We start from the raw sequence: 243793 nt of genomic DNA on the forward strand, positions 1-243793 counted from the left end.
CCAACAAGTCCCAGATGTGCTCAATGGGATTGAGATCCGGGTTATTCGCTGGCCATGGCAGAACACTGACATTCCTGTCTTGCAGGAAATCACGCACAGAACGAGCAGTATGGCTGGTGGCATTGTCATGCTGGAGGGTCATGTCAGGATGAGCCTGCAGGAAGGGTACCACATGAGGGAGGAGGATGCCTTCCATGTAACGCACAGCGTTGAGATTGCATGCAATGACAACAAGCTCAGTCCGATGATGCTGTGACACACCGCCCCAGACCGTGACTGACCCTCCACCTGGTGTAACTCGGGCAGTTGTTGTTGCCATCCTGTACCTGTCCCGCAGGTGTGATGTTCGGATTTACCGATCCTGTGCAGGTGTTGTTACACATGGTCTGCCACTGCGAGGACCATCAGCTGTCCATCCTGTCTCCCTGTAGCGCTGTCTTAGGCGTCTTACAGTACGGACATTGCAATTTATTTCCCTGGCCACATCTGCAGTCCTCATGCCTCCTTGCAGCTTGCCTAAGGCACGTTCAACCAGATGAGCAGGGACCCTGGGCATCTTTCTTTCTGTGTTTTTCAGAGTCAGTAGAAAGCCCTCTTTAGCGTCCAAATTTTCATAACTGTGACCTTAGTTGCCTACCGCCTGTAAGCTGTTAGTGTCTTAACGACCGTTCCACAGGTGCATGTTCATTAGTTGTTTATGGTTCATTGAACAATCATGGGAAACAGTGTTTAAACCCTTTACAATGAAGATCTGTGAAGTTATTTAGATTTTTACGAATTATCTTTGAAAGACAGGGTCCTGAAAAAGGGAAGTTTCTTTTTTTTGCTGACTTTAGTTACTCCACAATACTAACCTAATTGGCAGAGTGAAAAGAGAGAACCCTGTACAGAATACAAATGTTCCAAAACATACATCCTGTTTGCAACAAGGCACTAAAGTAATACTGCAAAAAATGTGACAAAGCAATTAACTTTTTGTCCTGAATACAAGTGTTACGTTTGGGGAAAATCCAATACAGGACATTACTGTGTACCACTCTCCATATTTTCAAGCATAGTGGTGGCTGGATCATGTTATGGGTATGCTTGTATTCGTTAAGGACTGGGGAGTTTTTCAGGATAAAAGATTACTCATGTCACACCTACTCCTGCTCCCTCCCTCCGGTGCTCGATGTCGGCGGTCTACTAACCACTGGTCCTGGCAACCCACAATGTACACACCTGGCAAAACTCATTGCACACACCTGCTTCCCATCGTTAAGCACACCTGAACTTCATCACCACCCTGATTACTCTTCCTTCATATAGCCCTCAATAGCCTCAGTAATCTCTCACGTTCAGTACGCTTCTCATGTTTGTTCTTTTGTATCGTTTCATTATTAAACTCACCTTCTGCACCTGCTTCCTGACTCCCTGCTTATACATTACTCATTGTATTTCACAGTAAACATATATTTTGGACCAATGCTTGTGTGGTGAATGATGTCTACAAGCAAAAGGAAAGGTTTCGAATGGCTGTGTTACAAGTGTTATCAGTTTGGAGTTTCGAAAATTCACATATCAAAGTGATTTAAAAAAATACTGTAAATGGAAGGTCTGCCATACAAATAACACAACACGGAACACATCTACACCCTCTCCCTGCTTCCTGTGTGTGCATGTTCACGTGCGCGTGTGTGTGCATGAATCAGTGTTTGTATATGTGCGTGTATGTATGTCTCCTGGAGAGTCCCCACCATCAGAGCTCTCAGAGGGGTGTACTTCATGTAGGGTTCATGACCTTATCATTGCCTTGAAGCCAAAACCTCAGGAGCCAACCATTCAATATTAATGATCGGGCCATGCCAGTGACTCAGCACTCCGCACAAGGTTGTGACTGACTACTTCATGAATACAGATACCTTTAAAAACAGTCTGTAAAATTATCTGAATTATTTGATCATTTTCCTTCTACACTGAAAGTAAACACGTACGTACTGCATGTGGAATGATGCTTATTCAATACTTTTTTGGGAGGGCTGTGTATAGGAATGTGTGAGAGGGTCTAAGACAGGGATCGTCAACTTTGATGGGGGAAAGGGGCCACAAATCTGAACTCATCATGAGGGGCCGCAGTTGCACGCGGGTCTGCGTACCTGAGTGTGAATGGGCAAGACAAAACATTTAAGTGCCTTTGAATGGGGTATGGTAGTATGTGGCAGATACACCGGTTGTGTCAAGAACTGCAACGCTGCTGGGTTTTTCATGCTCAACAGTTTCCTTTGTGTCAAGAATGGTCCACCACCCAAAAGACATCCAACCAACTTGACACAACTGTGGGAAGCGTTGCGTCAACATGGGCCAGAATCGCTGTGTAATGCTTTCGACACTTTGTAGAGTCCATGCTCCGACAAAATGAGGCTGTTCTGAGGGAAAAAAGGGATGGGAGGTGGGGTGCAACTCAATATTAGGAAGGTGTTCTTAATGTTTAGTACACTCAATGTATATGTACAGTGCCTTGCAAAAGTATTCATCCCCCTTGGCGTTTTTCCTATTTTGTTGCATTACAGCCTGTAATTTAAATTGATTTTTATTTGGATTTCATTGGGGAAATAAAAAACGGATAAGTGGTGCGTGCATATGTATTCACCCGTTTGCTACGGAGACCCTAAATAAGATCTGGTGCAACCAATTACCTTCAGAAGTCACATAATTAGTTAAATAAAGTCCACATGTGTGCAATCTAAGTGTCACATGATCTGTCACATGATCTCAGTATATATACACCTGTTCTGAAATGCCCCAGAGTCTGCAAAAAGGGGTACCACCAAGCAAGTGGCACCATGAAGACCAAGGAGCTCTCCAAACAGGTCAGGGACAAAGTTGTAGAGAAGTACAGATCAGGGTTGGGTTATAAAAAAATATCAGAAACTTTGAACATCCCACAGAGCACCATTAAATCCATTATTAAAAAATGGAAAGAATATGGCACCACAACAAACCTGCCAAGAGAGGGCCACCCACCAAAACTCACAGACCAGGCAAGGAGGGCATTAATCAGAGGCAACAAAGAGACCAAAGATAACCCTGAAGGAGCTGCAAAGCTCCACAGCGGAGATTGGAGTATCTGTCTATAGGACCACTTTAAGCCGTGTGGTACACCCCACAGAACTGGGCTTTATGGAAGAGTGGCCAGAAAAAAAGCCATTGCTTAAAGAAAAGAATAAGCAAACACGTTTGGTGTTCGCCAAAAGTCATGTGGGAGACTCCCCAAACATATGGAAGAAGGTACTCTGGTCAGATGAGACTCAAATGTAGCTTTTTGGCCATCAAGGAAAACATAATGTCTGGCACAAACCCAACACCTCGCAATACCCTGAGAACACCATCCCCACAGTGAAGCATGGTGGTGGCAGCATCATGCTGTGGGGATGTTTTTCATTGGCAGGGACTGGGAAACTGGTCAGAACTGAAGGAATGATGGATGGCGCTAAATACAGGGAAATTCTTGAGGGAAACCTGTTTCAGTCTTCCAGAGATTTGAGACTGGGACAGAGATTCACCTTCCAGCAGGACAATGACCCTAAGCATATTGCTAAAGCAACAGTTGAGTGGTTTAAGGGGAAACATTTAAATGTCTTGGAATGGCCTAGTCAAAGCCCAGATCTCAATCCAAAAGATTGCTGGTCACGAGTGGAACCCATCCAAATTGAATGAGCTAGAGCAGTTTTGCCTTGAAGAATGGGCAATTATCCCAGTGGCTAGATGTGCCAAGCTTATAGAGACATACCCCAAGAGACTTACAGCCTTTATTGCTGCAAAATGTGGCTCTACAAAGTATTGACTTTGGAAGGTGAATAGTTATAGTTATGCACGCTCATTTTTTTTGTCTTATTTCTTGTTTGTTGCACAAGAAAAAATATTTTGCATCTTCAAAGTGGTAGGCATGTTGTGTACATCAAATGATACAACCCCCCAAAATCTATTTTAATTCCAGGGTGTAAGGCAACAAAATAGGAAAAATGCCAAGGGGGGTGAATACTTTTGCAAGCCACTGTATATATAATACCAGTCATTAGCTTGGACACACCTACTCATTCAAGGGTTTTTCATTATTTTTAAAATGTTCTACATTCTAGAACAATAATGAAGACATATAAACTATGAAATAACACATATGGAATCATGTAGTAACCAAGAAAGTGTTATATATTTTATATTTGAGATTCTTCAAAGTAGCCACCCTTTGCCTTGATGGCAGCTTTACACACTCTTGGCATTCTCTCAACCAGCTTCATGAGGTAGTCAGCTGAAATGCATTTCAATTAACAGGTGTGCCTTGTTAAAAGTTAATTTGTGGAATTTCTTTCCTTCTTAACGCATTTGAGCCAATCAGTTGTGTTATGACAAGTAGGGGTGGCATACAGAAGATATCCCTATATGATAAAAGACCAAGTCCATATTATGGCAAGAACAGGTCAAATAAGCAAAGAGAAACAACAGTTCATCATTACTTTAAGACATGAAGGTCAGTCAATTCGGAAAATTTCAAGAACTTTCAAAGTTTCTTCAAGTACAGTCTCAAAAACCATCAAGCGCTATGATGAAACTGGCTCTCATGAGGACCGCCACAGGAAAGTAAGACCCAGAGTTACCTCTGCTGCAGAGGATAAGTTCATTAGAGTTAACTGCACCTCAGATTACAGCCCTAATAAATGCTTCACATAGTTCAAGTAACAGACACATCTCAACATCAGCTGTTCAGAGGAGACTGCGTGAATCAGGCCTTCATGGTCGAAATTGCTGCAAAAAAACACTACTAAAGGACACCAATAAGAAAAAGAGACTTGCTTGGGCCAGGAAACACAAGCAGTGGACATTAGACCGATGGAAATATATGCCATCCCATTGCTTAGTGGGACTATCATTTGTTTTTCAACAGGACAATGTCCCAGAACACACCTCCAGGCTGTGTAAGGGCTATTTGACCAAGGAGAGTGATGGAGTGCTGCATCAGATGACCTGGCCTCCACAATCACCCGACCGCAACCTAATTGAGATGGTTTGGGATGAGTTGGACCGCAGAGTGAAGGAAAAGCAGTGAACAAGTTCTCAGCATATGTGGGAACTCCTTTTTTTCAAATCAAATCAAATTTTATTGGTCACATACACATGGTTAGCACATGTTAATGCAAGTGTAGTGAAATGCTTGTGCTTCTAGTTCCGACAGTGCAGTAATATCTAACAAGTAATCTAACAATTCCCCATAAACAACCTAATACACACAAATCTATAGGGGTGAATGAGAATATGTATGAGCGGCATAGGCAAGGTGCAGTAGATGGTATAAAATATAGTATATACATGTGATATGAGTAATGTAAGATATGTAAACATTGTTAAAGTGGCATTATTTCAAGTGGCATTGTTTAAAGTGAGTAGTGATCCATTTATTAGTGTCCAGTGATTGGGTCTCAATGTAGGCAGTAACCTCTCTGAGTTAGTGATTGCTGTTTAGCAGTCTGATGGCCTTGAGAGAGAAGCTGTTTTTCAATCTCCCGGTCCCAGCTTTGATGCATCTGTACTGACCTCGCCTTCTGGATGATAGCAGTGTGAACAGGCAGTGGCTCGGGTGGTTGTTGTCCTTGATGATCTTTTTGGCCTTCCTGTGACATCGGGTGCTGTAGGTGTCATGGAGGGCAGGCAGTTTGCCCCCGGTGATGCGTTGTGCAGACCGCACCAACCTCTGGAGAGCCTTGCGACTGAGGGCTCCTGCAGCCCCTGCAGTTGCCGTACCAGGCTGTGATACAGCCCGACATGATGCTCTCGATTGTGCATCTGTAAAAGTTTGTCAGGGTTTTGGGTGACAAATCACATTTCTTCAGTCTCCTGAGGTTGAAGAGGCGCTGTTGCACCTTCTTCACCACACTGTCTGTGGGCCATTTCAGTTTGTCTGTGATGTGTACACCGAGGAACTTAAAACTTTCCACCTTCTCCACTGCTGTCCCTTCGATGTGGATAGGGGGGTGCTCCCTCTGCTGTTTCCTGAAGTCCACGATCATCTCCTTTGTTTTGTTGACGTTGAGTGAGAGGATGTTTTCCTGACACCACACACCGCGTGCCCTTACCACCTCCCTGTAGGCTGTCTCATCATTGTTGGTGATCAGGCCCACTACTGTTCTGTCGTCTGCAAACTTGATGATTGAGTTGGAGGAGTGCATGGCCACGCAGTCATAGGTGAACAGGGAGTACAGGAGAGGGCTGAGCACACACCCTTGTGGGGCCCCAGTGTTGAGGGTCAGCAAAGTGGAGATGTTGTTTCCTATCTTCACAACCTGGGGGCGGCCGTCAGAAAGTCCAGGACCCAGTTGCACAGGGTGGGGTTGAGACCCAGGGCCTCCAGCTTGATGATGAGCTTGGAGGGTACTATAGTGTTGAATGCTGAGCTGTAGTAAATGAACAGAATTGTTTCATAGGTATTATTTTTGTCCAGATGGGATAGGGCAGTTTGCAGTGTGATGGCGATTGCGTGATCTGTGGACCTGTTGGGGCGGTTTGCAATCTGAAGTAGGTCTAGGGTGGCCGGGTAAGGTGGTGGCGATATGTCCCTTGACTAGTCTCTCAAAACACTTCATGATGACAGAAGTAAGTGCTACGGGGCGGTAGTCATTTTGTTTAGTTATCTTTGCCTTCTTGGGTACAGGAACAATGAAAGTAATCTTGAAGCATGTGGGGACAACAGACTGGGATAGGGAGTCGATTGAATATGTCCATAAACACACCAGCCAGCTGGTCTGCGCATGCTCTGAGGACATGGCTAGGGATGCCGTCTGGCCCAGCAGCCTTGCGAGGGTTAACCTGTTTGGGGTAGGGGGCAGTATTGAGAATTTTGGAAAAAATATGTTCCCATTTTTAACTGCCTCCTACACCAACTCAGAAGCTAGAATATGCATATTATTGTTCAGGTTTGGATAGAAAACACTCTGAATTTTCTAAAACTGTTTGAATGGTGTCTGTGAGTATAACAGAACTCCTATGGCAGGCAAAAACCTGACAAGGTTTCAAGCAGGAAGTACCCTGTCTGACAAGGAGTCGTGCGTCTTGCATCTTTTTATTGAAAAGTAAGGATCTTAGCTGTAACGTGACAATTCCCAGGGCTCCAATAGGCTCTCAGAGCCCGCGAAATAACTGAAGGTTTACGAGGGAGCCTCAGGTTGAAACAGATTATCGCCTTTTGTAAGTGGATGCTCAGAGGACCTTTGAATGATGCGCGTGCATGAGTCGCTCCCGAGGAGAAATTTTATTCGGCTGTTTAGGCTCAATGCATACTCCCGGTCGGAATATTATCACTTCTCTACGACATAAATGGCATAAAAATTGGTTTTAAACAGCGGTTGACATGCTTCGAAGTACGGTAATGGAATATTTAGACATTTTTGACACGCCAATGCGCCATGCGCAAGACCGTGAAGAAGCATTCTAGAACTCACGAACAAAACGTCGCTGTTTGGATATAACGATGGATTATTTGGGACCAAACCAACATTTGTTATTGAAGTAGAAGTCCTGGCAGTGTATTCTGATGAAGAACAAGCAAGGTAAGAACATTTTTCTTATAGGAAATGTGATTTTGGTGGATGCTGACCTGGGTGGGTATCTAAATAGCTAGCCCTGTAATGCCGGGCTATGTACTTAGATTATTGCAAAATGTGCTTCATCCGAAAAGCTATTTTAAAATCGGACATATCGAGTGCATAGAGGAGTAATGTATCTATAATTCTTAAAATAATTGTTATGCTTTTTGTGAACGTTTATCGTGAGTAATTTAGCAAACTGTTAGTAAATTCAACGGAAGTTTGCCGGGGGTTATGCGTTTTCTGAACGTCACATGCTAACGCAAAAAGCTGTTTTTTGATATAAATATGAACTTGATTGAACAGACATGCATGTATTGTATAACACAATGTCCTAGGTGTGTCATCTGATGAAGATCATCAAAGGTTAGTGCTGCATTTAGCTATGGTTTGGGTTTGTGTGACATTATATGCTAGCTTGAAAAATGGCTGTCTGATTTTTTCTGGCTGGGCACTCTGCTGACATAATCTAATGTTTTGCTTTCGTTGTAAAGCCTTTTTGAAATCGGACAGTGGGGTTAGATTAACGAGATTCTTGTCTTTAAATAGCTGTAAAATAGTCATATGTTTGAGAAATTGAAGTAATAGTATTTCTAACGATTCAAAAATCGCGCCACTGGAATTTCAGTAGCTGTTACGTAGGTGGGACGAAATCGTCCCACATACCCCAGAGAGGTTAACTTCTCTAGGGTAGGGGGCAGTATTTTGACGTCCGGTGAAAAGTGTGCCCGTAATAAACTGCCTGCTACCCAGACCCAGAATGTAGGGTATGCATATTATTAGTAGATTTGGATAGAAAACATTCTGAGGTTTCTAAAACTGTTTGAATGATGTCTGTGAGTATAACAGAACTCATATGGCAGGTAAAAACCTGAGAAAAATCCAACCAGAAAGTGGGAAATCTGAGGCTTGTAGTTTTTTCAAGTGATTGCCTATCCAACACACAGTGACTTAGGGTTCATTTTGCACTTCCTAAGATTTCCACTAGATGTCAACAGTCTTTAGAAAGTTGTTTGAGACTTCTATGGTGAACAGAGAGCGAACAAAGGAAGTTGGAAGTTGTTGACTCAGGAAAGGACATGAGTTCATAGGCGTGCATTCACGTGAGAGGTAGCTGTGTTCCATTACATTTTTCAAGACATTGGAATCGTCCGGTTGGACTATTATTGAAGTTTTATGTTAAAAAGGCCCTAAAGATTGATGCTATACATCGTTTTACATGTTTCTACGAACGTAAATAGAACTTTTTTGGACTTTTCGTCGTGAAATTCTCGGCGCGCTTCCTACATTTGGAGTAGCTTACTGAACGCGCTAACAACAAGCAGGTATTTGGACATACTCAGATTATTGCAAAGTGTGCTTTCCCCGTGAAGCTTTTTTGAAATCTGTCACAGCGGTTGCATTAAGGAGATGTTTATCTATAATTCTTTGAATAACAGTTTAATATTTTATCAACGTTTATGATGAGTATTTCTATAAATTGATGTGCTCGTTCACCGGAAGTTTTTGAAGGAAAAACATTTCTGAACATTACGGGCCAATGTAAAATGGGATTTTTGGATATAAATATGAACTTTATCGTGCAAAACATACATGTATTGTGTAACATGAAGTCCTATTAATGCCATCTGATGAAGATCATCAAAGGTTAGTGCTTAATTTTAGCTGTATTTCTGTTTTTTGTGACGCCTCTCCTTGGTTGGAAAATGGCTGTGTGGCTTTTATTTTTTAGGCTCTGTCCTAACATAATCTAATGTTTTGCTTTCGCCATAAAGCCTTTTTGAAATCGGACAATGTGGTTGGATTAACGAGAGTCTTATCTATAAAATGGTGTATAATACTTGTATGTGTGAGAAATTTGAATTATGAGATATACCCAAGAAAGGTTAACAAGTTTAAATGTTTTACTCACGTCAGCCACAGAGAAGGAGATGAGGGGACACAGTCTTTATTAGCGAGCTGCGACGGTGGCACTGTATTATCCTCAAAGCGGGCAAAGAAGGTGTTTAGTCGGTGTCCGTGATGTGACTGTTTTTGTTTTTGTAGTCCATGATTTCCTGTAGACCCTGCCACATACGTTTCGTGTCTGAGCCGTTGAATTGCGACTCCACCTTGTCCTTGTACTGGAATTTTGCTTGTATGATTGCCTTGCGGAGGGAATAACTACAATGTTTGAATTCAGCGAATGCCGCCATCCATCCACGGTTTCTGGTTAGGGTAGGTTTTAATAGTAACAGTGGGTACAACATCTCCAATGCACTTCTTAATGAACACACTTACCGAGTCAGTGTATAGGTCAATGTTGTTCTCTGAGGCTGACCGGAAACATATTCCAGTCCGCGTGATCAAAACAATCTTGAAGCTTGGCATCTGATTGGTCTGACCAGCATTGAATGGTTCTCGTCACTGGAACATCCTGTTTGAGTTTCTGCCTATAAGACGGAACGAGCAAGATGGCGTCATGGTCGGATTTGCCAAAGGGAGGACGGGGGAGGGCTTTGTATGCATCGGAAAGTTAGAGTAGCAGTGATCGAGAGTATTAGCCCTGCGAGTCGTGCAATCAATATGCTGATAGAATTTAGGAAGCCTTGTTCTCAAATTTGCTTTGTTAAAATCCCCAGCTACTATAAATGCAGCCTCTGGATATATCGTGTTTCCAGTTTACATAGTCCAGTGAAGTTCCATTAGGGCCTTATTGGTGTTTGCTTGAGGGGGAATGTACACGACTGTGACTGTAACTGACAAGAATTCCTTGGTAGGTAAAATGGCTGGCATTTGATTGTAAGGAATTCTAGGGTGGGTGAGCAGAAGGACTTGAGTTCCTGTATGTTGTTATGATTGCCCTATGAGTCGTTAATCATAAAGCATAGACCCCTGCCCTTCCTCTTCCCAGAGAGGTGTTTATCTCTGTCTGCACGATGCATGGAGAAGCCCGGTGACTGAACCGATTCCGACAACACATCCAGATAGAGCCATGTTTCCGTGAAACAGAGAATGTTGCAATCTCTGATGTCTCTCTGGAAGGCAACCCTTGCTCGAATTGTGTCTACCTTGTTGTCAAGAGACTGGAAAAGATTGTTGGAAAAGCATTCCTCATGAAGCTGGTTGAGAGAAGCCCAAGAGTGTGCAAAGCTGTCATCAAGGCAAATGGTGGCTACTTTGAAGAAAATATGTTTTGATTTGTTTAACACTTTTTTGGTTACTACATTATTCCATATGTGTTATTTCATAGTTGTGATGTCGTCACTATTATTCTACAATGTAGAAAATAGTAAAAATAAAGACCCTTGAATGAGTAGATTTGTCCAAACTTTTGACTGGTATTTTGTCTACACTACCGTTCAAAAGTTTGGGGTCACTTAGAGATGTCCTTGTTTTTGAAAGAAAAGCTACTTTTTCCATTAAAATAACATCAAATTGATCAGAAATACTGTGTAGACATTGTTAATGTTGTAAATGATTATTGTTGCTGGAAACGGCTGATTTTTAATGGAATATCTACATAGGCGAACAGAGGCCCGTTATCAGCAACCATCACTCTTGTGTTCCAATGACACGTTGTGTTAGCTAATCCAAGTTTATCATTTTAAAAGGCTAATTGATCATTAGAAAACCCTTTTGCAATTTTGTTATCACAGCTGAAAACTGTTGTGCTAATTAAAGAAGCAATAAAACTGCCTTTCTTTAGACTCGTTGAGTATCTGGAGCATCAGCATTTGTTGGTTCGATTACAGGCTCAAAATGGCCAGAAACAAAGACCTTTCTTCTGAAACTCATCAGTCTATTATTGTTCTGAGAAATGGCTATTCTATGCGAGAAACTGCAAAAAAACTGAAGATCTTGTACAATGCTGTGCACTACTCCCTTCACAGAACAGCACAAACTGTCTCTAACCAGAATAGAAAGAGGAGCAGGAGGCCCCGGTGCACAACTGAGCAAGTACATTAGAGTGTCTAGTTTGAGAAACAGACGCCTCACAAGTCCTCAACTGGCAGCTGTATTAAATAGTACCCGCAAAACACCAGTCTCAACGTCAACAGTGAAGAGGCGACTCTGGGATTCTGGCCTGCTTGTCAACTGTGGGACCTTATATAGACAGGTGTGTTTCTTCCTAAATCATGTCCAAACAACTGAATTGGCCACAGGCTGGGATTGGAACCAAAATAGTTTTTTTTCAGAACCAATATTTTTTTCATTCCGTTCCACTGTTCCGACCAGTAAAATAAAGTTCTGAACCGGTTCGAACCAAAAAAAGTAATGATTTATATAATTCCTTTCTGCTCCTTTTTTAACTTGTGAAATCAACAGTTTTTTTACATTTAGCTCATTAAATGACTTAACCAATCAGTGTGGATAGAGCAGGCAAACTAGATCTTTACATGCATGATGGACAGACAGGTGTAGCCTATGGCGCAAGATGCAACATACATTTTGGGTGGGGCGAGAGTGAGAGAGGGTTGAGGTGGAGGTTTGAAGCTCTGTGCATCTTGTTATGACTTATTTCTGAATTAGGTCCACAGAATTGTATCTAGGAGGAGCGGCCTCTATGGAGGAACTTTGAATGTCCTTTCAGCTAGCTTTGGACATTCTGGTGCAGAGCTGCACCAGAATAAAAACACTTTTTACCTTTTGTAGTTAATTAATTCAATGTGAAACATCCTAACTAGGCATCTAGTATCCTTAACTAATATTGAAAAAGTTAATCCATTCTTCTCTAACTAATCAAAAAATTGCTCTCCCTATCTTCTGAATCACGCTTGTAAAGTCAGTACAGTAGCCAATGCTTCAGAGGGGGGAGTGGCAAGTAGCCTAACCATGCACACACACTGGCAAAGATTTTCAGACACTGGAATCCATTTCTGAGTGACAGAGTGAGGGCTTTGTATAGGCTCTGTGTTGTGTTTTTTGGGGGGACTAGAAAATTGCCTGGAACGTAAAATAACGCTCTGAACCGGTTCCCATGCTTTAAAATAAAGGTTCTGTTCCAGAACATTATGGGTCACTTTCGTTCCGGTTTTCAGTTCTGTTCCCTGGACCGGTTGCAACCCCCGTTTTGCCCTTAGAACAGCCTCAATTCGTTGGAGCATGGACTCTACAAGGTGTCGAAAACGTTCCACCGGGATGCTGGCCCATGTTGACGCTAATGCTTCCAACAGTTGTGTCAAGTTGGCTGGATGTCCATTGGCTGGTGGACCATGCACACAGGAAACTGCTGAGTGTGAAAAACCCTGCAGCATTGCACTTCATGACACAAACCGGTGCGCTTAGCAACTACTACCATACCCCGTTCAAAAGCACTCCAATCTTTTGTCTTGCCGATTCACCCTCTGAATGGCACACATGCACAAACCATGTCTCAAATGTCTCAAGGCTTACAAATCCTTCTTTAACCTGTCTCCTCCCCTCCATCTACACTGATTGAAGTGGATTTAACAGCTGACGTCAATAAAGGATCATAGCTTTCACCTGGATTTACCTGGTCAGTCTAAGTCATGGAAACAGCAGGTGTTCTTAAAGTTTTGTACACTCAGTGTATGTTCTTTACTATACATTATTCATAGAAAGTTTGAAGCATAGCATAAGGTAACCAGTCCATCCAGTATGCATATTAATACAGTCCACACTCAAAGGCGATTACCAGAATAAGTTTAATTATATAGGCTAGACCAATTGTGTACCAAAGACACCTTAAATCAGTTTTTCTGCCATGCATAATATGTGGTAGGCTATGTATTGTATAACGACACAATCATTATTTTAATTCAGGTTATTTTTTCGAGTTTGGGCTCATATATAGGCCTATGAGTATGCATAAGCATATGGGTGTATTGAATGAATCATCACCTTAGAAAGTGCTATCCATTTCATTGTGTTAGGCTTTCAAACAACAACCATGTTTTCCACTCAGATTCAACCTGTATTCTGAACTTCTTTCTTCGAATTGATCAATCACAGTGAGGTGAGTTTTAAAAGCACAAACTGTTTTGATGATAAGTGTTTGATGTGATTTTTGATCTCATTTGCATTGCTGCCATAGTGGTTAGAGGGACAATGGAGCCCTGAGTACCAGGCCATTAGGACCCAATGGTCATTAGCAAGTTGGGTATTACGAAGGCATGTCCAGAGTGCATAAGAGGAGATTACCGTGGAATTTTACTGTGGTCATGACACATCACTGCCAGTGTGGAGGTAATATGGTCACCGCAACAGGCCTAGGTGCAACTCAATATTAGGAAGGTTCCTAATGTTTCTTATGCTTTGTACACTCAGTGTATATACCGTATAATGGTGTGTATAGACAGTATGAACAGTATATGAATAGAAAAGGTGTGTACAGCAGTAGTTATATAGGGTGATCCATGACTAGAATACAGTATATACTTATGAAGTGGGTAAAACAGTATGTAAACATTATTAAAGTGACCAGTGTTCAATGACTATGTACAGTTGAAGTCGGAAGTGTACATACACTGAGGTTGGAGTCATTAAAATTCGTTTTTCAACCACTCCACAAATTTCTTGTTAACAAACTATAGTTTTGGCAAGTCGGTTAGGACATCTACTTTGTGCATGACATAAGTAATCTTTCCAACAATAGTTTACAGACAGATTATTTCACTTATAATTCAATTATGTCATGGCTTTAGAAGCTTCTGATAGGCTAATTGACATCATTTGAGTCAATTGGAGGTGTTTCTGTGGATGTATTTCAAGGCCTACCTTCAAACTCAGTGGCTCTTTTCTTGACATCATGGGAAAATCAAAAGAAATCAGCCAAGATCTCCAAAAAACTATTGTAGACCTCCACAAGTCTGGTTCATCCTTGGAAGCAATTTCCAAATGCCTGAAGGTACCACGTTCATCTGTACAAACAATAGCACGCAAGTATAAACACCATGGGACCACGCAGCCGTCATACCGCTCAGGAAGGAGATGCGTTCTGTCTCCTAGAGATGAACGTACTTTGGTGTGAAAAGTGCAAATCAATCCCAGAACAACAGCAAAGGACCTTGTGAAGATGCTGGAGGAAACAGGTACAAAAGTATCTATATCCACAGTAAAACGAGTCCTATATCGACATAACCTGAAAGGCCGCCGCTACTCCAAGGAAGAAGCCACTGCTCCAAAACCGCCATAAAAAAGACAGACTACGGTTTGCAACTGCACATGGGGACAAAGATTGTACTTTTTGGAGAAATGTCCTCTGGTCTGATGAAACAAAAATAGAACTGTTTAGCCATAATGACCATCGTCATGTTTGGAGGAAAAAGGGGGAGACTTGCAAGCTGAAGAACACCATCCCAACCGTGAAGCATGGGGGTGGCAGCATCATGTTGTGCGGGTGCTTTGCTGCAGAAGGGACTGGTGCACTTCACAAAATAGATGGCATCATGAGGTAGGAAAATGATGTGCATATATTGAAGCAACATCTCAAGACATCAGTCAGGAAGTTAAAGCTTGGTCGCAAATGGGTCTTCCAAATGGACAATGACCCCAAGCATACTTCCAAACTTGTGGCAAAATGGCTTAAGGACAACAAAGTCAAGGTATTGGAGTGGCCAGCACAAAGTCCTGACCTCAATCCTATAGAACATTTGTGGGCAGAACTGAAAAAGTGTGTGCGAGCAAGGAGGCCAACAAACCTGACTCAGTTACACCAGCTCTGTCAGGAGGAATGGGCCAAAATTCCCTCAAATTATCGTGGGAAGCTTTTTGCGGGCTACCCTAAACGTTCGACCCAAGTTAAACAATTTAAAGGCCATGCTCCCAAATACTAATTGAGTGTATGTAAACTTCTGACCCACTGGGAATGTGATGAAATAAATAAAAGCTGAAATAAATCATTCTCTCTAATATTATTCTGACATTTCACATTCTTAAAATAAAGTGGTGATCCTAACTGACCTAAGACAGGGATTTTTTACTATGATTAAATGTCAGGAACTGTGAGAAACTTAGTTTAAATGTGTTTGGCTAAGGTGTATGTAAACTTACGACTTCAACTGTACGTAGGGCAGCAGTCTCTAAGGTGCAGGGTAGAATACTGGGGGGTAACCGTCTAGTAACAGTGACTAAGGTTTAGGGAAGGGTACTGGGCAAAGGCCAGCTAGTGGTTACTATTTAACAGTCTGATGGCCTGGAGATAGAAGCTATTTTTCAGTCTCTTCGTCGCAGCTTTGATGCACCTGTACTCTCTCCGCCTTCTAGATTGTTGCGGGGTTGAGGTCCTTGATGATCTTCTTGGCCTTCCTGTGACACCGGGTTCTGTAGATGTCCTTGAGGGCAGGCAGCGTGACCCCGGTGATGCGTGAGGCTGACCGCACCACCCTCTGGAGAGCCCTGCGGTTGTGGACGGTGCAATTGCCATACCAGGCGATGATATAGCCCGACAGAATGCTCTCAATGGTGCATCTGTAGTAGTTCGTAAAGATATTAGTGGCCAAGCCAAATTTCTTCAGCCTACTGAGGTTGAAGAGGTGCTGTTGCGCCTTCTTCACCTCACTGTCTGTGTGAATGGACCATTTCAGGTCCTCAGTGATATGCACGCCGAGGAACTTGAAGCTCTCTCCAAGCCTTGTGAATAACACAGCAGCAGCGTCCTTATCTGACTAGGAGAAGTGGGAATTGCTTCTGAAATTAATCACAACTCAGTAAGGTGAGAAATTCAAATGAATCAAAATCGGATGCAGTGAGGCTCATTTGGTTGAGCATGGTGTTCGCAACGCCAGGGTTGTGGGTTTGATTCCCACGGGGGACCAGTACGGAGAAACAATGTATGAAATGTATGCATTCACTACTGTAAGTCGCTCTGGATAAGAGCGTCTGCTAAATGACTAAAACGTAAAAATATACATTTTAATATTTAATGTTTATAATCTGGAATGGCATCTGCTTCTCTCTAAAAGAAAATGTATTAGGTGGTGGCAATCAATTGAAATACAGTTTTATTCTATAGCAACGCACGTTGATGCTTTCATATTGTACAATAATAACAATAATTGCAAAAACCTTTGGCTAAAAGAGAAAACTTAGCAAATGAAATCTCACATTGTTTCGCCAACATCAAAGGTATTTTCATCTTCCCCTGCCAAGAATTAATTCCATTACTCAAGGATTTGTCTCTATTTTGGTGACCATTACCCAGTAACTGTGTCTATGTCTACCCCTACAGCTACTGTAAGAGGTTAATGAACATTGCATCGAGCAGTTGGTTTAATGATCTTATTCCTAATGATAATGACTGTTGTTATGATCCATTATTTCACCATCCTACAGTAACTGTTGTCATTTGGCAACAAAGTCATGATGTATTCAGCAAAGAGGACAAATCAGACAAATCACTGTTCTCAACATAGACAATGCTGGGGTTGTATTTAGTGATACTAAAAACGATGTTAGATGATGTGGTGATTGTGTGGGGGGTCTCGCTTTGCAGCGGGGTTGTGTTTTTAGGATGCTCTTTTCCGCAAGACTCTTGGGAGGTTGGGGAAACTGTGTGTGCGTGTGCATGCTTGCGCTTGTCTCTTTCTCCCCAAGACTGTGAGTGTGTGAGTCACAGGTCTAATGGCAGTCTATTCAGGCAGCGGAACAGTCTAACAATCTAAGAAGATAGCCTCTCTCTGTCCTTTATATACACCGGGAGAGGGAGCTAGCTAGCTAGCATTATAATCCTATTTTAGAATTAGAAACAAGATCATGTATTACTCTAACATATTAATGAGACTGGAGTATAGCCCCAAAGCACTTACTAAGCTGGCATAAGGAAATTGTATTTTTATGCACTTCATTTGTTTCCTATGAACGTCTCGTATCTTCATCAACAAATCACATGTTCATACACACTAGGCCAAGCAGTCAGTAGCGCCTGTAACAGGAACACCGTGGACAGAAAAAAAACTGCAAATGATTTCCTTCAAGCATGACACATTCATCTGACATCTCCCCATGAAAGAAACTACTAATACATTTGCTATGTATCTCCCCTCACCCACATTGCCCTAATTTCATAGACAACACAGAAAACAGAAAAAGATGCCTCTTCACGATTTGCATCTAAATGAGAGGCAATGTTTTAACATTTATCCACAGACTAAAAGAGACCATTTTATCTGTGCAGCCGACCGTGTTCAATCCAGAGGATATTTTTTTTTTGTAGTTATAATGGCTGGGATTATTGAAGCATAATGCCACTGCCTAGTCAAGGGTAGCAACATGACAGCATAACTCATAAGGCATGAATGACTGAGTTAGTAACATAGGGAGCATCATGTACCATACAGCTGTTTAAAGCAGTGAGCGCAGCTGAAATGGTGTAGAAACAATGTGTAGAAATCAGTCCAGAGTGACGCAATCTGCAATATTAGTAATACTCCATTGACTCAGGGTGTGATACTGTAGTAATTGTCTGCTGTGCTGCAGGGAATTAAACAAGGTCTGAATAGCACTGACCCTCTTTTGAATTTCATAAAGTTATCGCAGAGTTAATTAACGGGTGCTGAGAGTTTAACAAGGAACCATGGCGGTGGTATGATTCATAGAGACAATGATAGACGTCGAACAAATGTGGCGTATCTTTGAGACAGACCCTGGTGTGGTGGAGCCGGTGTGGGGGGTTTTGCTGTAGGGGTATAGGCTTACAGCATAGTAACCAGGGGTGTCATGCACCCATTATTTTAGAGGGGGCACAAAGACATGAGGATGGAGGGGGCATAGAGAATTTTGCCTTTTACATTTTTCAAACACCTGAATCAAGCAATCTAAAGCCATAACCACTATGGCTACTTCTGTCAAGACTATGTAAACTGCTCAAAAAAATAAAGGGAACACTAAAATAACACATCCTAGATCTGAATGAATGAAATAATCTTAGTAAATACTTTTTTCTTTACATAGTTGAATGTGCTGACAACAAAATCACACAAAAATAATCAATGGAAATAATCAATTTACCAATTTATCAACCCATGGAGGTCTGGATTTGGAGTCACACTCAAAATTAAAGTGGAAAACCACACTACAGGCTGATCCAACGTTGATGTAATGTCCTTAACCTCCCTGGGCAAGGTGGGGCTAGTCAACAGCCAGTGGAATCGCGTGGCGCGAAATACAAATACCTCATAAATGCTATTACTTCAATTTCTCAAACATATGACTATTTTACACCATTTTAAAGACAAGACTCTCATTAATCTAACCACATTGTCCGATTTCAAAAAGGCTTTACAGCGAAAGCAAAACATTAGATTATGTCAGGAGAGTACCCTGCCAAAAATAATCACACAGCCATTTTCAAAGCAAGCATATATGTCACAAAAACCAAAACCACAGCTAAATGCAGCACTAACCTTTGATGATCTTCATCAGATGACACTCCTAGGACATTATGTTATACAATACATGCATGTTTTGTTCAATCAAGTTCATATTTATATCAAAAAACAGCTTTTTACATTAGCATGTGAGGTTCAGAACTAGCATACCCACCGCAAACTTCCGGTGAATTTACTACATTACTCACGATTAACGTTCACAAAATACAAAACAATTATTTTAAGAATTATAGATACAGAACTCCTTTATTCATTCACGGTGTCAGATTTTAAAATAGCTTTTCGGCGAAAGCACATTTTGCAATATTCTGAGTAGATAGCCCGGCCATCACGGCTAGCTAATTTGACACCAACCAAGTTTGGCCCTCACCAAACTCAGATTTACTATAAGAAAAATTGGATTACCATTGCTGTTCTTAGTCAGAATGCACTCCCAGGACTTCTACTTCAACAACAAATGTTCTTTTGGTTCGAAATAATCCATAGTTATATTGAAATAGCTCCGTTGTGTTCGTGCGTTGAGGTCACTATCCAAAGGGTGACGTGCGGGCGCATTTCGTGACAAAACATTTCAAAATATTCCATTACCGTACTTCGAAGCATGTCAAACGCTGTTTAAAATCAATTTTTATGCAATTTTTCTCGTAAAATAGCGATAATATTCCAACCAGGCGACGTTGTATTTGTTCAAAGACTGAAAGAAAAACATGGAGTCCTCTCGTGGATGCGCACTCCAGTGTCATTGTTCCCTGCCTGACCTCTCACAAAAACCCCTGCTGTTTTTCGCCCAGAGACTGCAGAGACGTCATTCCACATTCTGGCGCCTTCTGAGAGCCAATGGAAGCCTTAGAAAATGTCACGTTACAGCAGAGATGCTGTATTTTTGAAAGAGATGCCCTAGAAGGAGAACAAATTGTCAGACAGGGCACTTCCTGTATGGAATCTTCTCAGGTTTTGGCCTGCCATATGACTTCTGTTATACTCACAGACACCATTCAAACAGTTTTAGAAACTTTAGAGTGTTTTCTATCCAAATCTACTAATTATATGCATATTCTAGTTTCTGTAACCAGATTAAATCGGGTACGTTTTTTATCCGGCCGTGAAAATACTGCCCCCTATCCCAAACAGGTTAAAACAAGTCAAAATGAGGCTCAGTAGTGTGTGTGGCCTCCAAGTGCCTGTATGACCTCCCTACAACGCCTGGGCATGCTCCTGATGAGGTGGTGGATGGTCTCCTGAGGGATCTCCTCCCAGACCTGGACTAAAGCATCCGCCAACTCCTGGACAGTCTGTGGTGCAACGTGGCGTTGGTGGATGGAGCGAGACATGATGTCCCAGATGTGCTCAATTGGATTCAGGTCTGGGGAACGGGCGGGCCAGTCCATAGCATCAATGCCTTCCTCTTGCAGGAACTGCTGACACACTCCAGCCACATGAGGTCTAGCATTGTCTTGCATTAGGGCCAACCGCACCAGCATATGGTCTCACAAGCTGTCTGAGGATCTCATCTCGATACCTAATGGCAGTCAGGCTACCTCTGGCGAGCACATGGAGGGCTGTGCGGCCCCCCAAAGAAATGCCACTCCACACCATGACTGACCCACCGCCAAACCGGTCATGCTGGAGGATGTTGCAGGCAACAGAACGTTCTCCACGGCGTCTCCAGACTCTGTCACGTCTGTCACATGTGCTCAGTGTGAACCTGCTTTCATCTGTGAAGAGCACAGGGTGCCAGTGGCGAATTTGCCAATCTTGGTGTTCTCTGGCAAATGCCAAACGTCCTGCACGGTGTTGGGCTGTAAGCACAACCTCCACCTGTGGACGTCGGGCCCTCATACCACCCTCATGGAGTCTGTTTCTGACCGTTTGAGCAGACACATGCACATTTGTGGCCTGCTGGAGGTAATTTTTCAGGGCTCTGGCAGTGCTCCTCCTGCTCCTCCTTGCACAAAGGCGGAGGTAGCGGTCCTGCTGCTGGGTTGTTGCCCTCCTACGGCCTCCTCCACGTCTCCTGATGTACTGGCCTGTCTCCTGGTAGCGCCTCCATGCTCTGGACACTACGCTGACAGACACAGCAAACCTTCTTGCCACAGCTCGCATTGATGTGCCATCCTGGATGAGCTGCACTACCTGAGCCACTTGTGTGGGTTGTAGACTCCGTCTCATGCTACCACTAGAGTGAAAGCACCGCCAGCATTCAAAAGTGACCAAAACATCAGCCAGGAAGCATAGGAACTGAGAAGTGGTCTGTGGTCACCACCTGCAGAACCACTCCTTTATTGGGGGTGTCTTGCTAATTGCCTATAATTTCCACCTGTTGTCTATTCCATTTGCACAACAGCATGTGAAATTTATTGTCAATCAGTGTTGCTTCCTAAGTGGACAGTTTGATTTCACAGAAGTGTGATTGACTTGGAGTTACATTGTGTTGTTTAAGTGTTCCCTTTATTTTTTTGAGCAGTGTATATTTTACTGCATAGGATATCTAAGCGTACTGCTTTATCTGTTTAATTGTCATTTTAATGTTGGAAATCACACATCTCAATATAATGCACTAACATGCCTAGGATATTACATCCAAATTACAACACGGCACATGGGATCATAACGCACATCCCTGGTGTACCGGACACCACCGCAGGCCCCACAAGGCAGGGGGGCCCACTAGATCTGGGAGCCCATGCGCCTGTCATCCAAGTCAATTTTTTTGTATTTAATAAATCATTTTGACAGTAACCCTCCAAAAATGTATTCATAAACCTTTTTAATGTCCATATGTACTAGGAAGCTAAGTGTTTGTTTCTTGGGGTTCAGGAATGTGACGGAAAAAGTGAAAATGAAAAAAGAAACTGATTGAAAGTATGAGGGATATCAGTGAACAAATGCTGTGGTCAAGGCTATGATGGCGCAAGTGCAATCAAATCAAATCAAATGTATTTATATAGCCCTTCTTACATCAGCTGATATCTCAAAGTGCTGTACAGAAACCCAGCCTAAAACCCCAAACAGCAAGCAATGCAGGTGTAGAAGCACGGTGGCTAGGAAAAACTCCCTAGAAAGGCCAAAACCTAGGAAGAAACCTAGAGAGGAACCAGGCTATGAGGGGTGGCCAGTCCTCTTCTGGCTGTGCCGGGTGGAGATTATAACAGCACATGGCCAAGATGAGTGGCGCTTACTCAGGTTTTCAAAACTGCATATCAGGCCCGAGAACCTAATGCTTTTATGTTAGTTCTTTATGAGTTTTAGTTTAGAAAATGATCTCCCAGCAGAACAGAATGATCTCCCCGTAAAAACAGCTTGATTGCCGTAGCAACATCAGGGAAACTGGGTAGAAGGGAGTGCTGCTTCAAATGCAGCAGTTCTATAACATCTTTAATTGAGCCTCTCCTTAGTTGCCTGGCTCAACACGTTACGGAAAGAGAGAGACTGTATAGGAAGCTCTGGGGACAGGTCGTCTGGATACTGGACAGCCAATATATTGGCAGATGCAAACAGATTAGCATCTTTAGCTGACAACAGTTCTTTAGGGCTTGAACAAGAACAGCTGTTTGTGATTTCGTTCATACTGGTGAACCGGCGTTTGAGTTGTGTTGTTGCAATATCAACAGACCCTTATCTCTGGTATATCTTGACATGCATCATTCAAGACTAAGTTTAAATTGTGTGCAGCACAAAGGACATATAATATATACACAAAAGTATGCTGACAGGTGTATAAAATTGAGCACACAGCCATGCAATCTTCATAGACAAACATTGGCAGTAGAATGGCCTTATTGAAGAGTTCAATGACTTTCAACGTGGCACTGTCATAGAATGCTACCTTTCTAACAAGTCAGTTTATTGAATTTTCTGTTATTGTAAAGTGGAAATGTATAGGAGCAATAACGGCTCAGCCGTGAAGTGGTAGGCCGCACAGAACGAGACCGCCGAGTGCTGAGGCGTATAGCGCGTAAACATAGTCTGTTCTCGGGTGCAACATTCACTACCGAGTTCCAAACTGCCTTTGGAAGCAACATCAGCACAATAACTGTTCGTCGACAGCTTCATGAAATGGGTTTCCATGGATCACCATGCGCAATGCCAAGTGTCGGCTGGAGTGGTGTAAAGCTCGCCGCCATTAGACTCTGGAGCAGAGGAAACACGTTCTCTGGAGTGATGAATCACGCTTCACCATCTGGTAGTCCAACAGATGACTGGGTTGGTGGATGCCAGGAGAACGCTACTGGCCCGAAAGCATGATGCCAAATGTACATTTTGGTGGAGGAGGAATAGATGTCTGGGGCTGTTTTTCATGGTCCGGGCTAAAACCCTTAGTTCCAGTGAAGGGAAATCTTTACGTTACAATATATAATGACATTCTAGATGATTGTCGGCTACTGTCAGCTACTGTTATTTTTCACTGTCTTTTTTACTGTTGTTTTCATTTCTTTACTTATCTATTGTTCACCTTATACCTTTTTTTTACTTAAAAATTGCCCTGTTGGTTAGAGCATGTAAGTAAGCATTTCACTGTCTACACCTGTTGTATTAGGCACACGTGACAAATAAATGTTGATTTGATTTGATTTTGTGCTTCAAACTTTGTGGCAACAGTTTGGGGAAGGCCCTTCCCTCTTTCAGTATGACAATGCCTCTGTGCACAAAGCGAGGTCCATACAGAAATGGTTTGTCAAGATCAGTGTGGAAGAACTTGACAGGCCTGCACAGATCCCTGACCTCAACCCCATCGAACACCTTTGGGATGAATTGGAATGCAGACTGCGAGCCAGGCCTAATCGCCCGGTCTAATCGCCCAACATCAGTGCTTTGTTTTTTTACGCATGCTGTACACACTTCATCTGTCTCTCATTCACAATTTGACAAGCACTTGATAATGCCTCAAATTTCCTGCCGGCATCCCCCTTGTGTGGCAGTAATGCCCCCTAAAAGAAAGCCATGCCTTTAAGGCTAGTGGCCATTGTGCCCTTTGGCTGAATATAATAATTATAATTCCCTTCTCAGGCTGCTTACTCCGAAGCACCTCTCACTGACATGGCTCTCTTAGATATCTACATTTTTATTAGCCAATCCCAGTCAGGTGATCAGGCCCTTCTCACATCTTAGCTCTGAAGTAGGCTACAAGTGAAGACAGACACATCGGGGATGCAACTGCACACGTCCTTCTTATCGAATTCCGAGGTTCATATTGAAGATGTCCACACTTACTTTTCGTCAGCCAACAAGATGAGTAGGCCTAACGAACAGCAAAAGCACTAGCCTGTCAATCTACTATCCCTAGTGTACAAAAGCTGACTTATTCTATTGGTCAACTTGTCCTTCTGTGCAATAAATAAATATTTCAAACATAGTCTGGGACAGTTGTGGGATGCGATAGATCACAAATTGATACAACCACTCGCATCAAAGAAATGTTTAAAAGTAATGAGGCTAATGCAACAGATCAGAACATTTAGCTTAAAATTTGATAAACTATTAGGCCATTTTTTCACATTATAAGCGTAGAAATGTGGACATGGTAGCGAGAATGTTCCAAAATGCAATCAATTAGCTGGAAAACACCATTCTCAAAAGTAACCGCAAATGAGATTATGAATGTAATGCTTTATTATAAAGGTGCATTTTTTATGGTGAAAATTATCTTCCCCTTATTGAAACTCACGCACTGCCTATGTATGCCAGTTAGGCTCTACACCGGTTGTAAAGCGGATTAATGTGCTTAATTTTAAGAAATTATTTGGTCACTTTTATACAAACCTTATCAAAACATATAGGCCTATGGGCTAGGCTACGGGTGGTGTGCGACTATGATTTGAAAAAGTTGCAAATAAAGGTTGCCTTACTGCACACAAGCTGGGCATCATTCATGTCACGACTTCCGCCGAAGTCGGTCCCTCTCCTTGTTCGTGCGGCATTCGGCGGTCGACGTCACCGGCCTTCTAGCCATCGCCGATCCACTTTTCATTTTCCATTTGTTTTGTCCTTGTCTTACACACCTGGTTTCATTCCCCCAATTACTTATTAATTATTTAACCCTCTGTTCCCCCATGTTTGTTTATGAGTGAATGTTTGTTTGTAATACGGTTCGTTATTGTGGGCTCGAATTATTGCGTTGTATTTGTGTATATTTGAGTAAATTACATTTATTACTCATATCTGCTGTCCTGCGCCTGACTCCTCTACACCAGCTACACACAGGCAATATTACAATTTAAGTGATAATATATCATTCACAAGTGATAATATTGTCACCATCAGCCTATTCTTAATTTAATGTTGTCTTAACATATACTAAATAATATATGTGTCAAATTTGGAAATCGAGACAAGTCCCAAATCCCGTCATCAGCGTGAAGAAAAGACAGAGAAAAAGGGGGTGGAGGGCGGGGTGCCTTGTAAGAATTTGCCAACGAGTAAGTAAACCACCACTACCCTCTGTATTATTGGCCAAGGTGCAATCATTGGAAAACAAACTGGACAATCTACGATTAACCTTCTAGGCCTAGGCGGCTCGCTAGGGATATTAACATTTAGATACATATCACGTCTTATATTGAAAGCTTAAATTCTTGTTAATCTAACTGCACTGTCCGATTTACAGTAGCTATTACAGCGGAAGCATGCCGTGCAATTGTTTGAGGATGGTGCCCCATATCAAAATATTTTTCCACCGGCACAGTTTTCATAAATTCACAAATAGTAATTAAATATTCACTTACTTTTTGAAAAGCTTCCTCCGATTTGTCATCGAAAGGGTCCCAGCTATAACATGTAATGTCGTTTTGTTAGATAAAATCCTTCTTTATATCCCAAAAAGTCAGTTTAGTTGGCGCCATCGATTTGAGTAATCCACTCATTCAACATGCAGAGAAAGGAATCCAAAAATCTACCCCTAAACTTTGTTTCAACAAGTCAAAATACGTTTCTATTTACTCCTCAGATAACTATAATATGTCTTACGGAAAGAAGTATGTTCAATAGGAAACTGATTTCAGCAGGTGCGTCTTTTCTTCATGGAGCGCGCAAACACCAATTTCCAAGACTGTGTCCCTGTACTAAAACTAATATTTTTTATTCGTTTTGGAAGTTACAAGCCTGAAACCTTGAACATAGACTGTTGACACCCTGTGGAAGCCATAGGAATTGCATCCTGGGAGCTAATTTTCAGAATGCCCTTATACTTCCCATTGTAAGAGGATGGTCTCTCTCAAAATACAATTCTGGTTGGTTTTTCTCCTACCACCTCAGTCCCCAGCTTCATAAAAAAAGTGCATCGACGACATCGTCCCCACAGTGACCGTACGTACATTTCCCAACCAGAAGCCATGGATTACAGGCAACATCCGCACCGAGCTAAAGGCTAGAGCTGCCGCTTTCAAGGAGCGGGACACTCCTTGAATAAGATTTTTGCAACGTAAGCTTAACTTTCTGAACATTCGAGACGTGTAGTCCACTTGTCATTCCAATCTCCTTTGCATTAGCGTAGCCTCTTCTGTAGCCTGTCAACTATGTGTCTGTCTATCCCTGTTCTCTCCCCTCTGCACAGGCCACACAAACGCTACACACCGCGTGGCCGCTGCCACTCTAACCTGGTGGTGCCAGCGCGCACGACCCACGTGGAGTTCCAGGTCTCCGGCAGCCTCTGGAACTGCCGGTCTGCGGCCAACAAGGCAGAGTTAATCTCAGCCTGTGCTACCCTCCAGTCCCTCAACTTCTTGGCGCTGACGGAAACATGGATTACCACAGATAACACTGCTACTCCTACTGCTCTCGCCTCGTCTGCCAACGTGTTCTCGCATACCCTGAGAGCATCTGGCCAGCGGGGTGGTGGCACTGGAATCCTCATCTCTCCCAAGTGGACATTCTCTCTTTCTCCCCTGACCCATCTGTCTATCGCCTCCTTTGAATTCCATGCTGTCACAGTTACCAGCCCTTTCAAGCTTAACATCCTTATCATTTATCGCCCTCCAGGTTCCCTTGGAGAGTTCATCAATGAGCTTGACGCCTTGATAAGTTCCTTTCCTGAGGATGGCTCACCTCTCAGAGTTCTGGGTGACTTTAACCTCCCCACGTCTACCTTTGACTCATTCCTCTCTGCCTCCTTCTTTCCACTCCTCTCCTCTTTTGACCTCACCCTCTCACCTTCCCCCCCTACTCACAAGGCAGGCAATACGCTTGACCTCATCTTTACTAGATGCTGTTCTTCCACTAATCTCATTGCAACTCCCCTCCAAGTCTCCGACCACTACCTTGTATCCTTTTCCCTCTCGCTCTCATCCAACACTTCTCACTCTGCCCCTACTCGGATGGTATTGCGCCGTCCCAACCTTCGCTCTCTCTCTCCCGCTACTCTCTCCTCCTCCATCCTATCATCTCTTCCCTCTGCTCAAACCTTCTCCAACCTATCTCCTGATTCTGCCTCCTCAACCCTCCTCTCCTCCCTTTCTGCATCCTTTGACTCTCTATGTCCCCTATCCTCCAGGCCGGCTCGGTCCTCCCCTCCTGCTCCGTGGCTCGACGACTCATTGCGAGCTCACAGAACAGGGCTCCGGGCATTCGAGCGGAAATGGAGGAAAACTCGCCTCCCTGCGGACCTGGCATCCTTTCACTCCCTCCTCTCTACATTTTCCTCTTCTGTCTCTGCTGCTAAAGCCACTTTCTACCACTCTAAATTCCAAGCATATGCCTCTAACCCTAGGAAGCTCTTTGCCACCTTCTCCTTCCTCCTGAATCCTCCTCCCCCCCCCTCCCTCTCTGCGGATGACTTCGTCAACCATTTTGAAAAGAAGGTCGACGACATCCGATCCTCGTTTGCTAAGTCAAACGACACCGCTGGTCCTGCTCACACTGCCCTACCCTGTGCTTTGACCTCTTTCTCCCCTCTCTCTCTAGATGAAATCTCACGTCTTGTGACGGCCGGCCGCCCAACAACCTGCCCGATTGACCCTATCCCCTCCTCTCTTCTCCAGACCATTTCCGGAGACCTTCTCCCTTACCTCACCTCGCTCATCAACTCATCCTTGACCGCTGGCTACGACCCTTCCGTCTTCAAGAGAGCGAGAGTTGCACCCCTTCTGAAAAAAACTACACTCGATCCCTCCGATGTCAACAACTACAGACCAGTATCCCTTCTTTCTTTTCTCTCCAAAACTCTTGAACGTGCCGTCCTTGGCCAGCACTCCTGCTATCTCTCTCAGAATGACCTTCTTGATCCAAATCAGTCAGGTTTCAAGACTGGTCATTCAACTGAGACTGCTCTTCTCTGTGTCACGGAGGCTCTCCGCACTGCTAAAGCTAATTCTCTCTCCTCTGCTCTCATCCTTCCAGACCTATCTGCTGCCTTTGATACTGTGAACCATCAGATCCTCCTCTCCACCCTCTCCGAGTTGGGCATCTCCGGCGCGGCCCACGCTTGGATTGCGTCCTACCTGACAGGTCTCTCCTACCAGGTGGCGTGGCGAGAATCTGTCTCCGCACCACATGCTCTCACCACTGGTGTCCCCCAGGGCTCTGTTCTAGGCCCTCTCCTATTCTCGCTATACACCAAGTCACTTGGCTCTGTCATATCCTCACATGGTCTCTCCTATCATTGCTATGCAGACGACACACAATTAATCTTCTCCTTTCCCCCTTCTGATAACCAGGTGGTGAATCGCATCTCTGCATGTCTGGCAGACATATCAGTGTGGATGATGGATCACCACCTCAAGCTGAACCTCGGCAAGACGGAGCTGCTCTTCCTCCCGGGGAAGGACTGCCCGTTCCATGATCTCGCCATCACGGTTGACAACTCCATTGTGTCCTCCTCCCAGAGTGCTAAGAACCTTGGCGTGACCCTGGACAACACCCTGTCGTTCTCCACTAACATCAAGGCAGTGACCCGATCCTGTAGGTTCATGCTCTACAACATTCGCAGAGTACGACCCTGCCTCACACAGGAAGCGGTGCAGGTCCTAATCCAGGCACTTGTCATCTCCCGTCTGGATTACTGCAACTCGCTGTTGGCTGGGCTCCCTGCCTGTGCCATTAAACCCCTACAACTCATCCAGAACGCCGCAGCCCGTCTGGTGTTCAACCTTCCCAAGTTCTCTCACGTCACCCCGCTCCTCCGCTCTCTCCACTGGCTTCCAGTTGAAGCTTGCATCCGCTACAAGACCATGGTGTTTGCCTACGGAGCTGTGAGGGGAACGGCACCTCCGTACCTTCAGGCTCTGATCAGGCCCTACACCCAAACGAGGGCACTGCGTTCATCCACCTCTGGCCTGCTGGCCCCCCTACCTCTGCGGAAGCACAGTTCCCGCTCAACCCAGTCAAAACTGTTCGCTGCTCTGGCACCCCTATGGTGGAACAAGCTCCCTCACGACGCCAGGACAGCGGAGTCAATCACCACCTTACGGAGACACCTGAAACCCCACCTCTTTAAGGAATACCTAGGATAGGATAAAGTAATCATTCTAACCCCCCCCCCTTAAAAGATGTAGATGCACTATTGTAAAGTGGTTGTTCCACTAGATATCATAAGGTGAATGCACCAATTTGTAAGTCGCTCTGGATAAGAGCGTCTGCTAAATTACTTAAATGTAAATGTAAACTAATCCAGACACGTATAAGAAATCCCACTATGCCCTCAGACGAACCATCAAACAGGCAAAGCATTAATACAGGACTAAGATTGAATACTACTACACCGGCTCTGACGATCGTCGGATGTGGCAGGGTTTGAAAACTACTACGGACTACAAAGGGAAACCCAGCCATGAGCTGCCCAGTGACACGAGCCTACTAGACGAGCTAAATGCAATTTTATGCTTGCTTCGAGGAAAGCAACACTGAAGCGTACATGAGAGCACCAGCTGTTCCGGACGACTGTGTGATCTCGCTCTCCGTAGCCGATGTAAGCAAGACCTTTAAACAGGTCAACGTTCACAAAGTTGCAAGGCCAGACGGATTATCAGGACATGTACTCAAAGCATAAATGGACCAACTGGCAAGTGTCTTCACTGACGTTTTTCAACCTCTCCCTGGACGAGTCTGTAATACCTGCATGTTTCATACAGACCACCATAGGTAACCTGTCGAAGGTAACCTGCCAAAATGATTACCGCCCCGTAGCACTCATGTCGGTAGCCATGAAGTGCTTTGAAAGGCTGGTCGTCTTTTTTTAAATATTTTTTTTTCATTTCACTTCACCAATTTGGACTAAATCCAAATAAAAATCTATTTAAATTACAGGTTGTAATGCACCAAAATAGGAAAAACGCCAAGGGGGATGAATACTTTTGCAAGGCACTGTAGAAATGTTGCGCAACATGAGCTCATGGGCTCTCATGAAGTGTTTGATTTGATTTTTGACTCATTTGCATTGATGTCAGAGTGATTAGAGCATCTCTGGTAAAATATGGGTAAAAGATTGAAAGGAATGTCAATCTTATTCAGTACAAATTACTGTACACTCTCTCTCTTTCTTGCTCCGTGGAGCACCATGGAAGGAATAGGGGGATCCAGTCAGTGTGCCCCCTTCACAAAATACCACTGACAGATGTTTTTATAAATAATGATGATAAAACGTGGGTTTAAAAATGAAGTTTAGTAATTATTTTAACATCTCATTTTTTTAACAGGACAAATCTGAGGGGGCACGTGCCCTTGTGCCCCCTATGGGCATGGCACCTCTGACAGTCACTGTTCAGTTTGGGATGAGCTACGCAACTTCAACACTAGTGTTGGAAATATCAGTGCTGTTTCATATCTACAGTCAGTTATGTCACAATCGATAACAGTCCATCTTAAATCCCTCTACCAGACCAAAGACATCAGAGTTACCCTAGACTGTCCTTATAGAAGGTAGATAATACACTCATCTATCACTGCTCTAGTAGCCTCAACACCTACAGTCATTGCTCTAGTCCAGTCTACACTGAGACAGCTGGATTTTAATATCCCCCACCTCTGACAATGACTAATAACCCCACTCAGGCACATGTAGCTCTCTCACAGAGTGAGTCTCACCAGGGGTCCATAGCCTTTAAAAACAAACCAGAGCTTTCCCGCACATTGATTAGCCCTTTTATTCTGGGGTCACCAGTGACACCGTGATCCCCAGGCACCCGCTGACCGTCTCTTTTCAAAAAGGACCTTTCTTCTAAGTGGCCATCGATTGTAGAAGAGGCTTGGTTCTTGTTTAAGAGTGGTCCCCTGGGTACAGGGAAACACAATCGCAGTAGAATGCCTTCCTCCTCACTTCATTTGTTCTCTCTCAGTCAATGCTTAGGAAATCTCCATAGAGCCTCTCACTCACTCACTCACTCACTCACTCACTCACTCACTCAACCCTGGTTTAAATGTCATTAGTGTGATCTGTTTGGAGAGAGGGTGGTGGAATTGGTTATGTAAAGGTAGGGTCATTCATTTGTGTCTAGAAGTGAATTGAGAGAGAGATGACTGGTGGATGTTGGAATGCTTTAATGGGGAGGGAATGTATGAATGGGTCTCACTGCGCAGTGAGAAATGGAGAGAAAGTCGAAGAACACATGGTAATTGAGGTCAATTAATATCCTGAATACAAATTGTGTTTAAAGCCTGCATAATCACAGTTTCACCAGCGAGTCCCCCCCCCCCTCTAATCCCCACTCTCCTTCTCAGACTGACAACTTTCCACTGTGACTTTGGTGCATCGTGCCTCCGCCTCCTTCTTGAATAGCTGTCAAACTCACTATGCAACCGGAAGACTTTGGAAAGTTTAGAGGGGTGGAGTAGAAGGGGGGAGGGAGGGGAACAAGGATTTAAGTTTAATACAAAGTTCGATCACAGACGTCTCGTTGTCGTGGTTATCTGTGGGGATGAATTGTGGCGGTAGCTGAGCCTCAGGGTTTTCAAGTCGGTCCAGTAACTCCCTCCATTTTCTTTTTGACTTCACACCCCTTAGGCACGAAGCAGCAGCTGCAGAATCGTTAGGATTCATGAGCAGACGTTCTCTTGTTAGCTCCCTCTCGAACCCTTCTGTCTTTACAAGTAGCATTAGTTATTTATTAGGCAGAATATTTTTATGAGGAGAGGATGAGGGACAAGTCCAAGACAAGCATCTGGTCTGGTCAGGCCTGTTTGTGGTGTCAATCCCCCTCAACTCTGGATGTGTACAGAATGTGGCTTTATGTATTGTTAGGTTAAGAAAGATAAGTCCTCCCTCAGCTGTTTATCTTACAGGTTTGAGGCCAAATAATGGAAGCAATTATGGGGGTATTTGTTCCACTTTCTACACAAGAAGTGTGAAAATGGGTGTGAGTAATGCAACGTTTACATACCTGATATGATGTTAAAGCTAAGATACTTAATGACTTGGATTCATTGATGTCATGGATGAGTAAGAAATTCAACAACAGTACATGCGCTACCCACCTGTGGAATATGAATGATTATGATGATGATGCTCGTCAAACAGCCAAAAGTGCCTCCTCTAAAATATCTATACATCTATACCACAACAGCTGTATTCATCTCAGCAAGCTGAATGTATATGTGTGTGTGTGTGTGTGTGTGTGTGTGTGTGTGTGTGTGTGTGTGTGTGTGTGTGTGTGTGTGTGTGTGTGTGTGTGTGTGTGTGTGTGTGTGTGTGTGTGTGTTCTGTTCTGTGTCTCTGCAGCTGTATTTCCTTGGCTACATCTTGTCTTTGTCATGCTACAATAGACTGAGCATGTAGCTTGAAGCCCTTCCCCTTCCTCCCTGTGTTGTGCATGCATGCCTTATGGGCTGTTAGGGCAAACACTCTGCAGCTGGCCAGACCTTTGACAGAAGTGACAAGTTAAAGTAAGTGAGCTTGCAAAACAAACAAAGATCCCAGGTGCTATTTTTGCCATAAAAAATTCTGTCTTTGCTTGGGTTATGATACTGTAATGCAATCGTCAGCATGTGTGCCAGGGAGGGTGTGGCTCAGTTAGAGCATGGTGTTTGCAACGTGTTTGCAACGCCAGGGTTGTGGGTTCAATTCCCACGGGGGACCAGTACAGAAGAAAAAAAATGTATGAAATGTATGCATTCACTACTGTAAGTCGCTCTGGATAAGAGCGTCTGCTAAATGACTAAAATGTAAAATGTGTGGGTGTATGTAGCAGTCATGTCAAAAGTGGTTTGAGTTACAACAGTTCATAACTGCATGTTATGTTTGCTGACAGATATGTTGAGATTGTTCGCTCGTGTCATGGACCAAAACTATTCTAGTTTCTTTGATGGCTAGATATAATGCACTTAGCAGAGATTTTTATACAAACGTATGTTCAGTGAAGGAATGAAACCCACCCCACTGGGCAAAAACTGGTTGAATCAACCTTGTTTCAACGTTATTTCAACAATGTAATTTAATGTGATGATGTTGAATCAACGTGGAGCAAATGTCTTTTTTTTCCTAAATCCAATAACATGGTGATTTTTTTGTTGTTGATTTTACATTGAATTCACTTTAGTTGACAAGTCATCCAAATGTAAATAAAAATAGACGTTGAACTGGTGTCTGTGCCCAATGGGACATCCCTGGTGTTGCCAGCAACTTAACCAAACCTACATCCCCGGTGTCCCCAGCACCTTAACCAAACCTACATCCCTGGTGTTGCCAAGACCATGATCAAACCCACTGAGCCATCAGACAACTTGCTGAATTACATTCTGGCTGCTTGTTGTTCCAACACTGCTGAGAGATTTACTTAGCCAAGAGAGTCAGGGCCCTGCTGACTGTGTAGAGAGTTTGACCTATGAAAATGATGGCGCACTGGTCTGCAGGGGGTGGAGACTCTGGGCTGCAGGCCGTCGCTGGAGACTCTGGGCTGTGAGCTTATTACAGTATTATAGACACTATGGGCATTTTCACAAATGGAATTCAGTATCCTGGTTCGGTTTCCTGGAGCGATTGTGAGAATTCTACAGAAAGGTTTTGCTTACACAAGACCTGAATATAACCGTTTCAGGGTACGATTATCAAGACGCACATTCTATTTGATGTTAGCGAGCTAGCTTGTTTACAACAGGCAAAAAAGTTCCACGCAACTTGCAATGCCGCGTCTCAATACCTGGTACACTGGTCCTACTCACACAGGTCCAGGAACAGTTTCAGCTAGGGTTAGTTTGCATTTCACACATGCTTTATAGGGCAGATCAGGGTACCAAATGCTCCAGGATCCGGATCATAAGGGGATATGTGAAAGCACCCTATGTCCTGGGATTCCCTATAATCTTCTACTGTGCATTCGGAAAGCATTCAGACCCCTTCAATTTTTCCACATTTTGTTATGTTACAGCCTTATTCTAAAATGGATTCAATAAAACATTTTCCTCATCAATCTACACACAATACCCCACAATGACAAAGCGAAAACAGGTTTGTAGAATTGTTTTTATTACATAAGTATTCAGACACTTTGATAGAGCGCCTTCGGAAAGTATTCAGACCCCTTGACTTTTCCCACATTTTGTTACTTTACAGCCTTATTCTAAAATGGATAAAATAAATAAAAATCCTCTGCAACACCCCCCTCTGCAACTGGATCCTGGACTTCCTGATGGGCCGCCTCCATGTGGTAAGGGTAGGTAACAACACATCTGACTGTCACGGGAGTCGTAGGGTAGAGACCAAGACGCAGCGGGAAAATGTACACTCATCTTTTTATTATTAGGTGAAGAAGGAAAACACAAACGTATACAAACCACAAACGAACTGGACAGTCTTGTCAGGCAAACAGCTAAACAAGAAAAATCTCCCACAAAAACCCATGAAAAACAAACTTCTAATTATAGGACCCTCAATCAGAGGCAACAATAACCAGCTGCCTCCAATTGAAGGTCCAACCCCAATTAACTAAACATAGAAATACAAAAGACTAGATAGAACATAGAAATATACTAACATAGAACAATGACTAACAAACCCCGGACTAATAAATCAAATACCCCTCTACCTAAACACATACACAAAACACACCCTGAACCACATAAAACAAACACCCCCTGCCACGTCCTGACCAAACTACAATAACAAATAACCCCTATACTGGTCAGGACGTGACACCGGCATGCTGATCCTCAACACGAGGGCCCCTCAGGGGTGCGTGCTCAGTCCCCTCCTGCACTCCCTGTTCACTCATGACTGCACGGCCAGGCACAACTCCAACACCATCATTAAGTTTGCTGATGACACAACAGTGGTAGGCCTGATCACCGACAACGATGAGACAGCCTATAGGGAGGAGGTCAGAGACCTGACCGTGTGGTAGAAGGACAACAACCTCTCCCTCAACGTGATCAAGACAAAGAAGATGATTGTGGACTACAGGAAAAGGAGGACCGAGCACGCCCCCATTCTCATTGACGGGGCTGTAGTGGAGCAGGTTGAGAGCTTCAAGTTCCTTGGCATCCACATCACCAACAAACTAACATCGTCCAAGCATGCCAAGACAGTCGTGAAGAGGGCACAACAAAACCTATTCCCTCTCAGGAGACTGAAAAGATTTGGCATGGGTCCTCAGATCCTAAAAAGGTTTTACAGCTGCACCATCGAGAGCATCCTGACGGGTTGCATCACTGCCTGGTATGGCAACTGCTCAGCTTCCGACCGCAAGGCACTACAGAATGTAGTGCGTACGGCCCAGTACATCACCAGGGCCAAGCTTCATGCCATCCAGGACCTCTATACCAGGCGGTGTCAGAGCAAGGCCCTAAAAAATGTCAAAGACTCTAGCCACCCTAGTCATAGGCTGTTCTCTCTGCTGCCGCACAGCAAGCGGTACCAGAGCGCCAAGTCTAGGTCCAAGAGGCTTCTAAACAGCGTCTACCCCCAAGCCATAACAGCTAATCAAATGGCCACCCAGACTATTTGCATCGCCCCCCTCTTTTACACTGCTGCTGCTACTCTCTGTTATTATCTATGCATAGCCACGTTAATAACTCTACCTGCATGTACATAATTACCTCAATAGCGACTCGAGGCTGCAATCACTGCCAAAGATGCTTCAACAAAGTACTGAGTAAACGGTCTGAATACTTATGTAAATGTGATATTTCAGTTATTTATTTTAAACATTTATCAAAGCCTGTTTTTGCTTTGTTATTATGGGGTATTGTGTGTTGCTTGATGAGGGGGGAAAATGATTTAATCATTTTTAGAATAAGTCTGTAACGTAACAACATTTTGAAAAATTCAAGGGGTCTGAATACTTTCCGAAGGCACTGTATATAAACATCTATGGGTGATAGACATATTGGATGATTACATCATGCCATTCTCTGGATCTTGGTTAAAGTAGAGACTATACTGTAGGAGTAAACTCTAAGTGACATTTAAAATGGTTAAGATCTTGGTTGCACGGAACGCTACCACAGCTGTTTACATTGGACTGGACAAATCTTTATCCAGAAAACCTGCCTTGATGTACAATGTGTGTCAGAATGATTACCTTTTTTTCTTACTTGGTGCACTGAAATCCATGTAATTCAATGTACAGTAATTGTAATGTGTTCCATAACTGCACAATGTATCTCCTCATAACCCTTGGCATACAGGCACAAGGCAGATCAGATCACAACAAAGTTCAACTCAGTCAAGCATGGCAAACCAAAGGGTTGTCCATAGACTAGATATCATCTTTAACCACATCTCTTTTTCACAAACAGGATTTGATGAATACTACAGTACAATGCTTTAATGACACTATAGGAAGTAACAGCATGAGTTCATGTGTACTATAGTGTAATTATAGCCGTTCCAGATTTGGTGACTCTGATGTACTGTACAGATGTACAGATCTTAATTGAGCCAGTTTGCTACAGCAGGAAAATAATCCTGCAGCAACAGGGAATGTGAATTATTATCTGGACTATAATTCATGGATATATTTGTAGGGGTTGATACATTTTTCTTAAGGGAAACTCAAGTCTGAAATTTCTAACTGGAAATTAGGGGGGTGCTTATATTACTCCAGAAGGCTTTTTAAACCTCAAATACGCTACAAGTTTAAAATGTCCTGCATTTCAGGAAAGTTCTCCTGCAACAGGGTGATCAAATGAAGATGTTAGTTAGTTCTCAGAGGAATGCAGATGGTACTAAGGAAGAGGTCAGTCACACTCTGTTACCGTTAGCTGTTAGCCAAGTGCTCACACAGGAACACAGACCCACTCCTTCCTCAGAATGTGTTGCTAATAATCCACTTTATCTTCTCTCTGCCACAGCCAGAGCAAATGATGAAAAGTGGATATATGGCTTCGTTTCAAACTTGTGTGAATACCACTGGTGATATGATTTGATCTGATTACACGCTAACCCAGGAAGTCACAGAAGTCAAAAGTGTATTAGCAGGAATACAAATTAGTGGAAAGATGTTCGTCAATGTCCCTGTCTACAGAATAAATTATTGTACATATTCAGACAAATGTTAAACAAAAAACAACCAAATCAATAACGTCGTGCTCAGTTGGTAGAGCATGGCACTTGCAATGCCAGGGTTGTGGGTTTGATTCTCACTGGGGACCAGTATGAACAAATATGAAAATATATACACTCACTACTGTAAATTGCTCTGGACAAGTGTGTCTGCTAAATGACAAAATGTTTTTATTAATTAATAAGTTGCTCCTGAATTCCCTAAGAAAAGGATCCTTTCATTTCTGGCAAGTAACTGCGAGCACTTCTGGGAGCACTTCAAACCCCAGAATGTTTCAAACTTCAGAAATGAAAATAAATGTTTTTTAATTATACTGAAATCAACCAGCAGTGGGGCTTAAACCACAGACGGAGTGATGAAACAATCATGGGGAAAGTCCTGTTTTTTTGAGATAACAGAATTTTGCAGTTCAAACCCATCAGAAAGAAACCCCTTAATCCAAAGAAGAGTTTTCAGTCCCCCAAAAAATGGATTGCTGTGCATCCATTATCCCAGTCACCTGGAATTACAGGGATGGCTTGGAGGAGGCTGCTGACATTGGATTGAACGTTTCATGTAAGGGGGATTTTGAGCTTTCTGCAATCTCTTGGTTTTATGATCAGCTGAAGGTACAAAAATGAGCACAAGCCCTAACCCTGACCCTAACCCTATGCCTAAACCTAAGCCTAAGCCTAAGCCTAAACCTAAACCCAAGCCTAACACAAATCAAATCACATTTTATTCGTCACATACACAGTTTACAGCAGCTATAAGGTGTAGTGAAATGAAGTACAACAATGCAGTACATTAGTCATTAGTAAATTAGTCACTAACTCCCAAATTGCAAAACTGCTTTTATGCAGGTGTAAGCAATGAGGTAAAAATTCCACCTATCAGAAGACAAGATGGAGCTATTGCCATACTGCTATTTCCAGAATGTTAACCTACTGTACATGTATGTAATCCTCTCAGATCTACACCAGTGTCTAGAGGGGTTCCCTACTGGGGGGGTGGGCTGGGGGGAGTTGGTTGGCACTCCAATATGTCCCAGAAACATCACAAATGGTCCTTTTGTTCGATAAATTGCTTCTTTATGTCCCCAAATTTTTCATTTATTTGGCGCGTTTGATTCAGAAAAACATTGGTTCCAACTCGCCCAACATGACTACAAATTATCTAATGAGTTACCTGTAAACTTGGTCCAAACATTTCAAACAACTTTCCTAATCCAACTTTAGGTATCCGAAAACGAAATTAATCAATAAAATTTAAGACAGAATATACTGTGTTCAATAGCAGATAAAATCAAAGTGGAGCGAGCTACAGGTCTCGCGCCCAAAACAAAAGAGTCCACTTGGCTTGACACTCATTCTGAATAGCCGTACTTCTTCATTTCTCAAAGGAAAAACATCAACCAATTTCTAAAGACTGTTGACATCTAGTGGAAGCCATAGGAACTGCAACCAGGCGCCTCATAAATCCAGTTTCCCATAGAAAACCAATAGAAAACACAGTGAACTCAAAAAAAAGAATTCCTGGATGGTTTGTCCTCTGGGTTTTGCCTGCCAAATAAGTTCTGTTATACTCAGAGACATTATTTTAACAGTTTCCGAAACTTTAGAGTGTTTCCTATCTATATCTACCAATTATACGCATATCCTAGCTTCTGGGCCTGAGTAGCAGGCAGTCTACTTTGGGCACGCTTTTCATCCGGACGTAAAAATACCGCCCCCTATCCTAAAGAGGTTTTAAACAACCAATGGCCTTCAGCAGATCAAAGAAAGGTCAAATATCTATTTTATCAGGAAATCAATCAAAGTCTTTCATACTGCAGCTATACACCCTCTTTGCTTTCCCAAGTCAACTCCATGTGCTTAAAGGTAATTCGGCTTACATTCAACCACAAAGATCAGGGACGTTTTCCAATACCTCGCAAAGAAGGGCACCTACTGTATTGGTTTAAGCAGACATTGAATATCCCTTTGAGCATGGTGAAGTTATTAATTAAGCTTTGGATAGTGTATCAATACACCCAGTCACTACAAATATACAGATCCTTCTTAATTCAGTTGCCGGAGAGGAAGGAAACCGCTCAGGGTTTTCACCATGAGGCCAACGGTGACTTTAAAACAGTTACAGAGTTTAATGGCTGTGATAGGAGAAAACTGAGGATGGCTCAACAAAATTGTAGTTACTCCAAAATACTAACATAATTGACAAAGTGAAAAGAAGGAAGCCTGTACAGACACGAATGCTGTTTGCAACAAGGCACTAAAAGTAATACTGCAAAAAAATGTGGCAAAGCCATTAACTTTTGGTCTTGAATAGAAAGTGCTATGTTTGGGGCAAATCCAATACAACACATTACTGAGTACCACTCTCCATATTTTGAAGCATAGTGGTGGCTGCATCGTGTTATGGATATGCTTGTAATCATCAAAAACTGTTTGTCAGGATAAAAAAGAAGCGGAATGGAGCTAAGCATAGGCTGCTTTCCACCGGACACTGGGAGATTAATTCACCTTTCAGCAGGACAATAACCCACAACACAAGGCCAAATCTACACTGGACTTGCTTATCAAGAAGACAGTGAATGTTCCTGAGTGGCTGAGTTACAGTATTGACTTAAATCGGCTTGAAAATATATGGCAAGACCTGAAAATGGTTTTCTAGCAATGATCAACAACCAATTAAACGGAGCTTGAAGAATTATTTAAAGAATAATGGGCAAATTACGCACAATCCAGGTGTGGAAAATTCTAAGAGACTTACCCAGACTCACAGCTGTAACCCAGACAGCTGTAATTGCTGCCAAAGGTGATTCTAACATGTATTGACTCAGGGGGTTGAATACTTATGTAATCAAGATATATTAGTGTGTTATTCTTTATGACATTTTTACAGATGTTAGAATTTTTCTTCCATTTTGACATCGCAGAGAATTTTGTGTAGATCGAATAGGTGGGAATACCCAGAATACCTCGGAATTTACCAGAAATGAGTAGAATTGTGACCCCATGAAGTCTAAAGAGTCTCTGGGGTGTTCCCCTGCCTCCTCTCTAACACATAGTTACATCTGTGGCTCTCTCCACCCTGGTCAAACAGAACATCTGTCAATTATATATGAATAGGGTTACTATAGCTTCTCCAGTTGCTCTAGATCAGATATTCAACAATATTCAGAGATAGAAAGAAATATATGTCATCTGACAATGTTCCAGAATCTGTATTTCAGAGTGCACATGTTTCAGGGGTTAAAGTGGCAAGGAGGGGGGGGGTGAGAAAGGGGGATGATGAGAGGAGTATGAAGGCTGTTGAGGGATTAATTAGACTTTGGTCCTTTGTGAGAGCGAGGATCATTATGAGTTAGTTGTGAGGGTAACGATTGGTGTCAGTGTTGGACAGGGATTATCAACACTGAGATATCACTCCTCCACTATTGTTATTGGGAAACAGGAACAGGAACAGCCCCCATCCAGATCCATATCTCCATCCCACCGCCAACCATGTCAACACTTGCTCCCTAACAATACCACAAAACTGATGACTCTAGCTCCACGGCCGGCAGTTTCACTGAGCTTTGTGTTTCAGTCTTTAGCTATAAGGGATAGATTTTGCTTGCTTGCTGCAGATAGATAGTGAGCTATAATTCCTCCCATTTTAGTCCACATGCTGTATCAATCTTTTATATATAATTAGGGTATTCAGGTCTGCTGTCCTAAGGGACAGAAACAGAATCTTGCCCCATAGATAAGGGCAAACAGCTGGCGGCTGTGTAATTGAGATTTAGAGAGGTCTCCCTGACTCTATGGGAATCTGCAAATGGGAACATCTTCAAAGGGTGGAAAACAACATTTAACTGAGAAAATGGGACGGGAAAAACACGTTTATTTATTTAAGAAAATGTGGATTGCTTCAGGGTACTGGATCGTAAGACTCATACCAATCAAAGTTGTCAAAACTATTATTACCACTGTAAATGATGAGTAAAACAAGAAGAGGCAGCATTACAGAAAACAGTTGTGTCAATAAATAGATGGCTGAGACTTTAGCCTGGTGTGGTCATGGTCCTGAAAAGACCATGACCATGCCGGGCTCCCAGAGGCCCACGGAAAATGAGTGACCAAACTGGTGGCACTGCATGGTGTGTTTGTGTGTTGGACGGGAGCTTGGACAGAGCTGGGAGGCTGTTGGAGTGACGTAGAGCGGCGTATGGAAGCAGGAAGCACCTCAGCAGACAGGATCACACTGCCAATCTAACAGCAGCACATCAGGAGCTCAGACTCAGCTATCTAGAGGAGATCTGCTGGTACACTACACACACACACAGAGAGAGAGAGAGAGAGAGAGAGAGAGAGAGAGAGAGAGAAAGGCATACAGAAATGTGTGAGCATTACACACCCCACACCCAGAGACACACTTTGCTATAACTATGTCATAACATGATAATAACCAATAATATTGCAGCATATCTATTACTGAAAAAAAAAAGTTGATGCTTTTTTCTGTCAATTATTATCTATTGATGTCATTTTTCTTTTGTCCCCAAAATGTAAACAATCCTTTTAAATGTGTGTTGTCTTTATTAGTTGATATATGGTCTGTATGGTTTAGGTAGGAACTGAGTAACATGGCCAGCCGCTGTGCCCTGGTAGAAGAGGGGAGCAGAACCCTGAGTATAATCCTCATCCAGAACCCTGAGTATAATCCTCATCCAGAACCCTGAGTATAATCCTCATCCAGAACCCTGAGTATAATCCTCATCCAGAATTCAAAAAGAGCATATATAAACCCCCAGCTGGGTCTGAGACAGAGAGGGAGAGAGAGAGAGTGAGGGAGGGAGAGGTAGAGAGAGAGCAGGAGAGAGATGTTTAGAAATGGAAATGCAGAGAGAAAGAGAGAGGGGAAAGATAGGGAGACAGAGAGAGAGAGAGAGAGAGAGAGAGAGATAAGCAGAGAGAGAAAGCAAGAGTCGCAGAGTGAAATTGAGAGAAGGGGAGAGGGAGAGAGAAATTTGAAAAAAGAGGAGGGTGGTGATGGAAGACGGATCAGGCAGACAAAGAAAGGAGCGGATGAGGAAAACAGTTAATTGAGGGGGACATTCCCCAGTCATTCATTGTCCTTGTGTGAAATTCGAGTCTTGTCGTTGACCAATTGGGCAGTGATTGACAGGCATGACAGTACCTGTGAAGGGAACAAAACAGGCAGAGGCAGGAAAGACAACAGCATCATAGCAATTTATGATCTGAAACTTACAGACAAACATGATAACATCACATGTGTTTGGGTTTGAGTTTACAGTATGGTTTGTATGCCAGAGGATATGATGAACCGTCGCCTCCCCCCTTATATCCTCCGGCACACTCAGTCATTTACAGCTATAGAGTGAGAGGACAGAGGAAGAGTATCGTATGGGTAGAGTGGATGTGAACACCATATAATTAGATGTGCAGTATGCTTCAAGGGCACACATAAGGGTATAGGCTCTGTGGCAGTGAAACACAATACAACTCCACAGCTCCACAGCATAATCAGGCTCCTTTTGAAGTGTTTGATATCAGCCCCCTCAAAGACGTGGCCACAGGGTTGAGCCAGAGCTCTCTGTGAGAGGAGAGATGAGCAGAGGAGGGAAACACAGAGGGAGTAAAAAGGGAAGCAGAGAAAAAAAGAGGGAAGCTCTATCTGGGACACAAAAATAGGTGGGATGTACATACCTGAGTAGTGTGTGCTTGTGTGTGTGTATGAGCTTGTGAATGTTAACTGATGTGTGTCCGCTGCCTCCATTCTTCCGCTAGCACATAAAGCCATAGCGTTCTGATTGATCTAAAGGCTAAGAAACACAAATCTGTTAGTATCAACAGAGACACAACTTTGCTTGCCATATTCAATGAATATCTTCAAAATCCCCTAGATAACATGAAGGACTATAACAAGAAAGTTATTGCTATGTAAACCTTATATTCGTCACGGATGATAAATATGTAATATATTTAATCCAAAGTACATGAATACACCATCATTCCAGCTTCATAAAATACATTCACTTTTATCTAGTCAACAGAGGCACGGTATATTAAAAAAAAGATACCCCAGCAGTCCACCTGTACATACAGTACAGCCATACAGTACAGCCATACAGTACAGCCATACAGTACAGCCATACAGTACAGCCATACAGTACAGCATGGTTCTGGTGTCACCTCAGCGACGTGCAATTCTTCTGTGTCTGTTGGCTTATCTACACATTCATACCTCGTCTGTGTTCAGACTGGGAGCTTTGTACCCAACCGCCAGCCATCCAGCTAGTCAGACAACCAGCCAAACAGACAACCAGCCAGCCAGACAGACAGACAGACAACCAGCCAGACAGCCAGCCAGCCAGCCAGCCAGACAGCCGCCAGCCATCCAGCCGGCCAGACAACCGGACAGAGAGCCAGCCAGACAGCCAGACAGACAGACAGACAACTATTACCCATTATCCAGGCTTGCTGTACTGTCTGTGAAGCACCTGGAGGGGCACAGTGTGATAACCGTGTCAATAATTTAGGGGTCACACATTGTCAACGCCTTAGTGCCAGACACTGTCCAATGATAACTGCTTTGACATCCACGTTCATGTGACACTGGCCACACCGCAAGAGAGATTAAACAAAAACCACAGAGTTAAAGCCTTCATGTCCTTTTAAGGAGATAACGGCTGCTACGATTGTGATATAATACCGGTGTAAGACTTAAGTCATTCAGCCATCTATCATAGATTCTAGTGTCCCCTCCCCCATTTAATAAAACAGGTCAGACTTTCTTTCTCCTCTCTCTATCTCTTTCTCTCCTCCCCTCTCCCCTACAGTTTCTGTCTCTCCTGATTTCTCTCTCTCCATCTCTCTATCCCCTGATCCCACCCTCTCTCTGTCTCTCTCTCTGTCCCTCGCTCTCTCTCCTTCTCTCTCTCTCTCTCTCTCTCCTTCTCACCCCTGATTTCCCCATCTCTTATCTCTATTGTCATGCTCAGTCCACAAAGGCTGCTGTTCATGCTTCTGTGAGCAAATTTATAAGACCTCGCAAAAATAGAAATGGTTGTCAAGATGTCAAACTTTGGAGAGGAAATCGCACACAAAAACAAGCCCCTTATTTCTACACATGCCATGGTCTGTACGACTGTGCATATTCCCTGTGGCTATTGAAAAAGCAACCCATTAATTTAATGAGGCTCTGGCATCACTGTACGATATATACCCCATTCATTTAGTGTACCCTTACTGCCAAATACCACTCAAATGTCATTATCTTCACTTTACTCCAGGTCAACTCGCCAATATGACAGTGTGTGTGTGGGACGCACACACCTATAAGGCAAACCATGTTATTAGAGGCAGATCTCTGGTAACCCTTCATTCTACAGCCCAGGTAGTAACTAGGTAAATACCTAGTAACAAAAAATTACTATTTGGTCCCAAACATACTTACTAGGATTCAAGCAAATAAGTACTAAATACTTAGTACTAAATACTTTGTAAATACAAAGTAACAACATGTAGTCCCAAAGGTTGTAATTAAGGACACTATAAGTAAGTACAAGGTACCTACTATGTAAATACATAGTCAGAACATTCATGTGTTCTTTTATTTACTTATCACCACGTATTTACCATATAAATACCTTGAAGTCAATCACCCTGACGTTGGTATTATCTCACGTTGTTTCTATGTACTTTGCCTTAAGTTACCAAATATGTTTGTTTTTAAAGGGCTGTAAAATGGGACTCCTTCTGTAAATGGATTAGGGACGGTTGAGCTAACATGAGCTAATGTGATTAGCATGAGGTTGTAAGTAACAAGAACATTTCCCAGGACATAGACATATCTGATATGGGCAGAAAGCTTAAATTCTTGTTAATCTAACTGCACTGTCCAATTTACACTAGCTATTACAGTGAAAGAATACCATGCTATTGTTTGAGGAGAGTACACAGTTATGAACTTGAAAATGCATTAATAAACCAATTAGGCACATTTGGACAGACTTCAACAGAAATGCAATGGTTCATTGGATCAATCAAAAACTGGGATTAATGTTAATGAAACCAAATCTTCCATCCTTTCCCTCAACAAGCAAGAGAGACTGAATCCAGTTGTACAGCATCCATTTGTGAATGCAGAACATTCATATATCTTGGTATTAAAATCACACCAGAAATTAGCTCCATGAGTTCAACAAATTATGAACCCATAATCACAAGTCTTCACAAAGCTGGATGCCCGCTCAGGTTTCTGGCAGATACCGCTGTCATCAGAGAGTAGGGCGCTCACAACGTTTATAACACCGTTTGGCCGCTACTGTTTTAATGTTTTGCCATTTGGAATCGCTTCCGTTCCTGAGCATTTACAAAGACGCATGTCCCAGCTGTTGGATGGGCTGAGTAGCGTCATAGTCCACGCGGACGATGTGCTCGTGTGCGGAAGGGACAGAGCAGAACATGATTTAAGGCTCACAGCAGTTCTGACCAGACTCAAGGAGACTGGCCTGACACTCAATGAAAAATGCACTTTTGCACAGTCAGAGGTCTTGTTCTTGGGACACAAAATCAGTGCAGCTGGAATAGAGCCGGACCTGGAGAAGATCAGCGCAATCACAGATATGCCCATACCCCAGAATGTGGGGTCAGGACCTTCTTAGGCATGGCTACATATGTGGGTAAGTTCCTCCCACAGTTTTCAGATACAACCAAACCTCTGAGAGACTTACTCGCCAAAGAGAATGACTGGTCATGGGGTCACGTGCAACAGGTGGCGTTTGACAAAATCAAAGGAGACCTGGCCTCACAGAGAGTGCTGGCCCAGAACCATCCCCACACTAAGACAAAGTTATCAGCAGATGCATCATCCTTTGGGCTAGGGGCGGTCCTCACACAGATGCAGGACAACATGGAGTGGCGTCCAATAGCATACATCTCCCAAAGATTATCCGACGCAGAGCAAAGGTATGCACAAGTGGAGAAGGAGGCGTTGGCTATCACATGGGCATGTGAAAGGCTCAGCCAATACCTTATTGGCCTGCAGTTTACAGCAGAGACTGACCACAAACCACTGTTGGCTCTGTTAGGGACAAAAGCACTGGACAAAAGCTCTGCGCTTCCGCATCAGATTACTGAGGTTCACCTACAAGATGGTGTATGTGCCAGGGAAGGCACTGATCACAGCAGATGCACTCTCCAGGGCCTCAATTAAACGTCCATTATCAGAGGAGGAGCAATGTCTAGAGGGTGAGGTACAGGTGTCCATTAATGTACTAAGGGACAGCCTACCTGCATCTCAGACCAAACTGCAGTAGATTGCAGAGGAGCAACAACGAGACCCCATCTGCCGACAGATAGTGCAGCAGTGCAAAAGGGGATGGCCCAGGCAGGAGGAACTGCCTCAGCTGCTGAAGCCCTATTGGGTGCACCAAAGTGACTTCCACTGTAATGGAGACCTTCTCATGAAAGGACCATGGATAGTTATCCCAGAGACTCTACAAACAGAAATGCTAGACAGAGTGCATGAGGGACACATGGGGATAACCAAATGCAGACTGAGGGCTCAACAGTCGGTGTGGTATCTTGGTCTGAGTACTCAGATTGCCAAGCTGGTGGCCCAGTGTGAGGTCTGTACAAAATGTCAACCTTGTCATCCGGAGCCAATGATGGCAACGGAGCTGCCAAAACGGCCATGGCAAAAGGTAGGGGCAGATATGTTCTATTGCAAAAATGACACATCTGCTAGTGGTAGATTACTATTCAAGATACATTAAAATAGCAAAGACACCCCTAACCACATCAGCTGGTGTTATCAATGGATTAAAGTACATTTTTTTCCAGGCAAGGGGTCGCTGAGGTACTGGTTACAGATAACGCTCCCCAGGTCTCTGCAAGCTCCTTTTCTGCTTTTGCCGCAGAATATGACTTCACACATGTGACCAGTAGCACCTACCATGCACAGAGTAACGGTGAGGCAAAGAGAGCTGTGAAAACAGTCAAGGGACTGCTGAAAAAGAACAGGGATCCATACAGGGCTCTGTTAGCTTACAGAGTTACACCACTGCACCATGGGCCATTGCCTGACGAGCTCCTGATGGGCAGGAGGCTGCGTACCCCATTGCCTGTCTTGCCGGCTCAGCCTAAACTCCGATGGCCTAACAGGAAGGCCTTCTCTGAGAGGGACAAACGGCTGAAAGAAATGCAAACTGGAGACTTTAATCGGAGACACCGTGCTACGGAGAGGCCAGAGCTGACAGAAGGTCAACCTGTGTGGATTACAAACTCAAAGACACCAGCAATAGTGCTGAGGAAAGCGGATGCCTTGCGCTCCTATGTGGTGGACACAGGCTCAGAAGAGGTACGAAGGAACAAAACACACCTCAGAGCTCTTCCAGATCTACCAGCCACACAGACTGAGGCCACAGAAAATGCACAAAAAGAGGGTGAAGGAGAGAGAATGCTCACAGAGCCACAAGCGCACCCAAAAAGGGATGTGAAGCCACTAGGCTGAAAGACTATGTTACGTGAAGAGAAAACATACTGTTGGGGACCATACCCAGCAAAAAGAGACTGTACCTAAGTTAATGTTCATACTGTGTAATTTAATGCTTTTATACTGTCTCAGGAGGTGAAGTAGCATGTTAGAGAATAATACTGGTTTCCAAATTGCATTTCAGTTATGCTTCAGTGGTTATGGAATGTTGAGTTGTTGTTCATGGGAGAGGGGAAGATGTGGTAGGATGTCCCTTGGGGGTATCCGTACCTAGGTATGACATGCGAGGGTTAGGTTAGTAAACATGCTGGAGCTAGAACCTCATTGTCGCGCGTCCTTATTTTAGATCATACTACACTTAACAGGGGTGATATACGGTATGTTCTCATTATACATTTGTATTGCAACCATCTCAGGCGGGTGTTTATTGTCTGTGTGTGAGCTCTAGAACATATCATACCCCAGTCCTTTTCTGAAATATCTTCCTGCATATTTTGTATCCACTGAGTCTTTTGCTATCGGAGTTGTCTTTAAGAGTACAGTAGCTACCATTTTCCCATATAGTAATGTCATGTGACCTCTCCCATAACACATATTAACAGAGAGAGTTTCTAAAGTGGTCAAAGGAGGTGGTAGGGCAGATTGTTTTAGTATGAAAAAAATAAAGCTCCTCAATTATAAGTATTTGAAAAAATGCTTATGTGGTAAGTTACATTTGCCCTTTAGTTCTTCAAACAACATGAGCCATTTCGTTGTATAAGTCTATTACACTAGCAATATATTTTCTTGCCCATTCATTAAACCCCATGTCATTTCCACCGGGTGTGAAATTGTCATTGCCCGAATTGGTGTAAAACTGGATGATGCAGGATGATGCAGATATAGTTAGGGTGTTTTTAACAAAATGATTAGTAGTATTCTTCTTTAGTTTCTTTCAGGGAGCAGAGTACAAATATCCATCCAAAGTTAAGCCTTTTGTGGACAACATTTCAGTCTGCAGTCAGGGTAGTATGGTTCCTTGGAGAACCCAAAACATTGCAGCCCTCAGTTGTGTCGTGTCTTTGGCTATGCCGGATTAAGTGATATGACATGCTATTCTATAAAATAATTTCTCTGTAATTAATATTACCTGATTAAGCTAATCAGGTAAATAATTAACTAGAAATTCAGGGCACCACGAAATAATGTTTATAGAGCTGTTATCTTCCGAATAAACTCTTAAAGACCTGGTAATCTTTTACATCAATAGCAGTCACTATTTAATCGTCACCTTGTTTAGTCTCATCTGAAAGTTGTAAATTCTTGGTTATCTTCACGAACCCTGTCCAACAAGTTGAATCAGCAATACAAAATGTGGTTTAATTATTTATTTACTAAATATCTAAATAATCACACAGAATTACATATACACAGAATGTATCATACATTGCTTACAAATTATCTCATAAAGGAAAACGTCCTTAGCGTACGGAACAGATATGACAGCTGGTTACACAAAGAAAGGGGGTTGGGCTTGAGTGAAAGAGCGGGAAGACTGAGTAACAAAGGGAGAAGCTATGCTATCGTAAATACAGAATCTTATGCATTCTAAATAACCACCCATTTCAAAATGGAAAATGCAATAAATATTTACTCTGAGCTGCGCTTCGGTAGATTGGTCGTAGATGGTAGGCCGGGTTGTCCAGTATGGATCTCTGGTCCTCTGAAGACTGTCTGGTGGTGCACTGGAGCGTGGTAGAATGGATACTCTGTCCGTCCTCTCCTAGCCCACGTTTAGCGGGCGGAGTGGGTAGCACTTCTTTAGTGAATAAAAGTTCAAACATTCATACCAAGTTGCCATACCTTTAAGCTCATGCTATATTCTGGCTGGTATAGTCAGAATTCATCCTTTTGGCGTGTTGACCGTCATCTTCATATTGAAATTCAATGCTAATTTTGTTAGATTCTTGCTGAGGTTGGCTTAGTTCTGTAGGTGGTCTTTGTCCGAGGTCCCCACGTCCTTGGAATAGGTTATCATCTGAGCCCTTTTAATGTAGGACCGTCGCCCTAACGTCCTCGGAACAGAAAGTTACATTTTCGTCAAGGGGTTTACATAGGAGGGGAGAGAAGGGCGTGTTTCATAGTTTATAACCAATGTCTGTTTACATGGGCAGGGCCACTGAGTTGAGCATAGCTCACTCATGAAAACCCAATTCTCTCATTTGGAAGCAAAAATTACATTTCATCTTTTCACAAATAGTTTCATATTTAAACATTTCATTTGCAAATTTGCACAACAATTCCATGTGAATCTGATAACTAGAATGTGTAGACTTTCCAAGATACAGTTTATGTCGTCCTATCATCAGTAATAATGTCTCAGACACCAACTGATCTGGTATCATATTCATTTAGTACCAACGCATATTTTCAGCTGGTTGGATTACCGAAATATGGTTCCGTTCCCATCTTTTGATGTCACCAGACTCTCTCTCAATTTTCCGGCCGCGTCATGAAAAGTTGTACACACAGTGCCTCATCAGAAACTAGCTCTGTTTTCTAGTGGATATGATCACATGCAACCCCAAATGCAGCTCGTACAAGGTAACAAACATGTAATAAGATGGTTACCTAGAAGCTAGCAAGCCAGCGAGGCAGGGTAAAATATCACAAATAGAGCTAGAAAAACCAGAAGAATAATATAGTTGTTAAATGTATCTATAGCCATCAGTCTTGTGTGTTTTCATGGTCATCACTCACTCACTGTTAAGTTTGTCAAGGTCCCGAAATCAGTGTTAGATATCCTGCTACAGAGCTATTTGGTGCCGGGATGCAGGTGCATCACTCGAGTGTTCTACCAACCAAAGGACATCCAGCCAACTTGACACAACTGTGGGAAGCACTGGAGTCAACATGGGCCAGCATCCCTGTGGAACGCTTTCAACACCTTATAGAGTCCATGCCCTGACAAATTGTTCCTAATGTTTGGTATACTCATTGTATAATTACATTTTGTTACTTTGTATTTACTAAGTATTTGGTACTTTCTTGCTTGGTTCCTAGTAAGTGTGTTGGGACTAAATATTTACAATGTATTTTGTTTTTGCTACTAGATGTTTACCTAGTTATAACCTAGTAATTACTGGGCTGTAAAATGAAGGGTTACCAACTCTCCCAGTAACTGTACCAAACGGTTGGGAAGGAGAGGCACTGCATGGGAAACCTACCAGGCTTTTATGTTCTCTGTAATCACCTCCCACTGGATTCATTATGGGAGACAATTCTGAGACAGCCTCTCTTTCTTCTGCTGCTACATCAGCACCCATTCTCTTCCTGGATATATTATCTGCACCTGCTGGGGGAAAAAAGCTGACTGACATATTTTAGTAATGGCTTTTCAATGTGAAAAATCCCACTGGTGTGCCACACTGTAATGTAGCTAAACCCCAGCAACAAGGATAACAGGCCAATAACATATTTTTAATACCATTGCACATATCCCTCACAGCACAAAGTGATTCTGCTGTGATTTCAAGAGAATAAGTGTTACCAGAGTAAAGAAGAATTGCAGTGTTTACAGCCCTCTCCACAATCTCTCCATCAATCAATCTTCTACAATATCTCTATCCCATTCTGGGCAGTGAGGAGCTCACCATGAACTGAGATGACCCCTAGGCTAAATCATAAAAATAAGAAGGTTATTATGTTGAGGTGGACTAGCCTAATGGACAGGAATGGCTCTGTTATATAAGACACTAACTTCGTGATTGACCTCCTCCTCCCTGTGTTTTGGCCCAGTCCTTTCATCTGTACATGTCCTCCCTCGATCGCCTCCTGATTCCATTAATTACTACTGAGTAGTAGAGGGAGATAAGAAATAATTGCTGACACATGCAGATTTGGTTAATAGTTAGCTAAGAGACCAAAAGGATCCCTAGTTCATTATTATTCTGCTCCAGTTTTCTCAGAAAGTCTGGTTTATGAAAGAATTTTCTAAATTAAATATCAGCTCATGATACAGGCAATACAAGGAAGAGATGTGTGATGTTGTTACAGGTGGGGCAAAGCAGGTATTATTGATTTAAGTCTGTATGAATATTAATCAAGACCAATGACAGACATCATCATCATCATACAAAATGTATCTTGGGAGTAATGATACTGTTATTAATAATTTATGGTGACAGTAATGATTGGTATAAATCAATTCCTTCATTGCTGATGAATTTTTCATAGAATGGTTAGAAGCTAATATGCTGTTCCAACAGAGGTTATCTAACTGTATCTAATCACTCTAAATTAATTGAATCCATGTCAATCATCGGTGAATGTACGGATGCATCTAGAAATGTATTAGGAGCGTGGCTAACATTGAACATTTACCTTTTCGTTTGTGTTCAAAAGGTGCAATTCTCATACTTTAGAGACAGCAGAGACACTCTTTAATTATACGCCATCCCGAAAAAACTTGGCCTCAGAACTGGAGCTCAGTGTATTGACTGGAGAATTGGTCCAACTACATCTAAGGCCAGATCAAATAATCTGAGATGCTGTGATCTAGATTCCCTGACCCAATGGCTTTTGGAGAGGAGTCACACTATTAACGGGAATTCAAGCAAATTGGACAAACATTCAGGGGTTGAACAAACTGCAAACCCAAACTGGCTTTGTCATGTTGTTGTAACCTTGGTGCCACACTGAGCCTTTTGCTTGGAAAGAACTGAAATGAAGTTCTCTCCCATGTGTTTTCTAAGATAACTCTGGACTCCCTAGAATATATAAAATTTCTTGTTGTTTTGTGTCTGCTCTTCTACAATCTCTCTGTAACGCTGGGACGTCGTGGGTGTGGAGTCAGGCGCAGGAAACAGAAGCGTTTACTACAGTGCTTTTTATTACGCACCACCAAAAGAGGATTCGCCCAACACAACAGGGCGTATCAAAATACAAAGTCCCAAAAAACACGATCCACTACACAACTCATAGTGTAAATGAACGAAACAAGCCCGCACACAGAACAGGTGGGGAGACAGGCTTAAATGTTCACGTCTAATAACTTAATTGAAAACAGGTGCAACAAATAAAGGCATAACCAACAGAAAAGGGAAAAAGGGATCAGTGGCAGCTAGTAGGCCGGTGACGACGACTGCCGAGCGCCACCGGAACAGGGAGAGGAGTCAACCTCGGCAGGAGTCGTGACACTCTCACAACATGGTGAGATGCCCTGGTCATAAGTGTGTCCCTGTTGTGGGTTTTTCATCCTCCATCAGTGAGATGTAGATATCCTGTAACTTTAACATACAAATAGGATCTTAATTTGAGCCATTTTGCTACAGCAGGATAATTATCCTGCAGCAACAGGAAATAATTTTGTGGATTATAATGAATGACTGTTTTGTAGGGGTTGATACATTTTTTGTTAGGGCAAATCAAGTCTGAAATTTCAAAGTGGAAATTACAAACTTTAGAATACTTTTTTAAACTCAAATACACTACAAGTGTGCATTTCCTGCTGGGTAGGAAAGTTCTCAGCAACAAAAGAGTGATCAAATCCTGCATCTATAATCTGGCGTTCAGGGCAATATCTCCGCAATTTATCAACTTTTACTGTGTTTTTCTAAACCCTTCTATCACGCATTAAAGTCAAGGAAGATCAGACCCCCAAAATATTCATGGTAAAAGTGATTTTGGTGGAAGGACAAACTCGTTTAATAATGCACATTTTCAAGACACCATTGCGTTATTAGTTATACTTTATGTGTGGCCATGAAGACTTCCTAAATACTGTGCTTCCCAGTCCTGAGCCTCCTTAGTTTAACTGTTGTGTTCTACTGCATTATGTAGTCGTGTTAAATCAGTAATAAGCCAGTTAGATTAATGTGACGCGACATGTTCCAAATCGATATGACAAGCTCAGTGTTTCCTCCAGTGTGTTTGGGCTGAGGTTTTGGCACTGTAAGAACTAGAGGAACTCTCAACATCCTTTAAGCTCATGTGTCTCTCAAATTTGCAGGCCTAAATGAATTACTAACAAGTTGCATTCTTACTCTCTTACATTGAAGCAGAAGTGTAGCGAGGCTTACTGACTTACACTGAACTGTATGTGGTAATATTCAACTATAGGGGCTATCAGTATGTTCTGAATCCGTGGAAGCATTGAAGTGTGATCCAGAATACTCCTCCATAGGAGTTAATTCTAGCTTAAATTGACAAAATATACAATGAAGGAAGTGTCCTGGCATACCCTTGAACAATCAGAGAGCATTTTCCGGGTAGTTAAACACACTCTCTGTACCAGTCAACACTTAATCATCAAGCTCATTAAATGCCATTTATTCAGCTTTTTTATGTTTCTATCATTAAAATGAACTATCCAGGGGAACATTTCAGAGAATTAATGCAGATTTTTACTGAAATTAAAGACAACAATGTATGAAAGGAAGTTGTAGGGGGTGGGAGATACAAAAGTAGGGTTTCTAGAGGGAAATATCTAACATTTTAATCATACTGACAAGATCGTGATGGTATCATTACCGCCTGGTAACCTCGCTTGAGGCAAGATGAGCTGTCGTCTTGGTATATGGGAATATTCCACCTATCTAACTAGCAACAGTAAGCAGTGCGAACCGAGCCATCCTGGAGACGCACCGCCGGGTGAGTAATCATCTGGTGGGTCTACATTAAAATATCTCCTTATCTAAGAAGCAACCTTAGGCAATATGATACAGCCAACCACCTGCAACTATATGTAATGTCCTTTATATCAAGCAACCAGCAAAGACGGCAACATGAAGGCTATTGACCACCGCATAGCAAGCTTGATGAGGCATAGTACTGGCAAGTACATTCATCGCTGTTTAGAAGTCAGCTTCCCTACTAAGGTATAACACAGTAAAACCCAATAATGTATTAGTAGGCTAAATAAGATAAGTACTTATTAATCCCACAAAGGGGAAATTGATTGCACCAGCCATTACATGCATCACAATAAATACACAATAAAAGCACACAAGGACACACAGACACTAAAAGCAGCACATTCTCAATGAATGTATAAACTCAGTGTTCATGTTGAAAGCCACACAGCATGTGGGTAAAGAATCTGAGAAAACATTAGTTTTGCTCCTGGGTAAAAGGAATGTGTCTGCCATCATACTGCGATGTTCCAAGCCAATACAGTTGAAGGGGTAGCTAGTGTTGGCCTCTATGTCACCACGACTTCACCATGAGCTCTTGGCTATAGCAATAATAGCAGCCATGTCATAATGACTGTTTCAAAAAATATATATATTTCACCTTTATTTAACCAGGTAGGCCAGTTGAGAACAAGTTCTCATTTACAACTGCGACCTGGCCAAGACAAAGCAAAGCTGTGCGACAAAAACAACAACACAGAGTTAGACATGGGATAAACAAACGTACAGTCAATAACACAATAGAAAATCTGTATACAGTGTGTGCAAATTAAGTAAGGAGGTAAGGCAATAAATAGGCCATAGTGGCAAAGTAATTACAATTTAGCAATTAACACTGGAGTGATAGATGTGCAGATGAGGATGTGCAAGTATAAATACTGGTGTGCAAAAGAGCATAAAAAAACAAAAACAAATATGGGGATGAGGTAGGTAGTTGGTTGGATTGGCTATTTACAGATGGGCTGTGTACAGCTGCTCTGACAGCCGATGCTTGAAGTTAGTGAGGGAGTTATACGTAAGTCTCCAACTTCAGTGATTTTTGCAATTCGTTCCAGTCATTGGCAGCAGAGAACTGGAAGGAAAGGTGGCCAAAGGAGGTGTTGGCTTTGGGGATGACCAGTGAAATATACCTGCTGGAACGCGTGCTACAAGTGGGTGCTGCTATGGTGACCAGTGAGCTGCAATAAGGCGGGGCTTTACCTAGCAAAGACTTATAGATGACCTGCAGCCAGTGGGTTTGGCGACGAATATGTAGCGAGGACCAGGCAACGAGAGCATACAGGCGGCAATGGTGGGTAGTATATGGGGCTTTGGTGACAAAAAGGATGGCACTGTGATGGACTGCATCCAATTTGCTGAGTAGAGTGTTGGAGGCTATTTTGTAAATGACATCGCCAAAGTCAAGGATCGGCAGGATAGTCAGTTTTACGAGGGTATGTTTGGCAGCATGAGTGAAGGAGGCTTTGTTGCGAAATAGGAAGCCGATTCTAGATTTAACTTTGGATTGGAGATGCTTAATGTGAGTCTGGAAGGAGAGTTTACAGTCCAGCCAGACACCTAGGTATTTATAGTTGTCCACATATTCTAAGTCAGAACCGTCCAGAGTATTGATGCTGGGTGGGCGGGTGGGTGCGGGCAGCGATTGGTTGAAGAGCATGCATTTAGTTTTACTAGCATTTACGAGCAGTTGGAGGCCATGGAAGGAGTGTTGAAGCTCGTTTGGAGGTTTGTTAACACAGTGTCCAAAGAAGGGCCAGATGTATACAGAATGGTGTCGTCTGCGTAGAGGTGGATCCCCGCAGAAAGAGCGATGTCATTGATATATACAGAGAAAAGAGTCGGCCCGAGAATTGAACCCTGTGGCACCCCCATAGAGACTGCCAGAGGTCCGGACAACAGGCCCTCCAATTTGACACACTGAACTCTATCTGAGAAGTAGTTACCGAACCAGGCGAGGCAGTCATTCGAGAAACCAAGGCTTTTGAGTCTGCCAATAAGAATACGGTGATTGACAGAGTCGAAAGCCTTGGCCAGGTCGAGGAAGACAGCTGCACAGGACTGTTTTTTATCGATGGTAGTTATGATATCGTTTAGGACCTTGAGCGTGGCTGAGGTGCACCCGTGACCAGCTCGGAAACCGGATCGCATAGCAGAGAAGGTACGGTGTGATTCGAGATGGTCGATGATCTGTTTATTCACTTGGCTTTTGAATACTTTAGAAAGGCAGGGCAGGATGGATATAGGTCTGTAACAGTTTGGGTCTAGAGTGTCTCCCCTTTGAAGAGGGAGATGACCGCGGCCATTTTCCAATCTTTAGGAATCTCAGACGTTACGAAAGAGAGGTTGAACAGACTAGTAATAGGGGTTGCGACAATGGCGGCGGATAATTTTAGGAAGAGAGGGTCCAGACTGTCTAGCCGAGCTGTATTGTAGGGATCCAGATTCTGCAGCTCTTTCAGGACATCAGCTGTCTGGATTTGGGTGAAGGAGAAGCGGGGGGGCTTGGGCCAGTTGCTGCGGGGGGTGCAGAGCTGTTGGCCGGGGTTGGGGTAGCCAGGTGGAAAGCGTTGCCAGCTGTAGAGAAATGCTTATTGAAATTCTCTATTATAGTGGATTTATCGGTGGTGACAGTGTTTCCTAGCCTCAGTGCAGTGGGCAGCTGAGAGGAGGTGCTCTTATTCTCCATGGACTTTACAGTGTCCCAAAACGGTTTGGAGTTAGTGCTGCAGGCTTTCCTAACTGACTGTGTATATTGGTTCCTGACTTCCCTGTTCAGCAAGATAACAACACATTATTCAAATACAGGTAGCCTAGTGAAATAATGAACATCCAATCACATTAACCGTTACTCTCTCACAGGAATTTCACTAACGGTCCATATGTAGCCAAACGTAGCTGCTGCTCATTCCATTTGCTTGAAAATGTATTAATGGTTAAAAAAAGTAAAGCCTGCATCCATAGAGACACATACCAGCTCTACTGGTAGTACTGCTACTACCAGCAGTACTACACCTGCACCTGTCGGCGACACAAGTTGTTCTGCTTCCACAAGCACATCCAATGCTAGCATCAGTAATTCTACATTTGTTGTTAGCCCAGCTAGCATGGACACTGAGAGTTGTGAATCTGATGAAGCCGAAGAGCTACTGCCCCCTTACACGGGAAAGCACCGAACAACAGACAGGGAAGTTGGACCATCGAAGAGGCGCAAATATGATGAACTACATTGATTTGGGGTTCACTTATATTGGGAGTAGTGCCTTTCCTCAGCCACAGTGTGTTATATGTGCAAAAGTACTATCTCACAACTCAATGAAACCTTCACTCTTACGCAGATATTTAGAAACAAAACATGTCAGTTTGAAAAATAAGCAACAGGAGTTTATTGAGCGAGAATTAAGACGACTTTTGAGTAGTAAGACATGTATAAAAGCAACAAATACCATTAATAAGAAGGTGCTAGAAGCGTCTTATATGGTGAGCTACCGAGTGACTAGGACAGGCAAGCCCCATAGTATTGTGGAGGACTTAATTCTTCCTGCTGCCGCGGAAGCATACAAGCCAGTGAATGAGTCAACAGACGTGGCGGGCCTGGCACAGCTCCTGGTATATGCCCGTTACGTTTATTGGGGGTCAATTAAGGAAGACATCCTCTTCTTCAAACCACTGGAAACCAGGACAACAGGAGAGGATATTTTTAAAGTACTGGACAGCTTTGTGACATCAAATGGACTTTGGTGTTATAGCGAAGCACCTGAGTGAGTTGGGTGCGCAATTACGCAGGTACTTTCCTGAAACACATGACACAAACAACTGGAATCGTTATCCCTTTTATGCCCTGCCTCCAGTCCACTTAACGATATCTGAACAAGAGAGCCTCATCAAAATTGCAACAAGCGGTTCTGTGAAAATGTTATTTAATCAGAAGCCCCTGACAGATTTCTGGATTGGGCTGCGCTCAGAATATCCTGCCTTGGCATATCGCCCTGTTAAGACACTGATGTCCCACTGATGCAACCACGTACCTATGTGAGAGTGGATTCTCGGCCCTCACTAGCATGAAAACTAAATACAGACACAGACTGTTTGTGTAAAATGATTTAAGATAGACTCTCTCCAATACAACCCAACATTGCAGAGTTATGTGCATCCTTTCAAGCATAACCTTCTCATTAACCTGTGGTGAGTTATTCACAATTTTTGATGAACAAATAAGGTTTTATATGTAAGATGGCTAAATAAAGAGCAAAATTATTGATTATTATTATATTATTATTTGTGCCTTGGCCCAATAAGAGCTCTTTGTCACTTCCCATGAGCCGGGTTATGACAAAAACTCACACTCATTGTTATGTTTATTAAATGTGTCGTATAGTGTGTGTGTGTGGCAGGCTTACAATGATGGCAAAAAACAATATTTGAGAGTGCGCTGACCCTGGTGCTAGAGGGGGTACATAGCTGGAGGTTGAATGTTTGAAGGGGTACAGGACAATAAAAAGTTTGGGAACCACTGGACTACAGCATTAAGAGTTGCAGCCTAATGATATAATTAATATGTAAGATATGAAGATATCAAAATGAAAGCAGAAGGTGAATTAATAACAGTAGCTAATACAGTGCCTTCAGAAAGTATTCACACCACTCAACTTTTTGATTTGTATTCTGTACAGGCTTCCTTCTGTACAGGTGCCTTTTATACAGGTAACAGGTGTCTTTTACCTGGATAAAAGACACCTGGGAGCCAGAAATCTTTCTGATTGAGAGGGGGTCAAATACTTATTTCCCTCATTAAAATGCAAATCAATTTATAACATTTTTGACATGCGTTTTTCTGGAGTTATTTGTTGCTATTCTGTCTCTCACTCTTCAAATAAACCTACCATTAAAATTATAGACTGATCAATTTCTTTGTCAGTGGGCAAATGTACAAAATCAGCAGGGGATCAAATACTTTTTTCCCTCACTGTAGCTGTGCTGCAACACTCCCCATCCAACCTGACAGAGCTTGAGAGGATCTACAGAGAAGAATGGGATAAACTCCCCAAATACATGTGTGCCAAGCTTGTAGCGTCATACCCAAGAAGATTTGACGCTGTAATTGCTGCCAAAGGTGCTTCAACAAAGTACTGAGTAAAGGGTCTGAATACTTATGTAAATGTCATATTTCCATGGGGGGTTTTCTTCTAAAAACCTGTTTTTGCTTTGTCATTAGTAGATTGATGAGGCAAAAAAATACAATTTAGCTCATTTTAGAATAAGGCTTTAACGTTACAAAATGTAGAAAAAGTCAAGGGGTCTGAATATCTTGATTAGATAAGTATTCACCCGCCTGAGACAATACACGTTAGAAACACATTTGGCAGCGATTACAGCTGTGAGTCTTTTTGGGTAAGTCTATAATCGCTTTGCACACCTGGATTGTACAATATTTGCACCTTATTCTGTTAAATTCTTCCAGCTCTGTTAAATTAGTTGTTGATCATTGCTAGACAGCCATTTTCAGGTTTTGCCATAGATGTTCAAGCAGATGTAAGTCAAAACTGTAACTCGGCCACTCAGGAACATTCAATGTCATCTTGGTAAGCAACTCCAGTGTAGATTTAGCCTTGTGTTTTAAGTTATTGTCCTGCTGAAAGGTGAATTTGTCTCCCAGTGTCTGTTGGAAAGCAGACTAAACCAGGTTTTCCTCTAGGATTTTGCCTGTGCTTAGCTCTGTTCCATTTCTTTTTATCCAAAGAAATCTCCCTAGTCCTTGCTGATGACAAGCAAACCCATAACATGATGCAGCCACCGCCATGATTGAAAATATGAAGAGTGGTACTCAATGATGTGTTGTGTTGGATTTGCCCCAAACATAACGCTTCATATTCAGGACAAGTTCATTTCTTTGCCACATTTTCTGCAGATTTACTTTAGTGCCTTATTGCAAACAGGAAGCATGTTTTGATTTGTATTCTGTACAGGCTTCCTTCTTTTCACTCATTTAGGTTAGTATTAGTATTGTGGAGTAGCTACAATGTTGTTGATCCATCCTCAGTCTTCTCCTATCACAGCCATTAATTAAACTGTGTAACGTTTTAAAATCATAATTGGCCTCATGGTGAAATCCGTGAGCGGTTTCCTTCCTCTCCGGCAACTGAGTTAGGAAAAATGCCTGCATCTTCATAGTGACTAGGTGTATTTATACACAATCCAAAGTGTAATTAATAACTTCATCATGCTCAAATGGATATTCAATGTCTGCGTTTTTTTTAAATGTATACCTATCTATCAATAGGTGCCCTTCTTTGCGAGGCATTGGAAAACCTCCCTGGTCTTTGTGGTTGAATCTGTGTTTGAAATTCACTGCTCGACTGAGGGACCATATAATACAGATAATTGTATGTGTGGGGTACAGAGATGAGGTAGTCATAAAAAAATCATGGTAACCTTTTACTGCAGTGTGCTAAATCAGGGTCACACAGAGTGTTTCTTAGTACACTCTAAAAATTATGGGTTCAACAAGGGTTCTTCTAAGATCCTCAAAGTTCTTTTGGAGAACCTTAAGGTAGTTGGCACTGAAAATGGCTCCCAAAAGGTTCTTCCAAAACCCCATAAGAGGTGGGGTTGATCGAGGAACCTCCTTAGTTGGTGAGGGTTCATGCAGGAACCTAACTGCCGAACTGAAATATTTGGATTTGAATTTGAAAGGATAGCAGGTGAAGGCACTTAACTAACAATTTTAAATATCTCCTCAGTTTAAGGTAAGGTTTGTCCCTTGTATGATCTAAATTTATATTGTTTTATAATGACCTCATATTTGAATTTTTAAATTCTGCATTGCCACTAAAATCATAATAAACACTGAGAACAAAAATATTGTGTATAGTTGTTATTGTTATGCATATCATTATCATTAATAATAATAACAGGGGAGGTGGGGTAGTTCAGAAATGAACCCCAAAAGGTCCTTAAAAGGTTATTCGAGGATCCATTAAAAGGGGTATTTTGAAGAACCTTTTTAAAGAGTTCTTCGAAGAACTTATAGGGGTTCCCCCTGTCACGCCCTGATCTGTTTCACCTGTTCTTGTGAATGTCTCCATCCCCTCCAGGTGTCACTTATTTTCCCCAGTGTATTTATCCCTGTGTTTCCTGTCTCTCTGTGCCAGTTCGTCTTGTATTTTAGTCAAGTCAACCTGCGTGTTTTTCCCGTACTCCTTTTGCTATTCTCTTTGATAGTCCTCCTGGTTTTGACCCCTGCCTGACTCTGGACTACTTTCCCGCCTGCCTGATCATCCTACCTGCCTTGACCTTGATTCTGCCTGCTCTTCGGTACCTTTTGGACTCTGAACTGGTTTTGACCCTTTTGTCTGTCCACGACCATTATTTTGCCTTCCCTTATTGGATTAATAAATATTGTAAGACTCCAACCATCTGCCTCCTGTGTCTGCATCTGTGTCTTGCCTTGTGTCATTGTCACGACTTCCGCCGAAGTCGGTCCCTCTCCTTGTTCGGGCGGTGTTCGGCGGTCGACGTCGCCGACCTTCTAGCCACCACTGATCCATTTTTCATTTTCCATTGGTTTTGTCTTGTCTTCCTTCACACCTGGTTCCAATCCCATCAATTACATGTTGTGTATTTAACCCTCTGTTTCCCCTCATGTCCTTGTCAGAGATTGTTTATTGTAAGTGTATGTGTACGTCTGTACTGGTGTGCGTCGGGTTATGTTACCCATTGATTTTTTAAATTATGTTTTCCGGTGGTTTTTTTGTGAATAAACTGCACCGTTGAAAACACAGTTATTTCGCTCCTGGTCTGACTTCTCTGCCGCCAGTTAAACACCCTTACAGTCATGATACCCCCACAGTTTCAATTTGAAGAACCCCTAAAGGATACTCTAGGAACCTTTTCTTTTAGAGTGTAGTCTTAAACAAATCTATTTTGAAACAAAAGTATACACCACACACATGGTTATGGGCTTACAAAAATGACACCTGTACCATGTCAGACATAGAGTTGAAATGTATTACATTTTGAGTTCGCATCCCAATATTACACTTCATGTACATCACAGAAGACTGAAATACAACAAAACCGTTTGACATAGAAACACAGGATTTTCAGAAGTTTAAAAAAAATAATGTTTCTTAATTATATTATTAACATCCACCCATGAGGCCACTAGGTGATTTGACTGCAGGAAAGGGCTACACACTTAGTTAGTCCATGCAACTTATTATGTGACTTATTAAGCACATTTTTACTCATGAACTTATTTAGGCTTGCCATAACAAAGGAGTTGAATACTTATTGACTCAAGACATTTCAGCTTCTCATTTCTAATTCATTTGTAAAAATGTCTAAACGTAACTCCACTTTGACATTATGGGGTATTGTGACACAAATTTCTCAATTTAATCAATTTAAAATTCAGGCTGTAACACAACAAAATGTGGAAAAAGTCAAGGCGTGTGAATACTTTCCGAAGGCACTGTTATTGTGTGTGTGGGGCACATTGATAGGGGTGGTCATTAAAAAATCATGTTAACACCGAATGAGTCCATATTAAGTGATTTGTTAACCGCATTTTGACTCCTGAACCTATTTAGGCTTGCCATAACAAAGGCGTTGAATTGTTTTTGACTCAAGACATTTCACCTTTTCGTTTTGTATTCATTTCTACAATTCCACTTTGACGTTATGGGGTATTGTGTGTAGGCCAGTGACACAAATTCTCAATTGAATCCATTTTAAATTCAGGCTGTAATAAAACAAAAAGTGGAAAAAGTAAAGGGGATAGGAATACTTTCTGAAGGCACTGTACATCATGACAAGAATGAAGTGATCACTACAATTAGCATACAATACTACTAGAACGCAAAGACGACTGACATGGAGGAACTACATATGTAAAATGCATGACATATGATTAGAACATGGATAATAAATCAGAGCCTTGACCTACTGCTGCATGTAAGGATGATGACCTCCAGACAAATGGCCTGAAACAGTATGCACTAATAAGACAGCAGATACTCTGATTTGCTCAGAGCAGAAAGCACCAGAATTGTATCTATACAAGCACACTAATCCAGACCAGTCTGCAAATGAAGTTAAATATGTTTCTAGCTTAAACCTTGTAAAGGGATAAGGTTCCAAAGAATATTCAGAAATAATTTGTGCAACATTTAAAGTGTGACTGCTGCGCTGATGGTGTGCCTTGCAGCGGTCTCCTGAGCTGCTCGACAAACAGTGATAGCTACTATCGATATTGACGCTGCACTAAACAAATTAACGGCCACATAGAGAATGAAATACTGTCGAATCACTGCGCTAAGCAACATCTCCTGCTCATGATCAGAAAACATTGCTACTCACTCACTGTATATCGACACATAGGCCTGTATTGCTAACCTAGCATAGGCTACTTCCTCCTTGTATGGACAAGAGATTATTCCCCATGATGGGGTGTGTGTTCACCGAGTGAGCGCACAGACTCTGCCCGAAAGCTGGCATTGGGAACAAACAAAGTATACTCCAGACACTAATTCTACTTAGCTAGTTGTAGCCGGCTATTGCCTGACAACAGTAGAGCAGCAACATGGCTCAATCTTTAGCTAGAGGACTCCTGATATCTCCAGGAGTGATTAATCAAATGTTTGTCTTAATCTGATGTTGGCTATTTTGAGTCTTCTCAGTAGCCTACTTGGTGTGTGATTTTCTGACTGCTCATAACTTGCAACTGATGACACATCATCCAGTATTAAGGGGCAGAGCAATTTGTGACTGTTGTTGTTTGGCAATCAGTAGCTGTATTGAAAGGGTGTGGTTTCTTCTGTACTAGGCAATCAGCAATTAGTACCGGGAGGTGTGCCCTTCAGCTCTGCTAGGCAATTAGCAATTCACTTCTCTAGGGTAGGGGGCAGTATTTTGACGTCCGGATCAAAGGCGTGCCCGTAGTAAACTGCCTGCTACTCAGGCTCAGAAGGTAGGATATGCACACTCTGAGGTTTCTAAAACTGTTTGAATGATGTCTGGGAGTATAACAGAACTCATATGGCAGGCAAAAACCTGAGAAAAATCCAACCAGGAAGTGTGGAAATCTGAGGTTGTAGTTTTTCAAGTGATTGCCTATACAGTATACAGTGACTTAGGGTTAATTTTGCACTTCCTAAGGCTTCCACTAGATGTCAACAGTCTTTAGAACGTTGTTTCATGCTTCTACTGTGAATGGGGAGAGAACAAGAGGTCCTGGAGTCAGATGACTGAGAAAATGACATGAGTTCAGTGGCGCGCACTCACGTGAGAGTGAAATGTGTTCCTTTCATTTTTTGAAGACATTGGAATTGTCCGGTTGGAATATTACTGAAGATTTATGATAAAAACATCCTAAAGGTTGACGCTATACACCGTTTGACATGTTTCTACGAACGTAAATATAATTTTTTTAAACTTTTCGTCGTGACATTTTGCGCGCGCTTCCTGCATTTGGAGTAGTGGACTAAACGCGTGAAAAAAAGGAGGTATTTGGACATAAATGATGGACTTTATCGAACAAAACTAACATTTACTCTGAAACTGGGATGCCTGGGAGTGCATTCTGATGAAGATCATCAAAGGTAAGTGAATATTTATAATGTAATTTTTGTCATTTCTGTTGACTCCAAAATGGCGGGTATCTGTATGGCTTGTTAGCGCTGTACTCAGATTATTGCAAACTTTGCTTTCGCCGTAAAGCTTTTTTGAAAATTGACACAGCGGTTGCATTAAGGAGAAGTGTATCTATAATTCTTTAAATACTGTTGAATATTTTATCAACGTTTATGATGAGTATTTCTGTAAATTGATGTGCTCATTCACCAGAAGTTTTGGGAGGCAAAACATTTCTGAACATTACACGCCAATGTAAAATGGGGTTTTTGGATATAAATATGAACTTTATCGAGCAAAACATACATGTATTGTGTAACATGAAGTCCTATGAGTACAATCTGATGAAGATCATCAAAGATTAGTGATTAATTTTAGCTGTATTTCTGGTTTTTGTGACGCCTCTCCTTGCTTGGAAAATGGCTGTGTGGTTTTTCTTGTTTAGGTGCTGTCCTAACATAATCTAATGTTATGCTTTCGCCGTAAAGGCTTTTTGAAATTGGACAATGTGGGTGGATTAACGAGAAGGGTATCTTTAAAATGGGATATAATAGTTGTATGTTTGAGAAATTTGAATTATGAGATTTTTGTTGTTTTGAATTTGCCGCCCTGCTATTTCACTGGCTGTTGAATAGTGTGTCCCGCAGATGGGACGCTAGCGTCCCACATACCCCAGAGAGGTTAATGTTAGTACTTCAGCATCCCCTGTTTTCTCAGTGGCAGCTGTAAGCGGCGGTCGTGTCAGCGGCGGTCGTGTCAGCGGCGATCTCGTCGCCAAAACAAAGACGGTTCTGCCGAGTTGTTCTAGGAAGGAAAGAGAGAAGGCTCCACTCTCTCACTTGAGTATTTTTACCTAGTTATTTTCAGATTCTCATTTAGCTCTTTTGTATTTTTGTCAACTATGTGTGTGTTTTCTATACCTGTTAGCTCCTCTTCCTGTAGGAAATTATTGTGGACTACAGCAAAAGGAGGACCGAGCACACCCCCATTCTCATCAACGGGGCTGTAGTGGAGCAGGTTGAGAGCTTCAAGTTCCTTGGTGTCCACATCACCAACAAAGTAACATGGTCCAAGCACACCAAGACAGTCGTGAAGAGGGCACAACAAAACCTAATCCCCTCAGGAGACTGAAAAGATTTGGCATGGGTCCTCAGATCCTCAAAGTCCTACAGCTGCACCATCGAGAGCATCCTGACTGGTTGCATGGTGCCTTGCTCGGCCTCTGACCGCAAGGCACTACAGAGGGAATTGTGTGTACATCATTGGGGCCAAGCTTCCTGCCATCGAGGACCTCTATACCAGGCTGTGTCAGAGGAAGGCCCAAAAAATTGTCAGACTCCAGCCACCCTAGTCATAGACTGTTCTCTCTGCTACGGCAGGGCAAGCGGTACCGGAGCACCAAGTCCAGGTCCTAGATGCTTCTAAAGAGCTTCTACCCCCAAGCCATAAGACTCCTGAACATCTAATCAAATGGCTACCCAGACTATTTGCATTGCCCCCCCCCACCCCCTTTACGCTGCTGCTACTCTGTTTATTACTCTACCTACATGTACAAATGACCTCAACTAACCGGTGCCCTCACACATTGACTCTGTACCAGTACCCCTTGTATATAGCCTCGCAATTGTTATTTTACTGTTGCTCTTTAATTTGTTACTTTTATTTATTGTAGGTATTTTTTTAACTGCATTGTTGGTTAAGGGCTTATAAGCATTGTAAGGTCTACACCTGTTGTATTCGGTGCATGTGACAAATAAAATTTGATTTACAGATGCTCAAACCCTTCTATTTTAGTGTACTCTGCGCACACAACCCGTGTGGAATTCCTGGTCTTTGGTCAAGAATGGCGAGTTCATCTCAGCCTATGCTTGACTTTTTGGCTGTGACGGAGACAAGGATCATCCCAGAAAAACACTGCTGCTCTCCATCGGAAGACATGTTCTCTGATTGTCCGAGCATCTGGTTGTCACGGTGGTGGCACAGGGCTACTCATTTCTCTAAAGTGGAGATTTTCTATTTTCTCCCTCACTCATCTGTCCATCTCCTCATTTCAATGTCATGCTGTCACTGTCACATGTCCACTCAAGCTTAACATTGTTGTCATCTATCACCCACAAGTTGCCGTTGGAGTTCCTTAATGAGCTTGACACCTTGATAAGCACACTTCCTGACGATGGCTCATCGTACTGGGCAACGTCTGCCTCCTAACATCTGCCTTTCATAAATCTTCATTCTTTGCCCCTTTTTAGACCTCACCCTTTCCCTGTCCCCTCCTACTCACAACGCAGGCAATAGGTTTGGCCTCATCTTTACTAGAGGCTGTTCGCCTACTAATCTCACTGCAACCCCCCCCCCCCCCCCAGGTCTCTGATCACTCAATTCTTTATTTTTCTCTCCATCTCTCCACCAACCCTACCCACTCAGCCCCTACCCAAATGGTCATGAGCCTTTGCAAACTTTGCTCTTTCTCTCCCACTACTCTCTCCTTCTATGCTATCATCTCTCCCTTCTGCTAAATACTTCTCTCTCCTGTCTATTGATTCTGCCTCTTCGACCCTACTCTCTTCCCTTTTCGCATCCTATGACTCACACTGTCCCCTTTCCTCCCAACCGGCTCAGCCGTCCCCTCCTTCATCCCCTTGGCGGTTTTCCTATTTTGTTGCATTACAACCTGTAATTTAAATGGATTTGTATTTGTATTTCATGTAATGGACATACACAAAATAGTCCAAATGTTTGAAATGGAAAAAAAGTCACAATTAGTTAGTTGACAGACAGGTGGACTCAGTATGTGTGTGTGTGTGTGTGTGTGTGTGTGTGTGTGTGTGTGTGTGTGTGTGTGTGTGTGTGTGTGTGTATATATATATATATATATATATATATATATATATATATATATATATATATACACCTGTTCTGAAAGGCCTCAGAGTCTGCAACACCATTAAGCAAGGGACCAAGCAAGCGGCACCATGACCAAGCAAGCGGCACCATGATGACCAAGGAGCTCTCCAAACAGGTCAGGGACAAAGTTGTAAAGAAGTACAGATCAGGGTTTGGTTATAAAAAAATATCAGAAACTTCGAACATCCCACAGAGCACCATTAAATCCATTATAAAAAATAGAAAGAATATGGCACCACAACAAACCTGCCAAGAGAGTGCCACCCACCAAAACTCACAGACCAGGCAAGGAGGGCATTAATCAGAGAGGCAACAAAGATAATGCTGAAGGAGCTAAGGGGACTTATTAGTCAACTTAATGCATCCAACTGAAATGTGTCTTCCACATTTAACCCAACCCCTCTGAATTAGAGAGGTGCAGGGGGCTGCCATAATCAACATCCACAGCACCCAGGGAACAGTGGGTTAACTGCCTTGCTCAGGGGTAGAACAACAGATTTTGACCTTGTCAGCTCAGGGATTCGAACTTGCAACCTTGCGGTTACTAGCCCAACACTCTAACCACTAGGCTACCTGCCTCCCTAGCTGCAAAGCTCCACAGCAGAGATTGGAGTATCTGTCCATAGGACCACTTTAAGCCGTACACTCCACAGAGCGGGGATATACGGAAGAGTGTAAATAAATAAGCAAACATGTTTGGTGTTTGCCTAAAGGCATGTGGGAGACTCCCCAAACATATGGAAGAAGGTACTCTGGTCAGATGAGACTAAAATTGAGCTTTTTGGCCATCAAGGAAAACGCTATGTCTGGCGCAAACCCAACACCTCTCATCACCCTGAGAACACCATCCCCACAGTGAAGCATGCTGTGGGGATGTTTTTCATTGGCAGGGACTGGGAAACTGGTCAGAATTGGCCATAAGCATACTCTAAGCATACTGCTAAAGCAACACTCTAGTGGTTTAAGGGGAAACATTTAAATGTATTGGAATGGCCTAGTTAAAGCCCAGACCTCAATCCAATTGAGAATCTGTGGTATGACTTAAAGATTGCTGTACATCAGCAGAACCCATCCAACTTGAAGGAGCTAGAGCAGTTTTGCCTTGAAGAATGGGCAAAAATCCCAATGGCTAGATGTGCCAAGCTTACAGAGACATACCCCAAGAGACTTGCAGCTGTAATTGCTGCAAAAGGTACAATGTATTGACTTTCTGGGGGTGAATAGTTATGCACGCTCAAGTTTTCAGTTTTATGTCTTATTTCTTGTTTGTTTCACAACAAGAAATATTTTGCATCTTCAAAGTGGTAGGCATGTTGTGTAAATCAAATGATACAAACCCCCAAAAAATCTATTTTAATTCCAGGTTGTAAGGCAACAAAATTGGAAAAATGCCAAGGGCAGTGAATACTTTGGCAAGCCACTGTATCACTCTACATTTCAAGCTTTTGCTTGTAGCCCTAGGAAACAATTTTCCACCTCTTTAATCCTCCACCCCCTCACCCTCCCTCTCTGTGGACAACTTTGTCAACCACTTTGAAAAGAAGGTTGATGACATTCGCTCCTCATTCAGCCTTTTTGAGTCTTTCGTTCCCACTCACATATAACTACCCTACACCTTGTCCTCTTTCTCCTCTCTCTCCAGATGACATCCTGCGGCTAGTGAGGTCCAGCCACGCAACAACCTGCCCGCTCGACCCCATCCCCTCCTCCAGACCATCTGTGTAGACATTTTCCCATTCCTCACTTCCCTCATCAACTCATCCCTGACCACTGGCGGCATCCCCTCTGACTTCAAAATGGCCAGAGACTCTCTTCTCCACAAGAAACACTCGACCCCTCTGACACTCAACTATTTTTGACACCCAGTCTCATCTCTGCCTGCCCGCTTGGTTGTCGGCCCACCACCTCAAGCTCAACCTTGACAAGACAGAGATGCTCTTCCTCTGGGCTAAGGCCTGCCCGCTCCAAGACCTCTCCATCATGATTGACAACTCCATGGTGTCACCCTCCCAGAGAGCAAAGAACCTTGGTGTGTTCTTTGCAAACATCAAAGCAGTGACTCGCTCCTGCAGGTTCATGCTACACAAAAATATGTTGTATTGTCACATACAGCAGATACGTGCAGTGAAATGTGTTGTTTTACAGGGTCACCCATAGTAGTACAGCGCCCCTGGTGCAAATTAGGATTACCTCACACAGGAAGTGGCGCAGGTCCTAATCCAGGCACTTGTCATCTCCTGTCTGGACTACTACAACTCACTGTTGGCTGGGCTCCCTGCTTTTGCCATCAAACCCCTGCAACTTATCCAGAAGTTCTCCCATGTCACCCCGCACACTCTACTGTCTTCCAGTCAAAGCACACATTCACTACAAGACCATGGTACTTTCCTACAGAACAGCAAGAGGAACAGCCCCTCCCTACCTTCAGGCTATGCTCAAACCCTACACCCCCTACACCCCTACTCCATTCTGCCATCTCTTGTGTCTTGGTCCTCCCACTTCAACAGGAGGGCAGCTCCCGCTCAGCCTAGTCAAAGCTCGTCTCTGTCCTGGCACCCCAATGGTGGAACGAGCTTCCCCCTGAAGCTAGGTCAGTCCTTGCCCATCTCCCGAAAACATCTGTAACCCTACCTCTTCAAAGAGTCTTTAATAATCGCAAATGTAATGCTTGACGCTCGCAATCAATGACATCTTCACAGCAGCCAAACATTGCAACCTCAGCTGATGCGTCAGCTGAGGTGGGCACTCAGGTTGCCATTGTCAACCATGTCTTTCTACAGCTATCCCCTCTCTGTGATCTGTTTTCCCATTTAGCTTGCCACACAATTTAGAATTACAATGGCTGATTCAATTTGCAACCTCCACATATTAACCCAAATTGAATTAACTTGTTTATCTCACTTTCTGAGTTTTGAGTCGCCTCCCCAACCCTGTCAGCTGTCCCTGGCCTGATACATCATGATGTGTGTGGGAATGTAAGAGTGGGTTGTTTCAGACAACAGATATTACAACATAGACCATGGGCTGTTGTCTGCAGCCCAATTCTATGTACAGTAGAGGGGGCCTCTATACAATGTTGTATTCCATACTGTTTGTACTATAATTTCAAACCTTTATCACACTGTTTTGATGTCAAACATGTTTCCTCAATTGAATTGACAGATTTCTTTGACTTAATATCGTAATAGTGTTGTATTTCCCATCCCTTCAACAACGATTTCCCAATGCATGTATACATTTATGGGAGGTAATTGAAGGAAGACAGCCAGCTTGCTATGCGGGAGACGCATAAAGAAGCAAACCAACCATGAGTCTTGCGACCATAAAAATGTGGGGCCTGTGGTTTGGATTGTGCAGGTAAGGTGAGTGAGTGTCATCAGACAGCTTCTGGCTCGACTAGCGGGGTTTTCCAACTGTACATTCCAACACCATCTGCTGGTTCACTCTATCAGCACTGTGAGATCATGGACAACCAGGATTCAGACATTTTTGGAGCTAATTAATGACATTTATTCTTTCTTCTATATGCTGTGTATCACTGGCCATAATTGCTTTGTTTTGACGTGTAATTTTCTATACCAATACAGGTGATCCAAAAATAATTTGATGTACAATATAATTCATTGATTTAGAGCTGTAGAAAGCCAGTTACATAATAGCCTATTTTCACCGCATACTATAGGCCTACTATAACTATACCCCCTACCTTATGTTGTTGCTGCTACAATGGAAAGCCAGCCATGTGAAAGGTAAGACAGGTTAGCATTTGAGACAGAACTGTGCCATGGTGGAAGGCCTGCCTAGATGCTCAGGTCTATGCTGCCTCAGCAGCCTGTCTGACTGGCTCTGGAATGTGGAGGTGGAACGATGATTTCTATGGAAGCTTATTCAGCTGTAACAATCCGATGAGGAATTCCTTATCCCTTCTCAGGTGGTGATGGGAGTTTACCGTCACTTTGCAAGTAAAAAGGATGTTTTAACCTACTTTCCCTCTTTGAAGCAGCACTTCTCTACACAAAAATGGCTGGAGCAGAAAATAGCTGCATTTTCTGAACTTATGAATAATTTTGCAGTTGGTATTAAGGCTTGAATAACTCTTGATGTGATGAAATCATGTGTATAAACAAGATCCACTGCACTTCAGTAACTGTGAGAGATGACATGCTGTTCGTTGCACAATGGCCTTTATTTCAAAATGTAAGTACAGTATGAAATCAATTAGACTACAGACTTAGTAAATGCTGTTTTAAAATTGTACAAGTACAATAGCAGTAGATATTTTTCACTCAATGGAAACAATAAGATATATTGATTGTGCTTTAGATTCACTCATTACAACCTGCAGAGTGAAGCTCGGAAGCAAAAACCCTCAAAGATATCAAGCTAATAAGCATGGAATGATTCCATATCTGTGAAAATAATACAATTGCCCTATATACATATTGAGTTATGAAAAAAAGCTCATGTTAAGATGATAGGTTTATCAGCATAGGATATTACTGTAAAGAAGTGCTAGAAATGAATTTCAGTTAATATAAAATATGCAAGAATAAAAAATAAAGCAGGAGCAGGAGCAGTATTAGAGAGGGTATTACAGTAGCATGTTCCTCAGCACACTTCCATAATAGCAGGTTTAACGATCGTGTAAATTGTGTGTTTGGGGTTGATGAAAAGTAGAATATTTCAATGACAGAAAGCTCAGGACAAGCTATTACATATCCCCTTCAGCTCTTCTTTCTCTTTGGCTTGTACAGCTAAACTAAAAAAAAAAAGAAACGTCCCTTTTTCAGGACCCTGTCTTTCAAAGATAATTCCTAAAAATCCAAATAACTTCACAGATCTTCATTGTAAAGGGTTTAAACACTTTTTCCCATTCTTGTTCAATGAACCATAAACAATTAATGAACACGCACCTGAGGAACGGTCGTGAAGACGCTAACAGCTTACAAACGGTAGGCAATTAAGGTCACAGTTATGAAAACTTAGGACACTAAAGTGGTCTTTCTACTGACTCTGAAAAAACACCAAAAGAAAAATGCCCAGGGTCCCTGCTCATCTGCGTGAACATGCCTTAGGCATGCTGCAAGAAGGCATGAGGACTGCAGATGTGGCCAGTGCAATAAATTGCAATGTCCGTACTGTGAGACACCTAAGACAGAGCTACAGGGAGACAGGACGGACAGTTGATCGTCCTCGCAGTGGCAGACCACGTGTAACAACACCTGCACAGGATCGATACATCCGAACATCACACCTGCGGGACAGGTATAGGATGGCAACAACAACTGCCCGAGTTACACCAGGAGCGCAGAATCCCTCCATCAGTGCTCAGACTGTCCATAATAGGCTGAGAGAGGCTGGTCTGAGGGCTTGTAGGCCTGTTGTAAGGCAGGTCCTCACCAGACATCACCGGCAACAACGTCGCCTATGGGCACAAACCCACCATTGCTGGACCAGACAGGACTGGCAGAAAGTGCTCTTCACTGACGAGTTGTGGTTTTGTCTCACCAGGAGTGATGGTCGGATTTGCGTTTATTTGTCGAAGGAATGAGCATTACACCGAGGACTGTACTCTGGAGCGGGATCGAATTGTAGGTGGAGGGTCCGTCATGGTCTGGGGAGGTGTGTCACAGCATCATCGGACTGAGCATGTTGTCATTGCAGGCAATCTTAACGCTGTGCGTTACAGGGAAGACATCCTCCTCCCTCATGTGGTACCCTTTCTGCAGGCTAATCCTGACATGACCCTCCAGCATGACAATGCCACTAGCCATACTGCTCGTTCTGTGCGTGATTTCCTGCAAAGACAGGAATGTCAGTGTTCTGCCATGGCCAGTGAAGAGCCCGGATCTCAATCCCATTGAGCACCTCTGGGACTTGTTGGATCGGAGGGTGAGGCCTAGGGCCATTCCCCCCAGAAATGTCCAGGAACTTGCAGGTGCTATGGTGGCAAATCTGGTGCAGTCCATGAGGAGGAGATGCACTGCAGTACTTAATGCAGCTGATGGCCACACCAGATACTGACTGTTACTTTTGACCCCCCCTTTGTTCAGTGACACATTATTCCATTTCTGTTAGTCACATGTCTGTGGAACTTGTTTAGTTTATGTCTCAGTTGTTGAATCTTGTTATGTTCTTACAAATATTTACACATATTACGTTTGCTGAAAATAAATGCAGTTGACAGTGAGAGGACGTTTCTTTTTTTGCTGAGTTTATAATAACTTTCGCTGATGGTTGTACAGTAAAAGCTAATTTTACAGTTGTCAGTTATCGGGCCGTGGCTGGCTAGATGTTGCACAATGACATATCATTCTGTGGCTGGACCTAGGCTAGGGTTGCACAATAATGGGTAACTGTTCTGTCGTTGGACCATAGCTAAGTATTAAGTGTTGTATAACAGGTTACTTTGTAGCAGGAATGTATGCAAATGTCTGCACTCACTACTGTAAATCGCTCTAGATTAGAGTGTCTGCAAAATATGTAAAATGTAAAAATGTAACGTGGCTGATGCAGGATGCTGGTGTGGAGGAAAGATTGATGTGGCTGTAGTCTAGGTCTGGTAGCACAGAGTAAAGGTTTGAGTGGCTCTAGTCTAGGCCCAACAGCACAGAGTAAAGGTTTGAGTGGCTCTAGTCTAGGCCCGACAGCACAGAGTAAAGGTTTGAGTGGCTCTAGTCTAGGCCTGACAACACAGAGTAAGGGTTGGTTTCGCTCTAGTCTAGGCCTGGCAGCGTAGGTTCTGGTCTTTGAGGCTGCTGAGGGATTTGTTGCGGTACTCTGTCGGGGCAACACACCTCAGGGACTCCAGAGGGGAAAGGTTGGCCTTTGTCTGGGACACCCAGCGCACCAGGCCATTGATGTTGCAGTCACACGTCCAGGGGTTGTCATGGAGATACACCTCCTTCAGGCCTGGCAGGAGGTAGAGGACAATCAGATTATGCTTGTTATGACACTTTTTTATAATAGAAATGTATATAACTTTTTATGAACATATGGCCAAACATGAAGTACACATATGACACATATAGTCCACAAATGCATTTGAAAAAACACCTTGAAAAGTTTGCTGTACATTATTCATCTCTTACCAGACAGCTGGGTGAAAATGTTCCCATCCATGTTTTTGAGCCGGTTTCCACTGAGGGCCAGCTGGGAGAGCTTGGGTGTATGTCTAAACAGGTCCTGGGGCAGCCTCTCCAGCTCGTTGTTCCTCAGGTAGAGCTCCTGAAGGTTGGACAGGCCCTCCAGAGTGGCTGAGGTCAAAGTGGACAGCAGGTTGTTATCCAGCACCAGCATCTCCAGGGAGGCCAGAGGCTTGAAAGCACCAGTCGAGATGCTCTTCAGACTGTTGTTGTCCAGGTTGAGGAACAGCAGCTCTGTCAGGCCCACAAAGCCCTTTGGGGAGATCCTCTCGATGCGGTTGAGGGCCAGGTCCAGGACCTTTAGGGCGATCAGAGGCTTGAAGGCGTTGGAAGGAAGGGCAATCAGAGAGTTGAGGGGCAGGTCCAGGTCTGAAAGGTTCCTCATGCCTGTGAACATGTCTGGTTTGACACTGGAGATCTGGTTCTGGCCCAGCATGAGGAAGCGGAGGTTGATGAGATCCTGGAAGCCTTTCACAGGGAGTTTGTTGATCTGGTTCCCATACAGATTGATCAGCATCAGTCTCTGGGCTCCAGAGAAGGCCTGGGGGTGTATTGATTTGATGGCATTGCGTTCCAAGTTGATGCTTTCAATCTTGGGGATGGGTTTCAGGACGTTTGCTGGGAGGTCGACTATTCCGTTCTCACCTGGGACATGGACCACAGAAACAGCATGAGAAATCAATACCAATGGAAGATGGTAATACCAGCCTCTTTCTTGTGGTTATGTCAATAAAATAACCTATCGATTTGGAGCCAAATAGCTGGCACATACTAAAGTGGGACGGTGGTTTTCCCACAATTGCAAACAATAAGTGGACTCACCCATCTTTAGGATCCAGGAATCAGGGGGCAGTTTGGAGGGAAATGTCCTCATCCCCTTCTTGTGGCAGTTGACCTCTGACCTTTCAGGGCTGGTTTTCTTGGTGCATTTACAGACATCAGGACAGTTCTCTACAGCTTCTGCCACCCAGAACACCAGCACTGCTAAACAGGCTACCAGCCGCATGCCTACTACACCCACAGGGAATAGAAAAAGTCTTCAGCATTTGCAGACTGATTAAGTTTGACAGTTTAGTTTGTGTTGGAAGGACGATTAGAAATTCAATTTAAGATAATCCTATTTAAATTATATGAGAGTATTAAGAATTAACATCTTGCAGACATGCTCCAAAAAAATATAGACAAGTGCAGGGTGAACGGCTGCAGAGCTACAGTTTATGCTATTAGACTGATCAATATTTTCTCATCAGCATTTACCTGAACAGTTGGTGAGACTTGTCGTCGTATAAACCTCTTCTTTAAGCTGTCTGCTTTGTTTTGCCTCTCAAAGCGAGGGAGTCAGATTTTCGTAAGCTGCCTGTTCTGCTGTCGTGTAACTTCCTGTTAGTCAGAGTGAATTAGCCCAGCCGTCTGCCCAGCAGCTACAGCAGCCAGCCTGCAAAACTACCAGCACAGCACCACTGCAATGTCACAGTCCCTGGAGAAAAATGCCATCCTCAGATTATGGATCAAAGCCACCTCACAGAAACGGAGAAACCTCTGCCAAGTTAACTCCTCCGTGCCCCAGAGGAGTGCATGGGGGTGTGTGAGAAATAAGACAACTCAGTCAGTATGTGCCAGTATGTGTGTGTGTGTGTGTGTGTGTGTGTGTGTGTGTGTGCGTGCGTGCGTGCGTGCGTGCGTGCGTTTGTTTGTTTGTGCCAGGAGAAGTGATATACAAACTACGCACAGATTGATGTCATGGAGTCTCAAAGACAGAGAGAGAGAGGATGGTGGGTACCTCAGAAGGCATGTCTCCCAGCCAACATCATGGAGATTATACTGAGGTTCTGTGACTCGCGAGGAGCCCAGCCGCACACAGACAGCCCGAAAGGAAGTCACGCTCGCAACTGTAATTCCTTATGAGGGGAGAGGAACAATCACACATGTCACTCTCTGTTACACAGGGCCAAGTGCTGAGAGAGGGAGGGGGAGAGTAGAGAGAGCGAGCGAGCGAGAGCAAGCAAGAGCGAGAGAGAGATACGGAAAGGCCAAGCTCCCCAGTAGTGATAAGGGATTACAGAAACACATGTTAAGAATAGCTGCAGATTGACGCGTCTGCTGAGTGAGACAATTTTATTGTATGCTAAAGATTAAAAGCTATTTTCAAGCCTAGCCAACAGCAAGACAATATGCAAGCCATCTGGAGCAGCGTAATTATGGTGTTCTTTGACTGAAGGCTCAGATGAGCAGTCACAACCAGTCAGCTCCTCTTCACTGGAGGGGAGAGAGAAGCCCAGCTAACACACACTGAGTTTTGAGGAACACACAAGAACTTCTACAGCGATATGATATCATTCACAAACTCTACTCAACTCAATGTGGTGGGCTGGGCATTCACTTGGGATGGCTTGGCTGAAATTATTCCAATATTATTGCCAATTGCAGCCAATTGATCAAATGCTGTTTCTATCGAGTGGCCCGCCTCAGTTTCTAGTGCATACTGACATGAGGAAGATGATAAAAGACATGTGTAAGGTCTTGTAAAATAATAGATGTGAGAAGTCTCTATTGAACAAGAGAGCTAGCTTTCTTTACATCCAATCAATGGAGTGGCATTGATTTATCTCCCATTTCTACAGTATGTTAGTCTTCAGTTAGCTCCATCATAAAGTACCCTGACTGTCTTTCTACTGCACTGCACAGCTGTAAGCTCTAATGCACACCTAATGATGCCTTCCGTTTGCATACACCCACACTTCAAACATCTCCAAAAATGATTGTTTTTCGATCATTTTCACAATATCAAAGCTGGCCATTCTTACAACATTCTTCCTCGTCATCTTGCTTCTGACCTTGTCACAGTGGCCTAAATATTCTGTACACTTTTAGTTTGTAAAATAACGATTTATGTTTTATTATAGACTGCACAACCCCCCCTTTGCATCTCTAAGGTCACGCCATCCTTCACACTAGTTTTGACAGATGTTCTCTGCTCTCTTACAAACTACAGTGAAAAGCAATTTGTCACACAATGCATTCCATAATAAAGAACATTGTCTCACCAACATGCTCCAAACCCCTCCTCACTGTCAAACACTTCATTTTATTTCACCTGACAAAGGAGTCTGACAAAGACTAAGAGGCCATTGGACTGTTATTCTCACTATTTGCATGAAAGACGTATTTCATCTACATCCTACAGATGCATTGTGCTAAAACGGAGGTGTGATAGATTTGAGTTCTTTAATGTCATAGTCTTTCCATTGATGCTAAAAAGCCCAAAAGTTTTCCCAGTTTTCCAATTAAAAGATGTGAGATTACTTTCCTAATGACAGCTCTTTGGGTTTCTATAAGACAGCAGTTGTGTCTAATGACGCTCACTTGAGCGTGGCAGCCCAAGCACCTATTTCCTATGTAGAACATTTAGACGGCTGAGTCAAACCACTGTCTAATTAACAGAGAAATCAAGCACTGCTATCACTAATGAATCTCCCTCATGTTCTTCGTTACTACTCCCTATCTCCAGTTCAGGAGATAGTTCTCTCGCTCTGCAATTTGAGTCCCCTGGATCTGATGTAGGACCCCCAAAGGAACACAATTACCATGGCACTTGAACCATCTGCAGCTCAGGAGTGATTGTGCCTCACTTGCGGCATCTGGTGTTCAAGTAGATTATCACTATAGCATTACTGTACATTTCACAGTCACTTCAGAACCGTCCTATACCCTATAATTTCCCTCCTACAGAGCTGGATCTTGACCGTGTTTGGATGAAGTTTCCTGCTGCTAACAGATACATAGCTGGTTGTTTAAACATTTCTGACCCTGATTAGTTGCAGAAGGATGAAGCGTTAGGTGTCTGGAGTGAATTTAGAGGCTTGTAGTCGAACAGAAAGGGGTTTTAACTGGATTCTTTGGGTGACGGGAAACAAACAAAGAGACATCAGCCACTAAAGCCTGAAATGTTCATTATTTCAACACTTCAATCTATCATGAATATTTTATTTGCATTATTTAGTGCTGATAGCACCACATATCACACCACAGGTATAGCTGTCAAAGAGGGAATGGTGATAGGCACTTGTTCCATTCTGTCTTTAGTACGAAAGAGACAAAGATAGAGAGAAATATTGCCTACGGCACCTGTCAGAATACCAGAACCCCAGTCACACATGCACATGGTCAGACACAGATCCCACCATGACAGGCCCAGCGTACATGCATGCTTCAATCCATGCCTGACATGAGCTATGGAGAACAACAGAAGTTTAGAAGGAAGTGCATTTCAAAGTCTACTGTAAACTTTAAACAATGCTGTAAGTTTCAGACAAGGGTACAGAATTCACAACTCACCATCCATTTCATAAAAAAAATCAAATAGAGGCAGCTATTTCTCAATTATCAGCAATCAAGGATTGTGAACATAATGCTTTTCCTCGAGAGTTTTCAAATATAGTCAACAAATATTACAGTAACTCCAATCCTTTTCATAAAATTATGTTTTACCCTTTATTATCACTAGTGAGGACTCTGGCTCTGCTGAAAATGAATAGCAGCCAGGACAGAAAAAACTATTAGCTTACGTAAGGGAAGAACAAACAGCAAAGGAGAAAAAAAATCACCTTGTTTTATGATTCACCATTTCTCACTTCAAAGAGTTCTTAGAATCAATTACCCTTGTCAAAACAGCAGCCTCTGTGTTCTAGCGTTTCTCCCTCCTGTATTCCACAAACCATGACCTCCATGTTGTGATTCTGAGTAAACACAGCTGAATGCAAAGCAATGCTGCTTTACTTTGATGTTATAAAATACTATTGGGTTACATAATGAGGCCGACCTTTATTGAATAGCAAAGTTATTACATTCATTTTAAAAAAAAGTGAGTAAATCTCTGATGCTTTGCAGCACACTAGATTTGTCTGGGGACTTCCAGATACGCACTGGAAATGTGTGTCACCTTAGGAACAAATTGACAGTTTACTATGGGCCTCCCATTCACTAACTCCTGGTATTTCACTGATGGCACCCAACGAATCAGGTCTGACCTATCTGTTTTGAAACTGTTAAGAAAATGGGACAGTGCAGGTATAATCCAAACACCTCTTAGAATGCTACACACAATCAAAACAGATATCTTTATGTATTCTTATCTAAATGAAAACCTGTTCTGTGTGATATAATCTGTTTAAGCAATAGAGGTATACAGTTGAAGTCGTACGTTTACATACACCTTAGCCAAATACATTTAAACTCAGTTTTTCACAATTCCTGACATTTAATCCTAGTAAAAATTCCCTGTCTTAGATCAGACAGGATCACCACTTTATTTTAAGAATGTGAAATGTCAGAATAATAGTAGAGGGAATTATTTCTTTCAGCTTTTATTTCTTTCACCACATTCCCAGTGGGTCAGAAGTTTACATGCACTCAATTATTATTTGGTAGCATTGCCTTTAAAAATTGTTTAACTTGGGTCAAAAGTTTCGGGTAGCCTTCCACAAGCTTCCCACAATAAGTTGGGTGAATTTGGGCCCATTCCTCCTGACAGAGCTGGTGTAACTGAGTCAGGTTTATAGGCCTCCTTGCTCGCACACGCTTTTTCAGTTCTGCCCACAAATTTTCTATAGGATTGAGGTCAGAGCTTTGTGATGGCCACTCCAACACCTTGACTTTGTTGTCCTTAAGCCATTTTGCCACAACTTTGGAAGTATGCTTGGGGTCATTGTCCATTTGGAAGTTCCATTTGTGACCAAGCTTTAACTTCCTGACTGATGTCTTGAGATGTTGCTTCAACATATCCACATCATTTTTGTTTCCTCATGATGACATCTATTTTGTGAAGTGCACCAGTCCCTCCTGCAGCAAAGCACCTGCACAACATGATGCTGCCACCCCCGTGCTTCATGGTTGGGATGGTGTTCTTCGGCTTGCAAGCCTCCCCCTTTCTCCTCCAAACATAACGATGGTCATTATGGCCAAACAGTTCAATTTTTGTTTCATCAGACCAGAGGACATTTCTCCAAAAAGTACGATCTTTGTCCCCATGTGCAGTTGCAAACCGTAGTCTGGATTTTTTATGGTGTTTTTGGAGCAGCGGCTTCTTCCTTGCTGAGTGTCCTTTCAGGTTATGTCGATATAGGACTCGTTTTACTGTGGATATTGATACTTTTGACCCTGTTTCCTCCCAGCATCTTCACAAGGTCCTTTGCTGTTGTTCTGATATTGATTTGCACTTTTCGCAACAAAGTACGTTCATCTCTAGGAGATAGAACGTGTCCCCTTCCTGAGCGGTATGACATCTGCATGGTCCCATGGGGTTTGTACTTGCGTACTATTGTTTGTACATATGTACACAAAGTGCAGGTCAAGTGGACTTGATGGGTCTGTGAGGACAATACACGTCTTCATGCATTGGTTTCATAGCAAGACTGCACAGATTCTTAAACTTAATGCAAGGTAGGTTTAAGGTTTAAAAGTGGATAGGATCTTACAGGTGCTTACCGTTCATGCGATTATTCAAATGACAGTCTAAATTATTTATAGATTCATTAACATACCATAATGATCTCACTGCAATCCCCTAGGATCTAGTAAGGAAATATACCACTAATTAAAAAGACAACAGACAACAGGATTAAACCTGGAAAAAAGCAAATCAAGTACGATGTTTATTTGGCCGGTTACTTCTTGACCTCTATGCTACTTCATGTCAGTGAGTGACCTTGTTTCTTAAACTCAACTAGGTGTTGGGATGGTGTCTGTGGGGGAGGTAGAACAGTGAGGAGAGAGGAAGAGAGCCTAGAGTAGAGACGGAGGCCGACTGCAGGCTAGACCACTGGGTATGGGAGGTGATCAGCTAAACTCTACTTCTCTGCGACCACCACTGCTTCCTATTCTGTTCCTATCCTGCCAGAGCTCAAGCGCTGCCTCCTGAAGCGTTAGGGGAAACTAAAAGGGTTAAGGTAATGGTTAGGGTTAGCTAAAAGGGTTAAGGTTAGGGTTAGCTGACATGCTAAGTACACTACATGACCAAAAGTATGTGGACACGGGACACCTGCTTCTCGAATGTCTTATTCCAATATCATGGGCATTAATATGGAGTTTGTCCCCCCCTTTGCTGCTATAACAGCCTCCACTATTCTGTGAAGGCTTTCCACTAGATGTTGGAACATTGCTGGAGGGACTTGCATACATTCAGCCACAAGAGCATTAGTGAGGTTGGGCACTGATGTAGGGCGATTAGGCCTGGCTCGCAGTCGGCGTTCCAATTCAACCCAAAGTAGTTCGATGGGGTTGAGGTCCCAGTCAAGTTCTTCCACACCGTTCTCAACAAACCATTTCTGTATGGATCTCGCTTTGTATACAGAGGCATTGTCATACTGAAAGAGGAAAGGGCCTTCCCCAAACTGTTGCCACAAAGTTTGAAGCACAGAATCATCTAGAATGTCATTATATATTGTAGCGTTAAGATCTCCCTTCACTGGAACTAAAGGGCCTAGCCTGAATCATGAAAACAGTCCCAGACCATTATGCCTCCTCCACCAAACTTTACAGTTGGCACTGGGCATTTGAGCAGGTCGCGTTCTCCTGGCATCCGCCTAACCCAGATTTGTCCGTCCGACTACCAGATGGTGAAGCGTGATTCATCACGCCAAAGGACACGTTTCCACTGCTCCAGAGTCCAATGACGGCGAGCTTTACACGACTCCAGTCAAAGATGGGCATTGCGCATGGTGATCTTAGGCTTGTGTGCTGCTGTTCGGCCATGGAAACCCAAACCCAACGAACAGTTCTTGTGCTGACATTGCTTCCAGAGGCAGTTGGGAACTTGCTAGTGTGTTGCAACCGAGGACAGACGATTTTTATGCGCCTCGCGCTTCAGCACTTGGCGGTCCCATTCTGTGAGCTTGTGTGGCCTACCACCTTGCAGCTGGGCCGTTGTTGGTCCTAGAAGTTGACACTTCACAATAACAGCACTTACAGTTGACCGGGGCAGCTTTAGCAGGGCAGAAATTTCACAAACTGATGGAAAGGTGGCGCCACGTTGAAAGTCCCTTAACTCTTCAGTAAGGCCATTCTACTGCCAATGTGCTTGATTTTATACACCTGTCAGCAATGGGTATCTGAAATATCCGTATCAACTCATTTGAATGGGTGTCCACAAACATACTTTTGTATATATAGTGTAGTTGCAAAGTAATTAAAAAGTAGTAAGTAGTTGAAAAGTTGCTAATTAGCTAAAGCTGTCCGTGATAAGATTCGAACTTGCAACCTTTGGGTTGCTAGACGTTCGCGTTACACGCCCGACCAACCTTTCATTTTTGCCCTATGTAATCATACCCAACGTAACATATTCTAAATGGAGTGTCTCAGATTTACATACGGAATAATACCAAATGCGCCGAGACTAGGTTGAAACTCGTCACTCGTGGTCATGCCAAACAATGTTTGGTTTAACAATGAAGAATGGAGCTGGCAAGAGCACAATCAGACCTTGGACCAGGCTACCAAACACCTGCAGAGATGTGACTTTTACATCACTGTGGTGTCGTGCTGAGAAAAACAAACACTAAACTGTCCCTTTAGATCATTTTGGGGATTTACTGCTCTTCACACCAGTCAGTGTGATGGGTCACAAGATTTAGTCATGTCTAATTGATTCCCAGAGGGTCTGCAGCAGGGACCTGGGGGAATAGTCTCTGGTCCTGTCCAGATCTACACCTCAGCAGGCAGTTAGCCCCATTCCTGACTTAGAGGACAGCCCATCACCTGACTGCATCTCAGTTGTGTTGAGCTGCTTACTTTCCCAGTTACCTATTGTTCGGTTTCACTTTGACTATTCACATAGTGCATTATCTGTTGAATTGTTTGACACCTCTGAATAACATGGGATAATGTAAGTGGGAATCTTTATTTTTTTTTGCCAAAATGTTTGTACAATGCAAGCTTTCCAGCCACTGTCACAGGTTTGATCTGTCTCCACCAGAATTAAACGATTCAAAAACTTTGGGTCTTCCAAATTCTTAGTTACTTCCAACTTTTTAGCTTTGACAAACTACCAGCTGACCAAAACAGGATATAGTTACCAGTCCCATCTGCCACAAACACAGGGGTTAGGTACAGAACGTGGCTCAATGAGAAATAGTTCATGATAAATGACAAATCACAAGTAATCTTCTCAGATGACTGAGTCAGTAATAACAGATCTAGCTGTAAACAAAAATGGCTACAATGGTAATTCAGGCAATTAACTTAAAAACAAAACAGTTAGAATCAAATGTAACTTTAAATATCTACTTGTGAAACAATATCTATCATTACTACCATTAACTTGTATATTTTTTACTTAAAATAAAAACTCATTTAGAATATGTACATTGTATTCAGTCACAAAATGCCACATATTCTAGTTGACATAAAAATACTTGATTGGGTTTGAGAATGCACAGGATAAAACACCAATGTTGCCAGATGGCTACCACACTACACAGCATTGTGCAGAATGTCACAGTATAAAACTTGGTGAAAATACTCAAATAAAATAAAGGAACATTAAAAAAATTGTCATTATTGACACAATTTTTATTTTATATTAAGTACGGTCTTAAATAACTTAAGGTTTGCGGTGCTTGAACGGATACTGTCTATAAGCGCCTTTGCAAATTCTAATGGTTTTAAATAAGATGATGTGTATGTAGATTTATTAACAGAAGGGTTGTCTTCCCTCTGAAACAGTGACTATCACAGGAGCACTAAGCAACACCACCATCCAGAGGACTGGGGAGGAATTTGACAGAACCTGAGGTAGCAAAGACAAATAATAGACTTTGGGTATAAAACGCAATCTCGAATAGCGCATTTAAAACCACCAAATATTTTTTCTGTTTTTTTTTACACTCTCAGTTAACACAAGGCTACATATCTCTATAAAAAATATACATAAATTAAGACCAAAAAACCCTAAATGCAATTTTGTGACAACGTCGTGATCCTAAGGGAGAACGTTAGTCCTATGTCAACTGTACAGGGGGAAAAAGAGCATTTAAATCCCATCATTCACAATATACACAAGTAATGTATACCAAAGGTATCATTACAAAATACTTCAAAATAAAAGCCAAGAAAATATTGTATACTTCGAATATGGGAGCAAAGAAAACTTTAACACAGACCAAATATAAAATGTTGTTAACTGGTATCTTTCAGTAAAAAAATGTATATGTACAAAAATATATATACACATCACTTCACTAGATTCTGAGGCTTATTTTTTCAAATGTTTCTCTCCAAACAAAGGCATTAACCAAATTCAGCCAGCCAATGAGTGTTTACCTTCCTAAAACCATGTAACTTGAAAAGAAAGCTGCTCCTGTGGTACTTCCAAGAATCAAGCTTCCCCCTTTCCAAATTTCAAATGTTCTCAACCTAACTTGCAAACAACTTGTTTTTTTCTCAGTGAACTCATGCAGTCATGAAATGAGTCGTAAGCTTGCAGAACTGAAGGGCATGGCGTGGGGGCAGGGGTGGCATTGGCCTCAGTAGACTCTGGGGATGATGCGGTAGCGGACCTCTCGGCAGTAGTCATCCCACGCCGAGCCGTACTTCCTCCTGCACTGGGCCTCGTCTCGGGCCTCCCGGTGAACCAGTAGGATGGATAGGTAGATCACATAGAAGTATGGCAGGATGTGGGTGAACCCTACAGGTCAACCACAGACAACACAAAAGGTCAACATACACTACAGTGTCTCATCTTCGCACTATACACCCATCAAAACACATCTAGCTTTACTGGGCTGTTTCTGATGCCTTGTCAGTACAACATGCATACAAAAAACAAATACCTGGTAACTAACTAGCTGATTTAACTAGCTGAACTAGCCATCACTCACCACAGGGTAGGGACCATGCCAGAGCCATGATGAGGTCCCCCAGGTAGTTGGGGTGACGGACTAGCCCCCACAGACCAGATACCAGGAGACTCTTCCCAGTGGCAGTAGGGATAGTCTTCAGATCTGGAAAACACAGAGATACAGTGAGTCCAACAACATGATGGGGACTAACTCCATCCCTTTATCAAGGCAGGGAGCCTGCAAATGGCTAATGTTTATACATGAATAAGATGCACTGGGACTGAGGACTTACGGGATAATGTGGGGTCTGATGGATTTCTTCTGAAGCAGTTTTTCTGTGAGTTTGCTTTACGGAAGATGCTAAATCCAATGACTAACAAATGATGTAAAGAAAATGTCACTGTTAGTCATACAACAAAAACAATATCACCGATGACTCGTAGGACTAATATGAATATAAGCCCATACTAAAGGTCTGAGTACTGAGGCAGTACTACCGACTAACCATTGAGAGTGACGATGCCTACGATCCAGGGCAGAGAGAGGTGATTGGGGTGGTGAACCAGGTAGTAGGCCTGGAGACTGAAGGTGAAGGGGACCCACATCAAGTCTCCAAATGCCAGCATGAAGCCAAACCCATCATGGGTAATATCCATATAGCTCAGGACGCCCTCCTGGGGAGCAACAATCCACCATTAGATTACAACCAAATAAATGGACTAAACACCAAATCAGGTAGAAAGAAAAAGCAGGTTTTGTACCTCATGCCAGAAGGCATCAAGCACATAGAGCAGGTGGAAGCAGTTGACCAGGATCATGGCTGGTGAGGGGTAGTCCAGGTGGTGGAGTTGCATCTCAGCCAGAGCCATGGCAGCGTTGATCACCAGCTGGACAGAACAGAGATGTCAAAATCTAATCAAATTGTATTGGTCACATACACATATTTAGCAGATGTTACTGCAGACGTAAAGAAATGCTTGTGTTCCTAGCTCCAACAGTGCAGTAGTATCTAACAATTCACAAATCTAAAAGTAAAGTAATGGAATTAAGATCACAGGTCTGATTAAACACTCATTGAACAGACAGTTAAAAAAAAAAAAACTGGCTCCAAAATGTACAGTAGAATCATTTTTGGATTTATTCAAAGCAGTTCACATTTTACCACTAGAGGGAGTAATGAACAGAATGGGAAATTGAACAGAGTTTATTTTGTTTTTGCAGTTGTGTTTGAGGAAATAAACAGCTAAATCTACACTAAATGTCTCTAATATACAGCTGAAAAGTACTTTAATGGAAATATTTCAGTACACTACAGTCAAACTTACCCAACCAATCAATCCTGGGCGCAGCTCACAGAAGTATTTGAGATCAAAGCCTTTGATCCGGGGGTTAAGTTCACTTCCCATGAAGAAGTCATAAATAACACTCCCTGAGGTAAGAAAAACAAATTAATCATATTATGTTGACCATTTGTGAGGCATCATCATGCAAATTGGTAGTACAGAAATACAGCTTTCACCTCAAGGATTGGAATGCATTCTCCTGTCAGATCAATTGAACATTTGATGCCAAAATGGTGGATACTTTACCTAATTCTATAGCTCTGGATCAATTCACCTTTGCTCTTAACCTTATGCTGGTCCATGTCATAATAGAGCCATTTCATAGAATCATATCACACCCAGAATGTAGAAGAATGTTTACCAGTGACAACTACACACAAACACCCACTCACCAGAGTTTCCTCCAGGGGCCAGCAGGTCCTGGGTTGCCCAGCGAGAGCGGACATACAGGTAGACACTAAGCAAGACAGAGCAGAGCAGGGAAGACACAGCCAGCTGGAGGAAGTGGCTGTGGATGTAGCCGAGGTCTATCTTGTGGTGCACTGCAGCCCCCAGGGCAGCCACCGTCAGCACAAAGGCATAGAGGGCTGGTGGTGGAGGAGAGGGAGACATACAGGGTTAATACACAGTAAATCAACCAAAAGGTATTTCCTAGTTTCCTTTCACGACTTACATGTTCATGAAATACATTGGCATTGTGCTTCACTACAGCTATCATTGTGCTGGGGGTAACAGACTAGTTCATCTCATTTCATTCCTTTGAAATGAAAAATAAATAAATAAATAAAAAGACAAAACACAGAAAAGTGCCTCACTGTTCATTCTGTACTTCAGCCTCTCTCCATTCTTCAGGGGCATTCCTTCCACAACCTGGGGGTGACAAAAGCACACAGGTTGGACATTCATTCAACCTTACAGGATATACATTATCTGAGAGGGTAAATGTAGATAGGTGACTTTTTGTACAGCATCCCTTTTACTAATGTCTCCCAGACCTAGAGAACATGTGATTTCCTGGGAGCCATATGGTGAAAGTTTCATACATTCTGAAAAAGACACGTGTGCTTCAACGTTTTTCAGAAGGAAGATCAGGAGATTATGAAAATAAGAACAAAATGTCCCATTCTCTCCTGTAGAGTTCCAGTGTGGACCGTAGCCTACTCCCGCTGATTAATCTCATTTCTCTCCTCTGCTCCGGCTAATGAGCAGAAATGAGACGTGAGCGCTGGTCATGTGCTCTGTTCAGGTCACAGATGGGAGTCATGTGTACTGCCTGTACTCTCAGGGGCAGTTGGTGTGTTTAGTTGCCAGTGTGTGTACAGTCTTCAGAGGGGGTGGCAGTAGAAATTCTAAGAATGCAGTCATCTATGGTTCAGTTCTTTTTTCTCTCCACAATGACAAGAACAGAATTTGGTGATTCTGATTCTATATGTGTGCCAACAGAGCAATGAGGTGGGCGGTCATGGTACCTTTCCAACAGGCAGCACGTAGAGCAGGGCCTGGAAGAGCAACCAGAGGACCACCATGCCAAACACCTGTAGGTCCCACAGGGAGTCAAGGGCAGGCAGAGGGGGGGAGCTCATCAGGCTAGCATCCTCCTGACTGCAAACCACCATCAGTCCCAACACCGTCGCAGGCAGGAGCAGAGTCATGCAGAACACTCCTGCAAATACAGGGGGAAAGACACTGAGTGACTGGAGGCAAGGGAAGTCAGCATGGTCCTTCAACTGTCTGACTTATGGTTTACCCTGTTACCGGCCCCTCAAGAAATATATTGTCAAAGGATTTACAGACTTAGTCTGGGTACCAGTTGGTTTAGCTATCATTCCACTCCTTACCACGCTAAACATCTGACACGGAGCGAAAGGAGTAGAATGTTAGCTAAACAGAAGGTACCCAGGTTAGTGCAGACAAGAACCCTAGTGCAATTTGATTGGCAAAACATTGTGCAGACTACCACCATTGTTTTTTCCCCTCACTTTATCCAGCACACGACAAGATGGGATAGGCACAGCAACCCCATTTCTCAGTTTCTCACCTAGCCTCCCTCCAAACTCCAGCTCAGTGGTGATGGGGGCTGTGGCTACTGCAGGCTTCTGCTCAACCTCCTCCGTCTGCTCGGCTGGCTTGGCATCACCGTCATCCTTCCTGTGTCTCAAGTTGTAGCGGCTCTCTACTACTTTCTTCTCTGGCTCCATCTCTGCAGGCTTCTGGAAGTAGACACACAAGGGACAGGCTGAGTGGTATTTATTTACACAGACATGAACAACATGTTTAACCAACTGTGACTTGAGCTTATGGGGGAGGTTATCGTAGAATAGACAACGTTTGGTCTCACACAGCTGGTGAGATGGGGGGGTAAAGTGTAATTCAGAGTCTACAGACACGATAGTTCGGCGTCTCATTGTGACACATAGGCCGAACGTGCACCTCCCCAATATTACCAACCAACATAGCCTTTATTAATTTGAATGTGTTGACAGTTGGAGAAATTTCTTGAGCCGTGCTCAGAATTCAGAAAGTACGAAAGCCAGCGGTGAAATATTCTAGAACACTGCTGCGTGTACACGTACATGTTTTGGTTGATAGCCGCTTAAGAGGGCAGGGGGCAGACACAGCACGAATGCCTGAGTCTAAAGTAAGGGGCAATGGAGCTTGTGAATTTGATGTAGCCTACAGGCCTTGCTGTTTCACAGGTCAGACAAACATGGGGAAAATACGACAGCAAAATATAAACAGTAAGACTATAATAAAAGGTGCAATGTCTCACTATACAGGCCCAAATCTATGATGCAAAGCCAGTGAATTCAGTGACAGGCAGACACTATGAGCGTTCCTGTCATGCCCATCCATTCTATTTGCCAAACAAATTAGCTTTAGATGTGCATCTGCTATTAAAAGGAAAAGTGAACACTTATCTTGTTATATCAGGAAATACCATAAACCATTGTTTGGTTTTACTACTAAGTTGGCAGTGTTACATGGCCACGGGCATACTGATAGCCAAAGTCTTGGTATTTGTTTAACGTAAACTTGTCCTCATAACGTGCAATGAGAAGTCCTCAGAACCTCTGAGGAGAGCAGAGAAAACAGGCAGCACATGTTACAACAGCATGTGACTGACTGATGGAACATTAGCAAGACACTAAGTGGTGTGCGTGTGTAGCTCAGTCAGGCTGACTCCCCCATGCAGTCCTCCCAACACACAGGAGGTACAACACGCACGCATCATGACATTCCTACAAGCTGATTTACAAACAAGCTTTACAGCTAGGGACAGTTCCATTGCCTAATGCCATGACTTTGGTTCATCTTGCTTACAGCCCAACACAAACTTGTATTTTGTTCTAGGAGCATTGAGGTAATTATGGATGGACAGAAAAAAAAAGAAAAGTGGTATTCCTGAAGTACATATCTAGAAGTCTCACCTCGTTGACTTTGTTAGCAGTATCATTCTCCTCTGTCTTTTCATGCTTATTGTTGATATTGTTCTCAATTGGCTTTGCCTGTGGTAAATTAAAATGGAGTGAAGGAAGCAAAAACATCTACATGCAGAAAAAGGGACATGATGACCAACACCGCATGTCTAAGCAAAGATGGACCGACCGAATTAACACTATAAGTGGTTAATTCACACTACACTCAAAAAAACGGGTTTATTACGCCATTGTTTGCTAATGCTTGATCTATTAAATAATGCCATCTCTGAGGCCATACATTTTACAGTAAATCCTGAATACACAAACTCAGGCAGCAAACAAACATCAGTAGAGCAATATTTCAAAACAAAAAGCCATTCTAAATTCCAGCAGTGAGTGTGACATCACATGCTCCTCACCACAGGAACGAGTCTGACCTCCAGCACTTCTTTCAGTTTGGGCTCCTTGCGTGCATTGTGGGTCTCCGCGATGAAGGTGCTGCTGACAGTGCGTGACGAGGAGCGCCTGGTGGTCCTGGCTGGGCTACGGGAGCGACTGCGCCGCCGCGACGGGGAGCGTGAGCGAGAGCGACGGCTTGGTTTGAACCCAGTGGGATTCTGGAACATAAAAGTTACAGCATTTAGCAAGGTTACAACTTATTACATTGCTATTACATAACTGAATTGTAAAAGGCAGCGCCAATGGAGCAATCAACTTATCATAAAAGGCTCAATCATTGATTATGAACTACAATAATATTAGAAGCTCAAAATGTCTGAACATTCTCAAGGTATAAAAACAGAAGCATTATGTGACATTTATATTAATCTGGGTCACGTCTTCAGTGACATGGTTGCCATGGAGATAGATTGTGCTACTACCTTCATGTCAGCCTCTCTGAGCTCCAGTTCGGTGCCGTCCTTGTAGATAACAGTGTAGAGCTGATTCTTGGCATCGTAGCTCAGCACCTTGACCTCGTAGAACAGGCTGCTGCCGGGCCAGCGGCCCATCACTGTGTCCCCACTCTGAAACTTGGTACTCGGCATTCTCATTTACCTGACAGAGAGGGAGAGAGAACATAAGTAAAAAAATAAAAAAAACTGGGGAAATACAAGAGGATTTTGAACCTTTGAACTAAGACCGAAAATATTATTTCAGTGTTAAGACATGCTGCTTCCGTTTTCTCTTTCACTTTACCCTGACAAATTTAACAAAGGTAGCAAATTGTAAGTAGGCCTATCACGTTAGATAAACTTTTTCAAATGAATCAGGTGTGCATACCAAAACCGTGTACGATGGGGGAGAACGCTCCTTTACAACATTTCCCCAATCACGCGCTCCAGTGGCTCTACTTGACTTTGGCGTGAGCGGATTAGGCTAGATGAGACATTTACAGTGCGCATTAAGAAAATGTAAAGGGGGACAGACGCGTTTAAGGCTTGACACAATGGAGCAGTGAGGTCAGCGGTATGGAAGGGGCTGCAGAGCTCACAGAAGTGCTGACGTGCCCGTCCCCACTAGGTTTAACTCTGTAGTTTTAAACTCGACATTGCCACTCCAGCCCCCTTTGTCACTCTTTCAATAGCCTTTGTACACTGCATTCGAGTAACGGTCAGGTAACATAAAAAAATGCATTTTAGAAGTTTGACAGACATTGGAAGTTGTGCTTCTATGTCTACCCATAAACCAACACTTCATATCAACAAGTTAAAGCCCAATATTTTTTGACCACAAACTGTCAATACACATTACACACACTTTGAAAACCTAGATCCTCATCAAAGCAGATATTATTTAAATAGAGGGAAAAATAGATGTGAAATGCCTGACATATATTCCCAACTACTGCCCAAGCTCACTGGAATTCCACAGCTCTTGTCCTTGTAATGACCACAATCAAACTCAGCACTGGCCTGGGTCATAGTTGTCATCTAATATAAGTGCAAACGGGACACCACAGCTGCCGAAATGTTTTAGAAAACTAATAAATAAAAAAAGTATCATTTTCCTAACGGCCGACATAGATTATAAATAGAAGCAGTGAGCCCACTAATCTAGTAAAGCACATTCCATAACATCTCCATTAATGAATACCAACACTGACACACCGAAAGGCTCTGTGATGGTGTCCTGGCGTCCCTGCTGAATTCCATATGGTTAAAGGTATAACTAAACGATGCGGACAGTGTTCCCTACTCCAGGAATGATGAAAGGATGCCCGGTATGATGTGGGTGGAGCTTTGAACGTTAACCCATACCTTGTGTCATACCTCGGGCACATAGCCTTTTAAATACAACACCCAAAAGCAAAATAGTTTCAATTAATCGATCGAAATACTCTAATATGAGTTTGTAATTGGTTTTATAGAAAGTAAATTCACCCTGCCCCCGCTGGGAGTTCATTAACCTTAGAGAAGTTCAGCCGCCAGCTACCTAGCTTCATTGATGTGACTGAATGATGGATGTTGCGCGCAAGTCAGTGTTGAACATATTCCCATAGAATTAGACGTTTAAAGTTACTTTAGATATATATATTTTTATATCTGGAAAAAACATTTTTGATCTGTGGATGTTTGGTCGGAGATATATTTAGCCATCTATAGCTAGCTAACTTAGTTGGTCAGAAAAACAAGAAAGTGAGCAACAAAAAACTAACGTTATCTACAAAAAAAAGGAGCTAGCTAACGGTAGGCTAGCTAGCCATTTTAGCTAATCATTAGATTGAATTAGAAGAGCAATCAGAACGGTGTAGCTAAGCTAACTTTAGCGGTTAGCCAACGTCAACTATCAAAAAGGGGCAACCCAAAATATGAATCAATGTGCAAAAGGTAACCTTAGACTCGTGGTAAAGATTGTTCGAATGTATCTGCTCCTTTAATGACCATAGCTCCAAGTGACAGCGGGATGGAGGGAAAACGTCATGAATTCAAACCTTTGTTAGTAATTGTTGACCTAACTAGCTAGCTAGTAGCAGACGAACTAAACTCGGCGACCAAACATATAATTTATGTCGTCAACGGTCGGTCATTGGGATAGGTCAACTAACGTTATAGATACCTATGTTCCAGGGCATGTTTACGTTTTTGCAACTGTAAACACCGCACCGACGCATAAATACGTCTAAAATAGCTGAATGTGTAGAGGCAAAACTAATAGTTAGCCACTAATATAAAATGTAAAAAATAAGTTGTTAGCTAGATAACGAAATATGCTCAGCTGTAGTGGTTACTGTAGCTAACTTTAGCTAGCTGACCCCACGCAACCCCAAAACACACTCAAGAAAACCCGTTAGCTAGCGGCCAAGTTCTCAACAAAGACATTTAAAAAGTGACCACATTTATGCACAATAAATGGTAAATATGCATCAACGCTATTACCTTTAGATAACACGGACGAATCCAATTAGGAAAATAAGATATGTATCCTGTTAAAAACGTGGAACAAAAATATAGCTAGCTATATTTGTAAAATCCGTAGCTGATTATAGAGCGCGTTCTCCCTCCCTCTATCCGCGATACCCACCAGTCTATGATGGCGCGAAGCTCGCTGATTGGCTACAAAGCTTTTCTTTTAAAATTATAAAATATTCTGATTGGTCGATATAGGATTTTAACAGAGTGCGGATTGGTTGTAACCGGTTTGTCCTACCACTTTCTTTGTTGACGGTGTCAGATTTCTCGCCTTGCCAGATACTTCAGTGATTCCAACTCCGTGTACTCGGTGTTATGTGCCATCAGATTTCTACAAGTGTCAGACAAAATGGAGGAAATATTTTTTGTAATTGTATGGAAGATAATCTTTGTTTTAGTAAAAATGGAAGTTAATGTTTAAATTGATTAATTATTAATTACATCAGCATTATTGATGCTTGGAAAATGCTATATCATACAAACCCTTTCTTGATTTGATTATGTAGTAAATTGTAGAGCATTTACAACAATTTGTTAAACAAAGTAAACTGATTACAGTTGGTCATAAAAGGTTATTTAAAATGGTATTAAACTTAAAACGAAACTATCAACAATTGAAATCCATAAATCTGTAAATAAATGTGCATCATGTAATAACTTATTACTGCCCGTTAATTACACTAATGGAGAAAAAAACGGTTCGACAGCACAGTTCACCAACACGTTTTTCCACTTTCTAAAATTCTAAAGTGCTCATGCATTCTAGACCTCATTATTGAATCTAATTCTTAATTCATCTGACTGAAGCTGAAAACAGTGCAGAACCAGTGACACTATCTACCAAATGTCAGGTATATATTACATGTTCACAACATCTTGTTGCAGGAGTTGCTTTCAACATTACAAACCAGCTGTAACATGATGCTCTGATTTATCTTCAACACATTGGTCTAACTGAACTCACATTGTGCAATTCAATGTAGGATGTTGCTTTATAGGCTTAGAGGGAGATTGCAAAACTACATTCAATGAGTCTGAGACATTGCGAAAAAATATTAAAAACATAGGATTATGAAGGATGATTATCATAAAACACATCTCTCAGCAGTCAGTTATAACTGTGCATGTAAAGTCAAAACAGATGTCACAATTCAAAGCTCACACACAGTCATTTCATGACTACGGAAGGAAATAAGAAAATATTTTGAAAATTCAAACAAACTCTACAGTCCAATTACAGCGTTTTCTCTGCCCGCTCTCTCTGAGGTCATGAAGCCAAACAGCCGCTTAGTTGATCTTCCTGTCTTACAGCAGTTTCCACCCCTGCAGAGCCTTCTCTCTATTCCGGTACAAATGAAATGCAAATGGACTGGCAGACTTCTCAGACCCTCCTCCAGGAAACATATTTCTACTGTTCATTATGTTGCAAACAACTGCATACAGTAGTTGACTCCCACTGTGAGATCTTGTCACCCTGTAAAAAGAAGCTGCAAGACCAGAAGCAGATGATTGGCCTCGTTTTGCAATGGACATAGGCTTGGGTTCAGACAGGAACTGTGTGGGGGGTTAAAAATAGCTTGGGCAACAGTCTTGAGAGATTTCTCTACTTCATTTTCAGTTATTCCTGCATCTTCCTGTTCGCCTCAGCTAACCTGTGTCTGTAGAAGAGCGCGAAACCCGAGGCGCCGATACATTCACTGCTAATGGGGTGTGAAATAGGGGGTAATGTAACACAATGTGATTGGTCTGCTACTAAGAATAGGCCTGCTGGGAATTCCCTAGACCTACTTAAGGAACAAGTGGCTGAGGCATTGACTGACTCATGAGGGGACAGTTCTATAGCAAGTACAGTCTTATGACAAATTTCTATACAGTAATGACTTCTTTATACCCAACATCTGTAAAATATTCAACACAGATAAAGAGTAAAACACAAGGCTTATAATCAGACAAGTCCAAGATTTTCACCTAAGCTCAATTTCAGAGTTTCTGCTGAATTATTTTCAAGCTTGAATATTTGATGAATGCCCTGCATATAAAATGGGTATGATCTCCCACACATTCTCTTTGTTGCAGATAAACAAGTTATATTCAAAGGCTGTGAGAGAAACTGCTGATGCAGCACAAGTCCACGTATGGCCTCGTAACTCTTCAGATCAGTCTCGGAGCTCCTGTGGATCACATTTTGTCCCACAGCAGGAGAGAAATATCCAGATTAAAAAGCTAAGAATGAGTTAATGAAACTACGTCAATTGAACACCACACAAAACAAAGTTACTTTTTAATCATGTATTGCAATTTTTTTTAATTTCATTTGCTCAAACAATGTTAGCATGTAAGAAAAGTCTAATTAATATGAGAACAGTATGGTACAATGTGAATGATAAAAGAATAAAGGAAACTGAAATTCATTTCAGAGACATTCAGTTGAATTTCTCATGAATATTCTTAATATGTCCACCAGCTTCGGTTCCCTCAATAGATGGAAAAATCAGATTTGGGGGACAAAAATGTAACTGTAGAGCACAGGAGGTTGGTGGCACCTTAATTGGGGAGGATGGGCTTGTGGTAATAACTGGAGCGGAATTGGTGGAATGGTATCAAATACACCAAACGCATGGTTTGATGCCATTCCAGTCGCTCTGTTTCAGACATTATGAGCCGTCCTCCCCTCAGCAGCCTCCACTGCTGTAGAGGATATATACATTTTCAGATTTCCCAAGCGCCAAGAACCTAAACCATGTAACAAACTGCTCTGTAACATACAAATGGCATGAGGAAAATACACCACTTCTTGGGTTAAATTGTACTTTGTGACTTAACTTCATTCTCCCATTAAAATAACTATACCAGGATGCCAAAAAAAAAAATTAAACAATGATCATGTGTGAGATTGACAATTCCTAGAATTATTACTAGTCTTTTTAAATCTTTGACATATTAAATGTAAATTCAGAACAAGGCACAAACCATGAGGATCACAAACAGAATTATCCATGTAGATATGAATGATCCTTAATTAGAATGTGTCACTCCCCAATCCAAAGGACTCGATATATAGACATCTCCCTTTCTCTTGATAATGATAAAACAAAAGGCGACTCAGTAGAGTGTGATGTGTGTAGGAGGAGATTGTAGCTGAAACCTTTGGTGTGATAGCCACACTATTGGCAATGGCTGCATCTTGTAAGCAGGTTCATCATAGTATCATGAATTTCTATGGGTTTATAAAGTGCAATCGATGCTGTAAACACTCTTCTGTACAAACTTCCAATGCTTTGACTCAGAGATGAGAATGAAATAATTTGTGTTTGAGCAAAACACTCACAAGGGGAGTGTTGTGAAGATAGCCCAGTCACTACGACCCCCTCAGCTGTTTCCATGACAGAACCCTGATCGAAGTCGATCCCCTTACCAGCAAGTCAAGAGAATAGAAGCTAGAGTTTTACATTGGAGACAGCTCTGTTTTAAACTAGTCTCAGGGTGACCTCAGTTTGACCTTCTCTCAGTTGATTGTACATCGAGATTTTTAGGAAATCAAAAATGTTTTGTTTTGAAAAGTTAACATTTTCAATTAAAAGTAGCCATTCCCATATGAACAAAGTCAAAGGGCGAAAGAAGTATATCATTATCAGAACTTAATATTATAGGAGAGGAAATAAAGGCAAACAAAAATGCTACAAATAATTATTAAGCACAAGTAAAACACAATGGCACAAGCATGATGCGGATATGTCATGCCGACAAACTCATTTATGGGGTGTCCCTCGTCTTTTTCATTACTCATTTATGGGGTGTCCCTCATGTCTTTTCCATTACTCATTTATGGGGTGTCCCTCATGTCTTTTTCGTTACTAATTTATAGGGTGTCCTAAAGGCCTTTTTCATTACTCATTTATGGGGTGTCCCTCATGTCTTTTTCATGACTATTTTTTGTATTTTTTTTTTAATGCATGTATTTTTTTTAATGCAAAATACCATGAATTGAAAAATGAATGGCGTACCTCAGTAAATTAAGTACATTATGGCTATAAACAGAGGGGGTCTGTCCATCTCATCTATTCTCTACCCATTTGTTTCAGAACAGTTTAGAATCTATTAGGTGGATGTACAGTAGTGAACAGAAGGAGGTACAGAATCACTATCACAACCTCAACAGGGCGCTGGAGTGGAGTTAAAAGAACAGGAACATTTGAAGGAAAACATGTGGGGGAAATTCAACCCAGATGCTACACTTATTGCTTATAAACTGACGGACAATAATGCAACTTCTTGGCAGTCTCACCGTACATGCACCAAACATTTTGACAGAAAATGAGAGGGAGAGAAAAAAAGATTCAGTTCATAATAACAGTACAGAGATTTCAAATAGCTTCATCTCCAGATCTGGTCATGGTGATTTTAGCAGTATTAACCGTCACTAATTGACAGAGGTTGTTTGGTAAAGAGCTACAAAGATTGACTGTAGAAAGGCATGTACCCTTTGTGACCGTCTCATCAGCCTGCAACACACAGAAACATTGATAAGAAATGCAGTACAGTAGCTTGTTACAGCGATCATTTCTATAGAAAAAAAGAAGATAATGATATTCGGATATTAAGCCAAACAGACCAAAAGACAGACCATCTTGAAAACATTTGATTAAGCTACTTGATATGGCCATGGTTTACATTAAAACAGACAATTGATAGACTTGTAGATATCATTTTTTCTTCTTTTGTACATATTCAGGTTAAAATAGTATTTGAGGAAGACAAGCATTACAGAGTCCTGCAGCAGTAGACAATACCAAGTCCACCAGTCAGTCCCTCATTCACATCAAGAGGCTCCCTCCTATGGCCCTATGGGAAACTGAGTCCTACTTCCCTTTCCCTCCCCTCCTGCCTCCAAACTTAACACTCACCCACTAAACGTGCCTTTTTGCTTTGAAATCACAAGTGCGCACCAACCGATCCAAATCTTAGTGTGACCGCTGTCTGACTTCTCACACTTCAATGGTTAATACAGTATACAGCTCAATATAGTTAGTTTTTTATTTGTTGATTTTCCTTGTTTTCTTGTGTTATCGACAAAGAGAGAAATCTTTGCATAATGACAGTAAATTCTCTTCATGACTGTGTCCTGTCCTCCAGGTGAGGCTGCGGGAAAATGGCAGCAACGGCCAGGCTTCACAAGATGGACGCCAGCAGTGCTTCCATGCTACACGCCTCCAGCACTCCCTCGTCCACAGTTGTGTGTCTGACGCTGCTCCGCCCACAAACTCTGTCTGCTGTATTAATTCGGTTATTGTCATCATCATCGCTACCTTTTAAAACTTTTTTCCTTGTTTGTTTCTTTATAATATTGTCCTATCTGAAGTTGACCTGTCTCAGTTGTCCGGTAATAGGTGTAATTTACAGGGAGGTGAGATCCTTCTACACAGTGTTCGACTTGCCCAGCTCCTCTCTGATGGCTGTGGACAGACAAACAACATGTCAGTTATATTGTGTTTTGTGCCGTCTTTGCTGTGATATGATCTTAGCAGCGGTTTGAATGGTTTGATGCTAATTCTCTGATGACAAAGGTACAGCAGGCCTCGTAAGCGCTTCCTCTCAGCCCTGTGCTTTGAGGAACTTGTTCACACCCTGTCACATACTACAGAGCAGTATATGCATAAGGTTTATCAAGCAATCAGTTACCATCAATGAGTTCCTCTTTCAGTTTTGATAACTCCTTCCTCATCTCGTCCAGAATGTCCTGAAAATACAAGGTTGGAAAGAGAAGATTAGAGACAAAAATACAGTGGAAAAACAAATAACTTCGCAAACTTCAGTCTCTTTGGACATGTGAGATGGGGGAAAACAGTGAGCATAGCATCAATGAGCGATACTGTCCCAGAGAGCTGAATGAGTTTTAGTAAGCCCATAGTGTCACTCCTCTGTGTTACTGCTGCTGCTGTGTGCACAGATAGGGAGGGTATATGAAGAGTCTACACTTATCTAACAGGCTCATTCATAGGGGAGAAGGGAGGGATTGCCGCAGCACAGGACACCGTCATTGGGAACACCCTCTCAGGGCTCTTTAGTATGCTGTGTAAAATATTACAGCTCCAGTGTACTGCCAGCAAACAGCAAGTGGGTCATTTTTGACTTGTCTCCTCTGAATACCTGTTTCAATCTGTCGTAGTCGAGACCTTCTGTTGGCACCCCGTTGGCACTTAGGGATCCAGTCGGTGTGGATTTTGGTCTGTCGACGAGATAAACAGAAAAAGTTATAGTATACCTAAACTGGGGCTCTTGTCAAGGGGGTCTTCAGAAGTCCCTCTTGGAGGAAAACAAGACAGCTAAGTGCCGACTGTAGCTAGATCATCCTCCTCTGCATTCAGTCCTCAGACACTTCAATCACTCTTTTAAAAAATGTGCAACTATAACAAACAAGTTGAAAGAAAGTGCATTGAAACCCCAAAGGAGGACATCTGAAAATTCTAATTGACGGTTTGATATCAAAACACAACAGGAAATCTAGGAAGTTACAGACTTAAACGCACAAAACAAACTGTCATCATACACCAACATTATTATTTTATATTCAGAATTTGGAAACTGATACACAAATATGGCAATGTAGAGCATAAGAGTACCACAATCATTTTCATGCCATTTCATATCCATTTGTCAGCATTGATGACACTAGTGGTAAACTGAGCCTATTTGACAGGGTACCTAACAATTTGGCTGCCCACATACAGTATGAGGCTCCTTCATGAACTTAGTTAGTTCAAGCATCATTATGCTCAGAGAAAACAAATCTAGATTTAGGCAAAGTGAACCAGTAAATTAACTGGAAACTGTAGAGTCCTATGACTGGAATCACAAATAGAATAGCTTAATGCCTTAGGTCAGGGATGAGCAACTTTGATGGGGTGGGGCCACAAAAAATCTGAACTCATCACGAGGGGCTGTAATTAAATGTAAAAGAATTATGCTAGCTGAAATGGGCTAATTGAGTGACTATCAGTGACTGACATAACGGAATTGATCGGAGTGCCTTTAAATGGAGGGCCGCCAGTTGCCCATCCCTGCCTTAGGTAAAGCCAGCCCAATACACATGCTACACACACCAACCATACGAGTTCACACACCAACTAATAGGAAGGAAACACACAGCTAACATTGGGTAGTTTAGCCCGATTTAAACAATCAAGTTGACTTTGGGAGCCAGAGTTCAGAAACAGGCCGCTGTAGTCACAGCATGCACAAACAATGCAGCAGTCACACACAGCCATGCTTCTCTGCCATTGGATCAGCTGGGACAGGACACCGTTGGCAACAAGGTAATCACCATGGTCTACAACTACAGGAATGATTCAAGGGAACTAAGGAAACTGAGTGTAAAATCAGTGAAGAAATTAACTCTGAACAGCCAAAAGCTTGTCAGAGAGGAAGTGGAAGCCAAGAGGGGAAGTGTAACAATTCTCAATAGTTGCCCTTCTGCGTGTTTGTGTATTTGCTCTAGTGGTCTCTCTGGCCTCCTCTATAGGTCAGATACTAAGGCCAGTTTATGTGAGAGAAATGTAGGATGCCAATGCAGGGCTGTGTGGCCTTATCTATTGGGTGCTTCTGGGACAGAATTGGAACGGAAGTGAATATTAACAGCACTGGGCGGGGTGATGTCTCCTCTAGCTTCCTCACTATACAGTAGCACACAGCTACAGAGTGTGTAGAGTATGTGTGTGAGAGTAGGGGGCACTTTGTGATGTGTTCCAGGGATTCCCTTTGACAGGAATTTAGCAAACTAGGCACTGTAGGAGAGATGGACAGTAAAACAAAGATTGTAAAGCAACTGGAAACGTAACATGACATAGACCTAAAGATTGTTTATTTTAAAACAAGAATAAACCAATGTATATACGTGTCATTAGCAGTCTGGTGATTACTTTGCTGGCAAAACTGAGACACAGTATGTGGGAATTACAAGGCACTAACCCAACCCCCCCAAAATATCACTTCCACTTCGATTGCAGCAAATTACACAAAATGAGTAAAAAAAAGGGAGAATTATCACTCTACAGGCCTGTATACCTGTTTACGAGATCAGAACCCATCGGACTTCTCCACGGTGAGTCAAGTACGTGAGAGAGAGACTACAGCTTTTAAAAGGCCTGTCCTGTAGCCCCAGGTCCCCTCCCTAAACCAGACCAAACTAAACCTACAGGCTACAGAGAACACACTGAGTATAGCTGTCAGGGCATATTGAAAAACAACTGCTATTGGTGATATATTGACTTTGTTTTAAGTTAACTTTACATTGATAAAAGCATTGTAATAGGAATTTTCTAGGGATCTGTTAATTGTCTGAAACTATTCACATTAATACGCTAAAATGCAACACCAACCGACTTTAAAGGAAGTTCTAAAAAACATCTCACATTCTCAGCGAATTAAAACAAAAAAGGACTTGTGGTGGAGGCAGTCAGCATTCTGTTTTGCACATGGAAGCTGGAGGTGCATTTCCAGGAACACGTTCTCACCGACAAACCGCCATTTAGAGCCCTGGAATTTGGGGCTTTCATTGACACATCTCAGGAACACTCACTTTCATCTATATTCTTCGTAGCGGTCTATTTATCACTACAAACCGATGCTGGCAATAAGACCATATTCAACGAGCTGTATACGGCGCTCCTAGTGGCCGGGGACTTTAATGCACTTAAATCAGTTTTACCTCATTTCTACTAGCATGTTAAATGTGCAACCAGAGGGAAAATAAATAAATAAATAAATAAATATAAAAAACTTCACTCCACACACAGAGATGAGTACAAAGCTCTCCCTCACCCTCCATTTGGCAAATCTGCCCATAATTCTATCCTCCTGAATCCTGCTTACAAGCAAAAATTAATGCAGGAAGCACCAGTGACTCGGTCAATAAAAAAGTGATCAGATGAAGCAGATGCTAAACTACAGGACTGTTTTGCTAGCACAGACTGGAATTTGTTCCGGGATTCTTCCGATGGCATTGAGGAGTACAGCACATCAGTTACTGGCTTTATCAATAAGTGCATTGATGACATCGTCCCCACAGTGACTGTACGTACATACCCCAACCAGAAGCCATGGATTACAGGCAACATCCGCACTGAGCTAATGGGTAGAGCTGCCTTTTTTCAAGGAGCGGGACTCTAACCCGGAAGCTAATAAGAAATCCCGCTATGCCCTCCGATGAACCATCAAACAGACAAAGCGTCAATACAGGACTAAGATTGAATAGTACTACATTGGCTCCGATACTCATCGGATGTGGCAGGGCTTGCAAACCATTACAGACTACAAAGGGAAGCCCAGCCACGAGCTAACCCAGTGACACGAGCCTATCAGACGAGCTAAATTACTTCTATGCATGCGTCGAGGCAAGAAACACTGAAGCATTCATGAGAGCATCAGCTGTTCCGGACGACTGTGTGATCACGCTCGCCGTAGCCGATGAGAGTAAGACCTTTAAACAGGTCAACATTCACAAAGCCGCAGGGCCAGACAGATTACCAGGACGTGTACTCCGAGCATGTGCTGACCAACTGGCAAGTGTCTTCACTGACAACTTCAACCTCTCCCTGTCTGAGTCTGTAATACCAAAATGTTTCAAGCAGACCACCATAGTCCATGTGCCCAAGAACACTAAGTTAACCTGCCTAAATGACACTGACCCATAGCACTCATGTCTGGTCATGGCTCACAACACCATTATCCCAGAAACCCTACACCCACTCCAATTTGCATACCGCCCCAACAGATCCACAGATGACGCAATCTCTATTGCACTCCACACTGCACTTTCACACTTGGATAAAAATAACTCTTATGTGAGAATGCTACTCATTGACAACAGCTCAGCGTTCAACACCGTCAAAGCTCATAACTAAGCTAATGACCCTGTGACTCAACACCTCCCTCTGCAACTGGATCCTAGACTTCCTGATGGGCCGCCCCCAGTTGGTAAGGGTAGGTAACAACACATCCGCCACACTTATCCTCAACACGGGGGCCCCTCAGCGGTGCGTGCTCAGTCCCCTCCTGTACTCCCTGTTCACTCATGACTGCATGGCCAGGCACGACTCCAACACCATCATTAAGTTTGCTGATGACAACCGTGGTAGGCCTGATCACCGACAACGATGAGACAGCCTATAGGGAGGAGGTCAGAGACCTGGCCGTGTGGCGTAAGGACAACAACCTCTCCCTCAACATGATCAAGACAAAGGAGATGATTGTGGACTACAGGAAAAGGAGGACCGAACACGCCCCCATTCTCATTGACGGGGCTTTAGTAGAGCAGATTGACAGCTTCAAGATCCTTGGTGTCCACATCACCAACAAACTAACATGGTCCAAGCACATCAAGACAGTCGTGAAGAGGGCACGACAAAACCTATTCCCCCTCAGGAAACTAAAAAGATTTGGCATGGGTCCTCAGATCCTCAAAAGGTTCTACAGCTGAACCATCGAGAGCATCCTGACCGGTTGCATCACTGCCTGGTATGGCAACTGCTCGGCCTCCGACCGCAAGGCACTACAGAGGATAGTGTGTACGGCCCAGTACATCACTGGGGCCAAGCTTCCTGCCATCCAGGACCTCTATACCAAGCAGTGTCAGAGGAAGAACCTAAAAATTGTTCTCCTACCACCCTAGTCATACTGTTCTCTCGGCTACCACATGGCAAGATGTACCGGAGCGCCAAGTCTAGGTCTAAGAGGCTTCTAAACAGCTTTTACCCCCAAGTCATAAGACTCCTGAACATCTAATCAATGGCTACCCAGACTATTTGCATTGCCTGCCCTCCCACTTCACACTGCTGCTACTCTGTTTATTATCTATGCATAGTCACTTTAATAACTCTACCTACATGTACATATTACCTCAAATAACCGGTGCCCCTGCACATTGACTCTGTACCGGTACCCCCTGTATATAGCCTCACTATTGTTATTTTACTGCTGCTCTTCAATTATTTGTTACTTTTATTTCTTAATTTTTGGGGTATTTTTCTTAACTGCATTGTTGGTTAACGGCTTATAAGTAAGCATTTCACTGTAAGGTCTACACCTGTTGTATTCGGCACATGCAACAATTAAAATTTGATTTGATACAGACAGCCTTGCGAGCAGCAGCCTAGTGGTAAGCAGCAGCCCTGTGCTTTAGTCGTGTTATTAACCAGTCATGAACCAGCAAGCCCAGGGGTCGGACCACAGCAGTGAGCCATGCTCTGCTACCCTCTGTGCTCCTTCTCTCCAGTTACATGATAATGAGCGGCAATGCAGAGGCAGTCAATGATTCAGACAGGCAGTGGATATTTTTACTTAGTTGTGCTTGACCCAATAATGTGTTTAGACTCAGAGACTAAAAATGTATTACCGTTTATACATGAAATATAAGCACATTTATGGAATGCTGGTACTAACCTTCCAATGACTGGGGATTTGCTACCATTCATAGTGTTAGTCCTCTCCCATGGTTTCCTGGGCATGTCTGCGGAGGAGAGAAACACAAAAGCATTAGATATATTACACTGATATAAACGTCATCAGAAGACATAAAAATACTGACAGAACAAATCTGCCAAACTACATTAGCTGCTGGACAACACGGACTAGGATCCTGGTGTTCTGAATGTGGAAGGTGTTTCTCTTCTGGTCCTGTGTATCTCTGACCACTACAGTCCTGTACTGTATCCTGTACCCCACTCACCTGGTGTGCTACAGGCAGACACTTTAGGAGTCGTGGTGCCCTCGCCGCCGCCGTCGTCCTATTGGAGAGAAGCACAGTGAGTTCAAAAGGTCAGAAGTTATAGGTCAGGCAGCTTCAGATGATCAGAAATGTGACCAGGCATTTAGTTAATAATCCACTGAGGGAGAACCATTGATCCTCTTTAATGCCACCAATGACCCTCAAAGATAAACATATGAAGCTCCAAAGACATCCAGAAGGGATGGATACAGAATACAAACACCAGGCTTCTGAATTATAGATGGGTCGACTAGATAGATACTGTCAGGCAGGATATACAGAGATGAACTTTCCCTGGCCTCTGTCTGTCATACTCACAGCTCTCTGCTCCGGCTCGGGTGATGATCCCTTCTCTGCAATTCTTCTCCTGAAAAACACCACAAAATATTAAAGTTCTAACATGTTATATTGTATGTCCCCCCAAAAAATTCACACCAAATTACTTTTAAATAATGTTTGGCTGACCGTGACAGCTACTGTACATGATCTGCAATGATATGGCACTCAATGAAAATATTTATATTGACAAGAAACATTTGGGTCTCAAGCCTTCCTCAACATTGCCCCCACTCCCTGAAGCCACCCAAACATGCTGTATGACTCCTCTCTCCATGTTTCAAACAGGAATGTAGTGTCATGTCACCTCCTGGCCAGGAGGGCGCTCATTTCCTCCATCAACCCCCCTCCTCCAGGTGCTCCTCCCAGAGGGCCGTTCCCTCCAGGTTTGGCCCCTGTAGCGCCAGCCAAGCCCCCAGCCATGGCTGCAGCCAGAGCAGCTGCCGCATCACCACCACTATCACTCTGAAGGATAGAGAGAAAGGTCAGAGTAAGAGAAGTAGTGGTAGACCATGTTACAGAGGCACATAACTGTGGGTCAGGTGTGGTGGAGTGCAGTATATGAAAGCGTCAAGTACAGTATGGCCTACATAATTTAAATGTATCTTAAGTGAGTGAAATAATCCCGATGTTTGATTTCAATATTTTTATATTATGAAATAATGACATTACAATGATTTGAGCATTTTAATGGAAATTCCAAAGGCCAAAATGTGGACCTGTCAGGTAGACGGGTCAACATCAATAGAAAGATGGGAAATTACTATGAAATAATAAAATATTTGAGTTGTGTATATTACTTAGTTTTTATTTGATTTTTCATTCCTTAAAGTCCTAATTTCATCTCTGCTCAGGCAGCAGCAGTCAGCCTGCCAGGCCATCTAACGTTACATGCTCCCCATAACTGTACTGTCTTTAGTCATCCTATTTAGCTAACCAGCCTAAGTACTGTAGCCTACAGCATGCTGCAGAGCTGTCTGACAAAATAATTGTACTAGTTCTTCGAAGTAGATAAGGTATACTTTCACAAACTCTCTGTCCCTCTCATCGTTGTGTACATTGACTTGATTTCTCAGATTTCTCTCGTGAATGAAACAGCGAGCTGGGCTCACCAAAAAAAGTGAACTAAATGGAATTCAAGTCATTGAACAGAAGTCGATTTAATAACCAAAAAAACTATGAAATGTTAGTTAACAGTTCAGCACTACTTCAAATAGAGGGGATATAAAGTGTGACTGGTGCTGGACAAGATCACAAGCCTGTGAGGATATGGTATGAGACAAACAGTGGGTGTCTGTGTAAGGGTAAGGACTTGTGGGTGTGTTTCTGTTCTGTGCCTGTCGGCCTCTCACCCTTGGCACTTTACGCAGCTTGGCTCCAGCGAGGGCAGCGGCCAGCCCGGACAGGGGGCGGTCCTCCGAGGGGGAGAAGAGGCCGGGTGGCAGGGGAGGGGCTGGTGGAGGGGGAGGGTGGGACTGGCCACCGAGGGAAGGTGGGGGTCCGGGTGGGGGAGGGGGCACGCCGCTGGTAGGGGTGAGTGTGGGGGGTAAGGGGGGAGGGGGAGGAGGGCCTGGTTGGGCAGAGGCTGTGGGGGTTACAGAGGAGCCGGGAGGGAGGGGGGGAGGGGGAGGGGGGGTGGGCAGCACCGGCGTCAACACTGTGTCTGTATGGGGGGAGGAGGGAGAAGAGTAAACAGTCAGTATCAAAATTTAGGACTCACAGAAAGAGCAGGAGTCACGAGTTCTCTCCTATTTAGTTTATCCTCACACACAAATCTCAGGCTTCCTAAAGTACCCATACTACATTCAGCATCAATACTAACATTATCAGGCTTGACCATCTATTAGGTAACTTTAGACTTTAAAACTTGTATGTGAAGAACAAAACTGGTTTGTGAAGACACGGCATGAAGTCGCTAACATCCCCTTGCTGTTTGTCAAACAACATGCATGCACATCAGTGAGTTGTGGCAATGGCCTAAATGTATCCATTTGAATGAAGCAAATGGAGACATCCAACACATAAACAAGACAGAAAATGCATTGGACACAGGAACTCTAGCAGCCTTAGTTAGGTCAATATCGGCATATGCCTGCAAGAGCAGCCCTAAACCATGGAACCACAGAGATGTATTAACTGGAATAATTAGCTTGTAGAAAATCATTGTGATTCGTCAACCCAGACAGATGATTGGATCAATAAGCCATGATGGAACGTGCCCATATTGAGCTCCTGTTAATGAGGGCGTGACCTATAGAATTAGGAATTCGAATACTAATTATTAGAATAGTAATTTAATTGGATCTCTATAGTGTGACCAGTTTCCTTTCAGCCAATGAGAGAGGAGACTGGAGGGCAGAGGTCACGAACACGGGTGGGTCAGTCCAAGTGGGAGAAATAGTTGCACTGAATCTACATATACAGTGCATTCAGAAAGTATTCAGACTCCTTGACTTTTCACACATTTTGTTACGTTACAGCCTTACTCTAAAATGTATTAGTTTCTCCTTCAAATCTACACACAATACCCCATAATGACAAAGCAAAAAAAAATGTTTTAGACATTTTTGCAAATGTATAAAAACTGAAATATCACATTTACAAAAAGGTATTCAGACCCTTTACTCTGTTAAAGCACCTTTGGCAGTGATTACAGCCTCGAATCTTCTTCGGTATGACGCTACAAGCTTGGCACACCTGTATTTACGAGTTTCTCGCATTCTTCTCTGCAGATCCTCTCAAGCTCTGTCAGGTTGGATGGGGAGCGTCGCTGCACAGCTATTTTCAGAACTCCCCAGAGACGTTTGATCAAGTTGAAGTCTGGGCTCTGGCTGGGCCACTCATGAACATTACGACTTGTCCTGAAACCACTCCTGCATTGTCATGGCTGTGTGTTTAGGGTCGTTGTCCTGTTGGAAGGTGAACCTTCGCCCCAGTCTGAGGTCCTGAGAGCTCTGGAGCAGGTTTTCATCAAGGATCTCTGTACTTTGCTCTGTTCATCTTTGCCTCGATCCTGACTAGGCTCCCAGTCCCTGCCGCTGAAAAACATCCCCACAGCATGATGCTGCCACCACCATGCTTTACTGTAGGGATGGTGTCAGGTTTCCTCCAGACATGACGATTGGCATTCAGGCCAAAGAGTTCCATCTTGGTTTCATCAGACCAGATAATCTTGTTTCTCATGGTCTGAGAGTCCTTTAGGTGCCTCTTGGCAAACTCCAAGCAGGCTGTCATGTGCCTTTTACTGAGGAGTGGCTTCCACCTGACCACTTTACCATAAAGGCCTGATTGGTGGAGTGCTGCAGAGATGGTTGTCCTTGTGGAAGGTTCTCCCATCTCCACAGAGGAACTCTGGAACTCTGTCAGAGTGACCATCAGGTTCTTGGTCACCTCCTTGACCAAGGCCCTTCTTCCCCGATTGCTCAGTTTGTCCGGGCGGCCAGGTCTAGAAAGAGTCTTGGTGGTTCCAAACTTCTTCCATTTAAGAATGATGGCCACTGTGTTCTTGGGGACCTTCAATGCTGCAGAAATGTTTTGGTACCCTTCTCCAGATCTGTGCTGACACAATCCTGTCTCGGAGCTCCACAGACAATTCCTTCGACCTCATGGCTTGGTTTTTGCGGTATGCCTTTCCAAATCATGTCCAGTCAATTGAATTTAACACAGATGGACTCAAATCAAGTTATAGAAACATCAAGGATGATCAATGGAAACAGGATGCTTCTGAACTCAATTGAGTCTGAATACTTAAATAAATGTTCTATATTTTTAAAACATTTGCAAACATTTAGAAAAACCTATTTTCGTTTCATCATTATGGGTATTGTGTGTAGATTGATGACATTATTTAGAATAAGGGCTGTAACGTAACAAAATGTGGAAACCGTCATACTTTCCGAATGCACTGTAAATGCTACTGATGAGTTACTCAAAGGGCAGTTTTAATACGCCACAATCGAAAACTATTATGTGACAAAATAGTCTCAATGGTACTGGAGTGTTTGAATTATGTCAAATCTGAACTTTTGAAACTGCAATGGTTTTCATAAAGATTTCAAATGTGGATAACTATTGAATTAAATGTTCTTTCTCATAAAGTTAATAAGGTAAATCAAATGTGATGGCCGGTTAAGGAAGAATAATAAAAAGCTGGTCCTCATTTCACATGGTTGTTAGAGGTTATTAATTTCTTTGGATCCTCAATGCAGAGGGGACAGATGTGTATGCTAACTACTCTATTTAGGAGAGGGGAAAAAATGATCTTAATATTATTGCTTCCAGCTGCTGGATAGCTTCTGACAGTGAAAATCTCTCTAAAGATGGCCCCCGAGTTCAGTCAGGCATTTCCTAATCAAAATACATGTTAATTCCTCCGCACTAGCATCCCTCCCGTTCCCTTGAAACGTACAGTAGTGTCATGACAAGAACCCTAAGTGAACAAGGATGGAGCAGAAATGAGTCTCCATTTATCAGTCCCTTTTGTATCACGTGTACAAGCCTACGGTCACCAGGTCCAGCAGGCTTGATGAACACAACACTGACATGACAAGTGAGGGTGAAAAGTCATGGTAACATACTAAGGTCATCACAATGGTGAATTGCAGAAAAATAATAGTTTGAGGTGATAAAAAAAAAAAACAAGAAGCAAAGGAGAAACAAAGAGACATTGATCCCTCCAGACATAGCTGCAGCGATCTATAGCTAGACGCAACAGAGCCCCCTGTCTGAGTGCACACATACATGCCATGCCCAATGACCAGACACCATTCAAACCAGTTCACCAGGCAACTCAAGACCACGAGCAATAGCATGGACATACATGGCGAGAGGATGCTGACAGAGGCCAGACAGACACCTGACCAACACAGATTAACAAGCACCGAGCAGACCTAGAGCCACAGCCGTACTAGCCACCGCTGCAGCCAGCGTTGGCACCCAGAGCTGGGCCGAGCTGGTTAGGGCAGGCCCGCTACTCCCTGGACCCCCGTTAGTGGGTGAGTGGAGGTAGAGAGCGAGGCTGAGAGAGGTGAGGCCTTACCCTGCTGGGCCAGAGGGTCTGCAGACTGAAAGGCCTCTGGAGCCGAGGAGCAGGAGTCTCCCAGCTCAGAGAGGTTTACAGAGAGGTCAGCAGAGAGGTCAGCAGAGGCAGGGGGAGCTGTGGAAGGAGAAGGGACAACAGCAGGCTGGGATGAGGGAGAGGACACAAGGGGAGCGATGGGGGAGACAACAGGCGACTGCTGGCAGGACAGGGAAAGGGAGAGAGGGGGCAGCGGTGGAGGGGGCGGCGGGGTGGGAGGGGGCGGCGGGGTGGGAGGAGGGGGCGGGGTGGGGTTGCTGCTGTTGCCAACGGTGAGCGGTGAAGGGGCAGGGAACATAGGAGGCCCATTGGGGGAGGGGGGTTTCTGTGACAAGGGGCTGGGGACTGGGATGGCAATGACAGGGCGTGGGCCTGTTGCCTTGCCCGGGGGACTACTGATCATGACGGGGGGCGAGGGGGGCAGAGGGCTGAAGTTTGTTGCTGACCACACCAAAGACTTGGAGGGGGTTGCTGGGGCCGGGGTGGGGGGCGTGGGAGGGACGGGCTGTCGCCTGGGGACTGTGGCGTAGTGGGGCAAGACGGGGTGGAAGGCGGAGCCTAGCGAGGTGGCGAATCGGGAGGCAGAGTGACGTAGAGGCGGGGTGGGGGGTGTTGCAGAGGAGGGTGACGGGGTGGGAGGAGGGTAGTTGGGGGTGGTGGGAGACACAGACGTAGAGGAGGTCTTGGAGGAGTACTCTGGAGGCGGAGGGGTGTAGAGGGTACTTTCAAATGCTGAACAGGACAGAAGCAGCCACCGTGCAGCCACACAAGGGGGGAAAGAACACAGGAGAGGAGAGAGAGAAAGGGGAAGAAACAGAAAGAACAGAGAGAAGGGGGCAAATGAAGCAGGAAAAACCAGCACAGACCTAAATCTCCTTTTTCTATACTTGGTTCTTTCTCTGACAGAAAGGATGTTACTATTAGTACATAAGGTTAGCAGTTGAGACAGAACCTGAGGCACACGCTGTAAACAGTGCGTCAATGTGTACACATGGATAGAGAGGCAGCAGAAAAACATAAGCCATCGTACTTTCAGTCGGGAGCGCTTGGCTTGTCCGCTCATTGAATGAAGCCTAATCAAGTGATTCCCGCCTCAAACACTTTATTAGCCTCTGGTGAAAGTCACAGGATCAACACACACCAGACACAGCACTGGTCAGTCACCCACTCTATCCATGCTGCATCCATCCTGTCCATACCAGGACTGAGCAAGCAGAACAGTTGTATTCTACACATTTACAAGTCAAAGAACCACAATTGAGACATGTAACCAATTTGGACATGTTTTGTTCATTGTTCTTACAATAAGCAAACGGTGCAGACTCGAGTACAATCTAAATGAACTAAATAAATAAAATGCTTCGATATTTGGGTGACTCCAGTTTAAATCAAATCACCCCTTACCTGCATTCACCATTACCTAGTTTTCTATCAGAACGACTTCAAGTCAGAATCTCCTCTTTCAAATGACAAGGAGTTTGCATCAAGTCTTACAAAACAAAGAAAAAAAATACCATCACAAAGTCTGTTTCTCATCAACACACACATCAGTAGTATCTTCTCATCTCTCATGTAAAGTGTAGAACTAGTGAGGTGAGCCATGGCGGGGGTAGTCTCGCTGGGTGGTCACACTGCCAGAGCCTGACTGCATGCTCTGAATTATCCATGCTCTGTTTTGTGGCCCTAGCCAGCGTAGCCCCAGAGTTAGCCCAGAGCGGAGGCCACTCATGCCATATGTTGACTGAGGGGCAATGCTGCTAATCCTTTGTACCAGCCTCATTCTGCTCCACTGACCCTCAGTGGCAGCCACACACACACACTCCTCCAGCCAGAAGACTTACTCTTGCCCAAATGTTTGTCTCTTTTTCCCGACCCCCCAACTGTCTCCTCCTTTCTCCTCTCCCCTCCCTACCTCCCTCCGGGTGGTAAGTGGGCAGAGGCAGGCCCCAGCTTTGCTCTGTGATCCCAGAGTAATAACACACACACACACACACACCTCACTAACCCCAAAATGAACCTACACTCCATCTCCTCCATACACACTAACTAAATGTAGCCTAGTGTGTAGCCTAGTGTGTTCCCTAGGAGAGTGACCTACAGAAGAAGGGGACCAGTATAGGACGGGCCGGTCTAGAACCATCACATCAGTAGTAGGAACGGCTGGATTAAAGAGGTTGACATTCACACAAGGAAGACCTTGTTCTTTTGAATGCGATGAGGGGCATAGCTAATATGAGACAGACGCCACAGTGTGCTGGACACATCAGGAAGCTCACTTCAGACGGTCCATGGATCTGTGGATGGCCTATTAGCAGACCTCTCAAGTGTTCCGTTAGAAGTTGAGGTATGGTTACACACAGGACCAGCATCCATTAGACACTGGCAACATCCAACGGAATACTAAACATACTATGAACCAAACTGGAAATCCAACCAAAAGCTATTGCAAGGCTATGTACATTAGGCCAACAGTGCAAATGTTTGTTTTTCCTGCAGGAAAGACAGCTAGAAGCGTATTAAAAGTGCATACTCACACTTCAAACCCAAAAGCTCCCCAAAATGTTACAGCAACATGCAGTGCAATGTTTCTTGTGTTGGTCTTGTCATGTTCTGTGCGAATTGGGTCGTTATGCATTTATTGCATAAATGTCCTGGGAAAAATAAAGTGAACTCTATACCATGATATGTTTATAGTTATGTTGATGTGGTTCTGCGGGGCAGGCAGCATGTTAGCCTTGATGGTTCATTTTTATCCTACTAATACAGAGAATCTGGCCCAGCTAATGTGATGATTGTGGCACTGAACCATGCCAACACTGGCTCCCCCACTGACCCAATATGTAGCAGCAATGTCCATCTCCCATCCTTGATCGTCCCCTAACCAAACCCAGAACCTGAGTCCTGCACCTGCCTATGCTTTGCTGGGCAGGCTGGCTGGGGTTCCCCCTACCATCCACCAACACACAGTCAAAGCCATCCCTGGTCAAAACAGGACCCATTTAACAGGAGTAGGCAGAGAGAGCTGAGTGTGTGTGTGTGTTCTTGCCTGCTTGCTGAGAGAAGCATCTAAACACTCCCCTTATGCCCTAGCGCCACTCAAGCTGTTCCACGAGCCCGTCCAACACACAGGCAGATGGGCAGAGAGAGATGGGAGAGAAGCCTCGCTATAAGTCACACTAAGTAATGAGCGGCCAGGGATGGCTGAGTAGACTCAGTGTCTAGGCTCCGCTTCAGACTCCAGCTAAATGTCAAGCTGGGATTTTACACCCAAGACGGCTCTTTGGAGTACTATTGCTAAATGAAGTGAGACCTAAACCCACTCACCTGTTGGTGACTATTCTGTCATTTTGTTCTGTCCTGTGTCGTCAGTGTGTAATGTACTACCTTGTCCTGTTCTAGACATCAGATGTGCGCATATGCGTGTTGGTGGGTGTGTGTGGAAGTATGTGTATGCATGTGGGCGAGTATGTGTGAGTGTGTAAGAGGTAAGGAAAAAGGCTTGGCTGCTCACCGGCGTTGGAGATGCGTCTCCCTCTCTCCCAGTCCATCTGCTCTCTGTCCAACTGCTGCTCCTGGTGAGTCTCTCGCTCCATCCTCTCCCTCTCCTGCTTCTCGCTCTCCATCAGCTCCCACTCTCTCTCCGCCCGCTCTCTCTCCAATTGCTCTCTCTCCGCCCGCTCTCTCTCCAACTGCTCTCTCTCCAACTGCTCTCTCTCCAACTGCTCCTGACGCTCACGCTCCAGGCGATCCCGTTCGACGCGCTCCACATGCTGCCTCTCGGCGCGCTCCCTCTCGGCGCGCTCCCTCTCCCTCTCGGCGCGCTCCCTCTCCCTCTCGGCGCGCTCCCTCTCTCGCTCCTGACGCTCACGGTCTTGACGTTCCCGTTCACGCTCCCTCTCCAGCATCTCACGCTCCAGCCGTTCCCTCTCCTGGCGCTCGTGCTCAAGCCGCTCGCGCTCCATCTCCTTCTGCCTCTGAAGCTCCTGCAGCTGCCTGCAGGAGAGAGGAGAGAAGAGGTTAGAGAGAGGAAGAGAAAGGGGGTTGATGAGGGGAGACCACAGAGGAGGAGACACCCGATGAGGAGAACTAAGACAGGGGAGACCACAGAGGAGGAGACACCCGATGAGGAGAACTAAGACAGGGGAGACCACAGAGGAGGAGACACCCGATGAGGAGAACTAAGACAGGGGAGACCACAGAGGAGGACACCCGATGAGGAGAACTAAGACAGGGGAGACCACAGAGGAGGAGACACCCGATGAGGAGAACTAAGACAGGGGAGACCACAGAGGAGACACCCGATGAGGAGAACTAAGACGGGAGACCACAGAGGAGGAGACACCCGATGAGGAGAACTAAGACAGGGGAGACCACAGAGGAGACACCCGATGAGGAGAACTAAGACAGGAGAGACCACAGTCAAGAGAGGAAACCATAGAAGAAAAAGGAGAGACCATACAGGATAGTGGAGAAAGCAGAAAGAATAGAGGAGTGGAGAAGATGGGGTAGCCTAGCGGTTAAGAACATAGGGCCAGGTAACTGAAAGGTCGCTGGTTCGAATCCCCGAGCCAACTAGGTGAAAAATCTATCGATGTGCCCTTGAGCAAGGCACTTTACCCTAATCGCTCCTGTAAAATGTCAATGACGAGATGAGGCCCTGACCTCGTTTCACACGCTGGCCTAACGCACCACGCAGACCCACAGGCAGTGCTGTCACTTGGAAAAGGCCTTTTTGTTATTATATAAGCTTGTTGTCATTATGTAATTACTGTTCTGTGCAAGACAAACCCGTTACGCAACCATAGCTAGCTCTGCACATGTTGTTAAACACAAAATCAAATAAAATGTATTTATATAGCCCTTCTTACATCAGCTGATATCTCAAAGTGCTGTACAGAAACCCAGCCTAAAACCCCAAACAGCAAGGAATGCAGGTGTAGAAGCACGGTGGCTAGGAAAAACTCCCTAGAAAGGCCAAAACCTAGGAAGAAACCTAGAGAGGAACCAGGCTATGAGGGGTGGCCAGTCCTCTTCTGGCTGTGCCGGCTGGAGATTATAACAGAACATGGCCAAGATGTTCAAATGTTCATAAATGACCAGCATGGTCAAATAATAGTAATCACAGTGAACAGGTCACAACAATATCTTCTTCTGGCTACAGCCTCCCATTATGTAGTGATAAGGACAGAACCTGTCTGTTATTCAGCTTTTACTGTATAACATTCACCAAATACCAAAATGCATCAGCTTGTTCATTCCAACCAGCTCTGCTGAGGTCGGATAGGAGCTTCCCAGGTTGGGAATGACTTATTTCTGCAGTGAGAAATCTCATCACTAGAGGGCAGCATGCTGTAGTAAGAGGTGAGGCAGGCTGCCTCCTGGGGTAGCCTGCTGTAGCTCACTGTGACTCTGGCTGGTTGGCTGCAGCTCCAAGCCATTTCACAGACTCTTCTCGCTCTCCCAATATCACTACCATGGAGGCTGTGACTGGTACCCGCCCATTCTGTGGGGCTTCATCAGCCTCAACCACGCCTGCTGTCAAACATCACCCAGACTGTCATAATAACACTGCAGATCCCGTATCCATGACTGTCAGTTTGGGACATTTTGGATTGGGTCACATCAATACAATTGAAGCCTTGACCAAATTAACCTGTGGTGCTTCACTTGTATACGGACAAGCTGCAAGCCCTTTTCCCTCAGTCACTCCTTCACCCTCCTGTTCAGGTTGAATCATCAACATCAGTTTCAAATGCTATCTGGTGTCACACCTCCCCCTCGCTCCATCTGGCCAGGAGCGAGCTATGATGTCACAGCCAGACACCCCCCTCCAGGTACACCCCCCTCCTGGTACACCCCCTGAATACTCTACCCCACCAGTCAACTTCCCATTGTACCCCTCCTACTTCCCTGGCCCTGCATCCCCTGGTGGGGAAACATCAAGTCTCCACACACCCTTTAGAGAGGAACATGATGGCAATCAAACGCTTTCCTGCCCCAAAACAGGCCTGGAGGAGTATGATGTCCTATCATGTGGTTTAAACGACGTACAATACACCTGTTTATGAATAACAGCACTCCTCTCCCCTTTTCCTATAAGTGCAGTGTGTGTGTTTATTCTACACTATGTGTCAAAGTGGAAACCGGGCACAAATAAACCCTCAATGTGCCAAGTCAGGGGATTACAGGTTCAATCAATCTATGTTATTCACCCAGAATGACTTCATGGGCTCTAGTGAACTAAGACTAACGATTTACTGGAAGGCAAACTGTCGCTCTACTCTTTTTGATGGAGCTCGAAAAAGCCTTGAAATAATCCATCATTAACATACATAGGTTAAGAATGACATGAAAATGATTTCAATGTTACTTAAGACTGTAAAGCTTCAGCTAGTAATACAGAAACAGTATTATGGGCCCAGGCAGCAATCCACTCTGTAGGCTAGAGTAGCCAGAGGAAGGGCTGAGAGAGAGTTAAAAGATTTAGCTGGTGGAGATCCTCTCTCTCCCAGAACCAGCGTGGAAGCGGCTGAGGAGGCTTTCACTAGCTGTTGCCTCAGCCAGGCTTCCCCCAGTACCACTGACCCCATTATCCATATTCACCAGTCTCACTCTACAAGGTGTCCCCATATCACACTGTGCTGTTATAGAAATGTAGCTGTACCCAGCAGGCTCCCATGAGGACAGCTACTCTCCTCGCCACTGGTGCACTTCATAATGAAACTAACTTGTTACAGGAAGACAGGGAGCACAGAACAGAGCACTACCGTCCTAACTTCACTAAAGCCCCAGTGCAGCCCTCATCTACCTCTTCTCCATCCTCCCCCCCCACCTCCCTCTCAGAGTTAATTAAAGAGCAGGAGTGTTGTACTGCTCATTAGGCGCCGGGCCACTAGAGGTCTGGAGGCAAGGTATCTGGCTCGAAGGACCAGGGGTTTCGCCATAGGATAACATCCCCTTATCTCCACGCTGACATAGTTACAGTAGGGAGTACAGCAGAGAGTCTAGTATATAAGGTAGTGTATGTCAGCGCTAAGATAAGAGGCATTACAGTGATTAGCATATACTCCACCCCGGGGGCAGTCTGCGAGGGGCGGGGGCAGCAGCTCCTCCACAGAGAGTATCAAACTGTGACAGGAGTGCTGACAGTGCCGGAGACTGCTGCACAAGCAGGAGCCTCTTTAAAATATCACATTTAAAATGTAGAATATTATCAGTATGCCCGAGGTTAAATGTAGGCGGGATGGTGTTGAGAGCGGCAGGAAGAGTTGATTATGCACACCACTAGAACGAATGACGGGGTTAGAGAAGGTCAGTGGTGAATGATGCAATTGACGTGCAATGTCAATGACGCCTATATGGAGAGTGGTTACACCGTACAAAACAGAGTGAAACTGTATACAGGATTGGGTAGTAACGGATTACATGTGACAAGGATGAGGGGGAAAAAAAAAAATGGTAATTGTGCTTGGTTCATAGAACCGGTCTTACGTCATTAACCTGCGGTAGCCAATAGATCTTTTTTGTGTTGTTTTCTCTTCCTGCAAATGTTGCTCTATTCTTTGAACGGTTTAAGCTACAAAATATTCTGACCCCATTCCTGAAAGATAAGACTCCCTCTACAATGCCCACAAGCAATAACAGAGTGGACAAGACGAGGAACTAAATCAAACTGGGGGGAAAAGAACATAAATTATGATGTTATATTCTACCTTGAAGATGATACAAAAATATTGCCTGGTGAGCTTCTGAACTTCCCAATACCTTTCTGATGCATTTCAGTCACTTTAGACCATACTACCTTCAGCTTGAAATACTGTCAAAACTGTCAGACTGATTTGCAATAAACTGTCATAGCTACAATTTAAAAAATACAACATTGTCCGTTGATTACGTTACGGTTTTTACATGGTGGGGTTTGGCGAATAAAAATATAAAATCTAAATGGGATCAGGGCCTAAAAAGTTTGGGAACCCCTGCTCTATACGGAACAAGGCTTCACCTCAAAGGGAATATGTTCTACAACGTAGACCTAATGGTGACATGACATACCTGTCCACAGCAGTAGTTCAGACTATTTCCATCTAGAGTATTTATTGTACATGTAACACTATCTGACACACACTGAATTCCTTGGCATATGAGACCATAACATTCCTACACAACACACAGAGGAGAACAGTTATAATAAGCACTAGGCCTCACCATGTCTGTTAGACGAGCTGGCGTGGCGAGAGGTGGTGGTGAGGAGCTGGAGGGGAGTCATAGGACAGTCTGCTTGCAATTCGTCAAGGGGATAGCAATTTGTTTACATCCAGTTTAACTTTCAAGGAAGGGACGTCATGTTAAAGTAATGTTCTCCTTGAGATGAACATGGATATACAGTACCAGTCAAAAGTTTGGGACACACCTACTCATTCAAGGGTTTTTATTTTTAGTATTTTCTACATTGTAGAATAATAGTGAAGACATCAAAACTATGAAATAACACATATGGAATCATGAAGAAAGCAAAAAAAAAGTGTTAAATGAAATTAGATTTTATATTTGAGATACTTCAAAGTAGCCACCCGTGCAAAAACAAATGATAGTCCCACTAAGCGCAAACCAGGTGGGATGGCGTATCGCTGCAGAATGCTGTGGTAGCCATGCTGGTTAAGTGTGCCAATTCTAAATAAATCACAGTGTCACCAGCAAAGCACCATCACACCTCCTCCTCCATGCTTCACGGTTGGAATCACACATGCGGAGATCCTCCGTTCACCTACTCCGCGTCTCAAAAAGACACGGCGGTTGGAACCAAAAATGTCAGATTTGGACTCAAGCAAGTCTCTTATTCTTATTGGTGTCCTGTAGTAGTGGTTTCTTTGCAGCATTTCAATCATGAAGGCCTGATTCACGCAGTCTCATCTGAACAGTTGATGTTGAGATGTGTCTGTTACTTGAACTCTGAAGCATTTAGTTGGGCTGCAATTTCTGTGGCTGGTAACTCTAATGAACTTATCCTCTGCAGCAGAGGTAACTCTGGGTCTTCCTTTATTGTGGCGGTCCTCATGAGAGCCAGTTTCAGAGCTTTTGCGACTGCACTTGAAGAAACTGTGAAAGTTCTTGAAATGTTCTGCATTGACTACCCTTCATGTCTTAAAAAAAACACCTTTTTGGTTACTACATGATTCCATATGTGTTATTTCATAGTTTTGATGTCTTCACTATTATTCTACAATGTAGATAATAGTAAAAAGAAAAGAAAAACCCTGGAATGAGCAGGTGTGTCTAATCTTATTACTGGTACTGTATCTGAAGCAATAAGGGATAATAAAACTACACTGAACAAAAATAAATGCAACACGCAACAATTTCAAAGATTTTATGGAGTTACAGTTCATATAAGAAAATCTGTCAATTGTAATACATTCATTAGGCCTTAACCTATGGATTTCACATGACTGGGAATACAGATATGCATTTGTTGGTCACAGACACCTTAAAAAAGGTAGGGGCGTGGACCAGAATACCCGTCAGTCTCTGGTGTGACCACCATTAGCCACATGCAGCGTGACATCTCCTTCACATAGAGTTGATCAAGCTGTTGATTGTGACCTGTGGAATGTTGTCCCACTCCTCTTCAATAGCTGTGCAAAGTTGCTGGATATTGGCGGGAACTGGAACACACTGTGGTACACATCGATCCAGATCATCCCAAACATGCTCAATGGGTGACATTTTCAGCTTTCAGGAATTGTGTACAGATCCTTGCGACATGGGGCCATGCATTATCATTCTGAAACACACTTCTCCAGCGTGCCAGTGGCCATCGAAGGTGAGCATTTGTCCTCTGAAGTCGATTACGACGACGAAGTGTAGTCAGGTCAAGACCCTGGTGAGGATGATAAGCATGCACATGAGTTTCCCTGAGACGCTTTCTGACAGTTTGTGCAGAAATGTTTGGGTTTTGCAAACCACAGTTTCATCAACTGGCTGGTCTCAGCGGTTGAGAGGACGGTTAGATGTAATTCTCTAAAACGACATCAGGGGCGGCTTATGGTTGAGGAACAAACATTGAATTCTCTGGCAACAGCTCTGGTGGACATTCCTGCAGTCAGCATGCCAATTGCACGCTCCATCAAAACTTGAGACATCTGTAGCATTGTGTTGTGAGATAAAACTGCACCTTTAGTGGCCTTTTATTGTTCCCAACACAAGCTGCACCTGTGTAATGATCATGCTATTTAAAATCAGCTTATTGATGCCACACCTGTAAGCGGATGGATCATCTTGGCAAAGGAGAAATGCTCACAAACAAGGACGTAAAGAAATTTGTGCACAAATTCTGAGAGAAATAGGCTTTTTGTGCCTATGGAAAATGTCTGGGATATTTTATTTCAGCTCATGTAACACTTTACATGTTGCGTTTATATTTTTGTTCTGTGTATTTAGGGATGTCAGTTTTGAGTAGTAGTGTATACTGCACCCATAGCAGAACTTTCATTACATTCCAATATAGAATCTTTTTGGGATATGACAACTATAAAACTCACAGTCTAACAATACAATGTATCATCACTATTAGGGTGAGCCAAGCTGGAGCATTAACAATACGTATCTGTCTTGCTGAGGGAGGGGAAGGCAGCTCCCTGCAGGTCCTACTGAACAGAACAATGGGACCAGATCAGAAATGATCAAAGGATTCCTCAGCGCATGTCAACACACAAACACTTTCTCAGGAACCCTACATGCACACCGAGCCGGGTGGGAAAAGGTTGATATGTACATGACTTCCTCTCTCCCATTTAAGGTATTGAAGGCTTCAAAGATGTGAAAAACCTTGGTGATCAATTTACTGGAGTCTCAGTTCCTGACATGCGTTGCCTGGGGAACGGTTGCTAAGGGAGTGTAGGCAGCACACGGCCTGAATCCGAACGTTTTTCAACAACTTCTACCACGGACTCAAAAACACAAAAAAGCTTTGTCAGTATTTTAGAAGAAAACGAGAAACGCTTGAATGTGCTGTGTTTGACAAATGAATTATTTAGACAGTAGGAAATCAGCGCGGAGGAGGACATTACAGTAGGAAAGTGTCAGAACGAGGGCAGACTATTAATACAGACAACCTTGGTTTAGAACCAAGGTTGGGGCAGGAGCAAGGGCTGGGCGATATGGCCAAAATATATCACCAGATTTTTCAAATTTCTGACGGCATGGCGGTATTTTATGTTTCTGAATAAAAATTCTAAATATGTTTTATGAGTAGTGCTTTTAATGGGCTTTCTCCATTCTGATGGTTTTATACTCAACCAAACTAGTACAAAACTGATGAAGTAGTACAATTTGTACAACTTTTCATTTTATTTAGCACCATCATAATATCGTTATAGACAGTACTGCAAAAATCCATACCGGTATGTGGATCCACACTGGTATACCGGTATTCACGATATAGTCACCCAGCCATAGCAAGAGCAGATGTTAGACAACATGGTCTACATCCAATGAAAATGCCAAAATACAATTCCGCACTGAAGAGTGAGCATCTTTGGAGTGGTCTTGAGAACTAATTGCACACAGTCCGAGCTTTAGGGTGTAGCGAAGGGAAGCAGAGCCGCTCAATCACAAAGCCTGGCAAGCCCCCAGTCCAGTTGGTCAGAGAAGCTTTCCTCATTGGCCTGGCCTGAACAGTTCTGTATCAGTGGACTGAAGCCCAGTTAGTCCATATGGAGCTACTCTATAAATGACTCCGTCCAACTCTACAGCTCACAGTTACTTCCAGATGTCCCCTAACCAAGCGCAGCAAGTCGGATCAGGGGCCTCAATTATAACCATTGTATAAATTTCACACTATACATCTGCGTGCGCCTTTAAAAAAATAAATAAAAACGATATATATATGTATGTCTAAAAATAGAGCTTTATAAACTTGGCGCACACCATACACGTTTCCCGTTATAAATCTGACACGTCTTTAACCTGTGCATGCGTGAACGAGCATTATAACTCTGCCTGGAAAACATCCTGCATTCACCTTTTATGGAGACTTAATGCCATTTATTTGCTGTATAACCTGGAACATTTTGAATTAGGCCATGTTAGTTTCTAATAAACTCTGCAAAAAAAGAAATGTCCCTTTTTCAAGTCCCTGTCTTTCAAAGATAATTCGTAAAAATCCAAATACCTTCACAGATTTTCATTGTAAAGGGTTTAAACACTTTCCCATGCTTGTTCAATGAACCATAAACAATTAATGAACATGCACCTGTGGAACGGTCATTAAGACACTAACAGCTTACAGACGGTAGGCAATTAAGGTCACAGTTATGAAAACTTAGGACACTAAAAAGAGGCCTTTCTACCGACTGAAAAACACCAAAAGAAAGCTGCCCAGGGTCCCTGCTCATCTGCGTAAATGTGCCTTAGGCATGCTGCAAGGAGGCATGAGGACTGCAGATGTGGCCAAGGCAATAAATTGCAATGTCCGTACTGTGAGACGCCTAAGACAGAGCTACAGGGAGACAGTACGGACAGCTGATCGTCCTCGCAGTGGCAGACCACGTGTAACACCTGCACAGGATCGGTACATCTGAATATCACACCTGCAGGACAGGTACAGGATGGCAACAACAACTGCCCGAGTTACACCAGGAACACAGAATCCCTCCATCAGTGCTCAGACTGTCCACAATAGGCTGAGATGCTGGACTGAGGGCTTGCAGGCCTGTTGTAAGGCAGGTCCTCACCAGACATCACCAGCAACAACGCCGCCTATGGGCACAAACCACTATTCGCTGGACCAGACAGGAATGGCAAAAAAAGGTATCTTCACTAACGAGTCACGGTTTTGTCTCACCAGGAGTGATGGTCGGATTCGCGTTTAATGTAGAAGGAATGAGCCTTACATCGATTTGGAGGTGGAGGGTCCGTCATGGTCTGGGGCGGCGTGTCACAGCATCATCGGACTGAGCATGTTGTCATTGCAGGCAATCTCAACGCTGTGTGTTACAGGGAAGACATCCTCCTCCCTCATGTGGTACCCCCCTGCAGGCTCATCCTGACATGACACTCCAGCATGACAATGCCACCAGCCATACTGCTCATTCTGTGTGTGATTTCCTGCAAGACAGGAATGTCAGTGTTCTGCCATGGCCAGCGAAGAGCCCGGATCTCAATCCCATTGAGCACCTCTGGGACCTGTTGGATCGGAGGGTGAGGGCTAAAGGCATTCCCCCCATAAATGTCCGGGAACTTGCAGGTGCCTTGGTGGAAGAGTGGGGTAACATCTCACAGCAAGAACTGGCAAATCTGGTGCAGTCCATGAGGAGGAGATGCGCTGCAGAACTTAATGCTTACTTAAGTTCAGGGACACATTATTCCATTTCTGTTAGTCGCATGTCTGTGGAACTTGTTCAGTTTGTCTCATTTGTTGAATCTTATGTTCATACAAATATTTACACCTGTTAAGTTTGCTGAAAATAAACGCAGTTGACAGTGAGAGGACGTTTCTTTTTTTGCTGAGTTTACAAAGAGCAATGACAAATTTGATCAAATGTTTTTGGAGGTGTTGGCAGAATGTTATCTTTTGCAGTAACTTAGGCTGTATTTGGAAAAGGACTGTGACAGTTTCTGAAAGACAACAAAATGGCAAATTATTGTGGACATGTCAGCACTTCTCACTAACAGCTACATTTTTAAATGTTTTAATTTTTTTTAAATAAAAAATAAATAAAATGATCGTATCACCCATTTGCACAAAATACTTACTTACCAACCACTAGAAAATGTGCGTGCGCATGGTCTAAACTCTGTGTCGAAGTAATGACATTCTCACACCAAGTTCAGTTTTTATAAATAGTAAGTAACCTTCGGGAGAAAATTGGCACATGGTTGTTTTGGGATACATTTTGTATTTCATCACACGAGGCCCCAGAATACTAGTCAAAGCCAAGGAGAGGAATTGGTTTTGTCCAACAGCAGCCCTGTGTGTTAGACAATAACAGAACACAAGCACTATACATGTAGTCTGACACAGCTGTAGGTGCTTGATACCATCCCTCCACTACTGTTATTGTGTGATCTCAACTACTGTTACCATGCGACCTCAACCACAAACCGTATGATCAATGTTAAGCAGCAGATAAATGCTCCTCATTCGCAGCTTGTCTCTAAATGATTATGTCAATCGGGTACAGAGCACCACATTATTTCCAATCTCCCTGCATCAGTATGGAGAATGTCTTCCTTTTGTCTCACCACCTGACAGATGCTAGGAGCAGGCACAGTGCTACAGTCACACCAGCTACTTATACGTCCCATTATACTCTTTTAATCTAATGGTGGGTTAATACTGGGTATCTCTGGGCCTTTAAAGAGGCATCTATAAGTCTTGGCTGTAGCTAGCTAGCAACATTAGCAAAGTAAGCTGTAGTCACATATTGGCTACCTAGCAACCTGACATAATTTCCAGAGGCAGTGGAAACACAATTTGAGCTAGCCCACCAAGGCCAGCCCAACCTGGATTTACTTCAAAGTGCCAATGGAAACTGGGCTCAAGTCAGCTGGGCCTCTTGCTTTCTCTCCCCATCCCTCTCCTTTTAATTTGACTTCTGCTCCCTTGATCCTTAGTATTTTATAAAGATATTCCAAACAGAGAGGAAGCAGCAAGGTCTCTCCCCTATCTGACCGAAATAACTTGTATGTATATGGAAACTGGTATGCATGTATGCAAGCATGACATTGATAGATGTGACTGGATGTAGGCCTATAGTATAGGCATCTCTGTTGTTTTCTCAGTGTTTTGTCAGTACGGGACCATTATCATTTATTTATTCTAATTTTAAATGAATGTAGTTCTGTCCTTGAGCTGTTCTTGTCCCTTACGAAAAAAGATTGCAGTCGGAGTGCAGTATAACTTCTGTACAATGCAGTATAACTGCAGTTAAAATGCAGTAACTGCAGTATGCTGTAAATACTGCATCTAAAATAACTTTTGTTTTTACTACAGTAATTTTGCAGTGTAACTGCAGTTACAGTGTAGTATAACTGTGGTGCTAGGCTAATTATTCTGAAATGACTGTGTCTAAAATACCACCGTCGACTGCAGTTACTACACTTTTTTGGTGTTCATTTAAAAAAAAAAAATCTCTCCACTTTCGATCTTGTTGTCCTCTAAAACATGACCCGCCAAACCGCCATTCTTAACATCCGCCAGCGTAACCCGGAGACCAGCCGCACCAATGTGTCAGAGGAAACACCACTGAACTGACGACTGAGGTCAGCCTGCAGGCGCCCGGACCGCCACAAGGAGTCGCTAGAGCGCCATGAGCCAAGTAAACCCTCCGCAGCCAAACCCACACCTAACCCGGAAGACGCTGGGCCAATTGTGCGCCGCCCTATGGAGATCATGGCCGGTTGTGATACAGCTCGGGATCGAACCCGGGTCTGTAGTGATGCCTCTATCACTGCGACGCAGTGCCTTAGACGGCTGCACCACTCGAGAGGCTCGTACTGCAATCTTTTATTTGGAAGACATTTACAATTGAAGTCGGAAGTTTACATACACTTAGGTTGGAGTCATTAAAACTCGTTTTTCTATCACTCCACACATTTCTTGTTAACAAACTATAGTTTTGACAAGTCGGTTAGGACATCTACTTTGTGCATGACAAGTAATTTTTCCAACAATTCTTTACAGACAGATTATTTCACTTATAATGCACTGTATCACAATTCCAGTGGGTCAGAAGTTTACATACACTAAATTGACCCTGCCATTAAACAGCTTGGAAAAATCCAGAAAATGATGTCATGGCTTCAGAAGCTTCTGATAGGCTAATTGACATTATATGAGTCAATTGGAGGTGCACCTGTGGAGATATTTCAAGGCCTACCTTCAAACTCAGTGATGCTTGACATCATGGGAAAATCAAAAGAAATCAGCCAAGACCTCAGAAAATAAATTGTAGACCTCCACAAGTCTGGTTCATCCTTGGGAGCAATTTCCAAATGCCTGAAGGTACCACGTTCATCTGTACAAACACCAAGGGACCACGCAGCCGTCATACCGCTCAGGAAGCAGATGCGTTCTGTCTCAGAGATGAACGTACTTTGTTGTGAAAAGTGCAAATCAATCCCAGAACAACAGCAAAGAAACTTGTGAAGATGCAGGAGGAAACAGGTGCAAAAGTATCTATATCCACAGTAAAACGAGTCCTATATCGACATAACCTGAAAGGCCACTCAGCAAGGAAGAAGCCACTGCTCCAAAACCGCCATTAAAAAGCCAGACTACGGTTTACAACTGCACATGGGGACAAAGATCATATTTTTTGGAGAAATGTCCAATGGTTTGATGAAACAAAAATATAACTGTTTGGCCATAATGACCATCGTTATATTTGGAGGAAAAGGGGGGAGGCTTGCAAGCCGAAGAACACCATCCCAATCGTGAAGCACGGGGGTGGCAGCATCATGTTGTGGGGGTGCTTTGCAGCAGGAGGGACTGGGGGACTTCACAAAATAGATGGCATCATGAAGAAAGGAAAATTATGTGGATATATTGAAGCAACATCTCAAGACAGTCAGGAAGTTAAAGCTTGGTTGCAAATGGGTCTTCCAAATGGACAATGACCCCAAGCATACTTCCAAAGTTGTGGCAAAATGGCTTAAGGACAACAAAGTCAAGGTATTGGAGTGGCCATCACAAAGCCCTGACCTCAATCCCATAGAAAATTTGTGGGCAGAACTGAAAAAGTGTGTGCGAGCAAGGAGGCCTACAAACCTGACTCAGTTACACCAGCTCTCTCAGGAGGAATGGGCCAAAATTCACCCAACTTATTGTGGGAAGCTTGTGGAAGGCTACCTGAAACGTTTGACCCAAGTTAAACAAAAAGGCAATGCTACCAAATACTAATTGAGTGCATGTAAACTTCTGACCCACTGGGAATGTGATGAAAGAAAATCTGAAAGAAATAACTCTATTATTCTGACATTTCACATTCTTAAAATAAAGTGGTGATCCTAACTGACCTAAGACAGGGAATTTTTACTAGGATTAAATGTCAGGAATTGTGAAAAACTGAGTTGAAATGTATTTAGCTAAGGTGTATGTAAACTTCCGACTACAACTGTATTAAGTCATGTTTCATGTGGACCCCAGGAAGAGTAGCTGCTGCATTTGCAATAGCTAATGGGGATCCTAATAAAATAAAGTAGTGTTGCAGACAGTACTAAGCTTAACTGTACTCCGCATCCATTACATAGTCTATTTAACTCACCTCCAACACAACATGGGGCAGAAAAGAGAGTAGAGACCAAGAGCTTCATTTATAAATGTTGCGTAGGCACAAAAGAAGGCGTGCGCCACTTTAAGCAAACTTTGGGATTTATAAAAAACAAACTTGACGGGAGAATGTGCGGTCCTCCACGGACACTGACCCATACGTACGTACATAAACTGGAGAAATTAGAAACTGCGACTCCGATGGCAGAAGGAAGAAACTCGAGAAACGCTTTGAAATTGATACTATTGTGTAAAATAAATTGAAATATTACCTCTCACGTACTATATATGAAGAGTTCCCTGGAGTGCACAACAACAAAAAACATGATTTAGGATAATAAATACAAATGGAGATATCCGTTTTTGCAAAAGAACCCCTAAAATATGTTGTTCAGTTTAATCGGGAATCATAATTAATTGGATCTGTAATTATTAAACAATACCTTGCATATTATGAAATTTATACTCAAATAAGGTGAACAGTAGGACAAATTACGTTTAAACTGATGCCTCAGGCAGGCAGATACGAGTGCAGTTTCATATATTGTTATCACATATTCGTTGCGCAGAACTGTCAATGTGATAATGGTCCTGTCATTGTCAGTTACAATCAGGGTAATTACCACACCTGAAGTTGTTACGCAATTCGGTAGCTTCGACAATCAAATGGGTGGGTATAAAAAGGCATGCAATTACAATGCGTAATGACGCACAATGGCTGCTTTGGCACTGTTGGAAGAATTGGCGAATGGAATAATTCGGAGAGAGCGAATTTTCAGAGACCAGCAAGATTTACTGGCCAATGAGTGGCTTATGAGCCGGTTCCGATTACCGAGCTGTTTTCTTGGATCTCTGTGCTGTAGTGGGCCCAGCTTTACAGAGAAGCACCCACAGAAACCAAGCCGTGCCTGTCCCACTTCAACTCCTTGGCAACCTCGTTAATGGTGTCGATGGAGTCTCTTTGCGTTTGCAGGACTGCATCTGTGAGGACATGGCCGCTGGAGGGTTGTGACGCACGAGCTGCAGTGGAGACACTGGGGCTGGGCGCACTCAGCTCCTGCTCAGCGGCAGCACCACCGACCCCGCTGGAACACCCAGCGACTAAAAACAATAGAAAATAACTGTTTCAACACAACTTGAATGCATTTGGTTAACTCTTTTCAAAACGAAGGAATACTAATTACATACCTGGATCATCCAGTGCGTCTTGCATGTCCGTGTCCCCCTCCGTCACTACTTCACTCAGGGATTCCCCTATAACACCGGAAAACCGCTCATCAAGGGGGTTGAGCTCCGGTGTCCCCTTCCCCCCGCCAGTGGCACGAACCCTTTGTCTGTGAAAGGCCTTTTGGCCTCCACTTTTATGTTGGACCACTTCTTATATATTTCTGAGAGGGTTGACCTTCTGAGCCAGCAGCATTCACAGCGTCCCCCACATGCTGCCACTAAGGCCTTTTTGGCATTTGTAATGCCCACACTGTGTCCACCAAACAATATATTTTCTCTGGCTTCAACCTCCCCTACAAGAACTTCCATTTCACACTGGGTGAAATTTCTTTTTTTAAGCCTTTGTCGGGATTTGCCGTCATTGTCGTCATGCAGTCAGTATGGATGAATATTAATTAGGGCCGTTCACTGACTATTTATAGGCAACTATGGGCGTTAAAAGGGTGGGACAAGACGCTGGTTCACGTGCGCCAAATTTGGAGTTGATTGTGATTTATAAAGAGAAACCGGCGTGGGACGTGCGTGCGCACTGTGTTATACATCTGAATATTTTTGTGCGTAAGCACTTTCTGTGTTCCGTCTGTACGCCACCTTTTGACGTGAATCCTCCGCACAGTTTTATAAATGAGGCCCCAGCTCTGGAACACGGACACACTGGACCTCTGCATTACTGACCACAGAACAGTTCTTAACCCTGTGTGTGAAAATAGACTAGTGGTGCTAGGCTATTTCACTACAAGGCTCGATGATGGAGGGTGTAATAGGAAACTACTATAACCGAGAGTGTCAGTTATTTCATCATTGGGGTTATTTATAAAAAGGGAAGAAAACAACAGTGACCTTTAAAATACATCCATCTCCATTCTGACACTAAAGACTAGAATGTGAGGTCATGGTAAAGTATGCCTAACCTTCAGGCTAAATCTATGGTGGAAATATAGACCTCGAACAAAGTCATTAGTAAAAATAAAAAACACAGTCAGGGTCGGACTGAAAGTACTAGGCTGTCCTCTGATAGTAAAGTGTGTGTATGTTCGCGATTGCGTACATGCATCCATGTGTGGAGGTGTTTCTACACCTGTGTATTTTTTTTTAGAGAGTGCAGATGAGTGTGTGAGCCTGTGAGAATGTGCAGCCTAAAATCCATCCTCTCCACTCCATCTCTCCAGGGTGAGCCAGGCAGGATTGTAGTGAGTTTGCATCACAGAAATGACACCAGGCATTAAGCACCCAGCCAGTTCCATTGACTGCAACAGCTAAATATGGACGAAGGCCGGAACAGAACAGAAGAGTCAGAGTGAGGGGAAGGCTCAGGGCCAGATCCATTTCACACACTAAAATTAGTCCTTTGAACACATCCAGGCCTTTTGCGTTAATGACAGAGCCACACAGATTGGGTCAGATATCCTTAAAAGAAGCCATCCTAAAGGAATTCTTAGCTCTGCACTGTATTAGTAGAGTATGTTGGACAGACAGACATGTTGCTATGTCAGGTATGTCTTTGTATGATGTGGTCCACCAGCCAAGGAACATTTGGAACGGTCCAGGGACATTCTTCACAGGGAGGCCTATGTCTGAATGTATACTGAAAGTGTTTTAGACTTGGCAATCACTCAACAAGCTTCAGGCCAGGCTACCCACTTCTCAAACCACCCTCCATGTGTGTGTGCCCCATGTTAGCGTGGAGCAATAAACCAATTTGTTAATGATGGGGTTAATATCAAATCCATGTCAGGATCCAATTTTATGACTTTCAGATGGGAGAGAGTGGGTTGACTTTACAAGGCGGCAAAAACACACACATGTGCCTGTGTAAATAACACTTAGAACAACTGCTCTAGTACAGGATAAGAATCAGATAGGGCTTATATTCGGGGCAATCGATTGGTAGAAATAATTTAAGAAAACGTATATTTTTCAATATATAGACGGTTTCAATAAAATCAACTATATATGCATTGAACTTCTCTGATGCTCTAAGCTCACTATTTGATGAAATAAGACAAATTACTAAAAAGGGAGCCAGATATCAAGATAACCAGAAGAAAAAAACCTTAACCTGTCCCAACCATCCTCCTCCTATTCCTACTTGCTTTCAAAGGTTCTACCGTTACTCTCCAGAATTTGATATACGAGTCAGCAAAATGTATCATGTGGAATGCCAATTTATCTTACCATTTCTACCGATCTGCCAGTTATGGATTTCATATGCACATTTTCGTGGAACAGTTTCATTTTATTCATAATAACATCTTATCTCAAAATCATTGCTATGTGGTTAATCAAAATGCTATCCAAATCTAAAAATGATAAACCTAAAAATGATGTAAAAATAGCCCAGAAAGCCAACAAATTAAAACATTGCAGCCTGCAGGCAGAACATTTCCTGATAAAAATAAATATCCTATAAATCGCATTTGCTACACATGGCCTGTCTGCAACCAACTTGAAACATTGCATAAACTATTAACTTGGGTCCGGCCTGAAGCTCCTTGCAACATTGTATAAAATATTCTGGGCCCTCAGAGTTTCCCGCCCCAGTGAGCTCAGGACAGACACAGCTGTAGGCTATTTGCGCAAGGGACAAGAAGTAAATCAGGCAGGCCTATTTTATGACGTTTCCTCTAGATCAGAGCATGACATTTTTCCCTTTCACGCTGGGTGGTTATTGAAAGAGAGCTGGAAAGGTTTTTCAAATACATTTAGGAATTGTTGTCATTCTCAATGGATGTAAAAACAGACTGTTTGCTTGCTGATTGAGGTGAAGAAACATTACTTTGAGAAGCTCCATAGCTCATTAGTGGTGGTGGATTAAGCCAATCAGAACTACTATCAGATACCCAAATGGGCAGATTTATATGCCTGCATTTGCGTGCAGGCCAGGTAGCCTATAGGCCTACTTCTATGCATAATCAGGTGCGCGTCCTTACTCAACATTGACAGGAGCGCTCCAAAAAATAAAACAAGGACTAAATTGACAAAACTCGTAAATGGAAGGAAATACACCAGAACTTGTTTCTCACGAGTCTAGCATAGGCTCTGCAAACAACATGTCCACTCCGACAATGAGAATGGTAAAAGACTGAAAAAATAATATACTGAATGCATTAACAGACATGAAGTAACCAAACAAACATTGTAGATTAGAAATTATAGGCTTGAACGGTAAATGTACTACTGCTAATATAAGTAACGGGGAATTGATAAACGCTAACAATCAAATGCAAACAATTCACACAATGAAGTTATGAAACAACAAATGTGCACATATTGGCAGCAAAGAGCGCATTCTGGAGACAGAAGTGGATTGCACAGCCACACTCCCCTTCTTCTTGGACTTTGCCATTCCCTCGGACTCCAAATGGATTAGTTCACTGAGATGGGCGCGAATAAGACAGGTGTCTCGTTTGCCATAAAAAAAAATATATATATGCTACGGCTCGACTAAAAACAATCTCGGGCCACCAACATCCTTTCGACCAGTCAAATAATTGGGGTCAGCCCTAGAATCAGAGATGCCGTATACCCTGTGGAACGGCTCATCTGAGACTAACAGGGATGGGTATGAATGAAATGACAAGTCCATCTCACGTACAATATACCACAATGACATTCCCAAGGCAGTCGCTGCCAATAAACTTCTGCTAACCAAATTGCCAAGTGGCCTTAAAGCAGGCCTTGGGGTTTCAGCGAGCCTGCTGAAACAAGAGGATTCATTTAATGAAAAGTGTCGTGTTTGCTGAGTCACCATACATCATGGGATGACAGGAAGGGACCGCAAAGACACAAATAGGCCAGATACACACCTATTGGACGGACACACGCACACAGAATCGTCAAACTCTTTCTTACTCACAATCTTCAGAGTTAATTGCCTGTAACAACTAGTGGGTACTAAAGCAAGCAAATCTAGGCCGATTAACAAATAACGTCACGGATGAGTTATCTTTCGATTGTAAAGTTAAATTCAAAATCCCATGGGCAGGTTGTCTGGGATTGAAATGACCCTGACTCGCATACAAACAGTTACCATGATAAAGCTCAACATAGAGCCAAGTCTCTCCATCTTAAGTTTACTTCCATTGCAGCTTCTTTATGGTCAGACACGTACAACATATACTGCTGCCATACCAGGAGTCTGTTCATCATTCATAACACAGCACCCTGACCACTGGCAGACGCCTACTCTGCAGGCATCACACACACACCCACTCTCCCGCCATACTACCCGTCAGTCAGCCAGAACATCTAAATCCACAGCACATTACTCTGTAAATCGGCTGCAGTCTAGAGGACAAGGAGAGAGGGCCAGGGGCAATCCAAACTCCAGATGCTCTCTACCGAACTACCAATGTTCTCTGCTGCTGTGACGCAGGATATGGCACTGAGGGAAGAGGGGGTCATATCGTCATGATGCCATGTCTTTGTGTACACGGGGACAGGACAGGTGGCAGTCCCTGTGTGGTCCTGTGAGATCAGGCTGCAGGCTAATTCAATAACGTTTTATAGGTTTCTGTGAGCAGGTAATAAAATAGCCGACAGACAGCAGCTGGCTCAGATTAATACTGCTGCTACAGTGCTACGCTGCACTGTCCTGTGGTGCCCCACTGAAGAACGGGAGGGGGGGGGGGGCTCTTTACCACACAGAGAAACTCAGCGTTAGCTGCACATTATTACCACCCAAGGGGGAACAGGTTCATTGCCATTTAAGGAGAAGGAAAAACAATTACAGGTACAGTACTCCGTCTAAGAGCTCGCTTGAGTCTGAGCCGCAAAACAGAAGTGACTGCACGAGAAAACACACACTTAACAAAATGTGTGTTAGCCTAGGTAAACTCATTTGAATATGAATACGGACGGATCTCATGCCAAGCGTTATTGAGTGTGTGTGCAGCAGGAGAGGGAGACAAAGGATTTCGAGCAGTGTGTTTTCAGAATGGGAGAGAAAGCCAAAGTCCCCTGAGAGTGATAGGAGTTTGCTGTGGAATAGAGGCTTTCTTAATGAAAAGCTATCAGTCCATTTCTTCTTTTGAAGTCTCCAAACACACACAACATGTCTGCCTCTCTCACTCTCTGATGCACACCAAGTCAGATGCGCTGTCTCTCACACACACACACACACACACTTCTCACAGAGTGAGTCTGCCTATGTGTGTGTGAGAAAGAGTTAAGCCAGCTCCTAACCTCAGGCTATGAGTGTACCATTGCACTCAGCAGTGTTTTGTGATTCCACCTGACACACTGATGTGGTGCCTGTATACTACAGCCTGCCACAAGCGCCATCATCCTCTCACCCAGCCCTGCTCTACTCAAGGGGTGTCTGAACACAAACTGGCAGCCATCAGCCTCACTCTGTGCCAGGATGTGGAAGAACACTACCTGCAGGCAGGCAAACACTCCGCCTGCCTAGTTAATATGGGAGTGGAAGTGGTGAGGGCTGGAGAGGTAACAGCCTTTTAGAGCATAAGTCCAAAGCCGGTTGTATCCATTCAAAAGTACAGCATATAGACAAAAGTATGTGGACACCCTGTCAAATTAGTGGATTCGTTTATTTCAGCCACACCCGTTGCTGACGGGTGTATAAAATTGAGCACACAGCCATGCAATCTCCATAGACAAAGATTGGCAGTAGAACGGCCTTACTGAAGAGCTCAGTTACTTTCAATGTGGCAATGTCATAGGATGACACCTTTCCAACAAGACGTTCGTCAAATTTCAGCACTGCTAGAGCTTCCCCGCTCAACTGTAAGTGCTGTTATTGTGAAGTGGAAACTTCTAGGAGCAACAAAGGCTCAGCCGCGAAGTGGTAGTCCACACAAGCTCACAGAACTGGACTGGCGATTGATGAAGTGTGTAGAAATTGTCTGTCCTCGGTTGCAACATTCACTACCGAGTTCCTAACTGCCTCATGAAGCAACGTCAGCACAAGAACTGTTCGTCTGGAGCTTCATGAAATGGGTTTCTACGGCCAAGCAGCCGCTCGCCTCTAGCACTGCATCTCAGTGCTAGAGGCGTCACTACAGACCCTGGTTCAATCCCGGGCTGTATCACAACCGGCCGTGATTGGGAGTCTCATAGGGCGGCGCACAATTGGCCATTGGACTCTGAAGCAGTGGAAACAGGTTTTCTGGAGTGATAAATCACGCTTCACCATTTGGCAATCCATCAGACAAATCTTGGTTTGGCAGATGCCAGGAAAACACTACCTGCCCCAATGCATAGTGCCAACTGTAAAGTTTGGTGTTGGAGGAATAATGATCTGGGGCTGATTTTCATGGGTCGAGCTAGGCCCCTTAGTTCCAGTGAAGGGAGAGCTTAACGCTACAGCATACAATGACATTCTAGACCATTCTGTGCTTCCAACTTTGTGCCAAACAGTTTGGGGAAGGCCCTTTCCTGTTTTAGAATGACAATGACCCCATGCATAAAGCGAGGTCCATACAGAAATGGTTTGTCAAGATCGGTGTGGAAGAACTTGGCTAGCCTCCACAAAGCCCTGACCTCAACCTCATCAAACACCTTGGGGATGAATTGGAACGCCGACTGCGAGCCAGGCCTAATCTCCAACATCAGTTCCCGACCTCGCTAAGGTCCCAGCAGCAATGTTCCAACATCTAGTGGAAAGCCTTCCCAGAAGAGTGGCGGCTGTTACAGCAGCAAAGAGGGGACTCTATATTAATGCCAATGATTTTGGAATGAGATGTTCGATGAGCAGATGTCCACATACTTTTGGTCATGTAGTGTACTTGGATCAATATATTTAGGCAAGCAGATAGTGTTAAGCAGGCAATTGACTGATTGGCTCATATTTGATTGAAACACTGAACTCAAACAGGAATTTCTAGTCAGAAGTGTGTATATCTACGAGATGGATTGGGGTCTGAGTAACAGTATTATATTTAGTGCTGTCGTGCTGAGTTAAGGTCTGTTGTAGGCTCAGATCTTACTTTCTCTGCATCTCCAGGTCCTCTGGCGAAGGTCCATTCTGAACCTGGGGGGCCTGTCTTGGCAACGTCGGGCCTGGAAGGAGAAACACACAGAGATGGTCACAAATCCGCTCTGAAGGAAATGGCCTCTGGACTCATCGCTTTTTACTCAAATCTCAACGTCTAAATATTTAGTATAGTCTCATTTATTGTGGGAATGCAACATCTACCCAGTCATTTTTCTCAGCATTTCATTCAAAGTTTGTCTTAAATTTGTTTCAAAATCAGAATCAAATGCAATTCACACAAACTACACTGTCTCCTTCCCAACTATTTCTTCTTTCAGGCAAGACTGATCCTTTAAGCGTAATTCCCTGTCAGCCGGCTAGGTTGTGACCTAACGTCTGACATACTGATCCATTCCCAGAGCTGTCTATTAGCGTGCTCTCACAGCTACTCCAACCAATCAGCCATCATATCCACTGACAGCACTGGACCGCTGCCAAACAGCCACAGAGTTACTAAACAATCAATTATCTGGTGGTTGTAGAGACGACAAGACCATCGAAAGAAAATCAACACAAATACAATCAAATTAGTAAGAGAGCTCCACGTTTGGCCAGGGATCAAAGACACAGTACAAGTCAAAGGTTTGGACACACCTATTCATTGAAGGGATTTTCTTTATTTTTACTATTTTCTACACTGTAGAATAATAGTGAAGACAACAAAACTATGAAATAACATCTGGAATCATGTAGTAATCAACAACAAAAAAACTTTTAAAAAAAAGAGTTAAACAAATCAAAATATATTTCATATTTGTGATTCTTCAAAGTAGCACCCTTTGCCTTGATGACTGCTTTGCACACTCTTGGCCGTTTCTCAACCAGCTTCATGAGGTAGTCACCTGGAATGCATTTCAATTAACTGGTGTGCCTTGTTAAAAGTTCATTTGTGAAATGTATTTCCTTCTTAATGCATTTGAGCCAATCATTTGTGTTGTGACAAGGTAGGGTTGTTATACAGAAGATAGCCCTATTTGGTGAAAGTCCATATTATGGCAAGAACAGCTCAAATAAGCAAAGAGAAACGACAGTCCATCATTTATTTAACACATGAAGGTCAGTCAATCGGGAAAATGTCAAGAACTTTGGAAACTTTCTTCAAGTGCAGTCACAAAACCCATAAAACACCATCACGAAACTGGCTCTAAGGACACCACCACGATAAAGGAAGACCCAGAGTTACCTCTGCTGCAGAGGATAAGTTCATTAGAGTTACCAGTCTCAGAAATTGCAGCCCAAATAAGTGCTTCACAGAGTTTAAGTAACAGACACATCTCAACATCAACTGTTAAGAGGAGACTGTGTGAATCAGGCCTTCATGGTCGAATTGCTGCAAAGAAACCACTACTGAAGGACACCAATAAGAAGAAGAGACTTGCTTGGGCCAAGAAACACGAGTAATGGACATTAGACCGGTGGAAATCTGAAACTTTGTCTGATGAGTACAAATTTTTGATTTTTGGTTCCAACCGCCGTGTCTTTTTGATACGCAGAGTAGGTGAACAGGCGATCTCCGCATGTGTGGTTCCCACCGTGAAGCATGGAGGTGGTGGTGTGATGGTGCTTCGCTGGTGACACTGTCTGTGATTTATTTAGAATTGGCACACTTAACCAGCATGGCTACCACAGCATTCTGCAGCGATACGCCATCCCATCTGGTTTGTGCTTAGTGGGACTATCATTCGTTTTTCAACAGGACAATGACCCAACATGCCTCCAGGCTGTGTAAGGGCTATTTGACCAAGGAGGAGAGTGATGGAGTGCTGCATCAGATGACCTGGCCTCCACAATCACCTGACCTCAACCCAATTGAGATGGTTTGGGATGAGTTGGACTGCAGAGTGAAGGACAAGCAGCCAACAAGCATATGCGGGAACTCCTTCAAGACAGTTGGAAAACATTCCTCATGAAGCTGGTTGAGAGAATGCCAAGAGTCGGCAAAGCTGTCATCAAGGCAAAGGGTGGCTACTTTGAAGAACCTAAAATATTAATTATATTTTGATTTAACACTTTTTGTTCATGGTACCATGTGTTATTTCATAGTTTTGATGTCTTCACTATTATTCCACAATGTAGAAAATAGTAAAATAAAGAAAAACCCTGGAATGAGCAGATGTGTCCAAACTTTTAACTGGTAATGTTTGTTGATCAAATGTATACACGTTAAAGTGGTTTTAAGTGATTCACTGAAGCCTACGTCCAATAGGTGAAAAGCCAATGCGGTTATGGCCAGACTCAAAGTCCAGTGTGGACAGAAGTTGGAGGGCTTGGATCTGACCAAAAGAGATGAGTCTTCTATGCTATCAGTATTCAGGCTGGCTAGTGTCTGTGTGGAGCAGTGATCCATTGATCTGCTATTCCAGACAGATGGAGAGAGCTCTAAATCTGAGAGAAGAATAAGGCTTTTATCTATAAAGGTTTGGCAGCAGTGACTCATATATAACCTTCTGTTCCTACACCAGACCTGCTACTGACAGGGCACCACAACCACAGCCCTCTCCACACTCATCAACAGCAGTATCTGCTGAACAAGCATTTGATATCACAAACGTTTATTAGAAAAGTTCCATAACCATTACCTACGATGAGAGGATTGATAATACAAAACTTTTGTAACTAAAAGGTATTATTGACTTGCACCTCAGCCCAGGCAAGTCCAGTCAGAACAAGTAGTAGCAGGGCCAGGTCTCTTAATAGCAGAGGTATCAAACTCATTTCCCCCCGGGGGCCACATTCGGGCGTTAACAATGTCAGGCAGGCCGCACTGAATTGGTTACATATTTCCTCACAGCAAAAATGTGCAACAAATAGTCCTCTATGCATAGTTTTTGGAATGTTCAATGCTCCCTGACTGTCTAGCTTTCATTTGGGTGATTTTTAGCTAGCTGGACACTGTCAAGTAACTGTATAAATGTAGGTCCATTATAATTTCTACACAGTTTTGATTTGAGTTTAGTCATTTTAAAGTATATTGAGTTTGTTTATATACAGTGCCTTAGGAAAGTATTCAGACCCCTTGACTTTTGACCACATTTTGTTACTTTACAGCCTTATTCATGTTCTCCCCAATCTACACACAATACCCCATAATGACATTACAAAAACAGGTTCAGAAAGGTTTGCTAATTTATAAATAAAAAAAACAGCAAATATGACATTACATAAGTATTCAGACCCTTCACTGAGTACTTTGTTGTAGCACCTTTGGCAGCGATTACAGTCTGGAGTCGTCTTAGGTATGACGCTACAAGCTTGGCACACCTGTATTTGGGGAGTTTCTCCCATTTGTCTCTGTAGATCCTCTCAACCTTTGTCAGGTTGAATGGGGAGCGTTGCTGCACAGCTATTTTCAGGTCTCTCCAGAGATGTTTGATCAGGTTCAAGTCCAAGCTCTGGCTGGGCCACTCAAGGGCGTTCAGAGACTTGTCCTGAAGCCACTCCTGCGATGTCTTGGCTGTGTGCTTAGAGTCATTGTCTTGTTGGAAGATGACCTCAGACTGGGGCGAAGTTTCCTGAGCGGTCTGGAGCAGGTTTTTATGAAGGATCTGTGTACTTCGCCTCGATCCCGACTAATTTCCCAGTCCCTACCGCTGAAAAACATCCCCACAGCATGATGCTGCACCACGCTTCACCATAGGGATGGTGCCAGGTTTCATCCAGACGTGACGCTTGGCATTCAGGCCAGTGTTCAATCTTGGTTTCATCAGAGCAGGTAATCTTGTTTCTCATCGTCTGAGAGTCTTTAGGTGCCTTTTGGCAAACTCGGGCGGCCAGCTCTAGGAAGTGTCTTGGTGGTGCCTAACTTCTTCCATTTAAGAATGATGGATGCCACAGTGTTCTTGGGGCCCTTCAATGCTGCGGAACTTTTTTGGTACCCTTCCCCAGATCTGTGCCTCGATATAATCCAGACAATGCATTCGACCTCATGGCTTGGTTTTTGCTCTGACGTGCACTGTCAACTGTGGGACCTTATATAGACAGGTGTGTGTCTTTCGAAATCATGTCCAATCTATTGAATTTACCACAGGGGGACCCCAATCAAGTTGTAGAAACATCAAGGATGATCAATGTAAACAGGATGCACCTGAGCTCAATTTCGAGTCTCTTAGCAAAGGGTCTGAATACTTATATATACACAGTACCAGTCAAAAGTTTGGACACACCTACTCATTCATGGGATTTACTTTATTTTTACTATTTTCTACATTGTAGAATAATAGTGAAGACATCAAACTATGAAATAACACATATGGAATCTTGTAATAACCAAAAAAGTGTTAAACAAATCAAAACATTTTATATTTGAGACTCTTCAAAGTAGCCAGCTTTTGCCTTGAACACTTGGCATTCAACCAGCTTCACCAGGAATGCTTTTCCAACAGTCTTGATGGAGTTCCCACATATGCTGAGCACTTGTTAGCTGCTATTCCTTCACTCTTTGGTCCAACTCATCCCAAACCATCTCAAATTAGGTTGAGCTCGGGTGATTGTGAAGGCCAGGTCATCTGATGCAGCACTCCACTTTCTTTCTTGGTCAAATAGCCCTTACACAGCCTGGAGGTGTGTTGGGTCATTGTCCTGTTGAAAAACAAATGATAGTCCCACTAAGCCCAAAACAGTTGGGATGGCGTATCGCTGCAGAATGCTGTGGTAGCCGTGCTGGTTAAGTATGACTTGAATTCTAAATCACTGACAGTGTCACAAGCAAACCACACCCACATCACCTCCTCCATGCTTCACGGTGGGAACCACACATGCGGAGATCATACGTTCATCTACTCTGCGTCTCACAAAGACCAAAAATCTCAAATTTGGAGTCATCAGACCAAAAGGACAGATTTCCACCAGTCTAATGTCCATTGCTTGTGGTTCTTGGCCCAAGCAAATCTCTTCTTATTGGTCATTTACTAGTGGTTTCTTTGCAGCAATTCGACCATGAAGGCCTGATTCACGCAGTCTCCTCTGAGCGGTTGATGTTGAGATGTGTCTGTTACTTGAACTCTGTGAAGCATTTATTTGGGCTGCAATCGGAGGTGCTGTTAAATCTTGTGAGCTTATCCTCTGCAGCAGAGGTAACTCTGGGTCTTTCTTTCCTGTGGTCGGTCCTGATGAGAGCAAGTTTCATCATAGCACTTGATGGTTTTTGTGACTGCACTTGAAGAAACTTTCAAAGTTCGACATTTTCTGGATTGACTGACCTTAATGTCTTAAAGTAATGGACTGTCGTTTCTCTTCGCTTAATTGAGCTGTTCTTGACATAATATGGACTTGGTCTTTTACCAATGTTGTGGCAGGACTTAAAATGACAAGTTCATGCTTGAAAAACCACAAATGTCGCTGAGTTATAGCAGTTCTGAGACTGATCAACAACTACAGGAAGCATTTCATTGGAGTTATTGCAGCTAAAGGTGGCACAACCAGTTATTGAGTCTAAGGGGGCAATTACCTTTTACACAGGGGCATTGGGTGTCGCTTAACTTTGTTTATGAAGTAAGTTCAGTACCAGTCAAAAGTTTGGACACACCTACTCCTCATTCAAGGTTTTTTTAGTTTTTACTATTTTCTACATTTTAGAATAATAGTGAAGACATCAACATTATGAAATAACACATGGAATCATGTAGTAATCAAAAATGTGTTAAACTTATTCAAATATATTTCATATTTTGGCTACTTTTAAGAATCTCCCCTTTGCCTTGATGACAGCTTGGCACACTCTTCGCATTTTCTCAACCAGCTTTATGTGGTAGTCACCTGGAATGCATTTCAATTAACTGGTGTGCCTTGTTAAAAGTTAATTTGTGAAATTTCTTTCCTTCTTTCCCATGCATAATAGGACCCATGTCATCCAAAAAGTTATACTTTAGAATCTGTCCATAGAACATTCTATCAAGAGACTTGATCATCCTCCAGGTGCTTTTTGGCAAACTGATCCCAGGCCTGTTATAAGGAGAGGGGAAATGACATGTGTGACAGACAGTCTCAGTGTTGTGGTCACGCTCACCAAACAGCACACAGCTGAGTCGTAAACTCAGCAGAAATGTTCTCCGTAGCCAATTACCTTATCCCGGCACTGATTATAAAAGTAGCATTTAATAGATCACAGTGTAAACACTAGTCACCCAGAACATGACTCGCAGCAGGCCTGAGACGGGGTCTCTGTCTGGACAATAACAGTGTTGTAAAAAGGGCCACTCCCCTTGAAGACAGTTAGAAATTGAGGTAAATTAAATTTTCCGACATGAGACTAGGTAGCAATGCATTTAGATGATCTCATTACGTAAATGAGAAACAATAAGTACAGGGGGAATGGTTTATTATTATTATTATATTTTTCCCCATACTGTACACCAGCAGTGAACAGTAAAGAAAGTAGCTCTTTTCGAGAAGGCCTAGATTTATGTTCTGTAAACTAATCACCAAACCTAATAAAGCAAATTCCTTTTCCAACCACTAAAATCAATAAGTATTAGCGATTAGAACCTAGCCATTTTTTTCTCATGGTTGTTATGTGCTGTAACGGCAGCATAACTTAATGACACCTATACATTGTGTACATATTATTTAGTTGTCTTTTTTCATAAACTTGTTGTTGATAGTTAAATGAGAAGGTATCAATAATCCAGGGATTTTGTTCGGGTTTTTCCAACACTGCATACAAGTCAGTTAAAATTTGCCTGGCTAGCTAGCATGCTATGCAGCAAGCTAACTTCAGCTGGAACTAGTTGTTTTAGTTTGAATGCGGTCATCGGCTTCAACAGCTGGAGAGGCAGAGGAGATGTGCAGCGAGAGAGGATTGTGGAGATAGCAGACGCCCCGGACAATTACCGGTGTGTGGTGGGCTTTCTGACACCAGCGGCTGCACATCTGTAAACAGAGGAGTAGCTAGCCAGCTACATTGGACAGACTGGGGACAGCTAGGTGTGCTGATGGCTGCGGACCTGTCGGACTTTGATATTATCACCAACCTCCCTGGCAGTGACTGTGCCCAAGATGTTCCCTCCTCCCGCCACCGCGCAGACCGTTAGACTTTCATTCTTGTGTCGATTCCCTGATGTTTTTGATTTTTGTTCAATTCGTTGTATAGATCTAATATATGCAAATCTTTATTGTATGCGTTACTGTAATTCAGCTTACAGCTGCCATAGTACACATGAAACTAAATGAAATAAATATCAGGCAGGGCAACAGCAGCAGTGTAATGTGGTAATGTGCTGGGTAATGTGGGTGAGGCTTGCTGCTCCATCCTCTGTCCACAGCACTACCAATTAATGTCAGCTCAGCTTCTGTTTGTGTTAACACAACCCAGGCGTCCACAATGACCACACATTGCATCAACAGGGTGTGTGTCGTGTGTGTACTGAACAGTTCACTGCACCACCATCAACAACTCACTCCACAGGACAGGACAAACACTACGTACCCCTAAAGACGTAGTTTAAAATAACAATAAGCAGGGCCGGCCAATTAGGCAGCCGTCCAGAGCAGCAGATTGACGAGGGCGGAATTCTTCCCAGCTAAACTGATCAAGACCACTCCAACACCTCACATAATTCTGCCCCAAAACAACGAAAATGTCTCTCACCCAGTGGCATATGGGTTATTAAGGTGAGGGCTGATGCCACTCCATGATAAGCAGTGCCCACCTTTGCCAAAGGGAGCAAATGATGTATTTTGTCCATGCCCAGCACGCCTCTCAATGGTGCTGTTGTAGAGATGCACAGCGCTCCATTAACACTCCGTCAAAGTCATCTAACATTAGTCATGTAGCCGATACGGTAGAACGAGTATATAGACTCCGTGGCCTTTTCTGTAGCCTACAGGGCAACAGAATTTATGACAGTTAGACACTTTTTATATCATGTTTCTGATCAAATCGTCTAAACGGCACCCAAATCAAATAAAAATGTCCTTCAATGTGAATATGAATTAAGATGTTAACACACCATATCCTAAAAACAGGACTGGTCAAAGTAAAATGGACAGTAGCCCACAGAATGAAATCAGACTACTCCCAACTGCTGTCCAGGAGTTTTCACTCAGTGGGCTATAGTGTCAGGGTAATTAGCGATTTCAAGGTTTGTAGGCCTATTTGTCAATTTCTGAGCTGACCATGGCGAAGAAGAAAATAAGAACCGCATTTTCCAAGCTAACACAAGTGAGTTAAATTTGGGGAAGCTAAGAATTTATCCTACCATTTCTACCGATCTGCGTGCCAGTTATGATTTTCATATTCACATTTTCGTGGAACAGTTTCACTTTTTCAATTGTCAACATCATTGTCACGTGGTTAATACAAATCTGAATTAAAATTTAAAAAAATCTAAAATTCAACTAATGCGAGAGCACCAGCCTCTGCCATATGGACACATTGATAGGCCTAAACCATGAGCCATTGGCTAAAGAAATTAGTCCATGGAACTCAGAGATAGCCTATTGGCCAAATTGGCCAATGCAGCAGCAGGCTTAACACTTCCATTGTCAACTAAGAAAAAATGATCAACTAAGTAAAAATACATAAAGCCGACAAAAATAAAAACTGTAGATGAAAATTCAGGTTCTTCCAATCACATTCATATCTATGCCTATCTGCTCCCTTTCTATCCTTCTTGACTTGAGCGATCTCTAATGAAGTGCAACATTGATTTTATACAATAAATTGGATCTGTACTGAAGCTGTCGCAAGCGAACTTGTAACATTGTATTAACTAGCCTATTCCGGGCCCTCAGAGTTTCCTGCGCCAGTGAGCTCGAGACAGCTGTTTTTACACAAGGCCAGGGAAAAGTGTTCAGGTATTTTATGACGTTTCCACTGGAAATATATGGGCTCATCAGAGCATGACATTTTGCTCTTTCACACGGAGGCCTGGTGATTACCGATGGGGAGAATGTTGGAAAGGTTTTTCAACTACTGTGAGGAACTATTAGCCTATCCTTCGCAATGGATGTAAAAAAATAAACAACTGACTTCATTGACTTAATGTGTGAGGTGAAGAAAAAATTACTGAGAAGCTCAGCTTATTATTAGTGGAGGTCAGAAATCAGAGATCCCCATATTGGGCACTTTCCTACATTTGCGCGCAGCAGGCCAGGTAGCCTAGGCCTACTTTATGTAGGTGTTCGCACACCGTCAAGATCAATAGGACAGAGAAACAAGACAGAGTCCAGACACATGCTCATTTGCTCACATGGAGCGCGTGAACTCTGCAAAGAACGTTGCCACTCCGAGAATGAGAAGAATAAACGACAGTTAATCGGTATGTGTCAATTCTCGAGAAAAACCAACAAAAAAACCCCCAGAGGGAAGACAAAAAAAAAGAGAAAAAGAAAGTGAAAAGGAAACAGTGGCATGGAAAATACGAAGAGTGATGAATACTAGAGAAAGAGGTACAAACAAGAAATCTGAGCTTTCCTCTGATCACACTGCATTGGTCCCTTTGTGCGTTTCCTCACCAGACCATAAAAGTATTGTACAAACACAGCATGATGGGCTTCCTCTTCTAATGTATTCTTTGCTAATTAACTACATGTTTCTTTCCTCCCAGATCAACGAGGGAGATGAAAGGAGGGGAGGAAGAAATGAGAGTAGTCTTGGGGGGTTTTCCTCTTTCTGTGAAACAGTGCTGTTGTGTTTCAGCCCCTTACAGCCCCTGTAGTGCATCTATTCCCCAGGTCCAGCCTATCCTGTCCTATTTCACTTTTCCTGGGTCAGGAAGACATGAATCACTCCCTGGCCTGCTGACCTGCAATCTGACCTGGAACCTGTGAGTTGGGGGTCTTTGGGGATGAGTCATCATGAACCAGTCATACTGATAAAGAGGACCAGGCAGAGCCCATATATACTGCTGAAGTTAGAACCATGGCATCCAGTGAAAATAAAATACTTCACAGTGATATAACTAATAAAGAGTAAAAATAGTTTTGAGAATCCTTAAAGAGGAATGGAAACACTTTAGGAAGTAAATCTAAGCTAAGAGATGTATTCAATCAAAATGGCGATTTACATTTACAGTTAGCTGGCGTTCTAAATCCTAGTGTTTCCATTGCCCCTTAGACCTTAATATTAGCATTCATTATGATGTCACACCAGAGGTCAAATTCAAGGCTCTAATTAATTGGTATTCAAACTTTTCGGCGGGGACCCCATTTTTCCTCCAAGAATTTCTGGGGACCCCAATTTTTTCACCCAATAACTTCATGACCCTACCCCAAATCTAATGACATAACCTTAAAAATCAGTAAATGTCTATTTTTGCATCAACAAAATCTTAAATTCATTGCATTTTCAGCTCTTATCAAAACAAAAATAAGTAAATGTCCTCAATTTTAATTTTCAAAATTGTTTAAAAAAAAAGTTTATATACAGTGCCTTCTGAAAGTATTCAGACCCCTTAACTTTTTCTACATTCATTTTGTAATGTTACAGCCTTATTCTAAAATTGATTTCCCTCAATCTACACACAATACCCCATAATGACCAAGCAAAAATAGGTAGACATTTTTGCAAATGTATTAAAAATAAAAAACTGAAGTCACATTTACATAAGTATTCAGACCCTATACTCAGTACTTTGTTGAAGCACTTTTGTCAGTGATTACAGCATCGAGTCTTCTTGGATATGACGCTAAAAGCTTGGCACACCTGTATTTGGGGAGTTTCTCCCATTCCTCTCTGCAGACTCCTCCGTTGTCTTGGCTTTGTGCTTAGTGTCATGGTCCTGTTGGAAGGTGAAGTCTGAGGTCCTGAGCGCTCTGGAGCAGGTTTTCATTAAGGATCTCTGTACTTTGCTCCGTTCATCTTTGCCTCAATCCTGACTAGTCTCCCAGTCCCTGCCGCTGAAAAACATCCTCACAGCATGATGCTGCCACCACCATGCTTCACTTTAGGGATGGTGCCAGGTTTCCTCCAGACGTGACGCTTGGCATTCAGGTCAGAGTTCAATCTTGGTTTCATCAGACCAGATAATCTTGTTTCTCATGGTCTGAGAGTCTTTAGGTGCCTCTTGGCCAACTCCAAGCAGGCTGTCATGTGCCTTTTACTGAGGAGTGGCTTCCATCTGGCCACTCTACCATAAAGGCCTGATTGGTGGAGTACTGCAGAGATGGTTGTCCTTCTGGAAGGTTCTCCCATCTGCACAGAGGAACTCTAGAGCACTGTCAGAGTGACCATCGGGTTCTTGGCCACCTCCCTGACCAAGGCTCTTCTTCCCCGATTGCTCAGTTTGACCGGGTGGCCAGCTCTAGGAAGTCTTGGTGGTTCCAAACTCTGTGTTCTTGGGGAACTTCAATGCCACAGACATTTTTTGGTACCCTTCCCCAGATCTGTGCTGCGACACAATCCTGTCACGGAGCTCTACGGACAATTCCTTCCACCTCATGGCTTGGTTTTTGCTCTGACATGCACTGTCAACTGTGGGACTGTCCACTGAATTATTTTATAGATTTTTTATTGCCGACCCCACTGCAGTTCCCCCGCAGTTGCAACCCAACTTTGAATAGCACCGCCATAATGCATGAAATGGTTCATTCAAATTATTTGGACATTTCTATTTATTGCAACCATGTTTAGTTTTTTTACTTCAATTTTAGAATTGGTGGGCTCCTGAGAATGTAATAATGAACACTGTTCTGACCTTTTATCTAGCAACACGCATGCCCCACCCATCTGAGAATATCTACAGTATTTCCTGTGTTTTTTTATTAGATTTGTATTTAATTATTTAACCTCTATTTAAGTCAGTTAAGAACAAATTCTTATTTACAATAACAGCCTACCCTGGCCAAACCCTAACGACGCTGGGCCAATTGTGCGCCACCCTATTGGACTTCCAATTACAGCCAGTTGTGATACAGCCTGGAATCGAACCAGGGTCTGTAGTGATGCCTCTAGCACTGAGATGCAGTGTCTTAGACCGCTGCTCCAGTCGGGATCAGCTTGTCACTTAAATCTCACTATGTTGATTACTTTCATTGTACTCTGCGACCCTTTCTCACTGTTGCTTCGGGGGTTTTAACCCACCGTCTTGACACATCACAAGAAAAACACTATTTTGGCGGGTGTAGATTTTTTGTGCAATTAAAAAAGTCATTTTAATACAGTAATGTGCTGAAATGAAAGCAATTTCCCAAAAAGGAACACTGGGATTATAGTGATATTATGTCTGATCTCGCAAACAATTTTCAGTATTTATAGATAGATGTAATCTAGAGAGGAGTGTTTTGATTTTAAATCGCGTGGGTATCCTTCTCTTTACACACTTTTAGAATTATGGTAACAGAACATGACAACTGTAATGGATCATTAATGAGGCAAATAAAATTGTATTTATTATTATTTTTAAATACCTGATAGTGTGTTATAAGAAAAGTGACATATTACAACAAATTGAATGCCTGAACTACCACCAAAAAGCCTGAACTCCATTATTTGTCCATGCCAGTACAGTGTTTATGTGCTATAATTCAGTCAATATATGATGGATTTAAACAATTCTAAAAGTTCAGTGTATCTTCATCCATTGTCCAGTGGTTGTATTCATCAGCATTGTATTTAAACTATTTAACAACTTTGATCCCCATTGCTACTTTATCTGGGCTCCATACAGAGAGAAACCTTCCTCAACCATCAGCAAGGTCATCCATTCACTTGGGCTGGGTCAAGAAGAGGAAGAGGACCTGTGACCAACTTAAGAAAGTAAACATTGTAAAACCATAAGTTATTTTTAACTGACAGATTTTCCGTTGAATTCTTAGCCATAAGATTAGAAATGACCAACATGTGAAGCTCAATATTGAAATATATTCTGTAGGTCACGAGGAAATGTCTTTCAGCAACCTATTTTGGTTCCCCCGAAAGAGGGGAAGTAAGTTGGAGAGGAAATCATGACTGATGTACTGTACTTGAGGGGAGCCAAAATTACTTTTTGGGAGGCCATCTCAGGTAATGGTTATTGATCAATCATGTTGAGAGAGACGGGAGGCCAGCGTATTACCCACAGTCTCTCTACATTTTGCTATCAGGGACAAGCGAGGAGACACAGTTACACATGAGTTGGTACATCTGCCCATGCATTTTCAGGTCAAACAGACAAACTGTACTGCCAACATTGTTTACAGTTCAGGACTTTGGTATCAGAAAAGCAAAAACATAGTGAAGCAATAGCCATGTTCAATAGCAACCACTAGTAAGTCATTCAAAACTGTGCTCATTTCCAATTAATCAAATCTCATCAGAATTGTCACCCAATTCCACCAATCAGGAATCAAAGCAAACACAAGAGGGACAAAACAAGTCTCCATCTCCACCAAAACATCAGCCTGTTCTCTCGGTCTCACAATACCGATATTAGACAATTATATGTGGCAATAGACGTAACACGTCCCCAAGTGTTCCATCACTACCATTGCTGCTGTAACACCGCCCGTCTCATGACAACCCCAACACTGCTGCCGCAACACCGCCCGTCTCATTAGAACACCAACACTGCAACACCGTCCGTCTCATTACAACCCAACACCGCCCGTCTCATTAGAACCCTAACACTGCTGCTGTAACACAGTTAGAACCCTGACACTGCAACACCGCCCATCTCATTACAACCCAACACCGCCCGTCACATGACAAACCCAACACTGCTTCCGCAACACCGCCCATCTCATTAGAACCCCAACACTGCAACACCGCCCATCTCATGACAACCCAACACCGCTGCAGTAACACCGCCCGTCTCATTACAACCCCAACACCGCTGCTGTAACACCGCCCGTCTAATTACACAACCAACACTGCTGCAGTAACACTGCCCGTCTCATTAGAACCCCAACAATGCTGCTGTAACACCGCCCGTCTCATTAGAACCCCAACACTGCAACACCGCCCATCTCAATACAACCCAACACTGCTGCAGTAACACCGCCCGTCTCATGACAACCCCAACACTGCTGCAGTAACACCGCCCGTCTCATGACAACCCCAACACTGCTGCAGTAGCACCGCCCGTCTCATGACAACCCCAACACTGCTGCAGTAACACCGCCCGTCTCATTAGAACCCCAACACTGCAACACCGCCCATCTCATTACAACCCAACACCTCCCGTCTCAATAGACCCCCAACACTGCTGCTGTAACACCTCCCGTCTCATTAGAACCCCAACACTGCAACACCGCCTGTCTCATGACAATCCCAACACTGCTGCCACAACAACTCCCGTCTCATTAGAACCCTAACACTGCTGCTGTAACACCGCCCGTCTCATTAGAACCCCAACCCTGCAACACCGCCCATCTCATTACAACCCAACACCGCCCGTCTCATTAGAACCCTAACACTGCTGCTGTAACACAGTTAGAACCCTAACACTGCAACACCGCCCATCTCATTATAACCCAACACCGCCCGTCTCATGACAAACCCAACACTGCTGCCGCAACACCGCCACGTCTCATTAGAACCCCAACACTAAAACACCGCCCATCTCATGACAACCCAACACCGCTGCAGTAACACCGCCGTCTCATGACAACCCCAACACTGCTGCAGTAACACCGCCCGTCTCATGACAACCCCAACACTGCTGCAGTAACACCGCCCGTCTCATGACAACCCCAACACTGCTGTAGTAACACCGCCCGTCTCATGACAACCCCAACACTGCAACACCGCCCATCTCATTACAACCCAACACCTCCCGTCTCAATAGAACCCCAACACTGCTGCTGTAACACCGCCCGTCTCATTAGAACCCCAACACTGCAACACCGCCTGTCTCATGACAATCCCAACACTGCTGCCACAACACCGCCCATCTCATTAGAACCCCAACACTGCAACACCGCCCATCTCATTACAACCCAACACTGCTGCAGTAACACCGCCCGTCTCATGACAACCCAACACCGCTGCTGTAACACCGCCCGTCTCATTACCGCCCGTCTCATTAGAACCCCAACACTGCTGCAGTAACACCGCCTGTCTCATTAGAACCCAACACTGCTGCAGTAACACCGCCCGTCTCATGACAACCCCAACACTGCTGTAGTAACATCGCCCGTCTCATTAGAACCCCAACACTTCTGCAGCAACACCGCCCATCTCATGACAACCCCAACACTGCTGCAGTAACACCGCCCGTCTCATGACAACCCAACACCGCTGCTGTAACACCGCCCGTCTCATTACCGCCCGTCTCATTAGAACCCCAACACTGCTGCAGTAACACCGCCTGTCTCATTAGAACCCCAACACTGCTGCAGTAACACCGCCCGTCTCATGACAACCCCAACACTGCTGCAGTAACATCGCCCGTCTCATTAGAACCCCAACACTTCTGCAGCAACACCGCCCATCTCATGACAACCCCAACACTGCTGCAGTAACACCGCCCGTCTCATTAGAACCCCAACACTGCAACACCGCACGTCTCATGACAACCCCAACACTGCTGCCACAACAACGCCCATGTCATTAGAACCCCAACACCGCCCATCTCATTACAACCCAACACTGCTGCAGTAACACCGCCCGTCTCAAGACAATCCCAACAGTGCTGCTGTAACACCGCCCGTCTCATTAGAACCCCAACACTGCAACACTGCACGTCTCATGACAACCCCAACACTGCTGCCACAACAACGCCCGTCTCATTAGAACCCCAACACTGCTGCAGTAACACCGCCCGTCTCATGACAACCCCAACACTGCTGCAGTAACACCGCCCGTCTCATGACAACCGCAACACTGCTGCAGTAACACCGCCCATCTCATGACAACCGCAACACTGCTGCAGTAACACCGCCCGTCTCATTAGAACCCCAACACTGCAACACCGCCTGTCTCAATACAACCCAACACTGCTGCAGTAACACCGCCCGTCTCATGACAACCCAACACCGCTGCTGTAACACCGCCCCTCTCATTACAACCCCAACACTGCTGCAGTAACACCGCCCGTCTCATTAGAACCCCAACACTGCTGCAGTAACACCGTCCGTCTCATGACAACCCCAACACTGCTGCAGTAACATCGCCCAACACTGCTGCTGTAACACCGCCCGTCTCATGACAACCCCAACACTGCTGCAGTAACACCGCCCGTCTCATTACAACCCCAACACTGCAACACCGCCCGTCTCATTACAACCCAACACTGCTGCAGTAACATCGCCCGTCTCATTAGAACCCCAACACTGGTGCAGTAACACCGCCCGTCTCATTACAACCCCAACACTGCTGCAGTAACACCGCCCGTCTCATTATAACCCCAACACTGCTGCAGTAACACCGCCCGTCTCATGACAACCCCAACACTGCTGCACCGCCCATCTCATTACAACCCAACACTGCTGCAGTAACACTGCCCGTCTCATTAGAACCCCAACACTGCTGCAGTAACACCGCCCGTCTCATTACAACCCCAACACTGCAACACCGCCCATCTCATTACAACCCAACACTGCTGCAGTAACACTGCCCGTCTCGTTAGAACCCCAACACTGCTGCAGTAACACTGCCCGTCTCATTAGAACCCCAACACTGCTGCAGTAACACCGCCCGTCTCATTAGAACCCCAACACTGCTGCAGTAACACCGCCCGTCTCATGACAACCCCAACACTGCTGCAGTAACACCGCCCGTCTCATTAGAACCCCAACACTGCTGCAGTAACACCGCCCGTCTCATTACAACCCCAACACTGCAACACCGCCCATCTCATTACAACCCAACACTGCTGCAGTAACACTGCCCGTCTCGTTAGAACCCCAACACTGCTGCAGTAACACTGCCCGTCTCATTAGAACCCCAACACTGCTGCAGTAACACCGCCCGTCTCATTACAACCCCAACACTGCTGCAGTAACACTGCCCGTCTCATTACAACCCCAACACTGCTGCAGCAACACCGCCCGTCTCATTACAACCCCAACACTGCTGCAGCAACACCGCCCGTCTCATTACAACCCCAACACTGCTGCAGTAACACCGCCCGTCTCATTACAACCCCAACACTGCTGCAGTAACACCGCCCGTCTCATTAGAACCCCAACACTGCTGCAGTAACACCGCCCGTCTCATTAGAACCGCAACAGTGCTGCAGTAACATCGCCCGTCTCATTAGAACCCCAACACTGCTGCAGTAACATCGCCCGTCTCATTAGAACCCCAACACTGCTGCTGTAACACCGCCAGTCTCATGACAACCCAAACACTGCTGCAGTAACACCGCCCGTCTCATTAGAACCCCAACACTGCTGCAGTAACACCGCCCGTCTCATTACAACCCCAACACTGCAACACCGCCCATCTCATTACAACCCAACACTGCTGCAGTAACACTGCCCGTCTCATTAGAACCCCAACACTGCTGCAGTAACACTGCCCGTCTCATTAGAACCCCAACACTGCTGCAGTAACACCGCCCGTCTCATTAGAACCCCAACACTGCTGCAGTAACACCGCCCGTCTCATTACAACCCCAACACTGCTGCAGTAACACCGCCCGTCTCATGACAACCCCAACACTGCTGCAGTAACACCGCCCGTCTCATTAGAACCCCAACACTGCTGCAGTAACACCGCCCGTCTCATTACAACCCCAACACTGCTGCAGTAACGCCACCCGTCTCATTAGAACCCCAACACCGCCCGTCTCATTAGAACCCCAACACCGCCCGTCTCATTAGAACCCCAACACCGCCCGTCTCATTAGAACCCCAACACTGCTATTGTAACACCACCCGTCTCATTAGAACCCCAACACTGCTGCTGTAACACTGGTTGAAACCCACAAATGAGTCCCCCCCCAAAAGCAGGAGTCCATAGTCTCGCAGCATAACACTCACAAATATGCAGTGTCTAAACAATAGGCCTGTGAATATACCAGTATCGCAATATTTTTTCAAAGGCAAAAAAGAAAACATGAAGCACACCAAACTAGTTGGTCCTTTAAAAACCTGTTGTATGTAAAATATTGTGTGACATAGTTTGGAAAACAAAGAAATGTGATTGGATGACACCATAATTACGTTTGTTTCCAAGTACCACGATACTGGTATCGTCATAGCAGTCTTAAAACAATGGCTAACCCCATTTTGTGAAATTGAGTGCTGCTACTGTGAACAGGCCAACAGATGTGTGGATGCTGGGAGAAAAACTCCCAAGAAAAAGGATGAAGAGTCAGAGAGCAGATGATTGGTCCTCCTGACTCTGCAGGCTCTCTACGCCTGGATAGAAGTGGCTATAAACAGTTTCACTGCAGTTTGGGGTGCCAATCAGGTTGAGCAGTTGTCACAGGTCAGTTCACCGTCCGTGGCAACAGGACTGGGGGTGTGGTGATGGATGATGGTAGGTGTTGCATGTCAGAACATTAAGCCTACTTCCTTTACGGTTACAAAAACAGCTTTCGAGGAGTCTGCAATCACAGACAGCCTGTGATATATTATTCATGGCTGCTGCAGTGCAACCATTTCCCGTCTCCCATAGGGAGACAGGCATACAGTACAGACGGGTAGACAAACGTAATGACAGGGCAAAACCTCAATCCTTTTCACCCTCTTCTCCAAGGTGGGGTCTTATTCTGGGGCGGAGGGAGAGACTAGGTCTAGGTCTAGGTGTCAGTAGGAAAGTGACCCCTCCCCCCTGTCCTTAGCAGGGCTGTCAGTAGCACAGCTAGCCATATCCATTTCCACAGGCAAGGCCACTGAGACCCAGCACCTGACACCAGGCCAGCTCAGGGGCCCGGATGCCTAAGCTCAGGTCTGATGTAAAGTTACCTAATAAAAGCTGCCCGTCTCGGAAACAGTACGCCCATAAGCAGACGCAGCGCAGGCCCCCCTTCATCCATAGGAGAAGGTAAACATGTTATTTCTGGCCCAGCCACCGTGTTAGGGGAGGAGCCCGGGCTATACAACCCCAGACCAGGCCAACGGGCACCTGTGGATAAGTTCATCATGGAGCTCTGCCAACGCCTCGGAAGTAACTGCCCCCACGGAGCACCCAGGAAACTAGCCCCAAAAGACACAGCGCCCAGGAAACTAGCCCCAAATGCAACTGTTTTGCATTGTAAGGACATGTGTCCCAATTAGCAGCCATGCCTTTAGCACCGGATAGTCAGCAGGAATGTTGCCTAAACACAGCCTATTTTAATGAGAAAGCCCTGGTGTTCTGCTGCTGATCCTAACTGCACTATAGGAATCATCAGTTTTGCGAGCCAAGCAGCATGCAACAAAGACATATCCTCATGACCCTAAAGCTGTCACAACCGAGAGAGGAGAGACAGGGCTTTCCACATGGTTTGCCTCCAACCGAAAACACAGAGCTAGCTGAACGAAGCCAACTGAACACTGGTGTTGAGGGCATAAGAATGGAGCAGCATTCAGAACTATGCCTAAATGTACCTTTTCTCTCCTCTCCCTCGAGGGTTGAATTATTTGTGTGGACTGAACAGAGCCTGTGTTTCTGACTCCGTAGCTAGGAGACTCAGGAACACTTTTAAGTGATTTAATTATCTTTCAAAGATCGTCTAAGCACAGAAACAGAGGTCAAGGCTGCCCTCCATCTCCTTGCCCTTTCTCTTTCAGCCAGGGGCTTCTTAGACTGTTGCTACAGAGCACCAAAGTATGGAACACAGCTTAGCCAATCAGAAGGAAGAGCAACTGATCTCTGACCAATCATAAGAGGACTCCATCTTCCTTCCAGATGAACTGTGTCCATCGCCTATCGGGACAGTGTATAATATATAGCAGGTTACACTACAGGCAACTAACACCTCTTTCACTGACATCTCAAATAGAGCATAAAACATTCATGTTATACAAGTTACATAAGGACTTGTTAGCACTAGTTGTGTTAGTAAGAGAGGAACTCAGTCAGTTGTACTTCCTGTTCAACTAATGCTCTGCAACATGCAATCAGTGGTGTAGTCATCTGCTCCCTCCCACTCCTGCACCACCCTTTCTTCCCATCAGCCGTCTCACTACACCCCCCAAATCCTCCTCCAAATCAAACCCCTCCAGTCCAGCTCTACTCACTGCTGAGGATGATCTGAGCGCGACTGATATTCTGCTGCAGTTGGAAGCGGCTCACTCAGGGAGCAGGCATGTCTGTGGACGCCTGGAGGGCCTTCCTCCGTCTCTACAGTGCCAGCACCAAACAGCAGCAGTAGTCTCTCCCTCTCACAGAGGAGCAGAAGAGGGCTGAAAGAGAGATCTGAGGCAGCAGGGTGTGGAGCACCAAACAGGACAGCACCCACCCTGGACTGGGACACAAATCTAAAAACAGCAGGCCCTGGTCCCTCTCTCTCTCTGATCACGCTGCTCTCAATGTCTGGTCTCTCCCTCTCTGGTCTCCTTCCCTGATAAGTACAGTGTTGTAGTCTCTGGTAGGCACAGTGCTGGGGTTTCACTCTCTGGGCCGTGCAGGGCAGCTGTTCTGTCAGTGTTAGTAGTAGTAGTAGCAGGCTGGCTAGCTGGAGAACCTCTCAGCAGCGTGGGTTATTATGGCAGCATGGTGCCAAAGAGCATGAGCTCATCAACAAAAAGTGAGGCAGGCAGTAGGGACTCACGTCACACCAACCTCCATCTCGACTGGCCCAGTGACGCAATGGGGTTGACATGGTGGCATGAGTTAAGAAATCAACACAGCAGACACCCTGAGACACAGTGGAGGGTGTCAGTGTCCAACCCCCTTACTCTCTCTGTCTGCACTCGTTTAAAAAGGCAGGGCCTTTAGCTGCAAAAACAAACTTCTTTTGGCTCAGGGATGCAGCTCGTTTCTATGACGGGCAACGGTAGGCCACACAGAACCCCAGCTCCCGCGTTGTTCTCACACTGAGGAAGTCATGGTAACAGACACACTCGCCCTGTATTCTGCTCTGTCAACAGGCAGTATTTATACCCCCAAAAAGGTGCCCATCAATAAATCTACCGCTGGTCCCTCACCATGCTGCCAGGCTGGGCTGTGTTGCTAGGGGTGTAGTGGGCAGAACGGGGGCTGCACAGGGCGATGGGTGGAGGTTTAGGGGGCCAGGGGACCCCTCCAAAGAGAGGGACCCCACTGTGTAGAGTCATACAGTGTTTAGCTGTTTGTCCCGGGGCTCAGATGGCCGTCTGTCAACATGAAGACCGAAACAGAAGCTGTGGAGTTTGTTACAGGACCACGTCTGAAAACCACTTTCCCTCTGCCTTTCAACTTGGTGCTTTGTAGCCTTACATGGCCCTTTCTCGCGCACTGCCTCATTTCTCTTATGTCTCTTTTTCCTCTCTCTCCATAGCAATCTGTCAACAGCCAGATGAAAAGAAGGGGATTACAGCCAGACCAGAACACTGACCGGCGGCGCCCAGCGGCCTGACCGGCGGCGCCCAGCGGCCTAACCGGCGGCGCCCAGCGGCCTGACCGGCGGCGCCCAGCGGCCTGACCGGACCATCAGTCCAGTCCTTTTTTACCCATTTTAGGAGAGCAGAGAGGGGGAGGTAGACTGAGGACATCTGTCTGTATGGGTCTCTATGGGTTACAGAACATGACCGACACACAGAGGGAGCTCAGGTAAAAGCCCAGAACTAACGTCCCTACTGCCCAACACATTCAGCACCACACTACACCTCTTTGACTTGGGAATCAATGAGGTTGGACCTAGACATGGGGAGAACACAGTTGCTTTGATGTGACCTGAGGGGGGTCACAGACAGGCTCCACCAGACTGATGTGTATTACCAGAAACCCTCGACCTTCCAAACATCACATGACCTCACCAGACCACAAACACTGCCTCGTCTCTGACGGTACCCAATCACTCCTTTGTCTTGGCGTGCGCACACACACACACCTTCTCGGCAAAGAGGACAAGAAACACACTCCCAGTGCTGTTCTATTGCTGTTCTGACAATGGTTCAAATTACAGCACCTGGGACTCCACGCTAAACACAGAAAAGGTGCAGTTTGGTTTGGACCGGCTGGTTTCTGGGTAAACCAAATTTCACATTTCCATACAGACAGTCAGATAGCTCATCGTTAGAATATGTACTCATCTGTCTGTCTGCGGGATACAACACCTCATCACAGGGCCTAAACAGAGCAAACATGAACTCTGAACCCATGACGTCCCTGATCTCCAGGAGTCCGCTCTGTCCTGTGGCTCAGTCACTCATTTAGTGTTTTATCTGACTGGGAAGGAAGGTGACAACAGCCATTTATTTTAGAAAAGCCCACATGCCACACAATCTCAGGCAATAGCAGCACGGTAAGCAGAGACAGCTCTGGTGTCAGTGTCAGCCTAGCTCCGACTGCCTGCCATGTGATTCCCAACCACACATTTCACTCTGCTAAAATTAGACCAGATACTATAGAGACCCTAGAAACTCTAGGGATATAGGGAGAGAGGAGGGCTTTCTGGAAGTACAGTAGGAGACACGCATGTGCACATATAAAGCACACACACACACACACACACACACACACACACACACACACTCATTCAAGAGAAAGAGCTACACACTTACACCAAAGGCAGTAAAATCCTGCACTGCCAGCAAAAGACAGAATCATCCCCCTGCGTTTTTCTTCTCCTCCTCCCAAGCAGCAGCATCTGTTTTCCAGTGGAGGAACAACGGCGAGAGAGAGGCAGGATCAATCACAGTGCAGAGAATGCAACAGAACAGACTGGATCTACATTCAGCACAGGCCACAGGCAGAAGAGGCCTCAGTCAATCATGTCAACACTGGATTTAGCTAGCGGTGAAATAACAAGTATTATAAAAAGATAGACTAGCGTGACTCCATTCCTCTCTTGTCCGGTGATGAACCCCAGTCCTGGGAGTGAATGATGTTGAGCCTCGTGTCATGGAAGGCTTATCTTGTCGAAAAGGGACACCTAATAGAACAGGAGTACCATCGCATTGGATGATAAGAATAACACTGGAGTGCCTCTGTGCACAGTTCTACGTACAACCAACAGGAGGCAGAGAAGAGCAGAAAATCACATCCATATCTTAACTACAGTTCTCAAAGTGCCTCTCAAACAAAGTTGCTCACGAACAGGGTTGCTGTAACTCAGCTGTAGCCTGTAACCGAACCTGTGTAAGTGTTCAGCTCCTCTCTGCACACCCCTGACGAGAACTACTGCACACAATACATGTTTCCATCTCAGTTAAGGACAAGTATAGGAGAAAGCTTGGCTGCACTGGGCCTCCAGTGGCGTGCCTCCAGTGGCGTGCCTCCAGTGGCGTGCCTCCAGTGGCGTGCCTCCAGTGGCGTGCCTCCAGTGGCGTGCCTCCAGTGGCGTGTCAGCCTGTTCCAGCCCTCTATGGTCGCTGAAACCCCATCCAGTCAGGCCTATCCAACACCATCAGGCCCCATCCGGCCCCATCACTGTGCTGGACTGTGCTGCTGTAAACAGCTTACTGAACACAAATGGGGCTCTGACTGAGGCTGGGCCAATTAGTGTCCCATCGTACCTCGCCTCCCCTTTTCCCTCTGCCAGCCTGGCAGGGCTTTGGTAGGGCCAGCCTAGCACTCTCTGCATTATAAAGCCCGTGGCGCTCCAGCTCCCATCCCAGTCTAGCCCATATGCAGCCTCAGTCTCGGCTCCAGAGCAGATCCCCTGCCGCGACAACCAGCCTCAGCCTCCAGCACCAAGTCTAAGCCCCCAACCAAACACAGGGGAATTCTGCAAACTCAGCACTGGAGGAGTTCAGCAAAAAGAATAACAGCTAACAACCCCCCTTCTCTAACGAGGGGAGAAAGAAAAACAAAGGAGAACAGCAGAGCGAGAGAGGAGGATAGAGAAGGGAAGGAAAGAGAGAGGAAGAGGGCGTCTGAGAGAAAAGCCCTTGGTTATGTCGTTATTAAGACAGCTCAGACTACAAACGTTGTTGCAAACAGACAGGGGAATTGGAGAGGACTGACACATCCTCACTCGCTCCCTCTCTCACACATACATGCACACGTTGAGGATATCCTTAGACTCCTTCAAAGTGCAAGCAGACCCCAGGGTCTCCTCCTGTCAGAGGCAGGCTGCAACAGGCAGGCTTTGATAGTGTGAGAACACCCACACCGCTGGAAATGTCATCACCATTCCCATAATCAAGCGCATCACTATTGGGTAATTAATACAGGCTAGAAAAGTTCAGTGAGAACCAAGCATTCAGCCTCAGGGAGAGATGAGGGCTAGAGGTCACTGGGGTAAACAGAGCCAGATACACTAGTCAGGGGATAAGCTAGTCGGGGACAAAGAGCTGAAGGACAGGGGGAGAGTCGGGGAGGGTGGCAGGTAAGCGACAGGGGTAGAGGCAGGGTAAGGGACAGGGGCAGAGGCAGGGTAAGGGACAGGGGCAGAGTAAGGGACAGGGGCAGGGTAAGGGACAGAGGCAGGGTAAGGGACAGAGGCAGGGTAAGGGACAGAGGCAGGGTAAGGGACAGAGGCAGCTAGGATATGCAATGTTCAGGGTTCTCATAACTGTGTTAAATATCATACTAATTTACCAAGAGATCTATATTTTTTGTAGCTGTCAATATACCACCACACACCAATGCTGGCACTTAGACGGCACTAAACGAGCTATATAGGGCCGTAAGCCAACAAGAAAAAGCTAATCCAGAGGCAGTGCACCTAGGTGCCGGTGATTTTAACGCAGGAAAAATAACATCCGTTTTACCTACCGTAATTTCCGGACTATTGAGCGCACCTGAATATAAGCTGCACCCACTGAATAAAACAATTAAAAAAATAGTATTTTGAACATAAATAAGCCGCACGTGTCTATAAGCCGCAGGTGCCTACCGATACATCGAAACAAATGAACTTTACACAGGCTTTAACGAAACACGGCTTGTAACAAAAATAATATTATTAGCAGTAAACAGTTGCCTACCAAGAAAGTCATTGGTCACTATCTTCCTACTCCTGTGCACTGAAACCACTGAAGTAATCTCCTTTCAAAAAAAATTGAAAGCGGGAAAAATCCATATATTAGCCGCGTCATTGTTTAAGCCGCGAGGTTCAAAGCGTGGGAAAAAAGTTGCGGCTTATAGTCCGGAAATTACGGTAATTATGATAAGTGTACAATATTATGTAAAAATAAAATGTACATTACCGTGCAGTTTACCTATAAAAAAAAAACGGTGAAGTAGACATACTTGGTATTCATGTCACAAAATCTATAAATGAGCTCTCCACAATGAATTTCAATACAAAACGTGTAAAAATAGACAAGATCATGCAACTATGGAGAGGTAAACACCTGTATATTTATGGAAACATTTCATTGACTAACTCCTTAGTCATATCTCAGTTTACTCACTCATGGCGCTGCCTACTCCTGATTAGTTCTCAAATCATATGAGCCAAAAATATTTTGCTTTATCTGGGACGCTAAATCAAATCAAAGTTTATTTGTCACGTGTGCCGAATACAACAGGTGTAGGCCTTACAGTGAAATGCTTACTTACAGGCTCTAACCAATAGTGAAAAAAAACGTATTAGGTGAACAATAGCTAAGTAAAGAAGTAAAAAAAACAGTTAAAGACTGAAAAACAGTAGCGAGGCTATAAAAGTAGCGAGGCTACATACAGACACCAGTTAGTCAGGCTGATTGAGGTAGTATGTACATGTAGATATGGTTAAAGTGACTATGCATATATGATGAACAGAGAGTAGCAGTAGCGTAAAGAGGGGTTGGCAGGTGGTGGGTGGCGGGACACAATGCAGATAACCCGGTTAGCCAATGTGCGGGAGCACTGGTTGGTCGAGCCAATTGAGGTAGTATGTACATGAATGTATAGTTAAAGTGCCTATGCACATATGATAAACAGAGAGTAGCAGCAGCGTAAAAGAGGGGCTGGGGGGGGCACACAATGCAAATAGTCTGGGTATCCATTTGATTACCTGTTCAGGAGTCTTATGGCTTGGGGGTAGAAACTGTTGAGAAGCCTTTTTGTCCTAGACTTGGCACTCTGGTGCCTAGTAGAGAACAGTCTATGACTGGGGTGGCTGGGGTCTTTGACAATTTTTAAGGCCTTCCTCTGACACTGCCTGGTGTAGTGGTCCTGGATGGCAGGCAGCTTAGCCCCAGTGATGTACTGAGCCATACGCACTAGCCGAGCAATTTCCGTACCAGGCAGTGATGCAACCAGTCAGGATGCTCTTGATGGCGCAGCTGTAGAACCTTTTGAGGATCTCAGGACCCATGCCAAATCTTTTTAGTTTCCTTTTGTCATGCCTCTTCACGACTGTCTTGGTGTGTTTGGACCATTCTAGTTTGTTGGTGATGTGGACACCAAGGAACTTGAAGCTCTCAACCTGCTCCACTACAGCCCTGTCGATGAGAATGGGGGCGTACTCGGTCCTCCTTTTCCTGTAGTCCGCAATCATCTCCTTTGTCTTGGTTACGTTGAGGGATAGGTTGTTATTCTGGCACCACCCAGCCAGGTCTCTGACCTTCTCCCTATACGCTGTCTCGTCATTGTCGGTGATCAGGCCTACCACTGTTGTGTCGTCTGCAAACTTAATGATGGTGTTGGAGTCGTGCCTGGCCATGCAGTCGTGGGTGAACAGGGAGTACAGGAGGGGACTGAGCACGCACCCCTGGGGGGCTCCAGTGTTGAGGATCAGCGTTGCTGGAAGTCCAGGATCCAGTTGCAGAGGGAGGTGTTTAGTCCCAGGATCCTTAGCTTAGTGATGAGCTTTGAGGGTACTATGGTGTTGAACGCTGAGCTGTAGTCAATGAATAGCATTCTCACATAAGTGTTCCTTTTGTCCAGGTGGGAAAGGGCAGTGTGGAGTGCAATAGAGATTGCATCATCTGTGGATCTGTTGGGTCTAGGGTTTCTGGGATAATGGTGTTGATGGGAGCCATTACCAGCCTTTCAAAACACTTCATGGCTACGGACGTGGGTGCTACGGGTCTGTAGTCATTTAGGCAGGTTGCCTCTGTGTTCCTGGGCACAGGGACTATGGTGGTCTGCTTGAAACATGTTATTACAGACTCAATCAGGGACATGTTGAAAATGTCAGTGAAGACACCTGCCAGTTGGTCAGCACATGCCCGGAGCACACGTCCTGGTAATCCGTCTAGCCCCGCAGCCTTGTGTATGTTAACCTGTTTAAAAGGTCTTACGTCGGTTACGGAGAACGTGATCACACAGTCATCCAGAACAGCTGATGCTCTCATGCATGCCTTAGTGTTGCTTGCCTCGAAGCAAGCATAGAAGTGATTTAGCTCGTCTGGTAGGCTTGTGTCACTGGGCAGCTCGCAGCTATGCTTCCCTTTGTAGTCTAATAGTTTGCAAGCCCTGCCACATAAGGCGAGCATAGGAGCCGGTGTAGTATGATTCAATCTTAGCCCTGTATTGACACTTTGCCTGTTTGATGGTTTGTCGCAGACAAGACAAGATAAAGCGTGCCTATCTATATAATGAATAGGGTGGGTTGAGATTATTAAATATAAAAGCACTAAACCTCTCTAAAAGCTTCACTCATTCAAAAGTTTTATTTGAACCCTAAATGGTTCAAGTAGATTACTAAGAAAAGCTCATCCATTGCTTAAAAATTGTATTTTTGTTTTTGTGCAGATTGCCATGTCTCATTTTCGATTAATTGAAAATGATACTTTTTTCAAAGGATCTCTCTTTTTCAAACAAGCACTGCAGAGCTGGCTCCAATTTCAATTTCATCCCCCTGAAAAGATACAACAAATATTATGGCTGAAATAACTGTATTTATGGGAAAGATATTTGAAAACGGTATGTTGTTTTTAAATTATATTGTAAATTGGAATGGTAGAGTTATGTCTTTCATGGAGTTTTCCAAATTGCATGGGAACTCAATCCAAGATTACAACCAATTGATTACAGCATTACCCCCAAAAATGGAGGAGACAGGTGGCAGCAGGAGGAGGTAGAGAACTGGTCTGTCTGCTCAATATAAAGGATCAAAACTGGCAGAGGAATAAAAATAGCATAAATAGGAAACTATACCAGTTTCATTTGAGGACCAGGATGTTGACAGCTGTGCCATACAGATTGCAAAATAGTTGGGAAGAGATTTTTGATGTACCAATTCCATGGTACAAGGTGTATGAGTTGATATATAAAATAGTTGGGAAGAGATTTTTGATGTACCAATTCCACGGTACAAGGTGTATGAGTTGATATATAAAATAGTTGGGAAGAGATTTTTGATGTACCAATTCCACGGTACAAGGTGTATGAGTTGATATATAAAATGACGCAAGATTCAAGACTTCAAGACTTGAAATTCTTGCCACCAACAAAATGTTGAATATTTGGGGCATACAATCATCGAAGCTCTGCAGATTTTGTTGTGAGGATATAGAATCAAGACCACTTCTTTTGGTATTGCCCTCAGGTAGCATGTTTCTGGTCTCAGGTTCAGGAATGGCTGAAAATGCATAACATTTATGAAAAATATAGAATAGAATGACGGTCAAAGATGAAAAGCTTAAAAAATAAAGTCAAAATAAAACATAACAAACAGTAAGTTTGAATGACACTGAGGGGCAGTGTTGTTACAGTTAATGCCGGAATGCCTGAGGCTGATGCAGTGCAGGTGTTTGTACACATGCAATATACACACGCTCTCATTCAAATGCACACATACACGGACACACACGTAAATAGTGCCATACTTGCACTAACATATTCAGTTGGCCTTGCTGTGATTTTTGTTGTCCTTGATGTCTTTGGTTTTTTGTTTTGTTGTTTTCTGTTTTTCCTTTGTCTTTTTTATATTTTGTTGGTTGTTGTTGCATTTGGGGAGGGGGGGGGTCTTGAGGGAGAATGGAATTATTGTATTTATTTTAAATTTTTCTCAGGGGGGGGCCCTTGGATGGTTTAGCGGCAGCTCTTGGGGAAATCTTGGAGGGTTGGTGGCTTGGTGGTTGGGAGCTTGGGCCGGTGGCTGATGGATCACTCGTTCGGGTCCCTGTTTTTGACCTTGTGGGAGAACTGTCAACGTGCCCTTGAGCAGGGCGTTGACCCTGGTTGCTTGTGTGTGTCGCTTTGGATGGGAGTCTGTTAGATGACTAATGTAATGTAGTTGAGTGGCTTCACTGTAAGTATATTGTATACTATAAATATTCAATAAAACTAACTAAGTCCATCGACAACCTCATCGCCAAAGCGACGTACATGCATATCCCAACCAGAAGCCATGGATTACAGGCAACATCCTCACTGAGCTAAAGGCAAGGAGTGGGACTCTAACCCAGACACTTGTCCTCCGACGAACCATCACAGGCAAAGCGTCAACACGGGACGAAGATCGAATCCTACTACTCTGATGTTCGTCGGATGTGGCAGGACTTACAAACTATCACAGATTACAAAGGGAAATCCAGCCACGAGCTGCACAGTGACACGAGCCTATCCGACAAGCTAAATGCCTTCTATGCTTGCTTCAAGGCAAGCAACACAATCATGCGTGAGAGCACCAGCTGTTCCAGATGACTGTGTGATCACGCTCTCCATAGCCAATGTGAGTAAGACATTTAAAAACAGGTTAACATTCACAAGGCCGCAGAGCCAGACGGATTACCAGGACGTGTACTCAGAACATGCGCTGACCAGTTGGCAAGTGTCTTCACTGACATTTTCAACCTTTCCCTGACCCAGTCTGTAATACCATAAACTATCAAAATTATGAAAGTCGCACCAACGTTTCAACATCATTGTGCCTTCCTCAGGGTGCTAGTCAGCACCTCCACACAAACTATTATTCTGGGGGTGCGCCAGCTCATGTTTTTTTTTTACCAGTCTGTAATACCTACATGTTTTAACAAGACCACCATAGTCCATGTACCCAAGAATGCCAAGATAACCTGACTAAATAACTAATTTACATTTACATTTAAGTCATTTAGCAGACGCTCTTATCCAGAGCGACTTACAAATTGGTGCATTCACCTTATGATATCCAGTGGAACAACCACTTTACAATAGTGCATCTAAATCTTTTAAGGGGGGGGGGGGTTAGAAGGATTACTTTATCCTATCCTAGGTATTGCTTAAAGAGGTGGGGTTTCAGGTGTCTCCGGAAGGTGGTGATTGACTCCGCTGTCCTGGCGTCGTGAGGGAGTTTGTTCCACCATTGGGGTGCCAGAGCAGCGAACAGTTTTGACTGGGCTGAGCGGGAACTGTACTTCCTCAGAGGTAGGGAGGCGAGCAGGCCAGAGGTGGATGAACACAGTGCCCTTGTTTGGGTGCAGGGCCTGATCAGAGCCTGAAGGTACGGAGGTGCCGTTCCCCTCACAGCTCCGTAGGCAAGCACCACGGTCTTGTAGCGGACTAATCACCCTGTAGCACTCACATCTGGAACCATAAAATGCTTTGAAAGGCTGGTCATGGCTCACATCAACACCATCATCATCATCCGTTGTCAGAGGAAGGCCCTAAAAATTGCCAAAGACTCCAGCCACCCTACTCATAGACTGTTCTCTCTGCTACCGCACAGCAAGCGGTACCGGAGCGCCAAGTATAGGTCAAAAGGCTTCTTAACAGATTCTACCCCAAGCCACAAGACTACAAAACAATTAATAAAATCGCCACCGGACAATTTACATTGACACACTCCCATCGCTTTTGTACACTGCTTCTACTCTGTTTATTATCTATGCATAGTCACTTCACCCCCACCTACATGTGCAAATTACCTCAACTAACCTGTACCCCCGCACACTGACTCGGTACCAGTACCCCGTGTATATATTTTCTTAACTTTTCTTGAACTGCACTGTTGGTTAAGGGCTTGTAAGTAAGCATTTCATGGTAAAGTCTACAGTTGTTGTATTTGGCGCATGTGACAAATAAAGTTTGATTTGATCAGTCTAAAACTGCACATACACTGCTGCCATCTAGTGGCCAAAATCTAAATTGCACCCGGGCTGGAATAATACATTACAGCCTTTCTCTTGCATTTCAAAGATGGTACAAAAAAATACAAAAGAATGGTTGATTGTTTCTTTGTATTATCTTTTACCAGATCTATTGTGTTATATTTTCCTACATTCCTTTCACATTTCCACAAACTTCAAAGAGTTTCCTTTCAAATTGTACCAAGAAAATGCATATCCTTGCTTCAGGGCCCGAGCTACAGGCAGTTAGATTTGGTTATGTCATTTTAGGCTAAATTTTTAAAAAAAAGGGGGCGCATACTTTTTTTAAGGACGTGCAAGTAAGCATTTCATAGTAAGGTCTACACCTATAGTATTCAGCACATGTGACAAATACAATTTGATTTTGATCCCAGACACCCTGGACCCACTCCAGTTTGCATGCCGCCCCAACAGATCCACAGATGACGCAATCTCCATTGCACTCCACAGTGCCCTTTCCCTCTGGAACAAGAGGAACACCTACATGAGAATGCTGTTCATTGACAACTCCGCGTTACACACCATAGTGCCTTCAAAGCTCATCACTAAGCTAAGGTCCTTGGGACTGAACACCTCCCTCTGTAACTGGATCCTGAACTTCCTAATGGGCCGCCTCAAGGTGGTTATTGTTAACTCTAGGCAACACATCCGTCACACAGACCCTCAACACGGAGGCCCCTCAGAGGTGCGCGCTTAGTCCCCTCGCGCTTAGTCCCCCCACCACAAAGCTCGCAGCCATCCAGGACCTCTATACCAGGCGGTTTCAAATACTCCAGCCACAGACTTCACTCTGCTACAGCATGGCAAGTGGTACCAACGCACCAAGTCTGGAACCAAAAGTACCCTGAACAGCTTCTACACACAAGCCATAAGACATCTAAACAAGAATGCTAAATAGCTAATCAAATAGCTACCTGCATTGACCCTTTTTTGCACTAACTCTTCCACTGACTATGCACACACACTACATACGCCCACGCCGCTGCTACAGTCCATCTATGCCGTTGCCTAGTCACTTTACCCCTACCTCTATGTACAGTATATAGCTACCTCAATTATCTCGTACCTCTGCACATTGACAAATGTGACAAATAAAAGTGTATTTGCTTTGAAACCTGGATTCATTCATACAGACTTGGTTAAATAGCTTCAGTCAGTCTTATTCCAGTGGCAAGGAGACTATAAAACAGTAACTTTCACCTCAGAGAAGAGATTGGGTGCAGTGTGCGTTGAAAAACAACAACCGTCGGATCTCTCAAAATGACTGATGATCCGCTCTGCAATCATATTACCAACAACCAAACACACCTCTCTCTGGCCCAGGCAGCCAGCCCTCATTGAGGAAATATCACCAGAGATACAGTGTGTATATTACTCAGGCGTGGTGGTGGAGATTACAGGAAAGCTATTCACATTAGACGCAGTGGCTCATCGCATCCGTCAACAAATTAAGCTAAGGCAGCGCCGGCAACCAGCATAATCACAGTCTGTTCCAAGGCCACCCTATCTGAGGTAACTCTGTGGGCTAGGCTCAGCAGACTGCTGCTTGGAGAGAATACAGATACATTGTAGCTATCCCCCCCAGAACACTGCCAGGCCAGCCGCTTGCTAGCCTTTCCTCTGATTAATCATATCTGGAAAACAGAAATGGCCACCACTGAAAACAATGCATCATTTGTTAGCAATAAGTAAACAGTTTGACTAAAAGGCTTAAACAGCCCGGTGAGAGATACTAGGCTCAGTGTGACTGCTGTTATGTGGAACCCCTGAGGGCCTAGTCACAAGTTGTTGCAGCCACAGAGGGAGGTGGTCAGGAACAGGGCCTTGATTGAGCCCCTCACTAGGCCCCTGCTCCAGAACCAGACTTCCCCAAACACACACACACAACCTCCCAAGACACACATCAGAACGTCTAACTGCATCCAATTTTACGAGAGCAGGTCCTCAGTAAACATTTGACCTCACTCTGAGGACAAGAGAGTCATTCTGCCAAACCAATATAAACAGCGGATCAAAAAGAATTAGACGCAAATCATTTCTTTGTATTTTTATCCCCCCCCTCACCCGACCATATTCAGCTTAGTGAAGCAAAAAATTCTGCAAAGTGAGGCAAAACATTGATGAGTCATCTGTGTGGACTGTAAACACAAAAATATATTTTTAAAGTGCCTTGGGCAAATGTCTGGTCAAATACTGTAGTTTTAATGTGACGCTCAACTGTGATGACATTTATAGAGGGTTTCGCTCTACCTCTTGGGTCCTGCTTAAATCCACCAATACCTAGTCACGTTAACCAGTGTGTCTGAGTACAGCACTCCAAGGCTAACCCTTGCCCAGCTTCTACACCAGCCAAGAGTTGTGCATCCTTGCCCACTAAACATCCAGGACACCTCTCACGACGACTACTTGCAATGGGTGTGGCCACAGGACGGCAACAGGCAAGAACACCTCTCATTTGTCAAAACACCAAAGAGAGCTGGATATCTCAGGTCATTACAGCAGATATTCTTCCCGTCGGTCAGCAGAGCTCACCCTCACCTGTGTCCTGAGAGTTGAGCACCTCCAGGGCATGCATCATGGCACTGGCGAATACGTTGGCATCCTCCTTGCTGCCAAAGTTGAGTCCGTAGACCTGCCTGGCATCGCGCCACTGGTGGAAGGTCTGTGTGGCCTGGTTGTACTTGAGCCCCTTGGGAATGGCACAGTTTATTACCACCTGGACAAGGATAGAAAGGGGGAGAGAGAGGGATGGTTTTTGAGATGGTTTTGATAGCCAATTTCAATTCCTTAGAGGACTACTTGTGATGCTCAAAACAATTATCAAATCAAATTGTATTTGTCACATGTCGAATACAACAGGTGTAGGTAGACCTTAGCGTGAAATGCTTACTTACAAGCCCTTAACTCTATTGTTGGTTAAGAAAATATTTACGAAATAAACGAAAGTAAAAAATGTAATAAAAAGCAACAATAAAATAACGAGGCTATGAACACGGGGTACCGGTTAGTCAAGGTCATTTGTACATGTAGTTAGGGGTAAAGTGACTAATCATAGATAATAGACAGCGAGTAGCAGCAGTGTAAAAACAAAAAGAGGCCGTGTCAGTGCAAATAGTCCGGGTGGACACGATGAATTATTCAGCAGTCTTATTGCTTGGGGGTAGAACCTGTTAATAAGGAGCCTTTTGGACGTAGACTTGGTAGCAGAGAGAACAGTCTATGACTTGGGTGACTGGAGTCTGACAATTTTTTGGGCCTTCCTCTGACACCGCCTAGTATATAGGTCCTGGATGGCAGGAAGCTTAGCCCCAGTGATGTACTGGGACGTACTCACTCCAGTCTGTAGCAGCTTACGGTTGGATGCCGAGCAGTTTCCATACCAGGCAGTGATGCAACCGGTCAAGATACTCTCGATGGTGCAGCTGTAGAACTTTTTGTGGATCTGGGGGCCCATGCCAAATCTTTTCAGTCTCCTGAGGGGGAAAAGGCATTGTTGTGCCCTCTTCACAACTTTCTTGGTGTGTTTTAACCATGACAGTTTGTTGGTGATGTGAACACCATGGAACTTGAAACTCTCAACCCACTCCACTACAGCCCTGTCGATGTTACCGGGTGTGTGTTCGGCCCACCTTTTCCTGTAGTTCACGATCAGCTCCTTTGTCTTGCTCACGTTGAGGGAGAAGTTGTTGTCCTGGCACCACACTGCCAGATCGCCGACCTCCTCCCTATAGGCTGTCTCATCGTTGTCGGTGATCCGGCCTACCACCGTTGAGTTGTCAGCAAACTTAATGGTGTTGGAGTCGTGTTTAGCCATGTAGTTGTGGGTGAACAGGGAGTACAGGAGGGGACTAAGCATGCATCCCTGAGGGGCCCCAGTGTTGAGGATCAGCATGGCAGGTAAGGGTTGCCTTCCCTTACCAGCTGGGGGTGGCCCGTCAGGAAGTCCAGGATCCAGTTGCAGGGGAGGTGTTTAGTCCCAATGTCCTTAGCTTAGTGATGAGCTTTGAGGGCACTATGGTGTTGAATGCTGACCTGTGGTCAATGAACAGCATTTTCACATAGGTGTTCCTTTTGTCCATGTAGGAAAGGGCAGTGTGATTGCGATTGCGTTATCTGTGGATCTGTTGGGGCGGTATACGAATTGGAGTGTATCTAGGGTTTCCGGGATGGTGTTGATGTGAGCCATGACCAGCCTTTCAAAGCACTTCATGGCTACTTTCATGAGTGCTACAGGGCAGTAGTCATTTAGGCAGCTTACCTTTGCTTTCTTGGCACAGGGACTATGGTGCACTTCTAGCGAGAAGGATAGGGAGAGAGAGTGAGATGGTTTGGATAGCTATTCTGAAGTACTGCGAGGACTACTTAGGTTGTGCCGTGGTGGAGATCTTTCTGGGCTATACTCGGCCTTGTCTCAGGATGGTAAATTGGTGGTTGAAGAAATTCCTCTAGTGGTGTGGGGGCTATGCTTTGGCAAAGTGGGTGGGGTTATATCCTGCCTGTTTGGCCCTGTCCGGGGGTATCATCGGACAGGGCCACAGTGTCTCCCGACCCCTCCTGTCTCAGCCTCCAGTACTTATGCTGCAGTAGTTTGTGTGTCGGGGGGCTAGGGTCAGTCTGTTATATCTGGAGTATTTCTCCTGTCTTATCCGGTGTCCTGTGTGAATTTAAGAATGCTCTCTTTTTCTGTCTCTCGGGGGACCTGAGCCCTAGGACCATGCCTCAGGACTACCTGGCCTGATGACTATTTGCTCTCCCCAGTCTACCTGGCCGTGCTGTTGCTCCAGTTTAAACTGTTCTGCCTGCAGCTATGGAACCCTGACCTGTTCACCGGACGTGCTACCTGTCCCAGACCTGCTGTTTTCAACTCTCTAGAGACAGCAGGAGCGGTAGAGATACTCTCAATGATCGGCTATGAAAAGCCAACTGACATTTACGCTGACCTGTTGCACCCTTGACAACCACTGATTATTATTATTTAACCCTGCTGGTCATCTATGAACATCTTGGCTATGTTCTGTTATAATCTCCACCCAGCACAGCCAGAAGAGGACTGGCCACCCCTCAGCCTGGTTCCTCTCTAGGTTTCTCCCTAGGTTCTGGCCTTTCTAGGGAGTTTTTCCTAGCCATCGTGCTTCTACACCTGCATTGCTTGCTGTTTGGGGTTTTAGGCTGGGTTTCTTACAGCTGATGTAAGAAGGGCTTTATAAATACATTTGATTGACTATTTGTGTTGCTCAAAACAAGTGTATTGTGATTACAGGTAAGGAAATGCATGTTTTTAGAGTTCATAAGAGTCATACATTACAGCTAATACAACCTCAGTCAGTCTACTACCAATGTTCCCTCAGAGCTGTGTGAATGCGCGCAGCTCCCCTCAGACTGCCGTGCAGAAGAAAAATGAGCCCGCTACAGTTTCCCCCCATTAGTTAACACTCAACGTTTTGCTCTGCTGCCGGAATTGTGTTCGAATCAACACAATATTAGCCACTTTCAGTATAATATACCGAAACAAAAACAAACTAGGCAAGATTTAGTATGCAAAACTAACTGTGCAAGAGATTTTCTTGTAGGCAGAGCGCATTGGAGTAGGATTCAATTGCATTGACAGACTCAGGCCCGTACTCTACACAGACCGGAGCGCCATAACCAATCAGAGCTGAAGTAGGCCTATATACACAAACAGCCATTGCTGTATCACTTTGAACTGAACTGAGTTTAGTCTACAGTATGAACGGTCGGGAGTAAATGTGCTTGTTTTGAGATCAAAGTGAGAGCTGCATGTAGCCACGTTCATATTCTTTGGTAGTCAGTTATTGGCCCAGTTATAACTCATTTCTAGTCAACAATGGGAGAGCGGTTTCTTCCAATGAGAGCACAAAATGTGTGTATCTCTAGCCATCTTTGAACAGTGAGTCAGCTAAAGAGCTTTTTATGTCTTAAAGGGAAAGTGTTGTATTTTCAGACGATCTTGAATAAGCTAAGTAGCCAATAGGCAGAGAATGGGAATAGTAATTAATTTTATTTTGTAAAGTGGTTTCTTGCCTCAAACATTTTCAGTCACCTTGTCTGAAGGACAAGTGGATAAACAGCTCCATGTCAAGCCCTGCATGTTTTTTTGTCTCATGGAATGTAGGCATTGAACACCACACATTGGCTACTATTGTAGGCTGAATGATAGAACAGCTATTTCCATGTTAAAATGTTATGGGATGCGTTTTCTCCATTGTTTTTGATGGTAGGCCACTCTGGTAGCCCTACATTACAGTCAAATAGCCACAGTAGCCTACTTGGCCACTGTTAAAACTGTAGGGGGGTACCTAGTCAGTTGTACAACTGAATGCCTTCAACTGAAATGTGTCTTCCGCATTTAACCCAACCCCTCTGAATCAGAGAGGTGTGGGGGGCTGCCTTAAATCGACATCCATGTCTCGGGCGCCCGGGGAACAGTGGGTTAACTGCCTTGCTCGGGGATTCGATCCAGTAACCTTTTGGTTACTGGCCCAATGCTCTAACCACTAGGCTACCTGCGAAGTGGGTACAGCCTCAGTGTTCACAGTAAACGTGCGCCGGAAGTTACACAGAATTTTCACAACATTCAAGTTCGCGCTCAGCAGATTTTTTGGGAGGGAACATTGACTATCACCACACTTACTACAGTAAAGTATAAGTGACCTTGAATGATAAATGTGGTTATTTAACAGCTTTGACATAGGACTAAGGAGCAACCCTGTGTCTATAGTCTTCAGGTCAGAGAAACATTAGCACACCTTTCATAAACAAATGGAGGGTATCGAATGAGCTGCGTTCAGCTCACAAGCAATCATTCACAGCTTGAGGCAGTTCTTCACTTCAAGGTACTTCTTCACTTCTAGAATGCTAAGGTTAGCGAAAAGCCGTAGGGAAAGAAATACCTAGAATATCCGCACCAAGTTCATTTCAAAAATCTATAATTGAATTAGAACATTCCTTTGGCTCTTGAAAGTGAAGATGTGATGGTTTCTCACTTTTTTTCCCTCTAGGCAGTCAGGCCAGAGATTTATATAATCTGTTCTATAATTTATTGTTGATGAGCACACTGAGGCACACAGAAGAGCAGAGAAAATGAAACGGGTGTCAGTGTGACTCCAGCCAGAGAAACACAGCATACAAACAGTTAAACTAGCCCCTATCAGAAATCAGCTGTAGTGAATCCTGGCCAGGAATCACTCTGGACCCCTATTAGACTTTAAACGAGTCAGGCTTGGAGAGGCATTCAAGGCCTAGCTATAGATTTTACTGCGGTTGTCACCAATTGAAAAAGAGTCATTGCAAAGGGAAAAGTAGCCTATAGATGCTGCAATTGAAGGATAAACTTAATGTGCTGATACTTGGTCATGTTTTTCGGGTTCATATTGCATTCTTCAAATAGAAAGGTTCTCTGAGGGGCCAACGCCACAACCAGACAGATAGTCTTTCTCTTACCGATTCCCTCCACTAAACAGAAGCAGACAGGAAGCAGTCCCAGTTGGATAATAATAAGAGCCATTAAATCTTGAAGCATGTTGCATTTATCCTGTCTCATATTTGAGATAGAAGTCAATAATCACATCAATACTAATCACAGAGTGTGTGTACATTTGAACTTCTCTGCTCATTATGAGAACTCAGAAATCCATCAAAGAGCCTAATTAATACGCTACAGGATTATGAAGATTCAAGTCTGTCAGCGTATGAAGTCTGACCGAGTTCTGAAGCAATATAGAAACATGTCCCTCTATTATCAACTTATTGACTTACTAAAGCAGAGTATGAATACAACAACATTTGTGACAACATAAATCCTATTGCCGGTCCAATTTCCACATCATGCAGTTGGGTTAACTCTTGGGTTTGGGTTAAATTTAGGGCCAGGATGATACCAATATTGTGATACTCGTTAGTATTGTGGCAAGGAAACAAAACTTATTGAGGAAAACAGACCTAATGTTGGAAACAAACTTCATTATGTTGTTATCCAGACTCACATGTATTTATTTTCCAAGCTATAGCATACAATATTTTACATACAGAAGGTTTTTAAAGGACAAAAGAGTTGTCGTCTTCGGTTTTATTTTCTTTCATTTTTACCAACAGAAAAATATTGTGATACTGGTATCTGGCGCACAATTGGCCCAGCGTTGTCCGGGTTACGGTTTGACCGTGGTAGGCCGTCATTGTAAATAAGAATTTGTTCTCAACTGACTAGTTAAATAAAGGTTCAATAAACATTTATCGTCCCGGGCCTAGTTATCCTTAGACGGTACATAACGACCAAGCTCTTATGAAAGTCATACAAATGCTTCGCGAATATCTTATCTAGTCCTTGGGCTACTACAATGTAACCAGTTAGCTGCGACAGACGCAGAACAGGGTGCCGCCACTGTCAACATGGACTTAAACTGTGTCTAATTCTCATGTGAACCCAGTTCCTCCTACATGTGAAAGATGCATCCTCAGGTTCAGATGGAGATGTGAATGGAGCCTGGCTGGTGTGGGTGGTGTGTAAGCAGTATATACACGTCGTGTCTGCACGTTATGCGTCTCCAGTGATGGCGTCTTTGTGAGAAGGGATTTTTTTTTCATCGTGTTGACATGAACAGCAGCAGGATTAAAGGACAGGCCCACAGGACGGGAGATGTCAGGGAGAAGACAGAGAAGGTTCTGGGATTGCTGATAAAGCACATGGCGACCGGCACCGCTTCCACCGAATCCTGTGTGTTGGATGGATTGGTCACATCTCCTCGTCATACACAGCGTCACTGGGTAAACGGCCTCCCATGACGCTGTTCACACACACGGTCCCACGCGCGCAGTGTCTTCACACACACTCCTGGGGTCTGTCTGCTGTGCACATCCATCACAAGACATGGCAGGGCCTTGAGGGTATGGATTCTGCAATGCTCAGCAGCTGTGGAGACAACAGCAAGACCTCGCTACACTGGAGACTGTACTATGAAAACCTTCGTCATCACAGGCGGGAGACTACTGGATCAGTATTTAGAAACTGAAGTGTGTTTCTAGAATACACAATATACATCAAATGTAAGGACAAAATGTCAAGGCAATCAACTTTAAGAACTAGTGAGTGAGGGAGTGACAGAAGCTCTTTATTGCATGTGTAAAATGAAACCAATATCATAGAGGCTTTTCCACTGCGTTAAATACCTCTGCTCTACAGCAAGTATCCTAGTAGACAGGAGGACCGAGGTCAGGCATTCCAGAAACAAGACCTTCATAAGGTGAATAGGGGGAAGGAACTAGTTCAGGGCTTATTGCTTCAGGGGGAACAAATAGAACAGTGGTTTTTCATAAAGTCTTTAAAGAAAAAAACAAAAATATTAGTGAAACAGTAGGATTGCACTCAATCGGTCATTGACACCCCCTGCATCAGTAACGTCTTTAACTGGCCTCCGTGGAATTAGTTCTCTGAGGGGAGCGAGGCACTGCGCTGAGAGTCCAAACCTCCTGGATTTATTCAACCTTATTATGGTAGGAAACTCTGTGAATCAGGAAGCCACTGTGGCCTGTGTGCTTATGTCTGACCCCCCCCCCCAATACCACACCTCTCTGTCTGAATCACTGGCTGCATGGTACTCACCAAAAACACGTCAGAGAAAATAAAAGCCTGTCAACTGAGTCCAGTAAGTTTAACTATTAAGCTTCTGGGAGAGTTGACCATTCCAATAAAGAGGGATACTAGACTTAGAACTAAAATACACTTTTAGAGTTTGTAACCAGCCAACTGACATGATAATGATAAGCATACTTTATCTGGAACTGCAGTGCCTACCTCCCTCCAATCGTCTGACCAGTCCTCCACTCCTCCCTCCCGCTCTCCCTCCCTCCCTCCCTCCCTCTCCCCATGGGCCTCTCCTGAAACCGCTACAGTATGTAACAGGATCTACCACTGCAGCAAAAGGCCCTGTCCTCTCCTCTGTGCCTCTGGATCGGAGACAGCCAACTTTGATGGGGGTGGGGGCCACAGAAAAATCTGAACTCATGAGGGGCACAGTGGCTCGCAGGTTTGTGATCAAAACATCCATTCCATTTTTGTGGCCCCCCTCTTGATCATTTTTTGTACGTTTTGGAGTTAATTTCGTGCAATTATACTAATTTTACTATGGGGTGGAGAGGAAAATGAGCTGTTTAACAGCTTATTTCCTACAATTCTACACATTTAACGATACGGCAGAGAAATGTTTGCATTTGTTTATATGACATATGTGTGAGTGACGGTGACTAACAAAAATCTAAATGGGGCCCCCCAGCCGGTAATTCGACCACGATAAAGTAATTTAGCAATATATATTTTCTTTGTGCAGACTTGCTAATTGACTGACATAAGAAAAACTGCTGACGCACAACCACATTTTTAAATTGCACCTTGTGTATTCTACTATTCACGCAATAGTAAATTGAGACCGACTCAGTTCCTAAAAAAAACACACACTGAACAAAAACATAAATGCAACATGTAAAGTGTTGGTTCCATGTTTCATAAGCTGAAATAAAAGATCCCAGAAATGTTCCATTCGCGCAAAAAGCTTATTTCTCTCAAATGTTGTGCACAAATTTGTTTACATCCCTGTTAGTGAGCATTTTGCCATTGCCAAGATATTCTATACACCTGACAGGTGTGGCATATCATGAAGCTGATTAAACAGCATGATCATTACACAGGTGCACCTTCTGTTGTGAACAAGAAAAGGCCACTAAAATGTGCAATTTTGTCACACAACACAATGCCACAGATGAGGTTGAGGGAGCATACAATTGGCATGTTGCTTCAGGAATGTCTACCAGAGCTGTTGCCAGAGAACTGAATGTTCATTTCTCTACCATAAGCTGCCTCAAACGTCATTTTAGAGAATTTGGCAGTACGGCCAACCGGCCTCACAACCACAGACCATGTGTATGGCATCATGTGGGAAAGCGGTTTACTGATGTCAACGTTGTGAACAGAGTGCTCCATGGTGGCTGTGGGGTTATGATATGGGCAGGCATAAGCTACGGACAATGAAGACAATTGTATTTTATCGATGGCAATTTTAATGCACAGAGACACCGTGAAGGGATCCTGAGGCCCCTCATGTTTCAGAATAATAATGTAGCAAGGATCTGTACACAATGCATGGAAGCTGAACATCTCCAAGTTATTTCATGACCTGCATAGTCACCAGATATGTCACCCATTGAGCATGTTTGGGATGCTCTGGATCGACATGTATGACAGCGTGTTCCAGTCCCCGCCAATATCCAGCAACTTCGCACAGCCATTGGAGAGGAGTGGGACAACACTCCACAGGCCACAACCAACAGCCTGATCAACTCTATGCAAAGGAGATGTGTTACGCTGCATGAGGCAAATACTGACTGGTTCTGATCCACGCCACCACTTTTTGTTTTTAAGGTACCAGTGACCAACAGATACATATCTGTATTCGCAGTCTTATGAAATCCATAGATTAGGGCCTCATGAATTTATTTAAATTGACTGATTTCCTTACATGATCTTTGAAATGATTACATGTTGCATCAGTTGCCCATCCCTGGATGTACACAATACCTCAGTGGACTACACTAGTACTGCACTCAGCCCTCGACACAAACACTCTTCCTGCATACCAATGAGGCCCTGGGATCCTATAGTGATCCTCCATCAACAAAGGAACAGCACTCGACGGTGTGAAAGTATATCCACTGACAAACACCATTACAGTGAAATCAACTAAATCACAACAGTCTGATGCACTGAGGGAGTTACTCCCAGACAGGTAGCGTAAACTCTTTTAGGACAAATGCGGGATCAAGTCAGACCAAGCTAACCATCTGTTCAGTCCCAACCATGGCAGGATAATAAACCTCAGTTCAAAAACTAAAAACTATTCACTCTTGAAGCTGAAAACAGTCCATCATGGCTTCCTTCAAGTCTATTTCATGGGATCAATTTTCAGGGGAAAGAGATAGGGTTGCAGAGAGGTAGCTCGCTAACCAGTTTGTTTGTAATGAGAATAACAGAGTTTGTCAGTTCCTGCTGACATAACTGAATTGAGGGGGGGGGGGGGGGAATTCTGCTAAAAACCCAGGAGCCGGTTTCGGGCCGAGGTCATCTGTAGTGGGTACACTAGGAACACACACAGAGGGCTACAAAACAGACAACAATCAGCCCAGACACTTATCCGCCAATCAGAGCGGTGTAGTCTGGTGCCGTGGAAACGATTCAGCAGCACCTGGTGTTGTGTTTCTCGAAATAGGTCTTCTATTTTTCCTGAGAACAGGCCATCCTCTAATGTTCCACTAAAATATTCCCTTCATTAAATACAGATGTGTATCACTGGCTGTCTGGCCGATCATATCGTATGGACTAAGACAGTAAGTCAGTGTCAGTGGAGAGGAATACAGGAGACTTACGTTTCCTCTCTGGCATGGAGCTACATTGTTGCCCCCCTCTGTTGACTCTATAGCTAACCATGGGCTTTACCTGGTGGTCCTGTATTTTGCGTCCCACCACGCGGAAGGCGTTGTTGCCCGTGTGGTGGTATATGTGCACTCTGCTGAAGCCCGTGGAGCCACCGGCTGGAACCCATTTCTTATTGGCATCGTCATACACCATGACAGCGGCCCGCGCCTGACAGATACTCTGTTCACTGCAGAGAGAAGGAGAGAAAGAGAGCAAGAGACACATTAACAAGCAGCAGTACACAGGGGGACAGTGGTTTCCACCTTAAGCAGAGCAGTAAGAATGAACTACCCTTCCAGATGATCAGAGTTAATCAAGCCTGGCCATCCCAGTGACATTTTTGGTCTCCTGAAAGTCAGGAAGTGATAGAGTGGCTGTCTGGGCGGGAAATGGTATTGGAGAAGTCGTTTATGTAATGACATTGGACATGATTAAAAGGAGAAGCGTCTAAGGGGGGAGTCAAATATCCATAAAGATATATCAGGGTGAGTGAGTGTGAATATACATGATAGGCCGTCCACCTGCAGAGGGAAAACCATATAGTCTAGGTCTAGTATTTAACATTCACCCACCACACTCCTGTCTGTCCATAGTGAGAACTGACAGGCCCATCTCACCACACAGGGCTCTGTTCAAACGAATGCACTACACACCGAGTGTAAAAAACATTAAGGACACCTGGTATTTCTATGGCAGACTGAAAGCTATGATCCCTTATTGATGTCACTTGTTAAATCCACTTCAAAATCAGCATAGATGAAGGCTTAAAGGATTTGTAAGCCTCGAAACAATTGAGACATGGATTGTGTGTGTGTGCCATTCAGAGGATGAATGGGAAAGAAAATATTTAAGTGCCTTTGAACAGGGTATGGTAGTAGGTGCCAGGCGCACCGGTTTGTGTCAAACCCCAACACTGCTGAGTTTCACACGCTCAACAGTTTCCCGTGTTTATCAAGAATAGTCTACCACCCAAAGGACATCCAGACAATTTCACAACTGTGGGAAGCATTGGAGACAACATGGGGGGTGCAACAAAAAATTAGGAAGGTGTCCTTACACTCACTGTATAGGCTATAGTAGTGGGTGTCATTTGAGACTTGTCCAATGACAGTTGTGTTGGGTGATCCCTGACAACTGTTACCGACTAGCGGGACAAAACAAGTAGGCCAAGGCCCTGCCAGGCAGCAGAGTGAATGATTCACCAACGTGCTTCACCCTCCCTCCCACTCCATAGCAACTACTCCAACGGGAGGAGACAGAGGAGCAGAATGTGAGAAGAGGAAAAGAGAAAGGAGGGAAAAAGTAAGAGAATGATGAGAGAAAGCCAGGGGGAGAAGGTACAGGAGAGCAGAAGAGAGCCAGGGGACAGTGAGAGGAGAGGGAGAGAGAGAGAGAGAGAGAGAGAGAGAGAGAACCTCCCCATACAAACTCTCACCATGTGAGTGTCAGCAGGGGAGAAGGCAGTGTTGTTCAACAACAACAAACCATGCAGGGGAAACGCCCGCCTTTTCCACTTTCTTATTTGAAAGAGACTTGAAACATCTCTCTTCTCCACAGCTCTGCTTGATAAATCAGACTCCATTTCATCTGGCGGTTGTTTCAAATCAATCTAATCGTATTGGTCACATGCGCCGAATAAAACAGGTGTAGACTTTACCATGAAATGCTTACTTGCGAGCTCTTTCCCAACAACGTAGAGTTAAAAAGAAAATTCACAAATAAAAAAATTAAGAAATGGTAACACAATAAAATAACAATAGCAAGACTATATACAAGGAGTAACGGTTCCAAGTCAATGTGCAAGGGTACGAGGTAGATGAGGTAATATGTACATGTAATTAGATAATAAACAGAATAGTAACAGCGTGTGTGAAAGTGTGTGTGTGTGTAGCGTCAGTGTGGTTTGTATGTGTGTAGAGTCCAGTGAGTGCACATAGAGCCAGTGCAATAATGGGGTCAAAACAAATAGCCATTTGATTAACAGTTCAGCAGTCTTATGGATTGGGGGTAGGAGTTGTTTAGGAGCCTTTTGGTCCCAGACTTGGCACTCTGGTACCGTTTGCCGTACGGTAGCAGAGACAAGTCTTGGGTGGCTGAAGTCATTGAAAATGTTTAGGACCTTCCACTGACACCTCCAGGTATAGAGGTCCTGGATGTAGGGGTGGCCGGTATACCATATTTTACGATATACCGGTATTGATGCCGGGACCGGTTCGGGTTTTTACTTTACCTTCTATAACATCATTTGAATGTTTGGATAGTAAAATGTTATACCCTGTATGTAGTGTCCAATTATATAGTTTACATTGCTACTTGAGTCATCTCTCTACACTCCCTTTCTCACCATGTCGCTTTCCACATAGACCTATCACCGCCCGTCACTCAAGGAGCGAATGTTGTTCCTCGACCACGAGACACTTGCTTTCAGTCTGTATGGTCAATGCAGCACATGCAGCAATGTAGTTTTCACTTCGCTTCTTAATATAAATCCACTAGCATCCTATAATTACACTATTAGTTAGTGTTTGTTACATCTGCAAACAGATAGTTTGTATTTTCTTAGCAAGTTGGGCCTAAATCTTGATAGCAGCTAATGCTAATCGCTAGTTAGCTGGCTCGCTAGCTAATACATTTACTGAGTCAGAGCTAACGTAATTAGCTATACAGCCTGATAATAACAGTGATGGTGTAGACCGGAATCAGCATATTGTTTAACAGTATCTTCAGAATCAATGACGAATATGAGAAGCACGAATATGTTAGCTACGTGAAGTAGCTAAGAGAAAACATTCAATGTAGCCAAAGATTGTAGTGTCCCCTAGGAAACACAACACTTTCAGTTCCTAACCTGTCACAATAACCCCTCCCTGGTATTTTTATTCGATGTCATGTCAAACTAGACTGTATTCAAAGTGCCCACTATTATATTCTACAGAATTAGAATAATCGTTATATTTCCATGATTCCAACAGTTCACCCAAGTGTTTTGCTCTAAATCGCAATATTTGGTTGAACATAAGGCCTACATTGTTTGCCCATATCATGCTGCCCTATGTGGCAGTGTCGAAATGACCTCAAATGAGTGCAGGATATGCAGAAATTTAAGAAAATGCTGAATTCTTGAGGGGGTTCAATTGAACTGTATAAAACAAATCAGAATGGCTTAAGACCCATTGAAATCACTTAGAATATATGTGTTGCCACCCTAGGGTCACGCACTACTCATAAAGCAAACTTCAAAATATAAAAAAAACATAAAATACCGTCAAATACTGTGATATGATATTTTGGCTATAATCGCTCAGTCCTACCTGGATGGCAGCTAGCTCGGCCCCAGTGATGTACTGGGCCGTATGTGCTACCCTCTGTAGTGCCTTGCGGTCAGATGCCGAGCAATTGACATACCAAGCGGTGATGCAGCCAGTCAAGATGCTCAATGGTGCAGCTGTAGAACTTTGAGGATCTGAATGCCCATGACAAATGTTTTCAGCCTCATGGAGGGGGAAGAAGCGTTGTCGTGGCCTTTACACGACTGAGGAAACCAACGGGTGGAACAATGATTATTGATCTCTAGTCAGACCGGCGCTGGCCGAGAGACCGAGAGCAATTCCACTAAAGCCTCAAAAGGGAGAAAACAAGATAAGAACAGAACTGCAAGGCTGGCTAAACACTGACAGGCCCTAGGCCTAAAGGGAGGAGGGGAGCTCCCAGACTTGATGTGGGAAGTGGATGCTTTGGAAGGGAGGAACAGGGGAGGGCCTCTTACTCAGCAGTAACGTCCTCATCTCACTCAACCCACACCTCACTCTCAGCACCCATCAGCATACAGAACTAAAAATAAACTAAGCCCAGCCAAACAGACAGAGCCATGAAGGTCACCAGCCTCTCGACAAAGGAAAACAACCAATAAGCAACCTCATGCTCACAGACAAGCCTCACTCCATCTTTGATATAATGACCCATGAGAACAGGGTAGGCACCGTTCAGCCATAATAACTGCTATGCTTACTGGCTGTACATTAGAAGGTAATTGGAACAGCAAATTGCTTTGTCAATAACACAGTACTAGAGTCTACGCACAAGTTACTCTTAAAAACCACTAAAATATTTCAAAATCTGAACAGTATTGTGGCGTAGCTGGAAGGTGATCTATCCACTTTCAGAGAAAATCATCATTCCATTTTTGCGTTCCATTAGCTACTGTGACTATCTTTAGAACTGAATTGCTTTAGCCAGGCAGAGACAGTTCTATATCTGCCTGCCTGCTATAGCCTGTCTATAGTGACAGTTCTATATCTGCCTGCCTGCTATAGTCTGTCTGTCTAGTGACAGTTCTATATCTGCCTGCCTGCTATAGTCTGTCTATAGGTGACAGTTCTATATCTGCCTGCTATAGTCTGTCTATAGTGACAGTTCTATATCTGCCTGCCTGCTATAGTCTGTCTATAGGTGACAGTTCTATATCTGCCTGCCAGCTATAGTCTGTCTATAGTGACAGTTCTATATCTGCCTGCCTGCTATAGTCTGTCTATAGGGGACAGTTCTATATCTGCCTGCCTGCTATAGTCTGTCTATAGGGGACAGTTCTATATCTGCCTGCCTGCTATAGTCTGTCTATAGTGAAAGAGTGCTAATAACTTTCCAAGAGACTTGAACCCACGTATCTCAGTAGACACAGTAAGCTTCCCAGTGTAAACACACACACACACACACACACACACACACACACACACACACACACACACACACACAACAGCAATAAACCCCACAGTCCTCGGTAGAAAGGAAACACTGCATAACACAGAATGGAAGTATTGTGCAACAGTCAATCCTACTGCTTAGATAAAGAGATGACGCGGAATAGGAAAGGATGTGGTCAAAAACAGTTATATGTGGACCATGAACTACGGCATAATATCCAATGCTAATGAATGGAGAAGAACAATGGAAATGGAGTGAGCTGTAATTTATTCACAGACTACTGCTCTACTCCGTATTCAAATACATTCTATAACAAAGCTCCTAGTTTCACATTCCCACTGGTTTCCTTGTATCAGACGAGTCATGAAGGAGACGAGTCATGAAGGAGACGAGTCATGAAGGAGACGAGTCATGAAGGAGACGAGTCATGAAGTACAGTATAGTGCTCTAGTCTAAACCACCAGAGAGAATCTGAAACATAACGCAGGCCTTTGGTAGCTGATCCGCCACCACTTTCCAACCACAGGCAACTGAAACCCAGAGGAATCCAACCCCAGACTAAGTGTCCAGGGCAGGGGAACATGTGTTAGTGGAGCCACACAGCCCACTCAGTGGGATTGAGGTAACAACGTGGCATTGGTGGTGGCAGGGCTGCCCTTCCCCATAAACATCAGTGAGGGCATTGGTGGTGGCAGGGCTGCCCTTCCCCATAAACATCAGTGAGGGCATTGGTGGTGGCAGGGCTGCCCTTCCCCATAAACATCAGTGAGGGCATTGGTGGTGGCAGGGCTGCCCTTCACCATAAACATCAGTGAGGGCATTGGTGGTGGCAGGGCTGCCCTTCCCCATAAACATCAGTGAGGGCATTGGTGGTGGCAGGGCTGCCCTTCCCCATAAACATCAGTGAGGGCATTGGTGGTGGCAGGGCTGCCCTTCCCCATAAACATCAGTGAGGGCATTGGTGGTGGCAGGGCTGCCCTTCCCCATAAACATCAGTGAGGGCGTTGGTGGTGGCAGGGCTGCCCTTCCCCATAAACATCAGTGAGGGCATTGGTGGTGGCAGGGCTGCCCTTCCCCATAAACATCAGTGAGGGCATTGGTGGTGGCAGGGCTGCCCTTCCCCATAAACATCAGTGAGGGCATTGGTGGTGGCAGGGCTGCCCTTCCCCATAAACATCAGTGAGGGCATTGGTGGTGGCAGGGCTGCCCTTCACCATAAACATCAGTGAGGGCATTGGTGGTGGCAGGGCTGCCCTTCCCCATAAACATCAGTGAGGGCATTGGTGGTGGCAGGGCTGCCCTTCCCCATAAACATCAGTGAGGGCGTTGGTGGTGGCAGGGCTGCCCTTCCCCATAAACATCAGTGAGGGCATTGGTGGTGGCAGGGCTGCCCTTCCCCATAAACATCAGTGAGGGCATTGGTGGTGGCAGGGCTGCCCTTCCCCATAAACATCAGTGAGGGCGTTGGTGGTGGCAGGGCTGCCCTTCCCCATAAAGATCAGTGAGGGCATTGGTGGTGGCAGGGCTGCCCTTCCCCATAAACATCAGTGAGGGCATTGGTGGTGGCAGGGCTGCCCTTCCCCATAAACATCAGTTCATTACCCCTTCACTTTCTTTATTCAAATCTGCACAGTCACCTAAGCAATGGTATTGGCTGACCACCAAACACATAACGGTTGAGTAATGTGTGTGTACCACAGCTTACTGTTGTCATAACACACACACTGACCCAGAAAGGCTCTTCGCATCACTGAAGCTAAGGGAAATCAGAAGAATTGACAAAGCAAAACATTGAAGGTACTGTAAGTAGCTAGCTTCCCAGTGAAGGTTGATGTGGAGTCCTGCCTAATAGATGTGTAGTGAGGAATGTAGGAAAACAAAGCTAAGGACACTGGCTTCTCTCTCGTTGCAGATTGTAGTATTTCAAGTCTGGCCTTAATGCTTTGTTAAGTAGACCCAGACAGACACACACACCCTCTCATTATAGTCCTGATTCCATTCAGAGTCTCCTTATCTCCCCATTAGGCCCTCTCCGTATGCTCTCAGTACACCTACACAGCTGGCTCTGCATGGGCTCTGTTCAGCCTCTCTGAAGGACAGGGTACAGTACTCCTGAGTACCACCACTCCACCCCCTTAGAGACATATCAGAAGGGGTCATATAGTGTGAACTCTATAGTAAAACACAAACACAGTACACACACACACACACACAGCTGTAACGTTTGAGCTAGGTGGAATTGGAACACAAATAGGAGAGCGTTTACCTTCTTTCCCTTCATTAATGTTAATGTCTCTATACCAAAATATAACATCAAAGGGCCTGGATGTGAGAGATGAGGGAGAGCAAGCGAGCGGTGGTGACGTCAGAAAAGTACTCCAGGGACTAGCTAGACCTGCCTGCCTGCTTACGCAATACAGCGCCTGCCTTCTATATCCCTACCAAAGAACACATGGCAAGATATTACCGCTCTGTTTCTTACTGCTAAGAACAGGAATGCAAATTCATTTGGAAGGAACACTCCATTATTTAGGTGTGTAAACGGGTCCAAATCATCATTTTCGTCACAGTCGAATGAACAGACCCCATGCGGAGGTTTGTTGGGCTGTCCAAGTCTAACAAATAAACTGCAGAGAAGAGTTTCTGGATTTCCTTCAGACTCGTCAGTCAGTCTTCCCTGGGGCAGACCGACAGCACTTCCCTCCACCACTTCCTCTGCTCCCTGTAGGCGCTACACCACAGGGAGGCCTCGGTCGATGGTTGTGTTGTTTCTGATTGCCACAGAGCGAGCAGAGCAACCCTGAGCCTTAAATGGTGTACTCGCATGCAGTGGTTAGGGCCAAACAAACAGGAATGTTGGCCTAAGAATCAGTCCGCAGTTTTAATGCCATGTTTGCTTTAACAAGCGGCTGAACTATGCTCTATACTCCAAACTAAATCCGAGGACGAACCCTGTAAATCTAAACAAAACAAAGTATGACAAAAGAAACACGAAGGACAATGTTTTTTTCCCCACAACTCATGTTCTGAGCCTCTGTGTAGATCTAGATAGAACTTGTTTGTTTTGTTTTTCCATGGCCAGAGAGTGTGTCTGCTCTGTGTAGCTGGATGAGAGGGCCAGGGGCCAGGGAAGAGGGCAGGGTTGCTGCTCGTGGAGCAGTGACGGGAGACAGGCGCCCACAAGTGCAGCATCCACAGGACACTCAACACTGGGGCAGATCTTTGCTGCCCAATGCAGACAGAGCTAGCAAGGGCGAAGAGGCATCCAGGTATGGACACAGGAAGGCTGTACAACTCGATTAGCCGCCAACTGCTAACTAGAACCAGTCAGTTAAGCAGTCAAAATACCATGCTACTGGAAATGTACAGGGGATGAGAAGGATATAGTAGTACTAAAACCACTCATTGTTTGTTCGAAAATGGAAAACAAAAAACTGGAATGTCAGTCACTGTGACAGAACCCACCTCCAATGAAGGCGTCTGCTAAATTACTGATATGTAAATGTAACGAGGGCTCATTTACCTGGCGAGTGGCTAATGAAAAATACCAGATGGATCTCTCCACAGTCAACCAAAGCAATATTGATTTGTCAGTTGAGCATTCTGCCTGACGTGATTACACGTAACCACATGTCAGTGAGGGGAACAAAAAGAAGGCTTCCAGTCCATCTGGAAGGCATTAGGGGAGGGGATGGATGGGAGGTCCACAGGCAGTGGTCTATAAAGTGTGTTGAGGGACTGGTGTGGGTCAAGGTTATGGTTCAAGACTTCGACTGGACCGAGAGTCCTGTAGAGCCAGAGTGAAGACTCCTAAGGGACAGACACACACACTGGGGCTAGCCTAGAACACTTTGATCCACCATTGGCTGACACACACACACACAGCTGAATAGTGCAGCAGCACAGCACACTTACCCACATGGGCCTCCCGTGCAGCAGAGTGAACATACCAGTACTAGCCTCCACTGCCTGGAAACCAGAACCTGGTCCCTACTCAGCCAGAACCTGGTCCCTACTCAGGTGGCTACTGGCTTGTCGTGTCCCTCACACAGTGCATGAGGAGCAGAATCTCAGGGCTAGCCTGACACCAGAGTACTGCTGGCTAGAGATAGGATGCAACGTTACCCTTAAAACTCAACATGTGACCAGAGAGTGGACTGTTCTGTTCCTAGAATTCTTCCTTTAGAGCACAAAACGTGATATGCTTTCATTTGCTCAGCAAACAGCTCACAGAGGTAGTTTAAAACACTCCTACGTTTTAACACTTTCTCCACAGCTCCATAGGGCTACAGACCTATAGCAGACAGAAATAATACTGTGGATTCCTCTCAGCTATGGTAGAAGAGCAGAAGGGGAGGCGTGAGAAATGTCACTGCTGTAAACTCACTGCTGGTGGTGCCAGAAGCCTGCTGTTGTTCAGACTGCTAGAGGCCCAGTGTAGTTAGAGGTGTTGGACTGTGACCACCAGACCCCTGCTGAGAAATGCATGGAGGTCCAGTATCAAGGCTAACGCTAGCAGGCTAATCAGGCTAACGCTAGTATGCTAATCACTGAAAGACCTCAACCTCCTCTTCAGCTTGTATTCAATTTAAAAAGACACCCGACTGATCACAGACGTAAGATCTTCATTTGATCAGCCTGTTGCACGAGAACGTGTAGTGTATCTGAGACTTGATTTTTCATTACGAAAAATATATCAACCCCTACAAAAATGTCCATTAATTATAAATCCACTTTTCCTGTTGCTGCAGGATTATTTTCCTACTGTAGCAAACCGGCTCAAATTAAGATCCTACATCTGTATGTCATCAATAAGGAATTCATATAACTCATAGATGGTTTGGTGATAGTCTGGACCATCTGTATAGCTTTGGCAAACATGTCTGGCATGACAACAGTCAGAGGCAGATCGTTATAAGAGTTGGCTAGATAACACAGCGCTCTGTAGCCAGGATGGTTTCTAGCAGAAGCATTGGAACACTTTGTGGTCTTGTTATCCTTGAATGCACTGTAAATACCAGTGTAAGAATGAAATGCCATGAACACACTACATTTTTCTGAGCAGATGAAATCATGTAATAGAGATCCAAAGAGAAGGCCTTGATTGTCAGGAGCGGCACTACATGAACACTGAACAATACAGTCAGTCGTTTCCAAGTTCAAGCTGTTCTCTTAAACAGCTGACAGTTGTACTGATGTCCCTAAAAGACAAGGTGTGTGTGTGTGTGTGTGTGTGTGTGTGTGTGTGTGTGTGTGTGTGTGTGTGTGTGTGTGTGTGTGTGTGTGTGTGTGTGTGTGTATGTGTGTGTGTGTGTGTGTGTGTGTGTGTGTGTGTGTGTGTGTGTGTGTGTGTGTGTGTGTGTGTGTGTGTCGCTCTCAACCCCTTCCACAGCATGACACAGCGCAGAAGGAAGATTCTCAGTGGAAAGAGTGCAGAAAATGGATTCCTTTTCATTCCCATGATATCTCCCTCAGACCTTTCACTGCACGCCCCTCAATCTCAACATGTGAAATAGTAACAAGGAAGACTGGTTGTAGGGGGGCATGTTGTGGAAATGTGCAGTGAGCCCCCTCCCTCACACAATCCTTCATTGGCGTTTCACAAATTTTCTCCAAACTACAGCCATCGCCTTAGCAACACTGTGTAGGTGGGTGGGTTTTGATTTGGATCCCTGGCTGCTTCCGCGTAGCTGGGAAAGAGCGAGACAGCCAGACTAAACCATTCATCGCTCTCACTATTTCACACAGTCACACACAGGCTTGGAGAGCATCAGATAAGAGGGATTGACCTATTGCCTTGGTGTGTGTGTGTGTGTGTGTGTGTGTGTGTGTGTGTGTGTGTGTGTGTGTGTGTGTGTGTGTGTGTGTGTGAGAGACTCTGCTTGTATGCATGTCCACGGGTGGGGAGGGAGTGAGAACGTAAGATCACAACTGTTGTACTCAGTCATTACATCCTGCAGTCTGATTATCCTCCTCACACACAGTCGATCACCAGCAGCTGTTTTCCTGGGCCTGCCACACGTACCGCCAACACCTCAACACCCTACCTCACCTCTTACCTCCGCACTGACGCCAGCCATACAGAGAGAGCCCACTCCTCACCACCAACCAACCCTAGTATAACACAGAGGGAGCCCACTCCTCACCACCAACCAACCCTAGTATAACACAGAGGGAGCCCACTCCTCACCACCAACCAACCCTAGTATAACACAGAGGGAGCCCACTCCTCACCCCCAACCAACCCTAGTATAACACAGAGGGAGCCCACTCCTCACCCCCAACCAACCCTAGTATAACACAGAGGGAGCCCACTCCTCACCACCAACCAACCCTAGTATAACACAGAGGGAGCCCACTCCTCACCACCAACCAACCCTAGTATAACACAGAGGGAGCCCACTCCTCACCACCAACCAACCCTAGTATAACACAGAGGGAGCCCACTCCTCACCCCCAACCAACCCTAGTATAACACAGAGGGAGCCCACTCCTCACCCCCAACCAGACCTAGTATAACACAGAGGGAGCCCACTCCTCACCCCCAACCAGACCTAGTATAACACAGAGGGAGCCCACTCCTCACCCCCAACCAGACCTAGTATAACACAAAGGGAGCCCACTCCTCACCCCCAACCAGACCTAGTATAACACAGAGGGAGCCCACTTCTCACCCCCAACCAACCCTAGTATAACACAGAGGGAGCCCACTCCTCACCCCCAACCAACCCTAGTATAACACAGAGGGAGCCCACTCCTCACCACCAACCAACCCTAGTATAACACAGAGGGAGCCCACTCCTCACCCCCAACCAACCCTAGTATAACACAGAGGGAGCCCACTCCTCACCCCCAACCAGACCTAGTATAACACAGAGGGAGCCCACTCCTCACCCCCAACCAGACCTAGTATAACACAGAGGGAGCCCACTCCTCACCCCCAACCAGACCTAGTATAACACAAAGGGAGCCCACTCCTCACCCCCAACCAGACCTAGTATAACACAGAGGGAGCCCACTTCTCACCCCCAACCAACCCTAGTATAACACAGAGGGAGCCCACTCCTCACCCCCAACCAACCTCTTGTATAACACAGAGGGAGCAGACCAACAGCTTAAAAATACACACCTCTCACTGCCATAAGTCGTGCATAACACAAGCAGATTTGGTGGGATAGACAGCGAGAACGAAGGGGGGGGGGGGTGAAGAGACAGGGAGAGAGCGAGAGAGACAATGTTCATTCATGCTGCTTGATAGGCAGGACAATGTGAGGCATCACTGTAAAAACATTCAGGCGGACCAGCTGCTGAGGTGACATCTCTGAGCTGGCTGAGGCTAAACTATATGGGCTGTATTTACGAGGCAGGGGAGGCCTGCCCTCAGCCGCTGGCACACAGACTGGAACACTCTAAAAAGGGACAGTTGGGAGGCGACTGACTGACCATTAATACATTCATAATGATGACTTGGTGAGCTCTTCACACTGGGGCTCACGCAGTAGAGGCAATCACAAAGCGCAATTCAAATGTGAAATGTAGCTCAACTGGAAAACAGGGGGCCTTCGTTTGCTTTCAGGAGATAAGTGGAAATGGGACACAACTTTATAACCTTCTGTGAAGCCACAGTCTGAACGCGTGATATTTTCAGTACGTGTGCTGCAATCTTCAGGTCAGATGACAAGGGTCAGTACCAGCTCTCGTTCATCGGAGCAAGCGTGTTAACTGGTACATTCATGATCAACACTTTCAACACAGGACTCAAGTGACATTGAGTAAGGTCCAAGTAAGCTAGTCATATTGAAAAAAAAAAAATGTACCTTTCCAGGGAAAAACCTTTCTTAATCTTGTACTGTGGTAGCAGTTGTGAAGAACACAGACCATCCCAAGTCATTCCCCATGGGACCACTAGATTACTGGGTCCTTCACTGGTGTGAGCAACAGGTAGCTGCCTCTGATTGGCTGTAATTGTTCTGACCTTTGACAGTACCATGGTAACCAACTCCAGAAAGAACCCCTGGGGAGTGGCAGAATAAACTCTGAGCAGATCTGTTCACCCACGACTTTAACACCAGTTTGCCAACGACACGGAAGTGGTAGGCCTCATCACCGACGACAATGAGACAACCTATAGGGAGGAGGTCAGAGACCTGCAGTGTGGTGCCAGGACAACAACCTCCCCCTCAACGTCAGCGAGACAAAAAAGGTGCCGATCGTGGGCTACCGGATTAGGAGGGCAGAGCACGCCCCCATTCACATCGGTTTAAAGCCCTAAAAATGAGAGACTTCAGCCACTGAAGTCATAGACCGTTCTCTCTGCTACCGCACGGCAAGCGGTACTGGAGCGCCAACTCTGGGACCAAAAGGCTCCTGAACAGCTTCTACCCCCAAGACATAAGACTGCAGTTAATCAAATGGCTACCTTGACTATTTGCACTAGATCTACGCACACTCACCTACACTGACACTGCAACACACATGCATATTGATGCCACTCACACTTTTAGGGCTGACCTCAATTAGTCAACCAGTCAACAAAGATTGATTTAGTCAAGCAGTAACACACACATACACACACACACACACACGAATACTACCAGTCAAAAGGTATTACAACACCTACTCATAAAAGGATTTCTTTATTTTTACTATTTTCTACATTGTAGAATAATAGTGAAGACATCAACACTATGAAATAACACATATGGAATCACGTAATATCCCCCAGAAAATCTAAAAATATTTTAGATTTGAGATTCTTCAAATAGCCACCCTTTGCCTTGATGACAGCATTACACACTCTTGGCATTGTCTCAACCAGCTTCATGAGGTAGTCACCTGGAATACATTTAAATTAATTGGTGTGCCTTCTTAAAAGTTAAATAGTGGAATTTCTTTCCTTCTTAATGCATTTGAGACAATCAGTTGTGTTGTGACAAGGTAGGGGTGGTGGAAACCCTGGAATGAGTAGGTGTCGGTACCACGCACGCCAAGTATTCAGACCCCTTGACCTTTTCCACATTTTGTTACTTTACAGCCTTATTCTAAAATGTATTAAATCTACACAATACCCCACAATGACAAAGCAAAATCAGGTTTAGACATTTTTGTTAATATATTTAAAATACAAAATTAAAATATCACATTTACTTAAGTATTCAGACCCTTCACACAGGACTTTGTTGAAGCACCTTTGGCAGCGATTACAGCCTCGAGTCTTCTTGAGTATGACGCTACAAGCTTGGCACAACTATTTGGGGAGTTTCTCCCATTCTTCTCTGCAGATCCTCTTAGGCTCTGGCAGGTTGGATGGAGATCGCCGCTGCACAGCTATTTTCAGGTCTCTCCAGAGATGTTTGATCAGCTTCAAGTCCAGGCTCTGGCTGGGCCACTCAAGGACATTGAGACTTGTCCTGAAACCACTCCTGCACTGAAATGCACTGTTAACTGTGGGACCTTATATAGACTGGTGTGTGACTTTCCAAATCATGTCCAATCAATCGAATTGACCACAGGTGGACTCTAATCAAGTTGTAGAAACATCAAGGATGATCAATGGAAACAGGATGCACCTGAGCTCAATTTCAACTCAAATGGCAAAAGGTCTGAATAATTATGTAAATATATATTTGTAACTGTTTTCGCTTTTTCATTAGGGGGTATTGTGTGTAGATTGATGAGGATTTTCCTTCATCCATTTTAGAATAAGGCTGTAATGTAACAAAAATGGGGAAAAAGTCGAGTATGAATACTTTCCCGAATGCATTGTGTATGTACACACACGCACGCACACACTTGCGCCCATCTCAGTGAACTAATCCATTGAGGAGGACTAAAAGCCAATAAATGCTTTATCCGAAAAGGTGGTCTGAGGCTCCATGTGGAGGGTGTGACAATTGTGGAGCCTACAGAGGCCAAATTGAGCTCAGTACTGCAGCGCCATGTGCCTCCCAAATTCTGTAACAATGTGGAGGGCTCCATATAGTTCCGCATTGACATGATTGGTTAACGGTAGGTGGGCAGTATATCATGTATAAACACAAACTCACTTCCTTGACAACAGCTTACATACTGTACATCACCAGTAGCACATGTACCATTAATTCCTATCATTTGTAATATACAATGTTTGTTACTTTGGTTATGGTAATTTATTTTTAATGCATTCAATATTATTTTTCCAGTCTTTTGAGAATTTTCCAGTCTACACTTGTGAGAAACAAGTTTGGTTATATTTCATTACATTTACGAGTTGTCAACTGAGTCTTTGTTTGGAGCGCTCCTGTTCATGTTGAGTAACGACGTGCATGCATAGAAGTAGGTCTATAGGCTGCCTGGCCTGAACACAAATGTAGGTATAGAAATGTGCACATTTGGGGATCTGATAGTATTTCTGATTGGCTTAACGCACCACCACTAATGAGCTGTGGATCTTCTCAAAGTAATGTTTCCTTCACCTCAAAACAGCAAGCAAAAAGTCTGTTTTAACAGACTGTTGTATTCGGCGCATGCGACAAATAAAATTGTATTTGAGGTCTTTCTGGGGTTCTAACTGCAAGAGGTTCTAGTAGAGAGAGGTGTGGGCGAGACATTGTAATACAGTGTTGTCATACCAAAACTGCACCATGTGTACTCCCTCTGCACTCACCAGGTGTGAAGGATCATAACTCAATCATAAAGCAGAGAAACAAACCAAACAGGTTCCACATAAACGGAATGAGATTGTTTTGCAATGACATGGCAACTGAAAGAAAAACACGTCATACAGAATGTGTTTGAGGAGAAACTTAGTTTGCGTGCAGCCTCAACCCTCCGGAGGCTCCAGCCTTGTGAACACACTGCTAGCTTCTGTGTGAGTGACAGCAGCAACACTGTGTTTGTGAACACGCCAACCTCATCAGGTATTTAAAGGGTGGCTAGCGGGGCAGTGAGAAAGTGGCAGGTTAGTGCTAACTTGGACCAGTTCCTCCTCTGGAGATGTTTTACCCTACTGGGCACTGTGGGCTGCCATTCAGCCAGTCACAGAGAGGATTTCATATGGAACACAGCCATCAATCTACCACCACCCCCTTGGCTAACAGAACAGGCCCTGTTGGGCTGCATGGGAACTGGCTGGACACCATTGGTTGTCTCAGGGTTGACTGGCCACGTTGTTTGTGTTGTTACTCAACATCCATGCTTCGCGGTGGGAAATACATATGCAGAGATCATCCATTCACCTACTCTGCGTCTCACAAAAACACGGTGGTTGGAACCCAAAAGGACAGATGTCCACCGGTCTACTGTCCATTGCTCGTGTTTCTTAGCCCAAGCAAGTCTCTTCTTCTTATTGGTGTCCTTTAGTAGAGGTTTCTTTGCAGCATTTCGACCATGAAGTCCTGATTCACACAGTCTCCTCTGAACAGTTGATGTTGAGATGTGTATGTTATTTGAACCCAATTCATTGGGCTGCAATTTCTGAGGCTGGAAACTCTAATGAGCTCATCCTCTGCAGCAGAGGTAACTCTGGGTCTTCCTTTCCTGTGGCGGTCCTCATGAGAGCCAGTTTCATCATAGTGGTTGATGGTTTTTGCGACTGCCCTTGAAGAAACTTTCAAAGTACTTGACATTTTACGGATTGACTGACCTACAGGTCTTAAATTAATGATGGACTGGACTCTTCCGCGCAGTATTGGTTAGAATTAGTATTGGTGATTGGAATGTGACTTTGTCCCCAATTTTATATTTAACTAGGCAAGTCAGTTAAGAACAAATTCTTATTTACAAGGACGGCCTACACCGGTCAAACCCAGACAACGCTGGACTAATTGCGCGCCGCCCTATGGGACTCCCAATCACGGCCGGACACTGGAACAATATTCCTAACATCCGAATGTGGGGAATGATGAGAGATGGTCTATGGAAAACTGATGTCTATTTTGTGATTTCATGAAACATTTATTTCAACGTTATAACAAAAATATTGTTCCTTGAACACTATACATGTCAGGTTTTCATCCTTTACGTTGCGTCGGAAATAAAGACAATGAGAGCATTTTTGTTAAGATAGGAATGCGATTTTAGTTTTCTAACGAGATCATAGTTTTGATGATACTTTGCCTCCGTGAGTAGCCACGCCCGAGGGAGCTCAGAGAGTGTGTTAGCATGACAGAAAGCCTTCTTTTTACCAGAATATAAAGGATGAGTTGAGAATTAACATATCAGACCAGAAGGACTCTAGCTGCAGCGTCGGTCTCCATTGGTTACAACCCTGAAAATCAACACGAGGTGAAAACAAAGTAGCCTCTAACAATCAATGTTACGGCTGAGTAGCTGTTCTAAGTACTGTATCTAAGAAAGCGATTTTAAGAAGGACCATCCTGTTATTCTCTTCAAACCATTGTCTACTACACTGCTCTTATCACCCCACTGGGGATCATTGACACGGCTGATTAGCGGTCTTCAGAGGACCACTCTTCCAGAACGAGTGAAAGTAAACACCATCCTGTTAGTTCTGCTTCAGACTACAGGACAAGGCATTGAAGCCACGGACAACTAAGGAGGACATTGTGACCTCTTGTAGATAAATCAGAGCCTTACACTTAAGAGCTCGGGAGAAGGCATAACAGAACCTTTTCCACAAAGGCCTGGGTCCAACAGAGAAACATAGAAGGAAGACATTCAAACACATAAATACATTCATTATCTCTTAGTCCAAACGGGCGGCGGTTCAGGGGTAAAGTATTATGATTACTGTGAGCGAAGTTTCAAGTGTACAAGTGTTCTTTCTCCCTTTTCCCCCACTCCACACTCCTGTTAAACAAGCAGTCATGTTAGTCCGCTAGGAACCTGTTTTGATCGTATTAAGTTTCTAATCAATAACCTATACCGTGTGTGTGTGTGTGTGTATATCCTGTGTGATCATTTCGTTTGTAAATAATGAAATCAGTGTGTGGGGTACGGAATGATCAGTAAAGCTGTGGTTTGTGCAGATGCAATGAGTATACTAATTATGAGACCAATATGAGGTAATGATTAATACTTATCAATATATATAATCTAGAGTTTAATTCGGGAGATGGTAACTTCTTTGGGATAGGGGGCAGTATTTTCACGGCCGGATAAAAACGTACCCGATTTAATCTGGTTACTACTCCTGCCCAGAAACTAGAATATGCATATAATTAGTAGATTTGGATAGAAAACACCCTAAAGTTTCTAAAACTGTTTGAATGGTGTCTGTGAGTATAACAGAACTCATATGGCAGGCCAAAACCTGAGAAGATTCCATACAGGAAGTGCCCTGTCTGACAATTTGTTGTCCTTCTGTTGCATCTCTATCGACATTACAGCATCTGTGCTGTAACGTGACACTTTCTAAGGCTTCCATTGGCTCTCTAAAGCCGCCAGAAAGTGGAATGGGGTGTCTGCTGTCTCTGGGCAAAGTACAGCAGCAGAGTTTGTAAGTGGTCAGCCTGGGGACAGTGAGACTGGAGATGCGCATTCACGAGACTTCTCAATTTTTTTCTTTCAGCCTTTGAATGAATACAACGTTGCCCGGTTGGAATATTATCGCTATTTTATGAGAAAAATAGCAGAAAAATTGATTTTAAACAGCGTTTGACATGCTTCTAAGTACGGTAATGGAATATTTCTACATTTTTTGTCACGAAATGCGCTCGCGCGTTACCCTTCGGATAGTGACCTGAACGCACAAACAAAACGGAGGTATTTGGATACAACTATGGATTATTTAGAACCAAAACAACATTTGTTGTTTAAGTAGAAGTCCTGGGAGTGCATTCTTATGAAGAACAGCAAAGGTAATCCAATTTTTCTAATAGTAATTCTGAGTTTAGGTGACCCCGAAGTTGGCGGATGTCAAATTAGCTAGCCGTGATGGCCGAGCTATGTACTCAGAATATTGCAAAATGTGCTTTCGCCGAAAAGCTATTTTAAAATCGGACATAGCGATTGCATAAAGGAGTTCTGTATCTATAATTCTTAAAATAATTGTTATGTATTTTGTCAACGTTTATTATGAGTAATTTAGTAAATTCACCGGAAGTTTGCGGTAGGTATGCTAGTTCTGAACATCACATGCTAATGTAAAAAGCTGGTTTTTGATATAAATATGAACTTGATTGAACAAAACATGCATGTATTGTATAACATAATGTCCTAGGAGTGTCATCTGATGAAGATCATCAAAGGTTAGTGCTGCATTTAGCTGTGGATTGGGTTTATGTGACATATATGCTTGCTTGGAAAATGGCTGTGTGATTATTTGTGTCTATGTACTCTCCTAACATAATCTAATGTTTTGCTTTCGCTGTAAAGCCTTTTTAAAATCGGACAATGTGGTTAGATTAACGAGAGTCTTTATCTTTAAAATGGTGTAAAATAGTTGATTGTTTGAGAAAATTGAATTCTGGTATTTTAGTTGGCTTTGTATTTCGCGCCGTGCGATGCCATTGGCTGTTGGCTAGGGGTTCCGCAGGCGGAACAGGGTTCCGCAGGCGGAACGTCTGTCCTCAACAAGTTAAACAACTTCTTCCGTGGTGCCACAAATCCTAATGAGTTGTTAAATGATTCATTTGAGTAAAAATTAAACCTAGTTAGTTGATTTGATATATAACAGTCATCAGATTAATGTCACGTCATGTGTTATTTCATAGTTCTGAGGTCTTCACTATTATTCTACAACATAGAAAATAGTAAAAATAAAGAAAACCCCTGGAATGAGTAGGTGTCCAAACTTTTGACTGGTACTGTATATGCCGTTTGAAATTATGATTTTGCTTCAGCCCCCAGTAGGCAGAGGCTAAATACGCTCAGTGCACATAGAGCAGATATGTGAAGGAACTGATATTAATATTTGATGAAGATTCTCCTTTGCTTAACTTGATGTTTATGGCTTGCTTAATGTTCCGGCAGCTAGACTAAGTAGTGTACATGTCTACTGCTCGTTGGGGAGCTAGGCAGGAGAATGATACAATGAGCATACAAACAGCAGCATCTGAGAACCACTTATTGTAACATGAACATCCGCGTCAGGAAATATATATAACGTCATACCAGAAGAATAACGGAACAATTTAGATATTAATAGACCAAACTCTTTACCTATTTCATAGACCAAGGCTTCATGTGAAACCGTTCCTGTCCAACCCTTCAAGCTGTGTTTAAGATGCCACAAGCCTGGAGGCTCTGCTTGAATAATATGCAACAGTTTATTTGATGAAGAAGACATGACTGCAGGGCACATTCTGTACTGAGAGAAAACCCCAAAAAGATTCTCCAACGTAGAGAGAGGAGGAATCTAGTACTATATTAGACTATACAGTACAGAAGGTAGGCAGGCTACAGTACCTACCGGTATATGTCCATTTTGGAAGACAAGCAGCATGATCTTTCATTAAGGATGAAGCTAGAAGCCTTGCGGTGTGTGGAGGTGTGGAGCTGCATGGCTCTCCCCCAGCCCCCCCCTCCCTCCTCCTCCTCCTCAACGCTCCCCTTAGCTCAGCGTTCGCCGTTACTGCTGCCAGACTCAGAGCGGTGCAGTCCGTCCCACCGTCCACCTTTCTCTCTACCACCCTCTCAGATTCATGTTGCCCCCTTCTTAAAAAGTAATCAGTGACTCATGATGAAGCGCTGGACGGGTGCTGCGAGTCAGCGATGCTGCTGCTCCATGCTAGCCTAGCACTGATGTGAACGGCTGCTGATGCGGAATCCGGCTTCTCACAGTGGTGGAGGGGTAACCTAGCAACAGGCTCTCACCCCACCCCTCACCTCACCTTGCAGGCAGACAGTTGTTAAAGGAAGATCATGTTTGGAGAAGATGAAATCACTGCGCACACACACACACACACACACACACACACGTGTTTATAGCTGGCCTCAGTTCAGCAGAGCTTTCTTCTCCTCCTCATCGTCCACCGCCCTCATCTGTCTCCCTCCAATATAGACTTATCATAATAACCAGGCAGAATTAGCAGTGTTTCGGAGCGTATTAACGAGGCTTAACCAGGCATTGCCGTGGAGTTATGACACAAAACGTTGACAGAAGGAAGTCTCCCTTTCTGCAGGTGATGATTCTAAAACTAAAAAGAGGACCTATTGTCTGAGAATGAATGGATCTGACCAGAATCAGCAGTGCTTATGTAACAGTTTTCATGTACAGTATGGAAAGAGCACTGAGGGTATGGCATTGCTCCTGGGGTCCTGATGACAGGTTCGTCAACACACACCCTTGAGCTGACACTCTCCCACACACAACCTTCAGCCAACAACATTCATCTGGACACACACAGACCCCTCCTGTACTGGCTGGTCCATGCTTTTTATCAGCAGTCACTCAGCACAGTGAGATAGGATTAACCACGTGATAGCCCCTACAACCCTGGCTGATGAAACCATAGAAACCAACCACTCTCACAGAGTCACTGTATCATCTTGAGGTCAAAGTTGTCCTTTACCACATATTTAGGGTCAGATTACCAGACCCATAATCCTAATCTTAGACTAACCTTTAGAGAGGTTACCGACTCCACCTCCAATTCTACTACTTTCACCTTCCAGAAGGGCTGATAGAACAGATGCATTCTGGTCCTGGTGTGTGGCAACGGTGGGCGGTAGCGAGAGGAGTAATTCCAGAACTCACTGCATGTGAAGCGGCGGTTGGTTTTCCATGGGAACAGGAGTGAGTAACAACAGGTCAACTGCAAGGACACAGTCAGTAACAGGCAGAGCAGGGCTGCCCCTGCAGATGCATGGGCATAATCAGGACCCCACCTCATTCATGAACCCATAAACACTTGTATTAATTATATACAGTGAGGGAAAAGTATTTGATCCCCTGCTGATTTTGCATTTTTCTGGATTTTTGTTGTTGTTATTCTGTCTCTCACTGTTCAAATAAACCTACCATTAAAATTATAGACTGATCATTTCTTTGTCAGTGGGCAAACGCACAAAATCAGCAGGCGATCAAATACTTTTTCCCCCTCACTGTAGGTGATGACTACGGAACCCCTGATTGGACAGAAACATTTCAATACCTCATCAACAAGACTCATCTCACTATGGATGACTAAAATCACTGAGCAGCACAGACTGTTCACATACTAAAGAAGAATTTACATCATTTACATTATGACAACGCCTCTGTTTACCTGTTGATGTATTCTCATCGGGATAGTATAATGGAAATATGCACAACACAATAAAAAGGCATAAAACCTCAGTTTAGAAAAATATATCTGCCCTGAGAATTAATTGTATTGTCGGATAAAAGCACTTACATGAGAGCTATTCGTCCCACGTTCAGGAACCCGCAAGTCAAGAGCTGTCACTGCTCTCACATTAAGAGCTGTAGAATTCAATTAGGAGCAGCACTCACAGAGGAAAACACACACTGCTGGTGGGATAAACTTTATAGTACACGTAATGAGAACACATTGGAGACACTAACTGGCACATAATGGCACAAAATGGAACTTGACCAAAATCAACATTAGAGCACAGATGCATATGTTTCGTACCACAACCACTGCCATAGACCGCAGGAAAAGGTATCCAGCTGTGTAATGCCAAGCCCCTCAAGCTAGTCAAGCCAGACCGACCACGTGAGGAGATTCTGCTCTCCCTCTCCACTCCATTTCCCCTCTCTCTGCTCATTTTGTATTAAATGTCACCACAGGTGGGGTTTGGTTGGCAGGTGACTCAGAGCCATCTCTCCACCGTTGAGGGCAAGCGAGTGCGCCAGAGAGAGTGTGCGTGCGATCCCTCGCCCACCCCCCCAGACAGAGCCCATTCTCGCCCACCCCCCAGACAGAGCCCACTCTCCCACCCCCCAGACAGAGAGAGAGCGCGCCTGCGCGCGCGCCCGCCCGCAAGCCCCCCCAGACAACCCCCCCACCCGCAAGTCCCCCAGACAGAGGACGCATGCCCGCAAGCCCCACCCGAGCAAAGATCTCTGTACTTTGCTCCGTTCACCTTTCCCTCGATCCTGACTAGTCTCCCAGTCCCTGCCGCTGAAAAACATCATGCCTCCAGGCGTGACGCTTGGCATTCAGGCCAAAGAGTTCAATCTTGGTTTCATCAGACCAGATAATCTCCCATCTCCACAGAAGAACTCAGGAGCTCTGTCAGAGTGACCATCAGGTTCTTGGTCACCTTCCCGACCAATGCCCTTCTCCCCCGATTGCTCAGTTTAGCCGGGTGGCAAGCTCTAGGAAGAGTCTTGGTGGTTCTAAACTTCTTCCATTTAAGAATGATGGAGGCCACTGTCTTCTTAGGGACCTTCAATGCTGCAGAGACTTTTTGGTACCCTTCCCCAGATCTGTGCCTCGACACAATCCTGTCTCAGAGCTCTACGGACAATTCCTTCGACCTCATGGCTTGGTTTTTGCTCTGACATGCAGTGTCAACTGTGGGACCTTATATAGACAGGTGTGCGCCTTTCCAGATCATGTCCCATCAATTGAATTTACCACGGGTGGACTACAATCAAGTTGTAGAAACATCTCAAGGATGATCAATGGAAACAGGATGCACCTGACCTCAGTTTCAAGTCTCATAGCAAAGGGTCTGAATACTTACGTAAATAAATGTGCAAAAATGTTTAAAAACCTCTTTTTGCTTTGTCATTATGGGGTATTGTGTGTAGCTAGATGAGGATTTTTTATTTTTTTATTTAATCCATTTTAGAAAAAGGCTGTAATGTAACAAAATGTAGAAAAAGTCAACAGGTCTGAATACTTCCCAAATGCCCTGTATAGTATCATCATCATCATTTCTTATTGGGAGGTCACTGGCAATTCCCAGCCCTAACAAATACCCTGCTTAGATCACCTCTACCCATTCCAGCTGCCCCATGACTACATAAAATCAGAATGCCAGGAAAACGCAGGTTTTAAGAAGCCCTTTAACCCTATACCACTGAGGGGACATAAATCAGAACTGCTATACAGTATCCTCCCCTTTAATCTAACTGTAGAGGGCTCAGTCTATCCTCCCCGTTATCCGTCCAGCATCTGAGCATGTGTGGATGAAAGCAGAGAAACAAAGAGCAGAATGAGTCAATTACATCATTAAGGAGTACATCACCACTTTTCTGCCCTCATGGGAGGGTAAAAAGGTCACGGCTGAGTCTGGTCAGAGACAGGCAGCCGAGGCAGTTCAGAAGAAAACGTACAACAAAGAGAACAAGGGGAAAACTACAGAGTGCGATGAATACATTTGCCCTTCGCTGCTAAACTAAGGACGACACCCAGCTGCCCAAAGGCTCTTCTCTTTCCCAGCAGTTTTATCTGCACAGACAAGTAAAATCAGCCTCTATTCAGATCACACTGGCAAAAACAGTCATGTGCGGCAGCACTTCCGAGCATTGTGGGATCCAGGTCTGAATAACAAAAACAGTAGGGGGAAAAATAGTGAGAAAAAGGGGGAATCAAGTAAGTGTTGGGCAGTCTTTTGCCTTTAATTGACTTTGCCAGGCAACGCGCTGCATCATGGCATCACTGACTTCGAAGCGTCAGGACTATTAATTATATATCAGATGAGATGCGCCAGGTGTCCAGGGGCCTTAGGAGATAAGTGCAGCAGACCAAGTCACGACCAGGAGGAAGAAACAATGCGATGGGGAGGAGGGAGGAGAGGGGGGATTGTGTTACAGTACAGACAGCTGTTAAACATAACTGGGTTAGCGTCCGTGCGCTGGTGGCGAAAGTAACCCTGCTGCAGTGTAACAGACTCTACGCCCCCTTGAAGCCCAGGCCTACCCGACAAAGAGGAGACTTTGTAGGAGACTATATTGAGCTCCAGCTCCACTGAAATCAGCGGAGTAAATCACTGATGACGAGCTCCTGACACCTGCACTGTCACTGCACTACAGGACATCTTAACCAGAGAGAAGGGAAGGGACAAAGGGAGACGGAGAAGAAAAAGGGACAGGCACAGACAGTAAAAGGAGAGAAGCTGGAAGAAAGGACAACAGAATAAAAAGAGGGATCAGAAAGAGTTGAGGAAACTCAAAAAGGACTTGAGAGGTTGAGTGAGAGCTCAAGATAGAACGTGAGTGACGAAAGTAAGAGGTAGACGTTTTGCCAAGGCTGGGCTTTAAAAGGAGCCTCCCAAGGCAAGCTGTGTTAGTAACACTGTTCCAAGTATTAAGGCTGTCACAGGCCCAGACAGAGGTAATGGATAGCCAACACATGGAAAAGACTCCCTGCTCCACCAGATGACTTTTACCACACTGCAGACAGTCATGCTAGTCTGGCTAACACCGAACTCTCAAAGTTCTCCTGACTTCAGAGTCTGGAATGACTCTTTGATGTTGTTGGCGCAATGCATTGACAAAGTGGGCTGTGCTTTTACTGTTTGGTTCTCCATGTCTTTCTCACTCAAACATGCAGAGCCCCTGAGCACCGCCCACTTCCATCACAACGGTTGGATTTTCAAATCCAAACAATGAGAGGTCTCAACCCCCAAGTAAAAAAAAAGATATTTGAGAGAACCAATCAAACAGCCTCCTTTCCAGACCAGTGTGGTCACACTCTCCCTCTGCTGTGAGGCACGTGGGTAGCGTCAGCCAGGCTACAGTCGTGCTGCAATGGTTTTACATTTCGATGTCAAATAGAGGTACGTAGGGGGGTGTGAGGATTTTCCAAAAATGTGTGTGGTGCTTGAGTCTTGGGAGACTGGTGGAATTTGCAGCTGCAAGTGCTGCATGTTGATGAGTTATAGTGTTAATATGAAATGGTTTAGGATCCTCACCACAGATGGTATGGTTGTGCGGTGTATAGGCGTACAGTATGCAAAGACTTTCCTCGGATGGCTACGGTCTGTGTCCAACCACCTAATAGAGCAGGTAAAATATCTCTGACATCCAGCTCAGTAGACATATGATCACAACAAGTCACCATCAGGGCTATAACCTAAGTAAAACTGATCATGGATCAGCATGAAGGGCAACTCTCAAACAGTGACAGATACTGAACACAAGGATAAATATCAAAATCCCTACAAGACAAAAAATAAATAAATCAGTAACGCCTTCTCTTACACTGATCAGAGGATGGAGGATACAGATGGGACTTCACACACAGGTTATTCACCAGCAGCTGGACTGTGACGATGGACAGCTATATGAAATGACACGTGTAATTGAAACTGCTTTGATGGCAAAAGGAGACGGAGGGTAGCAGTCAGACTTACAACAATAGGGAATCCTAGCCTGGGTACACAGTTTATCATGCCGACTCGGATTTCCAACCTTTGACCAAGAAGAGCAGGAAGTAGTTTTTGTCCTAGAGACCTTGTGAGACATACCCTGTTCTCTGGATCATTTTACAGGACAACACATACAGCAAAAGGCAACAACAAAGAAATACACAAAATGTGTTCAACAGCAGGTGTGGTGTGCAAGAAAGACTTGTCTGTCATTCCAGCAATAACCTTCCTTTTTTGACAAGGTTGCCCGACGAAACAGACTTGAAAAGTAACATAGTTTACTCATCCATCCATCCTGACAAAAATGAGGCAAGGTGACAGCTATGTGCACAGATGTGTCACCCAACAAAACCCGCTGAGTGATTCCCACTAACATTAGCCAACGCGCTAGCTCTGCTACCTATGCATGGGAACTGTCAGAATGATGAAGGTGGTTAGGAAACTTCACCCGATATAAAGAGAAGGCTTATTGTTTTAATGCCATGGCTACCTAACCTCATCCCCAGGCTAATTTCTGAAGAGCCGGCTAGTGGACAAGACTACTACCTAATCCACACATCTCCAGAACAACATACGAAGTTACTTGGATTCGTTGTATGAGCCGAATACAAAAAAAGAAAAAATGGGAGAAGTGCTAACTTTCAGCTCAATATCTAACTCCTGATGTTGTTGTTGTATTCTCACCAACCATAGTCTGAACAATGATGTCATTGTTGCTGGGTGCTGTTGTCATGAGCCAGAGATAGTTTGAGACAGGTGACTGTTGTAAAAAGCCCCAATCTTCTCCCTAGGGCGGGGCCATGAAGAGAAACAACCAAAGTCACCTAACAACCAAATGTCAATGCAATACCTGTCACACCGGCACCATAAAACTATGTTGATATTCACTATATACACAAAAAGTATGTGGACACCACTTGAAATTGGTGGATTTGGCCATTTCAGACACACCCGTTGCGGACAGGTGCTTAAAATTGAGCACACAACCATGCAATCTCCATAAACAAACATTGGCACTATAATGGCCTTACTGAAGAGCTTAGTGACTTTCAACGTGGCACCATCATAGGATGCCACCTTTCCAACAAGTCAGTTTGTCAAATTTCTGCCCTGCTGTTATTGTGACATGGAAACGTCTAGGAGCAACAACGGCTCAGCCGCAAAGTGGTAGGCCACACAAGTTCATACAACCACAGAGAGCTGAAGCGCATAGCGCATAAAAGCCTACAAGCCTAAGATCAACATGCAATGCTAAGCGTCGACTGGAGTGGTGTAAAGCTCGCCACCAATGGACTCAGTGGAAACGTGTTCTTTGGAGTGATAAATCACGCTTCACCATCTGGCAGTCCGACGGATGACTCTCGGTTTGTCGGATGCTAGGAGAACGCTACCTGCCCCAATGCATAGTGCCAACTGCAAAGTTTGGTGGAGGGGAAATAATGGTCTGGGGATGTTTTTCATGGGTCAGGCTAGGCCCCTTAGTTCCAGTGAAGGGAGATCTTAACGCTACAGTGATGATTGTGCTTCCAACTTTGTGCCAAACAGTTTGAGTAAGGCCCTTTCCTGTTACAGCATGACAATACCCTCGTGAGAGGTCCATACAGAAATGGTTTGTTGAGATCGGTGTGGAAGAACTTGACTGGCCTGCACAGAGCCCTGTCCTCAACCCCATCGAACACCTGTGGAATGAATTAGAACGCCGACTGCAAGCCAGGCCTAAATCGTCCAACGTCAGGGCCCAACCTCACTAATGCTCTTGCGGCTGAATGGAAGCAGGTCCCTGCAGCAATGTTCCAACATCTAGTGGAAAGCCTTCCCAGAAGAGTGGAGGCTGTTAGAGCAGCAAAGGGGAGGAACAACTCCATATTAATGCCCATCATTTTGGAATGAGATGTTTGACGAGCAGGTGTCCACATGACCTAAAGTATCTCCTTTTAACTCTTGATAAAACAGCCCTACCACCCCAACTCCATGGGTTCCTGCCATAGCATATGGCAATGTGTCCAATGTACTGTAACTGCATCTGGAAGCAGAAGAGGATCTCTAGTACAGCTGGTTAGGAAAATGACCATCAGGGGAGAGAGAAAAAAAAAAACAGTTACGGCCATTAAGTCCAATTGATTCCACCAACCCAGTGGAGACTACTGATAAACTTGTTTTGTAGAACAGCATAGCACACAGATGGTAAACAGAACACACAAAACACATTTGTCTCAATGTACTGTACACCAATGTAAATAAATAAATATATAGCACACACACATGGCTGAACATCCATATTTATAGTACATATACATTAACACACCCCAGGGTATGACTTAACTAAAGGGATTTTAATGAACTGGTTCTGAGTGGGCATCAATAAATATAGACTTCCAGCAGCAAGCAGCTGAATGCTCCTGTCACATCACAGGAGAAATACTACGTTCTACGTTCTAACCAGACATCAACTATATCTGAATTGATTCAACAAAAAAAAAAAAGAGGATATTAGTGATAAAAATACAAATCTGGGTATTATTTTTGTTGATATATCATTTCGTTTTAACAATATCACAGCATTATTGTCGCCCTAGTCGGCTGTACCTGCCCCAAAATTCCATTATTTTCCCTTCATAATTCTTGTCCCTGCGCAGCAAACATATGGTGAGCAGTATGTTTGGAATATTGCAATAAAAATCATAGTATTGAATCGCAATACATAAAGAATCGTTAGAGTTGCAATGCATCTCGTATCGGCACTGAAGCATCATGATAATATCGTCTCGTTAGGTCCCTGGCAATTCCCTGCCCTAGAGGACAAGGTCTAGAAATAGGAGCTATTCTGCTTGTAGAAATCAACTGTTATTTGACTAGGCTCTATTAACGATGCAGTACTGGGATGGGGAGTAGAGGCTCATCGGACAGAAGCTCAAGCTGTTCAATCAGCCCAGAAGAGGGTACAAACAGACTAAGCTCTAATCCAAACTGGGAATAGCATACAGTCACTGGTCAACTCCATCTTAAAACACAGACATGGTGAGGAAGAAAAACATTTAACATTACACTATTACATTACAAACACTATCTGACAGTGAAAATAGCCCTCCAAGTCTCTCCAGTACATGTCTCCTCCTCGGCCTTACCCCATCATGTACCCCACACCCACCACGCTCCCTTCCCACGCTCCCCCTTTGCCACTACAAGGACTTACGAGCCACGTGTCATGTTGGCGGTGGAGACAACAGGTGTATCCAGCACCAACACCTGAAAACTTTGTCTGTGAGAGGGTCTGCCTTCTTGTCAGTGTCCTGTGAGGTCCGTAAACAAGTGTCTCAGTAGCTGAACAACAGCACAGTGAGGAGACCATGTAGACTAGAGGCTCCAACAGGTCTGCTGCCACTAGGACCCCTCCTCCAGAGGGCTAAAATCGGGCCGTCCGGGCAGCCCCCTGAAGAATGTACCCCTCAGCCCAGGAATAAACATGCTGACTGAAAGAAGTCTTGGACCGGTTTTATTGCAGGGGTTTTCTGAGACTAAGAGCCCCCCCCCCCCACACACACAACAACTCTCCTTTCTCCTCCCTGGCTCAAAAGCCATACGTACAAACAGCCCAACACCCCTAGTGTGCTAGCTGTACAGCACTCTGCCATGTTGGTCTGGTGAGCAAGAGGGTAAATGTAGATATGACAGAAGGACAAGCTACTGTATAACTGTCTGTAAAGCTGTATCATGGTAGAGTATCCGGTTGGCCATATCACCCAACTCAATCCAAGTCTCCAGCTAAATCAATTGGACCATGTGAGATAAATGATAGGCCCTTGACTTCAGAGATTTGATGATATAATCCTACAGCGGGTGAAGCACTGCCTCATATTGATTTATCAGACTATTCGGTGGTGTTTTAAATCAATATCTAGACTTTCCCATCAACTGTGATTTAGTGAGTACGAGAATGATTCTGTCAGTAACAAGGTTTCCATCCAACCATTTCATGCGGTTGAATTATCTGACATATAAAAGTAAAAAGTCAGGTCTGATGGAAACATCCAAAACAAAGAGGGATAATTTGTGTGTCTGTGAAATAGATTACGCAACAATTGTGGTGGAAACTCCATGCACAAATAAACCATCATGTCGAAGTAAATGGAGTCACTCGATGATGTGAGGATATATCTACCACCACCACGCGGAAAAGCATTAAGAGTTTATAGGCAAATGAAAGAAGTTATGAACGTCATGGTGGTTAAGTGACGGATGGTGATGAGCTTGATGCAAATTTACAATAAATATCGAGGGTATTATTTGAATGCTGATGACATGAAGATTGATGCTTGGCTGCCAATGATTAAAAAAAGTTAAATTATTATCGGTATGCCATCATATTACCTACCCTGTCAACTTAAATCAGAGGACTGTTGTCTAGAGAGCATGTGGCAAAAACACATTGGGCAAGTTTGCTATTTATTGCAACAGTTAGTTACAAAACCATTGGTAGAGTAGAAAATGTGATGCACATGGAAACATCCTAAACACAGCGATAAAATGTATAACGTCTTAATAAAAAGAGAGCTCTCTCTCCCTCTCTCTACCGAACACACCTTTTATCCTAATGATTTATTGATCCTGTTTCTGTGGTGGTGTGGCCCTTTCATTACAGCATGGGGAAATGGGCCAGTGGATTTACCGGATTAGGGAGACAGAGGAGCGAAGCCTTCGTTTGGCCTCTCACAGACACATTGTGTGTGTGTGTGTGTGTGTTCCCTATCTGGTCCCGGGTCTAAAACATCCTGCGCCACTAAAGACAGTGTGAAGACCCGGTTCAGCCCAGGACAGGCTGTGATTTAGTAGTCTGGTGGGTCGGTACTTAACACAGCTCACTGTAGGCCAAATCTCCTAGCCTAGCGGAGGAAGGCCCGACACTCTCGTCGGGGCACATGGCCCTGCATATCACCGGGATGACAGATTAAAACTGCAGCGGTGAGAGGAGCTGTGGCTGTGAGATGCCGGAGGAGATTGGCCCACGCAGTAAATCACAGTGGTGCCTTAATCCGCACATAAATCAGAAGCGTGCGGAGCTAGCTAGACGGCTGGGGAGAAAGCTTGTCTTGTTTGATAGCAACCAGCCGTTGCTACAATAACCTCCAAAGCTGTAGAAGCAGCGTTGTATAGTCTTCTCATCGGTGGTTGTGAATGTTCACAGCAGAGAGCTGGGGGGAGTCTGGGGATACATGGAGTTGTGTGCCTGCATACAAACACACACAATACGTGTGAAGTCAGGCACTATCTTGGTACTGTGTGTCAACTGAGCTTTGGCCAGTGGTAAAACGCAGCGGTTTGTCCCCAAAGTCCACTCAAGTTCATATGACTTTTCTCCATTGGGCATTCTGTTTGGTCCGAGATATGAGGAAGGTCAGGGCGGTCCCTCTCTACCAATCTGTCCCTCCAAACCATCCGTAGTAGGCCTTTAAAAAGGGACAGGTTCACTTTAAAAAGGGACAGGTTCACTTTAAAAAGGGACAGGTTCACTTTAAAAAAGGACCACTACACAGAGAGGTGTCGCTCCAGTCAAACAAGTTAGAATATAATCTGCCCTTTAACGCTCTCTGACAGGAGAAAGAGTCTACAGACTCCTTGGTCTGGTATGCCCATCTAAATGCCAAAGGGCCCTCTTGTTCTGTGCGGTAAAGAGCTGAGTGATGAGGGCTGGTCCTGGTCGTTCCTCTGTCGATCATCACACAGCGAGAAGCATGCGCCTGCTGGCATTCACAATGCCTTCACAGCACTGATCTCTGCGGACCAAACACTGCCACAGGCACTGCTTTCATTTCAGACTCACGTCTGGTTGGGAATGCAGCAGAGACCATTAGTGTCTGTCTAAAGCTGAAGGGAACAGGTTGAGATGGAGAAAATATCTAAGTAGTACATCCACCACAGGTCCTGAACTACCACACAGGCATCTCTTAATGAATCTGTAGCCACCGTGCTGTTGTCTTATTGCACGCAACAAGCATCAAATGCATTTGATGAGGGACTACATCTGTCCGCTCGTTTTGAAAAGATAACTTCGGTACATTTCACCTGGTCGATAGAAGACTTACATGACGGGATACATGGTAAGGTCTCCAGAGCAGTCACCAGGAGGGCTAGGCTGGGTCCGCTCCCTTGACATCAGACGGGCACAGCCAGGGGTACTGCAAATGCTGGGACCACCGGCCTAGCTGGTAAAGACCCTGTAAGGCTGCCTGAGTGACAGGTTGGCAGAAGCAGTCTGCCTTGTGTGTTCTATCAGTCAGCTTATCAACACACTTCCCTGCCTGGTCACAAGCTGGAGCTGGCCCACTGAAACGCTGAGAGCATAATCCCTAAATCTTTTAATATCATGTTGAACATGCTCTACCGTATGGAGAGAAAAGGCATGAAGGACAAAGATGAAGTTTCACAGCAATGATGAGGTTGGAGTCATGGGATGGGCTGAACAACCCTAGAACACTCAGACACAAACGTCAAGGACTACGCTACTGTTGGCAACTAGAATTAGGCCACGGCATGACTTGACTGCAACCTCCAAAGGACACCTCACAGAAAGAAGAGGCAGAAACAAAACTTGATGAATAGATATTTTTAAATTATCATTATTTTGAAAACAGTACATGGGTAATATGCAAAGTCAGTGTAATAAGCAAAGTCAATATACCCAACATAAAAAAAACAAAATCACATATTGATTATGGAATTGACCTTAAACATCCACTTAGCAAATTGACTCATTTGGCGAGGCTCATTTGGTTCATGAGCGGTTGGTCTGATAATAGATCAAACCAATGCTCAGTGCTACCCACCAATCATGGAGCTATACTAAAAAAAAAAGTTAGTACTGTCATTTTATTTCACGCTTGGCCAACACTGGCCAGAAATAACATCCATCACTGGGAGGAAGTGATGAATCAGTGAGATAGATGTGTCACTCCCACAAACAGAGCCCCCTACATGAGTGGAATTCCACAGTCAGCAGAAAACCAGTTTAAACACCAGTTTCAACACCAGAGTGCTCAACAAACAGGTGATCTGCGTCTGATTACATTAACAAGGACTGGTCAGGAGGTAAACAGAAACCATCACAGTAGAAATCTGCCCACTTGTTTGGAAAAGATGATTACACAGTGTGACCTCTGGAGTGGACATGGGCACAATGTTGCAATGCTAATTTAACAAGACGACCAAGTGGTCCAAAGTGAGGAACTGGACCTAAAATATAACATCTGATCTGTCAGTATCACTGCTTCAACCATCTATAATAATCCCTACAGTAACAGGAGTTGACAGAACAATGACCAAATAAAAGTGATTCAAGTAGGTGAATAAGTATAGTGGTCTCTCATCCAGGTTAAGGAGGGCTGTTTTAGTCTCTGGGATGTCTGATCCTTTCCTCCTCTCTCTGAGGTCATTGAGCCCACGAGGTGAGACGGAGTCTCTTTGGTACCAAACATGGCGCTCACAACCTGATGACTCACACTCCCTGTTAAGCTGCCTGAGCCCTGGCTCTCTCATCGGGTCATTCAACAAGAGAGGTGTCTCCACCGCATTCCTTCCACTTCATCAGCACTGTAACAGGGAGGCCCAGGCTGGAAAATGTAGAGAAGCTGTCAACACAATATATTCACCACAGAGCTGGGTAAATTAAAAAAACCTTCAAGCTAAGAGATGCACAGGAGAGCAGTGCCTTAACCACATGACATTCTAACGTCACTCTGTTTTGATGCCCGGTATTTAATTCAGCTCGATGGAATAGCATCTGTAAAGCCTTGTAGACAGGAGGAGGGACAGAGTTAGCCAGGGAAAACATCAGTTTCTGGCCTGAGGAGAAACAAACATGATTTCTGCTGTGCTTTTTATAGCCCAAACATACCATGTGATGTGTGGGGGAGGGGGAGTGGTGTAATGCCCTGGTATCATGCCCTGCCACTTTTGACTCTGACAACTGAGTGACGTGAAGTGCAGGGAGGGGAGGGAGGCAGCAGTAGCAGTTGCAGTCCCTAGGGAAATATCAGCAGTGGTGTGGCCAGCGAGTCTCCAACTGGCCTAGAGCGCTTTCCAAGACACTTGGATGCGGAGTCAAAGTGCTCCCATGAACAACACAATGAAATAATTTACTTGGAGACTGTGCTGCTCTGAATGTGGCTTGTGGACATTTGTAGATCTCGACACACACAGTACCAGGACTGTTTGGAACATTATCTCATCAATGACCCACACAACATAACAGACAACAAGTAGAGACATACTTGGACTTGGTCTTTCGTCTTCATCTCAAGGATGTACCTAGATATAGTATCACTTTGGACGGAGTATGTAACCTATTTGTACTTTGCTTTGTTTACCTCACACTTAAAATATGACTTATGTGAATGACGCATTGTGTAGGACTAAAGTGGAACTGTAAAAACTGCTCCAGCCTGTGCCTAAGGTTTGCCAAACACTTGAGCCGGAGAATCCTCCCGTAGACCAGAAGACCGCTAAAGCTGAACAAGTCCACCAGAGAAGAAGAGTCCTGCGAGCAATACAAATCAGAGAAGTGACTTTGAGACTAACATGGGTCCGTTCTCACTAAATCTTAAGGCAGCAATAAGCATTCCTCTGCACGAGGAAGAGAACACAAGGGAACGAGTCTAACGATCTAATACAGAGCCACAGTGACTTATAAAATGTCCAGGGGCCAGCAGCTCCACTGTGTACATATGCTTTTAAGGGAGCCTGCAATGAAACTGAATAACACTAAAATATCAGCAACATCCAGCACCCTTCCTCCCATGCCATTTAGATCACATGACATGTCTGCTTACTGCATGAGTTGATGGTACCACCACCCCCTTTCTCTCCTCCACTCCTAGCACATCCCATAGCATATTTTTTAATTAAGCCTTTCTTTGAGCTTGGCTGTTGGATAAGCTGCTCTTTTGTGCTGGGTATAATTTCCATGCAAGACTAGAGAAAAGACGGACAGGGAGAAGAGGGAAATTCTTTACATTTTCACTCAAGGCTGGCCGTGTGCCATGAGAACCCTCTGGATGCCTTTTCAGCAGGCGGACAACATGAGGAGTGAGGAGAGGGTGGAGGCTGTGATCATATTCTTACTGAGCTCAGATATTCTCTCATGCCTGTTGTCAACGTCACTGAGGTGGTGCGGTGTGTGGGTGGGTGTGTGTTCTGGAGGCAGTTCAGAACTGACCTACACGGCAGATACATTTGGTTGTGTTGGTAGGAGAGATTATGTTTGGCACGCAACATAAATCCTCGTAAGACACTTCAGTCCTGCATCCCGTAATCGCACTACAGCAGCCTGAAATCCTACTGAAAAGCTTGGCGAGTGTTAACCGGTTGATGAACATCCGTATGGCCATGGAAGTCTTTGTATTGAAGAAGCAGGCTGAGGCCCACCTGTTGTTGTGGCCGTGAGAGAGGAAAGGAAGGAATGAGAGCAATAGCCAGGAAACAGCTGACACCTATGGCAAGGTGACTTATGCTAACCTGTCAGAGTCAAAGCAGCTTAAGACCTGATCAAATGTGCTTCACTTAAGGCACTTATATTACATTATTAAGGCTGTTCAACAACCATATTAAAATGTTATATAGTACAAGTGAAAAAGCACAAAAAGTTGAGTTGAATGTGAGAAAATCCACAATTGGGGCTAGACTTCAGTACTTCTGGATGCTAAGGAAATAGGGAAAGTCTTTGTTGCAGGATAACAGCTTGGCCTGCAGTGTGGGAAAACCCAGTGCCGGTGACACCAATTAGTCCAATAATTTCCCTTCTTCCCCAAGCCTCCTGACTCGCCAGCAGAGACTGGAAACGCTACAGAGCAGCACCAGCCTTGCCATCAACTAACACGGATTAAACAGACTTAAAGCATTGAAGGGGAAGTTTACCTAAAATCCTACATTTCCCAGGTGATTCCATACATTGAATCTACACTTAAAAATATACACGCAACATGAAAAAAAGTGTTCGTTCCACGTTTCATGAGCTGAAATAAAAGATCCCAGAAATGTTCCACAGGCACAAAAAGCATATTTAACAAATGTATTTATATCCCTGTTAAGTGAGCATTTCTCCTTTGCCAAGATAATCCATCCACCTGACAGGTGTGGCATATCAATCATTACACAGGTGCACCTTGTGCTGGGGACAAGGAAAGGCCACTAAAATGCAGTTGTCACACAGCCCAACGCCACAGATGTCTCAAGTTGAGGGAGCGTGCAGTTGGCATGCTGACTGCAGGAATGTCCACCAGAGCAGTTGCCAGAGAATTCAATGTTAATTTCTCTACTATAAGCCGCCTCCAACGTTGTTTTAGAGAATTTAGCAGTACATCCAACTGGCCTCACAACCGCAGACCACGTGTATGACTTCATGTGAGCGAGCTGTTTGCTGATGTCAACGTTGTGAACAGAGTGCCCCGTGGTGGTAGTGGGGTTATGGTATGGGCAGGTAGGCATAAGCTACGGACAACGAACAAAATGGCATTTTATCGATGGCAATTTTAATGCACAGAAATACCATGACGAGATCGAGGCCCATTGTAGGCCCATTTTCTTAAAAGGTATCTGTGACAAAACAGATGCATATCTGTATTCCCAGTCATGTGAAATCCAGATTAGGGCTAATGAATTTATTTCAATTGATTGATTTCCTCATATGAACTGTGACTCAGTAAAATCTTTGAAATTGTTGCGATTATATTTTTGTTCAGTATAGTCAGGTGGAGTTAGTCTTTCCCCACTCACTCTAGAACTGGTTTCTTTGTGCACTGCTAGCGCTCTCACTGCTAGCGCTCTCACTGCTAGCGAGATAAATCGGAAATAATGGGAAGAAAACTCAGAAAACTGTACATTCCATATTCCCACGAACTGGATATGGTGCCGAGCCAAAATAGAGGCGCTTTCCCTTCTCAAAAGCAGCAAAGCGAACATGCAACTGCACGCTCCCTCATATGCTTACCGGTAGAGTGCCTAGCCTACAACACAATAAGATCTACTTGAACTGCAATGATGAGACTACATGTTCCCAGCACAAGCTGCACCTGTGTAATGATCATGCTGTTTAGTCAGCTTCTTGATAATCCATCCACCTGACAGGTGTGGCATATCTTGGCAAAAAAGAAATACTCACTAACAGGGATATAAACAAATTTGTGCACAAAATGAGAGAAATAAGCTTTTTGTGCGTATGGAACATTTTGGGGATTTTTTATTTCAGCTCATGAAACATGGGCCCAACACCTTACATGTTGCATTTATATTATTCTTCAGTGTGGTTTTAATGTAAGGAATTACTTAGGAAATGTTGGATTTTAGTTCAACTTCCCCTTTAAGAGTTTGGGTATTTTCGCATACCCTTCATGGACCAGTTGCAGTAAATTAGTAGATCATTATTAATGAGAACATTTTCTAATAAAAAGAGAAACTGGATAATCAAGATCTGGTCCCGAGTCTTAGCAGCTATGAGTCACCCCACCTCCGAAACAAAACACACCTCACACACAGAGAACAAGGACACTACTGTTACTGAGGTGACAGGTGTGTTCTCTTAAAGTCCAACGGACTGTGTTCAGCTCCCCTGGGTCTCCCTAACCTACTACTACAGAAAGAGATTGGAAATCTTGGCTCCGGGAACCTGGCAACATGACCCCCAGTCTGGAAAGAAAACAAGGCAGGGAGGTGGAAAAGTAGCCATGGGGAAACTGCTGTTACCATGGACAGATGGGCAAACATAGGAGCCACCTGTTCAGAAACCCTGCCCATGGACTGCCCTGGCCTCAGCAAGCAACACGACTCCCAGCCCAACTGCCCCACTGCCCTGGCCTCAACTAGCCACACGTCTACCAGCACAACCAAGGCTTCCTGGGGGTTTCAAAGACCGGAGGAGAGAGTGGAAAAAGGGGGAGAGAACAAAGCGAGAGAAAAGGTGAACATAAGACAGATGGAGACAGTGGGAGAAAGACAGACATATCCCTATTCTGCAATCATGCAGAAATGACAGGCGCGATGACAGTGCTCTGTCCATCCATCAGGTTGTCTGTCGGAGGTTATTTACTGGGGGAGGAAAAACACCTCTGTGGTCCAGATGAGTTCATTCCACTTCAGGCTCACGCACCAAAGACCAGGGCTGTGATAAATCAAAGACCGGTAAAAGTTGCATGCCTCAGTAGTGATTATATCCTGCCCATGGCTCCTGCATGGCCTGCCACATAAGCAGGCAGCACCAGATACCATCCCCCCTCTTATGTCTTTCCATTTTTCACTAGTGACATCTGCTGCTGCTAAATGCCAGTATCCAGGCAGGCAGGCCCATACACACAAAGAGACCAAGAGAGATACACAAGAGACCGACACACACAGCATCCATCAGGCCAGTATGGAGCACTCCCACAGCTGTCCCTGGGTGCTCACAGCTCACTGATGTGTGCTGACGTATGATAAATATAATTGAGATGACGTCCGATCTGTGTCCGCTGATTGACTGTACCACAGAAGGCCCCACAGTATGGCTTCTGATGAAGATATGGCTGGCCATACAAATCACATTAATAATTCCCTGTAAATGCATTTAATAGTAGTGCAGAGTGATTACCGTAAATTCCGGACTATAAGCCGCAACTTTTTTTCCCAGGCTTTGAACCTCGCGGCTTAAACAATGACGCGGCTAATATATGGATTTTTACCGCTTTCAATTTTTTTTCTCTTAAAAAAAAAAAACACATTCTGTGACGTGCTCAGTTTTTTGCCGGCATGAAGCTTTCATTAGACCAATGAAATTGCCGAACGGGTTACGGTCAAACAACTTTTTTGTTTACTGTTTAGATTAAATCGAGCGCTCTCAAACTTCCCATCATTCTGATTACGGTAGTCATTTTGTCACCCTCATCATGGCAAAGACACGGAGAAATGCATATGATGCAGCTTTCAAGTTGAAGGCGATTGATCTGGCTGTTGGAAAAGGAAATAGAGCTGCTGCACGGGAGCTTGGTCTTAATGAGTCGATGATAAGACGTTGGAAACAGCAGCGTGAGGAATTGACTCAGTGCAAAAAGACAACTAAAGCTTACTGATAATTTTTTATTTTTTGTTACAAGCCGTGTTTCGTTAAAGCCTGTGTAAAGTTCATGTGTTTCAATGTACCGGTAGGCACTGCGGCTTATAGACATGCGCGGCTTATTTATGTTCAAAATAATATTTTTTTTTAAATTCAGTGGGTGCGGCTTATATTCAGGTGCGCTTAATAGTCCGGAAATTACGGTAGTCCTTTCTGAAGTCTGTTTGGATTCGGTGCAGTAAAAAAAATGAATAATTTAATGTAAACTGAAAATCTTATCTTAAAATTATTTGAGCTTTATAATTCGAAATTCCAAAGGCATATTTTTTTTTACCTTTATTTAACTAGGCAAGTCAGTTAAGAACAAATTCTTATTTATTTTCAATGACGGCCTAGGAACAGTGGGTTAACTGCCTTGTTCAGGGGCAGAACGACAGAATTTTACCTTGTCAGCTCAGGGATTCGATCTTGCAACCTTTCGGTTACTAGTCCAACGCTCTAACCACTAGGCTACCTGCTGCCCCAATAGAGAACTTTCATTGCCAAAACATTGAAAAAAATTCCATTGTCATATTACTGTTTAATTGGATTACTTTCATTCCTTAGTCATAATCCAATCTCTGCTCAGGTGCTAGCAGCCAGCCAGCCAACCATCTAACATCTCTGCACAGGCACTAGCAGCCAGCCAGCCAACCATCTAACATCTCTGCTCTTCCACTTGCAGCCAGCCAACCATCTAACATCTCTGCTCAGGCACTAGCAGCCAGCCAACCATCTAACATCTCTGCTCAGGCACTAGCAGCCAGCCAACCATCTAACATCTCTGCTCAGGCACTAGCAGCCAGCCATCTAACATCATCTCTGTGCTCCCCAACGGGTCATCCTATTTAGCTAGGCTAGTAGCTGCCAATGCAGCAGAGCGGTCTGACAAAAATTACTATTTCAGTTCTTCAAAGTAGATAGGGCATACTTTCAAGACTGCTAATTACCAAGTCCAACTATCAATCGGGTAGAGCTACCACACGAACAGTCTCTCACTCTCGTTGTTGTGTTGTATACATTCCTTTCAAATACCGTCTGCGTGTATCCATCTGTTCAGGGCCGGGAAGAACATGGCAGGCAGCGCACACGCAATGGCTTATGGGCATTGTAGTTCATTCATTGTTGTTTTCTGTGGTGAACTAGGTTGAATATTTTCCTGTGGAAAACAACTTCCTATAGCATCACATTTTCTGATTTCTCTCGTGCTTGTTTTTATTTCTCTAGAGTAACGCCTCGTTGAGATAAAAAAAAAACTAAATGGAATTCAAGTAACTGAACTGACGAAGGACAATTTGTTGAATAACCCGGGAATAAACATTTCGGATAGTCGCAGAGCACTATTTGATAGAGATTATGCACTTGCAGTGGGACAGAATTAGCATACAGTGTTTAACTAGAAGAATTTAAGAACTGAATTGGAGACTGATTTGCACTGTAGATGGCCACACAAGAAATCAAACCAAGACGTTTTGCCGCCAACTTTAGCATGCCGCCAACTTTTCTTTATATCTGAAAGGCGTTGCAGCCAACAAAGCCTGTACTTTTATTTACGCCAAACTAGTCATGATTGCTGTAACATGTTTAAAAGTCCCATCAGTATAAAACGTCCCCTTTCATCTTACCGGCTTTGGCACCATTATATCATGAATATTCTACTGTTCTCTGACATTAAACTTCGTACTTGTCATTATGAAAAAGTATAAACAAAATGGCAGTCTGAATGCAGCATAGCTGGTCCAAATAGCAATGTTACCAGCTCTATTTTACGCACAAAAAAAACCCATCTGTTTAAAAATCTATTTAGGTCAGGAGATGAAGTAAATCTAGCAAGCCAGGCAACTAAAAGCAACTTTCTTGACAATGTTTTGGTTTGTTGCTAGCTAAACTTAACGTTAGTTATCTAGCTGGCTACCAGCTCATTTACAGTGTACTCAGAAAGCAGTTCTATACTCCTCTTCATCTTTTTCAGTGGCATAACAGAAGACCCCAAAATACACAGGCTTCCTCACTTCCAGTGAACTGATAAACCCATGGTTATTGTAAGAGAAAGGCAGTAGAGCACGGGGGTGATATTTAATATTGTATCATTGGATGAATGTCTTGGTTCAACTCTACTCCTTTCTCCTGGCCTGTCTTCAGGGTTAATCAGCCTAATGTTCACTAGTAGGATTAGTCACAGACCAAGAACCAGCGCCAGAGAAATTAAGTAAAACACTTAAACCTACAAACAAACAACTGCGTGTGTGCGTGCGTAGCCTAGCGACAGGTGATGAGCCAAATGGTTTTTAGAAGCAGCTGGGTGGCAGACTGAGTCATATACAGGCATGAAAAAACAGCCTACAATTGAGACTTTCAAAATCAGCTCCATTTTAGATCATGGTTTCTGTAAGACTGCTTTTGACAGCTTCCTCTCTACTGTACTGTGCTACATGTGCTGGTGCTCACTGTTCAGTGGGAGGCCTTGGGCATATTATCCATCCAAAACAAAATGAGCAGTTATGGAGTGCCGTCAAAGCCAAGTGGAGCCCCAGCTCTAAAACAATCAGTCAGTGAGAAAAGTCTGGATTTAGATTAGCACACAAAGGCTGAAATTCATTAGAGCGGTTCAAACAGCACTGTCTTTCACAGTCAGAGGGGGATGGCACCTTTTTTTCTCCCTCGCTTCACTTTTCTTAGTGAGCGTTTCAATTGCAAATCGAATTTCGTGCCTCTTTCTGTGGTCCAACTCGGCTCAGTGAAAGCCGTTCCAGAACAGTTGAGGTCAAAGGGTCAACATTCACAGCCCAGTAAATGGCAGCTCTGAAACAGTCACCCCCACCTTGGCCTCACACTCCTACATCCAGACCTCAAGAAAATATTATGCTACTACTTCCTATACACAGATGAACAGTGATTTGTCAAAGTATCAATATACAGAACCAACACATTGTCTGTTCAAACTTTGAAGCAAGGACTCTTGGGTAATTTGTTTCATATACCATGGAAGAAGGGTAGGGTACGAGTGGAACGCCTTTGGTCAATTAGATCATTCCATCTTGGGAATATTCTGACAGTATTTTCCACAGACAGCTGAATCATACGAGGACAGTCACAGCCAGACCGGCGGCTTGTCCCCATGAGCGGTTTGTCCCCATGAGCGGTTTGTCCCCATGAGCGGTTTAGAATGTCAGAGCCTAAAAGGGCAGTGGAGGATTTAGGTATGGTCGACATGGGCAACCGCCCAGGGCGGCATCTTGCCGGGGGCGCTACGGGGTGCCTGCACAAAATGTTTTGGAATGGTGACATTTGCGCGATCGGTTTTCTATCACTCATTTGCACGTTATGTCAATGATATGTCACCGTGTGGGACAATTAACCTTGTCAGAGTGGGCGCCCTGATTCTAGTTTGTGAGCTAGGCAGGCTACTGCCTGGGAAGGTCTCCCACTCAGAGGTACGAGATGGGGAGGGGGTAGGTTGACCTCAGGTCTCCCCACTGGAAGCCCAAGGTAGGGGGAGCAGGGGAATCTATCAAATAGCGCACATCTAGCTTTGTACAGTACTAATACAATTAGTAAAATCAGTCATACTACGAAATGCTACCAAATAAACCACAATTTATTCACAATACTATGAATATGTAGTTCAACATAGTTAATTTTTTTTCTGGTTTGTTGCGAAATCGTTAAGAATAATATAAAACCAGTCTGCACACCACCAAGGTGAATTGGTTTAGTTTTGACTCTTGGTTGACAGTGTTGGGGGATGGGTAATGTAGTGATGCTTGAGTGCCAAATCAACAAATGGATAAGAAAAGGTCTACGCCATCAGGTGCCCAGTTTAGGAAAAAGAGGAAAGAGGAGAAACGCTCAAAAGATAAAGGTATGCAGCTATGTCATCTCTTTATGAGTATAATATTATGCATGTAATGAAATAGACTAACAAACATAAAAGTGTTATACTAGCCTATGTTGCTTGCTATGCTATTACACATAGGGCGACAATATTCAATTTTCTGTCCAACTAGCTTACATAACATTGGATGTAATTTCACACAGTTTCATCATGATAATGTGTGTAACCTGCAGCAAAACGATTACAACCTAACGAGCACATTATTGATTTGGTTAACTTTCATTGAGGTGACATCATAAAAGTTCTGTGATTGTACTGACTAGGTCCTGAGCTCAGTAAGGGGAATTTCCAATGCTGTAAGCTAACTTAAAATATGTCTATATTATGCTAATATTTTGTGATATATTGCGTCTTTTGGGGTGTCTTATGCCTAGAATTAGCCAAGGAGGTTGTATGGTTCATTTGGTTCCTATTCTGAAAGTTAAATTTTGCATAATGACATGTATATTTAATTGTGCAACAAATATATTTAGTGTGTCAGACTCATATACTGTATTTCAATGCAAATTCAGGGGCACTTCTGAAATATTTTGGAGCACCCTCTGGCACTGGCCAGGATGAGAAGCCATCTATCTCCTCAGCCACACAGGCCTCTTCAGAAATGATCTCAGAGCCTCAGGGTGAGGAGCCATCCACCCCCTCAGCCACACAGGCCTCTTCAGAAATGATCTCAGAGCCTCAGGATGAGGAACCATCCACCTCAGCCACACAGGCCTCTTCAGAAACGATCTCAGAGCCTCAGGATGAGGAACCATCCACCTCCTCAGCCACACAGGCCTCTTCAGAAATGATCTCAGAGCCTCAGGATGAGGAACCATCCACCTCCTCAGCCACACAGGCCTCTTCAGAAATGATCTCAGAGCCTCAGGATGAGGAACCATCCACCTCAGCCACACAGGCCTCTTCAGAAACGATCTCAGAGCCTCAGGATGAGGAACCATCCACCTCCTCAGCCACACAGGCCTCTTCAGAAACGATCTCAGAGCCTCAGGATGAGGAACCATCCACCTCAGCCACACAGGCCTCTTCAGAAACGATCTCAGAGCCTCAGGATGAGGAACCATCCACCTCCTCAGCCACACAGGCCTCTTCAGAAACGATCTCAGAGCCTCAGGATGAGGAACCATCCACCTCCTCAGCCACACAGGTCTCTTCAGAAATGATCTCAGAGCCTCAGGATGAGGAACCATCCACCTCCTCAGCCACACAGGCCTCTTCAGAAACGATCTCAGAGCCTCAGGATGAGGAACCATCCACCTCCTCAGCCACACAGGCCTCTTCAGAAACGATCTCAGAGCCTCAGGATGAGGAACCATCCACCTCCTCAGCCACACAGGCCTCTTCAGAAACGATCTCAGAGCCTCAGGATGAGGAACCATCCACCTCCTCAGCCACACAGGCCTCTTCAGAAACGATCTCAGAGCCTCAAGATGAGGAACCATCCACCTCCTCAGCCACACAGACCTCTTCAGAAATGATCTCAGAGGCTCAGGATGAGGAACCATCCACCTCCTCAGCCACACAGACCTCTTCAGAAATGATCTCAGAGGCTCAAGATGAGGAACCATCCACCTCCTCAGCCACACAGGCCTCTTCAGAAATGATCTCAGAGGCTCAAGATGAGGAACCATCCACCTCCTCAGCCACACAGGCCTCTTCAGAAATGATCTCAGAGGCTCAGGATGAGGAACCATCCACCTCCTCAGCCACACAGGCCTCTTCAGAAATGATCTCAGAGGCTCAGGATGAGGAACCATCCACCTCCTCAGCCACACAGGCCTCTTCAGAAATGATCTCAGAGCCTCAGGATGAGGAACCATCCAACTCCTCAGCCACACAGGCCTCTTCACAAATGATCTCAGAGGCTCAGGATGAGGAACCATCTACCTCCTCAGCCACACAGGCCTCTTCAGAAATGATCTCAGAGGCTCAGGATGAGGAACCATCCACCTCCTCAGCCACACAGGCCTCTTCAGAAATGATCTCAGAGCCTCAGGATGAGGAACCATCCACCTCCTCAGCCACACAGGGGTCTTCAGAAATGATCTCAGAGCCTCAGGATGAGGAACCATCCACCTCCTCAGCCACACAGGCCTCTTCAGAAACGATCTCAGAGCCTCAGGATGAGGAACCATCCACCTCCTCAGCCACACAGGCCTCTTCAGAAATGATCTCAGAGCCTCAGGATGAGGAACCATCCACCTCCTCAGCCACACAGGTCTCTTCAGAAACGATCTCAGAGCCTCAGGATGAAGAACCATCCACCTCCTCAGCCACACAGGCCTCTTCACAAATGTTGCCTGAGGATGAAGACCCATTCACTTCCACTTCTCCCCAGCAGGATTCTTCAGGTGTGTTTGTGTGCACGCGCATGTGTGTGTGTGTGTGTGTGTGTGTGTGTGTGTGTGTGTGTGTGTGTGTGTGTGTGTGTGTGTGTGTACATGCACATCTGTTTATGTGCGCATCCCTGCCTAACAAACATAAATTTTCAAGTTACCATTTTGTAGATGACAATGATGATTTTATTAGAACTGGGTATGTATGTGGGATGTTCCACCACGATGAATGCTGTGTTTACGTGTGTAGTTTACGTGTGTAAACTAATACCCATGTGCTCTCCATTAGAAATGCCTGTAGCAGCATCCCCACCAAATCCTGCTGCTGAGGATGAACCACTGTCTACAGACCCTGCTGACTGGTCTTCAGTTTTGACTGACAGAATTCGGACACAACTAGTTTGCAGAGGACCAAGTGAGGTACCACCTAACTTTGTTCTCCCAAGGAATGAGAGTGATGGAAGAAGTAGCCATCACCAGTATTTCAGGAAGACCTTGGTGAGTGGTGAAAAAAATCCCTAGAAGTTGGTTGGTGTATTCTGAAAGAAACAACAGCCTCTTCTGCTGCAAACTCTTTAAGAAGAACATTTATTTAGCAAACTCAGGACTGAAAGACTGGAAACATGCAAGTTCTTTGTTTACTTCACACGACAGCAGTCCAGAAAACCAAAACTGCATGAAAACATGGAAAGATCTGGCAATGAGGATCAAAAAAGTGGAAACAATTGATCAGCATGAGATGGCACTTATGGAGGCTGAGAGGATAAGATGGACAGAGGTGTTGACACGTCTGATTGCTATTGTGCAGTCTCTGGCATTTAGAAATCTGGCACTAACGAGACACTCAGAAAAACTAATCTCCATCAAATGGAAATTTCCTCAGAGGTTGAACTGATGGCACAATTTGACCCAGTCATGAAAGAGCACCTTAACCGTGTCCAAAAAGGGACCTCGAGTCACACCACCAGCGACCTTGGCCACCAAATACAGAATGAACTCATTGACTTTTTGAGCAGCAAGGTCACTTCAATAACGGTGAGTGACATCAAGCTGGAAAAATTATTCTCCATCATTCTAGATTGCACCTTAGATTTCAGCCACACTGAACAGTTGTCAGTTGTGATTAGAATTGTGTCACTGAAGGAGGAGCCCCACAAGTAAACATTTTATGGAGTTTCTGGAGGCAGAGGAATCCACGGGCCAACATTTGGCATCCCGGATTCTGAAAAGAGCTAAAAATTCCTTTTGAGTACTGCAGAGGCCAGTCTTATAAATGTGTCCAAGCCAGACTCCTGGAAATGAATTCAAGAGCTCTATTTGTGCCATGTGGGGCTCACACATTGAACCTGGTTGTGGCTGATGCTGCCAAAAGTTCTGTCGATGCCACAGTTACTTTGGCATCTTACACAAACTGCACACCTTGTTCTCAGCCTCCACACAGCAATGGGCCATCCTGATAAAACATGTGGACATCACTTTGAAGATGTGGACTGAGACAAGGTGGGAGAGTAAAGTCAAGAGTGTCGAGCCACTGAAGTATTTGACAGCATCGGTGAGAGAGGAACTGATTGAGGTGAGGGATCAAACCAAAGACCTTATGATAAAGATTGAGGCCCAGTCCTTGTCAGAGGTGGTTTAAATCATACCGCTTCAGCATCTGTACAGTGGTGTGGTATGACATCTTGAGCCAGATCCAACATGTGAGCAAGCTGATGCAGTCTCCCAGTATGCATGTAGATGTTGCAGTCAGTCTTCACAGAAAGACAAGAGAGATCTCAGCAACTACAGGGCAACAGGCTTTATGACTGCACAAACGTCAGCCAAGGATATTTGCGAGGGTATGAATGTAGAGGCTGTTCTACAACAAAGGCTGAGGTCCACAAAGCGGCACTTTTCATACGAATCATTTGATGAGCCTTTGATTGATGCCCTGAAGCAGCTGGAGGTGACATTTTTCAATGTCAATGTTGATGCTGCAACCTCAGCCCTTCAGGAAAGATTATCCACAATGGAAATTGTGGGAGAGAAGTTTAGAGTGCTGTCAACCTTCCAAAGTCTCTTAAATGAGGAGCTGACAGAACAATGTGAGGCAATTAGTATGACACTGCACTATAAAGAACACTCAGACTTGGATTGCAGAGAGCTTGCACAGGAACTGAAGAACTTGCCATCGAAGACCATGACCCTGCTTGAGCTGCTGATATTTATACAGGAAAGGGAGCTCTCAGAAGTGTATCCAAATTTGTGGACTGCTCTCAGAATTTGTCTCTCTCTTCTAGTGACTGTAGCAGAGAGGAGCTTTTCAAAGCTGAAGCTCATCAAATCCTACCTGAGGTCCACCACATCATAGGAACACCTTAGTGGCCTTGCTGTCATCAGTATTAACCATGCAATTGCTGGGCAGATTTCTTATGATGATGTAATTGATGACTTGGCATCAAGGAAGGCAAGAAAGGTCAGGGTTTAGATGGCAGTTGTGCAATTTAGTTTGTGTGTTTCTTGTTTGAAGTGCAATAGTGTAATACACAGGCTCTCTAAGTATGTTATTCTAGTTGTGTATGATAGGATTTGTGCAATTTAGTTTTGTGTGTGTTAGGTTATTATCTAGGGCATTGTGGAGTTCCTAACTCAATGCCTTCACCTCCACCATAACCTTGGAAGCCTTTCACCACCTCGCTCTTCCTTTAAGACTTGACTTCTTCGGAAGCGAACAGAATTTTGATTTCCCTGCATTTTGTGTTGCCTGGGCAACCCCTTCTATGTGGAAAAGGATTCCGCGTTAACTTTTCAATGCGCTATTCAATGCAATTATATTTGTGTATGATAGGAGTTGTGCAATTTCGTTTTTTGTGTGTTAGCAATAACGTAATAATTCAATACACTTTATTTGCATTTATATACTACAATGCATTTGTATTTGTCTTTGTTACTTTTTGATATTTAGAAGCCTTATTTTTATATTTCTATAGTTTTAAATGTTGTGATTATTTGTGTTGTTCCAAATGTCTGAATAAAAATGACAGTGCAGAATTGTTTGTTTTTTGGGGGGGGGGGGGGGGGGACTCGTCCAAGGAGCCATACAGTGAGGTAAAAAAGTATTTGATCCCCTGCTTATTTTGTACGTTTGCCCACTGACAAAGAAATGATCGGTCTATAATTTTAATGGTTGGCTTATTTGAACAGTGAGAGACAGAATAACAACAAAAGATCCAGAAAAACGCATGTCAAAAATGTTATAAATTGATTTGCATTTTAATGAGGGAAATAAGTATTTGGCCCCTCTGCAAAACATGACTTAGTACTTGGTGGCAAATCAGAGATCAGACGTTTCTTGTAGTTGGCCACCAGGTTTGCCCACATCTCAGGAGGGATTTTGTCCCACTCCTCTTTGCAGATCTTCTCCAAGTCATTAAGGTTTCGAGGCTGACGTTTGGCAACTCGAACCTTAGCTCCCTCCACAGATTTTCTATGGGATTAAGGTCTGGAGACTGGCTAGGCCACTCCAGGACCTTAATGTGCTTCTTCTTGAGCCACTCCTTTGTTGCCTTGGCCGTGTGTTTTGGGTCATTGTCATGCTGGAATACCCATCCACGACCCATTTTCAATGCCCTGGCTGAGGGAAGGAGGTTCTCACCCAAGATTTGACGGTACATGGCCCCGTCCATCATCCCTTTGATGCGGTGAAGTTGTCCTGTCCATTAGCAGAAAAACACCCCCAAAGCATAATGTTTCCACCTCCATGTTTGACGGTGGGGATGGTGTTCTTGGGGTCATAGGCAGCATTCCTCCTCCTCCAGACACGGCGAGTTGAGTTGATGCCAAAGAGCTCCATTTTGGTCTCATCTGACCACAACACTTTCACCCAGTTGTCCTCTCAATCATTCAGATGTTCATTGGCAAACTTCAGACGGGCATGTATATGTGCTTTCTTGAGCAGGGGGACCTTGTGGGCGCTGCAGGATTTCAGTCCTTCACGGCGTAGTGTGTTACCAATTATTTTCTTGGTGACTATGGTCCCAGCTGCCTTGAAATCATTGACAAGATCCTCCCGTGTAGTTCTGGGCTGATTCCTCACCGTTCTCATGATCATTGCAACTCCACGAGGTGAGATCTTGCATGGAGCCCCAGGCCGAGGGATATTGACAGTTCTTTTGTGTTTCTTCCATTTGCGAATAATCGCACCAAATGTTGTCACCTTCTCACCAAGCTGCTTGGCGATGGTCTTGTAGCCCATTCCAGCCTTGTGTAGGTCTACAATATTGTCCCTGACATCCTTGGAGAGCTCTTTGGTCTTGGCCATGGTGGAGAGTTTGGAATCTGATTGATTGATTGCTTCTGTGGACAGGTGTCTTTTATACAGGTAACAAGCTGAGATTAGGAGCACTCCCTTTAAGAGTGAGCTCCTAATCTCAGCTCGTTACCTGTATAAAAAGGCACCTGGGAGCCAGAAATCTTTCTGATTGAGAGGGGGTCAAATACGTATTTCCCTCATTAAAATGCAAATCAATTTATAACATTTTTGACATGCGTTTTTCTGGATTTTTTTGTTGTTATTGTCTCTCACTGTTCAAATAAACCTACCATTAAAATTAGACTGACCATTTCTTTGTCAGTGGGCAAATGTACAAAATCAGCAGGGGATCAAATACTTTTTCCCCCCTCACTGTATAAGCTAGAACTGCCACTGCTAAAGGGTCAGTGAATCAGGAGTGTAAACTGCTGTGGGCTAGTAGAACGACGTGTCACACACTTTCACTGACACTACCCCCCGTTGCGCTGAGAGGCTGTCATTAAGCTTTGTGACAACATTATTGATCATTCATTCAGTCAAGTTGTATGTTAGATATGCACTTAAGTACTGGATATAGAAAGGGATGAGCAGATCTCTGAATGTAGATAACATGAAACCGAATATTCATACAAGGAGAACTTTGTATTGGACCTGAATGTTTACTAGCTTTATTACATCCTCCATGTAGCGCAGCAGTAGTGTGGCAGTAGGACTGTGTTTCCCTTTGATTATCCTGACCCAGTAGTGATTAGTGATTTCCTGTGGGGCTTCACATGGCTCTCTCGCTGTCCCTTAGCGCTAACAGTGTTAGATCACACACATTGACACAGCCTCTTAGCAAGGCAAGGATCTAATCACATGGACACTTGGCCAAAGGACTGAAAGATCTTGTCACATTTTAACGGATGCTAACAGAGGGACAGGAAGTGCAGTGGTGCAGTGTAGGTAATAAGGTCCACTGCTGTACAAAGGTCAGGTGGTGTGAGTTTGGTTTTAGTCAGACTCCGGTCGAGTGACTCTCCTCATAGCTACAGTAGTTAGTACGACAGTGATACCGACTGCGCCGGCTCTTAAACGACATCTATGGAAGTGTTGGCTAAAAGTCTCTAAACAATCCATCATACTGTCATATTATGACATAGCTAAACTAAAACGTATCATATGCGTGAGCCGTTTCAGGAAACTAGGCGTATGTCACAAGTTCACAGGAGAGCCATTGGAACGTTTTTTTATATATAAATGCGTTTTTTGGCCGAACTGCCTTCTGGAACGTGAACTTTCATGTGCCTTAAACTGGTATGCCATCTGTAAATAAAAGGTTTTAAAATTACGAGACCTGTTGGTTAAGCCACAGAAAAAGCCAGCAACCTTCCCACTAGCCATGATTGGCTGAGATAATGAGTGGGCTGGACATGCCGAGAGAGAAGTTTGAATTGGTCTGCCATATAGAAGGCTGTCTGTTTGAGCTGGTTGGTCTGTGTTGGTAATCCTGTGGAACATTGTTTAAAAACATTTTTTTTAAATGATTGTGTAGTGGAGCTGCACAAGTGATGCTCTCCACTTTCTGGAGGATCGAGTGGAATTAGAGTATGATAGCTAAAGTGATGAGAAAACACCCGTCTCCGGATTACATCTTCAAACTAGGGGCAACCGTGGCATGGTATCCATGACAGGGAGACGCGTGAATCATGTAGGATGATGCATGTAGATATGTAGCTAGCTAGACTTTCAGATATTACACAATTCTAATTTTGACAGAAAGCGGATTACTTTCAAGCTAAAGTGTACTGTTAGCTAGCTAGCGTTAGCTGGCTGGCTCCCTAGCTAACGACACGTGTATGACATTCTAGTCCCAGAACCGTTTGCTTGCTAGTTAGAGCCTAATGTTAGCTAGCTAACATTGAACCTGGTTGGTTTGCTCCCAGCAGATTCATGCAGGGTAGTAATGACATGATTTGGCACTATGTTCATTGTTGTTTAACTAGCTGGCTGGCTCATTAGCTGACGTTATGTGATCTTACACGTTATTTATCTAGCTAGGTTTATTGTTTACCTACCTACCCACCTACCTGTCTTAAGCTAAAAAGTGTACAACACCTGTTGAATATGTCTGGTGTAAGTAAAGGTAGGCAAAAAAGCATAATGAGGCCTTCCGAGTGGCGCAGTGGTCTAGGACACTGCATCGCAGTGCCAGCTGTGCCACTAGAAATCCTGGTTCGAGTCCAGGCTCTGTCGCAGCCAGCCGCGACCGGGAGACCCATGGGGCAGCACACAATTGGCCCAGCGTCGCCCGAGTTAGGGGAGGGTTTGGCCGGCAGAAATGTTCTTGTCCCATCGCGCACTAGCAACTGCTGTGGCGGGCCGGGTGACGCTGACACGGTCGCCAGGTGTTCCCTCTGACACATAGGTGCGGCTGGCTTCCGGGTTAAGCGGGCATTGTGTCAAGAAGCAGTGCGGCTTGGCTGGGTTGCGTTTCGGAGGACGCACGGCTCTCGACCTTCACCTCTCGAGTCCGTAAGGGAGTTGCAGCGAGACTAATAAGACTACAAGACTAATAACCAAATTGGATAACACAAAATAGAAAATAAAATAGAAAACAATGAAATTGTTGCCAGCAGAGCTGGTTAGGCTGTTTTCATGTTGGAGGTAAACAAAATCGTCCAGAGCGCGCTCCGAATGCTCCGGGAGCGAAACAAGATAGGTGGGGCTAAAGCTTGTGAACAATGCTAAATGGGTGTAGACAAAGCAGAGCTCTTCACTAGATACCAAAACATTCAGAGGCCAATTTTCTCAAAAGTGAGTTTACAAGTTGATCAACTTTCAAAAGAAGAATTACTTTCCCCATTGTTCCTCAAAAATGATGATATGATACAATTTTGAAGCTTTGAATCTTTACTTTTATCCAATGTAAAAAACACAATTTCACTACATAAGACCAAATCCAGGTGGTGAGTCACATATTTAAACCACAAAATATTAGGCAAAAGCATACTAGCTCTCCACAATAGGGGTCTGATGCGTGCTTGGTTTTGATAATAGGTCATTAGAAAGCTCTAGCGTTTCCTGGAATCTCCACCCCTACATAGAAGAGAGGTTAAACTCTGGCGGGGGTGTCTTGGCTCTGCCCCCACAGCTTTTCTCCCACCAACGCACACTAATTAGTTGAGCTTTTCAGGCAGTTCACGCTTTGCTAAAAAGAGGCCCTTTCAGAAGATCTGCTTGTACTTCGCCAGTTCTCTTTCCCCTAGAAGTAATGCATTTCTTTTCTCAATCCTGCACCGAGCGGTCACGAAACAAAGGAGCGTGTTCTCAGTCAGGGGAGTTCATGTGTCAAATTATTCTTTTTCAGTGTTCCATTCATTGTCACACAAACAAAGGAAAGATGTTTGTACGGGTTAGTTTATCATCTAGGGCATTGTGGGGTTCCTAACGCAATGCCTTCACCTCCACCATAACCTTGGAAGCTTTTCACCACCTCGCTCTTCCTTTAAGACTCGACTTCTTCGGAGGCGAACAGAATTTAGATTTCCCTGCATTTTGTGTTGCCTGGGCAACCCCTTCTATGTGGAAAAGTATTCCGCGTTAACTATTCAATGCGCTCAGCATGGAAGACTGCACACAGGCATACGAGGCCGAACAAAGCAAGGCTGCATTACAGAGCTAAACTGCTGGTCTGTCTCATCTGTATGCGTGGATCGATGCACCCTTCTCTCGCTGTTCTCCACAAATTCGTCCTTTAGGCAGGACCATTTCTGATGTATGCCACAACACTGAGAATTCATAAATTGTGAGCAAAGAGAGAGAAAGATAGCTAAAAATCATGCAATTTCCAGTGTGTTCTGGTAGGTCTGCATAATCATCCGTGTCCTCCTCCATACAAGCACAGCTACATCCGCCCTCTACCCATATTGGCCCTAAGCTTCTCACAAATGACAACTTTGCATTTAAATGTCACTATATATGGAGACAGGGCCATGCAGCAAGGCTCACTGCTGTGCTGCTGATGCGTTCGGCTCCTAAATGGGCTTTAAGTGTTCTACAAGAAGCAAAGAGAGAGCAGGGTGAAAAGACAGTGCTGTGTCCAAGCACCCAGAACTTAGCACCACCAAATATTATGCAGAGTATGTAAAGTGATGGCTAACATGGACACACAATAACACAGACAATCCTAGCAGAGTGCACAGCTCCAGATGCATGGGCACTGCAGTGATTCTAGCCCTATGGGGAATAGTTGGCACTGGAAACAGAGGTCACATGCTCAAGAGCCAACTGACAGGGGTTTTCTACCCAGGCTGAAGAGCAAGAGACTGTAGGAAGAGAATTGAGAGAGAGAATTGAGAGAGAGTGCCACACTCAATAACAGAGGCTGGCTGCCTACGCTACAGTAGCATGCAGCAGCAGTAACAGGGTGAATAGCTTGCAAGAGCTGGATTAAAAAGACACACACCAGTCAGCGCACGGCTGGCAGCTCCAGTAGTAATGAAAAATTTCCAGAGACCGCTACTGCAGTAAGGACGACCAACTTGTTTTACAGTCTCCATCAGTAGAAAGAGGGTTCTGCTTCTCAAAACACCAGGTTTCAAAGGATCTACAGGAGGCTAACAATACTTTGACGCTGTCATGGATCTGGTGAGCCGGGCGGGTGTTCATTTCACGCATCTGTAGTGGACAGTGACCTGCTAGCTAAGGGTTCACCATGTTAGCAACGCAGGGGCAGCGAGGGAGCAATATTAATCCCTTTAGCCAGCACTGTAGGGGTCTCAGTAGGTCTGCTTTTACTACAGCTTCAGGTCACGTTCCAGTGATCACCAGTCAAATCTCCCTAGAGACCCACCCTGCTTTTATAAAACAGAGATCAGAGCAAGGTAATCCCATTGTCCAGTCCTGGCACATCTGTCCCAGAGTGACGCTGCTGTGTGGCGGGTGCACCGGCACACTAAGGGATGAAGGCCTGTCTGTGTCAGTGAACCAGAGACAGCCTGCTGCGTGTCAACTCACTGATATATGGGGTTGGAAGACAGTGTAGGCCCCCTCTAACGCGCTCTTCCCCAGACATTTCTTAATCAGATCAATAAAACATGAATTGATATCAATGGGAAACTTATGAGTCATGTTGCTCATAATCGGCAGTCAGAGTTAAGATGGTGGACGGATGGGAATGGACTGAGGAGAGCATGCAGAGAGATCTATGACCTGCCACAGGAAATCATGCTTGTTGAGGATCCCACGAGTGCGTCATGCACACATGACCGAGCAGCCGCCATATGCAGCTGGTCACCCAGCACTGCCCTGTCGTAATCACACACTGACCAGAGAGAATGGGAATGACCGTGTCCAAAAAACAATTAGGTCAAATACAGAGTGTACGAAGCATTAGGAACACCTGCTCTTTCCATAACAGACTTACCAGGTGAAAACTATGATCCCTTATTGATGTCACTTCTTAAATTCACTTCAAAATCAGTGTACATGAAGGGGAAGAAACAGGTTAAAGAATCATTCTTTAACCTTTAGACAGTTGAGACATGGATTGTGTATGTGTGCCATTCAGAGGGTGAATGGGCAAGACAACATATTTAAGTGCCTTTGAACAGGGTATGGTGGTAGGTTCCAGGTGCACCGGTTTGTGTCAAGAACTGCAACGCTGCTGGGTTTCACACAACAGTTTCCCCGTATGTATCAAGAATGGTCCACCACCCAAAGGAAATCCAGCCAACTTGACACAAGTATGGGAAGCATTGTGTCAACATGGGCCAGCATCCCTGTGGAACGCTTTCAACACCTTGTAAAGTCCATGGCCCGACAAATTGAGGCTGTTCTGAGGGAAAAAGGGGGTACAACTCAATATTAGGAAGGTGTTTTTAATGTTCGGTATATTCAAGACACACCCAGGGTAACTGATTCCAAGGACAACAGGAGGGGGTGAAAACCACATTGGGCCAAAGGCAGAGACAGCACTGAGCATTTCTTTATAAAACTCTGATATTTCATCTTAGGACTTCACAGCTAACAGGTGTTAGTGGTAAACATTGCTCCAATAAGGTGAATTTGACTTACTGAACGCCTAGCCAACATATAAAAGACGTAAACCAGAAGAGCAACTTGTCTGAATTATAATTTTTTCACCTTGGGTCCAATCGGGTTATGGTATGGGTCGGGTCCAGGTCTGATTTTTCTCGGGTCCGGGGTCTCCCTTTTTCTATAAATAAATTGGGTCCGGATCCGATTGTCCTCAGGTTGGACCAGAGAAGACCTCTACCGTACACATACAAGACCTGTCAATCAAAACTCTCTACATCCACACCTCTCGAAGGTGCTGATCTTTGGCCCCTGTTATAGATGCCAAGTTCACCTTGCAGGCAACTATTCCATCGCCAGAGAGTGAGAAAGGAAGGGAGTGTGTGTGTGTGTGTGTGTGTGTGTGTGTGAGAGAGAGAGAGAGAGAGAGAAAGAGACAGTGGGCTGGGCATATGTCAGGGTTTTATCCCTTTGCCACCTGGCCCAACCACTCAACCCCCACAGCAGGGGGCAGGGCTCATGGCTTCGCTCCATAGGGACAAATGGTAAAACTGTAGGCCGAATCCTGTTTCAGGTAAACCCACTGTAATATGTTATTTCAAAAAAATGCAGTCAATGTTTTATAGACTGTAATAAACGGTAACTGATATAATGTTTAAGGTCATACCAAAGCAAAGGTTGGAAACCTTGGAATAATACCTCAGGAGGTTAAAATAACATTCCTGTTTTAAAAGAGAGAGACGACAGGAAGTTATAACAGAGCTTAACATAACCTATTTCCACCAGGGCTTTAGAGCAGCATTTAAAAATGGACTGTTAGCAAAAGCAGCATTGTTTACTTTATAAATAATGCTACCCTCATAATAAAGGAAGCCATTATAGTAATCCTGTGTCATTTGACCAAATATAGGAGGCTTAAAACAAAAGTTGTCCGCTTCCTGTTCCATGAAAACTGAATGCAATGTTAAAAGCATAATCACAAAAGGGTGACTTGGTAACACTGTGGGGAGATGACACTGCCACACTCACTTTGGTATGCAGGCGTTGAGGTAGAGCCGATTGATGCTGTGGTACTGAGAGGCCAGTCATTCTAATGGAGGAGAGCGTCGCCCTGTCAGCATACAACTTTATACTCCAGTACAGAAGAAGAGCAAGAAAGAAGAAAAAAAGTCCAATACAACTGGAAAAAAAAAAGAAATTCCTCACTGAGCCTGTCACTTTGGCCTCCTCCAGTCTTCCTGTACTGCAGCAGTAAGTGACAAGGCCCTCTTCACCATGTGTAGAGGAGTGATTCATGTCAGAGAGACAAGGCAAGACAAATCCTCCATATCTTTAACAATGGAGCCAGTTCTGTTTCCTTATTTTACTTGTGGGTTGGCTCAATGAAGTGGCAAAGCAGAGGCATGAAGAACACAAAGGGTGAGGTGGGGTGGGGGTTGAGTGAGTGCGTTATCAGGACACACTGACAGCCCTTTGGCTCTGCTGCTACGGTCTGATGTAACTCACCATCACGAGATGCGTCACCAGATAAAACTGTGTACACGCACACAAAGACAGGGCATCTTACTTATACCCATTTAAACTGAGCATCACACACACGAAAGGTGGGGGGGAAACACAACAGACAAAAATGTTTTAATGAAGTCAGTGGATTAAACATTATATAAAATAATTTGAGTACAAAGTCACTTGTCTCCTGTGAATCAGCCCTAATCCTGGCGATTCCCTCCTGGGTCCACTTTCCTTGGACGAACAATCGCTCAGAGATAACAGTCTTTCCACATTGAAAGATGGAACTCCTCTGCAATGACGTCAGATAGAGGCCAAAAGAAAAAAGTGTTATAGAAAGGCTGGTTTGCAGTTTTTCGGTGAACCGATGAGAAATGAGAGATTAGGGATGGATAGCCAGAGAGAGGTAGGGACAGGGGGATGGGAAGAGCAGATGGTGGAGGGTCGAGTGGGTGATGGAACCTGAAAACTTCAAAAGAAATCATTGGAGAACAATGACTTCTTTCTTACATCCTATTCCGAAGACTCATGCCACAGTCTTATGACAATCAAATGAGAAATGTGAGCCAGTTACTGCTGTATGGAAGAGACTATCTGGGATTACAGCCTGGCTTTCCTCTCACTCACGGCTGACTGTGGAGAGACACACACCCCCCCCCCCCTCTGTTCACCCCTCTTGACTGCTGTAGATAGTCTCTACCATACAGCAGTAGCTAGCACAATTAGGCTCAAGAAAAACTTGGATCAAATTATTTGTTTTACGATTTTGGGGGTTAATCCATCCCATTAAAAACCAGAGGCTGAATATAATTGTGGCAGTCATCAGGAAAACTTTTCATGTTAAAATACCAGCAGCACTTACAAATGTTTTGGTGTGATCATACATAAAATGCAAGAATTACCAAATAAACCTCTAAAAGTTAATATTACCCATGGTGTAAGAATAACATAGGCTAGTAACAAGAGTAAATCTCATAATACCAGCCTTTGTCTTTTAATCACATGAGAGTGGTTGTCTTAAATGAGTAAAGCTTGGGGCCATTTCAGTGGCTGCGATTTCTCAGCATCAGTGTGACTGCAAAAGGCTCCTCAAAAGGAAAAGGCAATCAGGGGTTGTTACTTTGACACATCACAGCAAAGTCGCCTGATGCTCAATTATCTAGCGGGACTGATACAACGTCAAGTGTGCTTCACTTCATATGATGCATAACGGCCTCGTGGCTCTATTTTGGCACATCATGGGTTAGGGATTTAAAAGGAACAAGTACAGTTTAGCATTCATCACTTTGACATAGTGAAGGTGTCTTATGTTGACAGGTCTTTCGGCTTATAGTGCCTGATTAGTTAATGGAGAAAGACGACCTCCAGGCGGTCTGTCCTGAGACACACCAACAAATGGCCATGAGTTTGTCAGGCCAGCCAGTAAACCCAAGCACCAACCTACACCTACTGGACAAACCCACCAGGCACATCTAATAGCCTAGCCCCCCTTTTGGCACTCATGTTTGTTGACTAATGAACAAAAAGAAAAAATAGAAAACAAGCAAGTTGTTAACATAATATACTACTTCCACTTCACCCACCATTTACTATTTCCATAGAATACTACTTCCACTTCACCCACCATTTACTATTTCCATAGAATACTACTTCCACTTCACCCACCATTTACTATTTCCATAGAATACTACTTCCACTTCACCCACCATTTACTATTTCCATAGAATACTACTTCCACCATTTACTGTCATTTACTATTTCCATAGAATACTACTTCCACCATTTACTATTTCCATAGAATACTACTTCCACCATTTACTATTTCCATAGAAAACTACTTCCACCATTTACTATTTCCATAGAATACTACTTCCACCATTTACTATTTCCATAGAATACTACTTCCACCATTTACTATTCCCATGGAATACTACTTCCACCATTTACTATTCCCATAGAATACTACTTCCACCATTTACTATTTCCATAGAATACTACTTCCACCATTTACTATTTCCATAGAATACTACTTCCACCATTTACTATTTCCATAGAATACTACTTCCACCATTTACTATTCCCATAGAATGCTACTTCCACCATTTACTATTCCCATAGAATACTACTTCCACCACTTACTGTCATTTACTATTTCCATAGTAAATGGTGGAAGTAGTATTCTGTCATGTACTATTTCCATAGAATACTACTTCCACCATCTACTGTCATTTACTATTTCCATAGAATACTACTTCCACCATTTACCATTTCCATAGAATACTACTTCCACCATTTACTGTCATTTACCATTTCCATAGAATACTACTTCCACCACTTACTGTCATTTACTATTTCCATAGTAAATGGTGGAAGTAGTATTCTGTCATTTACTATTTCCATAGAATACTACTTCCATTATCTACTGTCATTTACTATTTCCATAGAATACTACTTCCACCATTTACTGTCATTTACTATTTCCATAGAATACTACTTCCATTATCTACTGTCATTTACTATTTCCATAGAATACGCCACCCACCATTTACTGTCATTTACTATTTCCATAGAATACGTCACCCACCATTTACTGTCATTTACTATTTCCATAGAATACTACTTCCACCATTTACTGTCATTTACTATTTCCATAGAATACTACTTCCACCATTTACTGTCATTTACTATTTCCATAGAATACGCCACCCACCATTTACTGTCATTTACTATTTCCATAGAATACTACTTCCACCATTTACTGTCATTTACTATTTCAATAGAATACTACTTCCACCATTTACTGTCATTTACTATTTCCATAGAATACGCCACCCACCATTTACTGTCATTTACTATTTCCATAGAATACTACTTCCACCATTTACTGTCATTTACTATTTCCATAGAATACGTCACCCACCATCTACTGTCATTTACTATTTCCATAGAATACTACTTCACCATTTACTGTCATTTACCATTTCCATAGAATACTACTTCCACCATTTACTGTCATTTACCATTTCCATAGAATACTACTTCCACCATTTACTGTCATTTACTATTTCCATAGAATACTACTTCCACCATTTACTGTCATTTACTATTTCCATAGAATACTACTTCCACCATTTACTGTCATTTACTATTTCCATAGAATACTACTTCCACCATTTACTGTCATTTACTATTTCCATAGAATACTACTTCCACCATTTACTGTCATTTACTATTTCCATAGAATACTACTTCCACCATTTACTGTCATTTACTATTTCCATAGAATACATCACCCACCATTTACTGTCATTTACTATTTCCATAGAATACTACTTCCACCATTTACTATTTCCATAGAATACTACTTCCACCATTTACTATTTCCATAGAATACTACTTCCACCATTTACTATTTCCATAGAATACTACTTCCACCATTTACTATTTCCATAGAATACTACTTCCACCATTTACTATTTCCATGGAATACTACTTCCACCATTTACTATTCCCATAGAATACTACTTCCACCATTTACTATTCCCATAGAATACTACTTCCACCATTTACTATTTCCATAGAATACTACTTCCACCATTTACTGTCATTTACTATTTCCATAGAATACTACTTCCACCATTTACTGTCATTTACTATTTCCATAGAATACTACTTCCACCATTTACTGTCATTTACTATTTCCATAGAATACTACTTCCACCATTTACTGTCATTTACTATTTCCATAGAATACTACTTCCACCATTTACTGTCATTTACTATTTCCATAGAATACTACTTCCACCATTTACTGTCATTTACTATTTCCATAGAATACATCACCCACCATTTGCTGTCATTTACTATTTCCATAGAATACTACTTCCACCATTTACTGTCATTTACTATTTCCATAGAATACTACTTCCACCATTTACTGTCATTTACTATTTCCATAGAATACTACTTCCACCATTTACTGTCATTTACTATTTCCATAGAATACGTCACCCACCATTTACTGTTATTTACTATTTCCAATAAGTAATGTGATCACTGATCACCAATCAGCAAGGTGGATCAAAATTATTTGAGAATTCCAGCAGTGTTTTAGTTCCTTGGAGCAGCCAGAGCCATCGTTAAATGAGGCTCCATTGGAGAGATGCCAGCAGCTGGCCCCATTTAGAACTTTCCCTGAAGCCCACCCCCACCACACACTCACACAATGTTGAGTCATTGATCTGAGTAGGGGTCACTCTAACTGTGGACCAAGCCTTGACATTTGAACTCTCCCTAGCCCACAGAAAACTCCCTCCACTACAATGTGATGAAAGCACTGTAACAATGAGAGCCCTTTTTTTTTTTTACAAACAACCACAAGGCTATGTCACTTATACACTTAAGATAATACACTTATCTTTATCAACAACTTCTCACTGCTTGAATACAGGCATAGACAAAATATGATGTAAGACTATCTGAGATGTTTGTTGTTGTCCTGGGATTAAACCTGCAGAGACAACATGGGCCACCTGAGTGCAGTGGAGTACATCATCAACAAGCCTGACATAGGTGGGAGAATGACCTTAGAGCAGTAACAAATCATTATGAATGATATTAATCATACTTACCAAATACAGCTTTTTGAATTGTGTATAAATGTGCAATTAGAATACATGTGTTTGTTTCAAGACACAGCAGTCAGTGAGTGCACAACCCTTGCGGAATAAACCTGCATATTTTTATTTAAGTAGGCAAGTCATTTAATAAATTATTGTTTTACTTTGACGGCCTAGGATCAGTGTGTTAACTGCCTAGTTGAGGGGCAGAAATACAGTTGTTTGTTTTTTTACCTTGTCAGCTCGGGGATTCTATGAAGCAACCTTTCGGTTACTGGCCCAACGCTTTAACCACTAGGATACTTGCCGCCCCATAGCCCTGTCGAGTTGTCAACATTAACGAAACATCGGATGTTAGAATTAATGTGACAAATACATTTAATTATATCATTGTCGTGGATAATCCCAAGATAATGCCAAAAAAAATGACAATGATTTAAAACCTATTGACCGTAGCATACACAACCCTATGGGAAATGTTTCTTTCTGGAGGCGTGTGTAGGTGTGACATTGTATGAAATCATTTGTTTTTCAGTAAACCCTGTTATAAGCAACCACTGACAATTGCGCACTACATGCCTTGCTATTTGACATGCAAGGAGGCAACATCCATATCGACATTGCTGCACTGCAATTTGCTGTACATGCAGAATATAAAACCATTTGTGCAAGACAAACTGCCAAATAACCAAACGAATAACCTGCAATTTATCGCTTCCGAATAGAAACGTTGTTGGACATATAGCTTCACTAAAAGTTAGCTGTGTGAATTTACTTAGATTTTGGAATCATGTTGCACCCTTCAATGCTTTTTTTTTATTTTTTTAAATCAAGACTTTTATCAATTACTCACCTCATGATGATTCTGTCACAGGCCTAAAATAGTCTATTCGTCGAGGGCTTAAAATGTTATTTGACTGATGACTTATCTCGCAATAGTTTTCAGAAAGTTCGCACTTGAATATGTCACAAAATAAGAATATCAATGTAACGCCGCAGAACGAATTTAGTTCACAGTTACATCCAGTAAAGTAAAAAAAAAAAATGTTTTAAATGATTTATCCTACATGATCTAGTGCATCGCGTCACCGTTTATGAAATTCTAATGAAAGAAAAGAGAAGAAAACAATGGTTTTCACTGCTGAGACTCCAGTCTTTCATATAGCGGCAGCGTGCCGCTGGGATCCCGGTCTCTCTGCTTCAACACTGACGCAAAGCTTTTCTAAACTACGTGAAGTACGTAGAGACGTACAGAACATACAGGGCGACACCATAGAGATGTATAGAGGACTCTAGTTCCCAAAAACTCATTATAACATGGGCAGCGCCATCGAGGACTTTCACCATTTTGAAGTAGTCAACTGGCTGAGACTTCCTATGTGTTAATGAAGGATAACATAATTCCATCCAGGTTAGCCAATGCATTATACTTATGAGCAAAAGCTGAATTCCATAACTGCAGATGGCAGTAAATCGCCAACCTTGACAATATACCTGTTCAAACAACACACTCCAGGTGGCAGTATGCACCCTTTCAGTTTGTTTACCAACTTATAAAAGTAGTAGAAGAAGAAAATGGACTACTTAAAATGTTGGTTACATCAATGGCGCTGCCCTTGTGCTCACACACGCAAAAATGGGACAGATACAACATTGAGATCTCTATACGTTTTTATGGGCCACACCCCCTGGGATTATTGAGAGCTCAAAACGCAACAGAGATAGTGCAAACGTTATTTTATACCTCAAGGGGTGCAAGTGCCCCCTTGCGGGATTTTTGAATGAGACCTTTATCGGGGTGTAATAAGAAAACCTCAGAGCGCCACTATGTGGATGTCGCTTATTATTGTCCCCCACGATGAAATCTATGGAGGAT

At 44.0% G+C, this 243793-nt stretch overlaps 3 protein-coding genes across 13 annotated transcripts; all 3 read right to left on the reverse strand.

The window, feature by feature from the left end:
- Positions 1-74255: 74255 nt before the first annotated feature.
- Positions 74256-77056, reverse strand: LOC115174733 (leucine-rich repeat-containing protein 4). Of its 3 annotated transcripts, none has more exons than XM_029733547.1 (5): positions 76929-77055; positions 76457-76676; positions 76022-76210; positions 75146-75844; positions 74256-74966 (listed from the first exon to the last, which is right to left on the reverse strand). In XM_029733547.1, exons 3-5 carry the CDS (start codon positions 76203-76205, stop codon positions 74776-74778), a joined length of 1074 nt encoding a protein of 357 aa, XP_029589407.1. In that variant the 5' UTR covers positions 76206-76210; positions 76457-76676; positions 76929-77055; the 3' UTR covers positions 74256-74775. The 3 variants fall into 3 exon arrangements, with proteins under 3 accessions (XP_029589407.1, XP_029589406.1, XP_029589408.1); XM_029733546.1 differs by having other exon boundaries at positions 76980-77053; XM_029733548.1 differs by having other exon boundaries at positions 76022-76207; positions 76457-77056.
- A 7017-nt stretch (positions 77057-84073) lies between these two features.
- lbr (lamin B receptor) lies at positions 84074-94325 on the reverse strand. Of its 5 annotated transcripts, none has more exons than XM_029733558.1 (14): positions 94171-94325; positions 91675-91849; positions 91231-91410; positions 90803-90880; positions 89413-89584; positions 88844-89037; positions 88190-88244; positions 87767-87961; positions 87357-87460; positions 86793-86918; positions 86537-86705; positions 86324-86404; positions 86071-86193; positions 84074-85877 (listed from the first exon to the last, which is right to left on the reverse strand). In XM_029733558.1, the coding sequence occupies exons 2-14, from the start codon at positions 91843-91845 to the stop codon at positions 85717-85719; spliced, it is 1809 nt and encodes a 602-aa protein (XP_029589418.1). In that variant the 5' UTR covers positions 91846-91849; positions 94171-94325; the 3' UTR covers positions 84074-85716. The 5 variants fall into 5 exon arrangements, with proteins under 5 accessions (XP_029589418.1, XP_029589414.1, XP_029589417.1 ...); XM_029733554.1 differs by having other exon boundaries at positions 91213-91410; XM_029733557.1 differs by lacking the exon at positions 94171-94325 and adding an exon at positions 93627-93645 and having other exon boundaries at positions 91213-91410.
- A 2153-nt stretch (positions 94326-96478) lies between these two features.
- Positions 96479-243139, reverse strand: LOC115174734 (protein enabled homolog). 5 transcript variants are annotated; one of them, XM_029733551.1, is made up of 14 exons: positions 242771-243139; positions 180249-180414; positions 170288-170465; positions 136821-136893; positions 114889-115370; positions 111339-112109; positions 107653-107963; positions 106608-106765; positions 106283-106331; positions 105926-105983; positions 105640-105706; positions 100351-100429; positions 99883-99940; positions 96479-99656 (listed from the first exon to the last, which is right to left on the reverse strand). In XM_029733551.1, the coding sequence occupies exons 1-14, from the start codon at positions 242773-242775 to the stop codon at positions 99619-99621; spliced, it is 2493 nt and encodes an 830-aa protein (XP_029589411.1). In that variant the 5' UTR covers positions 242776-243139; the 3' UTR covers positions 96479-99618. The 5 variants fall into 5 exon arrangements, with proteins under 5 accessions (XP_029589411.1, XP_029589410.1, XP_029589409.1 ...); XM_029733550.1 differs by lacking the exon at positions 242771-243139 and adding an exon at positions 209332-209612; XM_029733549.1 differs by lacking the exon at positions 242771-243139 and adding an exon at positions 200281-200341.
- Between the last annotated feature and the right edge of the window lie 654 nt (positions 243140-243793).

The sequence above is a fragment of the Salmo trutta genome, chromosome 35, assembly GCF_901001165.1.
Source record: "Salmo trutta chromosome 35, fSalTru1.1, whole genome shotgun sequence".
Classification (NCBI taxonomy): domain Eukaryota; kingdom Metazoa; phylum Chordata; class Actinopteri; order Salmoniformes; family Salmonidae; genus Salmo; species Salmo trutta.

Coding starts and splice junctions, on each gene's coding strand:
- LOC115174733 (XM_029733548.1), bottom strand. CDS start 76,205: ATGCGGCTGGTAGCCTGTTTAGCAGTGCTGGTGTTCTGGGTGGCAGAA. Junction 75,845..76,021: donor TTCCTGGATCCTAAAGATGG/GTGAGTCCACTT, acceptor TCCATGTCCCAG/GTGAGAACGGAATAGTCGAC. Junction 74,967..75,145: donor CATTTTCACCCAGCTGTCTG/GTAAGAGATGAA, acceptor ACCTCCTGCCAG/GCCTGAAGGAGGTGTATCTC.
- lbr (XM_029733554.1), bottom strand. CDS start 91,845: ATGAGAATGCCGAGTACCAAGTTTCAGAGTGGGGACACAGTGATGGGC. Junction 89,038..89,412: donor GGAGTTTGGAGGGAGGCTAG/GTGAGAAACTGA, acceptor CTGTATTTGCAG/GAGTGTTCTGCATGACTCTG. Junction 87,962..88,189: donor GCTGAAGTACAGAATGAACA/GTGAGGCACTTT, acceptor CTCCACCACCAG/CCCTCTATGCCTTTGTGCTG.
- LOC115174734 (XM_029733550.1), bottom strand. Junction 136,894..170,287: donor GCTCAACTCTCAGGACACAG/GTGAGGGTGAGC, acceptor TTCTCCTTCCAG/GCCCGACGTTGCCAAGACAG. Junction 105,707..105,925: donor GTCTGCCTGTAGCACACCAG/GTGAGTGGGGTA, acceptor TCTCCTCCGCAG/ACATGCCCAGGAAACCATGG.